The following is a 237378-nucleotide window of genomic DNA, read 5'->3' on the forward strand; positions in this document are numbered from 1 at the left end:
TTGGTGAGTCTATAATCCTAATCAAGATCTATTTCATTATTTCCTATTTTCCTCCAGTTCTCGACCACATGCACATATAATTTTTCATACAGTTGCAATCATAGAATAGATAAAATTTTGTGCTTTTAGGTTTTTTCTTGTTTAATGATAGTCTATAAACATTACACACATTATCTTAGCATCTTCAAAATTATTGTTATTTTTGTGTCTGAAGAATATTCCGTTAAGTCACTGATATACCACAGTTTACTTGTTCAGGGCGAGTTTCCCTGCTTTCTAGGCTGCTTTCCTCATCTCTTTTCACTGGACCTGTCATCAGTTGGACTTTGGAAAATATCTTCCAATTTAGTTACTTGACTTGGCATAACTTGGTGTTATCCAAACCACGTTCCACAGACCTTCTCATGTGCTGGGCAGGGAAAGGAGGTGGGGAGACTGTGAGAAGGGAAGCCTGTCCACACTTGTATTGAATATACACGTCTTGGAGTTTAGTATCACATAAATAAACTAAAGGCTCTGAGAGGTCTTTCAGAAAAGGCACTAATTTCACTGTAATCCAGCTTTCCCAAACTTTGACGAGCAAGAACTCTTCCTGGAGCACATGGTGACTATCTGAGGGAGCATCGGGCCGCCCTCGAACCTGGTGCAGAAGCACTGCTGTAATGACCCCTCCAGTCCAGGGACCCTGTCCTCATCTTTCTTTCCTGCTCCAAACCATCTCTACGCTCCCCATGGATTTCACAGCTAGACTCTCAAGGGAGCAAATGGAAGCCCATGTTGTCTTGGTTTAGCACAGGGCAGGTGCTCAGGGGCTAAGAGGTCTGGTTTCTGCTCCCAAGCTTGTTACTTTCTTTCTATGTGATTTTGGGCGAATCACCACCACCTCCACCCCGCTGCTCACTCCATCTTAAAGAGAGAATCTGAACTAGACGTTTCCTGGAAGGGCAAGGCTGAACCCAATCCCTACAGGCCGCACACGTGCCTGGGGAGGTAGTGGGAAGATAGGGAGTAGCACGTAGCATTCTTTTTATTTTTCAATTGAAGTGTAGTTGATTTACAATGTTAGTTTCAGGTGTACAGTAAAGTGATTCCGTTATACATATACATACATATTTTTTTCAGATTCTTTTTCATTATATATTACTATAAGAAATTGAATATAGTTCCCTGTGCTATACAGTAGGTCCTTGTTCATCTACTTTATACAGAAATGTGTATCTGTTAATCCCAAACTCCTAATTTATCTGAGTGTGGCTTGGAATCTTCAGGAAGGTGATGCCAGAGCTCTCACAGAGAAGCTTCCCCAGGAGCCCAAAGGCTCCAGCAGAACATACACATTCTTCTCAATAGCCAGGGACATTCTCAGTGGCCACAAGTGATCGAGACTTTCTCTCTTCTATTTCCTTTCCTTCTTAATTTCCTCTTTCGCCTGACTGTGAGGGGTCTTAAGCAACTCACTTCACTTCTCTCAACCTCAGTTACTTATCCTTTCTGAGCCTCAGCTTCCTCTTCTTAAAAATATTGCAACCTGTCAATGAGATAACATATTTAAAAGGCCTGGTACATAGTGAGCACTCAATAAATGTTAGTTTTCTCTCCTTCCTTTTTCTTTACCGTGTTAAGGGAATACTGAGTGTCTAAAGAAGACACTGCTAAGGTTGAACAATTGCCAGGAAAGCCAGTTGAGCATGAAATGACTTCAGGAAAGACCTCAGCTCCAGCTAAGAAACATGAGAAAGTGATTGGAGCATCTCGTCCAAGTTCAGCTGCTTGATTACTTCATGTTCATTTACATTTGGGTCACAGTGATGCCAAGGAACTACCGAAAAAAAAAGGAAAATTCAAGAAGAGTTTAAATGAATTTGTGGATGATAAAGTCGAAACAGTAGATGACTGGGGTACATATGAATCTTTGAAAAATCTACATCTTGGGAGGAAATTATGTACTTCTTTTAGACATCCCCGGAGGATGCTATCACAGAAAAATGACTGGCATGGACTGACCATCTGGTGACCTAAGCACACCAGACAAAGCATGGAATCTGAGCATGACACTGTGTGAGCTGGGTCCCTTGGCAACTGGAATTATTGCTACCAACACACTCCTTATAAAACTCCCTTTGGGCTCAGATTTCACAACTGACATTCAAACTATTGTTTCATTTGTATATTCCATTGATGCCTTTCATTTTAGATGGTCCTCACTTAAGTAGTTCCTTCCTCCTTATTCCTAATATACTTTTCAAAAAATTGAAGTATATTTGATTTACAATGTTGTGTTAGTTTCAGATGTACAGCAAAGTGATTCAGTTATACATACATACATATGTCTATTCTTTTCCAGATTCTTTTTCATTTTGGGTTATTACAAGATATTGAATATAGTTTCCTGTGCTATACAGTAGGTCCTTGTTGTTTATCTATTTTATATATGGTAGTGTGTATATGTTAATCCCAAATTCCTAATTTATCTCTCCCCTGCTTTCCCCTTTGGTAACCATAAGTTTGTTTTCTATGTCTGTGAGTCTTATTTCTGTTTTGTAAAGAAGTTCATTTGTATCATTTTTTTAGATTCCACATGTAAGTGATACCATATGATATTTGTCTTTCTCTGTCTGACTTAATTCACTTCGTATGATAATGTCTAGATCCCTAATGTAATTTTAACTATAAAATTGACAGAGGAGGAAAGTAGAAGTGAGAAATATATTCAGTTTTAACTGTATTTCTCTAAATTTGATCTTGCATCAGAATTATCAAGGATGCTTGTTAAAATTCAGATTTCTGAGCCTTATCTCAAACCTATTGATTCAGAATTTCCAGAAGTAGGAATTAGACATTAGACCTGTGTTTTAAACAAGCTACCTAGGTCATTCCTGTGAATATTAAAGCTCAGAACCTCACTGCTCTTGCCTGGGTCACTGCAGCTGTCTCTTAGCTGGTGCCCTGCCCTTGTGTTTTCCTTCGATCATTTCTGAAATACTCCTGAAGGTCTACATTCATCGTGTCATTTACTCTATGAAAACCTAGCATGGTTCCTTTGGATCACCTCACTGTATTTAGACCCATCCCTTGATGGTGAAAGGTCTTCCCTCTGCTTTCCCATTGCCTTCTCACTGGCCTTGTCCACACCTCCTCCTCAGTCCAGTTGTAAACTTGGGCCAATATAAGCTGCCCTCAGATTGCTCGGTGAAGCCCTGGAGGTTCCTTCCATGGGGAACGACAGGGGCTGCCACTGGGGGAGGCAGAGTGGAAGAGTGGCTCGAGGTTTCTCCATCGCAACCAGAGCTCCTCTTGTGCTTCCTCATAAAATTTATTTGGAAATAAGTCTCTGGTGGATAGAATAAAATTTTTAAAAACACTGTTCTAGATTAAATCTCTTACATCCCTTTTCGGTCTGAAAATACTTTCTTTTCTTTGTGTGAATCCCCTCCCCATCTTGCCTACTTCAAGGCTTCCTTATCAACAGTCCATGCATGGTCTGTCCATCAAATTTCAAAACTTTCCTCAAGATGCATCTGGGTATCACCTGACCTTCCAACTTCAGGGTTGTTTGTATCATCCTGAGCTCAGGGGAGCTCACTGCAAGTGGACTTAGTTTCCTCCTTGTTGTTAATTCGTACCCATCCCAGTTATTTCCTTCACTCAACAAATATTTATCAAGCCACCACTAGGTAGCAGGATCTGCACTCAGCCCTGGAAATACAGCAGTGAACAAAACAGACAAGCATCCCTGCCCCTTGTGAAGCTTACATCTTTCTGTGCATGCCCTCCCCAAAAAGACTCCAAGTTCTGCAATAGGAACTTGAGCTTTTCTTAGTTTTATTCCCTTCCAAACGACTTAGTAAAAACAATTAAATTAAATCCACTATAGGAAACATAACACAAAATTCATGACAAAGTTATTTCATGTCTTAATGTCAAAACCTAACGTTTTTATTTTCTGGTTACTTGAAAATTAATTCTGAACAATAATTTGTCTGCTTCCTACTTATATTCCACATTCTGTGTAGAATCAAAAACCTAAAATTTCAGGGGAAAAAACCAGTGGCAATTATTTATAATTCTTTAATTCTGTAATCAACATGATACCGTTCAATTTTTCTTAGACTTCCGTCTTAAATAGCTCTACAACTTTTATGAAAAGAGCTTGCTTAAATTCCCAAACTTACCCAACCAATTTGCTATACACAGGAAACTTTTAAAAAGGAAACATACTACTCTCAGTTGTCTTTGTCCATGCCAGAGTTCAGAAGATTCTTTTCTTACCTCAGTATAGATCTCGTGGGCATGAATTTCACACTCACGTAACTCAGGCAGGACTTCTGATGTCCAGCACTGCCAAACTAATTTATTCAGGCCAATCCTCCTATTGAAAATTACTAAAAGTACTAAATAAAATATGCTTTCATCTTTATTAAAAACATCAGTAGGCACACAGTAAAGCATTACTAGGCCCAGAATAGAAGAGAACACAGTAAAATAGGCCACACACTAGAAGCTGCTTTTGTTCCAAGGGCATTTGCCTGTTTGGGCTGTGAAACTGAGTGGTGGCTTCAGTGGATTCCTAGGGTGAGAGGAATGGAAATCAGACCCCAAAGTCCACTAGAAGTGGAGAGTATAATCAAGAACCCCATATTAAGTGGAACAGACTGGGCTACCCCAGAGGTCAGCCCATCCCCTCCCACTCCCCCTCAGAGAGCCATAGAAAGGGTTGCTTTAGCCCAGAGCAGAGCAGAGCAGGAGGAAAAGAAAAGGAAACCCAAGAGGCTGTAACCATAGGACTATTTGAAGCCTAAAATGTGCAGCCCCAAACTTGTATCATTGCCCAAAATCTAGTTTAGAGTGGTACCAGACTGATAGTCTGCCCAAGCCTCCGAAAGAAGCAAGTGCAAACCTTCCCCAGAGGAAGGCACCTTCATCTTATTGGGCCTTTGAGAATCCTCAACATATACGTTCTCAAGTGGTGCGAGAAGCACAGAATCGAAGGGAACCAAGGACACAAAGAAACGCGGCACAAAGAGCAAGAACCAGCCTGTGGGAAGAACAGACAGCAGAATCAGACCCTCAGAGACTTCGGATGTTGGAGTTACCACCCTTAGATTATTAAAGGAAAATGCTTGTTGTAGTTAAAGAAATTTTTAAAGCTTGAAAATATCTGAAAAGAGCATGAATCTATAAAAATTGTCAAAGTTTTTTAAATGAGTCAAAGAGAATCTCTGAAGATTAAAACTAAAAATGAATGTAAAAGGATATGTTTTTTCTCTATAATTGAACTTAGCTCCTGAGCCCTTATTTCAGCTCGTGGAGGAATTTCAAATGCATTGATTCCACCTCCAGGTTACAGTCAGTCTCTCTCGGGTAGATCTTCAGTAATCGGTAACTCAAAACTGTGTAAGTCCCAGGGCTTTGCACATCCTTAGACAGTGGTTTAGTCTGTGAGGTCTTCCATTTTTTTCTGGATTCTAACCCTGCATTCTCCCCTTCTTAGGCATTCATTGGCCTCCTTCCTCTATAGAAACGCCTGCACTCACTTCTGCACTTTGATCGCTCAGACAATTCTTGTTCATCTCAACCATGAGGCTGCTTTAGGTCCACTGACCTGCACCCAGTCCTAACCTGTGCCACTAGAAAACATGGGAAATTCTCAGCTGCTGGGCTCCCCTCTGGGGCCATATGATTGCCATGCAACAGCCTCAGGTCCTCTCTGCCTGAAACCTCACCTGAGAAGCTCTATTTTCCCAGACAGGAGCTGGGGCAAAAATCCCCTCCACAGTCAGATCCAAACTTTGCTGGACATTTTGTCTTTCATGACCTCACTCCCCTCCCTACTCAGACTCAAGCAAAATGGGAAAGGGAGTCCTCTTTCTCCTCTCTCTCTCTGCCAAGCTTCTCATCCATCCCAGGAATGCTTCTGTCGCCTCTCACATTGCAGGAAAATATTCTGTGCTTATTGAGGAATTCCTCCTGTTTCATGTTTATTCTATCTACTCTAAGCTCTGAGCCCTCCATGCTTTGCCTCGGTATTCAAACTTTTGGAATGAAACCAATAAACAAATAATAACAATAAAATGTTTTCTCTTATCAAGAAACTTACTCTCAAGAGTTGAAAGCTCTAGCTTTGAAGACTGTCCTTGAAAACTCAAAACCAAGAGTATGACTCTGTTCTCACCATTTTATTGTGTTCTCCTTTCTCTAAGATGTGCATTTCTCTCAGGCTGAGGGTACAGGGAAGTTACCAAGAAGAAAAAAATACATTCAGTAATATTTCAAAATATTATTCTGCCGCATCAACTTTTCTTATCCAATCTCTACAAAAAGAAAACACGTTTACCAGTGAACTTGGTATCACAAAATTATCCTGTGGCAAAAATATGTGAGCCATAGAGTTCTGTTACACAAGGATTTGATCAGCCCATAGGTTTCAAGAGCAAGCCGGTGGCAAATTGTATTAATTTACCATGCAGTTCTCACAACCTAGGTCAAAAGAGTGTTACTGAGATAATTGAAGATTTGGAACAAAGATATATTTACTTTGGCTGGTGGCTATGAAAATTGAATCAATTTTCTTGTAATCTCAAGATTGAGAGTGCTATACTCATGCTTATGTCACCCCCAAATGTCAACAGGGAGAGTTTTGGTTTTTTAATGAGAACTTATACCATAAATTGAGAGTTCAAAAGTGACTCTACTCATCACCTAAAACTATTATGACATTTAACATTATTAAAGATACTTTGGGTTTCACTGAAGTAGAATCTTTTTCACACCAATTCTAAGATCTTTCTTTCCTTTGAGGATAAAAACGTATATAAAGAGAAAGTAGGTGAAATCTGCCAACTTTATGTTTGGAAAGAAATACAGAGATGAATTTCCTGCCAGCAGTCTTGGATATAAACCAAGTAGATAAAGTCATCAGAAAGGATTAATTGGGTCCCAGCACCCATAATTGAGCTGCCACTTTGGGGGATGCTGACCATTAATAGCTTAGACTAGAGAGGACGGTGCCTTTTTCAGCTAGAATTGAAATGTTCCCAAAGACCAAATGGAAAACGCAGTAAGAATGAACACTGAACTATCCATGATTTTGTTAGCACATCTCTGATTGTTACTATAGATAGAGCCCACATCAGTCCTATGGAATTAGCATCTATTCTGTACTTTTTGTATGTAAAGCAAACTCAACAACAAAAACTCAACAGTTTTCAGAGATTTGGCTATGCTCCCCCCAAAAAATTACCTAGATCTGAAATTTACAAAAACAAAACTCTAGAATCTTCCCAGTTTTAAGATAGCTTTAGAGAGTGTTTGCAAAAAGTGAATCCATCCATTATTAAGTCATTTGTAGGATGTTAGAGCTGAGGGTACGTGTGTCATGAAGATCAGTGCTGTGGTTTCCACAGCAACTACAGCTCCGTCTCACTTCACTCCCCACTCCGTGCTTTATTCAGTCTGTGCTAGTAAATTCAGGCCCACAGTGAGAACAAGGAGGTGAATACAGGCGCACACGCACACCTGCATGGGGACAGGGTCTTTCCCAGAAGAACTAGGTTTTCCTTTTCGTCATGTCACAATACACTTAACCTTTAAGCTTGGAATCAACAGAGCCTTTTTTTGCAGGGTTTTCAATACCCAGGCATTATAGTAAAATATTTTTGTAATGAGAATTACGACCTACTGCATATTTCCTAAAAAATCAAACAATCGCATGTTCAAATAACCCAAATCCCCTAAGTTCACGACTGAGCAACAGTCACTGATTCAAGAGAAGAGCCTTCTCTTGAGCCCGCTGCTAATTCCAGAAACGAGGCTGATAGAATAGGGGTCTTTCAGCTCAGTTTTCCTTGAAACCAGGTAGCTGGCGTTCACGCAGCAGCACTTCAGTCCCTTCTGACTGAGCTGCTCAATTGCTTTGTGATTCTTGACAGATTGGTTGGTTGGGCTAAATGTATCTGTCACGGCAGATCCCAACGCTTGACTGATTGCTGTGCAGTACAATTAACAGGCCACCAAGTTATTCAGAAGACTTGTCCCCACCATGAAAGACGAGCTCCATCCCAGCTATCCTAGAGCTTCTTTGCCCTGCAGCTCTCCATGGCAAGAATTCTTCCTGAATGAAACCACTGTTGGCACCTTTGGTGTTCAGTTATGAACACATCCAACAAACATTGACAGAGTGCCTACCATGTGCAAGGGGCTGTGCTGGGCGCTATGGGCCCTCTGCTGACCCTGTCTTAAATGCCTTGAATGGGGGTCTATAAAGGACCCACAGCAAAGTGAACAGTGTCAGAGAACAGTTCCCACCCTTAGGTCATTCTCAGCTACCAAACCCTTAAAATGTGACTTCAACATGGCCACTGCCTTGTTTTCTTCTCCCATTGCAGGTTCCAGCTGACATCCCCAGGTCCTGTCCTACTATTGACCCTTCCTCCAGAGTCCCCACTCTTCCCTGTTCTCCACGTCCTTTCCTGTTACCAATTCAGTCACCACTTGATCCCCACTGTCACCTCAACCTTACCTCTCACACACCCCACTGCTTCTCACACCCCACTGCTCCACCCCCCATCTAGTTTCATTTCTTTCTACCTTCATTCCTCTTCTCACTGACAATTTTAAAGTCTTCAAGAGACAGGGAGATCCAAGGCACCATGTGGCTTTTATCTCTAAGTAGTTCAGGGCTTGATGGGGTTCAAGGAATTTGTCTGGGATTCAGAGTTGAGCCTTCTTGGCTACATTCTGGTTAAATAAGCATTGTGGAATTTGTATGAGGAGCTTACCACTGTTTGTCTCCTTTGTGTCTTTGGCAAATGTCTCCATGTCCCATAGAACCTATTACCTTCTTTATCTTCCCCTCAACCAGCCTGAACTTTCAATGAAGAGACATCATCCTTAAATTCACATCAACCAGAATCCTAGGAATGATCCAAGACCGTTCCTGCTCACTAACCCTTCCTTACCCCCTCCATCACCAAGCCCCATGGATTTATCTTCACTGTCATTGTCTTATTTAGGTTCTTATCAATTCTGGCCCAAATTATTGCCCTACCCCACTGACTAATTAGTCAAATCTACCACCACCCATCACCACACACCATACTGGTGCCCCTGCCTCCATCAATCAAATTCGTTTGTAGCTTCCTTTCCCAGTAACCTAACATCCACCCATGCACTCTTCATTCCCACCACCTAGAACAGTGTGTAGCTCCTGTATCTTCTGTTGCTGACTCACATCCCCGTTATTTCACATGTGCTGTCTTCTCTGCCTGGAATGCCTTTCTTCTCATCATAGAGAAGGAAAAATTAATTTTCCCTCTACCCTTCTAACTTCTCAGCTGGGGCCCCTGTAACAAAAGACAGATTAATAAGAGAAAAGCAAACAGAAGTTTATTAACGTGTATGCCTCATGTATACATGAGATACCCAGAGGAAAATGAGTAATTCTCAAAGAGGTGGCTTTAGAATTCAGGCTTAAATGCCATCTTAAACTTAAAAGAAAAAAAATGGTGTGAGGGAGACCAGTTATGGGAGAGATAACCATGAGCAGGAGAGTTTGTTATGCAGATTTACATTTTTTTAAGTCTCCATTTACAGGAGTTTCTGATGGCTTAGAGTCATCTTTCTCTTCCTGGTAGGGAAAGAGAGAGAGAGAGAGAGAGAGAGAGAGAGAGAGATTTACAAATGGAGATTTCCTTTATAAATATAAATCTCCCTTACAAAAGGGTGACTTATGCTCTGTTTTCAAAGCTTTTCCTATGTCTGCTGTTTCTCAAAATAATCAGCTCAAAAATAATCCTTTGCCAAAAAGGCACACCTTGAGGTAGCATACTTTGCCACCCTTCACCATGAATAGTGAAATTAACTCATTGATATTACTGATCCTTTCAAACTCAATTCACTGTGTGGGTGATTGTGGGTGTCATTCCTGTAATTGGAAATGTTTGGTTGGAGAGCCAGTTTTACGAGAAAGAAAATAAGCTCAGCTTGGGACACACTGATTTTGAAGCGTCCTTACAACAAGTACAGTTGTCTGGTATGTATTTGAAGGTGCGTGGACCTAGAGTTCAGGGGAGAAGATGAAGAAGAGTCTGGAAATAGCGATCTGAGAGTCATTAGCATATAGGTTGCAATTAAGGCTGAGAGGATGAATGTGATGCCATTAGACTGTAGGTCTGGTGAGGCAAGAGCCATGCATTATGTATCTCTGTATCACCAGGGTCTAATACTGAGCCTGAAACAGAGTAGACGTTTGATCACTTTATTGAATGAATTAATTAATAAGTGAATAAGTGAATGAACAGTGTGAAATACAACCAAGTTTAGTTGGAAAAACTGCTGAATGTAAAATATTGAAAAATAAAAATTATTATGATATTAATATGCACCAACCAAGTTTTTAGAAAAGCAGTATTGGAATGAATAATCTAAAAAAAAAAAAAGTTGGGTAGAATAATGACGACTCTGAAGACAAGTGAAATGCATTTCATTTGTACAAATTAAGGCACAGTTACAGTCCAAAAATCACCAAAGCAGATTGCAAATGCTATTTTATTATCATCATTTATACAGTGTCTGTGACGGTGCAATTAAAATTTGATAATCATATTTGTCTCTGCATAGTAATTAGCAGGAGATAAAGACATTAAGAGAAAGTTAAAGACCAACCTTGAAACCACATGTTTGGCACCACCCAAACCTACTTTCAGCCGTGGCCTGTCTTGGTGCCTTGCTTTCCAACCTCCACTTGCTGCCCTCACAGATCTTCAATAGGGGGATACAACAAAACTCCTCTTGTGTGTTATCATGGTAATTTTCTAATTATTTTCAAAGGGAACTCTTTGAATCATTTTGTTCTTTTATTGAACATAACATTTAAGTAGAGGAACACATTCTCTGCAACCAAACCCTGTCTATCAGCAAGGGTAACACCGGATATCAGTTCCACTACTGAACAAATATGTCCCCACTACTTTTTAAGCATGTCTCTCTCTTTTTTTTTTCCTATTGATTCTTTCATTTCATTGGAAAACCTAGGAGAGACAACTCAGTGATTTTTCTTTTTTCTTTTTGTATGGCAATCCTAGTCATTACTGCAAGGCCAAAAGATGAATCTCAAGTGAGTTGCTATCAAGTGTACGCACAGTGGTGGAGAACATCCCGGCCAAAGTCAGGCACCAGTGCATGTTGCAGCGCACCTGTTCGGTAGGTGGAGGAGCTTAGGGAAGGTTGTTCAGCCTGTCTGGGCCTCGGTGGTCTCATCTGTAAAGTGAGGGATTGGATTTGGTGACTTCTAAGACCTTTTCTAGCTCTATGGTTTTATTATTTCATTATACCCTGGGAACGTTTTATTGCTTTAGACTATGTAGGCTTTATTAAATTTGACTTTGCTTCATTATTTTATTATATCTGCTCTCTAGTAAATACCATTTTTGGATCTACTGACGATGTCTCCATGCCCAGTGGAAACTAAAAGGCTGGAGACATAGCATGAGCATGGGATATGAAGCACTAACAACAGTGCTTCCGTTCTCCGGGTATTTATCATGGGCCAGGCATTGGCCTAGGTATTCGCTCTATCTCCTCTAATCTTCACAGCAATCCCATATAGTAAATATCAATATCCCCAATTTACAGAAGATGGAACTTACACTGGTACGTGTTGACTGCCTGGCAGCTAGAAAGTGCAATGGCTTGATTTCAACCCCAGGTCTGCCTGCCTCCTGAGCCTGTGCTCTTAATCACTACGTTAGATCGGGATTTCTGGCTGGTTCCCACTCTGAGGGTTGGAGTGAACCCAGTAAAAGCAGGTAGCGCTCAGGGGTTAGGAGAGAGTTAAATGGAGCAAGCCATCAGGGGTGCTTATCCATGAAAATGCAGGCTTGAGAGGCGAGCAAGGGAGGGAAAACTAAAATTGTGTTGAGGACAGCTCCGGTTGTGGTTGTAAGGCTGTGCGATATATCACGTCCAAGGGGAGAGGCAAGAATGAACATGGGAAAATGAACAGTGACATCGGTAGCCTGGAGAGTCTTAGAATTCTACGGCTCCATCACTAAGGACGGGTACAGCAGGGTCATGTGGAAGTTCTCCTTTAAATAGCACCTGGTGGTGGCATAAGGAAATAGAGTGAACGTTTCTATAGGACAATGGAAATGGATTCCAGGAAACAGGTGGCAAGGAGTTTGTGCTGGAGCTTTTCTCAGTGGCTCGTGAGAAGCACACAGAGAGGCTTTCTGACTTGGTCAGAGAAGGGAAGGCGAGGTGGAGATGTGCTAGGCAAAGATCTCCTGTGCCTGATCCTCACGACTAGGTGATACAAGTGTCGCTGGGGCTGGTGTTCTCCAGGCCATCATCTCGTTTCACACGGTGAAGCCCTCAGAGACAACCATGCTCACTCTTTAGAAAGGTTTCCATCATAACAAAGGGTGATTTAGAACATCTAAATCAAGTGGATTGCTTTTGTCAGAAAAATGCAATTGGCTCTTGTAAAGTATTCTTGCTTTTTAAAAAATGACTCTGCATCTAGCCAAACCTCCATGTTAATTACCAGTTTATACTAAATAGAGGGGATAGAGAAACAAGTTAAATGATACCACAAGGAAGTCATCAGCCAAATCCTGAATATAGAATATTTTACAAGATCCAATTTGTCTAACCACAAATGATGCATTTTCTCCAACAAATTAATGGCAAGAAATAAAAGGAAATAAATTATAGAATAAGAGATATTTAATAGATGTTAATTTAAAAATAAACAATTAGTATAAGAATACAACTTCTAGTCATTTAAAATAAGTAATTAAACAGAGTACATGTGTGTATGTGGGTTTCCATTGCTCTGTTGTTTGTAACGGTGGAAATACTACACTTTCACTGAAAAAGATGCAGCATTGAAACAGAAAAGTAAATTAAGAGGGAGGAAAAAAGCAGGTTATAGGCAGTCTGGACAATATGGATGGTATGGTAATCAGAAAACCTAGATTTTAATGTAAGGCTAATTCCCACTGCTGGACCTTGTGCAAATTAATCACTCCATTTCCTCATCTTAAAGTAAAGATAATTATAGTTCTTATCTCATAGAGATACTATGAGAATTAAGTGTAATAATATTGAGCACAAAGCTTGGCAGAGTAAACATTTGCTATATTCTTCTAGAATATACACCAAACTTTCTAGAGTGGTCATGGCTCTCTAGAGAGGAAATTTTATTTTATTTTATTTATTTTTTTAGAGAGGAAATTTTAGATTTTTTTCCCTTTTCTGTATTTGATACACATTCATTGTCATTCAACTCTAAAATTTTTGTCAGTTTTCTTTGTGAAAATCCGTGTGTGTGTATCCTTTCTAAAAAATATTAATAAACTTTATTTTTAGAGCACGTTTAGGTTCACAGCAAAACTGAGTAGAGAGTACAGAGTCCTGTGTATCCCCTGACTGCACACACATGTAACCTCCCCACTGTCAACAGTGTCCTTTTTGCACCATGAGTTACTTAGATCTGGTTTTTAATTTTCATATAAATGAGATTTTTTTTTAAATTTTTATTGAATGTAGTTGATTTACAATGTTAATTTCAGGTGTACACCAAAGTGATTTAGTTATACATATGCATTCATATACATATTTTTTTCAGATTCTTTTCCATTATATGTTATTATAAGAAATTGAATATAGTTCCCTGTGCTCTACAGTAGGTCCTTGTTGTGTATCTATTTTTCAAAAAGATACATGAACCCAATGGTCATAGTAGCACTGTTTACATTAGCCAAGACGTGGGAACAACCTAAATGTCCATCAACAGATGACTGGATAAAGAAGATGTAATAGATATATATGATGGAATATTACTGAGCCATAAAAAAGAATGAAAGAAATGCCATGCAGCAACGTGAATGGACCTAGAGATTACCATATTGAATGAAGTAAATAAGACAGAGAAAGACAAATATTATATGATATTACTTATATGTGGAATCTAAAAAAAAGATACAAATTCTATTTACAAACTAAATGGGAATTTTTAACTGATAATTTGATATTTAATTTCACTGTCATCAGAGAAAATGGTTTGTATAATCTTGATTCCATAAGAATTTATATTTAAACTCATTTTCCTGTATAACCTAACATATGGTAAATATTTGAAAAGATAGTAATTTTTCTATATACAGGGTTCTATTTATTTTTGATGTGATCTATCATTCTTTAACATATATTTTTAAATCCTTGATTACAATTCTGGATTTGTCCATTTGGGGGGTAATTTTTCTTGTGTTTTAAAGATTATGTAGTGGCCCTCTTAATCCTGATTGATCTTTTTTGCCTCCTATTTCCTTACACGAACTATTTACATAAGGTGGCACAGGAGAAGGAGTGATAGGGAGATGGGCAAGACTTCCAGCAGTGTGTCAGAATGGCATAGTTGTTACCAGCATGTTCTTTGGATGAACACTGATCTAGACTGAAGCCCAGGCTTATCATGTCTAAGCTTCAGTTTCCTCATCTGTGAAGTGTGGCTGAAGACAGTAACAGTTCCCACCCCTATCCAAATGCACAGCTTGACGTGCCTTGGGCACATCAAGGTCAGGGCACTGCAGAATCCTGACAAATTCCCTAAACATCCTAATTGGGAAGTAAATCAGTGTTGACTTGGAATAATGCAGGAGCTTGAGAGGGCTTACCTTACCTACTTGTAGTAATGAAAAGGGAATTATAAAAATTAATTTCCTAACTAAACTGAAACCCCCAGGTGATCATTGTAGTGCCGCTGGTCAGTGTTCTTGGATCTTTAGGTCATCATGGCAGTTTTCAGAGGCACTAGAGGAGCTGAAGAAATCCCTGAGTTCTTCATTTTATTACATGTTCCAAGGGGAAAGGAAAGCTTTCCTCAGTTCGTACTTTGTGAGTAAACTCTCACAAAACCAAAGTAATTTGTTAATTCAGTCATAATATTTCTAAAGACACTATGATAGTCTAAATAATAATGAGATCTCACTTAATGCCTGTTCCTTTTGCTTTCTTATATAAATTATTTAAGACTCTCTGTCCATCGTTTCTCCGTGAAAGTACATAAAGTGAAACCTAATCTTCTCCTGACAAACACATCCATAGAAGTGAACTTCAAAGTCTGCAGATTACTAAAAGGAATGTTCTGCCCAGAATGGACACAGTTTATAATAGCTGTGAATGTTTAACTTTCCAAAGTGTCCACAAGATTTAATAGCTTTGTCCAGTGCTTAAAAAAACAAAACAAAACAAAACAAAAAAAAACCTTCTCAGACCCTCATTTATCTAGAGATCAGTTCAGTTTAATAGCAAATATTTGTGCTCTAAGATGTGCCAGGCACTGTTTAAGGCTTTGGAGAAACCAAAATTGGTAAGACATGGTCCAGAGTAAAGGGAATCCTAGTCTGTTTCATAAACAAGCAAAGCAATGAATTAATACAAGTTTATACCGGAAGTTGACAACAGGGAGCCTGAAGACATTTGGCCCACATGGCATTTTTGTTTTTAATCCAGAGATTTCAAACAGAAATATGAGTTTGAGGGCTCTCTGGAAGAGTCAGCAAATAGGAGAGTACAGCATTTTGGACTCACTTTTCTTCATGGCTGCTGTCAACCAGAATTAAGAAGCCCTGCTCTCTTTAGAAGGGACATGTGCCCCTCGGGTGGCCATAGTCTGCACCCAGCCTACCTCGCATACATTGGGTTATCTGCCTGGCTGCTGGAGGAACGGAAGCCTATAACCCTCATCCTTACCAGATAATCCCAAACGAGGTGGTTTGCTGAATACCAATGATCACTTTCACTGCACTTACAAGCTGTGCCTTGATACTTCTTTGTATCTGAAGACAAGATTCTAAATAATATTATTTTAATAAATACAAAACCCAGCATCGTTAATAAGGCTGCAGGAGACCCTTAGCAGTCAGGAACAATCTTGAGGTTTCTTTGGTTAAAATGAAAAGGTCCCAGATATATAAAACTATGTGCAGTGAATTGAACCAGATTACTCTATAATATAAAGAGTAGTTCCTGAATTGATTTTGTTCACAATGGCAACCTACATGTTTATAATGTTTTTGAGATCTTTTCAGCATATAACATGTAAGAGTTGCACATGGGTAAGGAAAAAAATATTTGCTGTTAAGCAGAGAACATCTTTAAAGGGACTGCCCGTGTGGTCATGGCCTGACTTCAGGCACTTACTGGGGAGCTCTTAATGCCTGAAAAAGCCAGTCACTAAGAGCAAGAAGCTAAGCTGAATTCTGGGAGGGGAAAAAAATGCACTGAAAATAAATTGCCCGGATTTCTCCTAGCAGGTGAATTTAGAACCCAGTGTTAGTTTCGGATTGAAATTTTCAGAAAACAAGTACAGCATGTGAAACTGAAAGTGCGACTGCCTTCCTGCACTTAATTTTCCGAGGTTCAACTACATAAACTTTATTACGCATGGCTTATACATTTTAAAACTTTTAAAATATTTTTTCCAGTTCAACAAAGGGATTATTTTCTGAACCAAAGTATAGTGAGACTCTGTGATGACCTTTTGAAACAAGTAGACTTATCAAGTAGACTTGTTAAAGCCAGTCAATGATAAAATTGTTCTCGCATTTCTGTTTACAAAAATGGCAATTCTTTCTTAAACAATCGTCAAGATAATTGACAAAGTACATGCATTTATTCTTAATCTGTTTGCCATTCTCTGAGTGGTGAGGTGTAAAGGAGGAGACTCTTGTTTGGGAACTTGAGCCAAATTCATGACTCTGATCTTAATTCAGCCAATGATTAGAAACCAGTGTAGTGCCTTTCTGCCTGGACTGGAGCGAGGACGGAGGATCACCCATAAACAACAAGGGTCTACTGTATAGCACAGGAAACTATATTCAATATCATGTAATCACCTATAATGAAAAAGAATATGAAAAGGAATATATATGTATAACTGAAACACTATGCTGTACACCAGAAATTAACACAAAGTTGTAAGCCAATTATACTTCAGTTAAAAAGAACAAAAAAGAATCAAATGATTCGAGAACTTAAGCTGCAGGATCAAGTAGAGTTCCAGGGTGTTTATAGATTGAATGACTAAAAACCTTACTCCATTAATGATTTGCATTGAAGGAAATTATTTTTCAAAATTTTCTTCCATAAATGTTCTCTTTACATAATCATTTCCCCCTTATTAATCTAAGAACATACAACAGAGGAAAAGTTGAGTTAAAGCTTGACAGTAAGTGACATTGGCCAATAGCCTGGAGTGGCTTTCGCCCAAGATTTGTAGCTGACCTACCACAGAGATATGGGTAAATTATGTCACAAAAGAACTCCAGGATTGAATTAGAAGTCCCACAGCAGGACCTACCACAATATTTTACAAAAATTGGATCCTCGAGCAATCTCACTACTGGAGCCAACCCCAGCCCATCTCTGCTGTCGGGTGCCCTGAAAGAGTTCTGAGGGTCAGTGTCTCCCAGCATAATGCACTTCATCCAGAACAGCAAGCGTTTGAATGGCATCCACTTACACAGTCAAGTTTTGACTCTTAAGAAAAAGCAACACAGGAATTCAGAGAACTTGAGTTCTTTCTTGTGTGTTGAACTGTGTTTGGACAAAAGCCATTCTACTTGCCCTAAATCCATGCAGACTGTCATTCTGCAAACAGCTCTTGCCTCTGTGTTTTGCATGTTCTGAAGTGTCCATCCCATGTTTCCTCACTTTTTAAGCTCCCACCCATCCCTACAAGTGAAGCCCAACCCTTACCTCCTCTAGGAAGTCCTCCATGACTCCCTCTCCCAAGGCCTTCTTTGTCTGCATCAAATAACATTAAATACAATGTAAAGTAATTATTGTTTTATGTGCCTATCTGTCCACTGTACAATGAGTGCAGGTGCCATGTCTTTCCTATATATTTAGTGTCAAAGGTTGACCTTGGGCTCAGAAAACATGTTGCGTGGATAACTGAATGATGACTATCTCCATACTAAAGTCTCACTGGAATGTCATTTCATTAGAACAGAGACTGTCTTGTTTGTTTCCAGTCAGAAGATTGATTCCTGTGGTTCCCAGACACCTTCTCTTTAAATCAGAAAAGTGGAAAATCAAACTTCCTGCCACCTAGCAGTAACTTAATAAATGTTTCTTGAATGAATGAACATGTTTTAATGAGAAGCTATTTTTATTAAGCAATTCTGCTGGAAATTAAAATGCAAATTTCCTTTCCAGAAAATAATCTCTTTCTTCAACACCAAAAAGACCTCCACTCAAAAATATTTGAATCCTGCTCTTGAGGCCAGAAGTCAATGGCACACGTAGAGACAGGGCTTAGCAGCATTGCAATGTCTTCTACTGTAATGAGATAATATCTTTAAAAATTAATTTTGTGCTTTTCTTTTCCCAACTTTATTTGATTTGATCACATTGTCTCAAAGAGAGTGGAATAACTAGATTGAGAATAAAATAGAAGAATGGTACATGTTCAGCTGTGAAACTTCAAAAGAGGCTTTTGAGAATCAGAGGGACAGCTTGAGAGCCCAGAGATCATGACATAGAAATAGAAAGAGATTGGATGAAAGATCAAGCCACCAGCCCCTACCACTCCCAAGGAGGACCAGCAGGTGTAGAGATGGAACAGGACTAGGGGTCAGGGAATGGAAGAGAAGAGGCCCTGACCTGGGGTACCTGTGAAGTACCATGAGGAAGAGGTTTGGTGGAGGCAAGGACAGTCAACATCAGAAGACTGCCCAGCACTGCCGGAGTTTGGTGCGACGAGGAAGCTGAGATCAATCATCGCCACTCGAAAGAACACTGCATGAGGCAGAGATGGAAGAGCTGTTTTGCTGTTTCTTCTATCAACCGATGTCCTTGTTGCCACCTGTGGTTCCTCCAGCCTATGAACATTCAAGACTAAGGCTTCTGAATTCCATCCATACTGTCCCATATAAATAACCCCCACTTTCCAATCGTTGAGTATACCTGTAAGCCGCCTGCCAGTCCCTTAATAGGGTAGGTGAGAATCCTTGGCTTCCAGTGAAACAGGGGGAACAGAGTGACATGGAAGAGAGGGGCCCAGTGCAGACACTTGTGAAACATTGGACACTGATTAAATAATTACCTTCATCACCGTTTTTTAAATGGATGTTGAAGATTTCTTCAAATTCTGTATTGATCATAATGAGATTAAGTTAGCATAATCTTTGTTTAAGATCTAATAAATCTGTTCTGAACATATCTAAAGTTCAGATTTCTATCCTGAGTTCTGAACATGAGCACACATTCAGAAGAATGTGGACAGAATGATTATATGAGGATAATGTAAGGCACTGGACCCACGCTGCCTGAAGAAGAGAAGACTTGACTGAAGTCTTCCTGGGGGGAGAGGTGCACTGGAGCTCATTAGTATGCTCCCCTGAACAATGGCACTAGCAGTCAGAGTGATGCAAAGATGCTTTAAGAACAGTTGGTTAATCGGTTGGTTAGAATGATTCCACCAGGCTTCCGGTGACTGAATGGAATACTTAGCAGCTGGGGTGACTGCTGACTCTGAGAATCTATAATTGTATAAAGCAAAGATAAAAGGACTTATTCAATCAACCAATAAACATCTATTGATCACTCACTATATGTCAGGCATTGTGTTCTAAATGCTGGAGATATAACGGAGCAGAATGGCCTCTCTCATGCAGCTCCCAGGCTAGGGGAGAGAAGACAGACATTGATCCAATAATCACACAGACAAATATAAATTTCAGCGGTGACAAGTGTTACAAACAAGAAATCCACAGTGCTATGAGGACAAAAGGGTGAGAATGGCTCCCTGAGCTGTGACTGACTAGACACCAAGGATGTGTAGGAGCTGTCCAGGAGGAGGGGAAGGGAAGAGCACTCAGCGCCATTGGAAGGAGCAGCCCCGTCTCTCCATTTCCAGGTGAGGGGCAATATGCCTCCTTGAAAGGCGATGTGGCCAGTTATTAAAAGATAGACTTGAATTCCATATCTTTCACTTGTGAGCTGTGTGTCCTTGGGCAGGTTATTTAGGCTTTCTGCACCTAAAGGTTCATATCTGTAAAATTATCTATCTCAGAGGATTGCTGGCTAAGATAAAAGAAATAATGGATGTAAAATGCTTACCCAAAGCCCAATACATAATGTTCATTAACCTTTGTCTATAATCCATAAATAGACATGATGTGACGCTAACAATTTATTCACTGAAGACAAAACATAAGCCTTTTAAATTGCAAACTAGTAGATTGGGGACACTAAGTACCCCAGCATTAAGGCGGGAGCACCAAACTGTTAATGGTAGGAAGTGTGAAGTGTGGTCCACAAACTTGTTATGAAAGGAGCCCCACAATTTTCTTTGAATCTAAATAAATCTTACTCTTACACAGATCAAGGAATATTTTTTATAGATTAAGGAATTCAGTCTCAGTTATTACTGGATTCCTTCCCCCTCCCTAATCTTCAGTTCATCAAGGTCATTTGTGATTAATTTGTTGTCTGAGATGGTGTCAGCCCTTGAAGGCAGGCACCTCAACTGGCCAAGGTCTCTGTCCATTTCCTCATCTGAGCACTGTCTCCTCTCTGGTGGTGGTGGTAGTGGTGGGTTTTCTTCTTCTCTGTCTCCTCCTCTTCTCCCCAGGCCTCACAGGGGTGAGAGGTGGGCACAAAGGGAGAAATACTCTTACATTTCCCTTCCCCCTTGCCCTCCATCTTCTGCCAGCACCACCAATGACCCCAATTGGAAGCCAGAGGACAAGCGAGCCTGAGGAATGGAATCCTCATGGGCCAGCCTTCTCAGGCACAGAATAGGTTAGAAGAGGGCAGATAGTGGGGGGGAGGCGGGGAAGGATGATCCGTTTACCAGTGTAGTGCAGTCACCTGTGATGAACCTTTATGCCATCAAGAAAGTAGCTATTCTTGAAATGAAAAAAATGTAGGTACTACTCAGCCATAAAAAAGAATAAAACAGTGCCATCTGCAGCAACATGGATGGACTGAGAGATCATCATACTAAGTGAAGTAAGCCAGAAGGAGAAAGAAAAGTACTGTATGATATCATTTATGTGTGGAATCTAAAAAAAGAAACAAATGAACTTATTTACAAGACAGAAGCAGACTCACAGATATAGTAAACAAACTTATGGTTACTAGAGGGGAAAGGTGGTGGGAAGGGATAAATTGGGAGTTCAAGATTTGCAGATACTAACTACTGTATGTAAAACAGATAAACAACAAGTTTCTTCTGTATAGCACAGGGAACTATATTCAATATCTTGTAGTAACCTATAATGAAAATGAAAATATATATATGTACATTATGCTGTACACCACAAATTGTCACAACATTGTAAACTGACTATACTTCAATTTAAAAGAAAAGATAAAGAAAGTGTAGAAATGAAGAAAAGATTAGTGGTTTGTCATGGGAGGGAGGGGCTGGGAGGGAAGGAAGCATCTGTAAAAGGACAACAGGAGGAATTCTTGTGGTGATGGAAACGTTCTGTGTCTCGACTGTACTGACACCAGTGTCCTAGATGTGGTATTGTACTGCAGTTTTATAAAATAATAAATACCATTGGGACAAACCAGGTAAAAGGTACAGAAGGTCGCTCATATTATTCTTACAACAGCACATGAATTATAATCAAAACAAAATGTTTAATTAAAAAGGAAAAAAATAGGTTAGCTTAAGAGCAGATGCTAGATATTTCTGGCCTTATATCATCAAAAGAAGTGTAATTATTTGCTTTTCCAAAAGACTGAGTCTTCCCTTTGGTTTACACAGAAATGTGTAGCTCCTGGGATTTGTACTCAGTAATAATCACTGAACAAATTGGTCTTTGCTAAAAAGTGCCTCATTCTTCAACTTGACCGCATCTTTAGAATGTTTGTTAGATTGCAGAATCCTGAGCACACCATGAATAGCCTTGGTCTGTTAAGACATTGGCACAGATACATGCCTTAGCATGTGGAGGCAGAGAGATCTGAGGAACAGGTGTCTAGCAGACATAACAAAAGGAATAGAGCAGGGGAAGTGAAGCAGTTTATTTAAATATTTATTCTCCATCATAATATAAGAAGGATTTAAAATGGGTTTCAAGGGTGGGGAGAGCATAGCTCAGTGATAGAGCACGTGCTTAGCGTGCATGAGGTCCTGAGTTCAATCCCCAGTACCTCCACTGGAAATTAAATAAATAATTAATTAAACCTCATTACCCCCCCCAAAAAAAGTAAAAATACTTGCTTAGTAAACATTTAAAAAAGACAAAAAATTTAAAAATAAAATGGATTTCAAACATTACACAATAGGATTTTTCTTAACATGTGACAAAATCTGGGTGAAGAGAAAACCAGGGTAGTAACAGTTAGACACAGTCAGGGGTAGAGTTAATGCACAGTGTGCCAGCACGACATCACGTGCACTACGAGAAGTCAACCACGCAGGTGGCCGCGGGCCCTGCCTTTCTAACAGCCAGTGCAGAAAGCAAAACCTGATCTATTACATGCTTATAAGATAAAATTTGACTTGAAGGAAACCTCTTTGATGTGTTGTCATAGAGGTGACATTACAATTTATTCAACATCCTTAGGGTTAATAAAACAAGTAGTTTCATAGTTGGGTAAAAACAGTTCTCTTGGGGACCTAAATAATGCAGTTTAAGTGTACAGCATTCTGGTTTTGATTTGGGGGCAATCTGGAGTATAGTCAAAATGGAAGAATTACATCCTTTAAGAAATCAAAAAATGTTTTTTTCAATCAAGCCTTACGTAAATATTAGTGAGATGGCAAACTAAAATTCCCGCAGGGTCCAGGAGGGTAAAATAACTAAGAAAAGTGCGACATCTGTTAAACACATGCGCACACACTACAGATTCAGTTAAATGGCATTTTCTAAATGGCCTCCAGTTGGGGGGTCCCCTAAGTTGTGGTGGGATCTGTGCAACTAGAGCCCACTGAGGACTTCCAGTCCATTGTTCCCATAACCAGCGTCAGGGCTGGCTGTTACCAGCGCTCTTATGTTTCCTGTGTACTCGTCAGAGTTCTGTTATGGAAAACAGAAACCACTCTGGCTATTTTAAGGACGAGGGACAAAAGGCTTCAAACAGGGAATTAGGCGCTTACAGGGTGTTAAGGCTGGGTCTCCAGGACCAACCCGCGAAAGAGCAAAGAATAACTCGCGCCCAACGAGGCTGCCCCCGCTGCGTCAGTCCGGAAGATGGGAAATCGGAACGTTTCCTCTGAACCATTAGCTCTGGAACAGTCTGGAGACTGGGTAGCTCGTAATGCTGTCACTGCTGGCTCCAGCCATACCTCACCTGTTAGGTCCACACTGGCAACAAAAATAATGACAGCAGCTAAAAGATGCTGCCGATCTCACCTGTTGGTCCCCACAAAGCTGGTGACAGGAATGTCACTGCAGAAAAGCCCAAAGCATCTTTGATTGAGCCTGCCACCAGGGGCAGTGGGGACCTCTGCCTTTGGCATCTCACAGGAGTGCATCTGGTTGGTCTAAGCTAAAGCTAAGTCACTTCCAGATGCCCAGCTTAGAAATGTCATTGTGAGCTGCCCAGCCTCTGGGGGCGTGTGGAATACAGGCAGAGCAACAATCTATCTTATCCGCCACATTCCATTTTTATGCAAAAATCACCTGAACTTTTAAATGCTGGTCATTGAATCAATATTTTAATAAAAATTAAAGGATAGGCCAATAATGTGGGAGGTGATCAGACACATCCCAACAGATTCAACTTCAAGGCAAGTAACTGGAGAGTGGTTTTTGGTCCACTTCAGCACATGGAAATGATCAAGTCCCTCTCCCTCCCCATCAGCTGGTATATGGATAACAGTGTGTATAGTGCTGTGCTGTATTCAAAGCACTTAAAATGTTTATTATTATAAGTGTAGTAAATGCTTGAAGAAACAATATTCCAACAACACAAAAGTTCACACAGTACAAGTTCATCTTTCTCTTCTCACTTCCCACTGCCACTGCCCAGCTGTAGCTTCAGATAACATTGTGAAATAAATCAGACTTCACTGTGTTTGAAGTTGAATCTTCTAGAAGCACCCTTTCTTTCAGGTGGTCTACCAAGGGAAAGCTAGAACCAAATGTTTGAAGCATTTGGACTCATGTGAGAACCTATCCAATATATGTCTGGGGGTTTAACTGGACTAGTGAGCCCATTGACTGAGCAATGGGCCTACTATCCAAAGCAGAGTTCATATTCAGCCTGGCAACAAAGATAGTTTCCCATAACATATTTATAGCCAAGTAAACAAATACAGTTTCTATTTCAGACATGTTTTACTAGCTTTGTGGTAATTCTCAGACTTTGTGGTTAATGGTCATATTTATTGCTAATATTTGAAAATTTTAGAGTGTCTTCCTCTTCTCAGTAGACATAAAAGGAGAGGAGCTATAATTTATTACATTCTAAAACACTGTAGGCAAATATTTAAATTTAAATAAGACCTTTGTTCCCCTAGCTTGTCTTTCACAGTGTTCCTTGTTTGTCGTGCTCCTGTTTTCACTGGAAAGTAAATATTCTCTAACCTTCTTATGAAAAAGAGTAATAATCAACATGTCTTAAAGTACTCAGGTCAACGAGAGATTTCCTTCTGAAGGCATCTCATCAAATCCACAGTGATCTATAATTTTATTTACATTCTTTGCCAAGGTCAAATCAGGGGTTTAGGCTTCTGATGATTATTTCCACAACTGTGTGATGTATACACTTGGACAGTGTGTGTGTGTATATATGTATAGAGAACCGTGCGCACATGCATGTTTGTATGCATATCATTTTTTTCAAGCTCTTTCACATATTATCTCATTCAGTCGCCACAATAACCATATGAGGAAAGTGGGTGACCCATTATTATTCCCAAAGAGGCTCTAGGAGGTTTGGTGGCTTCATAAAGAGAACCCGACTAGTGAACCATCAGACCAGATCTGGGGCCTCTATTTCTGAGTCCAGTTCTCTTTTCCCTAAATGACATGTTTTCATATAAAAAAAAAATCATAAAGTATAACTGAAGGGCCTTAGAGTTCACATCCGTGCTCCTGGAGGGAAGTGGGAACCAGAAAGAGGAGTGGAGTGATCCTTTCAGTAGCACCTCTCCCACGCCCAGCTCCAGCAGTTAGAACCTGCTGCTGCTCGCAGCCAAAGCCTGCGTGTGGCCAGCGCTCCAGGAACCGGGTGCGTATTTTGCAGCCTCTTGTCAGAGTCCTTGACCTTAGTGCACCCAGAATTTAGGTTCTGGTTTGTTTCTTTTCAGTCCCCTTAGAGACTGAGGAGCTATCCCTGAAACTGAATATTGTTTTTCTTATTAAAATACTTTTATACTTTAACTCATTAATTTAGAAAAAAAGGGTTTCATAAAGATAAGAAATTAGAAATGACTACTAACCCCACCACCAGGTGTTTCCACCCCTGAAGTTTTGGTATATCTCCTTTCTCCCTTAGTCATCTCAGGCTGCTCTAGCAAGATGCCATAGGTGGCTTGGACAACAAATATTTATTCCTCATAGTTCTAGAGGCTGGGAGTCCAAGATCAAGGTTCCATACATCCAGTGTCTGGTGAGTGTCCTCTTCCTGGTTTGCATGTAACTCCCTCTTGCTGTATCCTCACATGATGGACAGAGAGGATGCTGGTTTCTTCCTCTTCTTATAAAAGCACTAACTCCATCTTGGGGGCTCCATCCTCTTGACCCCAGTTCATCCCACTCTTAACTAGGACAGGAAACAATACCTCATTTCTGCTCACACTCCCAATGGGAAACTGGCTCCTCTAAACCCAATTACCTGCCAAAGATCCCACCTCCAAACACCATAACATCAGAGTTTAGGGCTTCAACGTGAGAATGGGAGGGGGGAGGCAGGGATAAGTGACACAATCAGTCCATAGCACTTCTTTCTTTATAAATGTAAACATTTTAAAAATACTATGCTGTTTATTCTCTTTGTCACATGTTTTTTCCTCTAGAAATAACAATATATCATAAATATATTTCCATGTTATTAACTAGTCTTCTATAAGAACATTTATAATAGTTATCTCGCTGCATGGTGTCGCAGTTTACTTCAAATCCTGAGCTGGGCTTTTAAGTGATTTCTCTTCATCACCATTGCAGATATGCTCTGCTTATTTCATTTCCTGTCTCTTAGGGAGGGTGGAGCACCTAACCCTCACCCTACAAATAGCCCTTGGAAGAAGTAACCCCATACATCCTATGACACTTCTCTTCCCAGACAAACAATAGTTGACTGGATGAAGTCAGTCAATCTGTTGGCACTGAGCAAGCTATCAGTCTTAAATCAATCAAGAGTTGTAACTAAGAGAACCAGAAAATGCAGGAGAGAGTAGCCATTTCAAATGAAAGATCCTTGGCAACCTAATATTTGCAGCCAAAGAACCTTGACTTAAAAAACTGTGGTAAAGCTCAGGGATAAATTTTTTCCAACCTATTCATGATTATTGCTTAGAATAATGCTTCAAAGTAGGGTGCTAGCTCAACTTTATATATTTTTAAACTGTTTTGACATATATTGCCAGATTGCTTTCTAGAAATATTAAATATTAAATTAGTTTATTCTCTTCCCAACCATCACTAAAGGTTAGTTTTTCTAATTTTATTTCCAGAATGGTACCTCATTATTTCAAATTACACATTAATGAATTCCAAGTGAGCTTTAATGATTTCTGTGGGTATTAGCCATTTGTATTTCTTCTTTTGCAAATTGCTGCTTTGTATCATTTGCCCATTTTTTCCTGAAATAATCATATTTTTCTTATTGATTTGAAATAACTCTTTATATGTCACAGACTTTAACCTTGATCAGGATCTTTCTCATTGTGAGTTAGCGGGAGTTAGAAGGAAGGACAGAAAAAGATGAGCCAAGGATTTGGGTAAAGGTCTGCAGCCAAAAGAGGACAGGTCAGGGGCCACTCCATCTCCTGACCCTCCTTCCTCTTCCCTAGATGGGTCTTAAATGTGAAATACAAGTGTCACTGGACACCCACAGAGACTTTCAAATGAGTAGACAGAGATTTTTAGGGGAATTAATTTCCAGATCTTCACACTTCATATACCTTGTTCCTAAAATTGACCCTGAGAAATCCTTTTCCTACTTCAATCCTCCAATAGCGTTTGTCCCGTTTTACAAACCCTCATTAGGGTGATTTGCACTGGGCACGCTGTGCTTCAACGGGGAGGCGTTGCTATAACTGCCTTCGTTCCCATCTCCATGAACGAGGCTGCTCAATGTTTTTATTGAGACGCATTTTCAAAAATTAAACATTGTTTTTCTTAACAATAACCTGTGAAAAGTTGTAAAATATCCATGTTGTTTTGATCGGTTGTGGCATCTATTAATCAGGATAGTGTCAGCTACCTTACAGTAACCAATAAACTTAAAACTTCAATGGCCTAATGCAACAGAAGTCTGTTGCTACTTTTTGTATGACAGTCTGGTGCAGACAAGGGGGCTCTATGTGGGGACTCTTCTCCAAGGGGTCCTAGATAACTCTGCTTCATCTTGCATCTTTGCCATCTCAGAATTTCCCGCTTCCAGCAGGGAAGGAGAGAAAGAGAGAGAGAAAAAGAGCTCAGTTCAACCCACTCTTAACTAGGGCAGGAAACGATACCTCATTTCTGCTCACACTCCCGATAGGAAACTGAGAAATATAAACTTCCTGTACCTCCAAGAAGAGAAAAGGTTGTGGTGAACATAGCATTATTTCTGCTACAAGTATTCCTAGTAATGATTGTAATGATGACTCTGCTCAGATGAATTTTTTTAACAGTTTGAGCCTTATGGTCACAGATAAGAAAAAATTTTTTTTAATTTCACTTAATTTTTATAGGGAAATATGAAATGGTAAATAATTAAATACTCAAACACAAAAATACATTTAATCAGGATAAAATTCTATATGTGAATAAAAATAAGAATACAAGGGGAAAATGAAAAGATGTAAAATTTGCAATTCTTACCCAGTGACTGATAGAGGGTATCAAGTTGCTATAGTGTCTACATGCCATTGGATTTATTATAATGAGTTGGGTAACCGTATCACTTTAAAAGCCAATATTTACAACAGATCATAAATTATATCCTTTGCTACCGTTCAAGCTTTTGATGAAAATTTTTACACGACAACATAAAACTGAAGGAGGGTGCAGAGTTTTTCGAAATCCCTTTAGGAGATAGTGAACAAAAATGTTGCAGCCCAGTGCCCTGTCCTGTCTTTAGGGAAACCCTCCCCCAATTTGATTTCTTTATTTAAAAACCAATAAGAAAGAAATTAAAATGCACTGTGAGTAGAGCTGCTTCTGCTGTACTGGATTTGCAGATGCCGTGGACTGCAAAACACAGTAGTTTATGATACCAACTTCCCAGGAAGTCCAGGGATAGACCATGCTGCGTACAGAAATGTATTTCTAGGCAGAGTTCACACATCAAGGTAACAACCAGACAGACCCACAGTCGGCCACGCCCTGCTTAGCTTTGTGGTCAGGCTACTTGAGGATTTAAGTCTTCCACCCTGAAGTCAGTGAATTCTCACTGCCTTGCTCATCAGCCGGTGGTACCGAACCACGCTCCAAGTTAAATAAACATCCTGCCACTTTCCAGAAGAATCTAAAGCAGCCTGATTTTTTGACTGTCAAAGACGGCAGTTTTAGATAGGGGTCTAGCTCTCCTTCCTAAAAAGGCCCATTGACCTTTATTGCAAGTGAAATAGCTTATGGGAACAGGAAATGGCTAACCTCACTGTGCCATAAACCAGAGCTCCCTCCAGCCTCCCCTCCCGCAGCGCTGGCGTGAGGCCTGGAACAGCACTCCGCATAAACGTCTCCGTGCCAGTCCCCAGGTGCAAAGCTGTCAAGAGGTACAACTGGGGAGTTTCCAGAATTGCTTGGAGAGGCGATTGTCTGAGAATAATGCCGACTATTTTGCAGATGTTTCTTGACCGGAATTTGAGATCCCTTTATTTTTGTATTGGCTCTTTTGTAACTGGTATAAGTGACAACTGGCGATATACTGGGCACAAAGGAGAGAAGGCTTCCATTGAAAGGCCAGCGAGAGTGCCATCTGATTTGGAGATAAAAAATAAATTCTACTCTCTGAACCAAATGAAATTAAAAGTCCTAAAATGGAAAATTTCGTCAGTTTTTCGAACAATAAATAAACAAATGATTCTCTGACATTTATTGAGAATCATTTGCCAGGTGAAGAGCAACAGGAACTGAGAAGCAGGATGTGATCTGCCTAAAAGAATTCGGAAAGTCCTGTTCTGACCAACACCCAGCCTGTTTTGTCTTCATCACAGAATTTATCACCACCTGGCATTTTCTCCCTCATTTCTTTACTGGTGTCTCTCCCCACGAGGACGTAAGCTCTGTGATCCTTGAGACTTTGTCTGTTTTGTCCACAGCTGTATCCCCAGGGTTCTGAACAGAGCCCTGCTTGTTGTAGACTTTCAACAGACTTTTATCAAAGAATGAATCAGTTCTCACCTTCAGAAGGGGCACGCACTCACAAGGGACAGAAACTGAAACCCCCATATCAATAATGTTCATTTATTCATTCAGTTAAATAGACCTCAAAGCAATGAGGGGCTTGAAGAACTGATGGAGCTTATGGAAAGAATTAGGTTTCCTAGAGGAAGTCATTAGATTGGGCTTCCATTTCCTGGGCTAGTGTGGGGCTGGGGGACAGGGCAAACTGTGGCGCACACATAGGGAACATTGGTTCCACGCCTGTAACTTTGTATGAAATGAAGATTTGCTAGCAAAGCCTTCATGCTAGTCAAAAAATTATTAAGCCTTTGTTCAGGGCATTTCCTGGAACTTAACGTCAAGAGCTGGTCGTCCTCCTCCAAATGGGTGTCCAGATAATTCCTGATCCTGCCCTCATAGCTCAGGTCACATCCATGGCATCACCAAATAAAAAATTCAGTCTTTAAAAGGAGGCCAATCTCTAATCTAAGAATAATTTAAAGCGATCTCCCCCTGGTGTTAGTTCTCAAGGGAACATTTTAAATATGTAATCTACATGATGTCAGTTATGCTTTGGTTGTCTTGCTAGGGCCTTAGGGACAGACTTTCTGCCTGTACGTGGGTGGGTGAGCGCTTTCCAGAAGGGAATGTGTCTTTCCACTGTGGTTCTAGAAGATACCAAAATTGGGAAGAGAATAAGGGCTCTGGAAGTGGGCCTTATACTTATGTTGGAGATGATCTTTCTCCTCTTATAGGAGTGGGTTGTCATATTGTCCAGACTCCAAGACATAAGGATTCTCTTGACATCTGGAGACAGATGGAGACGGAGGCAGGTAACCCGCCTCATAGGGGCCCCTAAGGCCAGTCTGGGATGTGCTGTGCTTTTTCTCTTCCATCCACTTCCAACTTTCAGTAATGTCTCATTGTGCTTTATCCTTGAGTCGGCTGTCCTGTGAGACAGTGGGGAGAAGGTCTCACATCAGCTGGAGTGACAGAGGGGAGAAGGGCTTCCCTTCCCTCTTACCTCCAGGGAGGCCGGCACAGGGTGAGCTGCAGTGGTCACCAGCAGAGGACACCTGGGCTCAGAAGCACCTTGTGAAAGTCACTTGCAGTAGTGATGGCAAAGTAGGGAGGACAACGGAGGCCCTGCCTGCCTTGGGTACACTTCAGATGGCCTCTGAGAACACCTGGAAACCTGGAGAAATAGCTGAGGAACAGTTAAATGGAGAATTATCACACCTGATGGCCAGGGCTGTTAGAGCTACCAAACTTAGTCATTAAAAATAAACTCGTTCTAGATACATGCTTAGTAAAATTGAAATTTTATACATAAATTATTTTTATAGTGGTAAGGAATTAGCTATTCTGATTTTTTCCAAGGCAGCATCTTGATTCATGGGGAAATATAAGAAGATTTCCCATTAAAGAGAAGACAACATTGTCAACATATTTAACATATAATATTATTTAAGTACTACCCACTGGGATAATAGAAAAAATATATAAAAAATTGAAAAGGATGAGCAAAGATGATAACTACTTACAGATGGTATAATCAAAATAGCTAAAAGAAAGCCACATGGAAAATGACTGGAAATGATAAGATAATCCAGTAAGAGAAGTGGTTGTAAAATGCAAAAACCAGTATCTTTTCTATATAAGAACAAGTTAGAAAATGTAATGAAAAAATGCCCATTTAAAAGAGTGTTCAGAATAGTTAAATACCTTACAATAAAAATAACAATAAATGTGCAGGATATATGTGACTTGGAAGAATCTTGACAGAATAAAATGGCATTTTCTGTGTTTAGACTAAGAGTTAAGTATTATAAAGATGTCAACTCTCTTTAAATTAAATTATTAACTGAATGTGATACCAATAAAAAATGCCAATAGAATTTTTTTGGTTATTGTTGAAATCACATGTGCAAATAAAGATATTTATTATGCAATTAGTATAGTTGCAATAGCCTGGAAACAGTTTGAATGTACACCAATAGGAGGTTGGCTAAATTATGGTATATTCCCAGAGGATACCATTGTGATATCCCGCTATTTAAAAAAATAAGGGAGCTCTGCAGGCCTGGGTGTGGAATAATCTCTAAGATATATTGTTAAGTGAAAAGATCAAGTTGCAAAAATAGATACACATACACACAAATAACATATCATATCTATTGTGTGTATACATATATAAGGATATATGCACAAATATGTAGATATATTATGATGTCATTTGTTTAAACACACACACACTCCTACACACGTGTGTACTTCAGAGCATCCAAGAACATTTGCTGCTGGAGATGAAGAATGAGAGATGGCATAAAAAGAAGACTTGCCTTTTTACCATATATCCTTTTTATGCCATTTGATATTTTTACTATGTGTATGTCAGCTTTTCAAGAGAAAAAAGTTTTTAAGCAATAAAAGAAATAAAAATATAGATCAAAAAAGGAATGTTTGTTCAAGTTAACAGTATCAAAATGTATATGAGCATTCCCATCTACCCAGCTGGTCGACCTCCACTCAAATCCTAGAGAAATTCTTGCCCGTGTGCACAAGTAGATGTGTACAGGAAAGAGAGGTGTGGCATGGAGGGGGCAGCTAAAACACTGTCTATCTCTATTGTACCTACTGTTCACTTAGAATGTGAATAAATATTTATCATAACAAAAATTCAGAAACAAACCCATCAGCAAGGAGATATTTAACAAATTCTGGTACAGCTAAGTACCAGAAAATCCATACATAATAGAAAGTTGTTAATGTTATTAAGTGAAAAATCAAAATGCAGAACGACGTATGTAGTAGTAGTAATCTATTGTATAAGCACAGAAAATATATGGAAGGAAACATCAAACCGTAAATAGTAGATGCCTGAGTAAACAGTGTTTTCCCCAGTTCCTCCAAGCCAAGCCCGCTTCTCCCGGTCTCCTTCCAAGCTGCCTCCTGATCCGGGCTGTGCTGAGTCACTGCTGTAGCTGGGTCACTGATGTAGCCCTGGCTCCTGTCTGGCCCTCAGCAGCTCTTCATCGGGGTGCCGACCGCTTCTTACCGCCACTAAGGACAGTATCCTCTGGTTCCTCATCTGCAGCTTCTGGTGTGACGTAGCTCCTGGGAAACTTTGCCGGAGGGAGGAGTGATGGGACTGGTGTGTTTCTGTGGCTCCACTGTAGCCCCTACCAGACATCTCCAGGTCCCTCTAGAGGGAACTCTCCCTTTTCACTTTTTACATTTGTAACAATTGGCTTCTGTGTATTTTGGGAAACAAACAACTTATTAAACTGTAAAATAATGTAAATTGAAGAAATATCTTTGACATTCCTAAGAATAAACTGAGCCTTAAGCTTGAACATGAAAATAACACATGTAAACTGATATATCCTTACTGATGCCTCCCACATCACGTGCAAAAGATTGTGACTGCAGAAGGATCCATAACCACTCTTCTCAACCTGTTGTTTACTTTATTTCATTTCTTTGGTTTTTGTTATGCTCATTTTTTCTTTTCCAAAATAAGTAATACACTATTACCTGCTGTGTATTTAGTTTAAAAGAATATTAAGTAACCTTGATCAATCTGTGTCTTTACTAGCTACATTTCAGTTTACATTATTAACATTTTATTAGGGGAAAAAACTATTACTTTCCCTTAAACATTCTATTAAGTTCATTAAAATCATAATTTATTTACTCATTCATTTGGAATCACGTGGTCTCTCCCTTTTTTCTCCCTTCTCCCATGAGAGAAAATCGCTGAAATAATTTTAGAAAAGAAAATGTGACTACTGGGTCAAGAGCTATAAAAATATTAATGCCTCCTGATGCAAGTTTTCAGCATGCTTTTTATAGCTTAACTTCTTTGATTTTGCAGTACCTTCTAAGGTACAAGTATATTCATTTAGTACAACCCTCAACAGCTAGAAGCAGTACATTTTTTTTAATTTTAGTTAATTTACACCAAAGTTTCCCCTTGTATTCCTAGAATAAACATATCTTCTGAGACATACCTGTGTGTTTACTGATAAACGTTATCAGATTCAGAATCCCTCGCTGGAAGCCTTCCCACAAATGTTGGTGAGACAGCGTTCCCCAACATCACTAACACATAATGCTTTATCCTTACCAGGTCCACAAATCATGAGATATTCGGTGAAAGTGGACCTGGTGAGATATCACTGTGATGCACAGTCAATTCAAGGGTGAATGAAAGGCAGCGCAGGTGTGCGGTGTATGACACAGGCAGGCCCCACCCCCAATTATGGTGACTCGCTCAGCTGGCAGAGAGCTCCCCTGGGGTAATGGCACCGTCAGGAGGACCTCTCGACACTCACTAGTCTAGGCTGATGGCGTCGTTTAGACAAGCTCAGAGCAGAAAGAATGGCAAGGTCAGCGTTTGCGTAGCCAGGATTTTTTTTTCTTACTAATTTAAAAATAAAAATAGTAGATAACGTTTAAGACAATTTTAGATAAATTATATCATAGTCCAGCACTGTTATACAGCAATTTTCAGTTTTGCACATGGCCTTCCATTTCTCATAGGTATTTAGCTAGTTGTAATCATAGATGTTCTCTCTTCTGCTTCTTTCCGTTAACTTTATACCACACGCATGTTTCCATGCCTGTACAGACCTTTCATAATTATTACTTTTAATGGCTGTGTGAAGGCCACCATTTAATTTTATTACTCTGTCTATACTCAGCGCCTATTATAATATGTAATAAGTCCTGATGGGAGCATAGGATGATGCTAGATTGTAAGTGCTGGTGCCGAAATACCTCAGTTCAAATACAAGTGTCTTAACCTCCGTACCTTAGTTTTCTGGTCCGTAAAATGGGATGATGACAATTCCTACCACACAGGTTTGTCGTGATTAAATGAATTAATTTGCATAAAGTGCTTAGAACAAGCCCTGGTATGCGATAAGCGATCAATAAACGTGAGCTATTATTATTGATGTATAAATGACTTTGGAGCCTTCGAGTCATTTCTTGCTTTTGCTATTACAGATAGCAATGCAATGAACATCTCTGCTTATCAGATGTTTTGCTTCTTTTTAATTATTTCCTTAGATTAAATTCCTAGGAATCAGATTGCTGGGTCAAAGAGTTTATCGCAATGATTACCTTTTAAAGAAATTCCTTTAACCTCTGCCCTTGAAGAAAATGTGATTGCATGGAAAACAAATACTAGCTGATACAAAAGAGATGATAAAGCAAAGAGCTCATAGTTTTGTTTGACAACAACAATAATTTAGGAAAAATCCATTTTATTCATAAAACTATGTCCACATCATACAAAACCCCTGGGTTCCATTCAGTTGATTTAATAACAAGTATTTCCCAGTCGGCTCTAGGCCTGTTCCATGCTGGGTGTTAAGCAGAGTATGGAAGAAAACGAAATGGTCTTTGTCTTTAAAGACTTAAAATCTACATAAGAAGGTAAGATGTGAAACTAGTATGAGACAATAGAACCAGGGGCCAAATTATGTGTTTTTAAAAAATGTAAAATCCATGGCACAAATGCTAAGCATTAGGCATAACCATCTAGCAATAAAGAGACAATATGCAGTTGGCAGTAAGAAAAAAGTGCGTGACCATCCAAATGATAACTATATTAAGCTCTATGTTGTTCTCACAATCTGACATTTTGGAGTTGCTTCTAATCCACCTCAAACCAACTGGCCAGACTTGGCATTTGAATTGCATCAGCAGAAAGTGTTCGCTCTTGCTAAAACACACTCTCACCCTGCCGGTTGGAAGATAAAAGCACTGTCAGGCTTCAGCTGTGGGCTTTAGCCAAGGGGGCCCAAAAAGGCTGCTCAGGGGCGGAGATGGCCTTGGTGGAGAACTGTGTGCATATCTGCTCAGGAAGGGCCTCTGCCAGCTGAAATAACACCATCTCCATTTACCTCGTTTTTCAGGGGAGTGTGGCTAATGTGTCTTAAACAACCGAAGTCTCCCACCACCCTCAGTCGTCTCTCTTTAGTCTCAGTGTCGAAGGAAGAGGGTCGAACTGCCTCTCCTCTTAGAGATGAGCAAGATTATTGGTTTCCAGGAAGCCAAACCGGAAATAGAAGCAGAGCCCTTTCATGTCATTGAGGAAGACTTCCCAGTCACGGTAAATCCTTTCTGTAGGGGGCAAAACTCACATAAAGGGTTTTCCAGCCTTTGAAAATGGCCTGCCAAACACCGGTTCTTGTGCCTTAACCAGTGGTTATCCAGCTGCCCACTGTGTACAGATCCTCTTGGACTGACAGGCTCCAGATTCCCCCAGAAGGCTTAAGCCTCTGCTATGTCCAGAGAAGGAGCTGCTTTGCCCAAACAGGTCCCAAAGCAGACAAGTGAAACTGTCTTCCTTATATGGTGAAAAGCGCCCTGTCGCTTTAAGGCCAAGAGACTTGGCTGCAGACGGTCCCTGGGAAGTTTGCGGGCAGCCCCATCCTGTGTCTGATCCTTGCAGCTGTGCAGGTGAGTCCCCAATCCTTCTCTCCCCAGTTTGCCCTCTCCAGTCGATCTCGTGGTGTGGCCGGTTGGAAATGCTATTACAGAGGGCTAGAGAAATTCAGGGTCAGTTGAGATGATGTTGTTTGGAGAAGTTTGAGTTGAAGGGGAAAAATACAAGGTTACTAGGGAAATGTGCAGTAATGCAGCCACTGAGGATGCTTCTAACTTCCAGCAGGGAGGAGGCATCAAGGTTACGGGAAGCCCTGAGGCTTTCCAGGACAGGGCAGGGCAAACAAATTCAGCAGGGGATGAAGGACAGATTTTAGGTATGACAGGGGTAAGTGTGGACTTCTGAGCTACTGGTCAACTGCAAGTTTAAACCAAACATAGGTGGGAGGAAATAGTGCTTCTGCAAATGCTGAAGGCTTTGCAGGAGCTGGAGCTACAGGGCTGACTGCAGGCAGAAACTATACGTGAATGTTTGCAGCGTCTACTGGCGTGGAAGGCTGCAGCCTTAACCCTTTGTTCAGCCTGGCTGATTAGCAAGTAGAGCTTGACTGCACAGAGCAAGGAGTGGGGGTTGGGGTGGGGATGCCTGCGTGGAGTATTGCAGTAGGAGACTAAATAAATGGATGAGACTATGATCGTGGAACCGCATCTCTGGTAACCCATCAGTACCACCTGCAAGCTCGGCAATTCTGTGTCGTCCACAGGCAAAGAGCTGGAAGAAGTCTCGTTTAAACTGATTATTGCTGTCATTTACTAATTCAGTTTCCTGATTTCTTTTCCCCCATGGCCTGGAGCCTCCTAAGATATTAATTGGGAATTCTCTAATAGAACTTTTTAGCAGCTAAATATGCACTAACAGAAGCATGTGTCTAAGTGAAAGGCTGAGATGTATACAGTTGGGGTTGGGATTTTATGGATAGGACCAAAAGAAGTGGGTATGGCGGAGGAGGAGAAACGCCTGATGGTTAATTTGCAGTCTATCCAAAGCCCTTTAACTGAGCCCATTCATCAGCTATGGCCAAAAAATGAAGTCCACCCAGGAATTCTAAAAGATGCCAAATTATACGGCTGGGGTTGTCTACCCTCCTGGTTGAGTCTGGGGCCATTCATCATTCATTTGAGGCCAGTGGTTGCTCTACAGTTGTGTGGGGGAGTGAACACGGAGGCTGGATTAAAATTCCTTACATACCCCATGCCTATAAAAAATATTCATTCATCTGAGTAGTCACTGAAGAATTCTTTTTATTATTAACTAACAAGTGCTATAGCTACTTGTTTTCTAAAGACAGAATGTTCATGAAAAAAGGTTTATTTTATCAACAGAGACTTGTAAGCTCAAGGGTTCCTCTTTTTCACTTTTGATAGCTGGGAAAAGGATGATTGGAGCTTGCTGAATAGGAAGATCTGTTCTTGACTCTGAAAATCTCAAAGAACTCCACTTGGGTCTTACCCATTCAGAAAGGCTGATGTTCTGAGCAAAAAGTTAACTTTTGAGTTCCTAACTTGGAAGAGAGCAGGACGGGGGTATAATTTTACGTCATTTGTTTCAAGCTAAATCCAGAAGGCAGTGTCAAATATACTGCTTTCAAAGCCGAATGCTGCCAAGAAAAACAAAATTCAATCCCCAAAGCTGGAGAATCTCTAAAAGTAACAGACTGTGATCTTTTATAAGCTGAATTAAGGTATTTAAAAGGAAAAAAGATGTGGCTTTCTGAACATTTCACTCAGTGACCCTCGATCACATACTGACTGCACAACTTCTCTTAGGTTGTTTATTTCATCTGTGCCTCAGTTTCCTCACCGTTAAATTGTGCATTGTTGGGAGGCACTGTCCAATGAAGTGGAAAGATCAGTTGGAGCTGGAATTGAACAGTTCTGGGTTAAATTTCCAGTCCCTTCATTTATTCCATAACCTTAGGCAAGTTATACAGCCAGTCTGAACCTCGGTTTCCTTATTTATAAAGAGAGTGAATAATTAACAGTGTCATTAAAATTAGAGGAACCTACTGGTACATAGGTGCAGACTTGCGTGTCCTTGAACTTAGTGAGCAGGACGTCCTGCTCACAAGTGGGAACCTTTCTGTCTCCTGTGACAAAAGGGTGATTCTAAAATGGGTGATGCTGAGAAGGGCAAGAAGATTTTTATTCAGAAGTGTGCCCAGTGCCACACCATGGAAAAGGGAGGCAAGCACAAGACTGAGCCGAATCTCCATGGGCCATTTGGGCAAAAGACAGGTCAGGCCCCTGGATTTTATTACTTGGATGCTAGCAAGATCAAAGGCATCTCTTGGGGAGAGGGAACACTGCTGGGCTAGATGGAGAATCCCAAGAAGTACATCCTTGGGACAAGACATTAAGAAGATGGCAGAAAAGGCAGACTTGATAGCTTATCTCAAAACAGCTACTAATGAGTAGAAGTTGGCTGTTACCATACTTATTACAGAACAGAAGTATCTCACGACTTTACGTGTACCATACTTAATTGAGCTCCTACACCAGAATTCAGACCATGAATGGCAGATATGATACTTCTTTTGGACTGATTTATATAGATTGACTTGTGGTTAAATTAATAAGATCAGCTTTTTTAAATTTTGATATTAATTCCAGTTCAGCAAATGCTATCCATGTTTTCCTCTTCTAAATATATGACTGGACTTGATGAGTAATGCCCAACTATTCACAAAGATGGTGAATGCCATCTCAAAACCTATAGGAAGCTGGGTTTACATTTAAATTTATATGACTGGCTATATAACTATATTTAAAGACTGAGGCTATCCCTTCACTGTCTCATAGCAAGATGCACCTGCATTTCAATTTCCGTTCATTAGCCTGCTAAAGGCCAGGGCTGAAGATAAGCTGGCAATGTTCACATTATCTTCTTGGTCTTAACTATGCCAATTAAATTAAATTTGCTGTATCTAAAATGTTGCCCTTTACTTCATGAAAGGCATTTTAGTATGGTTTATATACATAATATCAAACAAAGAATATTGAATACTTTTCATATTTTATAGATGACCTATAAGCTACAACAGCAAACTTTGCTTGCAAATTCTATGCTGAGTCAAACTGAGTTATAATTCAGGATTGTCTTTTAAGCAGCTATGCAAAAGCACTGTGGCATTAACCTTTATGTATGATTGGTAATGGTGCTTTTGCCAGCTCATTAGAAAGATTAGAGGAATTACACCATCAGGAAAAATTTGTAAATTATGTGATCCTAAGGCTTAAGATAATGAAAACCAAAATCACAGATCAAAAATAGATAGATAGATAGATAGATAGATAGATAGATAGATAGATAGATAAAAAGAAGGGGGCAAAGAAGTAGAGGAACCTAGAATCCAGTGGAGCCTCCGTAAATATTATTTTACATTTCTTTCTTTTTTTCCTATGACTTAGGAAACTATATTGTTTCTTGGGGAGGAAATGAGTTTTGAGAGCGGAAACCAACCCTGGAGCACAACTTTAGAACCCCTGTTACTTCACCCCCTTCTTCCCACACTTCTTCAAAAAAGGATGCCTAACTCCCTAGGAAATCCAGTCCTAATTATTAATTTAACCAGGCTCATTGTTTGGAAGTTCTTCTTAAAGCAAACCCACTTCCACCTATTTTAAGTTCAGAGACATGGAAAGTAGCTGGTTGTTTTCCTTTGCTATAAAAATATTCCATATGCTTGCAGACAATGGTAAGCCATCTTGGAATCTCAGTAAGGGTGGTCTACCCAAAAGGTGGTTTAAACAGCATTTTTAAAGGAACTGTTTTGGTTGTTATTGTAAGCCACCTCTTCCAATCATTTCAGTAATAACCAGTTGCTACCTTTCTGTGAAATCTCCTAATATATTCACACACTTTAAGCACGTGGTTAGTGCTACTCTCAGGCTTTTCATCTTTCACTTCAGGCTGTTTTAAGAGTGGGGCTGCACTTTTAAACGGGAAACATTCCCTCCACCAGCTTAGAAAGGTGGCGATAAATTTCAGCAGCAGGAACATTCCGTTGGCAGTACAAATCACAGCACACACATCAGCTGGGAACTGAGGGCTGTCATTTTTAACTAAAGCAAGGGTAGGTCACTCCTACAGCCGATTTTCCAGTGGTGAATTAACACTGCCTCTGTTAGGAGACTGGTGTTTAGGATCCACACTTGGCCGCTTAAAGTAGCCGCGGGACTCTGGGCTAGTTCCTTTGTGTCTGAGCCTCAGTTCTGTGGTCTGCCTCGTGGAAAGGATAATAATGCCATGTGTGTGGCTGTGGGAAAGACAGGAAAGCTGGCAGTGCAGAGTCTCAATAATTATGTTGGATCCAAATGCTTGATGGTCTCTAACAGGGTCCTTGTACTTTGATAAGACACTAACCGTAAATCTTGTCTACACCCTTTAGACCCATCTGCAAGTATGAGTATGTGTCCAAGCATGTGTGACCTACACTTTTAATAAAAATTAAGTCTCACATTAGGTGGAACCAAAGAGAAGTAGGTGCTGAGGCAATCCTAGATGGTGCTGCAGGGGTTACCTTTAAACAGGTTTAAATTCTGCTGGGTCACACAGGGCTTCAGATTGATCTCACAGGTGGCAAAGAGCAGATATGGTATTCAAACTCAGATTGATCTGGGAAGATTTGATCTTTCCTCCATTCCAGGGCTGGCAGTAACTTGTATGTCACCTCCAATCCATCGGTAGCCGCTGCCGGCAGCACTGGATTGGGGAGTCCCAGTTGGAATAGATGCTCAGCAAGAGGAAGTTCTGGAAATAATGAGCTGTACTTGCCAAGGAAGCAGGAGTAGAGAGTGAGGAACTGAGTGCTGTGTATTTGCCATCCCCACACGATGCCTTGTTTGTGGATCCATCTGTCAACTACTAGAATCAGATGAGAGATAGGTACTGAGATTTGTTCCATGGGGAGCAGTGAAACTTACTTCCTTTTTTATCCACTTCTCTAAAGGGTGAATCTGTTTTTTGAGCCTAGATTTGAGAAGGTATAATAACCAGTAAAGTAAAATGAAATGCAGCTGAAATATAGATAGTAGTAACCGCCATGGACATTTTAACTTAAAGTGGTGGCGACAAGAGAATTGGTTAATTATAATCTCTCTATGTTATCTGTCTCTCAGTGTGACCTGTCTAAATAGATCACCATATACTGAAATAATCCACTGTGACTTAATAAGGAGGTAATGAGCTTTCTGGTTTTATTCCTCCCTCCATCACTAACATTCAGTGTGGGATTTGTTGTTTTTAGTGTCTTAGTGCTTACCTAAAAAACGAGTTTGATAATGGTTTTCTGCTTCTTACTAATATGTATGATGATGTGATTAAATGACATATAACTTTACGGCATCTGTTATTCAATCAACAAATAATTATATAAATTTATCCAGACTGCTCTCATGGAACTTACATTCTAGAGAGGAAAGACAGACAATAAACAAGGAAACAGAGAAGGAAATTGTATACACTGATGTGTGCATAGCATGTGCACACACGCTGAGTGTGTGTTGCTATTTTAGATGGGGTAGTCCAGGGAATATCTTTCTGAAGACGTGCATTTAAGCTAAGACATGAAAGTGGAAAAGGAGCCAGACGTGGGTAGTCTGGGAGCGGAGCAGTCCCTGCAGAGAAAAGAGCCCGTGCAAAGATCCTGAGGTTGAAGGTAGGCAGGGGGTTCAGATTAAGTAGGCTAGTAGGGATTTTCAGCTGGGGGTGATACAACCCTCATTCCCCTGCCTAGACGGTGTTTGATGTGCAGTTGGTGATCCGGATGCAAAATATGGAGTTGAGGTCCGAGCACTGTTGGCTTTTAGTGGGCAGGACCAGGGATGCTAAACATCTTCACTGCTTTGGGTGGACGCATATGAGAAGATGTGCCCTGCTCATACTGTCCTGCAGATATTGTCTCTGTCAAGAAATCCTGAAGAATCTCTAAGGCCAGGGAAAGAAGTCTGAATTTTATCCTAAGCACAGTGAGAAGTTACCGGGGAGTTGTAAGCTTTAAAGATGATCTTTGAAAGATCATTTTGGCTAGGGAGTGGAGTGTGAACTGTAAAGGGACAAGTGTGAATGCAGGGAAATTCAACAGGCAGCTCTTCCAGTGACCCAGAGTAGAGATGGGGGGTGGCCTGGGGATGGGGAGTAATGGTGAAGGTTTTGAGAAGTATTTCTACCGTCAAGAAGGAGACTGCTACATAAATATAAAATGCTATTTCCCATAGCATCCCTATGTTATCTTTTTTTTTCTTTAAAGATTTTACCATTTCGGAATCCGCTGGTTTCCTCTATCGTCATTTAAGAGAATCTTTGTGCCACCAAATTATAGACTTTACTCTGTCAAATGCAAGTCCTTATCCTCTTGCTCTTTAACCTCGCAGATCCGTGTGCGTTTCAAGTTGTTCACAGCTCAGGAAGGTAATCTATTTGATTTGGGCTTGTAAAAAGAGATAAAAATTACATGTGCTCCTTGAATAACAATATGTGATTTCTCTCTCTGAAGGGTCAGTAGGAATTAGCCTACATACATCATTTTACAAAACTAGTGCCTAATCACATGAATAACAGGGACCAAGTCTACATTTTTTTTCGGCTGAAAAAGTCACAGTAAGTGAACATCGAAATCTCTTGGAGAGACTGCAGGCATTTCACTCGGGCACTAAAGCCTTGCAAATGGTTTTCAGGTGCATCAGCTGCTCCCCGACAAAGGCAATTCAGTTTCCAGGATCTTAGAGAATCCCCCTCACTGCACTCTTCTCTCTGCTCCTAGCCATCTCTTCTTACTGTACCCCCGCTGCGAGTGGCCCCCAGACTGCCCTCGGAGTGTCCTTGCAAATACAGAGACCCGTAAAGCAACAACATGGGAATCCATTAGTTCACCTGCAGAAGAACCCACTTCTGAAATATCTGGAGGGAGAAGCATCCTGGTCCCCAGGCTGAACTGAAGAGGGTGGCAGGAGAGAGAGGAGACAGCTGACTTCAGGTTATCCCCACACCGGCAAATGGTTCCCCCGAGTCCTGAAGTCAGCAGGTGGGTCTTCCCACCAGAGTCTTGTGTCCCCAGAGCAGGGCGGATAGTCACCAAAGAAACACTGGGGACTGGATGCGGGCAGGCAGAACAACGCACCGCAGCCTCCAGCAGAGCTGGTGGAGCAGGTACTCACTGACCGCATCCTGCCTTCTGATTTTGAGGTGAAACTGAAGAAGAGAAACAGAAAGTGGACAGGACCATCCCCCACCCCAAGCAAATTAAATTATGTGAACCCACCACCCAGTCTGTGTAAGCTAAGCTCTCAGAAATTAAAAAAAGCAAGGAGTCTTGCTTAACTGTAAAAAAAAAAAAGGAAGAAGAAGGTCTACATACAGGTGTGGTCTTGCAAGAGGCGGGCCACTTCTCTGCCGACTGCAAAAGGCGGAAACCAGGACCATGTATTGGAAGGGAAAGAGCAAATGTTTTGCGTTAACAAATCCTGTCCCAGCTACTACCTAGCCATGTGAATTTGGACAAGGCCACTTTCTTAGGCTTCCGAAATAGAGTTGATCAAGAGTCCTCTCAGACTCCGATGTGTTCTGAGGCTGTAATTTAGAATTCAGCTCAAGATCATGGCTCCCCTAAAGCCTCTTGCAGAACAAACCATCCGCTTCCCCCGACTCCTATGTCTCTCTCACTCTGAGTCAATCCCTTTCTCCATGCCGCCCCCACTAGCTGCTCCTGTCAGCACACCTGGGACACCACAGCTTTTCTTTCTTTCTTTGCACAGCTCGCTCCCTCCACTTGCTCTTCAGCCCCCAGGAAGGGAAGAACCAATGTCAGGTTCTGTCTTGGAATCTCCAGGGGTTAGCACTATACTTACTAGATGTTCAATAAATGTTCATTGTTGAATGAATGGATAGGGAAGATATAAAAACAGAGATGAATGGGCCAAACCAAGCTGAAGCTCAAGGGCCAGCTTTTGCTAAAGGCCATATATTCTGCCCATAAGACCCTGGATTTCTTAGAATTAAAAATAGAGAGAAAAGGGAATTTTAGATATTGTAGCAATAATTTTCAGACATCACAGTATCTAATACCCTATGTCTCCACTGAGATACACCGATTTTACAGGATTTTAGAAATACTAGAGTTTTACCTAGCCTTTATGGAATGTCTTATATTTGTAAAAAGCTGGTATGAAATTGCTGAGTAGAAATTTCCAGATCCCTTACTTTATGACTTCATGCCTCTTGTTCTCAGAAGAAAAAAAAAAAAAAGCAAATCAGAAAGTTTAAAACTGCCTGCATCTTGTCTTCATAAGCTTTGATCCTTTCACTTATTTAAACTTCGTAACCATCCTGGCCTCATAATTAGAATTGCTAAAGAACACAGGGAGGCCATCTGGGAATAACCCCCCTGGCCTGTCTGGCCAAGTCACCAAAAATGGTCAAACCTTGCTGGTGTGGTGCTGGGAAGAGGGGAGGGGGCTGAGACTGCCAGCAGAGGTGGCCGGCAGTGTGACAAACCCAGGCTGGTCCAGTTCCAGGAGTTTGGATTTGAGGGGACTGAGATCTGGTGCAGTACCAGAACTTCTGGGCGGTGTCCAAGTATCTGATAAACTTTAGCCTAAACAGGGAGGATCACGCACAAGTGATTCCAACCTCAGGAAAGGGGTCAAAAGGAAAAGGGAAACGCAGCTGATTGTGCCTCTTCCTTGCACCGGGCCCCCTGCCGAACAGATGCTTCCGCAGGGCTGAGGCTGGAAGACACTGCCCCGCGCGCCACAGTGTGGAATGGCCAACGGTGTCCCCGAGGGATGCTGAATGACGGGTTCTTCCAGAATACCGTGCACGAGACAAGAGTAATGGACACCCAGCTTCAGCGAGGGGACGTGCTGTGTGCGGTTCAGCCATCCATTGTCGGCAACTGGGGTGGCCAGTGTCGTGAACTCAATTATTTTTAGTTTTCTGGTCCACTGTGTAAAGAAGTGAGCCCTTTTGGCCCTTGTTAGTGTTGCCCTGGGAGCAGAGGAAGAGACCACCTAGAGACCATGACACAGCTAGAGCTTTAATGACAACTATCAAGCCTTATTCAAACCAAAAAGAGCAGGGTTTTGGTAAGTTCCATGAGGGGAAGGCCCTGAGTGGGGGGAGAGCTGCTGATCACAGGGCTGCCGGGGGAGTTATGTCGGGAAATGTAACATACATTACACCTCTGTGACTGTTGCTAGGGCGTGCGCTTGGTGACATGAGGGGACTAGCACCAGTTTAAGTGCCCCCCACAGGCCTCTTGGCCAAACAACCTGGATGCTGACGCAGCGGTACCACGGAGTAGCTTTGCCCAACCATGCCTTTAGAGGAAAACCGTTAAGGAGAGGCAGGAGGTTAAGCTAAACTTCAGGATAATGTTGGGGAGTGGAAAGGAGAGACAGAGGGTGAAGTGTGGTTAGGATGGGACATGCCGAGGGCTTCAAAGGTACCAGGATAATCTGACTTAGAACGGAGAGGCGGGGGGTGCTGGGGTTCATTTGATCATTGTTCTTTACACTGTGCATGTATGTTTCCTGCCCTGCTGTGCATGTATGATATATTTTCTCTCTTTATTTTTAATTCAAGTATAGTTGACCCACAATGTTGTGTTAGTTTCTGGTGAGCAGCATTGTGATTCAGTTATATATTTAGACATATTCTTTTTCATTATAGGTTATTACGGGATATTGCGTGTAGTTCCCTGTGCTATCCAGCAGGTCCTTGTTGTTTACTTATATTGTGAATAGTAGTCTGTATCTCCTAATCCCAAACTCCTAATTTATCCCTCCCCTCCGACCTATTTTAAAATAAAAAGAAATTAAACTCCCTCCCCCAAAAATAAAGACCTATGGTCTGACTGAAAGGAACTGACCAAGAACTAAAAAATGTTGCCAAAATAAAGTCCCTAAGACCTTAGGTCTTAAAACATTAACCATTTAAAACATTAACCATAGAACCAACGTACCTCTCTCTCTCCCTCCCTCCCTCCCTTTCCGCCCACCCTTCTCCCCCTCTGGTAAAATGTTTGCTGACTGGAAAAAATTCTGTAGGAGTGAGAAGCATTAAAACTTATCTATGAATTACATTTGAGAGAAAATATTCTTTCCCCTCCCTTCCCATCCTGCTCACCAGGGAGGGACTGATTCAGCACACTTTCTTTTCCAAAGCTGAAAGGTCACAAATAATGCCCGCTCTCTGGAAGCTGGTGTTCTAAACAAGGTAGCCATTGAGCAGAAAGAAGCCTGCTTAACGTCAGAGTGTGCTCAGCGGGGCTGACGTACAGTCCAGTGCCAGGCGAGCGCCTCGGCCTGCCCTCAGCAGCCTTTCCCTGTGTCCGTCCCAGGTTCTGCATTATGCTCTGCGCGCCAGCTCAATATTTCTTATTTTGTTTTGTTCTTTACATGCCTCAAAAAGCTCATTTTTTTTTCCCTGAGCTCTGGCTTAGCCAAGTTCCCTATATTTGGTTCCTTTGATCTTTCCGTTAAAATCAATCTCTTCCTCTAATTATTTTCTGTTCCACTCCTTTGAACCCCTTCCAGTTGCCGCTATTTCTCAAGAAGCCAGGTGTTTAATAAAGAAATTGGATGAGGTTCAGGCAGAATCTAGGTAGATGCAGCTGCCTGCCCCCAGGTCACTTGTTGACTCCTCTTTAAGCGGCAGAGGTGGTTTACTGAAGGCACGTGACATTCCAGAGACATTCCAGGGCCCTGCACGAGGCAGGCGCTCGGTAAGTCATTACCACATGAAGGAGTTAATTGGGATCTTTTAAATGGGCGAGTTTATATTCCAATTTACACTCAATCTGCCTCCCCATCCCACCCTCGGCCCAGGTCTCTTTCTGCTCTCAGGTTTTTCTTTCCAGCCTAATCATTATTTCTTTGACACTTTAGTTTGCACATTTTTAAATTTAATTTCCTTCTGTTTCCTCATCTGTTTAACCTCATTAGTTTAGTTCATGTCATAAGATTTTGATAGTAACTTCACCAGCTTAGTGTTATTTATAAGTTATTCTATTTTACCCCTTTCTCTAAATAAGTGATAATCACATTCATATTGTCTGATTTTTAATTTCTCTTTATGAGAGAGAAGACTTTGCTTCTGTGCTTGTTCATTTTCATTGTTTTTCTAGCCACAGTGCAAGGGTCCACATATCCTCTGATTCTGACACAGACTGGGGTTTAGAATAAAGACCCTTATCTTAAAATGACAGGATGTCTGCGATTTGCTTCAGAATCATGTAATAGGAGGATTACAGGTGAAATAAGATTGCTGTAGGTCGACTGTTGCCAGAGCTGGGTGATGGGTTCGTGGGGTTCACTGTACTGCTCGATTATGTGAATGTTTGAAGGGTTCACACAATAAAAAGTTTTTTTAAATATATAGATGTACAAATAAGAATTGATCCATGGATTCCCTTAGATGTAGAGAGGGAATGCCTCCGTCATTCTCCAGCTATCCCTGTCATCGTCACCTCCTGGAGGGAGGTTCGGCGCTTCCTGAACATCCACTGTGAAGTTCAGCTCGTGCTACTTCTCTTCCTTTCTTTCCAGACTCTCGTTCTCACCTGGGACACCCCATCGTGCTGGTGTGTGGCGCACGCGACGCCTCGCGTGCGCAAGGCTGATTGTCTGCACGTGCATGCTCTTTCAGCAGCCCGCTATCCTATCCCTTGATTATATGTTAAATCGTTTTTTTAAGTGACGCAGATCTCTATCTGCTGACTGTCTAGCACTCTGGCTAAGGCCTTTGGGTTGTTTTGATAAAGAATTTACTTTTTATCAACATCCGTCCACACAGAAAACACGTGTATATTCCAGCCAGTTCTGGCTTAAAACCCTTCATGTCTCTCTGTCGACTTCGAGTTCAAATTCAGTTTCAGTATCCCTCACATCCAGCTCTTGCTTTCCTACCATTTCCAGCGTCTTTCTCTACTGTCCTGCAATACTTACTCTCTATTCCAGTTATCCTAACTTCTCTCATTTGTGGGTAACATCCTGCTTTCTTACATCTCTAAACTTTGACCATACTGTTCGGGCTGTCCTTGTGTCATTCGGCCTCTGGAGGACTTCTGTTTATACCTCAAGACTTAATGCAAGCATCACTCCTCTTGAAAGGCTTCCCTGAGCTGTCCACAATGCCCTCTCCAATATTTTCTTCCACTGCATTCTTTGACTACACCCCCACCCCGACTACTTTGAAACCCAACTGTAATCACTGAGGTTTTTTATTTCCTTTCTAGACTGTGAGTTCTTTGACCTCTTCCAACTTCTTCTCTCTAGAACCCAACCCAGTGCCTGGCACATAGTAGGTATTTCAATGAATGAGTAACTGAATGAATAGAGGAATGGAAACCTGAATGCTGCTGTCTGCTTAAGGTAGCACCTCCCCACCCAAGGGCCTTCTCTAGAGGTCTGGGTCAATGCTTTGGTCCTGGGCAGCCCCTCCAGGCTTTCCCTCCTAACTGCCTTCCCCAACCCACCTGACCTACCTGGCTCTAGCTGTAACTCGATTGACCCTGTCTCTGCTGAGTCCTTCCTATTTGGTGCTCCACCCAGAAGAATGTTGCCTAAAGTGTGATACACAGTAATTTTTAGGTGATACTCAGACAAGTGTCTTTCAACAGTCTTGCATTTCCATTCATATATATTTGGGAGGAGGGGGGATTGGGGGCATAAAATCTGTAATTTCACAGAGAATAATGCTTAGGATGAGACAAATGTCATCGTGCCCTGGTAATCAGCCTTACCTAGACCTCATAAATCAGGCGTGAGGTGTTCGAGCATAATCATAAATGTTCCAAGTCCTCAATAACTGAACCCCAGGCCATGCCAGTTAGAAGCACAGGCAGCCAGGAATCACACCAATAGGAAAGGACTCCCATCCCCTGAATTCTACAGGCACCTCTGTTTTATTCAGCTATATGTTGAAATATTACATCCTGAAGTTGCTGAGTATGTATGTATACACTTAAATATAACAGATAAAATAGTTAAATAACATACCTTATAAAAAATGTTTTGTAACAGGTAAAATAGCTTTTGAGCTGGCCAACCACGTCCTCATGGGAGTTCCGATTTTTAGTGGGTTAATACAGAAACTGACAGATCTGTTTCACTGGTGTGGGTCCTTACCTTTGTCTGAAACTACCAGTTAGGACTTCTAGATATTTTGATCCAAAGGGCCCATTATCATCAATAAGAAGCTTATATTCAGCCATATATTTTATAAGTCAATTTGAGGTATTCTTTTTTTATTTGGCATTTTTACTTTTCATTTTTAAAAGTTTAGCAGCATTGTTTTTAATACAATTTACTATATTTCATCAAACCTAATGTACCATTGACATGTAAAGCACCTCATTATTTCATGTGCTACTAAGAACAACAGAGATGTTGCCAATTATAACAAGCTGCCATTTTCTAAGATACATCCCAATTTCAGAGGCATTAAAAATTATTTTTGGAACTGATGAAACGTAGTATATGTACACTTCACTTCTATTTTAGCAGATAATACTTACATTCCATTTATCAGAGTGATATAAAATTTCCTCTTTGAATGAATTTAATTTAAAAACAAGTTGATTCAAAGAAAAATGCTATGTAAATAGGAGTAGAGGCGGAATATCGTATGGCAAAATCCTGGAGGTGGTAGCCAAGTGATTGTGACTTGCTCCAACAGCCTAGGACCAGATCCTGCCCCTTGGGCCCACCTGTCATCTCAGGCCAACCCCGCCACCCTCCAGCACTATGCCCAGATCCTACCTGAGGGAGAGCCTGGCTCCTCCACTGAGCACGGGGGAGGGATTTGAGCCATACACCTATGCTCAGGCTGCGGAATGTGGCTGTAATTCACTGAAGTTACTTTAAGAGAGTGAAAAGAGACTCCTAGGAAATAGACTTACCATAGGTATTGGAATCACACGGACTTACTTCTCTTTAAATAACAGCATACTCAGGGGTGTCTGGGTTTTGTTTTTGTTTTGGTTTTAACCCAAGAAGTAAGAAAGGAGGGGAAAAGAGGCTTTTAGTCTCTGTTGCTGGGCAATTTATATCCTGATCATGGCTATCTAAACACTAAACACTCAGTTTCACTGATTATCAAACCAAAGAATGGTCCACTTTGATTTTTCATAATAGATTTATTGTTGAAATAAATAGTTGAAAATAACTATGAATAACTTGAAGCAAAATGTATTTCATTGAGAAAGTACGGAAGGAGCTGATTTCCTTCTTCCAGAAGAGGGAAAGTGAAGAGGGAGGAGGGAAAAATGGTTCGGTCTCCCCTGGGGAGGCTCCATGCTTTTGTGCTCCCTCTCCCCGGCGGCTGCAGGGGCTCTGTGTTCATCATGCTTCCAGCTCCCGCTTCTGCACCTGACCCAGCCCTTGGACTGCTAGGCGCTGTGCACACTTCCCCCACAGCCAGGCACAGAACCCGCTGATTTACTCGGAGCTTATTCTTGAAGGTTACTGCGAGTCACTGACCAGATGCAACAGAGCACAAGGTCACAGTTACATGGCTCCACTCCTTGACTGCTTTTGCAAACATGATTTTAAAGATTTTAATGTAGGTGTAATTGAGAAGATAAATTGAACATGTATGCATATCTTAATTAAGGTATCCTTCAGAGTCAGCAAATAACCACATCGTATTAAGCATCAATGAACCTGTTACAGTATAATAAAATGGAAAATTCTTATAATAAAAGATTATTTATAGGCCTTAGTTATTTGTATAATTTTAAAAACATAATCAGTAACAATTAGCAAAATTGATAATATTGGAGAGGCAGCTGTTTCCACTCACAAACAATACTAGCAATAATTCTATATAGTAATGTCAATTGAAAGCTAAACCTCTTCCAGGCTCTTTGTTTACCCATGTGGGTGTTTTTGTTTTTTGGATCATTGCTGCATATTTTATAAGAACTATTTCCTGGTATTCATAAAAGTTACTGACATCATACATTCTGAATTTATTCATGGATTAGAATAAAATTATAAGGATAACCAGTCCTGTATCCTCTCTCCAAGCAGATGCAGTGATCAGAAAGCCAAATGTACTTAGGAAGTAGAATCACTGGGACTTGGTGTATTAAGTCAGATTCCCTAGAAGCAGAGCCTGAGACAGGGATTTGGATGCAGGTGGCTTATTAAGGATAAGCCTATAAGGAAGTGAGGGAAGCAGGGATGGGGCTGGGGAAATGCCAAGTAGGATGTGGCTCAGATGGCCTGATGAAGGCGGAGGGATAAGTTGCGCTGTAGAGGATAGCTGTGAGCCTTCATAGCCAATACTCACAGCAGCGGGGTGCGTAGGGAGGGTTGTGTAGCGGCCAGAACCAGGGATCTGCATGGAGCACTGTCAGCACTAAGGACATCAACTGGTGACTGGAGGCGAGACACAGAGGGAGGGACAAAGGTGGCTCCCAGGTTTGTGGCAGGAACAAGTGAAGAGATTCTTGTATAGAACTGCAACACTCCCCTCATAGTACCAAAAATCTAAGATTACAGAAGAATTATGGCCAGATTCTTCATTTTACAAGTAAATAAAAATTTCCTTTAGCTTTTATTTTCTAGGTCAAAGTACCAATTTCATAGGATCAGTTTTCCATTCGAATATATATTAACTTTTTTTTTAAGTTTTCTTTTTTAGACCTCTTCCATTTATTCTGCTTCCTAATGAGAAATAAACCCAAACTGGTTCTAGGACTCTAATAATTGAAGATTCACCTAGCTTCAATCCCAATATTATGTTAGCTTTTATGGAAAAAGTAGTCATGGGCTTTTCTTATGTATTCATCCTTTACTACAGAAGTCATCAAACTGGGGTCTGTGGGCCAAATCCAGCCTGCAACATGGTTTTGTATGCCCTGAGAACTAAGAGCGTTTTTAAAGGTTTCCTTAGGGGAAAAAAAAAATAGGTAACATGTCTACATGGCTCACAAAGTTGAAAACATTTACTATTTAGCCGTTTACAGGAAAAATTTGCTGTCCCCTACTTCTGTTTATTATGACCTCAAACTTTTTTTCAAAAGTGTGCTGGCTCAATCTATATTTTGAAATAAAATTTGATATTCAAAAACTTTAATAGGTGATTTAATGGAACCATAAAAATTACTGGTTTTATAAAAGGATTCATCACAGAGTTTATATAAATTCTCTCTCACCTGAACAATGATTTTAATGGTATTCTTTAACAAATTCAGAATCATTCATTTTAAGGAAAACAAATATCTGTAATTTGTTCTCTGCTTTGTAAAAATACTACCATCTACTTTGTGACAACTGTAAAGAAACTGAAAAATAAAAATAGATACAAAGGTAAAAAAAAAAATCACCTGCGATCTTGCCATCCCTAGTTAACCACTCTTAACATTTGGCTACATCTTTTTCAAGGTGTATATCCATTTACTTTTTTAAAATGTGGATCACATTGTGTGTATAACAGTATGCCCTCTTTTATTCATTTAATGTTATAATTTTCAAAAGCATCTGATTTGACTGCATTTATTCCACAGAATGAATATGTCACAATTTATTTAAACATCTTCCCATTTCTTGACATTTAGGATGGAGCTAATTTTTCACTATTGTAAATGCCACAGTGAGCCTCTTTATGCATAAATCTAGATCCTCATTTCTGTGTCCTTAGGCTACATTTTTTAAAGAGTAACTATTGTCTCTCCTCCTATTCTGTTCCTTGTCTTCCTTACAAACACACTCTTCTTCTCCTCCATCTGTAAACAACGGAGTTCCTCGGGGCTAGATACCTGGCCTTCTCTTCTCACTCTCTATATTTGTCTCCAGATGATGTCACCTATACCCAAGCTTTCAAATACCATCTCTATGCTGTGACTCCCATAGACTTACATCACCAGCCCCAGATCATTTTTCTAAGCTCCAGACCTACATACCCAAACAATTTCTAGTCATCTCCACTTATGTGTCTCATACCATTTCAAACAGAAAATGCCCAAAAAGGACTCAATATTTTCCATCTTTCTGCTCCCATGCCAAAACTCCCTCCTCTTAATTGCCCATTTCAGTAAAGAGACATCACCTTTCCACTAAATTCCCTATGATAACAACCTGGAAACCATCAGTGACATCTCTCTCTCCCTCCCCACCCCCATCTATTCTGTCACCAGGTCCTGCTGATTCTACCATCTTAATGTATCTTTAATATTTCCGTTTCACTCCATCTCCCCAACTCTCATCCAAGCCATATTCATCTCTTTCCTGGACTACTATATTTGCTACCTAACTGGTCTCTCTATAGCCTGCTCTGTCCTCTCCCCATGCAGTTCCCCACCGTGGAGAAAGTTTCTAAAATGTCAGTCTGCTTTCACAGCCCTTAAAGTGGCTGTTAAGATGAGGATCTTAAATGGCAACCTCTGCCCCCCCCCTTCCACCTTCATTTTGCTGCCACTTTTCCTGGACTCTTTTGCTCCAACCTAGTGGTTTTCTTTCAGTAACTCACTTGTGCTGAGCTGCTTTCAGCCTCAAAACCTTTGTTCCCAATGTTCCCTCTGCCTGTAACACCCTTCCCTCCCTCTTCAGCTGACCAACCCATTTCCTGAACCTCCCGGGACACACATGCTACCTCCAGGCTCTCTCAGCATCATATCTGTCTACCTTTGGGGTACTTACTACAAACTGTAATCTAAATTGTCACATATTTCTTTCCTCCATGATGTCTTTTTCTCCACTACAGTGAAGTTCCATTTGGGGGGCAAGTTGTATTTGACTCTTTCACCTCTCTACCTCCCATCGCCTGGCATGTAACAGGTCTCAGTAAATGTTTGTTCAATTAACAGGCCATGGAGTATAAACTTTGGAATGATATTTAAAACATAATATCACATAGTATTTCAGAAAGTTTGTATCAACCAATTTATAAGCCCACCAAAAGGACATGAGCGTTCCTTCCATCACATCCATTCTGACATTGAGCATTGTAGTTCTAAATAATTTTAAAATACTTTTACAGGCAAAATATTACCTCATTACTGTTGAAATTGCATTTCTTTGATTACTAGTAAAGTTGAACACTTTTAACAAACTGATAGCCTCTCATATATTTTCTGTGTTTTTTAATTAAATTCATGACACAATGCTTTTTATTGAACCATTTTGTTGCGATATTTTGGAAATTTATTTTGATTACTAAAGACCTATAAAACAATGCCACCAAATCTGCTCAACTTCATCTGAAGGTTTGGACAGATCTGGGTGATGCTGCTCCACAGGTTCAGTCACTGCTGAGTCCCTTTCCGTGGGATGATCATATACTTTATTATGGAAACTGGGACACTTTTGAGAATGAAGGAGGGCACCATTAATAATTATGGCAGGACAACAGGTATAAAGCAGGACCAGCTTGTACCAGCCAAGTTGTATGGTCTCCCTAACTCATTTCCATACAGACTTCAACTCCAGGGATATAGAGCTCAGAGCAGAGGCCCAAGTGGTAATTCAGGGGTAAACTGAGGGTAAACCTGCTTTTTGTTCTGAATTTTAATATGGATGGCTTTGTGCATGCTGTTTAGTGACTCAGTGGCTCACCCTGTTCCTTTCTGTTGCCCCTGCTGCCAGCTTCACTCATTTACCTCACTTGCCTGAGGCTTGGAGCCATCTGACAACGTCATACAACTCCATGATGAGACCAGTGGTCCAAAGATCTCCAGGGACCGCCTTGCCCATAAATGCAAACCTGGTCAGAGGCAGAGCCAAGTCTCTTGGAAGAGTTATCTCCCATCCCACCATGCTGCTTCTTCACTTTTTTTTTTTTTTAATGGAGGTGCTGGAGATTGAACCCAGGACCTGGTACATGCTAGGCATGCGCTCTACCACCGAGCTATACCCGCCCCCTCTCCTTCTTCACTTTCAAATGTATTCCTCCTGCTCACATTGCATTGGCAAATGCCAGCAGCTATCTTCTAATTTTATAGTGCTTCCAAAGTTATGCCAAGAAGTGACCAGAACACATCAAAGTCCAAGGCACGCAATTTCTGAGGCACTTGATCCTGTGTTGAGGAATGTGCATGTGGGCTTCAGTGCCCATCACTTGTGATGCTTCCCTGAGCTCATGCAGTGTGTCTGCAAACGTCCCCAGCTTTTCCTAAACATCCTTTTATGTACTTTATGCCCTTCAATAGAGCTCAAAAAATAAATTGAGAGTTGCTTACAGATTGCACTTTCAAGAATTGCTAAGCACTTAAGGAAAGCAGAACCTGATGACAGAAAACTTCTGGAAAAAGACCGGAGAGTTTAGACATGTTGAATTTGTGTCAGGGCCATCCAATCTGAGGTGTGACTTGATTAGGAGAAGAAGAGCAGCTCTCCTCTTCCAATCTTGTCAGCAGAGAACAAATTTCCTACCAGGGGAATTCCCAGTAGCACCCAGTTTACCGTTTTCCACTGAGCAACTACAGGGGGCGTCATTTACATTGCCATCTATGCGAAGGGTGCCAAATGGTCCCTCCCGGCAGGGACCTGTGGTGCAGGTCACAGGCCTCCTGGCACTGTTCAGGGCACGGTCTGTGCGGCCGTATGCTGAGGTCCTGACACCCTCCATGTGGCTTTTCTCCGATAAAGACGCTGCCCCTTTGCTGCCCTTCGAGCACACCAGTGCCCACAGACTTCAGGGTAATCTTCACTTCAAACATGCATTCACCTAGTTTCCCTAAGTGCTGTAGTATTTGTCAAGCCAAGTGTCCTGGTTTCAGGTTTAGAAAATAGGTCATTGGAGCTCTCTGTTAAGGGCTGAGTTTTGCCTAGATTTTGCCATTTCATTTTTATTGAGGAAAACGTAGGAAATAAATGCAGTCTCATGGTTTGCTAGAGATTCAAAACATTTCAGATGCTAATTTTTTAAAGAGGCCTTTTCACTAGAGTACAGCTCTATAAATGAAAGAAAGAAAAAAACTATTTTAGGACATATAAAATCCATCTCCAAGGTACCTACACAGACAGACTAATCAGTTAAGATCAACCCATTGGCTCCACAGAAATATAGAAAAAATACCATGCATTCAACCTGCCTAATGGAGACAGACCTTGGTTTTAAATTAGGGGAGGAACAAACTTTGTATCTCACAAGAAGGAAAGTGATAAAATGATTCACACATTTCCGAAGGGTCTTTAAGCTAGAAGCAGCCTTTGAATTCATTCACTTACCCATTCATTTAATTTGTTCTTAATATTTTCTTAACACCATGATCATGCAGTCCAGCCCCCTTCATGAGGAAACTGAGGTCACAAAGGTGGTTAGAGACAGGGCTGGAAACGAAGCCCAGATGTTCTATGTCCAGGACACTTCGCCCCGCAGTGCTGTTAAATATTCCCTTGTAGTTACACTCAGGTGATGAAACAGGAGAGCATCTGTGGACCGCATGTGACTTGCATGTAATTCACGTAATAAAGATGAAATACAAACCCCTTTGCCAGCCATTTCTTTATTACTCTAAATGCCACAACTTAGAGAAGGTTCAGCGTTAGGGCTAATAACTTCAGAATTGGTTTGGGAGTTTTGCAAATAAATCTTTTCCCCACCAATTCATACTCCTTACGATTTAAATATTTCAATCCTGTCTTTTCTCAAATGTTGCCTTTACAGATTAAAGTCCTATAAATAGCCCTGACCCTTAAGGAACATGATCTCATCCCTCCGCTTTGAGTATTATTCAGTTTCCTATCCATGTCAAAGTGAGTATCTCAATCTTAGGGTGGCTACCTTCTTAAAGGATTTGGTTTTGGGGAGTGGGAGGGGGAATTTAAGGCATGTAGTTAATAACAATGTGAAATTCATTTTCTGAGGTGTCTACACTCTTCCTTTAGACAATGAAATGCCCCAGCGAGCAGACTGTTGCTGACCTGGTTGACAGCTGAGGTGGCTGACTGGAGCACGTGTGAGCAGAGGGGAGCAGCTGCTCTTGCCAGCTGCCTTTTTCTCTGCATAGAAATAGGCACTGCCCAAGGAGCCTCTGCAGGGCAGGGGACGGAGAACTGCTGCTGCAGCGAGACCCTTTCTGACATGTTCGCTTGGTCAGAATCCATCCATATGCATCTAGACCAAGAGGTACTAAGCTCTTGGCTCAGTGACTAAGAGCAAGGATTCTGACGCCTAGCTACCTTGGTTCAAATCCTGGCTCTGCCACCTGGCTTTCCAGCTCTGGACATTAGGCAGCTTTCTTCACTTCCCCGTCCTCAGCTTCTTCACCTATAGATAGAGATAATCGCTTCTTTATAGGGTTTTTGAGGATTAAACGAATTCAACGTTACTATTAATAATTGCAGCAACAAATATCAGTCAAGTTCTTATTCCATTCCAATTACTATGAACAAGATAGAAATGGCCCCTTCCTTCACGGAATTTAGAGTATTTTTTCACACTAGGAACTCTGACCTATTTAAGGGTTGTGATGTCAGTGGTGAAGTGTGAACACATTTTGTTTTAAATGAATTAGAATAGGATTTTACAAAATAAAGAGTTTTATGAAATTTTTTAATATTTTAAAAATATGTGAAGCCTGGGTCTTGCTGTAAAATGGATTCTTGACTCTACTCAAGAAGATAAGCAGTTAAACAGCAACCTCGATACAGCATGTGTGATAAGCGAAGTGAGCATCATGGGAGCATAGGAAAGTCACCTGATCCTCTTCGCTCAAATACAGAGAATCAGGGAGGCCTACCAGGAGGAAGTGACATCGATGCTGAGACTTAAAGGACTGAGTAGAAATTAACCAAAAGAAGTTGGAGGAGGTTGGGCAGGAAGCAGTTCTTTTAAAGGCAGTGAGAAGCCATGGGAGGGGAAACGGGGGTTAATGAAGTCTGGAGAGACTTGCTTAGATTTGCATTGTAGAAAGGCACTCTGGCTGCTTGCAGAGATGGTAGGGAGACTTTAGTAATTTCAGGACACAATGATCTAGACTAGGGTGGGGATAGTGGGAATTGAGAGGGACAGGACCCTGGAGATTGATTGGGGAAGGTGCTGGTCTGGGATGACACCCACCTGACTCACATGTCTGACATCTAATTTACAGAGGTTGCAGAGGACAAATCTAAGTCTGTAAGCCCCAAGCCCTTGACTTGGGGAACTGTTCCTGTAAACAGGAAGACAGGGCCTCTCAATCACTTTGCAAATCATCTCTCCATCCTGCTGGACATATCTGTAGACTGTTGCTGGCCGAGCAGTTGGCAGAGCTTCCTGTTCCAAAGTGGGATGGTTCTTGGCAGGAGATGGAAAGTTGGAAACAGAATGCAAACTGGGCTAGCCAGGCACCTTGCATGAAAAGAAAAGAAAAAAAGGAAACCTGGTACTTTCCCATCTGATCCAGAATATCTGGTCAGAAAATAATTTAAAAGGACAGATAATTCAAAGATGTTTCTATTTGGCTTTGAAATGCCATGCATTTTTGGCAATGGATTTACCTTGCCAAATGTTTTCCTAAGGCCTCATTTTGCATTCCCTGAACACAGACCATCTGGGCAGCAGGGGGCTGAGCCAGAGCCCAGGAGGGAGTCTGGGTGGGTGGCTGAAGAGGTCCTGATGTTTGAAAATTGGACGGACACCACAACTCTCCCATATCACCCCAGCTGATCCACACTTGTCTGTCTACCTGTGTCCTGCCACAGAGCAGGGAGCTTTTTCTGACCTAAGCCTTGCCAAGTCACTTGAAAAGCAGCTATCTAGTCCCCAGCACAGAATGCTGTCTACCCACATCTCTGAACACTCACAGGGCCATCTCCACTCCACAGGGGGGCAGCCATCTGACCCAGGGCTCTGCAGCAACCTCAAAATCAAACCATATTTGGAGCACGAGGCAGGCTGTTTACAGATGTTACCATAAAAGACATTTTAAGTTATAATCAGTCCTGTTTTACAGAAGAGCTGTTAAGAGGCCAGACTAGAAGGCCCCCTTTCCTGTTATTCATTAGATAGCTGCTTCCAGGCAAGTTAAAAGATTAGTTTATCTCCCCTGGCTCGGGTCTACCTAAGAGAGCAAAGAGTTGCAGTTCACTGAAATCACTTAAACAAAGGGTCTCTCCCAGTTAGGACCTAGAAGAAATGTCAGGGTGACAGCCACTCCCTACTAAAGAATTCCAAGCATTCCTCTGTTCCTCCATCTGGAGGGTGCCAAGCCAGGGTAGTGGCCTGGTCCAGGCTAGAATTTAGTGGGAATAATCAGTAACAGGCCCAAATTTGAAAGTTCAGGGAAACTGGTTTTCTCCAAAGTGCGGTACAATTAAGCACTGATTTTCTTTTTCTTTTTAAAAATTTTTTCAGCTTTATTGAGGTATAACTGACATCTAAGTTGTAAGATATTTAAAGTGTGCACCATGGTGATTTTATATTCTATATATAGAGAGAGATATATGTTGTGAAAGGATACCCCCCTCCATCTAGTTAACACATCCATCACCTCACTCACATATTTATCTTTCTTTGCATGTGGGAGACCATTTAAGTTCTCAGTGCTGTTTTTCATAATCATGTCCTACTTCCCGGGGGTTGGGTAACAGCTCCTTCACAGGAAAGTCTTCATCCTTAAAAGGGGCTCTATATGACCCATATCCATTTTCCAGTAGTATCTTCCACTTCATGGAACCTTGTTCCTAAAGAGGATGAGCTGCCAAACTAGGGCAGTCGCTGTGTTTTGAAAAAGCCAGCATTAGTTTCTTCAACTCAGTTTCCTGAAAATTTTAAGGAAGCCAAGCCAGCGCCTGTGACAGGAGCACGTGACCCGACACCCACCTTTTCCCCTCCTTTAATGTCCTCTTGATTGGAGGTGGCCAAAGGGGGCTTTGGAAGCCCGCCCAAACCTTGAGAACAGATTCCGCACCTCCATGCCAGACAGCAGTCCCATCTCATACTTCCTCCTCCATTCCTCATACACACACCTCTCACAGGTCATCCTCAGCGTGCAGCCGGGAGGGGAAAGAAAACGTGAGCTAAAGCAACAGGTTCCACCCACAGCCTGAACTTGTAAGGGCAGACGGCCAGGCCAGGCGACTGGAGCTGGGCGGTGGAGGGAGAGGAAGCGGCCAAGAGGAAGGTGGAAGGGAAATGATGGTGCATGACCACCCAGCACACGTCATCCGGGCTCCCAAATGGGCTTGTGTATGTGCGCGTGGGGGTGGGGGGAGGTCCTTCAAGGGGTCACTCGGGGACTTCCGCGTGGGTTGGGAGAAACCGGGCCTGCGCTTTGGGGCGCCGGGAGGTTTGGGGTGGAGGGTAATGAGCCCCTCAGAGAGGGCTTGAGGCGCGCCCAGGATATATGAGTGTGTCTGAGAGGTTAAATTCACCACCCTCCCCAGGGCGCCGCCCCTGCTAAGTGGCCGGGTCTGCGCCCCTAGAGCCCCGAGTCCCCTTCCCTCGTGCCTTTTCCCAGCCTCTCCAACCCCATCCCCGCCCGGTCTCCCGCCCCAGTCTGCTGCCGAGAAAGCCGGGAGAGCGGACTGCGCCGCGCCCGGCAGCCTCTGGGCATGCTCGGTGGCGGGACCGGCTCCGTGCCGGGAGGGCGCGTCCTCCCTCCCCCAGGGCGGCGGCGGCGCCCGCAGCGACTGCCGCCGGGCCCGGACCCGGCACACCTTTAGGGGCGGCGGGGGCCACCCTGCCCGGCGGGAGCCGAGAACGCCCCCCACCCCGAGCCTTCCGGCGAGCCGAGGAGGGGCCGGCCCGGCAGGCGCGGAGGCGGGAGTGAGACCTCTGAGCTGCCTGCGGTTCCTTAGAAAGTAAAGCTCAGCTCGCGCGAGGAGCCGGGCTCCCCGCCGCCGGCGGGGGCGGGGCGGGGCCGGGTGGGGGTGGTCTCGGCGCCCCGCGCGAGGTGCGAATTTAGTAGCCGCCCACCCTCTTCTCGGTCCCCGCCCCCAAGGAATTATAATTCTCTGGGAAAGTGTCTGGTTCTCGGAGAATCCCTGGGGCGGGGTGCAGGGGCGCGCCCGGCGCAAAATGGTTAAAACAAAGTCCATGCGCGCCCTGAGGTCCCTCTTATGGAAAGTGTGCGCGCCGGTGGCTGGGCACCCCCTTTGCTGATTTGAGGGTTAGTTGCTCTGAGGAAGTCTGGTTGTGGCAGGGGAGGGAGTGGGATGAGAGAAGCCTCAGGCTGGTGCCGTCTTCCAACCCCCGGCCTCCTTGAGGGGCGCACCCCAGGCCGGGCGGGCGCAGGACACTGGGCCGGGGCATTCGCGGCGGGCGGCAGGAGCAAGCTCGGCCCGGCGACTCACTCTCTTTGCCTCCTCCCCCCAGGATTACCGAGAGGATGGGATGGATCTAGGCAGTGACGCCGGCAGCAGCAGCAGCAGCCGCGCCAGTTCGCAGTCCAACTCCACCAAAGTGACCCCTTGCTCCGAGTGCAAATCCTCGTCGTCGCCGGGGGGCAGCCTGGACTTGGTGTCTGCCCTGGAGGACTATGAGGAGCCCTTCCCGGTCTACCAGAAGAAGGTGATTGATGAGTGGGCGCCGGAGGAGGACGGGGAGGAGGAAGAGGAGGAGGACGAGCGCGACGAGCGAGGGTACCGCGATGACCGCTGTCCGGCCCGAGAGCCGGGGGACGTGAGCGCCAGGACCCGAAGCGGCGGCGGCGGGGGCAGGGGCGCCACCACCGCCATGCCGCCCCCTGTGCCCAACGGCAACCTCCACCCGCACGACCCCCAGGACCTCAGGCACAATGGCAACGTGGTGGTGGCCGGCCGACCGAGCGGTTCTCGGGGTCTCCGCCGGGCGGTCCAGAAGCCCCAGCCGGCGGGGGGCCGGCGCGGCGGTCGGGGCCCGGCCGCTGGAGGCCTCTGCCTTCAGCCCACGGACAGCGGGACTTGCGTCCCAGAGGAGCCCCCAGTGCCCCCTATGGACTGGGAGGCGCTGGAGAAGCATCTGGCTGGACTGCAGTTCCGGGAGCAGGAGGTGCGGAACCAGGGCCAGACGAGGACCAACTCCACCTCCGTAAGTTGGCCGGGGTGCGTGCCCACGCGCGCACACACGTACACACCCCGCGCACCGCCCGCACGCGCCCTCCCCGCGCTCCCGCGCGCCTGCGGCCCCATTCATCCTGCCCCGAGGGTGGGGGTCGGGCCGGAGAGCCTGCCTTCTGCTCCCCTGGGGTACGGTTGCTCAGTCTCGGAGCTGTCTGGGTTTGCAGGATGGGCGGAGAGGAGGGAGGGGCAGCCAGAGGGCAGCGGAAAGTCAGGTTAGTGGAACCGGCGACTCATTTTAATGGAATTACTTATGGAGACGAGGTTGTGAGTCACTTGCCTGAAAATAAATGCGGGGAGATTTTGGCACTGAAGCCGGTGCCCTGCGGGTGATAATTCAAGTCGTAATAGTTGTGGCTTTGTCAACCGTGGTGGGTCTCACTTCGTTGCCACTGATGTCGCTCCCATATATAGGCTGTCCCTGCGCAAAAGCAAGCATTCGCCTGCCCACACCTCCGCACCGGCAGCGGCGTTTGTTCCCTCCCGCATTTAAGCGGGTGCTCCTGAATTTTAATGGCTTGACCGCCCTCCTCGGAGACTTTTTTCCTTTCTGAATCCCGACCCATTGTTGACCTGAGGGAACGGGGTGAATTGACCTGCTAGGATGAAGGAGTGGCTCTTTCCTCTGTCGCCTGACTCACTCCCTCTCCTGTGAATCCCTCCTTATTTTGATAAGGAGCCACTTGCAGTTCCTTACCGGAGGCTTCTGCCTCAGTTCAGGAAACCCACAGAGGGAAGGGTGCCAGAGTGGAAAAGAGAGCGGGAAGGAAAGGGGGCTACATCTGTAGTAAGAAGCTCTGGCTGGTTCACACTTGTCTCAACATGTTTTTAGCCCCTGAGAGGACAGCAAATAAATTAGTTCAAAAAAAGCATCAGGATTGTAGCCCCCCTATTTATCACTGTTTTAAGATAAAACAACAGTTGTAGTTTGAAATCATTAATGATATTCCTAAATGGGGCTGAAGGGCACACAGTTTAAATGAGCTGCTTTCTGTGTGTGGCAGCTGTGTGGCAGTGTGGGCGAATGCTAGCTTGCACGTGTAATTTTTCGGCTCCAGGGCCCTAGGGCTACTGGAAATTGGGTGCGTGCACTTCTGACTTCAGGGGTAAGGACAGTAACTGCGTTTCACAGAGAAATTGGCATGGTTTCTATCAGAGAGAGTCCTTGGCTGACAGAGCCCACTGGTTGGTGTCCCTTGAGAAACTACCTATGAAATTAACACACTCGTTTTAATCCCAGCTGTTTACTATGGCCACTAGCAGACTCGGAATCTTTCCATTACAGCCAATACTCTCTCCTGTACCTAGCAATTCAAAACAGCCTTTTCCCTCTTAGTGCTGAGAAAAATACCCGATTAGGCTCCCTGGACTTAAACAGTGACTTGAAAATCAACGAATTTCATTTACTACAGCCTGACATTTATACATTCCAGGAAAATGTAATGATTGGGTATCAAAGTTAGGGTTTAATGATGACAATGAGCCCCATTATTCAAAAGTTATTAAATGAAATGTTCTTGAGGACCCATGTGTTATGTGCGAAATTCGAGGTACGATTCTCAGCTCTGCAGTTACACATCTGTCCAGTTGGGCCTCAAATTATTGTGAGGGAGGTAGGGATACAGACTGACTCCTCTCTAGGAACTTACAATTTAATGGCTTACCTAACCGACCTGCCTCCCCCAACACACACACCCCTCTTCTTTCTTGTTACTGTGAGAACCGAATCTTTCCTTCCTGGGCAATTTTTGAAATCTGCGGTGTCTCCTCACCAGGTGAACCATTTGCACATGTGGGTTCCTCCCCACTCCTTCTCCAGTTCTCCCGAAAGTATCCCCTCTGGGCATTTCCATTGCAAGCCACAAAAATTTGGGTTCCATTGATTTAAAGCAAGTATGTGTGCAGAAAAAAATGGGAGGGGGAGGTGGCCTTTGAGGCTATTTAATATTGAATCTTTCCATATTTTGGTTTGTAGTCAAACAAAATTACTAGCAGATATTGATTTCAAATAGTGTTTTTCAAACTGTAAGTCCCCTGTGAAATCACTTTAACACTTTTTAAAAAATGAAATAAAAGAAAATGTACTACAGTACGTTGCAGGTAGTCACAGTAAGATTGGTTCTTTACGAAGTTTTGTTTCAGTTTTATGTAGATACTGGGTCACAGTTTAAGATTTATTTCTCTCTGTGGACCACTGTCATAAAAGTTTGGAAAGCACTGATTAAATCCTGTTTACTCCTGCCTGGAATAAGTGGGAAAATTTATAACCATGAGGACCTTGGTGGAATTGATGTAGAAGAGGAAGCCTGCCTTAAAGGAGTTGCTCAAATCACATAATATTTTTGCTCCTCCTTAAAGAGCTGTGTGTAAAAAGTTTAAATGAAATTAGTATGTACTACTGGGAGGAGGCATATAAAATGAAAAACAGAGGTACATCTCTTTTACTTATGAGGAAAACCAAGTAAGCGATTCCCATCTAATGACTTGCCCACGCCGTTACCTCTGTGTGCAATCCGGTGGCTACTTCCTCCTCATTGGTCCAGACTGTACCCAACTCACCTGCTCAGAGACGCTGTCCCTGACCACCCTCCCTAATGTAGAGTAGGGTGCTCCACCCCCGAACCAGGCACTCCTCATATATTTTCTTAGTGCTTATCACTGCCTGACATTATCTTGTTCAGTTTGCCTTCATTTTTGGTCTCTCTAGAATCGAACTGGAGTGCAGGGGTCTTTCCTGCGTCTTTTAATTGCTGTAATTTAGTGCCTGAGATGGTGCCTGGGGAGTAGTCAGTTCTCAAATATTGAATGAATGAATGAATGTTTATAAGACTCAAACAGCCCAAACCTAAGGCAACCCCCTTATTGTACAGTTGAGAAAATTGACACCCAGAGAGGTGAAGTGATTTACCAAAGATCCCAGTAAGAAAACTATGAAAGGGGTCTTGTTCTTTCTTCTGATGCCAGGCAAGCTTTTTCCCTTTTAATGCTTAAAATCAGTTGACATAAAAGGAAAGGAAAGAGCTCCCACCTTCCTAAAATAATTTAAAGTGTTTCCTAATGATAGGTCCCCTCTTGTACTGCCTTAGTGTTACCGACAGAAGTAAACTAGGAAACAATCAAAATCCCATGACTTTATGAGTCTCTTCTCACAGACAGGGCTTGGTTTGAATGGAATAACGTTGATTGTGCCCAGCAAAGCAGTGACAGAATTCAGGCCTCCTCATCCCTGTCCAGTGCCCCTCCCTTCCTCTCGGCTGCAGCGATACCCTCAAAACAAGGACTGAGTTCTCAAAAAGGTATTGAAAATCAGCTGCCTCTAATCCAGGAAAGATTTAGAGGCAAATTTTAAAACACACATTTTAGGTGGGATTTAAAACCTAGGGTTGACCTTTACTTTGTGAAAAATTTAAGCAGCTAATCTCTCTGTTGGTGCAGCGGAGTGGGGTGAGCTTGGATGCTCCCGAGAACTGTCTGGTGTCAGAGCAGGAGGTTCCTGGGGAGTCTTGAAGGACTCTGGTGACCTGACTTCCTGCTCTCTCCTCAGAGCCTGCATCGCCTCGGGTGGCCAACCCCCTTCTGATGCCCCAACCCTTCACCTTGATGACAAAGCCTTGAGGGCAGCAAGGTCACTTTATTGCACTGCCTCATTCCCAGTAGCTCCACTGTGCCCGCACCAATGCCTGACTCTCATGGGGAGGGAAAGAGGTTCCACCCAACAACCAGACCTCCTTCCAGAAGCTCCCCCTCCAGCTGGTCGGCCCCTGCTTATCTGGTGTCCCTGTGTTTCTCATGGTCCTTCCCCAGGCCTGCAACATCTCGGGTGTGTGAATGCCCCAGGTAAGCTCAAGGGCCACACACAGCCTCAGAGTCAGATTTAGAACCAAGGTGGCAAGTTAAATGAGCCCTGCCCCTGTATGTTCACAGTCATCCTTCAAATCCTACTCTGCCAGAACTGGTGTGGACAGTCCCTTAGGGAAACCTGGAGCTTCTCTTCCTGTTTCCCTCTTCTGAGCACAGCCCCAACCAGTCAGCTTTCTCTTTCTCCTGCTTCTCCTGGGTTTTAGTTTGTCACAGTATCATTCTTCTGCCTCTCCATCACCAAATGCCCACTGCCTCAACGTACTCCTCTTCCTAAATGGTCTATAGCTTCACCTCTCTTTCTCAGTGTTCTCTCCATGAGGTTTTCTTTCCTTCAGAGTCTGTGATCCTCTGTGTTTAGCCTATTCTGCCTCTGGAAACTAGCCCCCTTTTTTTCCTTTCTACTTCTCCCTCCTTTCGATCCTTAAAAAAGAAAAAAAGCTCCATTGAGGTAGAATTAATATACAGTTAACTGCGCATTTAAAGTGTGCAAGCTGATGAGTTTTGACATTGTGTTCGCCTGTGAAACCATCGCCAAAGTCAAGATAATGAACCTGTCTCTCACCCCCTAAGTATCCTCGGGTCCCTTGTAATTCCTTCCATTCTGCCCTTTGGCCAGCACTGATCTTATTTCTATCACTGTAAGTTCCCTTGCATTTTCTAAAACTAATGTGAATAGAATCATGTATTATGTACTCATTTTTTGTCTGGCATCTTTCACTCAGCATATAATCATCTTGCGATTGATCTGTGTCAGTAGCTCATTTCTTCTTATTGCTGAGCAGAGTTCCATTTTATGGATATATTCTTTTCCTGGTTGATGGACTTTTGGGTTGTTTCTAGTTTTTGTCTCTTAAAAATAAAAATGCTATGAACATTCACATACAAGTCTTTGCATGGACATATTCATTCATTTCTCTTGGGAAAAACACCTAAGAGTGGAATGGCTGGATCAAATGGGAGGTGTGTGTTTAACTGTTTAAGAAGTTGGCTGTTTTCCAAAGAAGCTGCACCGTTTGATGTTAGCTTCCTCCCCCACCAATTGCTCTATTCCATCTGTGTCCTTGGGGACTTGCAGGACATCTCTCTTTCGGTGTCTGGGATGACTGCTCCTGTCTCTCTTAAAAGAAAACAATGAGAAAGTACTGGGATTACATCCTATATCCAACTGAAGTCATTACACCCATTGTTCAAAAAAAGGAAAGAACTCATTTTTAAATTAGAGTTCTGGTTGTAGACCTGACACATTGTAATTGCAGTTTTATTATTTTTTACTGCCTGTGACAGGTGCGTTTTCCTTCTCTAATGAGAAGATAAGAATAATTTTAATTGACATGTTAATTGAAAGCAAACTCTCCTGATGAAGTTACTTCCTAAGTACTTGAAAATGATTTGTCTTTTTATTTGTTTGTACTATTTAACTAGTAACAAACTTTAAATTACCTACATTTCTTCCTAGAATGGTACTAATTACAGGTTATTTTGAATGTATTATTCTGTAAGAATTACAGCCCAGTTGTTCTTTCTCCATCAATGACACTACTAAAGTGGCTCGAATGCTGAGTAGTTTGTTTCCTTAGTTACTTGGGCTATGTTTAAATTGCATGAATTCCCATTTTTATAGACTGAATTAAGAAGGCTTTATTATTCCTGCAAACTCTAGTGAAGTTTGTAAGTTTAATAAGTTATGGGATTCATCAGCCGGAGACACAGCAGTGAAAACATTCTGTGTGGTTTGCACTTACCACTTATCCCAGTTAGAGCGCAATATGATAGTGTTAAAAATAATTTTTTTTAACCATAACCAGAAATCACCTGGGCTAAATGTATTCTGTGCCTCTACCTTTACCTTGAAATGTTTACTGCCATCATTGTCGGCTTTTTTAATTTATGTTGATTTCTGTTCAAGAGCTGCAAAGCCTGCTCTGTCCATTAGCATGTACTCAAGATTTTAAAGAAATATGGTTGTGTTTTCCAAAACATTAGGTTGCCACTAAACCACAGGTTCTGCGGCTGTGTGTGTGTGTGTGATTCAGCTACCATCAGATGGCTCATCCTACTGTGGAAGAGCCTTTTGAAAATGTAGTTGGATTAAAGGAAATCTCTGCCTACCAATTGTCTTACACATAAAGGTCCAATAGAACATCGTAAGGAAAATTGTCAAGGTGCAGATCTGAAAAATAGATGCACATATTCTCATCACACATTCGCCGAGCTGTTTGAACATCTCGCCACCGACATCACATCACCTTCCTCCATGCCTTTCAGGCTCAGCCTGCACTTTCAACTCCAGATCCTTTGCTTGGCATCCTTGGGACTTCATGCCCAGGAAGGCGCAGCACAAGCCGTTTGCTCTGCAGCAGGTCCGATGCTACTGTCCACCAAACTGCCCAGCACTCTCTTCCCCAAGGCCTGCTCTGATTCAGGGCTCCAGCTCTTTGGGAAGCTGGACCTGATCTGAGATCTCAGCTCTGAGCAACCTCCCTTCCAAACTTCTTACTCCTCTTGTGTTCCACTTCCTCATCCTTAGGTTTTAAAAGGCTCCTCCCTAACAAGACTTAGAAAACATCTGTCAGTTTCTGGTTCCAGGCTCTCTCAGTGACATTGTCCAGTATCCTTGATTATCTTTTTGTGGCTACGTCTCTTACCTACCCAGCTATTTTAAATCTGTCCTCCCCCTCAAACACATACATTCTACAAGCTCAGGCATTTCCTGAGGAATAGACATTTGATGAATGCTTGTTATCTGGTCAGTTTAATGTATTTTGTACCACCTTTCTGTTTAGTTTTAAAATTTGCTCAAAGCTGCTGCACTATGAACTTTATTAGTGCTAATAATAGTAATTCCAAGTCTTTTCTTAAAAGCTTCTCTAAATTCTGTGATATCATATTTGCATTTTAAAATAGGAATTTGTTTTAACTACTGGACCTTTGCCCCTGAAAACATGAATGGTTATGTTTTCTCACTTTTGGAATTCAGTTCTAGGGTTTTTCTTTTGTTTTGTTTTGTTTTGTTTTGTTTTGTTTTGTTTTTGTGGTTTTGTTTGTTTGTTTGTTTTTAACAAAAAGGGACTTTGCAAATGCTTTATGTTCCTTGAGCTATTAGGACAGATAACCTTATACTGTCAGTGACTAGGAGATTATTTTGCACAGCTTTTGTAGAGCTGGCAAGTGTCAATTATGAAATTGAGCATTTTTAATAAAAAAAAGTAATAGGATTTTCAAGACAGAAAGGATCTGAGAGGTCATCTCATCAAACTCTCACCATTTTCAAAGGAGGAAACAGGTTTGTGGAGATTAAACATCTTCACCCAACTTTCTCAGCCCAGGCCTGACCCAGCCTCAAGTCACCTGACCCACAATTCCCACTTTTAATGAACTCTGTCCCCCTGCAGCTAATGCTACCTTCTTCCAAAAGAGTCTTTGCAAAGTTTAATTGGAGGACAGATCCAGCCTCATCATTTAAGAGCTTCAAGACAGGAAGTAGATTCTAATTTTTATCCCTTCCTAGAAAAGTTTCATTTTACTGTGAAAAAGAGAAAAAATTCTCTTTTTCTTTTCTTAAGCCCATGGCATTATGCAATTATAAAATTGCTTTGTTCCATTCAGACCTCTGCTTATCAATGTGTGTATCCCCACCAACAGAACAGGGCTCTCTCTGGGTTAACAAATTTTTTTCCCCTGTCATTTCTCCTTTCCCAGCTGTAAGCACTTTTTTTTCCCGGCCATGCACCCTCCTTTCCAGCACTGGGTGACACCCATCCTCTCCTCTCGCGGGGTCAGGGCTGACTGCGCTGGAGGGCTGTGCACGGAGCCACCCCAGCTCTAGGAGACAGAGGAGGGAGCAGCGAGGGCCCAGGCTCCCCACTCTGCACGTCACTTCCATTCATAAATGTGTCCACTGACTCTTAGGCTGTGACGTGATGCCTGGGTTCAGAAAGACAGAGGAGAGATCTCTGTGTGGCTCACCCTACAGGTGGAAACAGATTTTGTTCTATCTAGAGTTTTCAGGGAATCATTTATGATAAGCCCCTAAAATGGGAAAATAACAAAACCAAGAAAAGACTAGAAAGAAAGGTATTTGTGGAGTCCAGGAGCAGCCCATAAAATCATCTCCACCAGGACATCTGGCTTCATTAGAATATGGATGAGAACTAGGAATGGAAAAATAGACGTCAGGGAAGGGAGATGTGTTTGGGATGTTATGTTCCTTCAAAGACGTTTCTGAGCTTCCCATTTCAGTCTGCAAACCTGAGTCAACCCTCATTCTTGTCAGGTCCGGGAGGGCTGTAAGAATCACTCTCCTTCTCTTACTAAGTCTCATCAAATCCAGACGAGCCCTCGTTGTTCCAGATGTTCTTGGCTTGTTTGTTTGCTTTGTTTTGGTTGGGTTGGGTTACCGTTCCACTTTTTTGGATAATTCTGCAATTTTCCTTACATACGTGTTAAATAACTGTGTCAGGCACGTTCTGTCATCAATCTCTGTAACTTGCCTCGCTCTGTTTTTACTCATGCATATATTTAACCTAATTTTATTCCCTCCACTTGACCTATTTTTCAATATTTGTGTCATTTTAGATGATTCCCATTTTTTCCATACTTTTGTAGTATTTTTTTTTCTATAAAGGGCATGTGATTCAGAAGGTGATGGTTTAGACTAGGAGGAGCCCAGGTGAGAGGAATGAACTTGACCAGTGCTTGTTCAGCCCCAGGTTGATGGTGGTTGTTGTTGTTGTTGTTGTTTTTAAGTACTTGTAAAATATGTTCTAGTTACGTCTAACTGATGTGATGTTATACTTAAAGCAAAGCTTACTGGTAGTGAAAATGTTACCAATTTTCTTCGGTCTAGTTTTGTCTATCAGATTTCCTAATAATTGCCACATGTATTTGTACATTTTACTGAGACCCCTGCATCTCCATCCAAATATTTTGTATTTCTTTGTAATTGAATGACCTTTTTGATATGTCCATCATTAGCAATATCATGTTCATCTTTCTCTCTTTTTTCTTCCATTTCCCAGTCTTTCCCTAATATTTATGGTTTATGAAAGTGATTGTGAATCTTCCTGAGGATATTAGCATAGTAACCCCCCCCCAAAAGCTTCGATGTTTATGGATTGCAAGGAGCCATGTATTTGTCAGCAGCTGATTTCTGCAAATTCATCTATTCATGAGTTTTATTACCCATGTCTTAAAAGAGATGATTGAGCGTTCAAAACTCTTCTTTGTAGAAATAGATGTGTTAGTTATTCACAGAGTTTTTTGTTTTTTGGTTTTTTTTTAATGGTACAAAAAACTTCTATCAAGGAAGTGTGCGAGCTGGGCTTTTCCAGGTGATGCTCCGTTTGCCCAGGTGGATGGGGCTGGTTTTCAAGATGCTTGAGGAAGAGGAGAGAACACCACCTCTACAGCCTCACGGCCAGGCCTCTAGGAGACAGTTTTCTATCAGTGACTCCTGGACGAAAGCCAGGCAGGCCAATATGTCATTGTCCCCGTGGCAGCACACACTCATTGCTTCGTCCTCTGAGATCCCCCTACCTTGATCTGCAGGCTGCCTCTGTTTCCCCTTTGACTCTTGCCTGTGCAGAGAACCAATTCAAAGCCCATAAGAAAGTAGCTCATCTATCACTGGACACCTCTGGTGGTCAGAGCCCCTGGCCAGGCTCCCTCATGGACCACTTGGTGATGGAGAGCTGAGGCCAGGCAGCCACTCTCCCCAGCCAGCTTGCTGTGGCCTCATGTGGGGTGTGGATCACAAATAGGTTGTAGACTTGCCCCAAACCAAAGAGCAGGTAAGTCCTGGCACTAAATCACTGTAACTTGATTCTCTTTCCTTCTTGGTTTGCCATATATGGAAAGAACTCTGCTGTCTAAAAAAGTTTAAAGGGAATGAGGTAATTTCCTCATAATTCCTGAGATCTCCAGCAGCGTTGTAAATTTAGATTTGAGGTTAGAGCATTAAAAAAATAAATAAAAACAGAAGAGCTGTTGTGTTACGAAAGGCTGGGGCATTTTTAATCTCGAATCCAGCAGCATAATATCTTGTACCCCCTTCCTCCACCCAAAGAAACAGTCGTGTTGAATTTCTCTCTAAAATCAAAAGAGTCTGGACCTCTGGGAACCTAGCACAGTATCTTCTTAGAAAACAACGTAAAGCCCAATCTTCACTCCTATAAAAATAACATGTTTTCAAATAGTTTCAAAACCAACTTAGCCTCCTGTTTTTCTCCTCATGGCACCGGTAGCTAAAAATTATGTTACTTAGGAAAATTACAATTTTTTTCTTTGTGCAATCCTACATAATTTTGGTCCATTTTGACCTGGTCTGACATTTTATTATGGGCAGCATCTTAAGTACTCTGTCCTTTTTATTTCCACTCTAAAATTGGTTCCGTAAGGAGTAAGAGAAGACCACTGGGATTTTATTTTTGAATGCTTAACATTATGTAACCAGTGATCTCCTGTTAGAGTTGTTTTCCAAACTACAGTGGCCCCACGGCCTGACCCAAATAGCCCTCAAAGTAAGATCTCCTTCTAGAAGAACAGCATTAGGCAGCAGTAATTTTTAATTTTTCTGAATACCAGCTCTACTATGGTATGGCCATTTCATTACTGGATGTATTTTTCTTGTGTTTCATATGGAAACTCTCAACAAAGCAAATGTACAATGGTTGTACTTACACTGACACGTGAGTTAGACCACTTCAGAAATTCCTGTGCCCTGGAAGCCAAATTAAAACTCTCTTTCACTAGTAAATAATCACACTGAGAATGTGAATATGGAAGGGATGCCGTCCCAAGGATGACAAGCTCAGACGCTTCCAGAGACCATGTAGGTGATTAATGAAAGCAGTGGGTTAAGTGGGAGTAGGCCGTGGTGAACTGGAGGGCGGGTCCCAGGGACAAATGGCAGCTGTTCCTCCGTACTCCTGACTCGTTGACTTTCCAGAACAGAGTCTCAGGCTTCTGGTACGTCAGGAGAAGCCCAAGACCCAGGCTTTTATGAGACGCATCTTGAATATTAAATGCATTGCAAATAGCTTTAGATAAACACGTAACTTCGTGGGCCTAAGAAACAGATCTACGGTTCAAAACATGGCCTTGGGCTGCCAGTTTTCCATCCCACACTTAACCCAGTCCCTTCATTTTACAGGTGAGAAGCCTGAGACCCAAAGATGTTAGATGACTTACCTGAAGTGGGGATGGCTGGGGGTGCAGTAGGCTGAGGTGGGGGTGGCTGCTGAGAGGTTTGGTAAGAGTCTAGAAGTGAGAGATCTCAGGGAGGAAGACTCATAAGCAGTGTTGGTCTTGTTTACTGACACCAGAGTGACATTTACCTCCCTTCAATGCTTAAAGTAATTGTTAACAAAAATATGTATGTGTATATATATATAATATTGTATATAAAAAATAACATTTAGAGGGACAAAAATAAGAGATACCTTACTTGCACACCTTCCTCTTTTTCACTTTATTTTTCTAGACATTCCATTTCTTAGAATTTACTTTTCTCTTTCATCTTCAAAGCAGGTCAAAAGTTGATTTGTTATTTGGATTCGGGAAAATGTATAAGGATTTATTTTTCATTATTTATAAAGTATGAAAAGGGAGGGGCTCTTTAAGTACAGGTTGCCTTAAACGTAAACATAGACATGCATTCACACACACACACACACACACACTGCAGGATTTGTGGCCTCAGTTCTTTTATCTGTTGCACACTTATCCAAGACAGTTTAATTCCAAGGGCTGGTAGTAGGAGTGAGTTCTAATAAAATTTCTTGTTATATAAGACCCAATGAAACTTTAACACTGCTGAATCATATTACAGTTTTATTTAATTGTAACTGTTACTTTATAATGTTTAGGAGAACCTGTTGAAAGTACAGAGCTTGGATAGTCGATTTTTTCCTCCTCTTTAGAACTATTGGCTCTAAGTTTTAAGTCAACAGATTTCAAACAAAGGAGACAAGTTTGGGGTGTTAATTTACTTTCCTTTGGAAACGTAGGAAATGTTCGCTTAGCTTTTTTTAAAAAAAAAAAAAACACCTTTTATTGTGGAATAACTTCAGATTTACGGAGACGTTACAAAGATAGTACAGAAAGTTTCTGAATACCCTTTACCAGTTTCCCCGATGTTAACATCTTATATAGCTGCGGTACATTTGTCAAAACTAAGAAACGAACATTGGCACAATATTGTTACCTAAACTGCAGGCTTTAATTGGATTTATAGTAGCTTTTAAAATTAAGAAGATTGTATTAAAACTACCCAACAAAGGTAATAAATACCATATCCTTGTTGGCTGTGGCTTGAGGGGACAGGAGAGAGTTTGTCCTCCATATTGTCCCTCATCTCCCCACAAAGTCATCCCAAGTGAACTTGAAACCCAAATAAAAAATCTGCTAGTGTGTTTGCCTTATAAATGCATTTGGAGGACGAGTACCCCAGCTCCTCCAGCGAGGCCGCCTTCCCCCAGTCTCTCCATGTAGGAACCTGCAGCTGCCTGCGGGAAAGGGTTATGTGGTCAAGGGGCAGGGGAGGCAGGTGAACACACACACACAGACACACACACACAGGCACACACAGACACACACACACACACACACACACACACACACACACACACACACACACACGCAGGCCTGAGGAGTGTGTGGCCCCTCCAAGCAGGAAGGCGGAGTGAGGGGGCTGTGTTGTGTCTGCTTTCATAGGGGCTGGGGCCAGCCACAAGTTGTCACTGTCCTTTGGAATGTTACTTGGCTTGCCAACATCCAGCTCTTTTGTTTGCTTGTTTTTTAGTGAGGGAGCAGCTTTTTGGCTCGGGAGTTTCCCTCTTTAAAGAGCCTGGTGGAATTGCGAAGGCTCTGAGAGCGGGCGCGCGGTGTGGAAGTTCCAGCAGGAGGGAGTGAGTTACGGTTGACTGGTGAGAGGTGGAAATGACCTGGGGGACACAGGCCACTCAAGCTGTGAAATGGGGGCGGTCAGGAGGAGCAGTTGGAGAGATCTCACAGACTAGAAATGGTGAGGAAAGGGGTGTGAGACTCTTGTAAAAATGGAAAAGGAAGGGATGTTGGCATGTTAGAATGTTCAAAATTCGCTGACTGATTGAATAATCTGAATTTTCAAAACTAAACTGGTTGTGGGCTCCAGGCACAGTGTTGTCAGCAATGGGAGGAATTCTCATAAGGAGGGCTTCCCGGCTCTCAGTCACTGCCTTTGGGTGGCCTGGCTTGGCTGACAGGATCAGTGATTTCCTCTTAAGCCTTGTTCAGATTTCCCAGAATTCTTTTACTAATGACACGTTCAATGTGTTGTGGATTTTGATACTACTAACTGAACGTTTCTTTCAACAAAACCCATATAATCAGATTGAAAACCATGTATTTTCTAGACCAAAATGTTTTGACTAGCTGCTCCAATGTATGTACTCCCTTTAATCTCATTAGCTGTTGTGTGGGGACGGGACAGCGGGGCAGCGCCCATCTCTATATTCTGCATGTCTTCCTCCTGTAGATATTCATGGGTTCACGGCACCAGTTACCCTTCCTTATAGCACCCAGATTCCTTTTAGGGGCTTACCTCTTCCCTGCTGTGTGTGATTTTGGGGGGAGGGCGTCACTAGTGGCTGATTCATGCTCTGGGAGCCTCAGCCCCAGATTCCCCCTCCCTTGGCCCTGCTGCAGGTGGAAGGGCTCCCCCGGGACTCTGAGCCTAGCACACTTGCTCAAGGCCCTCAGCAGCAGTGGGAGCCTCCTCGCGGGGTGACTTCTCCCGAGCCCTGCCCACGAAGGGACCACGGCCCTGGCCTCTGCTTCCCAACCTCCCCTGCCTCCCTTGGTTCCTCAGCGTCCGCCTCCAGTTGATTCTGTGGGCTTCAGTCAGTCAGCATTAGTTTTATTGCTTTCAAATTGGGAACCCTGACTGATAACAGCAGCAGTCTCTTGACTTCTGCCTCAGATTCAAACATGACAGTTGTGGGCCCAATAGCACTAGGAAGACGTCTTTAAGGTGTCTTTGAGTCTTTCACAGAATCATTGGATATCAAAGGTGGAATGGACCTTAGAGTTCTTCTGGCCCAGGGCAGGGTGACTCATGCTGGGCACAGTCCCCTTCATTTTACAGGTGAGGAAATAACCACACAGGATGAAAGAGACTTTCAGGGTGTCATAAACAGAACACGCCACATTGGCATCCTGCACCAACACCTCATGACTCATCTGCCCCGGGCATCTTGTCCTCACATCCTCCTTCTGCTTCCCTGTTCCTGTGACCCTTGGTACCAATTTATAGGGTGACTGGCCAGAATTTGAAGGCAGCATCTGTGGCCTTGGAGAGGGTCAAAGCTCACTGGACCACAGTGGGATTCAGTCTATGGCTGGTGGTGGTGTAACCCATATTCAAATACTGAGCTGAAAGACACCCTCTGATGCCAGTCCAGACGTGTCCTCTTGATGCAGCTCAGATGTTGCATAAGGAGGTGGTTATCAGCAGGCTCTGAAATCAGACAGGCCTGGCCCACAATAGTAGTAGTAACCCCCTTATGATTAGGGGCATAAAAATAACTAGTATTATGGTATAAACCTCATGTTTTTAATGTGAATTAAAGACTGTCTTCTAAACATCCCTTATTTTATAGAAATTGTGCTTTTATGGCATCTAAGCATAGAGAGTCTTGGAGCTTTGAAAGGATACATTTTCTGAATTCATTTTGGAGCAAGAGCTATATTTTAAAATTGCTTGTGTGAAGCTTTTCAGCAAAGTGAAAAGTCCACAAAGTGAAGTCTGCCAAGACTTTCCTTAATGTATGTCATTATTCTTTCTTCATAGCTTTATTCAGTCGGTGAATATATATTGCACGTCTGCTGCGTGTTAGGGATGGCAGACGAAGATGCACGCAAGTAACGTGCAGCTGCCGTGCCGTGGGGCTTCTGGCCTTCCTGGAGCTTGCAGTCCAGTGGGGGAGACTCACGTGAATCACATCAGCACACGAGTGTGGCAGGTGCTGCGGAAGGGGGCCCCGATGCTGTCAGAGCCCGAGAGATAGGCACTAGACCTGTTTCAATGAGAAAAACAATAGCTGTTTCTTACTGAGAGTGTTCTGAGCAGGCACTGAGCTGGCCGCTGTTCGTTTCTTTGCCAGATACTCACCATGGGGCGGCGTGAACGCTGTTCCTCCTGTTTTCTAGGTGAGGCAGCTGCAGCGTGTGGTGGGATACCAGAGACCGTGCAGGTCTTGCTGACTCCAAGGGCCATGTGCTCTCTGCTTCGGCGGGAAACCACCACACCACCTACTTGGAGTGTAGCCCCTCTGACTTTTCATCGCACAATAACTGCTTATGTTTGCTGATGGCTGTGGCCACGGCTGAGCATCTGTAATCTCTTCATATGTAATATCCACTTAGTCCCGCGTGCTTCTATTTGAGAATTTTTCATCAACAGAAACGTTCCTTTAATTAATTAATTGATAATTAGAAAGTCATACGAACATAAATGCTTGGCTTTTTGTTTCTTTTCTCAGTTTTGAAGGTTCCTGCTACCACCGCTGTGCTTGCTTTTAATCCTCAAATCCATCCAGTTTGTTCAGGCTCAGTCAAGAACTCACCCTGCATATTGGCTTAAAGGGGATGTAATGATCCTCTGGTAGAGCAGAGGCTCACAGAGGGAAAACGGTGCATTCCTCCTCTCTTGACACCCAATCCTGAGCCAGCTGCTCCTCATAAAGTGTGTTCTGTGCAGAACAGGACGATGAGTCCCTGAGAGTCCAGGCAACCCTGAATGGATGGGGTGGGCCTCGGGAGCCCCCACCATCTGGTGGGCAGTGCACTCAGAGAGCCCCCCACCCCCGAAATCCTGGGACCACATTCAGCAGTGGCTTCATCTGTGCCAGTAGGTCTAATAAAAGAGACTGTCACCTGAAGGACTAGGAGGAGGGACAGGTTGGGCAGGATGAAACAGGGGCTCAAGCTGCAGCTGAACCCACTCCCTTCTGGGATTTTTATTTTTATTTTGCCCTTTCATGTACTTACTCACTTACCAGCCATTTATTTACTCAGTAGCTGCACTATGCTAGACAGTAAGGAGGCAAGAGAGCTGGGATCTTGCCCAAATGGCATATTTATTTTGGTGAGGGAGGTGGACATTAAACAGCTTCCTTGTTAGTTATTTAATATCCGGGGTAAGTGCTATGAAGGAGAGGTCCAGGAGGCAGCTAGTGGAGGACAGCAGAACGGAGACCCGGAGAGGAGGGAGCCCGGTGCAAGGTGGGATGATCAGAGCTGCCCCAGCAGGAGGACTGTGGGGCAGGAGGGAGCTTGAAAGGTTTGTGGAAATCAGCCAGAAGGAACCTGAACAAAATCACTCTCTTTCTTAGCAAAAACATCCCAGGCATTTGGGTCTGTACTTCATTTTTGGAACTTTCCACCACCACTCTTCAAAGCCGTCTTTTTCACAATAAAGTCACATTGGAATTTTCTTATAGTAAATTTTTAAAAATTTTATTCTGCAGGGTGTTTCATAGTAGACACAATGCTTGAACTGCCATTCAGAGAATTGGGGTACAGTGGGGAATGGAGCCTTTTGGGTAAAGAAGAGGGAAGAAGCTATTTGAATTCAATAGTGAATTAATGTTAAACTTCTTATGCTCCAGGAACTTCTTGAGTATTTTGATTTAAAGGAGTTGGCATATTTGTGGGTTTTTCTGCCCAGGTCTCCTGGATGCTGTGGGCTGGGAATATGTTAAGAACAGAAGTCCCAGCCTTTTCCCTAATAAGCTGTTTGTACTTTAGACACACTAACCCAGGATGAGGCAGAGGTGCTGAAATGCCAGACGCTGACAGGACTGGGGGCAGGCATTCTGATGCCAGCCATGTGAGCCCTCGTCCTGGGACTTCCGTTCAGAGACCCCCACAGTGCTTTGCAGGCAGGTCCAGGGAGGTTAGAGAAGCTCCTCCCCTCCCCTCCCCTGCCCATCGGACCTGAGATGATTGGATCTGGAGCCTTGGTTAGGAGCTGACGGGTAATTACTGTGTCAGAGCAGGACCAATGAATTGTCTGAGCTGAGGTAAAGCTTAATCCTCTCTTCTACCCACCCACAATGAAAAGCTGTTGAATGTCAAATGGGGTTTGCCACTTTGAAGTGAAAATGTTTCCTGCCACATATCATCAAGTTGAACAAGTCCACACCTGTTCGTCTGGTCGTTGGCTAGGAGAAGGAATGAAAGAGAAGAACTGTGTGCCTTTGAGCTAAGGCATTTTAAATACTTATTCACCTTCACTGCAGTTTCCCTTTCATCTTGACACTGTAAGTAATGCATGAGCCTTCCCTACGGAACACCGCCGATCTCATTTAAATGGTAAAAACGTCTCCAGCTCAGGCCCGGTGGCTCCACAAGAAACAGAAAATGTTTTTGTCAGATTGGAGCCTAAGGATTCCCTGTAACGTGGGTACCTCCCATTAGTTTCCATCACTGTGTTCCTGTAGCCCATGGCTTCTGGACTTTCAGTTATCTTATAGACTAAATGGAAAAGTAAATGGCTTCATAGCATTGTGCTGGGTCTGAGAAAATTGTCCCTAAATCTCTATCAAAAGCAAAACTGCAAGTGCTTTAATGTTAAGTAAAAGTCGAACAAACAACCTGCATTTGCTCCTTAGTATGTCTACTTTGCTTTATAACCTAGAGCCTGAACTAGGGCTAGAGGTTATGAACTAGACGAGTATTGCATTTTTTTATTCTCCAAACACCCTTATCCATTAAAATATTAAAAAAGGTTTTAGGGTGAGCTCAGAAGTCCATAATACTTTTTTTTTAAAATCACAATTATGTATTATTTGGGTTATACACCTTCCAGGGGCTGTACACTTAAAATGCCATATCAGAACAGTTGTGCAACTTCTCAATTTGATAGCTTTTCTGAAAAGCGTAACCAGGCTTCCATAAATGTAATGAAAGCTTTTTTTTTTTCACATTAAAGGCATGTTATTGGGAGATGGGATGTTTCCTTCTCCCTACATAACTGCACAGTGATTAAATATTGACTAAGAGCCAGGAGTTGACAGCCCTCGGCCTCACGCTGGTAAATGCTGATGTGTGAGGCTGAATGTAAATACAGAGCCATCCCCGCGGGGCCACGGTTTTCTGATGGGGAGCCGGGAGCAGCGAGTCGTGAGTTATGCACGAGGTGTCAAATCCGAGTGCACCATAGAAGGATGTAATTTGAGACAAGTAATCCCCAAAAAAGCAACCCAACTCTGTCAAAAGAAGAATAGATTTTCCTAATCAATCTGAATAATAAAGGGGATGCTAGTCAGAAGTTTTAACAAAACATCCAAGGTATCCACTGAACATTGCTGCTTCAGAAACAAAAGAACTGTCTGTCACTGGAACAACTTATTCTTTCACAGACAATGATTACTTGGTTTATACGAAACAGACTGGTTGAAATCATCAGATGTATTTCTGTGATACTCACTTGATTAGGAAATTTCAGTACGTCTTCTATAGTTTTCTGGTATGTGTATTTTCTTTATTTATTGTTGTTTTAATCAGTCTGATCATTTAAAACACAATTAGCTGTTTCTCTCCCTCTGTGGGCGGGGGAGGGGGTATGAGATGTTTTGCTTAGTTTCTGAAAGAAAATAGTTTTCATTCTATTTTTTCCTGTTAGTAAGGTTTATTATAGAACTAATTCTTTTTATTAGAAGACTTTTAAACTCTGCTGCAAATACCTGGAATTTGTTTCAAAAGAATGCCCACCTGGGCTGAAGGAAGGCTGTGAGCCTCTGCCTAACTTCCAACCCTGTCTGTGGGTGTGGTTGTGGGTTTGGGTTGCCTTTTAAACACTAGAATTTGCTGGGGCACCTTCCTCTAATTTTCCAGTCCCTGCTCATCCCCCATACGTTCACACACACTAGGCTCAGGCCTGTGTGTTCAGACCTTGGAAGCTGAATGACCATCAGTGGAGGGCCCTGCCCCAGAGTCTGCCCCTTGCTGAGTTTCAGGCTGAATGGATTCATAGCGAAATGATGAATCCCTTTCTTCAAATTCTGTGTTTTTACGGTGACTGGGGAGCAAATCCAACAGACTAATTCTTACTGTTTTTCTCCTCCAAAAAAACACCTTCATGGTCGAACTGGGCTTTCCAAGATTCAACCCAAGGACTGAGTGCTGTGTTGAAGAGGCAGCTGTCAGACCTAAGTCCTCCTTTCTGCCAGCCGTTGCCTCCCCTAGGGCACTGGGACCAGCTCCCCCCAGCTCAGCCTGAACCTGTCAGCCAGCACGGAGACTCTGGTGTGGTTTCAGTGGAATTTGACTTGGGCTTCAGTAGGTGGAATGGAGAAGGTTAGCCGAGGAATGTTTACCTTTTCCGATTTCATAGAATTACCATCCCTGAGGTTTCAGAATAGTCTAATGAAGATGACTTTTGACCCATGCACAGAACAGCCCCCTCAGCCTGGAGACCAATTCCTGCCTTTGTTCTCAGTTAGCCGCCCTGCTGAGTGTCTGCCGCGGAAGTGGAGGGGAGAGCCCGTGACCCAGAGCGCTGTTCCCGTGTCACTCAGGAAAGCACATTTTTAAAGATTTTTTTAGATTAACGTGTTAAGGCAGACACTAAAATAGGCACTATTTGAGACTAAGTTTTCAATTTCACTCTTTCGAGAAAAACAATGTACTGATAAGAATCTAATCCATACAGGGCATAACAGAAATGGCACGGTGCAGTGGCCGTGCTCACGGCGCTAACGCAGCGGGGCCTGTGGGTACAGCAGAATCTTAAGAGTGGCCTGCCGAGTGCTGAGCACTCTTTCACCGGTAAGAAATTAAACTCAGAAACACGAATCACAATTCCTTGATGTGACTTCCTGCTGGTTCCTCTCTAGACTCTAGAAGATTCCCGAGGAGAGCTTTATTGCTCACAGGAACTTAGTGGAAGTGTCCTCTAACAGTGTTGACTGTTTTCCAAGAGCCCCCTCTCAGGGCCAAATTATCCACTTCCCTTTCTCAGGGAGTTTACCGCGGATCATGCATTTATCAAACACACAGAGAGAGCCTAGGCTAGACGCTGAGCCTGCGTATTGGGGGAAACAGCTAGCACCCTAGTCCTTACGTAAACACATGCATGAAACTGGTGAGCCCCCTGTATTAGTCAGGGTTCTCTGGAGAAACAAAACCCACAGGATGTGTTTCTGTCTGTCTGTCTCTCTAGCTGTCTATCTACAGAGAGAGATTTATTTTAAGGAATTGGCTCTTGTCCAGGCTGGTAAGTCTGAAATCTACAGGGCAGGCCACCAGGAGTTGATGCTTCAACTTTGAGTCCAAAGACCGTCTGGAGGCAGAGTTCCTCCCTCATCAGGGGAGCTCAGTTCCTACTCTTAAGGCCTTTAGTTGATTGGATGAGACTGACCCACATTGTGGAGGGTAATCTGCTTTACACAAAGTCTGTGGATTTAAATCTTAGTCACATCTAAAAACAAATACCTTCAGAGCAACATCTAGACTGGCATTTGACCAAACAACTGGGCACCATGGCCAAGCCAAGTTGACACATATAACTACCCATCAGTCCCCTACCGCCACCCCCAAATAACTAGGGCATTCAGTGTAATGGCTCTCACACTTAGACAGGCATCAGAATCCCCTGCAGCGCTCGTTAAAACAGAATGCTGGCTCCGTCCCCCTGGTTCAGGAGGTCTGCGACTGAGCCCAAGAATTTGCAGCTCTGTCAGCCCAGGGTGCTGCTGCTCCTCCTGCAGGGACCACGCTCTGAGGACCACTGGTCTGTGTAGTCCAAGGGCTGCCCTGTAGCCTCATGGCTCAGAACCTGATTTTGTAGTCGTAAGAAAGGTGGTCTTATTTCTCACAGATGGACCCAAACAAACTAAGATTACATGTGAAACACCAATGCAAATTGACTGATTTATAATAAGAATTAAAGTCACCACATTGAGCAGAGCAATCATGTCAGCTTGAGAGGGGTCATCTCCCTCAGGGCCGCTGTATGGAACGCTGAGCAATGATCAGGGGGAGCCAGAGAATCAGAGCCAGGGAACGGGGATGAGTGACTGTCTACGCAACCACCCTACCACAGGTCGGTCATGTTCTCAGGGCCCCTGGCCAAGGCCCTCTCTCCCCGGACTTTGTACGTGGATAAGATACAGCCATTGTTTGGAGAATGGATGCTTTAAGTAGACTGCTTGTTTCTACTGGTCTGAAAGAATGCTTCTCTCTACATTGCAAACTCTACTCAGCAGTGGGGCTCAAAGTCCACAGAGATTGGAAATACTTTTAGTGAATCATTAAAAATTTAGTTTTTTCTAGTACCTTTTCATTAGCTGTAACATACCCTGTTTTTATGAAAGAGGAACTTGGGCAGCATTAGGGTTTGTTAATGTGTGTCCTTTACATGTTAGGTTTCCTTTCTTGGCTGTAGTTTGAATGAATTTACAGTCTCCCCTTCAAAGGCTATTTCCATCTGTCTTTGCACATTAAGGAGATTTGACGGAAAAAACACTTAAACGTTTCATATTTTCAAAACGTTCCATGTCCATTTAGAAGCCATTTTTCTCTCAATTTTGGCTTTCTGCTGCCATTGTGCTATTTTTAGATTTTACATTAAGAACGGGATTCTTTTCTTAATAAAGACCTTTGAACCAGATTGTGTTGTAAAAAAGTTATGTTTATAGTGTTTGTTTTAGTGTTCTTTTTTTAGAATCCTGCAATTGCCTTCCTCAGCATGAAAAGTTTGGCCTTTTGAATAAAGATAGACCCTTAAAAATGGTTCTGAGAAATCAGAATGTGGGCTAAGTCTGTATAACCCCTCCCACCTGGCCTGCCTTGAACTTGTTGTGAAAGACAGTTGAATGAACAGCCTTGGCACATGGGGCCAGCACAGGGGTGTGGGTGGCCGTGGACCTGCTTCTGGGGTGTTGTACACAGACCTCGATGCAGATGAGAAGTAGATCCACACGAGTCTCAGCGACACGGCGGAGGCAGGTGCATCCTCACGCTTAACCTTCCAACCTCATTGTCATCAGTCCAGGGTCCAGTCAGCAAACAGAAACCATTCTAGGAATTTCAGGGAGCTGATTCAATACAGGGAGTTGGCTATGCAAGTGAAGAAAGGCTGAACGAGCAAAAAGCGGACACCGTGGTAACCCAGAGACTAGTAACTGGAACAAGCAGCAACCACCCCTGGAACTGAGGCAACAAATGGGAAGAGATGGGATTACCAGCTTCCTGGGAGGCGCCTCCTGTGGTTGGGGCATAGCCGAGCATGGGGAGCGTCCCGGGGTGAGGGCGGCATCTGGCAGCCACTGTCAGATCACAGAGGTGTCATCCCAGGGTAGGTTGGTGCTCTCCACAGCTGCTGGGGGAATGGACCTCACGGAGCACTGCCCTCCCGCCTCTCACCAGCCAGTCTCCCACCAGTGCCTCCCATGGACAGGATCAGGGAACCAGTGGTGAAGGTGCCTGAGAAATGTGGTTTGCTGAGGCTCAGCCTTAGTGTTACAGAGCAAAGTCCGTCCGTGGCTTTCTTTGTTTCCCTTCCTTCCGATGTTGGTCTTTACTCTCAGTTTTATTCACTTATTTCTATAAAAAAAAACTTAGTATCTCAAGTGAGGGTAATGTTAGTGATAAAGGGACCTCTTATTTATAAGGGACAAGGGAGAAGATCTGTTCTTCCATTCAGGTGATCCTACCGATGCCCCCCAGTCATTTTTAGGAAATATTTTTATATCAATGAGGGAAACAATCTCAGCTCATTTTTAATATCACATTTAAGTTTCTCAGAGAATGGACTGCTGTGTAATATTCTCATTTCACTTTGGAGATTTTAAGTCTTGTTCTTATTTGGATGTAAAAGTACGTCCGCAGAATAACTGTTCTGTGTGTGTCTATCTTGTGTCTAGAAAAAAATGACTCATTTTTCTCCGAAAGATTAGAATTCCATGGACGTCACTTTTTGCTGCAGTTCCTTTGTCTGCTCATTTCTAGAGATGATGGAGTTGGCCAGGGATAGTGTCCTCTTTGTATCAGATTCAGCTGGGTTCAAGGAGCCTTTATAAGGGCTTGTGAAATGCCAGGCTGTGCCCTGAAGGCAAGGAGGCAGAGGAGGCGGGCAGTGGGGAGAGCGTGGCTTTGGGCTTAGGACAGACTCGGCTTAGAGTTCCAGCTGGACCACCCAGGTTTCTCACCCTGTCACGCTCGATTTCCTCATCTATGATAAGAGGCTGAACACTCCTGTCACAGGATTGTTAAGGATTATATGTGATAAAGCGCTCGACATTGTGTCTGGGACATAGTAACTGCCCCGTAAATGGTACCATGTTGTTGTTTTTGTCATTATTATTATTGATAACCATTCATCGTTTTGGTAGGCTTTTTATATATTATTCAATTTAATAGTAAACTTTGCTTAGATGTCTGTGTTTCGTTTGCACAATTAATCAGCCTTTTAGTTGTTAATGGCCTAGAAGGGAAGTTTTCTTTCAAAATGAGTAGTTTGCTGGGGGTTTACACAGCTCCTGTTCCTAACTCCAGAAGGGTCTGAGGTGGCTGGCTTCTCATTTATCAGGTTTTAATAAGAGAATTAAAAATAAGTAACTCGTTTGCTTGAACCATTTTTTTAAGCCTTTGGTTTTCATACTTACGGGTTGACAGTTGGTTCATCAGAACGGAGATGTGTTGTTGACTTAGGTAGGGAGATGTGTTCTGTTCCCGTGACTAGAGCACTGAATTGAAATTTTGGAAAGGACTTGGATTCTATTTTTAACCATGTTGGAGATTTGCCCATAACTATAGACAAGCTATTTTATTCTTTCTGCTTGTTTTAATTTTGTGTTTGCCATTTTCTTGATTCACAGTGGTCTTATAAGAATTAATGAGAATGTTTATAAATGGCTTATAGCATATATTTACCTTGGATGAAAAGGGCCGTATGCAAACTATCTCCTACCCTATTTTTGTTGGTACGGGCAGGGTTCTTAGGGGCAGGTCCCTGTGCATCATAATCCCTGAGAGCCTTCAATATATTCAGATCCAACCCCACCCTAAGATTCTGATTCAGCTGGGACCCCAACATTAGCATGTGTGTAATGTGTGTGTGGTCTGTCTATCTATCTATCTGTCTATCTATCCATCCATCCATCTATCTATCTATCAAAGGAGGTTCTGACATGCAACCAGGGTTGAAAAACACTGGAATAAAGGATTAAGCCAAAGTGTGTGCTTGGTTCTCTCTCTTCCATTGTGTGAGTTGGCCATGTCATTGCTTATTGGATATGGGCCGATGTTTTAGTTTCCTACTGCTGCTATGACAAATTACCATAAACCTGGTGGCTTAAAACAACATATTGTCTTACAGCTCTGGAGGCCAGAAGTCTGAAATGGTCTTATAGGGCTAAAATCAATTACCATAAACCTGGTGGCTTAAAACAACACAGTGTCTTACAGTTCTGTAGGCCAGAAGTCTGAAATGGTCTTATGGGGCTAAAAATCAATTTGTTGGCAGAGCCGATACCTTCTGGAGGCTCTAGGGGAGAATCTGTTTCCTTACCTTTTCCAGATTCTAGAGGCTGCCCGCCCTCCTTGGGTCGTGCCCCCATGTCGTTCCTGCCTCTGCTTGTCATTACATCTCATTCTCCAGCTTTACCTGCTTTGGACCATGTAATTACATTGGGACCACCTGGATAATCTAGGCTAACCTCTCCATCCCAAGATCTTAACTTAGTCACATCTGTGGGGTCCCTTTGGCATATAAGGAAATGTAGATTAGGACATGGACATATTTGGGAGAGGCTATTATTGTGCCTACCACAGCAAGAAAAAAAAAATCAAATCGTCTCATTTTCCTCACACAGAAACCTCTGAGTCAGCCACAGCTTTCCTTCTCTCTGGTTTTGATAGGCAAGAGAAGAATGTTTTGCAAAGGCTAGAAGTGATGATACCATGTTCAAAAACTTGATTTTATTGATTTTTTTTTAGAAAGCTACCATTTTTTAAATTTTCAGGTGCCTTAGGAACCTGAGATTGCGTAACATTTGAATTTCAGCAGCTCTGAAATGGTACATTGCTAACATTTCCCTCAGGGAGGGTACTTCCCTGCTACTAAAACAGTGATTCTCAACAAGGTATGACTTACTGTTGAATTTATTCCTCCAGTGAGCATTTAGTGAGTCCCAAGTGTGTGTTTGGCCCCTTGACACAAGAAGACTGGATTCCTGACCTCAGGGTCAGGGTCAAAGAACTCACCCTAGTGGTCCATGTATTTGTATTTCAGTATAATTGATTTCCTTGTAATCCAGGTTTTTTTTCACTACATGCATGTGAAAAACATCATTCTGAGAAGGGGTCCACAGGCTTCACCAGAGTGCCAAAGGGGTCCTCTTGACATAAAAGTGATTTACAACTCCCATGAGAGGCCAACAAAGAGGATTCTAATAGAATGATAGGTCTCACCAAAAAGATGATCATGGAACGCAGGAAGCTACCCAGGGGGAGGGGAAACTCCTGGCGGGGTTTTCAACTCTAGCTGCTTATTGCAATGATGGGCAGAAGGTGGGTGGTGCCCCTTGCAAACCAGTGGCTGGCACCCACCAACAGAGACTCCGACTTGATGGTTCCAGGGACGGCTTTAACATCTGACACAGAAGAAGTGACGCAGAGTGGGAAGAGCTGAGGGACTTTGGCAGAGGTCAAGGCCCAGTTAAGGAGCTGTAAGTAGTTCTGTAGTGCTGGGACATGGACACGGCCCGTAAGCCCATCAGCTCATCCCGCCCCATGCCCTAATTCTTCTGTCAAACACTCTCTGCTGAAAACTTCGTGACCTTTGAGTGAGACAGAACCAAACTTAGACACTTGGCAGCCTAACAACCTCTGTTCCTTCCTTAGCCAGTTCATTTCCTTGTAGGGAAGACAGGTTTCCAGTGGTTGAGAATGTGGGCATGAGCCAGATGGATTGGAGGCTACTCCCAGCTCTTCCACTTAAATAGCAGTGTGATCTTTGGAAATTTACTCAATCTCCTGCCTCAGTTTCCTCACTAATAATAACTTCCTGGGATAGTTACCAACAACTGAATGGGGTAGGTACTCTTACTGGCTTTGTTTACAGATGAAACTTGAGTTATTAAGTAACTCATCCGAGATATCAGAGCTGCTGTTATGGCCTAAATGTCTGTGTCCGTCCGCCCACCACCTCCAATTCACATATTCAAGCCCCAACTCCCAATGTGATGCTTGCAATTAGGAAGTGGGGCTTGGGGTAGCTAATTAGGTTTAGATAACGATACAGCCCCAATAATGGGATTAATGCCTTATAAGAAGAGAAATAGAAACCAGAGCTCCTTTCTCTGCCATATGAGGATATGGCATAAAGTAAAGAAGAGGACCCTTCGAAGAACCAAGTATTCTGGCACCTTGCTCTTGGCCTTCCCAGCCCTCAGAATTACGAAAAATTAAAGTCTGTTGCGTAAGTCACCCATTCTGTGGTAGTTACAACAGCCCAAGTGGACTAAGATAGCTGGCAAAGGGGCAGAGCTGGGATTGAAACATATATTTGACTCCCAAACCGAGATGTCTCTCACGCATACCATCTCCGTATAGGGTAGTCAATGTGATAAAGGTATGCACTTGCCGCAGTGGTGGCCCAAAGAAAGGATTATACTTCGTTTGAGTAGGTCAAAAGAAAAGCATCTTCAGCTGGATCTTGAAAAATGATTAATCCTCCTGGATTTGCCAGGAGGCTGTGGAAGAAGGCCTTCCAGGTAGAGGGACCAGCACACGGAAACTATGGGCACGTGGAAGAGAAGCAGCACTGGGGACCATTTGGCTGTGCAGCAGTGTTTCTCCAGGGTTATGCTGCATCAGATATATATTACAAGCACTGGATATGCAGAATCTGGGCCTCTCCTGGGCACAATGAATCACAGTCACTGAGGTTGGAGCCTGGAAATCTGCATTTTAAATGAAGCAAACCATATGCATCTATGAGGACTAAAGTTTGGTTAACCACAGGCAAAGATGTGGGAGGAAAATACCTCATAGAGGGTCTTCCTTGTCCTCTGAGGGGTTTGCACTCAGGTAGAGCCACCACAGGTCAGATTTGGATTTTCAGAAAGATCCCTCTGAACACAGTGTAGAGGAGGAAGGAGAGGGGCGTGCAGGGGGATGGCGTCCGTGCGGTGGGAGTGCATTCAAGCAGCGGGTAATGATTCTAAGCAAAAACATTCCTGGACTAAGACAGAGGGTAGCAGCAGAAGTCAGGGGGCAGAAAGAGAAGCCATGTAAAGCATGGTGAGTCACCAGACCGTAGTGAGAGGTGGTCTGTATGTGTGGGGACGAGTTGGGGAGGAAGTGGGGGCGGTCAGAGAGCATTCTGGGTCGTTGGGTTGGCACAAAGTGACTGGTTGAAATCCAGCGAGTCAACTACTTCTTGCGAAGGAGACTTGCCAGAGTTGAGTGGTCATGCACTCATCCTCCCCAGATTCCCCGGAGGAAAGCAGAGATGTAAACAGAGCAATGACACCTGGAGGTCACAGTGGGGAGAAAGCCATCTGCATAACTGCGGTCCTCCCTCTGTGTGACACGTGTAGGTACCGATAACCAGAGTAAAGGAGATTCGGGATAGAAGTTGCAATACAAAGAGTTGAGAGTCATTGTACTAAAGCAAAGTGCTGATCCAGAGAGTATTTCCACAAAGAAGCCTTACACGGATCATGGAAAGTGACGTAACAAGCACTCGGACAGAGTACCAAGGCCATGAAATCATGAAAGGGAGCTAAACACCAAAACCATGCACTGGGTGTCAGGGAGGGAGATGACTGGAACTGTCTGGACAAGCACCACAGTATTTTTCTTCCAGATGATGTCATTTAGTTAGAACAAGGACTTACACGACCAACGACTCAATTTCCATTTTTCATGATTAACTGGCTTCTCCTGTTGTGTCTGGTGTTTGGATTTCTGCTGCTCAGGAGATCCACATCTACTTGTTCAACCTTAAACGCTTCAAAATTATTAACCTGAAGGGCTATTTTCTTAATTCCTCTAAATCTTGATTGGAAGCAAATGTACCACCCATTTCTGCAGCATGGAATTGATAAGGTCGTAAGGTCGCTGCATGCTTTTGACCCTATATATTTATTTTGCCCCTATTGGTGACAATATCCGGCATGTCATTGTAAAACTTGATTTTATTAGATGTCCTTAAATTTCTCTTAAGATAAAATGTAGAACTCTTACTACTACTTATTCCTTAAGACTTTCCTTTATATTCTTCTGATGGATTTTTCTCTTCCACTGTTACCTTAAAAGAAATTAAGCATTATTTCAATTTTGTGAAGCTTCTTATTGTAGGCAACATGTTTGTAAGATACAAATTAGTATTAAGATGTTGTTAGACTAATTCTGTGCTACAGTTTTCTGAAAAATGTAAAACTAACTATTAGAAAGTGTAATTTATATATTACACAAACTAGAAAGTTGGTATGGCATCAAGCAAGTTTTGGAGGTAGCTGGGCTGGCTCTAATCCTTTCTATCCCTTCTAGCTGTGTGACCTTGAACAAATTACTTGACATCTCTGTGAGTTGACTTCTACATCTATGAAATGGGGGTATTAATAGTACCTGACTTCAGGGTTGTTAGAGGGTTAATTTGTGATGTGTGTACCTGACCCATAATTAGTGTGTTATTTTTCTTTATCATCGTCATCATTTACTCCATTTTCATAACAGTTGAACAGGACTTATTTTTCCAGGGGCCTAGTGCAGTCTTTTATACCTGATTGGCTCTTAACAAATGAACAAATCTGAACTTTTGAATTAGAATGATCGTGAGCTAAAACAGAAAGTGATTTAAAGATCCTTTCCTTTGAGGGGTAGGATATATCTCAAGTGCTAGAGCATGTGCTTAGCATGCACAAGGTCCTAGGTTCAATACCCAGTTCCCCTCTAAAATTAAATAGGTAAGTAAATAAACCAAATTACCTCCCCTCACCTAAAAGTAAATAACAAAAATAAAATAAATTTAAAAAAATCCATTCCTTGACTTTGTGAGCCTTTTGTGTTTAATGATAGTCACAGAGCTTCTGGAATTTTCCGTTTAGTTTCCACTCATGGCCTCATACACGCAATGAGAAAGGTTGGGTAATAGAGGGAGACGCTGGGCAGGGCAATCATTTGACCTACATTCCTTCACTCTTTAATAAAAAGGCTTTATTCGCAGTCTTGAGTAACAGCAAACATTCCATCTCCTCCGGCATGCCTTCTTGCTGAGGTAACAGATGCGAGCCAAGCCCGTGGAGGGCACTCAGGCACACGTGTGCTGCCCAGGCTGCTCTCCTGGAAAAAGCAGACCAGGTGCCACCCCACGGCGCAGCACCGGGGAAGCAGGCTCGGGTCCGCTGACTCTGAACCCTCACCCTGGGCCAGTGACTTAGCCTCTCTGAGGCTCAGCTTTCTCACCCTCGAGATCATGAAAATGGAGGGTTACAGACAGCATGGCGCGAAACCTGGCACAGAAGAAAACATATTTATCCAGTGGAAGTCTCACTACCTCCTCTGTGCCAGCCTCTCCTTAAGCCAGGTGCCAGGGACACAGGTGACCAAAGTCACAAGACCAACTGCCTGACAGTGTTAACTGGCCAGCAGACAGACCGTCCTACAGAGGGGCACAGTAAGCACAGTAAGCCCAGTGAGGGAATAAAGGGCGGCGGTGAGAGCGCATGAAGACGGAGGCTGGGACCTGATGGGTGAGTTAGGGGGTTGCCCCCCAGCCTGATGGAGAGGGGAGGAGGGTGTGCGGGAGAGCGCTGGGCACAGAGAAGGTCAGTAAGGCTGGCCAGGGCAGGACGGATCGGCTGGGGCCTCATTAAAAAGTTTAGACTTTAGGCAGATCTATAGAGGAAGGAAGTATATTGATCATTGCCTAAATTTGAGGGTGGGAGGAATGGGAGTGACCACTAATGGGTTTCCTTTGAGGTTGATGAAAACATTCTACACCTAGGTTGCAGTGATAGTTGTACATCTCTGTGAATGTGCTAAAAACCATTCATTGTTCACTGTATGTGAGAAATTTGTATGGTATGTGAATTCTATCTTAATAACGTTGTTTCTAAAAATGAAAAAAATTGGACTTTATCCGAAAAATAATGAGAAACCTATAGCAGGATTTTAAGCAAAGAAGTGATACCATAGATTTGGATTCTAGAAAGACAACTCAAGGTAGAGATTGGAGCTACCCTGAGGCCTGGAGTCTAACTCAGCTGAGAGGTGTTGGAGGTCTTCTAGATGAGAGACAGCGGAGGCCTGGTCTGGCAAAGAGGAGGCTTCCAGGGAGAACAAAGTGGAGCTTTCATTCATTCACTTATCCCACACGTATTAATTCAGCATCTATTATGTGCCACGTACTGTTCTAACCGCCTAGGCTACTGTAGTGAACAAAGGCTCACGGAGTTCCACTCAGCATATAACACAAATGAATACAAATGAAACACATGTAACACTCTGATTTTATGACCAAGTTGATGCCCCCTTCCCCGATCCCACTTTGAGAAGGGGAGGTCAAGCAGACTTGAGCAGGTGTGTCTCAGGCCAACCTCCTGGTGCCCAGGGTCAGGGCACATCTCAGACCACGAGAATGGCACACCTGTCCCAACAGCCAGTCTCTTGTTCTCCTCCAGGAGCCCCTCTTGCAGCTGTCCCTCAGTCCCTAACAGATACAGAAAAGGGGCCAGTTCAAAGCTTCTCAAAGCCAGGGTCGCAAACTCAAAAGCCTTCAGGGGTGGAGTATCATTACTGGCTTTATGTTACACAGATGGTGTCCGGTGCTAGAAGGTGAACTTTGCAATGAGTCTGCTGGGTCTGAGGAACACAGCCCTCCGTAGTCATTGCTGCCACGAGGCTACATGGCAGCGGTTCTTACGTGTGGCCTTCAATGACTGGTGGGCCTTGGGGAGCCCAGTGACAGAAGGAGAATGGAACATGCCAGAACTTTCTTTTGTTGCCCCAGGCCCATGACCTGCAGCTGCATGGTCTTCCTTTGCACACAAGGCAGAGGTGTGTATGTGCAAACCCAGATACCTTCAATCATATGTGCAAATTCCTATGTCTTCAGTACGGGCCGGGCCAGTCTCTAACTAAGGGAGGCCCCCCACTGGTGCAGAGAGAGTAGACTTAACCTAAGGGGACAGAGATAGGGTTGTGCATTGTGCACGGCCACCTGGGTGCTGAAATGCACATCATGGGATTTTTATGTGAAAATTCCCCTTTATTTTTAAGTCCATTTTTAAATCCATTTTTTAAAGCATTTTAAGTTTGTAATCACTTGTGGGCTGGGTTCTCCCTTTATCTTTTCCACAGCTGCCCTGCAAAACCCTCTATTTCTGGCATCTACTTTTCTTCGCTTTTCATTCCCCCACTGAGTCCTTTAGTCCCTCAGGATGTCCGATAGTAGTAACTCAAAATTGGTCAAAATGTTGTTGCATTTATACAAAGCTATATACAAAGGTAAGTTTGTGTACACAAGGATTTTATATAGGAAAGACTTGTCAGCTGGGGACAGTGGCTGGTACAACAAGTAAGTTACAGTTGTAAATGTTTTTCTAAGGGGTGAAATTTCTGAATTCTAGTCAACTTACAAACACATATTGTAGAACACAAACATTTATAAAGAAAGAAAGTACATGCAGATGTATTAAGTATATATTAACACGTAGTACATATGAGTACATAATATACTTTTTTTATGAATTGTCAGATACTTTTTCCTGAATCAAATGATGAGGACTACTTAAAGTTAAAAAGAAAGAAAATCAAAATATTCTGCATGGATATTTTGTTTTCACTTTTATGGTAAGCAGTTAGGTAAACAGGTGCCTCTACTCTGGCATTATATAGCTTTAGATTACTTTTTAAATGAAATACAAGTTTTTAGGAAGGAGCGTATGTTTTGTACCTCATTTTTGACTGAAATCTTTTTCTTTCTAAAAATCAAGGTATTTTTCCTAAAAGAACTAATCAATTTGATCAATACTACTATAGTTGTATGTATCTTACAATTTTATAAATTTCTTTTAATACACAGTATCCTTATAATCACTTTCTCATTTTTTATTTACATCCTTAAAAACATCTCTAGGAGGTAGAAAAAACAGATTTCACTGAAATAATGAAAATAAAAGATTTGATGCAGTGCCTGACACTTGATAATCACAAAACATGCCAACAATTGTTATTGTTACAATTAATAGTATCACCGTTGTTCTTATAAATCTGACTGGCATTTTTTTTTTAATTGAAGTACAGTTGGTTACAGTGTGTCAATTTCTGGTATACAGCACAAGGTCCCAGTCATGCATTTTCATGTTCTTTTTCATTAAAGATTATTACAAGATATTCAATATAGTTCCCTGTGCTATATAGAAAAAACTTTTTTTAAAATCTATTTTTATATATAGTGGTTAACATTTGCAAATCTCAAACTCCCAAATTTATCCCTTCCCAGCCCCCTTTCCCTGGTAACCATAAGATTATTTACTATGTCTTCGAATCTATTTCTGTTTTGTAGAGGAGTTCATAGTATCTTTTCTTTTTTTTAGATTCCACATATGAGTGATATCATATGGTATTTTTCTTTCTCTTTCTGGCTTATTTCACTTAGAATGACAATCTCTAGGTCATTCTATGTTGCTGCAAATGGCATTATTTTATTCTTTTTTATGGCTGAGTAGTATTCCACTGTTTAAATATGCCACAACTTCTTTATCCAGTCATCTGTCGATGGACATTTAGGTTGCTTCCATGTCTTGGCTATTGTATATAGCACTGCTATGAACATTGGGGTTCATGTATCTTTTCGAATCAGAGTTCCCTCCAGATATATACCCAGAAGTGGGATTGCTGGATCATAGGGTAAGTCTATTTTTAGACTTTTGAGGAATGTACATACTGTTTTCCGTAATGGCTGCACCAAGCTACATTCGCATCAGCAGTGTTGGAGCATTCCCTTTTCTCCACACCCTCTCTAGCATTTATCATTCATGGACTTTTTCTTTTCTCTTTTTTTTAATTGAAGTACAATCAGTTACAATATGTCAATTTCTGGTATAGAGCACAGTGTCCCAGTCATGTATATACATACGTATGTTCTTTTTCATATCCTCATTCATGGACTTTTGAATGATGACCATTCTGATTGGTATAAGATGATACCTTATTGTAGTTTAGATTTGCATTTCTCTGATAATTAGTGATCTTGAACATTTTTTCGTGTGCCTATTGGCTATTTGTATGTCTTCATTGGAAAGTTGCTTGTTTAGGTCTTCTGCCCATTTTTGGATTGGGTTGTTTGGTTTTTTTGTTGTTATTGTTGTTATTAAGTTTTATGAGCTGTTTATATATTCTGGAAATTAAGCCTTTGTCAGTTATATCATTTGCAAATATTTTCTCACATTCTGTAGGTTGTCATTTTGTTTTGCTTATGGTTTCCTTTGCTGTGCAAAAGCTTATAAGTTTAATTAGGTTCCATTTGTTTATTTTTGCTCTTATTTTTATTGCCTGGGTAGACTGCCCTAAGAGAACATTGCTAAGATTTATGTCAAAATGTTTTCTTCTAGGAGGTTTATCAGGTCTTGTCTTATATTTAACCTTTAAGCCATTTTGAGTTTATTTTTGTGTATGGTGTGAGGGAGTGTTCTAACTTCAGTGATTTACATGCAGGTGTCCAGTTTTCCCCACACCATTTGCTGAAGAGACTGTCTTTTCTCTGTTGTATGTTCTTGCCTCCTTTGCTGATTGACAGTTGAAGAAACTGAGTCTTAAGTAACAAGTCCCAAGAGGGTTATAGACACAGTTCTACTGACCTAAACTCCATAGACTTTCATTTATAACAAATAAAAAACTAAAGAACAAACAAAAAGAAGCCTTTGTTATTACAGTACCATTTATATGCTTGGCACATTGCACATATTAGCTCATTTGATTTTTTTTTTTTTTTTTTTTGCAAATACTGTACGAGATTTCAATTTATAGTTAAAGAAACTGGAGCTAATAAGGGGTTAAATCACTTACCAATGTCACAAGTTAAGTGGCAAATCCAGAAAGTGCTCCTATGTCTGAAGCCAAGACCCCTGACCATCTTCTGGAGCCCACTGTCTCCTACTACATTGTGTCTAATTGATGCTTAGAGAAGTAACAAGTATTTTATTTTTAACTGATAGTAAGCATTTGAGAGCTTTTTGTCACCAAGAAAATAGTCTTCATTTCATAAAATTGTCAGCTAAAGTAGGAGAAAGCAGTCATCTTGAATAGATAGGGTTTTCTGTAAAATAAACAAGAAGGTTTTGTTCTTGGTTTAAAATAAAAATCTCTATTTCTTTCCATGTCTGGGAGGTGACCTTTCTGATGTTACACCGTGGATAGAATTCATTCTGTGGGATGTGAGTGGGATTTGGGGAGTATGGTGGAAATGACTGATGAATCTATACCCATTTGTAAGCAGCCTGTCTAGTTAAAAACAATACCATTTTGATATCACAGATGAATGGAGAAAATATAAACAATGGTTATAGGAAAATATCTGTTCAGGTTAAGTTTAGCAATGAGTGACCAAAAAACACCCAAAATGCCAGTACCTCAAATCAGGTAGATTTTTATTTCCCGTGCATATAAAAGAAGTGTGGGTGTCAGAATCTAAGGAGGTTCAAGGTGACTGAAGGTTATTTTCTGTTTTGCTGCTCCGTCATCCAGTTCATGGCTTTCTGCCTCCTGGTCCAGCTGGCTGCTTAAGCACTTACTATCATGTTGTAATCTGGCCAGTGGAAAAGAGGAAGGGCACATGTCCCTTCCTTTAAGGACACTTTCCAGAAGTCACATATGACACCTTTGCTTAGATCCATTTAGCCAGAATGTAGTCACATGGTTGTGAAGTCACACACATGGTTGTGAAATCACACACTTGGTTGCAAGGGAGGCTGGAAGATGTAGTCTTATCCTGGGCGTGGGGGAGTCGGGGGTATGCTATCAATAAGGAAGAGAGAGAACAGGTATTGGGGAGACTAGTAAAGTGTGCCACAGAAAGGATGGCAAGGCGATATAGAGAAAAACTGACTCCGATCCAGCCTCTAGGCTAGAATACATTATGTTCCTTTTGCCTTAGGACAGGAATTCTGGGGCAGATGTGCAGGTGTGGGTCTTAAACTTTTACTCTTTGAGTGAATGATAGAAATCTATTTAGGAGCCCATGTCTTTAAAAAAAAATCAAAGATGACAATAATCTTTTTTTAGTAGTTGTTCCTTTGCACACTGCTTCACCACAAATAAGACCTGCCTGAGGAATTACATCATTGATGAATCACTATCTCCAAACCTGCAGTAACTATCTGAAGCCCTTGACTTGACTTCCATTTCAAAGTCTGTGCTTCCTGATGCAGATACAGACTGTGCCTAAGGGACACGTATTTCCAGGTCCTTGACAACTGCTCTCATCAGTACACGTACACTCAGGGAATCTTATCTTGGATGGGAAGTAAATACAGTCGTTCCTCTATATGCACTGGGAATTGGTACCGCGGCAGATGCAGACCCCGTGGATGCAGAGAGCCAATGTGAATACACTGGGCAGAATGTTTAGGGAGCTGGCTGCTTTTCTGCTTTTTTGTCAGAGAGCCATCTTCTCTCAAGGAATATTGAAACAGTAATCCTAGCAACTATTCTTTTAGTGCCAAACCCATTACATGTTACTACATTTAAACTTCAGAGCAACTCTGAAAGGTAGGCTTTATTCATTCTCAGTTTACAGACATAGCGGCTCAAATGTCTTTGTGATGTGTCATGTCACATAACTAGGAAGGGGCATTACTGAGATTTGAACTTGGGTTTGATGGACGCCAAAATCTATATGCTTTATCACCGTAGCCTCTCACCTTTAAAAAAAAATGCAAGGAAGAACAAGGACCCCTTTGATGTTTCTTTTTGAATAACATTCTAAGGAAAGCAGGGAGGTAGGGTCAAATTTTCCTGATCCCTGGAGTTGTGTTAGGGCTCCCTCAGCCCTTTCAGTGGAACTGTAGGATATGCCCCTGTTTCAGAACTGTGAGATGCAGACTGCTTAGCCCTGAGCAGGTGAGGAAGTCAGTAGCAAAGACCTGGAGCTCTGTTCTGTCCCCAGTTTTTTGCTTTTCAGACGCCTGCTTTCACCACTGTGTTCTTTTTTTCTTCATCTTATAGCTGTCTGTCCACACCTGGTGGTTGTCAGATGACTGTCTATACTGCAGGGCTTTGGGTTCCTTCATCCTCATCCAAGGAGAGAGAGACTTACAGAAGCTCTCCCAGAAGATCTTGGAAACTACTTTCCCTGTCATCCTCAGCAAATTTCTTCTCAATCTCTGTTGGCCTGCATAGGGTCACATGTTTATTCCTGAACCAGAACTGTGGAGTGGGGGTGGGGTAATGCAAATTAACTTAGGCGGAGCCACAAATCCAGCTCCCAGATCCACTTCCCCCAGCACCTGGACTTTGGAAGGGCAGCTGAGGGTAGCCAAATAAAAGTTAACGTTGTTACTTAAAGACTAGGAGGGGGGTTCAGGAAAGCATCCACAGCGTCTCTCCCTGTTGTGAGAATCAGCCCCTACCCACCCCTACCTAGCAGCACCCCAGGAACTGGGGCTCTTGGCTTGATTCACCACTTTTGGAAGGCTGCTGACCCCTAGTGTTTGGAGTAGTACATTGGAGGGAGAATCCAGAGATTTGGGTTAATCTTTGAAATGAGAATCACAGTAGCTGTGCCACCCTTTCGCACACACTGAAGAGTGTGAGCAAAATGAAACTTCTAGAAGTGCCTTAATGAATATGTGAGTTTAGTTAGAAACCTTCCAAAGACCCTTCGAGACCCTGTACACAGGCCTTCCCTGACCTGGCCGAGCAGCACCCTCAGACCACTCTCTGTAACCCTTGTCACGCCTGTAAATAGTAATCCAAGGCAGGTCTCCCTCGAGAGATGACAGCTGTGCTCTCTGAGGGCGGATCTGGTTCCAGAGCACCCAGCAGCGATGCTTGGTGAACACTTGTGTGAGGAAACGAAGAACTCAGATGTCGCTCGGCCCTCCTGTCCCCTTCCCTAGCCACTACTTTCACTTTTCAAAATCCGATAGATCAGCCTAATTGTACTCACAATAACAAGGATAGATAGATAGATAGATAGATAGATAGATAGATAGATAGATAAATAAATAAATAAATAAATAAATAAATAAATAAATAAATAAAGCAACCAATTGTGTTTGGAATATGTACATGTAAGTGTGAAAATATTCCAACAACCCAAAACACATACTTTGTGATGTGGAACGGCCACTGCCTGGTAGCATGGCAGAGAAGGCACTGATGTACAGGGTAACTTCTGTGTGCCTCGGCAAGGACCCCTGCTGTGAGCGCTCCGCCGAGCTGTAGGGGAAGCTGTGTTCAATGGGGCGCCCTTCTTTGGTCTGTGCATTTGGGGTAACAGGACTTTTCTTGTGTGCCATGCTTTGGGGTAAGGGCGGAGAGGAAAGGCAACAGGGTGGTAGTTACAATATAGGATGGCTCTCAAGAAAACAGAGTAAGGTTTTGGTTTTGTTTTCCTTCTAATTGACTTCTAACTCAAGGGTAAATATGGCAGCTCTCTGGATGAGAGAAATTTTGCACAAACCTGTGAGTAGAAATGAATTGTCACTGTCGGTGGAGGGCACCTAAGGACAGCCAGGATTTCTCAATCTGAGGTCGGTCAGGGAGAGCGTTCTGGGACGTGGTGGCAGCCACAGCTGGAGAAGCCCAGCAGCTGTTGGGTTTTGGCAGCCAGCTGCTGCACACCAAAGGGAGCTGTGCTGGTTCAGTTTAGGGCTCCCTCCTGATACGTGGCCTGCAAGATCTCCTCCGGGAGCGGAGTCACACACCATCTTTCTCTTCCTCTTTTCACAGGGAGAAGCAAAATGGGAAAATGGGTCATGGGAATGGGAAAAAAATTAAGTCACTGATACAGAGTGACTGGAAAAACCAAACTATATCATTGTGTCCTGAAGTATTCTATCAGTTTTGCTAGCCTGCTCTTATCTTTTAATTAAGTAAAAGAAATGCTGGGGACTGGATAGAGTGCCTGCTTAGCATGCATGAGGTCCTGGGTTCAATCCCCAGTGCCTCCATGTAAAAAAAAAAAATAGGGAAATGCTGTTTTTGTCAAGACTATCATCATTAATACAATTTGGTATTTTGGAGAGAATGCAAATACATACTAAATATTCTAGTGTTAAGCTGACAAATTTTACAATTCTGCTTTGGATTCATTCTTCTCTTTTGAGATGTGTAGTGTTCTTACAGAAATACAAATTTTGTTCAGTCAGTGCTTAAGTGACTTTTAAAAAGCCACTAAAGCTGCAAACTGATCCCATTCAGCCAGTTTGAACAGCCTCCTATTTTAAGCTGTATTTGTGCTTCAGGGAGAAGGTGACGGATGAGGGTCCGTGTTGCTGTTGTCAAACTGATGTGTGAATAAAGGGCAGGGAACAGATGACCTGGGGTTCGTGCCAGCAGACCCACCTGCACACCTGCTTTCACGAGCACCTTTTTTTTTTTTAATGTGCTAAGTACATAAATGTAGTTGGTGTGTTTTTCTAAGTGCTCTCTCTGATTCTGTAGAAGCCACATTCCTAATCCTATTAGGAAGGGTACAACGCTTTAGGTATAAAAATAGAAGTATTTTTAGAAATTTGTTCTCCACAGGTGAACTTTTATCTTTAGTGTGTTTTCTTTGGTTTTGCTTTTTGGGTTTTTTTTTCTGTGTCTGTGTGTGTGTGTTTTGTTTAGGTTTTTTTGCTCTCTGCTCCCATTATAATTGTGTGTGTGTGTGTTGAATAGATGATATCTCATTAGGAATTCTCTTGAGATAAATTTTCAGCCTGAGAAATATGGGGAAACCATGGCTGAAGAACTCTGAGACAGCTGTTTAACTTTGGCAAGAAAAAGACTGAGACTTACTCTTCTGTGCTGAGCGCACGTGAGGCCCTGTTGTGCACCGTACGGCAGCGTGACCTGCGGAGGGGGGAGGCTTATACACCTGCCGCCTTAGCAAGTCCTCCCGGTGGCCCTGTGAAGCAGGAATTATCATTGTGCTTGTACAGGTGAAGAAATTGAGGCTTAGATGAGTTCCGGGATTTGCCTAGGGCAGAGAGACTAAAGGATGTGGCCAAGTTTTGAATCCAAACATTTCCAGTCTCGAGGATCCTATTCCTTCTACTAGTCCAAGTGGCTCAGCTCTCATGTTTTTGTCTTAGAAATAAAAGTAGGAATAACAATGAATATTTGTCAGCTGTAGGGTTTCCCAGCAGAGTAACAGGCAGCTTCTCTGGAACCCTTGTGTTTTCACTGAGGACTTGATTGCTTTTGTTTGATTTGATTTGGATAAGAAACCAGTAAAAAGTGGACTTGGGATCACCTGGATCACCCCTTTACAGCTGAGTACCACTCTATTATGTAAGCAGTGCTGGCTCTATTTGTCTTCCCATGGACCCCAACAAGTAATTTCTCCACCCGAGAGATGGTTAGCTTCTTTCCCCAGTATCCACGCTTCCTTCCTTCCTTACTGACAGGACCCTGGTTTGACAATACTCCTACGTTTCCCAGCCTTCCTTGAAATTAAGAATGTTCCCGTGACACTGTTCTAGCCAATAATATGTGAGAGTTACTGGGTGCGGCTTCCCAGAAAGGTCCTTAAAGGTGGCTGACACGGCAGGCCTTTTACAGTCTGTTCTTTTCCCTCTTCTAGCTTGGATGGAGGTCAGGTTATGACCAGCAGGGCAAGAACACATGTTAGGGACAGCTGAAGGTGGGGAACGTCTGGGTCTCTAATGACTACAGACAACACCATAACAGCTCTGCACTTGGCTGTCTACAGACACCTCCTTAAATGGGAACAATAGCGCCCAAATTTTTAAAGTAGCTTTATTGAGATACAACTTACATCCCATAAAATTTACCTGTTTTGAGTGTACAATTCAATGATTTTTTAGTAAATTTTCAAAGTTGTGCAAACATCACCACAGTCCAAATTTAGAAAATTTCCGTCTCCCTCAAAAGATTCTGCCTGCCCATTGACAGTCAATTCCCAGTCCCTCTCCCAGCCCCAGGCAACTACCCATCTGCTTCCTGTCCCTGTATGTTTTCCTTTTCTGGACATTTCATATAAATAATATCATATAAAATGTAATCTTTTGCATCTAACTTCTTTTGTTTAACTTTTTGTTTTGCTTTTGTTTTTGAGGTTCACACATTACTTACAATAAAAGGGATCATTTATTTAAAAAAAAATCCGTGCTGTAGCATGTATCAGTAGTTCATCTCTTCTTATTGCTGAATAATATATTGCTGAATAGTATTCCGTTGTATGGCTGTCCCGTTTTGTTTATGCACTCACCAGTTGATGGACATGTGATTTTTTCCCACTCCTTTGATGTAATGAATAATGCTGCTGTGAACACATATATGTCTTTGTGTGACATATGTTTTCATTTCTGTTGGGCAGATACTTAGGAATGGAATTGCACAATCGTATGGTAAATTTATGTTTAATGTTATTTTGTTTTTTTTTTTTTAAGAAACAGCCAGACATTTTCAAAGTGTTTATACCGTCTTACATTCCCATTGGCAGTTGGGGATTCCAGTTTTCCCACATCCTCACCAGTAATTATTTCATCTTTTTGACCCTACCCATCCCAGTGGACATGAAGTGGCATCTCGCTGTTGTTGTTTGCACTCTAATCCTAGGCTTACTCAACACAATCCTTTTACTTTACACAACAAAGTACAAACACACCGGCATTATCTTAAATGCTACAAGGTTACAAATTCAAAGCAGAAAATGTATAGTACTGACTTAACAATAAAAGCCAAAAAAGCAATGTACACATTGCCAAGGTAACCTGCAACACCACCGTGATCATTGCTGCTTTAATTTGCATTTCCCTGATGACTCATGATGCTGCACATCTTTTCATGTGCCCCTTAGTCCATTTCTAAATTGGTTTGTCTTATTGGCTTATAAGAGATCTTTATATATTCTGGATATAAATCCTTTATCAGAAATAATATTTGTACATATTTTCTCCCAGGCACTTGCTCATCTTTTTATTTTATTATTGGTAAGTTTTTAAGCACAAAAGGTTTAATTTTGATGAAGTTTTTTTTTCTGTTTTTTTCTTTTATGGATCATGCTTTTGGTGTTGTGTTTAAGAACTCTGTCTACCAAAACCACAAAAGATCTTTATATTTTCTCCCAGAAGTTTTATAGTTTTAGCCCCTGTCTTAGTCTATGATCAATTTTGAGTTTATGTTTATATATGATGTGAAATAAATATAAAAATTAATCTTTTTGCAGGCAGATGTTCAGTTATTCCAGCTCCATTTGTTGAAAAGACTATCTTTTTCCCTACTGAATTACCTTGGCACATTGTCAAAAACAGATGGATTATAAATGCAGGGTTTATTTCTGGATTCTCAGTTCTGTTCCATTTCTCACCATGTCCATCCTTATGGCAATACCACACTATCTTGATTAACGTACCTTTATAGTATTAAGTTTGGAAATTGGGAAGTGTAAGTTCTCCAACGTTGTTGTTTTTTCAGGTTACTTTGGCTTTTCTGGGTCCTTTGCTTTTTCATATAAATTTTTAGATCAGCTTGTCAATTTCTGCCAAGAGCCCATTGGAATTTTGATATCAATTGTATTGAATCTATAGATCAATTTGACATCTTCTGACCCGTAAATATAGAATGTCTCTTCCATTTACTTAGGTCTTTAATTTCTCTTACAATATTTTGTGTTTTTCACTGAGTAAGTCTTATACTTCTTCTGTTCATTAATTTTTAAAGTCGCTGTTTCATGGACTTTCTCCTGCTAAATTGAAATCCTGGTGCATGTTCTAATGGGCAGATAATATAGAAAATTAAAGGAATAGGAGTGGACTTAACATACATAAATGATGTTTTTATATGAAGGCCAAATGATGTGGTGCATTGTATAAATGACAGGTTTCACAGTGGATAAAATGAGGCGAGTGTTGAGAAACTGGAATTACTGCATGGCATACAAAGTATAGGCATCTCCAACCCAAATGAACCTTCATCTTACAGTTCGTAGCATACATATAAAAGCCAATAAAGCAACATCGTCTGTCACAATAATTCAGTATTTGTTCTTTGAAATTGATTGTATATCATTTTGTTTATATTTGTGTATGAATTTGTATTTTATGTGTTATCAGCATAAAGAATTGATACCATCTAGTTTTACATTATTGGCCTAATTTTTTTTTCCCCTTTAACAGGTGTCTCCTACTCAACATTGGAAAACACTTGTTCTAGTTTATTAGTTTACAAAGCATTTTTAGTTCACCATCTTAGTGTTCTGAGAGCAACCCTGGAGCTTGGGTAAGATAAGGATTTTTATTATTCCCACATTATAAATGATGAGACTAAGATTCACAGAAATTAAGTGATACATGTAACTTTACACATCTGTAAGTGGCAATTCTGGGATTTAAAGCTAAGATTTCAGGCTCCAAATCTTTTACTCTTTTTGCTACATATGTCATGGATTATTGATCACTTTCTTAAACCCTGCTAAGGATACAAAGAAATATAGAATCTGGGGAGAAATTTGCAATCTAGGCAGGGAGATAAAACCCATGAAACATGCTAAAAAGCAAGTTAGTGTAACAGAGCCCACAGCCCAGACACTAAGCTCTGTTGGCATCTACAGAATGCAGGCAAGTCCGTGGACCTGCGTTACTGATTAGGAAGCGTGATGTGATCGACCTGGAGGATACTTACTGTCAGGCAGCCCAGATCCGTGTCACTGCCCACCCCCCTTCGGAAGTGAAGCGCCCACTGCCCCCAGCTGCTGGGAGTGTTGGCAGCTGACAGTTCTCATCTGAGACCCTCTTTGAGGATGGCCCAAGGTCATACCACCTTCTTAGCGGCAGCCAACATCCAGTGTCTGGTTGCCGCTGGGACCCAATTCTCCTAGCATGGGTCAACTCTCAAGGGCCAGCCCAGCTCCGAGCTCCCTCACAGAATCAGCGAAGCCTTTGCTGTAGCCGCATCAGAATTCAGCCTCTCCTGCCCACGTTGCTGCCTTTGTTCCCTCACAGGTGCACATCCCCAGAGCTTTCCTCAGTAAAGTTCCTGCTGGTGATCTTCACCTCAGAGTCGCTTCCTGGGGAATTGACCTGCATCAAATGACCTCTGAGGTTTCCAGGCAGCAGAAACAATGTGAACAAGGATATGGCATAATGTAGCAGAATGAAAGGGAGCTGATGGCGGAGGACTTTGAAGGACAGGCTGAAGTATCAGCCTTGATAGAGAACACTCCAGAAAGCTTGGCTGGCCCACCTGCTGTAGCTATTGCCCCGTGAGAACACTGGAGCCCACCCTGACATCCCCTTTGTAAAGAGAATTTGTAACCCAGATATATCTGCCCTGACCTTTAACATTTACTGCCCCATCCGTCCGTGATCCTGTGACTCAGGCCCTGAAGCTGGAGAGGGAGGATCTGAATTTAGGATCTCCCTTGCCAACTTTATTCCTGTATGACTTTAGAGCTTTTGTTCCTCATTTGTAAAATGGATATACTGTACAGCACAGGGAACTATATTCAGTATCTTGTGGTAACCTATAATGAAAAGAATCTGAAAAGGAATGTACATATGTATATATGTATGACTGAAACATTATGCTGTACACCAGAAATTGACACAATAAATTGAAAATTGACTGTACTTCATAAAAAAAAAAAAGGAGAGAAGAAATGGATATGCTGTGAGGATTGAAATATTCCTAATTTCATGGGCATTTCATTGGTGTCATGTAACAGGAGGCTTCCCCGGCCACAATAACTGGATGATACTAAGCTAAGCTCAATTAAATGGATTTCTTTACTGTAGGATTTCTCAGTCTTTAATATGCTGCTGTGCCTTGTGATCTCAAGGAGGGAGGTGTAATCCAAATCATCGTACCTTAACTCATCAGGAAGAACTTTCCCCTCCCAACACCTTCCAGGGAGCATCTAATAGGCTGTGTCCTGCTGAAGTCATATTGAGAAACCCTGACCCACAACATAGCAAACAGTTATAAAATGTTAAGCTGGATTCTGTTGATCACCATGGTCTGCCCTGCCTTGACATGAAACTAAGGAATCTTTCAGAAATTTGTTAAGATGTCCCGGTGACTCTGGTACTCAAGATCATTGTGGTCTTGCTTATTTAAATTTGGTAAGGTATAATTCCCTTCAAAGATACCTCCAAATTATGACGTGCATCTTTTAAAGAATGATACTCTCTCAAGCCTTTAGATTTGGGGGGATTGTGGGTTTCCAGTGCATGCACTGTCCACTGGGCTGGCAGTGGCCACCACGTTGTGCTGAAACACACGATGGCTGCCTTGTGGGGACAGAGCAATGTGTTGAGAAGGATGCTGAAGCTGTGTCTAGGCTGTGTGAGCAGGGGTGCTCTGCTGGATTAGTGATGTCCATTAACCCAGCATTTGCTACCTTTATTTTAGACCATAGTAAAATTTAATTTATACATTACTTTTTCAAGACAGTGAGAGAATAAATAAATTGTATATAAACTATCTCAAGTGCAGCATGTTCAAAACTAACTCATCATCATCTTCTCCTCTAACTTCAGTCTATGCCGTACCTTTCATCTCAGATCGTGGCAGTGGCCTCCACCAACATACACATGATTCCCCCAGGTCTTCATTTCCTGTAACCAATCAGCCACCGAATCTTGCCAGTTTTACCTTCTATATGTGTCTCAAAGCTTTCCCCTCCTCATTGCAGCTACCGCCCCAACCCTGCAAATGCTCTTAACTCTCACCCCAGCCTCTACAGCTTCTCCCTGCTGGCGTCCCTGCTTCAGCCCTGTACCCTTCAAATCCTTCCCCCAATCTACCCGTCTACCTGTTCTACTTCTTCTCACATCTTTTAATGACTTCTTCAGGGTAAAGCCTAATGTCCTAAATTTGGCACTGAGGCCTCCCATGTCTGGGTCTCACTTATCTGTGGTCTCATTTCATGCTGCTCTCTTACATTCTAGTTAAAACCAGCCTGCTGACCTGCCTGATCCACACTGTTTCTAGCTTCCGTGCCTTTGCTTTTGCTACACCCCTGCCTGAAATGTTTTCTCTTCCCTGTTCACTATGTCCTTTTTTTTTTTTGCCCAGTTAATTCCTACTCATCGTTGAAACTTAGCTCAGCCACCCCCAGCTCCAAAAAGCCTTTCATGACCACACTTCCTCTAGACTTGGTTAGGTGCCCTCATCTGTGATGTATTATGTATACATAGTGTGTAATGCACAGTAATTGTCTATGTGTGTGTGTGCACCCGGAGGGCAGGGCTGTGTCTTATTTCCTGTTTCTTGCACCTGTTAACATGGCTGCTTTGTCTTAAGCATTCAATAGGTATTTGTGGACCAAGTGAAGGAATTAAATCTACGATGAAGTAAACTAAGCTGTCGGCTGCCATGGACATCAAGAATATAACCCATCCTCGGGGTAAAAAAAAAAATACCTTTTTGCAGGTTATGAAAATTTGCTCTGCAGGGCTGGTGAGATCTGAGAGGGAAAAGCAAGCAGCGGGTTTCACCAGTGGGAACAGCAGAGTCTAATACTTTAAGTGTCACGTAAAGCAGTGTGGACACTGAATTGCATCTGGTTTCCAGGGAAACAAAGTCACTGTGAGAAGTGCTTAGCCGGGTTTAAAGTAATTTTCCGACTTTTGTGTGGCTGTTTCAGTGTTGGCCCATATCTGTATCTCTGTGGCTGACTTTTTGAAAATGCCTACAATTCGGCCCATTTTCTTCATGGATTACTATTAAAAAGAAAACCTTCGTACTACTGATTAGATCAGATTTAAGTTAACCCATGTGACCCTATGGTGAATTACCAAGTGGATTAAAACTTCCTTTCAACTAAAGCTTTTTTAATGACAACAGAGGAGGAATTGAGCGTAACCTGTCACCTCCTGGTGAAACTCCTCATTGTACTTTTGTTACTGTATTTTCACTATGGGCAGGACGGCTGCCAGTCACAGCCTCCAGGCTTAGGTTCTGAATGGCCTCAGGAGTGCAGACTTCCAGATTCTCACTAGTGCCCTCACTGTTTTGATTTTCCTTTTTATACTCGCACACCCACAATATGCCACAGTCCAGGAAGCCGAATTTAAAATAAACTCACAACCCCCTCACACTCACCTGATGGTGAGACCTTCAGCAACTGTGGTCAGCTGAAGCCTAAACACACACCTGAAACTCAGACACCCACTCAGTGGTCAGCAGCAAAAGAGGGCTTACAGGGTCGGTGTGTGTCACACTCAAGGGGGACAGGAACGCGTCAAGGGGTAGGCTGCAGGGGGGTGGAAGCTTCGCTCGCGCTCCTACGGTGCTGAGTGAAAACCGGCACTTCACACCAAGGCCGTACCTCCAGCGCCCTTATCTCACGGCCCCCAGGCAGAGCCTTGCATCGCATGCTACAGTCCTAGGGATAAAAAGCTGGTGAAAAGCTGTGAACAATAGCGGAGCGTACTTTAAAGTGGGGCCACTAACACTCTGAGATTCAAAACTAAAGTGGGAGAGCGTGTGCCCACGGTGCAGCCCGTCGGTCACTAATTACACCTCCTGAACTTGGTGTCGCCAGCGCCCGTCCCCGCCCATCACCTCCCGTGCATGCCCTCTTCCCCAGGCAGGGGCGGCCTGGGGCCGTGGGCAGGGCGCCATCTGCCAGTCTGCTGGGTCTTTGTGTGTCTGCAGGGCAGCCCGGGGTGGGGGATCACCGCCTCCGCCATCAGCCTCCTCAGAGCCAGGAGCTGTGCCCAGCGCTTGGCATTATAATGTCGTGTGGCCCTCACAACCACACAGCAAGGAGGCGCCAAGGCTCGGAGAAGCCAGGAGACCTGCCCAGGGACACAGGGTGAGCACCAGGTGTGGCTGGCCCAGAGGCCCCGCTCTGGTCTGTGCGAACCTCTAGACCCTTTTCCTTCCTGGCAGCTGAAGCCTTTTTTCACATTAGCAAAATTATAGGTTATAGGTTCTTAATTTAAAAATGAAAGAAGTTTAACTGTGTGGTCCTTGCCTGTCCTTATCTGTCCTTGTTATCTATTGCTTTGTAGCAGCTTACTGCAAATGTAACAGCTTAAAGGAAAAGACGTTCGTTATCTCACAGTCCTCTGGTGGTCCGAAGCCCGGGAGCTGCCTGGCTGGGTGGCTCGGCCTCGGGATCTCTTGTGAGGCTCAGTCGGAACATCCACAGGGGCAGTAGTCACCCAGGGGCTTGACCGGGGCTGGGGAGTCCTCTGCCAAGTGGCGCACTCGCGTGGCTGGAGGCCGGAGACCTCGGTTCCTCGCCACGTGACCCTCTCCATCCGCTGCCTGAGCGTCTTCAGCTGACTTCCCCCAGGGCAAGTGAGTGCAGAGGCAAGAGAGAAAGCCAGTGTGTCTTTTTTGGCCTACTCTGAAGTGGTTGGTGTTTGTTTCTACTTTTTGTTTGTTTGTTCGTTTTCTATTGTAGAAGAAAGTCACTAATTCCTAGGGATTACAACAGGACTCACATCGGAGAGGGCACGAGGCAGAGTAAAACCTGGGGAGGAATCAGAGACTGCAGCCTGGAGGGCGAACTCAGGGTGACTCAGGGGTCTGATGGCAAGAGGGTCCGAGCAGGGTCTGGGAAGAGCAGCCGGGGTCTGGCAGCAGGAGAGGAGCAGCAAGACTCCTCCCATCACAGGCCCTTTGGCAAGAGGGAGGAGGGAAGGAGAACAGCCACCACTTGAGAGAGCTGCAGGGGAGGCAGTGCCTCCGGGCACTGTTACAGCAAGACAGTGAAGGGGGCTCCCTGGAAGGGCTGGGAGAGGGGCTTACAGAGCCTTATAGGAAGGACCCTGGGTGGGTGAGGGATGACCCAGGAGTTGAGGGAGCATCACTAGGAGTGAAAGACCTTGCCGTCGGGCTGATGGTCTCCCTCCAAGGCAGACGGTGAGGGGGACGCTGCTAGTGTTGAGCCAGGGGCGTGGGGAGAGTGCTTGCCCAGAGCACACAGACCCCTGGGGCCTGTGGGCTGACAGCAGGGGGGAGGAGTGGTCCTCAGTGGAGGATGTGGGTCAGGAGAGAAGTCTCCTGCAGGGTCACAGAATACCCCCAGGTGTCCTGTAGTGTCTGCATCTCTTAACCTGCTCTTTCTAAATTTGAGGCAACTAAGCTTAAACCCATCACTGACCCCAGTTAGCTTCTGCGTCTGTAGTGTGGAGTTAATCCTACGCTGCAGCAAGACAGAATAGGGCCAATGTCAGTGCCAGCTCGGGGCCCAGCAGCCGGCATGTGGTGCGTGCTTGTAAAGGTCACTTTCTTCCTCTCCCCTTCAGCAGCCTCTTCAATTTCATTTCCTCTCCTACTGAGGGAGGTTGTGTCTTTCCATTGATATTTGCGTGCCAAAATTGAAAATGCTTTTTTCTGTGCATCTGAGAACCTGCTCCATTCTCAGACGAAACGACTGTATGTCTTGTCTCCTCTTCTCCCCCGCCTGCCACCCCAGACAGATGTCATGGGCGTGTGGCCTCTGACCTTAGCACAGGGCCCTGAGCTTCAAAGGGTGCAGCTCTTAGCTTCGTGCTCTGCTGTTGCCACCCTGAAATTCTTAATTTTTGAACAAAGAGTCCCCATTTTCAGTTTTCTCGGGACCCAGTGGAATATGTAACTGGCCCTGTGCTTATTCCAACCTCTACAGGAACAAAGCCCAGGTGAAAATGACCATGCAGGAGTCAGGTCATTGGATTTCTCATCCCGTCCCTGTGTCATCATTCCAGTAATGAAGGGTAATTTGAAAATAATGAAAACACCTTAACCATGTCATTTGTAAATAAGAAAACATTGAGTGCATCTGAAACCTTATAAATTCCCAATGTTTAATCATGTATTTTTTTCAACATTAAGAACTAGCATCAAAAAAATTTTAAAAGAACCAGCATCACTTTCAGAAAGATTCTTCATTTATTGTCACTACCCTGTGTTAATACATTGAAAAGCTGAAAGTTATTCTTCACTCCAAGTGAAGCGTGACTGAATTATTATCATGCCAAACAGAGTCCTTCCCTGGGAACATCTCTTACCTGCTTGTAGGAACTCTCTTGTTTTTTACAGGCGATCCACACTTCCTGTAGTGTGTGCATCCTACATCCTAGAGCAGTAGCCGTGGGGTAAGGAAAGAGACCACAGGGGCGGGCAGGGTGGGTTTGCGTGCCATCATTCCTTAGATGGCATACCTGCCTCGTTCTCTCACTGCCTAGGAAACGCAGAGTCACACGGATCCAGGCATCCACCCCGGATTACAGTGACTGCTGAAGGGAGAGCCTGCTCAGGTTTTCTCAGCTCAGCAGTACCAGACCTGTCCTCTCTGCAGCCTTTGACCCAGACTCACCAATAATTTATCACCAAGGCAAGGCAAGCAAGTACCCGGAGTCCTGAAACTTCAGTTGTTCCTTTACTGTCAATGACAGTGCTGTAACATGGAATAGTAAGGATTTTCTACAGAGAGAGCTTTTGGATTAGAGAGACTCAGATCACATCCGGCATTTGGAAAACCACAGTCTTAATTGTAGGTTATTGCTTGTTTTTAAGCTGTCATTTTTGTTTGTTTTCCTCTAAGAAAGCAAATGTGCTAAGTTTTCTTTCTTGGGCGTTTTTTTTTTTTTCTCTCCAGCCTAGACCTCCATGGTAGGCAGGCAAATTTTAAAATATCAGTGTTTCACAAACCCAGTTCACCTTCCTACTGGTTATTTTGCATTCAGTTCTTTTGATTACAAAACTAGTTGGGACACTTTATCACTCCTTAATTATAAGAATTCTGACTTTGTACACTTATCAATAGCCCCCCCTTTTTTTGTTTGGATGCATAAGTCTAATCTTGAATTCAACTGGGGGCGCTAGTCTAGTGGATGCACTTTGATATGTGTTAAGCTTGCATGGAGAGCTGCAAATGATTATTTTTGCCCTCAGGTCCAGCTGGCACAGTCAGTGCTGTCCCTGAGGCAGATCTGCCAGGTGAAGGGCCCTTCTGAGCCTGCCAAAGCCACAGTTCACAGTGAGGAGGGAAGTGCAGCCAGATGGCCTCACCCGGCTTAGCTCACAAGCTGGCCGTCAGCCCCTGAGCTGGCCAGGTGAGGCTTCCCCCACGGTCTTGGGATGAGGAAGTGGCTGCCTGACTGGCTTTGCCGTGGTTGATGAGTTGAACTAATAGCAGCTGGTTGCAGGCCCTGTCCTGCCCTGGGTCCCAAGACCTGCCATGAGAGAACGTCAAGGATTCCCTTCATTCATTCACTCACATATTTGCTGAACACCTACTATGTGCCTGACCCTGGGCTAGATGCTGGAGGGACAATGGTAGACAAGATAGAGAAAGCTTAGCGCCTAGTGGAGTGAATCAACCTTCTACATCCCACAAAGGAACAGGTAGTTAGAAAGTGTGGTAAGTGCTGAGAAGGAAATCACAGTGTGCTAAGGGACTGTGAGACAGGACCTGATTTAGCCTCGGGGCTAAGGAAAGGCCGGGTGGAAGGGGCATCCAGGTTGAGAAACAGCTCCTCAGAAGGCCCTCTGCCAAGAGCAATCTTGGCTTTTCTAGAAAACAAAGGCATCCCGTGTGCCCAGAGCTAAGTGAACAAGAATGTGAGAGGCACAGAGGAAGCCTAGAAGGTAGAGCAGGGCCTGAAGCAAGCAACATTCAGCCTCAATGTTGTGGGAAACCACTGAGTTTTAAGCCAAGATGTGACATAACCTGATTTATGGTTTTAGAAGTGTTTTTCATTCACAAAGGGAAAAGGCTGCAAGCGCTTAATTTTGTCTTGACAGTTTGGGAACTAAATCAAGAAAGCATGCAGCTATCAAAACTGTCAGATCAGGGGTCACTGGGTGAGTGACCGAGGCTGCATTTCTTTTAAAGTGACATTCTATAAATGTATGCCCTCTCAAACTGGGTCAAAGGTCTGATCGCCTCAGGTGTAGTGACAGCTCTGCTGAAGAAATCACTTCTTTGGAGAACGAATTTGATTCTAAAAACCTCAAACCAAAACACAAGTAGCTTAAACCATCAGTGTAAGTTTCCACCGCCGTCTGCAAAGCAGATGTGAGTTTTGCAGTGGGCTACCCTCAAGTTACGCTGGGAGTCAGAGGCAACGAGCGGGGAGAGGAAGCATTGGTGTTTGGGCAAAATGGATCGAGTTTATTTTCTCTTTTTCCCCTTTTGTCAATAATGAAAGCAAGTCAAGTCTACTGTCCCTTAGCGTCACCTCAGATAAGCGGAGAGGGGTGTCGGAGCAAGGTAGACAGATATTCCACGAGGCATTGGACCACGGAAGAACTGCTAATTTCAGTCTTGGTTTTCTTAGTAAATAATGCAAAACCCCAAGCACTTCCAGTAAGTGGACGTCTTGCTGGCCCACCTTATGTGTCTGAAAGAGGCTCTGTGCTATTCACAAAGGAAAACTAGTTTAAATTTGGGAGTTTCAGATAAGTTGGAATTAATGTGCAGATTAACTTTATTGCTAATGAATAACCCATGACTGATTTCAAGTTCACTGCTTGCCCACTGTTCAGAGCAGCACAATTTCCGAACCACTACATTTATATTCTGAAAGAATTTCTTTCTAAAACATGAGAAACTGTCTTAATTCAATAGCTTTAAGATAAAGCAAGTTAATGAAATCATTCAATGATGTTCTGGCATTTTTATTGCAATTCAAAACACTTCTTAGACCAGTGTTTTTTATCTCCTACCTTTTAGCAACTAAAATCATTGAGACACCTCTTTTGGGATGTGAGAATGAGAAAGATTGTAAAACCATTCTGGATTGCTGCTTAACTGGCCCTGGACAAGCTGGTTAGAGAATTTACCTGAGAAAGCTCTTCAGTACTAAATTCTGTTATAACTAGTAGCATTTCAACACTACTCTTATACTGAGGGGAAAGAAAAAGATTTAAAGACCACAGAAGAATTTTAATAGTCCCTTAAAGATTATGTTGAGTTTAATCGTAAATTATTGTGCCTCTGTCCTGTGTTCAGTGATGAAGCAAGAAAATAGCAGGGAGTTTTCAGAAGAGATATATACTCATAACTTATTTTGTTTCCCTTCTTTTCATCATTATTTTTGCCTTATTCAAGGAAATAAATTTTTTGAAAGTAGTATCTCTAACTTTCATAATAAACTAAAATTTCATAATAAACTAATGATCTAGTGTGTTTAGTGTTTGAAATACTTTTTCCCACAATCAATGTAAAAAGAAAAGTTTAAGGTCATTGCTTTTCATTACATTTATATTAAGAAGACCTTAGATGAAATCAAATAGCTTTTTGTGGACTCAACCAGTGCTGGTATATAATGTGATATTAATTTTGTTTTGTTTTGTTTGTTGTTGTTGCTGATTTGGAAGCCTCATCATATGAAATAAACTTGATTTTAAAAGACAACAAACCATCTGACAGCCTGAAAGGGGGGTGGGGCACAAGGAGATGACAGTTTGGGAATCAACCCATTTTATAGATTAGGAAATAGAGGCTTTTATATATGAAGTTGCCCAAGAGAATACACCTAGTCAGAGGCAGAGTTGAACCCAGAACTCAGGTCTCTGACTCCTGGTCCAAGACTCCATGCATTCTAGAACCTTCAAGGATGGCCTAAATTGTAACTTTGAATATATTAGCATTAGTGTGATCTTTCTACTTTTCTATTAATGTGACTGAAGACTTGTGTATTTAAATTTATAATTGGCATTAAAATATTGAAATATCGGTAAGACAGTGGAGCATACTTTTCGCGTTATTTTTGTTTCCTAATCCTGTTTATAGTTTGAACAGATTGCAAAACACAGTTGTCCACTAGAGGTCACCTTTCTTCAAGATGAGGGTCAGTTCCCTTCTCTATTATCTGAATCTGTTTTAAATCAACCACCACCTGGGAGAAATGAACAGCCTTTCTTGTGGTCGGGGAGGGATTCCATGTATTTATTGCTTTAGCTAAATGCACTTGTAGGGAAGGCTGTCGGCGAGGGTGAAGGGGAGGTGTGCTCCTGTCTTCCCTTCCCTTCATACACACACACACTCACATGCGTACACCACACACACACACACACACACACTTTGTGCTAGACAGACTAACTTATTTTTCTTTGGAAAGTCTTGTGTTAGCCCTGGCAGGTTTACACAACCTTTTACATTTTCTGCCACTGTTCTCTCTGACTCCAAAGTCAGAGACTAAATGGAGACTAAAAGAAATCGTCCTTAAACATTGGCACAATTTGGGATGAAACCATGTAGACTTCACCCAAATTTATCTATGAGTCAGTTACTATTTTTCTGCAGCGTGTGAATTTCAGTCAGAGTTGGCCAGAAAGTACTATGGGGAGAGGACTAGGACTGTGTCCAATAAACAAGCACTTTGGCAGATTCTGTTGAAATACACACCATCTCATTATTCTCGAGGGAGAGGCAGGCAGCGGCTCTCGCACTGCCTGATGCATCAGGTTTCTGACTGCGTCTGTAGAAACCCAGGGCTGCAGGACGTATTTTTAGAGGCTCATTTGCACCTATTATATGAACTGCTAAACACCTCAACCCCCAAAAAATCAAATTGGAAATTAAAGAGTTCTAAGATGTGAAAAGAATTCAGAGCAGATACAAATGAGATCGTGAGGCTCTGGGCTTTTGGAGAAGGGTTGTCCTGTAAAGCCAAGGTGAGAAGAATATAACAACATTTCAGCCCAAATTGTAGGCATCCATTCCCTCATATCTATGCAAAGGATTTCTCTTCATCCCCTTTTCTGACATCAGCACATTAATTTATCCTGCCAGGTTAAGTAGTCTTTTACAGTCCTCAAAATTGAACTTATAAATGTGTCATTGACCATGACGGTGGTGGCTCTGCACTGGTCTTGCTGAAAATTCGTGCCTGTGCATGTCCGGACGGGAAAAATGACCTGGGCCGTGCAAGAGGCCCCACTGGGTTTAGTGGCAGGTCAGGGTCAGGCACATGTGTTTGGCACATTCTGTCAACAAGCCTGCTGGGTGGACTGTGCAATCACAAGCAAATGCCCAATGCAGCAACTGAGGAGGAGGTCTGGTTCCAGACTGGTGACCTATTGTCAGTCTGGGGACTCTTGTCTTTTCTTGTCTTGTTTATAATAAGAAATATGAGCAGTTGCTGTATGTTGTTAGTAAATCAATTTTGAAAAAAATTTCTTACTACTTTGCTTTCAAGCTTCTGGATTTGTTTAATGAAGAATTTCCAGAGATTGCAGCATAAGCTATTATAAAGGACTCTTACCACATTGAACCACTTATCTGTGTGAAACAGGATTCTCTTGGTGTGGCACAAACAAAATAAAGAAATAAATGTAAAAATACAGTTAGAAGAAGACTGTAACTGACTTCTATAAATTCTGTTTTCAACTGTTTGTGTATGACAAACCAGCCTCATGTTCCCAGTGAGGGATTTAGTAAGTAAATAGTATCAGTTTGAACTAAAAATCGTTTTATTTTGATTTAAAACACTTTTGATTGTCTTGTATATTAGTTTTCATTTGAAAAACATCTAATACTTGAAGAAAAGAAAAAATGACAATCATTGATTCCCACTAACAATTTGCTCGGGAAACTATCTTTGAGTAACGGAACTGATAAACACAGGTGTGACCAATGTCAAAATTGTCAAAACTGAGTGAATTAGTTGACGTACTTAATTTGTAAGACTCTCGGGTAAGTTTCTCATAATTATAAGGATAAAAAATCACAGCCTATTTTTCTCCTCTTTCTTCATTTCTGGGGCTCAGAGTGTGAGGGGACAAGTTGTGGGAATATGCCGATACCAAGCATCCTTTTCGGTGGGAATGACCTTGAGGCAATAGTGGCCTCCGAATCCACCACAGGCACTCCTCCAAGAAGTCTCAGACCAAATTAAGATGCGCAAATCACAGTTCATCAAGGAAGTTTAAAACGCATATCAAGATGCACAGGAAAGAGATGGGATGAGCTGACATGCTTAGTGTGATACTGTGGTTTGGTCTTCGTTCCTGTTTCTGGCACAGAGCTCCTAAATTCTAAAACCCTTGGAATTCCTAAGTGGTGAGAGTGATAAAGGCATCTCTTGTTATGTTATTAAAGTGACATTTGAACCTCATCACCTCTGGATGGGGACTGGTTACCTGGAGAGCCAACCGGGGGATTAGAAAGTTGGAACTTTCAGTCCCATCTCCCTGACTTAAGAGACGGGGCTAGAGGTTGAATCAGTCACCAATGGCCTGTGATTTAATCAATCGTGCCTGTGAAATGAAGCCTTCAGAAAAATCCAAAAAGGACAGGGTTTGAAGAGCTTCCAGGTTGGTGAGCACGAGGAGGTCTGGGGAGGGTGAGGTGCAGGGGAAGAGCGCACGGAAGCTCTGCGCCCTTTCCCCACACCCTGCCCTGTGCATCTCTCCCGATGTTCCGGAGTCACATACTTTTCTAATAAACCAATAATCTAGTAAGTAAAATGTGTCTCTGAGTTCTGTGAGCCACTCTAGCAAATTAATTGAAACCATAGAGGAGTTGGTTGGAACCTCCCATCTATCGCCTGCTGGTCAGAAGCACAGGTAACAACCTGGACTTCTGATCGGCATCAGAAGTGGGGAGCGATCTTGTGGGACTGAGCCCTTAATCTGTGAGATCTGACACTTATCTCCAGGTAGATGATGTCAGAACTGAGTTGAATTGTAGGACACCCAGCTGGTATCCAAGAATTGCTGGTTATGGAGAAAAATGCCACCGCACCCCACCCCCGCCACGAATTGGAATTGGTCACAGAATCATACTTTTAGGACGTGGTACAGGGATGTAAAGACAGCACCACCTGAGTCTTAGGTTGTGCAGTATTTACACGCCCAGCCTTTCTGCCACAGCCATCTTCCTGGTTGATGGTATGGTTGCAAACCAGAGTTGAGGCTTTAGAAAGGAGGCCCAACTGGACAGAAGGTGTCTGCCAATGACACACAACTTGCTTTACCAGAGACGCGGGGGCAAGGCCCTCAGGCTTCCTCTGTAGCCTGCCCCCTCACCTGATGAGCAGCTATGAAATTGTATTTTTTGGCCAGAGGACACATGGGGCCAGAATGGGTGTCACCAAAGAACAGTCAATGTACAATCTAATGACTGTTGAGTGCCTCAGGATTATTTAGATGTGTCATGAATATTAGATGCTTCTTTAGTCTTTCCATCTCTTTCTTTGCTCAGCGCACACATGCTTGACCTAGGTCCCACACATCCGGGTTACTAACTTACTTTTCCATACTGGAATCCCACCTCAAGAATTCTGCCTCAGCATCTAAATCTAACACATCTTGCGCATTTCACCTGCGTCTGACAAGCTCCTGTACGTAACACGTCTTGTAAGTTTCATCTGTCCCATTTGTTTTTCTTGTTCTTCTATAGGATGAATTGAACGTTCTCAAGTAATGCAGCAACATCCCCTACAAAATCTCTTGGAATAGCTTCCCCCACACCAGTCTGCCTCTCTGATGCCATTTTAGCCCGCCTCCCCACCCTTGCCATCTTCACCACCCCTGCTCCTTCAAGGACCCAATCAGCCATCTGTGCTCCTGCACCTTTCCCCATCTCCACTGCGACCTCCTCTTTGCTCAGCATCTCTTTGCAGTCTCACCCTCCGTATCTTCAGTTCCAAGGCTGAATGGAGCCCTCTCTCATGATCCTGATCTAACTATTCTAGGACCTGGCTCTTTTAGTTATTTTCCACCTACCGTCGTCAGTTCCTTCCTCGCTGGCTCTTTCCCTGACGCCCACATAGATGTTTGGATCTCCTCTGTCTTAAAGATCAGCCACAGCAACCACCTCTGATTCTATTATACACTCACACTACCACCCTAATGCTCTAATTTATCACAACCTTCGTTTCAAACTGCTCTCTACTCAGTCCCCCAGCTTCCTAACCACTTATAACCTGGCTTCCACCCCTAACACATTAGTCCTGAAATTATTTTGAGGGAAACTGATGACCTCAGAATCGTCAACACTAATGACTTCTGGCTGTGTTTCCCCTTCTACCTGTTGGTCTTTCCTGCTTCCCTGCAGTGTTCAAAGCCATCGAGGTCTGTCAGCCTCCGCTCTCTCCCCTTGACCCTTCACTGTGTTGGTTTTTGTTCTCCTCTCACCTTGTGCCCACACCCCCTTTGCTTCCTCTTGCCCTCCAAATGCTGGCTTTCACATGAGGGGACTGGATTAGTTTTCTATTGCTGCTATAAAAGATTACCCCAACCCAGTGACTTAAATCAATACAAATATATTATCTCACAGCTCTGGAGGTCGGAAGTCCCTAATGAATCTCAGTGGACTAAAATCAAGGTGTCGGCAGGGCTGTAATCCTTCTGGGGGCTCTTGGAAATCTACTTCCTTGCCTCTTCCATCTTCTGGGGCCTCCCACACGCTTGGGCTTGTGATCCCTCCTCTGTTGTCAAAGCCAGCAACCTCGGGCTGAGTCTTTCTCACACTGTCATCTCTGGTTCTTCCTCTGCTGCCTCCTCTTCTTACCTGTGCTAACTTTGGGCCCACCTGGTTAAGCCAGAATAATGTCCTCCTCTCAGGGTCCGCTGATTAGCAAGCTCCATCCCCCTCCCTTCCAGGGGGCTGATGCGCCCACCACATCATTGGGGGCGTAGGGGGTGGGTGTTATTGCACCCACCACGGTGATGTCTTTGCTTTCTCATTCATTCTTCCTCTACACTCTGTCCCTTCCTCCAGTCCACTTCTGCAGCTTCAACTGTCCTCTCCCTGCAAAAGACCCCCACATTCTATCTGTCAGCCTGACTTCTCATTTTGAGCTCCAGTTGCCTCCCGCACCTTCAACTTAAAACTTTATGATGAAGAACAAAAGCCCTCCTTACTGCAAGCCAACCCCTCAGAACTAGCTTCTCCTTCTAACGTCCCTGTTTCTTTTCACAGCACCAAGCTTACTCCAACAGTGGTCTCGAAACCCCATGAATCCTTGTCCTGTCCGCTCCCTCAGGTTGCTCGCTTCGATGCCTGCCGTCAGTTCATTTCTCACAGTCTCATGGGCTGCATCCTTCTGTCTTTAACTTCCCATCCCCACTGTCACCACCATCCTTCAGTCCTCTCTTTATTCCTTGGACTGTTGTTATTGCCTTTCAATAAAATAGGGCAAAAAAATCCATTTATGTTTCTTGTCTGTGCCCCTAGGAGCTGTTTTACATGTTTTTCTCATTTTATCCTGTCATCAACCCCATAAACCCAGAATTAACATCCTTAGTTTAAAGATGAGGAAACTGAGGCGAGAGCAATGAGATAACTTTCTGCAGGTCAAAATCATTTATTCATTCATGCAAAAATATTGAGAGCCTGTTATATGCCAGGTATTATTTCAAATGTTGAGGATAATAGCCCTGAATAAACCAACCAAGATCCAAGTTCTAAGGAAATTTACATTAATCTAGAAATAGAAAAGACAGACCTTCCAAATGAACAAGATTATCGCAGTCTCCTGGCTAAGAGTTCTCGTGCTCTCCTGAATTCCTAGTGAGCAAACAACAAAATCTCTTTGGTGGTACTTCACTCGTTCATCATTGTATACAGTCATTTTATGCCTTATTTCCCTTACCAAACTCCATGGGAGCAGAGACACTTCTACACATGGCAACTAACTGGAACTTGTTTCAACTACAAGGTTGTAAGAGTCAAGGGAGACGTCGGGGAAAGTACTTTGTAAACTGTAAAGCCATTTCCTAAGGTTTGCTGTCATTGGTGGTACTGACTGTGATGCTCTCTGGGCCAGTCATTCAAGGACCCAGTTCCCCTTGATGTGCACAGGATTAATTTCCCTCACAAGTCCCTTCCATCCACTGTCCAGTAAAGAAGCACAATGTAAAGCTTATAAAATGTCTGTCTACTTTCCACAAATTCCTAAGGAAAAGCTTAAAAGTTACTGCTTAAGACCCTGACTTCCTTGCTCATCCCCCCCCCCATTAACTTCATTTTTAACCCCAACATTTCATTACAAACTTTTTCAAACTGAAAGCTTTTTAGGTGAATATGCATTTAGGCACCATCCAGATTCTACAGCTACTGTTCTACTAAACTTGCTTTCTCACAGCTTTTCATCACACCATCCCCCCATCCATTCATCAGTTCACCTCATTTGTTTGATGCGTTTCAAAGTAAGTTGCAGACATCACTAAGCCTCTGCCTAGATACTTCAACCGCATATCATTAACTAGAGTCCATAATTTGTTAACCAGATCTTTTTTATTCTTTTGAGGTAAATTTTATATACAATGGAATGCACAAATCCTAAAAGTGTTATTCAGTGAGTTTTGACCAGTGTATACTCTGTGTAATCCAAACTCTTACCACGTCATATAGTTTGTGCCAGAAAGCTCTCTATGCCCTTCCCAGGTCAGTCCCTGATCCCAGTAAGTCACTTGGGAAATCATATGCTCAGATGACCTGCAGATGTGACTTTTTACCACTATATTTACTGTCCAATAAAAAAGCCACCCTCATTCTGTTGCTATTTTAAATTTTTATTTATTTTAATCTTTTTTCAGCTTTATTGAGTGATAATTGACAAAATTCGTATATATTTAAAATGTACAATGTGATGGTTTCATATAAATATACATTGTGAAGTGGTGACCACAGTCAAGCTAATTAGCATTCATTATTTCACATAGTTACCTTTTTTCTTTTCACCCTCCCACCCCCTCCCCCTGTCAACCACCTGTTTGTTCTCTGTGTCTATGAGTCTGTTTCTGTTTTGTTATGTTTGTCCATTTGTTTTGTTTTTTAGATTCCACATACAAGTGAAATCATACAGTATTTGTCTTTGTCTGACCTATTTCACTTAACATAATACCCTCTAGGTCTGTCCATGTTGTCACAAATGAAAAGATTGCCTTCTTTTTTATGACTGAGAAATATATATATATATATTTCATATATATATATATGCCACATCTTCTTTATCCATCAGTCTACAGATGAACACTTGTGTTGCTTTCATATCTTGGTTACTGTAAATAATGCTGCAATGAACATAGGGTGCATAAATCTTTTTGAATTATTGTTTTTGTTTTCTTGGGAATAATGCCCAGAAGTTGAATGGCTGATTTTTTTTTTTTTTTTTTTTGAGGAACCTCCAGACTGTTTTCCATCATGGTTGCACCAGTTTACATCACCACCAACAGTGCCCAAGGATTTCCTTTCCTCCACATCCTCTCCAACACTTGTTGTCCATTGTCTTTTTGGTGATAGCCATTTGGATAAAGTGTGAACTGATAGCTCATTGTGGTTTTGATTTATATTTCCTGGATGCTAAGTGATGCTGAGCATCTTTTCATGTGTCTGTTGGCCATCTTCATTCTGTTGCCATCAAATGAAGAAATACTTTTCTAGATTTAGAGATGTAATAGTTTGCATGGTGGCAGAAACAGGAACTTAATGAGGAAATACTCCAATTCCTTTTCTTTTTAAACATATCTTGGATTTAGATTTAGGTAGAACCACTCTGTAACCCCACTCTTACCTTATGATAGATTTTGATTTCAAGGCCAGCCTACATTGGCTAGTTAAAAAGAGGTTTATTTCTCCAAGTCTGGTGGCCCTCATGTAGGATTTTTTAATATGAGTATACAAGGTGAGAGGCTAGAAAATCTGGAGGGTTTTTTTCTTCTTCTTACTTTGATGCCTTTTTGCTGCTGTTGGAGGATTTGTGTTCTTGGGCACATCACGACTTTCTTAGACCTCAGTTTCCATGTCTGGAAAACAACAGTGTATCTCTTGAGGTCCCATCTCATTCTGAAACCCACTACTTTTTATGGGAAGGGAAGTTGTGAAGACCTGAGAAGCAAAAAGAATCTCTCTGCTACACAGACATACTTAAACAGTTCATCAATATTTTTTAGTCCAAAAATAACAAATGTTTCTGTAGCCTGGTAAGTTATTCCAGTTTAAATGTTCTTGGAACAGCTGGTTTCTGTTTAAAGTTTTCTGTTTAAATTATAACACAAAGTCCTTTCAGATGAATGACTATAAAGGGAAGCTGGCTTGATACATTTCTTTTTGTTTTGTTTTGTTTATATCGCTTGAGAAGGTTTTTTGACAGGATTTGGGATACAATTGTCAGATGTCTGTTACCCCCAGAGCCACCTCTGAGTCATTTCCACTATTTATGGACTAGCAACTGTGAAGAGTGGGATCATGTTTAGGCTTCTTCTTCTTCTTCTTCTTTTTTTAATAACACATGATAAATGTCTTTAGGAGCTTATGTAATATATCCCAGAGCCTTCAGTTTTCAGAAGAGAACAGAGTCCAGGAAGTGACTTTTTAGGCCTTGTCCAGCTTGAAAGCATGTTCCTGAGTCTTAAGGTCATAGATTGTCAAAGTTGTAACTTGAGCAAAATTTTAACAGCCTTTAAAGTAAAGCTGTTTTGTCTTGAAAAGTTGGGATTGTGCCTTCTAGATAAGGTCCAAGATCTCCATTTCATCTTATTTGCTACCTCACAAAAGCAACTTTTACTTTGGCTGACTTTTTTCTCCCTTGCACATACTTAGGATTCCAGAGCCTTCATCTGGGCGGCTGTATAGCAGGGCGCTCCCCACAGACGTCTCTCTGCCTGTCTCTGTGCTGTATGGATTGCTCAACCTCCCAGGAGGGATGGAGTTTGGGCTCGAGGTGTGTTGCATGTTGTTTCCCCTCCCTGAAACGTTTCTATCCTCTTTTCTTCATCTCTTTAAGAAGACTCATAATCTAGCGGTAGGGTAATAGCTCAGTGGTGGAGTGCATGCTTAGCATGCACCAGGTCCTGGGTTTAATTCCACTAAAAAAAAAAAAAGAAAAAGAAGAAGACTCATAATCTAGCTCAGGCTTCTGCTTCGTTCACAAAGCTTTCGTTGTGCCACCTGCCAACAAACAGGCCTAAAAAGTCTTGTACATGTTAAGTGGCCCAGCGCCCTCTATGCTCAAGGAGAAGGCCTGTGAGCTTTGCCGGGTGCATGTCCAGAGTGCTTTTCCTTTGAATCTGATGGGCTGGTGCTGAAATGTGAGTCTGTGGCATCGTCAGCTGGGCCATCCCTGCCACCTTTCCACTCTCCTGACCAGGAAGCTGCAGCCTGGCTTGTGAGTGTGTCTCAGGAGTTGAACTCAGGTAGCGTACTTTTCTCCTGTCAGAACCTCAAATCGCAAAGATTAAGAATTTTTCAAAAAATCCATTTGTCTCTTTCCCCAAGCAACAGAGTTGTTGTTATAAAATTAAAAATAGATCACCAAATAGTCCTACACAAACTCTCAGCATTCCTTAAGATAGAGCTCAAAAGAAAACCTGTCAAACATGTTGGCTTCATTCCTCAGGCAAAAAGTACTTGTTTTTCTCTATCAGTAGCATAATGAAGACTTTGCAGTTATTAGTAAGAGTTTTTAAGAAGCTAAATAGATGTAGATATATTAAAATAGCTTAAAAATAATGTCTCTATTGAATTTTTTCAAATTTGATGGTTTAAATTTAGTCAAGATTTTATTGAGTACCATTTATGTGCTCAGGGCTATTTTATTAAGAAACAACAAGGTGGGGGGAGGGGTATAGCTCAGTGGTAGAGTGCCTGCTTAGCGTGCCCAAGGTCATGGGTTCAATTCCCAGTACCTCCATTAAAATAAATAAATAGAATAAATAAAAACCTAATTACCTCCTCCCCCTCAAAAAAATGACTGATTAAAAAAGAAAAAGAAAAGAAAGAAACAACAAAATGAGTTGCCTATGGCAATTGAAGAACATAGATAAGGAAATTTTATTGTGTGTGTGTTTTTTTTAAGTTTCCTGTCATTAAATTAGCTTCAAAAATTTACAGGCCTGGGGGAGGGTATAGCTCAGTGGTAGAGGATGTGTTTAGCATGCATGAGGTCCTGGGTTTAATCCCCAGTACCTCTATTAAAAAATAAATAAATAAATAAATAAAAATTAGTAAACCTAATTACCTCCCCTCAAAAATTTAAAAATTAATAACTAATAAATAAAAATTAATAAATAAAAAAATTTTTCAATTTACAGGTCTAATTTTTCCCCTTTATATATCCTAAAATCCTAGAATAGCCCTGAAGTATTTCAGAAGTTGGCTCCCCTTTTTCCCAGAGACAGGTATGATCCAACCTGTGTTTCCTTTGATTACTATCTGCAAGTCCAGAATCCTTTCATTACTGTCTTTTAGGTGAAAAAGGCTATCTCTAAGAGCACATGTGCTATATTGGATGTGGCTATATATTCAAGTCACAGCATTGGGTAATGTATATATATATGGCCTTATTTTCAAAAAAAAACTTGCAGTTTAGTTTCATTTTCGTGAAATGAATGAATTATATACTAACTTTGATACTTTAATAAACTTTATCACCCCCCAAAATTATAGGAGTAATCATTTCATCTTATTTCTGTTTGACTTAAAAAGCAGATAAGAGCCAAAAATAAGTAGGAAAGCAAAAGAATTAACAAAATTATATTGTTTAAAAGAATGAAGACCCCTCCCTTTAGCTATGAAGTTGACAAACACTTCAAACACTCAGCACAGAGAACATCCCTTCAGTGTCCGTATTCAGAAAGGATTGTTTTCTCTTTCTCATGTTAAAAGTTCTGACATGATCCGCAGGGCCTCTCTTTCTGTAAGCACCATGCAAGCAGCATCTGTGGGCAGGAAGGATGATGCCGGAGGTTAGAAATACTCAGCTGCAACATTGATTTGTTTCTGTCTGTTTCTCTCTCTCCCTCGCTGGCCTTTTTCCCTTTAATGAGGACTAGAATGTTTCCACATCAGTTAACTGCCTTCATAAAGCACCAGAAGGTCACACCAGCCCCAGACTGATCCTTTTCTTTGTGCCTATAATATAATTGGCTGATTGTGCCAGTGATGAGCGCGCCCCCTCCCCCAGCCCAGTCCTAGCTCCATGTTTGTAAGCCTCACTGCTGGTTTCCGAGGAGAGCAGCTCGGCTCGCTGCGCGCTTCCCGGCACAGGCAGTGCCACTGCGCAGGTTGATCAGCGAAACAGCATCCATTTTAATCTGCGGGGAGCCCCTGCCTTCCCAGGGCGTTCTCTCCGCCAGTGGATGTTCTGCGCTTTCCCTCCGCAGCCTCGCTGAGCAGTCCTGCTTTGGGGTCTGCGCCCTAGGATGCACTGAGATGGTACATCAGGAGAACTGTTCGTATCAGGTAAGATTTAAAGACTGATTTGAGAGGCCGGCATCCTGTGGGAGAGGAGGCCTTCCTCTTCCAAAGCAGCAGGTTGCCTCTTTCCGGATTTTCAAGGGATTTTGCCATCTTCCACTCCTGGCCTACATCGCATACAGTACCTGAATTGTAATTAGATTTTCTGGGGAGTAATGGGGCAGAAAACACTGCTTCTTTGGCCTTTAAAGCATATGTGAAATCCACTGAGGTGATCTGCGCTTTGCACATTCTGTATGTCTGAGCAAAGAAGAGGAACTGCTTTGAACTGTAATTGAATTTAAGGGACTTTGGAGAAGGAAAATCTGGTCAGAATTTCACATAGATAATATTGAAAAATATGATTTTTGCTCACTGCAAAGGGCATGAGTGCCTTCACATCCAGTTTTTAAGATTGTCTTTAAGGAAATTATGTAAATAGGAAGTAATAATTGATGACCTGAGAGATTTTCAAAAATCAGCTGGCATGCACTTGACGTTTTAAAGTTGCACTTGTATGTCTTTCCAAACTTATTTTTACTAGTATGTTGTTTCAAATGGCCAGTAAATAAGAATTAAGGTACCAATACGCATAAAAAAAACTCGAAACAGAAAAATTTTAGGAAGATATATTCATCTGTGTGCTCATTTGCTATCTATCTGGAGTTTTGAGTTAAACACTTAGATGATTTCAAAAGGCCAATTCTGGAGTATTAATAAGTCCTTCCTGTGACTGAGACTGTAGAGGCAACATTGAAAGTATCCTCGTTGTAAACAGACAACGAGAATGTTCTCAAACAAACTGCTCTTTGCAGCAGTAAGCAGGGCTAGTCCAAGCCCTGCATAGTTAATGTCAGGGTATTACTCAACTGACCGAGTTTAGAAGCTCTAAGGGACCGTTTCTCTAATTTAACAATGCCTCTTCCTTGTGTGAGGTAGGTTACCTGAGACCAGCAGGTGTTTCTTCTAAGATCGGATTTCACAGTGGTAAATGTATGCAGGTACATCTCACAAGACTCAAGGCAATCGTTTCTCAGCAAAGTGTGCTGAGAAAATATATTTGTATACTTTTTTCTCTGCTTAATCATTGGAATGTTGTCATTGTAGGCTTGTCTTATAGTATTTTCACTTTATGGCATATTTAGGTCCTTAGATCCTAGGTATCAGATATATGCTTCATGGAAATTTTTTCCATGAGAAAGGGGGCATGATGCTGAGGAAACAGCCAAAACTTGACTTACACAGAATACAGAGTTGGGGAGTGGAGAGCTGAGCCTACTTATGGCATGGCTCCAGGTGATTAAATTACTATAATAATTAAAATCCTTTTTCTGCTCACCTTTCAGAGAAGCTATGTGATGTAATTTTTGAAAGGCAAGATACTGTAAGATTATTCCCTATATCTTTTCATTAGTTTGAACATGGAATCACTGGTGTTACAAGTCAAAAATTGGTCCAATAGCAGCAATTTCATCTGAAGAGGAGGGATTTTGTTAGCCCCCTGCTTCCAGAGGAAGACAGATTAATTTTATTTTACATGAACTGCAACATATAACACTGTCAATGTGTGTTCAATAGTTTTAAGATATTTATTGCTTATTTTCACAATAAAATTAAATGCATTAGGCAGATAATAATGGGCAATAGATTCTGCATCTTCATGGGGTTTTATAGACCTATCTTCCTGGGTCTGTCCTTTTAAAATGCTCTCCCTTTATTCATAACTCAGCCAAAGCAAGAACATTAAAGGACTGAAGCCAAGTCTCAATCCTACTTAGAACCTTAGTTTTAGAACCCACCTGGCACCATGTGCCTTTGGACTCAAAGTTCTTGGCTTGATTTTATCATGGTCACTGGTGATATCGACAGTGTGTTTGTTGTCTTTCAGAAACTTCCCCTTTTCTTATATATATATATATATATATTTACTCTTAAGGACGATAATGCAATGGTAAAGCAAATTCCTGGGTTAGTGTTTTAGTGAGTAGAAGGAATTTATTTGTAGGAGTGATTCCTTTCCCGCATAAATGTAAACCAAGGTCTCTTAGTGGCGAGTCCATGAATGGGGCTTCAGAGGCTATCCCCCTCAAACGTATTTGCCCGTTTTGGAGCACCTGCCTGGATGCATGTTACTATTACCGTTGTCGTCATCATCATCATCATCATCATCATTAGAGCAATAACGTCCTCTAACTGGTGCTGCTCCTGCCCTTGCCCCCATTCTGTAGTCTGTTTTCAACACAGTATCCAGAATAGTCTTTTAAGACCTAAGTCAGAGCCTGTCATCATCTCAAAATTCTCCTCCTCGGAGAAAAAAGCCCACGTCCTCCTGAGGCTCTCAGGACCTTACGTTTCCTCGCCCCTGACTCCTCACAAACTCCTCTCCCACGTGTCCCCTTCACCTTCCCACCCCCACCCTCATTCCCCCCTCTTCCCGTGCCGGCCTGGCCCTGCACATGCTGCCCCTCCTGCCCAGCGTGTGTGTCCCTCAGGGCCCCCCGTGTAGGGTTGCAGATTTAGCAGACAGTCTGCAGTGTTTGGGACATGCTTATACTACAAAAATTGTTCTCTGTTTATCTGGAATTCACATTCCCCTGGGCATCCTGTATTTGTCCTGTCCGCAACCCCCATGGCTTACTCACTGGCTTTTCAGATCTTTGCTCAAATGTCACCTTCTTGTGTAGGCCTTCTCTGGACTTACTATGTCAACTTCCAACTCCCCAGTTCCATCCCAATATTTCTATGACACTCCCTAATTTATTTTTGTAGTTGGCACTCATCACCACCAATCAGACAACATAATGTATTCGTTTATTTTCCATCTCCCTCATTCCATGGACGCTCGCCAAGGGCAGGGGTTTTTATGTTTGTGTCCCTCTGCTCTCCCAGTGCTAGGAACAAGCTCTCAAACAATATGAATGGCTATGCCTACTGTATATAAAACAGACTAAGAAGAAAAGCACTGTGAATGTACTAGAGCATTGTGCTTTCTTACATTTTGATGGCCATTGGGGTGACTTTCAATCCCCCTCCCTCCCAGCCCCCCACCATTAGCCTGCACTGGTTTCATTGTCTGTGGGTCAGATTATCCCCTATTGTCACTTTTCTCATCTGTGAAATGGGATTTTTTCCTGGTTAACATACTGGTGTGAGAGTTGGCAGGTCCTTTCTGCATCTTTCCGCCTGAACAAGTCAGTCACCATGAATTAGGAGCCACCTTCTCCTGATACACATAACGGGCTCAGTGAAGACTGTCAAGCAGCCCAGGGAAGCCATGCATCACTTCACCTCCCAATTATTTATTGCTAATATACGGACATATACTTGATTCCCATAGACTGCCTTTCCAAATAGGTGACTGTTTTGAAAAAGGGTTTCGCTGCTTCCAAGGGCTAGGTGGATGGATGCAGGATGAGGTGGATGGATGCACTGTGTTTGTCTTTTAACATATGTTTTATTTATTTATTGTTATTAATTTTGGGGGAGAGTTAATTAGGTTTATTTATCCATTTATTAATTATTATTATTTTAATGGAGGTACGAGGGATTGAACCCAGGACCTTGCTCATGCTAAGCGCTGCACTCTACCACTGAGCTATACCCTCCCCACTAATTTACAGTGTTGTGTCAATTTCTGGTCTACCGTGCTTTGAACAGCCTAATCCAAGCAGGGATGATCAGAGAGAAATTCTCTGGCAGAATTTCTCATGGTGGTTTTGCTTTTAAAGGTTCTCACATCGTCAGCCTCTTCATGTGCTTCTCTCCCTTCCAGGATTTACATTAGCACAGAGGCTACTGAGGCGTATGTTGTCATTTTCAGTCGTAGCCGTGTTAAAAGATAGAGCTATCGACCTCCATTTTCCAGCCTTGGGAGGAAGCCAATCTCTTCAGGAAAGAGCCTTGCCCACAGCTTCAGGCCTGGCAGCCTTCAAGAGGCCAGATCCTTCTAAACGGTCTCTGATAGAAAGCTTTGAAATATTGTTAACTTGAAAGCACAAGCTTAGGTCAGAGGTCCATTTTGTAAAAACTCCCAAATATTTTCTCCTCTTTCCCTACAGTTGGTTTTGGGGATTAGTGCGTCTATCAAAACAATGACATGCTTTCATCCCTGTCTTGCCATGGCTTAAATTCCCTCATGACCACCTCCGACATAGAGCCCACCCCTCACATTCTTAGCTACTGTGGGAATGGAGGCTTAGAAGGGAAAAGGTAAAATGATACGAAGATGGCTCTCATCTTTTTCCTCCCTCGGGATCATAAAGAGACTCTTCTCCAAACACACACCTGGGCCTGAGGAAGCGCAATAGAAATCTTTAATGCTCCCCCATTTTCTTTAGGATAAATTTCAGACCCCTTTGCATGACATTCAAGGCCTAACCATGATCTGAACCCTGGGCAGAAACACACCTCCCTCCAAACCCTGCACTCCTGCACCTACGTTGCCATCAGTCCACTTTCTTTGCGGTGATGCCTCAGCCTGGGTGGTCTGCCACCCATACACCTGCTTCTACCTGTTGCAAGCTGATGCACCTTAAGGCTCAAATGCCACCTCATTCTGGAAACTTTCTCCTTCTCAGTGCACTTTGTTTTTACTTTTGTAAGATCCCATTTACAGCTAGTGACGTCTAAGTCCGTATCCCCCATTAGACAACAGGCTTCCTGAGGGCAAAGGCACAGTTTTCATTTCCAGCCCTACACACAGAGTATGTGTTCAATAAATAGGTGTTGGACTGAATTGCATTTTTTGCAGCTGGTGCTGTCATGAGTCCCCAGGATCAGGGTTTTGCATCCTAACAGCAGAGAGAAGCTCCAACGCATGCACTGCAGCAGGGGGTTGGTGAAGCTGACTCGCGACTCCTGGTACCTGGCTTATGAGCCTGTTGGCCATTTGCCAGCATCCCACATGCCAAGATGGGGGACAAGGAGCAAGGAACAAAAGGAAAGAGACAGACATCCCACCCTTCCCAGAGACAGTGCATTAAGAACGGGCCTCCACACCTACCCCTCCTTCACCAAGAGAAGATTCCCGAGATGACCCTCCTGATCATCCCCAAGCACTTTTTCAAGGTATCTGTGGTCAGTGGAGGCGGGTTCGCATCCTCAAGCCGCCTTTCTTAATAGATTGAATTTTGCAAAGTTTTCACAATCTTTTTACCATAGAGGGGGATCATCTTACTGCCTCCTGAAATACCAAATATTTCTTGGGCAAAATGTTTCAGCCTAGTTGAAGTGTCACATCCAGCACATAAAACAAAAGATGTCCTATGTTGCTCTCAAGTGCTAAAGCTCAAGAGTATATCAATTTAAGTAGCACATCAAGATGCTTTAGAAGTTCTTGCTGGAGAAAGTAGTAAACCGGTCTTCATGCTCAGATTGCGGTGGGTTACTTAATGGTTAACAAAGGAAAGGAAATACAGTCTGTCCCTCTTGACACCAAGCCACGTGAGGGCTCATTTCCCAACCCCCTCTTCCTGTGAATGAGAAAACAAGGTATCAAATTTGACTTCATTTAAGATTCCACTCAATTTAAGCCTGGTTTCATCCACAGCAGGGAAAAAAATATATTGACCTAATGGAAAGGGAAATTTCATAGCATTTTAGTGCATTATTTGATACAGCCTTTGAAATCTAAGCTCAATGAAAAGTAAATAAATAAACTATAAGTTCAATGATGCTATTTTTCTGTCTTGTTCTATAGATTTTTATTTGATTGAGAACTTTGCTCCCCATAGTTAATAGTATTGACGAATAATTTTTGTCTTCATTCTTTTGCCTGGTTCGGGTGTAGCTGTGTTTTGCCCTGTTGAGACACTGTGTTTTTCTGAGGCAGTAGTAATGTATCTATCACCTTTAAAATTAAGAAAATAATTCTGGATATAAACTTATCTCCACTTGTTTTTAGTCAGTATATCTGAAAATCTAACATATGTTTTATCACAAAAGGAACACAGTGATCTGTCTAAATGTGGGAAAAAATCATTTCAACAAGGCTTCAGTTAAGGGCCTGATCGGAAATAGAAATTTAGTACAAGTGCATTGCTCCTATTTAAAGTAGCACTGGGGCCTCAAACATCATGATTTAGACATCAAGCGATTTTTAAGAAATGAATATGCAATGCATATTTTAAGCCAAAAGCTTAGTATTTTTCTAGGAAAGTGGGTGGAGATGGGGGATGGGAAGAAAATGGGAACATTGCTATGGTGCATATCAGTGCATCCATGATTTTTGGAAAATAGAGACCCCGCTTTCACAGACACACAGGCACAATCTTAGGTAACTAAGATTTCACGTGCAGAAGCTCAACACTAATAGCGCCATATCCTACTGTTTATTTATATTCTCTATACCAAGGGAAAATTTGAAATCTTGGTGTACTTAGTATTCCCCTGTGCGCTATCTAGAAGCATCAGAAATTACCAAGCTTCCTGAAATAGAAAGTACTTTGACGAAATTGCTTGAATTCAGAAGAAAATAACCATCAAAAGACCTAGTGACAATCAGTGTATGTAGGAGGGCCGCTAATGGGAAGAGAATTCTAAGAACAAAGGGAAACATGATGAGAGCATTACTGTTGGTCCCCCCCACCCCCGGAAGCTGTGCTGCCGTCGTCCAGGTGACCACAGCCGAGTGTCTTACGCTCAGGCTTTCAGCTGGATAAGAAGATTGATGTCTCTGGCCCTCAGTTTTTCTGATATGGGTAAACCACTGGCATTCAATCTACTCCCAACACATTCAACCTCCTCCACTCCACACTCCCAATGTCATTATTTTAACTTTTTAAACCTACACTGAAAAGTCCAGTGCAAAATCACATGCAGATTTTCATGGTTTATCTAGCTATCAGACTACCTTATTTGAAAAGCAAAGCAAATTTAGAGAAACATTGCACGGAAGGGGAAAAGTCATTTTTTGGAAAGATATAAACCAGGTGTCAGTTTGTATAGCACGTGGAATTTGGATGTTAGGGCATAAGGAAGGGCGGTGGGAGGCTAAAGGGTTAATCAGGATGAAGTAGAGTTTCCATTGATGAATAGGAAAATCTTTTGACAATGCGTAAGTGATTTCTCAGTAATGGGGTCGGTGTTCTCAGAGTCAATAATTTCCACCAGTGGCCGATAATGATCATTTAAAAGCATTAGCTCACGTGACCAGTGCGCCTTGACAGGCAACTGAAGCTCTCCGTTCTAGTCCTTGAATTTCAGGGCAGGGGGGCGAGAAGAGGCCCTTTCAACCTCTGATATTGTAAGTGGCTATGTGTACATTTTCTAAGGGGAATCATTAGTATCTGGGTCCATGTTTTGCCAGCACAGTTCGTTTTAGAGAGGACAGCAGGAGAGGAAGGAACCAGAGGAAATTCTCTGTAGGGAGAAAGAGTGGCTGTTATCCCCCTGTTTGCATAGCTACTGCAAAACCGCCAAACACGGTCAGCTCAAGCCTTCCGAGGTGGTGTTTTGTTTTGTTTTTTCCCATTCCTGTGTTCATTTGGCCCTCATGGAAGTGAAATTGATTAGTGTTGATCCCAAGCACCTAAAGCCAGGATCTTGCCATCATGCCTAGAAATATGATCTAAAATAGAAGGATAATGACTTATAATGAATTTTTTTCAAGATCTAGAGCTGTGCTCCTAAAATTTTAAGTGCACTCAAAAATCTTAGAGTTCTTTTAAAAGTGCATTTTCTGATTCAGCCGGTCTGGGGTGGGACCTGAGAGTTTGCATTTCCAGTAAGCTCCCGGGTGATGTGGATACTCTGGTCGGAGGACACACTTTGAGAGGGAAAGCTCTAGAAGACATCAAAGGTCAGTCCACGTGGTAGGGAAATATCAGATATTTTAAGCCAGAACAAACCATCCAGATAGTGGTGGTACAGCGCCTTCTGGATAGGGTCTGTGCTGTGAGCCTGTGTGCCAAGCACTTCTTTAGGGAGGGTGCAAAGTGAATCCACCACCACTGGGGTCCAAGGTTCAGGAGATGTTCTACTGCTTGCCCCTGTATAGTACTTATTAGGGAGTCACTTATGCCAAGAAAAGCTGTAGAAGGTAGAGTGGGGGAGTGGTCTTTATTTCTTTCTTAGTACTAGTCCTTGTTGCTATTGTATGGCTGAGAAATTTCTATCTCGGATTTTGAGATGCCCTTCTGCAAAGGGTACTAGCTTATTAATGTATGTGCTTATATGTATAGATGTATGTATGTGGCCAATATATTATTAGTGTATTTCAAGTAACTGGATTATGTGTATGCAGATGCATAATTAATAGTGAGAGTTCAGTAATTTTAACTGTCTATTTCAGACAACCCTGCTAAAGTCAAAAGATGTCAGCAATTAGGATTATAGTTTTACGTATTTTACTAGGTCTTATAATATCTAAATTTGTATAATTGCATCCATGTTAGCTGTTGATTGTAGGTAGAATACTAACCCCGGTAAGAGGGTGAAATTCCTCAAATTCGTGGTAGGCCCCCTCCTTCAACCCGAGCAGACTCATTTTTACCTTTTGAATGTATGTGGTTTCCAGAGAAGATTTGGGTTGAAAAGCACTCTTATGAGCTATTCATGTTTCCTTCTGGGGGCAGCACTCCGAGGAAAGATTATAAGCAACACATACCTTTCTCCTCTGTTCACATATTTATTCAACAGCTCTTCATCGTCCACTTAACGTGTAGAAGGCAGTGTCTAGATGCTGTAGAGAAAACGAGCTGAATAAACACAAATTTCTGTCCCCTTTGAGAAAGGCTAGCAACCCTAACGGTGTTGGAAAGAAACCATTGTGGCTCTGAAAACAACAAGGTAAACTCGAAAGGAGAATTCACTATGCAGTGTGCTAGGTCATGACCATCAGTGAAGGAGCTTTTGTTTCCTATCTTGAGATCTGACCATCAGGGGATAGCGGTGGTACACACTGCTGTTCCAGGTGTGTGATTTAGGAAGTCAAATCCATATGTGGTATTGCTGTATGAGACCTGCCGGAATTCACTCTGTATTAAATCCTGATTTTTAAAAACTATGCTTGATGATTTAGCTGGGTACAATTGTTTCTTACTGGGGCAGCCAGTAGGAGGCGGTCTAGCATGCCTGTTGAGAACGTGGGCCACAGACGCAGAGGGCCCATGATCAAATTCTGGCCTGGCCATCAGCAAGCGACTGCGTCAGTGGCGAGTAGATATCCTCACTGGGCTCTCACTCCACTATAAAATGCAACTGATAATAATATCTACCTCAGAGCGGTTCTGTGAGGGGCAAAGGCATATGTAAGAGGCATGTGTAAAGTGCCTTCAAAGCAGAGCATCCTTTATTTTAACCACAAAACCTTAGCTTTGGAGAATTCTTCAGTGTAGGGAACACCCACCCTGGGGGAGCACTTGGTGGCCAGCACGGCCTTACAGGCCACGGTGTACTGGGCTTCATACGTGCAGATGGTGGGACCCTCGTCCAGAGTGAGGGTCCTGGGGTCTGGCTGAGAGTAAGACAAGGGAGATCTCTGCTAGGGAGAAGCTTTGCATGAAGGCAAGTGTGGCTCAGGAGATGCAACTTGTCATCATATTGTCTGACAGAAGTGCAGGTCATTCCCTCAGGGTGTCTGAGGCAGGGAGACGGCGGTGGGGTGAAGGGAGGCCTTGGATCTGGGTCAGGGGCTGCAGAAGAAGGCATTTGCTTTATTGATGTACAGCTGCCGTGAACTACATTGAGACCCAGTTATGCCACAAGTCTTCTACAAATTGATTTTTTTTCTTAATTTGTGGAGAGAAGTAGCAGACAGCTGAATGTGACCATGTCAGCAGAGGTTCAGATGCCAATTTATGATACAGTAGGAGTTGAGGATTAACAGATACACATTACTATATATAATATAGACAAACAAGGACCTACTGTACAGCACGGAGAACTATATTCGATTTCTTGTAATAATATGTAATGGAAAAGAATCTGAAAGGTATATACATATCTGTATGTACATGTATAACTGAATCGCTTTGCTGTACGCCTGAAACTAACACTGTAAATCAACTACACATCAATAAAAACAACTAAAAAGAAAAAAACTCTTAACAGTGTTGAGGTTGGTGAAGAAATCACATTGGGAAGCCTGTCGACTGGTACATTCGCTGCTTTCTATCTGAGCGTGTCAGAGCATAAGATTGTGCTGCTAAATGGGGCCTTGGCCTTTCAGTTCTTCTTTGGCCCATTTCTCCTGCAAACAGTGACTTTCAAAAAAAAAAAGTACTGGATATAGAGTTCACAGCCACAGTAGTTCCCTAACGAGGAGTGTGCGTTTGCGTGTGGACTTCTGTTTGTCTGCTTCTTGCATCAAAACATCCTCCAGCTGTGGGCCTTTTCCTCCTCTGTATGTAAAGCCAGTAAACAAAACCCAAAGCCATGGGAAAAGCGTAGACAGAGCAGCAGAAAGGAACGTCCTCTTTTGTGAAAAAGCCCGCCACTGGCGGAATTTTAAAGAAAAGTTGATGGATCTTTTTCTCTCGCCTATATTAATAGAACAAAGTGCCGATCCTGGGGCAGTGGGTCCTTCTCTGTGTTGGAAATAAATTTCATTCTTGTTCTAGGGTTTTTCCCTGAAGATGAGACTCTTACATCTGATTTTAAGAAATGATTGGTTATGGGAAAAGGCAGGCGGGTGGGGTGGGCAAAGCAAGCATCTGTCTTACAGGTTAGCTTTTAAATTATACTGTTTAGTTTTGTCATGGGATACACCCGGCTTTTAACTCACCAGTGAAGTCTGTGAGGCTGGGCTTTTGCATCTATTTTTATCCCGTACACTCTACCCTGGTTCAGAATAAGGTTGCTGGATTCCTCGCAGAACTCCTGTCCACACTCAGCCCTGGACGGGGGAGTTGGGAAGTTGAATCAGCTTTTTCTTGATTGGGGGTCGGAAAGGTACTGGGGAGAGGAACTTGGGGAGAGGAATCTAGACAAGATCAAAGGTGACAGCAGACGTGGGAAGGCTGGACTCTCCACCAGCCGAGTGTCAGAGCAGAGGGAGCCTCAGAGGACAGCAGCCGCCCCTGTGCCAGAGCACAGGACAGACGGGGAGGCCAGGCGGGGCGGTGTCTCTGGGACAGAGGGGGCCAAGGTCACCGCACGGCCAGACACAGACTCTTAGCTGGCTCTCCATGGCAGCATGAGCGGCCACCAGGGTTCTGGACAACTTCAGCCTATCAGGATTCATGGGAGGTTATTTCTTAAGTGAAATTCTAAAGAGTTAAAGGATGAATTTGGACAGTGATGGAATGGATGACATCATCAGTCAAGAATCCCCATTGGATATGGAGGGGAATTATAAAAAGGTAAGGGGAGAGAGCTCTTTTGTTTGTAAACAATCGGACCATTTTTCTAACGGGGAGAAAGATCACCCTTGAGGAGTGGCCAAATTCCACACTCAGTGGCCCTTGCCGTAATATATTCAGGAAAGCTGAATGCACAGAATCAAATGCATTGAGCTGGGACAGTTCTTTCTACTTTCCCCAGCTTGTATTCATTAATATATTATAGCAGTAACTGGAAGACACATGCTATTATTCTGAAGTTGAAAAAAAAAATCTGTGATGCAGTAGTTTGTAAGCAGGCTTTTTATGTAAAGGAATAGTTTTAAAATTATTGACATGTTGACAGCTTACCTGCAAGAAACAATTACTAGCATGTGTAATCTATCTAAGTTTGACCTTATGAAAAATACAAAGTTTTACTAAGAGAAGTGTGAAATTTTAAAAAAATTGTTACCATGTCTGCTAATTCTTTGCTTGCCTTTTTATTTGGGAAAGTCAGTAAATATATTTTTGGTATGTTTTATATGGTCATTGTCTGGTAATAACAGGCCCAAGAAAAAATAACTTTAGTTACATGGGTGAGGTCGTGAGATTAAACTACGAGTATATGCTTGTCTGTCCACAGAAGGCTAAACACTACGTCCACCCACCTTATTATTTTCCATAAGTCAAGTGTGGGTCACAACACAGCACAGTATGAAGAATTAGGGCCCTTCCATCATGGACTGGAAAGAAAGACCTCTTTTCTCTCAGAGGCCAATATCCTAAAACAGTAAAACCTGCTCCTAAAATTTTAATTTGATCAAATATGTCACTAACTTTTTTCCCCCTAGATTGAGATGGAAACTTCTATTTTGATAGCGCTTTAAGAATAATAATGTAAAATATGGCAGTTTAGATCTTATAGCCATAATTATGTGTGAGTATGGGGGCTGTTTTAAGTATATACTTTCTTAGAGCAATTTGCAATAGTTTTTGTTCTTTCTCCAGAAGCTGACATTTAAATATGGTTTGAGTGACCTGCCACGTTGCTCTGCATGCTTTTTGTCCCTTGTGATCCCTGAGAAGGAAGTGAGGGCCCAAGGGGATTAGTGCTCAGAGTCCTGAAATCCTAACACCTCTCCGATGTCCCCTCCTGCTGGAAGTGTGTGTACAAAAGATACTTGGGACCCTCAGTAATCAGAGTCCGTCACTTACCCCGCCCAGTAGAACAAGTGCACGGTTCTCATCCCGCCTCTTTCTTCAGTGCCCAAGGCTGGTCACGGTTTTCCTTGTCACAGCGTTTCTCAGAGAGGAAAGTGTAGGTCAGTTGGCACTTAGGAAAAGTGAAAGCCATGCCATTGCTAATGCAATGACAATAAAGTAATGCCCACTATAGTTTTATCCTACTTAGAAACAGGGAGCCCAGATGCCTGGAATGACTGAGTGATGATACGCTGGCAACCTGATACGGCGCTGACTAAAGGGACAAACATGTTAAGGCTCAAGTAGCTTTAAAACATCAACAACAACAGCACAGAGCTGCGCTGTGCAGCCCTCTATCCCACTAAGGTGGGGGAGGCCACGTGTGGCTTCGGGAGAAGTGCTGTCTGCCAGGTTAGTACAGAAGACCACTGGATGAGACTTCTAGATGTGTAGGATGCCCGGACACCAGTCTGCATTGTTCTGGACCCTCAACATGGAAGCTGTTCTCTTGTCATTTCAGCTTTCTAACTGCCTTTCTCAGGCAATGTGCTTTCAAATATATGCATATCATGCATAACAGGCTCCATTTTGCTAAAAAAAAAAAAAAGCACTGTTGACCATTTCAGTAAGAACTTCTAGTAAAACAAGGCCTCATATATTTTCTTCAAAATACAAAGAATAGGAAAACAATGACCTAATATAAAAATTACTTTTCCTAATTAGCATCTTCCTTTTCTAAGTTGGTTTTTTCCTCTAATGTTTTTGCTGTTTGCTTGACTAAGTAGAAAATTAAATTAGATGCCATAAAGCAGTGGTCTGCACGCTTTTTTGATCTCATATCCATCAATAAAATGTTTTTGAGCCCATGCCTCTAACATACATATATTTTATTCATAAATTACACATATATACCACTATAAAAATATGTATGTATAAAACATATACAGTCATCTCTTGGTGTCCACAGGGGATCCAGGACCCCCACAGATACCAAAATCCCATGATGTTCAAGTCTCTTATATAAAATGATGTGGTGTTTGCACATAATCCACACACATCCTCCAGTATATTTTAAATAATCTTTAGATTACTTATAATACCTGCTACAGTGTAAATGCTATGTAAATAATTGTGAAAAACAATGTAAATGCTATGTAGATAGTTGCTGGATGGATGGTAAATTCATGTTTTACTTCCTGGAATTTTTTTCCAAACACTTTCAGTCTGTGGTTGGTTGAATCTGCAGATGTGGAACCCACAGATATTGTGGGCTGACTGCATACAAATAGATATTTTTTAGAATAAGATGTTTAAAATATAAATAAAAATAAAAGTTTTAATAATTTCTTCTTTCCCATTCTGTCACTTTGAGGTCAATTATCCAAAACAGTTGGAAAATTGATATATCCCTGCCTGGGTACAATGGAATTTCCTATACCAGTTGCACTCATAAATGTCACATGCATTAGGGATTATTTTACAAGATCGTTTTAAAGTCAGACAAACAGCCTTCAGGGGAAAGGTCACTTTACAATAACTAGAATTAGATTCCACCCAGGCAAAGGAAGGAAAAGAGTACGTATCTGTTCTGTTTCCTTGGGGAAGGTCCTGATGGTAAGAAAGATGTTTCATTGAGGATCTCTGGTTATTCAGTAATAGTAGTAAAACTGAACTCAACAGAAAACACATCTTAGTATCTAAGACAGAAAGTCTGCACCTTGGCAGAGTCTGAGGTGTGACTGTTCGGCCTGTTACAGCCTTGCCTTGCTCTGAGCAACCTCTGACCCTCTGGTCACACAGCCCATTGTCTTCAGGACACGGAGGCACAGAGCCTGCCGGTCACCATCCTTCAGCCATCATCGCCAAGACCCCTCCTGTGTCCCTGGCATTGTGTTCAGGGGCCAGGATCCCAGAAGAGAGGCTGGGCTTTCCCTCAGTGAGCTTACAGCCCACGTGGGGAGGCACAAAAACAAGCAAGCTGCCTTGGAATTGATCCTGCCTAGAAGAGCGATGAGACAGTCAGCATGGACCTAGAAAACACGCAGCCTGGGCCATCTCAGGGCTGGGGAAAGATCCCAATTATACCAGTGGAGAGAGAGGAAGGAAATCGAGAAAACTCCACATGAAATACAGCAGAAGGCTGGCTCCCACTCCGTCCCAGAGCAAGGCAAACACAGGGAAACCAGCCTTGCCCTCTCTCCCCAGCAGAAGGAGCCTTGGGCAGGGCATGTGTGGTCGGAGGTTGGGAAAGCCGGCTCGTCTTGGCTTTGTCTCTCTGAGGTGCTGTCTCTAGTGCAGTGCATCCAATTATGGTGAAAGATTAGGGAGGAGCCTGTGAAAAAATTAAAAGGCTGGAAGGAACAATATTTAAAGTGAAGCCCCAGCTGCGCCTCATGTTTTTTTAAAAAGGTGAATGGAAATGACTGCTTGGGATAAACTGCCATAAACAGGAACCCAGAATGCCATCTGCCGTTCCAGACAAGCGCTCTGCCCTCCCCACACAATTACGGAGGAAAAGCAGCCGCCGACCTCCATTAACCCTCGCGTCCTCCTGTCTGTAAGGGCTGAACACGCCTGAAGAACTCTGTTAAGTTATTGAGCCCTGGCGCCCAGCCCCACCTCAGCCCCCTGGGGACACTCTCTTCCACTTTCTGGGCCAGAGTCTTCCTTTTCTTTCCGGGGAGGAGTTGGCTGGGTTGGTTTTAGGTTTTGTAAATATGAAGCCTCTTGGCTCCTGGTTTGAGCTCCCTTGCATCACAGCCAGATCGGTACATCTTGGTGAGCCAGCATGGTCAGGGAGTGGTTTCTTCCGAATAACTAGATTTTCCGGCTATGTGGTATGTGAAGTATATCTCAATTTAAAAAATAAGCCCCCCACACACATTTTGGGAGGAGGGTGCGGTTTATTTTTTTATTTGAGATATAATTCACGTACCATGAGATTCACCATTTCAGTGTACCCTTTGATGGGTTTTAGTATATTGATATGGTTGTAAAAACCATGACTATCTAATTCCAGAACATTTTCATCAGCCCCACCACAAGAAAAACCTTGCAGCCATTAGCAATTGCTCCCCATTCCCACCTCCCTCCACAACCATTAATCTGCTGTCTGTCTTTATGGATTTGCCTGTTCTGGACATTTCTGCCTCTCTTTTATCCCTTTCTCCACTCTTCTCAGCAGCTGACCCCACCCTCCCTTTAATATTAGCAACAGCTACTATTTAATGAGTTTCTCTCTGTGCCAAGCACTTTCTGTATAGTATTTTATTTAATCCTTAAACTAACCTAAAAAATAGGTACCTTTATCTCTTTTTTCAGAAAAAGAAACTGGGGCTTGAAGCGTTTCTGTAACTCGCACTAAGTGTCCGAGTCAAGATGCTAACTTCAGTCTTCTTGACCCTGAATGCCCTGCTCTCTGTTCTGGTCACACACCTGTCTATGTCCGGCTCTCCTAGATCCTCAGTCCACCCTGACGTGGGAGATGGAGGATACCAGCTTCCTGGCAGTTGATTGCTGTTTGGCTGTTTCATAACCATGTAGAGGGTGTTTTGGATGGTTGTGTTCTGACAGTGATACGGAATGACGAGATGGCTTTACAGATTTGTAAAGTGGCACCTGTTAAAAATAGTCCCCAGATAACACTGTTCTGTGTTAAAGTCTCTGGAGGCAGTCAGCTGAGAACCTGAAAGAGCTCAGGGTGCGCCCAGCAGTTCACATTTTGGATATGCTGCTCAGAGGGGAGAAAACTCGAGTTTTCACATGGATCCCTTTGGGATTTAATGTTGAAGCACTCCCACCATGTTTTTGTGGTCGTCTTTGTGGATTGCACCTTGGGCTCCTTTACCTCCACCACGTTTCCCATTCAGCCAGGAAGTGGCTAATGGACTTCAGTCCCAGCTGTTTGTTAAATACCTTTGCTCCGGTCCTTAGCAGTTAGAAACTCAAGTCTTAGGGAGTCTGCGTGACGGCACTTCCATCTGCCTGTGTTTATTTATGTCCTCTCTCTGTAGCTCGAGGACAAGGAATGCAGTCAACAGGCAAAACCATCCTCGGGGTTAACTAATTGTAAACAGGCATCTCCATCCTCTGGCCTGGCATGCCAATATTCTTGATGTTGGTGGATTCTTAAGTAAAACAGCTGTCAGAGGACCCTCCTTGGATGCCGGTCCTGGCCTTTAGGTATCCAAGGCCAGCTCCCCCAGGAGGACTGATGCTGAGCACGCCGAACCCAGGCCTCAACATTGCCCGACAGCCCAGCCTGACCCCTAGTCCAGAGGACTTGTTTAGGCAGATGGGTACAAGGATGCAGTGATAAGAGATTTCAACCGCATTTCTGGAAACCCTTCTGGACTGTTGAGTGTAAGTATCTGAAGTGGAAAATACCAGAAAGACAAACTAAAAACAGACAATCTAAAAACAGACAATATCCATTCGGTGATACCATGGAAAGATACTAGGTTATTTAGCTTATTATTTCCACTGATAATTGAAAAGCTCCTCCCAGGGGATGAAATAAGATGCAAGAACTTGAAATAACCTGCACAGAGCAAGGATTTCTTCCCCTGACATTCAAAAGCATGCAATCTATATTCTTACAGGATTCCGTTTTCATATTTTGCTCTTGTGACAAACCCCTGGTTGTCTCATTGAGAAAATAATTAGGAAGTACCACCAGTATATTTTGGGTTTTCTTTTTTATTTTTTTGTTGTTGTTGTTTTAAAGAAAATTAATAAAATTGACCTAATTAGCAAATAAGTTCTGTCCTTCCAGTTCCTCGTGTTTAAAAGCCTCAGACTCCTCCACACTGGAATGCTGCCTATAAATGTTGGAGTAAAGATGTCTTTCTTAAGCCGAGGAAAGAAATAAGAGTGTCTACCATTCTCCTAAAGGAAGAGATCTTTTCCACAGGGAGCTCCAGCATCCCAGTCACATTCCCTGGTGGATGCAGCTAATGGCCATGTTGCCAGATATCACCGGACAATAGATTTCACCGAAGCCAGGGGATCAGTAATTGCTTCAAAACAGGCATCCTGGCAAGGCCTTGGCAGAGGCCAGGCGGCTACAAATGAGAAGCACCTGGATGCAGAGTCTGGCCATTCCGTATGCAACAGATCTGTGTTCAATTAAAGAACCACCTCTGTGTTTCATCCAGTTCCCTTGATCTGTTCAGATGTTTAAAGCCATGGTTCTCAAAGTGCTTGAACCAGCATTGTCTGGGGACTGGTTAGAAATGCGCTTTCTCGGCCCCGCCCCAGAACTTCTGAATCAGAAACATACTCTATGGTTCTGCAAGCCGTCCGGGGGATTCTCATGCATAATCAAGTGTGAGCACTACCGGTTGAAAGAAATTTGTGACGAGAGACAGGGCCATGCTGTGCGTGCAGCCACCTATGCAGTTCTCCACTTGGCACGGCGGGGCCACAGCGACCTCCCTACACCCGAAGCTCCTTCCTGGGCCTGGGGGACCAGAGTATTACTCCTGAGCTCCTGGGATGGTGCAGCCCCCATCCCGTAGGAAGTTCTTCCTCAGTGGCACATTGCTTTCCTTTTTCCCATTGGTGGAAAATGCTTACATCACTGCTCTAACGCATTTCCTAAGGCCTGTGTGTGACACCCAGGTAGAAGATGGGGAAAGAACGTTCAAGCTCCAGAGGCTTCTTCAAGAGAGGGAGAGAGGACCAGGTGTGAGACAGCTCACCCCTCACAACTCCTGCGGCTTGTTGGGAATGCAGGGTCTCAGGCCCGGCCCCTGAATCAGAATCTGCATTTTAACAAAATTCCCTGGGTGAGCACGGACTGAGGTAACAACTTCAGCATGGCAGAAGGGAGGCTGCTGGCAGGGGTGTCTTCCAGGATTGGGAGTGAATTGAGGCCTGAGACAGCATCGTAGATCAAACACATCCAATAACAGCAGGCGATTGCAGTTCCCTTGGAGAACAGGTGAAAGGAAGAAATAGTGGCGCTGGGGAGGAGGGGACAAGATGGAAGGCAGGAGTCTGGGGGAGACATTTCCCTTTCCCACAACTGAACCCTGTCCAGGCCCAGGTCGCTGCTGCACCCAAGCTGACACCTGCCTTTATCCCCACAGCACCACTGTGCCACTCACATTTGCTGGGCCCCCTGAGTCCCTCAGCCAAGCTTCCTTCAATATCTTCCTCCTTTGGGGAGTTGAAGGAACCCCTTCGTCTTGGTCAGACAGGCCCTTTCCTGTCCGTGCAGGGATGAGCATCTGTGCAGGAGTTAGAAGGAAGCAGCTGTTTGCAGTGTCCTGAGCACCAGCTGGCTTTAGATTTAGGCTCCCGATGAGATTTCCCAAAGTGTGCTGAGAACCCTAACGCCCCGCAGCTGCCCCCATGAATAGTTTGTCAATTAGATTTTAGCAATGCAGAAGATACCCAATCTTCTGCTTATAAATGTATAAGACTAGCGTGTGAAAGATGAGGTGGCCCTGCTGCAGAGACCAGAGACACCAGGATGCTGCGAGCAAGATGAACTGGGCCAGAGGGACGAAGGCAGGACGGGAGGAGGGGCTCAGGAGTGGTAACCGGTGTCTAAGGGACAGGGACACACCACATCCCAAAGGTAGTAGGGAAAAGACCTGGGGACATACCAGATTCAGAGACGAATGCTATCTACCAAAGCAGAACGTTGGCTTTTTTGTTTCTTTTACCACACACCCTTCTTGGTTCTTGTCAAGTTTGGGCAATTGCGGCAGAACAGTGGCGCGGTGGGAAAGGCTGGTGGGCAGCGTTCGGGGTCGGGAAGTGCTCCGCGGTCTGTGTTCAGAGATCATGGCTCTCAGAGCGCCCTCGAAAGGCACTGTGAGCCTTACCTGCCCAGGCACAAGGCGTGGCAGCAGGGAATTCAACCACAGGCCAGGACAAACACTGCCTGTGGCTGGGCAATGGGCTTGTGAGCGCACGTGACTTCTGATAATGGTCTCGCTAGCCTTTCTGTCTCAGTGATGGGCTGCTCTTCCCCAGGTGCCCTCGTGCTTGTTGCTAGCAATATCCATACTGGATGTTTTATTTTTGCTTTATGACAGTATTTCCCAAGGCTGTTTTCGGAATGGAAGTGGCTATGTTCGCCGTAAACACAGTCGAACAGTGTAGTTTTGAGTCAGCCCTTTTCCTTCCCTGGTTCTCACCCTGGGGCAGCTTTGGGCTTTGGGGGATTGGAGGCCATAATTGCCCTGCAAGTGTAATTCCTTAGAGGACAGAAGAACTTTGAAACCACACACACACACACACACACACACTTTATACGTGTGGGCAACTGGAAGGAAATCAGGTTCCAGTTGTTGAATTTTAAGATGTAAACTGTTTTACTAGTCAGTTGAATCACAGTTACTTGAAGTGTTAGGAATCACATTTGTTTCAAAAGGAAGATTGAGCACTGGGGTCAAGTAGCGTGGCTCTGAAGAGAAGGTGTTTGTGTAAATATTTGTGGTTATAATTAGGCCTGTGGTGTGTATGTTGTGCAGTTAAGTGTTTCTCCTTTTCTGAGAAAGCATCACATCCATCTCAGGAAAGAAATAGATCCGTCACTAAGTCCCATATCTTATCTCCAATGTGATGTCTGCTATTACCAGCCCGGACACCTTACTCAGCGATGTGGAGGAGTCGTGTGGAAGAGGGGCAGGAAGATCTAGCACCAAAAAGATGGACTTGACTCCTATCTCCTCTGTCTAACAGTGGGGTGACCTTCCTTCACCCTCCTTCGCCTTCATCTCCAGAGCAGGAATGTGGGGGGATTAATCGTGACAATTACCATCTATCGCAGATTTACATCACCGTGGCCCGGGTACTGCTACTAAGCCATTGACATAAGTGTCCTCATTTGGTCCCACCCACATCAAGTGAGATGCTTTACCTCTGGACTGGGAAGGGCTTTCTAAGCACAGAGCCAGCAGACACTTCAGAGGAAGCACTGACTTAACTATATAATAACACTTAGATTTAAAATTCAAAAGAACTAATCAGATGCTTAATATAAAATTTTCAAAACTATCACACCTTTACAGAATAATAAGCAAAGCTTAGAGAAAAGCAAGTACATTAACTGAAAAAAATGAAATATTTAATCTCACTGGTACGCAAAGAAATTAAAATAAAAAGAATAGCACTTTGGGCTGATCATATTAAAACCAATAGCACTCTTTTTTTAACATGGAAATACTCACTGTGAGCCAGGATATAGTGGGAGCTGCACCCTTTTATGTTGCTGGTGGGCATGTAAATTGGAACAGATTTTCTCTCCAGCAATGTGACAGAATGCGTCAAGAGCCTCAACAAATGTTCACACTCAGCTGATCTGTTAATTCCACTTCCAGGAACTTATCCTGAGGAGATAATCAGACATGTGGGCAGGAATTTATGTAAAAATACTAACTTCTATGTAATTTTTATTTGGATACAACCCAAATAGCTAACAATAGAACATAATTCTGTAGGAGAGAATGATGTGCATCCATTGAAAATTGTATTTGTGAAGAATTTTGTATGAATGAGGGAAATTCTCAAAATATAATAAATGGTATGATCTTAATTTTATTAAAGAAAAAAGGGGAAAATACACACATAAGATAAAAAAAAACTAGAAGGAAATATACCAAAATGTTAGCGATGATCTGTGTCTAAGTGGTGGGATTATGGTGACTTGTATATTCTTTAAGCTTTTCTTATTTGTTCCGTGGGATCCAGACAAGAAGAGAAGGGGAAAGATTGTGTATTATAAAACAGTTCTCTTTAAACTGTTCATGAAGTGTTCCAGTATAAAAAAAATTGTAATTGGTGCAAATAGAAATATTTTTAAGGCTTTCTCCACTGTCTGTGGCTTTAGCGTACCAAGTAAACCAGGACAGACAGATGCAGAATCAAGGGTGCGTTCACACCTCCACACCTGAGATAGGCGTCGTCTTTAAATAAAACCTCTTCTAGACCCCAGGCTAATGTTGGACAACATTAGTCATTAACACTCATGTTGTTATCCACTGATTTTATATTTGGAGATTTCATGCCACTCAACAGTGTTCTGACTGTAGGGGACATTGAGTGAGAATCTCTTTTTGTCTGTCACATGGATTGAGAAACAGGTTCACTGATGACATTAAATCTGCCCCACAGATTTGGGGATTTTGAAATGAATTTGTTTAAAATAAAGATGTCAAGTGTGGTAGGTCTGTTTTGGCAGGACCATCCCCAGTACCAGCCCTGCATATTTGAAGGGCGGGTTGCTTTAATTAAGGTTCCCAGCAGTATGGTTGCAAGTGATTAGTGAAATTAAAAGCAGTTCTCACTTCCCTTTACAACCTCATGGTTACTTTCTCAGGGCTCATTGCTGCACTAGCCCAGCAACGACAAGAAATCAACATCACGTCTATATCTGTATAAAAACAGCATTTCACCTTGTGGCTGTAACACACACACACACACACACACACACACCCCACGCTCCTAGTATGACACAGTTCCATTGGCGTATGCCAGAATGGGGGCATATCTATATAGATGGGTAGCTATAATTGCTAAGTATGAAAGTTGAAAGAATGCTTGTGGTATCTAAGAGTCTTTATTTTTATTTTTTTCAAGAATTTTTAAATGTTAGAGAAAACGAGAATAGAGATGAGCTTTCCTTGAACTAGAAGTTCTCAAACCTGTTGAAACTGAGTATCTGGCACTAGTGCCCAGGGTGTGTATCTACACTTGGTCTTAGCCAAAAGGCTGAGAAGCGGTGGGAATGTGCATTTTAAAGTCTCTGCCGGAAATTCTGATGCTGACTATTGACGCTGACGTTTGGGAACCATTGTCTTAGCGGTGCTATCCTGTCATATATTTTATTCCGCCCTATCCAGTATGATACCCACCAGCCAGCTGTGGCTCTGGAGCTTTTGAATCACAGCTAGTATGACTGAGGGACTGAACTTATCATTTTAATTAGTTAATTTTTAATTTGAATGTGCATAGCTACTTGTAGCTAGTAACTACCCTGTTAGAGCAGCCTTAACCTACAGTCCACCGCCCTTCACCTGGGATGAGATGAAGCCATCTGTCAGCCCGCCCTTCCACTAGGTTGTGCATTTCATTACTCTGACACAGTGATGCTCGGATGAAGGCTCAGAGCTTTTACTGTAACTTCTAGGTGCTGGTAGCAGCAAATGTGGCTCCAGAACCTCCTACTGGGGGAGTCCAGGGCCATCGTGTGCTCCTTAGCCACACTCATTCACGTGAGCTGGGTTTTGTGATATAATTTGCTCTGCATAGTCTTCAGCCCCCTGCTCAGAACATCAAATGGTGCTTCTCACAGACTTCCTCATCCCACAAAACTGAAAACCAAACTCTCATTCTCACCCCAGGATTTCTAACTCATTGTATTTGTTTTTTATCGTTTTATTTTTAACTAAGGAAATCATGTTTAATCTTCTCTCCTGTTGTTTAAAGGGTTTAAAAGTTCAGCATGGTGAGTTTTTATGGGACTTTTATGGGAAGCCAAGTGTTGTAAACATATCCACACTATCCCAGTAGTATAGTTTACCAAATCCTTTTCCTATGCACACCGACCTGACTTCCCTTCAAAATATGAAACAGATGGGTCCAATTAGAATCCTCCAGCTATTCCAGGCACTATGTTAGGGTTTCTCAGAATCCAAACCCGGTGAGATCAGGATAACTCTTGAACAGAAACATCACGACTGTAAGCTGGGTGGAGGTAGGGGCCGTGTCTATCCATCCTGGGCTGTGTTCCGGCATCACAGCGCAGCTCCTGCCTCTCCCAAAGGCTTGGTACATGTTGGTTGAGTGAATTGATGTTCTTGCCACAGAGAAAGTGGACTGAAGGGACAATGTAAGAGAGAGAAGACAAGATCCAGAGAAAGGCCACATTTGGGATAAAGGTGATTTGATTTAGGACAAAGTGCTTGCCCTCCACGACTACTCTGTCACATCTAGCACGTAAGAAGAAGATTATAACACATAATAATCTACAGGTGACCCTTTGACAGCCCCCCAGGGTTAGGGGTGCCGATCCTCCACGCATTCGAAAATCTGCCTATAACTTATAGTTGGACCTCGTATATGTGGTTCCCCATCCGCAGATTCAACCAATCAGGGATCGTGTAGCACTGTAATATTTATTATTGAAAAAAATCTGCTCTAAATGGACCTGAGCGGTTCAAGCCTGTGTTGTTCAAGGGTCAGCTGTGGTTCTCACCTGGTGAAGGTCAGTTAGTACCATGATGGTAATTTCTGAGACTAGTGAAGGGCTCTGGAGAATTGAAATTGCTCACAGAGGTGGAATCAGGAAAGACTGGTTTAATTTCAGCTCATAATAATTCAGATGCTTTTGTGCTGTGACCTGTTTATTTTTTTGTTGTCTAATATTACAGTTCTAAGAAACTTAGCAGTTAAAATGCCTATGATTGTGCTGTATCTGCCTGCTTATCGGCATGTTTTATTTTCCTGAAATTTTAGGCACAGAAGAATGAGAGAGAATCTATCCGACAGAAGTTGGCACTTGGCAGCTTCTTTGATGATGGCCCAGGAATTTATACCAGCTGTAGCAAAAGTGGGAAGCCAAGCCTTTCTTCCCGGTGAGTGTTCTTTTGAGCTGATTTTCTGATATGTACCTAATGGATTTTGTCATCTGACTGTAAGTTTAATAAGAAATATCCTTTAAATCCTTGAGTATTTTCCCCCCATAATACTGCCGCCTTGATTTGGATACTAGACAGATCCCTCCCCAACTGTTTGTTGGGTTTTGTTTTTGGTTTTCAGTTTGGGGGATTTGGGGCCCATTTGCCCAGCTATTTGAGGTCAGATTTCTGTATTTCACTTTTTCCCTAGACACAGTTCTGATTTTGCGCTGTGCTGAGGGAAACAAGCTACACTCTTAAGCAAGCCCTGATGCTAGAGGAGTGTGGCAGACCACCAGATTTCCCATTAAGCAGTCCCAGGGCATCCAGCCTCACCCCTCTGATTCATCTGATTGCAGTGAAGACTGGTAGCTGAGAAATACAATCCCCACTTTGATCACTGAATGTTTATTACAGAGCTTAATCTGTCCTCCAGGTGGTTTTTCTTGATCTTAATTGATTCCAGGATATCATTGGTCATTTTGTGTAGCTTCTAATTCCAATTAAAATATATTAAAATTATAATTTTACCTAGAAAATAGGGCTGTAGACCATAGCTTCGCAAATTTTAATGTGCACATGAACCACCCAGGGATTTTGTTAAAATGCTGATTCTGATTCAATAGGTCTGGGTGGGGCTTAAGATTCTGTATTTCTAACAAGCTCCCAGCTGATGTCCATGCCACCAGTCCATAGGTCACACTTTGATTAGGGAGGGTATAGACAGTCTGCAAAATTAGCTATTATAAATACAGGTATTCCAAATGAACAAGCACATAGAACACTGCTTTAATGAAGATCTGTCATCATTCTCTTGATCCCTCCCCAAATGTCTGTGTCTTGCCTTGGGCTCTCTAAGAACAAATATCCCCTGTGTAAATACTTGGTATATTTGCCACATTAAGCGAAGCATGGGAGACAAATGATAAGCATTTATTCATGCATTAATTTGGCCAATAAATTTCCACTCTTACCTTCGTTTGAGGCCAGGAATTAGACACTTTAGTATTTTATCTGGCTACCAGTAAGCCTCATACTTCTCTCTGATCCTTATAGACTTATCTAAATCAGCAAAAATCGGAAAGCACACACACGCTCACATACGCGCGTGTTTAGGAGGCACTGTGGGTGGGTTGGTGCCTTGGGCACGAGCTGTGGTTTGGCCATGCAGTATTGAGGCATGTCTTCCTCAGCTGGGTGTGGGTGCCAGCCCGTCTCAGGATTCCCTCACTCTTTGTCATGTGGACACCTTCCAGAGCTGGAAGGTCAGCCTTTCCCTGTGCCGTAGAAGAACCTCCTTCCCCTCCCAGGCGGATGTGACAGGAAGAGCTCCTGGAGACCTGAGTCAGTCCTAATCAGCTTCTAATTTTGAGACTTGAATAATTCACTTAGTTTTACCATTCCTCAGTTTCCTCATTTTTGTAAAATGAGAAGATTGGACTGTACAGTCTTAAAGATCTCTGCCACTGCTCTCTCCTGTTCCCCAAAGCACCACAAAGTCCTCTTCTAGAAACTCCATTTCTCTGCTCATCAGTGTCACATCCATCTGGTCCAAATGGGAGGTCTGTGTTTCATGTCTGTGTGTGTGTGTGTGTGTGTGTGTGTGTGTGTGTGTGTGTGTGTGTATTATATGGCTTATATGTGTGTGTATATTATATGTGTGTGTAAATTATATGGCTTTGAAAGTAAAGTAGAATTAATCTTAACTACAGAGTATATAATAGCAGCACAAAATAAAAGTAACAGTCTCTGGTCCCATCCCTTGCCATCCTCATCTCTCTCTCCAGAAATAACAGCCTTTAACTCCTTAGCTGTTTCTGCTGGCATTTATATCTCTGAGTAAAATGCTTACCTTCTTAGCTTTTACTTGTAAACCATCTATTGACTACCAAGTGAAGAAAACTTGGATTTAACTCTCTTTTGCAGCTCTCCCACAGATGTATCTAAATACCTCCCCCCCTCCTCCCTGTATAATTATTTCATAATTTGGGGTCATATAACTCTTCAGTCTTACATTACTAAGATCATAGATTATTCACGCTGAACCATGCAGTAAACTATGATTACCTGAAAAATTGTGGTGTTTGTTCTGAAATTTAAATGGCCCCATTTTCCCCTTTTTCAGTCCATGATTTTGACTGCTATTTTATATCCACTGTGTGAATGTGTCACAGTTTATTTAACCACTCATCTGATGATAAGCATTGGGTTGCTTCAAAGGTTTTGATCTTATAAACAATACTGCTTATCCACGTTCTTGTATATGTCTTCTGCTGTCCATGCGCAAGTGTATCTTACTCCACTGAGGAGTGGAATTACTAGGAAAATACATGAATCTTCATATTTAGAAGATAATGCCAAACTGTTCTACAAAATAGTTGTGCAAGTTACACCCCTACCAGCAAAGTTTCAGACATCCTGTGGATCTGTAGACTTTCTAACACTTAATGTTATTGCCAGTTTCTTTTACATTTTACTAATTGAATAGATATCAAATGGTATTTCATTGTGTTTATTAACCATCTCTGTTTCTCCTTCTGTGAAATGTCTATTTGGGTCTTATGTCCAGATTTCTATTGGATTCTTTATGGTTTTTTAATTGACTTATTGAAATTCTTTAGTATGATACTAATCCTCAGTATGTTGTATTCATGCCAAACGTCTTCTCCCAGGTTGTAACTTGTCTTTTCACTCCTCAATGTGTCTTTTATGACCAGAAGTTCTTCATTTTAATATACTAATTTTTATCTAACTTTTATAGTCAATCCTTTCTGTGTCTTATATAAAAAATCTCCTACCCTAAGGTTCCAAAGACATTAACCTAGATTTCCTACTTTGAGTTAAAAGTGTTTGTTTGTTTGTTTGTTTTTTAAGTCTGTAATCACCAGGAGTTGGTTTCTGGATGCGGTATGGAGAAGTCTCATTTCATCTTTTTCCATATACTTGATTGTTTTTTCCATCATGTTTATTAAACAGTTCTCTTTTACTCAGTGACCTGACAGACCACTTCTGTATATACTGTACATTGATGTACATCAAGTTCAGCAAAATACTCTTGGGATTTTGACTATAGAATTGCATTGCATCTGTAGATAATTTAGGGGAGAATGACATTTTCACAATATTAAATCTTCTATCCATGAACATGCCCTGTCTCTCCTTTATCTTACTGAATATTTCTTAATAACATTTTACAATTTTCCATTTTTTAACATTTTTTATTGATTTATAATCATTTTACAATGTGTCAAATTCCAGTGTAGAGCACAATTTTTCAGTTATACATAAACATATATATATTCATTGTCACATTTTTTTCTCTGTGAGCTACCATAAGATCCTGTGTATATTTCCCTGTGCTATACAGTATAATCCTGTTTATCTATTCTACAATTTTGAAATCCCATCTATCCCTTCCCGCCCTCCGCCCCCTTGGCAACCACAAGTTTGTATTCTATGTCTATGAGTCTATTGTACAATTTTCCATTTAGAGATAGTGTATGTCTTTTGTTTTGTTTATTTCTAGATATTTGCTCTTCTGGTATTATCTTAAATTCTCTTTGATAATCCTTTCTTACTGTCTCACTGCAACTTACTGTGTGTACTGGGCTTGTATCCAGCCACTTTGTTGTTATTATACCTATTATTTCTCTACTCTTCTATTATCTCTAAGAAAGTTGTCTGTACCTTCTTTGGGATTTTAAAACAATATCATCTACCAAAAAAATGGCAGCTTTTTTTTTTTATTCCTTTCTAATCCTCATACTTCTGATTTCTTTCTTTATTTTATTGCACCAATAAGTACCCTGGAATACTGAGGATTAAAAATGGTAGTAGTAACAAGGATCTACTGTATAGCACAGGGAACTATATTCAATATCTTGTAATAACCTATAATGGAAAAGAATCTGAAGAAGAATATATACCTATATGTATATGTATAACTAAATCACTATGCTGTGCACCTGAAACTAACACAACATTGTAAAGCAACTATATTTAAATTAATTAATTAATTAATTAATTAATTAAATGGCAGTATCTGGAATCCCTAGCTCATTTCTCATAGTAAATGAAATGCTTGTAATGTTTCTCCATTTATGATGTTAATTTTGTTTTCTTTACTGTTACTGTTTATAAGATTAACATTGTTCCCTTATATTCATAATTTACAGAGAATTTTTATCATGAATAGGTATTTAAAATTATCACATGCTTTTGCTGCATCTATTGAAATGATTATATGATTTACCCTATTAATCTATTAATGAGTTACATTTATAGATTTTCAAAATATTAAACAACCCTTGCATACCTATTATAAACCAGAACTGGTTAGGGGTATTAATCTTTTTCAGACAGTATTGGATTTTATTTACAATGTTTTATTTGCAATTTACAAAATACTTCTCATCCATCTGCATTGTGTCTTCCAGTTGTTTTTCAAACTCTTCTCTGTGCCGTTGTCTCCTTTAACATATTCTTTGTCCATGTAGGTTTATACCTTCTTTCTTTCTTTAATATTATTTTAGTAGGATTTCAAAAGAGAGAGTAGACCAATACCTGTATCTGATAGGCCATGTGTAAGTAGGAGTCTCATGGAGGTTTTCATTATTTTTAATAGCAGAAATACCTTTGCGAATAAAATCCTGGCAGAAATCATGTATGTAAAACAAAGCAGACCTCTGACTCTGAAGGAGAAGTCTGGGGTGACCCTGCCTGGAGAATGCCTCCCCCCAACCTTTCCCTTTAGTGCCGCTCTACTCCACCTCCAGTGCCCCTCACCATCCCTCCCCCATTGGCCCTCAGAGCCCACCTGAAACTCTTCTGGTGGGGAAGAATTTGAGAATCACTGAGTCATCCCCCCTCTTTGGAGGCACTGCTTTCTGAGCGCATATGTACTTCACAGTAGCTCATAACAAGCTACACTTGTTGACTCGCCATAAGGGAGATTATTTATATCCTGTTCTTTCAGATGTTTTCATCTCCACACTCTGGGATGAGATCATCCTCTCGGAGAACACGATTACTTTCTGGATCCCCTTTAGGATGAGGTTAATAATGAGACAATGTTTCTAACAAATATCACTCTATCCCTGTAAATTTGAAGTCTGCAAAGACTGTCATTCTCCCTCCCCAGTCATCGTGCAGGAGAAAAGCCTTAGGAAATGTTCAGTTGCAATTGTGTAGCCTGTGTTCTTCATCCCTATTAGAATTAATGTTTTCTTAATGTATCTGAAATTCTTCACTGAGCTCGAAATACCTTACCTCTTTCTCGCTCAAGTACTTGAGGGATATTAGAAATCTGAGGTCACTGATGTGGCACTCCAAAATATGCCGAAGCACGTGTTGAATCAGTTAGATAATCAAAATAAGGTAAATATTAGATGAATTTACTATTTACAAGAGCTCAGTACTCAATTTTAAACAAGGCTGAGGACTTAAAATGAATTGGCCAAGCAATGGATTCTGAAGTGCTAAGCTGACTTTTAAGGCAGGGCCTCCCCAGTTAAGTGGGCTCCTCGGCAGAATAACGGAGTTCTATTTGTGCATTTTAAAGGATGTGCATTTACCTGTAAAACTTAACTTCATGCACATTATGTGAGAAATTGTAAAGTAGCGTGAGGGTCTTCTGGGAAGATGGGTTTAAGCTGCTCTTGGAGTGTTAAGTCCTTCTCAGTTGGCCTTTGGGTTTCAGCCCCACTGAATTTTTCTCCTTGGTGCTGTCTCCTAAAGCACTTTTTAAAAGAGTGACAAGCTGTTAAATGTAAGCTGGGCTTACAATAATCCCATAAAGGCACTTCATGCCCAACACTGCAGCAAAAGAATTTTTGATGTTGCTTCATAACTCAACTAATTAAATTTGACTTATACTGAAATGTGGCAAATTTAGGAAGCACTGTATTTTTCTTCTGAATTTGGTAATCCGCACATAATCAGCCTTTTCAAAATGAGCTTGTATGACCTTTGTCAGTGTTTTCTATTTGAAAATGTTTCAGCTAAAAGCTTAAAAGGAAATGAGAAAAATGAATGACCTATTTTTGAAATAAGGTTTCTAAGAAATATTCGATTTACTCACGTTCTTGGGGAAAATAAATATGCCTTTTCTCTTACTACTAGTATAATACTTTTCCATGAAATAGTTTTCCATTGACCCAATTAATCTGGCATCAGCATTCTATAGGATGCTGAGTTTAGAAAGCTTAGTGTTACTAAAGGAATGGAAACTGGCTTGGCTGCTAGAATACAGGACAGAGCTGTCATTAGTAATAGACATCCAGGAAATCTTTTATTTTTCAAACATTACAACCTGATTTGACATTGTGGAGAAAACTTTTCCTGCCTTCTCCATTCTTCTTTTCTCGGAGTAACCACAAAATAAACCTGACCCTCACTTCTCTTATTCCCTTGCCCAAGATAGATTTTATTTACACGCATATAAAAAGAAATACAATCGAATACAGTCTATTCATAAAATATGCAACGGGATGGTGTAACCTAGAAAAGGCTATACCCTTCTCTCCATATGTTGTGAAGATTGTGGAAAACATATTCCCCAGAGAGCTTCTGAGCCGCTGGTTTGAATAATGATCACTGTTTGCTTATCTCAGTCATTCCAACATCCCCAAGTCAAAACTCATTTCTTTCTTGTTCTTATAGGTTCATTGGTGAACGGCTGAGACAAGACCAATAATAGTTACCCCCACCTTCTTTTGTGTTTGGGCTGGGTCCCGGGGGCAGGGTTGGGGGAAGGTACCAGAGCCCAGAGAGTGGTATCACCAGGACTGGTAACAGTGATCTAGAGAGCCTTTAAGGAAATTGAATTCATAGGAGTTTTGAATGTGAGGAGCTGAGAATCTGAATATATAATCTGCCACAGAATCACAGGTCAAACCAGCATCATTTTGCCAGGAAAGTGAATCATCTTTTTGTCTCTAACAGTAATAACTTTTGCATAATTTCCTGGAAGAAGTAAGCGGAGTGGTGGTCATATATACCCAGCATGGGTGAGAAGAGGCTGTCCTGTTTCATCGCAATGAAATTAGCTTTCTTGGAGTAATAGGTGCATATTCCGGCAACCTATTTATAACATGCAACATGCCTTTTAAACTTCATATTAATCTCATACATGTGTACTATTACTTGCTTAGAAAACCTTTCATATGAGTAATTCCAAGGTATGTGTCATTGGAAATGGTAGTTTACAAATTCTTCTTTTTTACTATTTGATAAGTTAATTTACAGAAAAGCTGTCATTTTTTTATGCCCTCCTCCAAGAAGTACCTCCAATATTCTAAAATATTACACAATTTTAAAATTGAAGCAAAACTTGAGGAGTAATAAGATTAAAATGGCAAAACAAATTTAATTATGGAAGCAATTCTTCTCTTTTACAAACCTGAAAGCAAAGCAAATTGGTATTTGTTAAATTTTCTTTGTCTAATAAATAGCCTCACTTTACAATAATGCCAATGACCCCAGTTTAATTAGGTGCAATTAATTTTGTGCAAGCGAAATTTGACATCTTGCTCGAGGCATAACCAGCTGTACTCTGTCTTATGAATTTTTTTATTATCACCAATGAGAATTCAATTGTCAGAGCTATTGCGAAAGGGTGGGAGACAGGAAGAAAAAGGCCACAGGGCTGCATTTTATATTTAAAAATGACTCCAATGGACAGCCAAATGTTTAATTAAAAGAACTTCTAGGAATGATTGTTTTCATCCGTGCATCTTATTTGACAAGTTGTCATGACTTTATTACCACAATTTGCACTCCCTTTGGACAGTGGTCCTACATATGTGTCTGGACACACACAGCTCATATGAAGACCAGCTCCTTTGAGAGGTGAAAAAAGCTCTCACTGCTACTAGAGAACAGCCTCACTGACTGTAGGTGAGCTGTGTCATCTGGAGTTTATCCCAACCCTTTTGTTCAATGTTGTAAAATTTTCTGTGCCCCTCAGATTATTCTCATTCAGATTATCACATGCATTAACTACTATATACAAAATAGACAAACAACAAGGTCCTACTGTATAGCACAGGGAACTATATTCAGTGGCTTGTAATAACCTATAATGAAAAAACATGGAAAAGAATATATATGTGTAACTGAATCACTATGCTGTATACAGAAATTAACACAACATTGCAAATCAACCATACTTCAATTGAAAAAAATAAGTAAATAACATGGGGAAAAAAACCCATGGAAAGTTACTTTGGAAAACCACTGCCAATTAAATGGTGACACATGCCTCCTTAACACTCAAAATTTTTATTTTAGTTATTGAAATTAACTAAGTTATTGAAATAAATTTAGTTATTTATTTAGTAATTTTAGGCTTATTTGGATATACATTTTTATCCCAATGTGTCTTTTGGGCATAAAAAAGAAAGAAGAGAAAGTGAAATATGTTGGTTAAAGTCGTCCTAAACCCTCTTCATGTTCACAGTCCAGCTCTCCATTTAACCACTTCCCCTCAGAGTTGTCCATCTTTGCTTTCCCCGCAGTGTCACCCTTGGTGCCATGAGGAGGTGCTGTGCAGCACCTTCCAAGCCACTGTCCCCTATTCTGCAAGTTTTGATGCTGGCGCCTTTTTGTTCATATCAGAGGTCATGAATGGTCCACTGCCAGAGCCCACCTCCTCCTCAGTGGTCCTTATCTCGTTCGTTGGCTCATGGGGTTACAGGTCAGCAGAGCAGTCATGCCACCAGCAGCCTGGGTGGCTGAGGTTGGGAGGCACATCCTGACTTTAAAGATGGCCACATATGAATATAACCACGAGTCACAGAATCATTGCAATTCAGTAAATCTCTGCATTCTTTTTAATGACTGCGTAGAATTTAAATGACCACAAACTAAATTGTGAAACAGATTATCTTTGAACGAAACTGACTCTGGGAGCCCCAGCATTTTTTAAAACATGAACATAAAAAGTGGTGAAAGCAGTGAGTCAGTGTTCACGAGAGGGAAGGAATTTGCAATTAAGATTTTTCACCAGATCCAACCACACCCACACCCCTCAGAAACATCCACAGGCCCTGACTCTTCCACCACCACGTCTTTACCCCAGCCACGTGAACCTTGTCTCAGGTTGGGAAGGGGACAAGCGAGTTTCAGCTCCAGCAGTGGAAACTCATCAGCGGGTCTGGCAGATACAGGTGTAAACTCTGTCTGGTCTGGGTAGAATAAGTAGGCAGGCTGGCTTGGAAAATACAAACAGTTAAATGTATTATCAGTTACATTTGAGTCTATAATCTGTGCAGATCTGAAAAGGGGAATGAGATAGAGACTGGGCTGGGAAGATGTCAACAGTTGAATCAAAGAGTCCATCCCCAGAAATGTTCCCTTATAAGAGAATGTGTTTCTTACTGCCTTCTCAGAGGATCTCCCACTGCCAGTACCCTGCCAGAAACAAAAGCCCAGCCTGACTCATATGTGAGTCACGATCCCTGCATAGACACTGTCTGAGTCAGACCCGCAGCAATCCTCTTCCAGCTGTCACACATTTAATCCTACTCACCTTTCTGCAACACACAAGCGCTAATCAACTTGCCCATTTTTCTGTCCTTTTCCTTTTTTAATTCCTGCTAAATGCCTACACGTGGCAACTCAGAGGCACTCAGAAAAATTTGAAGTCATCTGAATTTCTTCCACCAAAAAACATCTAGGTATATTTCCAGCCACTTTTTCTGTGCATATATCTTCATATTTTTGTTTAGAGTTGAACCCATGCTATACCTATTGTTTTTAGCTTGTTTGTTTTTGTTTATCACTTAGCAGCACATGAGGAACATTGCCCATACTCGTAACTGTTCTATCATGTGTATTTTTACTAGCTGCGTAATGGTCCCTCATATATTTTGCCATAATGTACTTAATCTCTTGTTGTTAGACGTTAGACATTGGAGTTGTTCCCAGTTTTTTGTTTTGTTTTTGTTTTGCTTTTTTTTCTTCCATTTCTTTTCTTCCTTTCAGAAATTTATTCTAACATTCTTAAAGTGCCCTGGCTTCTCAAGACACTCTCCTAGAATAAAATGCCAGCTTTGTGACCTTGTAAAATTTAACCTCCGAGCCTTAGATTTCTCCCATGTAAAATGGGGGTCATAATAGTTTATGTGTACCCAAGGATTAGAGGTAATATATGTGAAGTGCCCCCAACATAGCAGATGCTCAAAAGTGGGGAGTCTTTTTATTTCAGAATGTGGATTGCTTAGAAATCATTTGGCTTTAATTAAGATGAAAGCAGGCCACAACTGGCATCTGGGAGAGATGGCTGTTTATCATTATTCCAATATCAGAAGAGGCCTTATTTCTGGTCTTCAATTCATGCAGAAAATATTTCCAGTGAAAATGCATTTTTTAACATTAAGATCCTATAATTCCAAATTTAATTATGTAAGTGGTCATTAGTAAAGAAACTGGACACTGATGTGAAATTAGAACCAACAGCTGTCTGAGGAATGCAAGTATTTATAGCTCCCTGGAGAATCGGGTGAGGCTGCAGGGGCTGCTGCTCCACCAGAGAAAAGCTGGTGAAGGCTGGGCCACTTTTCTCCCCTTTTCTTAAGCAGTGAAAAGGCTCTGTGGCCACGTGGAGTTGGCTGCCTACCAGCTCTCACATGAACGAGTACAGACAGAAGGTCCAGGACTAAACAAGCCTTAGAAAAGGGAGCAGAAGGAAAGGGTGTGCAGGAGGAGGAGAAGAAAACCCAGACAGGGCCGCTCACACTCAGCCGCCTTTGGAGCTGCCTTCCTCGGCTTTTGGTGGGGAAGCCAAAAGCCTGAGTCCTGTAGACGTGGGGCGGGGACAGGACATAGACGCGATACCCGCCTCTCCACCAGCCAGTCCCCTCTCTAACACATAGTTTGGAACGACCATTAACCTCTCTCGGCACGTAACTGCTGGAGGTCGGCTTTGCATCCCTCTTCTGCGTTTGTGCCCCCCCCCCCCCGCCGCCATGCGCCAGACCTCCTTCTGCAGTTAGTTCCCCACTCATTCACTCTTCCTAATTAACATCTTACTTACGAGTCAATGTCCAGGTGAGTGAAAGTGTTCCTTTTCCCATACATAAGATAGACAGTGTCTAGCATTTTTTGAGTTCTCTTCCAGTGCTCTATATGGTCCACGTTTCTCTTTGTACGTTGTGGTTGAATGATCCAAGCATTTGGTATCTGTTAGAGGACCTAGTTTCTGTTTCTGGATCAACTACTACTGTGCATCCACTTAATACAGGGGGCATGAACTATAAAGTGCCCCCAGGGGCCAGCAAGAAACGTAAAGGAATGAAGTAACCCAGAGAAAAAGCAATAGGTAGGACTGTAGTGAACTAGAGGGTGTTGTGCCCTGGCCAGAGGGGAGGCAGCGACTCAGCACTGGCTGATCGGTGCCGTGGGGCTGGTTTGCAGAGATGTTGTTGCCTGATCATCAAATGGATGGATGAATGAACAGTTAAGCATCCCCCTTCTCTCTAATATAGTTATAAAACTCATTTATCGTACTTTTGGGTGTGTGATGATGTATGTTAGACCAGCAATCTTTGTACCTGTTATATGAATATCACTTTTTTTTAAGTCAAATTAACTCAGCCATAAAAAAGAACGAAATTTAGCCATCTGTAGCCACGTGGATGGACTTGGAGGGCATTATGCTAAGTGAAGTAAGCCAGAAAGAGAAAGACAAATACTGTATGATATCACTTATATGTGGAAGCTAGAAGACACAGCAAACTAGTGAATAGAACAGAAAAGAAGCAGACTCACAGATACAGAACCCAAGCTAGTGCTTACCACCTTTGACACCTAGGAGAGATGGCTGTGAGGAGAGGGAAGGGGGCGGGGCAGTACGGGAGTAGAGGAGTAAGCAGTACAAACTATTAGGTATAAAACAAGCCACAGGATATCACAGGGGACACAGCCAGTATTTCATAGCAACTATAAATGGAGTATAACCTTTAAAAATTGTGAATCACTATATTGTACACCTGTAACTTACATCATATTGTACTATACTTCAATACAAATTTGTTTAACTTTACAAATTATCATCCCATGCATTACACACTCTTTAACAACAGAAAGTTAACACAACCCACTAATGTAAAATAAGAAATAGCAGTGTATTTTCACAATAAATATTGGGAAGCAGAAACTTTGCCTTTCCTTTTGTATTTTTAATGGTAATTCTGTAACTCTCACAGTAGATGTTAATATGAAATAGTCAGTAGGGGAGAGAAGAGTAAGGAGCAAGGTTTGGGAGATGGAAAAGGTATTTTACAGTTTATTAAGGAGTAGCAGCACCTCATTTTAACTCACCTCAGCACAAGAGATACCATTACATGTGCTGTATATTAGAACTTAACCAAGCCCCAACTGTTCCCAGTCTTTCTTCATGGCCATTCCTTTGAAAAATGAAATGTGTTTATAGCTACCGTTGGGTAATTACAACCCACATTTTATATTTCATCCTCTTTGAAATTCTCATGAAACAGAAAAAGATAATGGTATAAAATATGGGTGATGATATTCATTATGTAGAAAACCTTTGAATAATGCATCAAAGACCCATTAAAATAAATAGAAATAATAGATTTTAACAGCCCAGCCACAAACTAGTTAGGGATCCTGAGTAATGAATGGCATGGCTGGGCCAGGGGCTCTCACAGCCACACTGGTTGTGGACAGATGATGAGGAAGGCACGTTTGAAATCCATAGGCATTTGGAAGTTCCCTCTCGCTCCGTGTCTGAAGGAAGCCATACGGTTGCCTTAAAATTAAGCAACTACAGGAGGAATATGCTGTTAAAATTATATTGCCATCACAGGCAAGATCTAATAAATCCAAACCTGAGATTAAGTGGAGTATAGGGTAAAGGCCACTGGACTAAAAAACCAGAGGGCCAGCCTGTAGTCTCTTGCTTTGTGACCTTGTGCCAGTTATCTGTTGCCACAGTAATGATGTGTAATGAGCATTCAGCCACATCAGTGAGACACGATCATAAGCATTGATTTCTGCCACTGATCAGAGCCGGACTCGCCTGAGGCTTACTCGTGCATCTGCGATCAGCCAGAGGTTGGCAAGGTGCTCCTGGCTGAGCTCTCTCAGGTGCCTGGGGCTTCCGTTGGGGCAACGGTCAGTTGAGCTCTGTGCTATGAAGTCCGTCATCTGCCAGCAGGCTGAGCTGGACTTTTCTGTGGGCAGCGGCAGGCTTCCCTGCGGGGAAACTCGGAACTGGACTCGGTCACTTCCTCTGCATTCTGTTGGCCAAGGCAAGTCAGGAGGCCAGCCCAGGGGTAGGGAAATAGGCTCCACCTCTCGATGGAAGAAGCCGCGGTCATATTACAGAGGGACCAGATGCAGGGGAAGAACTGGGGCCATTTTTACAATCAGGCTGTCACAGATCTGGGGCAGGTTATCTGATTTCGCTGAGCAGCCACTGCCTTGCCCATAATCCACTGGTGGTCGTACAGCCCAAGGAGAGGATGTTGTGAATGCACTTTTAAACTCAAAATCAATGCAACCGTTCAAGTGAAGTTAAATAAAGGCGGTGCAGGGGATAAAACCGAAGAACCTTAACCATGCCTGTGTGGATACTTGTGGTCTGAGCTGGTGCTGGGAGACTCCTGTTTCTAAAATCAAAAAACCCCAAACAGTTCTGGGGTTCGGAGCTGGCCATCAGACCAGGGCCCTCCCAGTCACTGAAACCCAAGGCTGAGGACAAAGGCCAGATTCACAGTGCTGCTGCCCCACGAGAAGTCCCAGCAGACTTAAAGACCATCACATCACTGGTCTCAGGGAGGAAACTGGTCTTGTCCCTGTATTTTGAAAAAAGTGTTATCTTGATACCAAATCATATTACCATGCAGATAGGTTTTTGATATATCCTCTTAGTAGTTAAAATCTTCCCATCTCCCAGTCTCAATTCCGTGCATATTTTAATAATATCTCCAGGAATGGTAGTTGGAACTCAGCACAAGTATTTTCAAAGTAAGTTTTCCTCATTGTAAATGCCAAGCGGACGTCGGTTCTGAACAGCCTCTTGACTAAATGCCTTCCCGCTCCTGGCCAGCAGGCACTGTCACTCAGAAAGCCACTTCCACTCACACTGAGACATCCAGGACACAGTCTTTTATCTTTTCATGTTTCTGAGCATTCGCCATCCAGAACACCCCTCTCCAGACCCACGGGCTCCTTGGCAGTAACTCTGGGCAGCAGTGTGATTTTTCATGGCCTGAGGAGCAGAGGTTTCTGGGGTAACCAGGGTGCAGACCTTCCAGAAATAAAATCCACAGGCAAGGCAGACGTTAGGCAGCCTTTTTGATATAGCACTCTGCCAAATGCCACTCAAAACATCCAGTAACCTGGAATTGGTTACCTTAAATCATATCAGTAATTAACAAGAAGAGGATTGTGTTTTGTGTTTTGTTTTCACCTCAGACGGTGCCTGAGAGATTCCAGGTCAATTAGCCACCACCCCCCACCCACCCACCCCGCTCCCCAGCAGCTTGGATTCTGCCAGACTGTGTAGCCTGGTTGCAAGTGAGGCTGGAGGCACTGCAGTGAGAGGGAAGGAGGCCGGGACTCCAGGTGGCTGGAGTGACAACCTCAGAACAGCCAGGCCTCCCCAGGGTGGGAGGGGGCCTGGAACAGGGGTTATCATTCCTGGACCCTGTGGCTCAGAGGCTTTCAGCCGCTCCAGGTGGCCCCACTCACCCCAAAGCCAGGCCTCTGCTTGGGAGCTGTGGTTGGGTTTCCCCAAAGCCACCTTCATCTTAAAACCCGCTTAAAGGCTAAAGGCAAACAAATCCTTCTTGAAACCTGAGTCCGTTTTAAGATGTCTTTACTAAAATCCCCGCTGAACTATTAACTGTTATGTCATATAATTTCCTTTTCCTGAGAGTAACATTCTTGGTGATTACCGCCATGAGGAATTAGAAGTCTCACCCTGTAAGAAGCTCTGCTCAGTTTCCCACGGTGATAATGTGTTACTAAGGCGACTTTCTGAGTTTCTACCTGAGGCTTTTTTTCATTTCACTCCGACTACTAAATCCTTCCCTTTTTTTTTTTTCCTTTTCCTTTCTTGAGTTAGAAATGCTGTGTGGGATGGTTGATTTAGGTCTGAGTTGATCCTTAGCACAAAGGTCAGTTTGAGGGCAGAACAACAGAATTTATGATCAGACTTTCTTAGAATGAAAATATATAGCTTTAGATGTTTTAAACCTTATTTTGCAGTGGCATCGTGGGTTATTTTATGTCTTTATGATCTGTGTATATAGTGGCCAGACACTTCTTTGCAAGACTTTAGCTGTTCAATAAATAGGAAATGCTACACAATCCTAGATTAAAATTAGGTTTAATTTAACATGTCTTTTTTTATTTTAAAATACGACTTTAAAATCTGGCTGGCTTTAATTTGCACTTTTATTTCCCACTATCTTCCATCTATGGGTCTTGAGTTTTATTGTTAAAAATGGGTTAATTGGGGTTCTTTTTTTTTATCAACTATGGATAATAAATTTTAAAACTTAATTTATATGGGATCAAAGGGTAACCCAAACATACTAGATTTCTCCCAGGGGGAAAAATATTCCAATGGCAGAAAGTTAAAAGGAGACAAATTCCAGCTCAGTAGAAGTCCAAGCTGCCTAACAGTTAAAGTCAGCTCGAGGCTGCTCTCAGCAAGTCAGCTGGGCATCAGGGATTGCTGTGACCAGGCCAGGTATTCAAGTAGGTGACCTCAGAGAGCCCTTTACAAAGTCATATGACCTCTAAACTTCTGAGTTCCTCTGGGCTTTCAGGAAGTAGAGAGGCAGGAATAATAAACTTGTACGGACCACCTGCCCTGTGCCCAGCTCTGAGCTCTTTTCATTCTCCCTACAAAACACTGCGTTATTCACCCAATTTTACAGATGAGGAAACTGAGGGTCATAAAGCAATGTGCCTAGGGAAAGAAGTGAGGATTCAAAACTTAAGTCCCACTGACTCCAGGCACCCTGAGCTGATCACAGCAGAACCTGTTGGCTTCTGCGCCCAGCCCTGGACCTGGGTCCCCTCGGCTGCTCAGGAGGGCAGGGAGGAAATGGAACTGGACCTGCTGAGGGAAAGGCTGCATTTCCTTCCTGGGGAGGTAAGCTGGGACTAGCAGTAATTATAGAAGTTAACAATAGATGGCAGTACAAACACGTAACAATGATGGTGCCTGTGTTAAATCAGTACATTTGCTTTTCCTGGGTTCTGTATTGTTTTTCATCAAAGAAGTGCTTTAAATGAGTCATGTGATATCTTCTACAGAGCATCCCAACCCAGTGGAATTAAAAAAAAAAAAAAAAGAAAGCCAACGCAAATGTCAACTATCAGAGGAGTTGCTTTTTGCCTTTCTCGCTGTGACAGTGATAACACCAGGGCAGATTCAGCGTCCGCTGCCATAAACCTGGATGGCACAAGCCTCCTTATGATCCCTTGCTGCTTAGAAGCCTCCTTGGGCTTTTCTCTCTCTAAGGTCATGCATGACTGCGGCTACTAGGGATGCTAAGAAAAGGACTTCTTGAAAAACCCTTTGTTGTCAAACAGTAATAAAATGGGTTCGACTTCAAACGAAGGTGAGGACACAGAGTTGGATCCACAGCCTGGCTACGTGTATAGAAGATACACAGCCAGGTGGCCCTTTGTGACCACATTTCCAACAACATCCCTCTGGGAGCTTCCCAGATTCTCCACAAGCATAATGAGCTCCCAAGACGTCTCTGCCTCTGAGGCTCTGTGCGCGAGGCAGCCGTGGAACCTTGCTATGTTCCAACACTGTGCCTTCCTGCCTGGGTGGGGGGTTTTCTTAAGTTTCTCTTGAGTGAACCTCCAGTGTGTTTTTTTCTTAATGACGTAAATGAGCCCTTTCAGTTGGCTTTCAGCAACTGCCTTAAATAAAATTTTCCTTCAGACAACCCTATTCTGTGGGGGTAGTGGGGAGGAGCCTTTCGCCGGAGAGCTATGGCCAAGGCATGCCAGCTCTAATGAGCATCTTTGGGTTGTCCCCATGGGACAGGACACTGGATGACACCAGGCAGCCTTATTTGGCTGAGGACCCATTCATCTTCCTCGACAGAAATGTAAACTCAGTGTCTCAACACATTTTTATTATGCACCAGCTGTGGATTTGGTGTTATGCTGGATGCTATCATGTGACCTTAAACTGTTTTTCACCCAACATGAATTTGTGTGTGAAAAAAACTAATACAATATGAGTAAAGGTTATAATTTTATCATTTATCAACTTATCAAATTATCTTTCTTATCCTCTAGTAGAAGTGACCGTTTCTGAGTTGGGGGTAATATTGGTCACTCCCTTCTCCATGTGAAGGGCTCATTAAATGACTCTCTGTTAGCAAAGCCAGACAGCTCTTTTGGATGCTGCCAGATAACAGACAGCCGAGTGGAATGAGTGTCCTGTCTGCTTCTGCCCAGCCTGCAGAGTGGGATGAACCTGCAGATATGCTTCGTCAACGACAGCGGCAGCGATAAGGACAGCGATGCTGACGACAGCAAGACCGAAACCAGCCTGGACACCCCGTTGTCTCCCATGGTGAGTCCCAGAGCCGTCACGCCAGCTCAGGGTGCACCTTCCTGGTCATTCAGCGTCGTCTCTTCTGTGGTTAGTCAGGAACAAACACTGGAGAGGTTAAAAAAGAAACGTCTCGTGACGTTTCTTGACGTGACACACTCCTAAAACCTGGCAGTGACTGAAAAATCAAAATGGTGATCCCAGAAAGGTAATAAGCTCTGATAAAGTTAGCAGCTACTTTCATGTTAAACTATAAAAGAAATCACATAGGCCCTAAAAATTGTAAAGGAAAATATGCTGTACGTTAATCGTTCCCCATTGGGCTTAGAAATAATCAGCACAGGGTGGTTGGGGATATGATAGAGTGTATGCTTAAAATATGTGAGGTCTTGGGTTCAACCCCCAGTACCTCCATTAAAAAAGAGAAAGAAACATGAGCACAGACTAGCAGCAGGACACATTTTAAAAGGTAGGGGATGGGGTCGGGACAGGGGTGGGAAGGCTAGCACACAGAGATGTTGCTCAAAGAAACCAGCAAGGTAGTATATATTGAGCAATGCCTCCTTGTTCCTTGCACACATATTACAGAAGAGAGTTCAGTGACCCCAGGTGCCGATGGCTGAAATTCTTTCCTTTCTGTGAGGTCTGTCTACCTTTCTTATCAGAGACCAACTCGCAGGAAACCATGTGGGTCACTGTGTGCAATGCCACGTCAGAACTTCACTGGACATCTCAGATCCTGCCCGCTCCAGGAAGCAACCCATCACCTTTGCTCTGGGTTAAATATTTTACTGTGTCTGTTCACTTCAGGAAAGTTTTGGAGTAAGAATCAAAGAAATGTCTCAAGGTTTTCATAAGCAGAGTCTCCCTATGATTAGTTATGCTATTCTTTATGCTAAAATCAGAGTCAATTTTTGACACTGAGGGAAGAAACTCTCTTTTCAAATGTTACTTGAAACTGTTACAGATCAAATTGAGACCTGAGTCGCGCTGATGGAGGGGGCCCTTGGCCGCTCTGAGAGAGGGTTCAGGGAACGCCGTAGCCCATCCCCAAAGATGGCACCTGGCACGGAAAGCTCAGGGCTGTTCTTTTTCCCTTCGCAGAGCAAACAGAGTTCTTCCTATTCCGATAGAGACACTACTGAAGAAGAATCCGAGTCCCTGGATGACATGGATTTCCTCACAAGGCAAAAGAAATTGCAAGCTGAAGCCAAAATGGCCCTTGCCATGGCCAAACCAATGGCCAAAATGCAAGTAGAAGTGGAAAAACAGAACAGGAAAAAGTCTCCGGTCGCTGATCTCGTAAGCAGCGAATGCCTTAACGCAAGCCAGGGTTTGGTGACTCCAAGTGGTTGGCTCTGTCTTAGTCCTTTCCCGGAGTTATGCAAACTTGGGTTTCTGCAAGGCAGTGTGTAAAACGTACTGTCATTGAGAAATATCTGTTTATTTTTCCTTCCGTCTGTATGGCTGGAGGATACATATGCAACAGATTTCACAAAAGTAAACTTTGCTCTTGATTCCTGCCTGCTGTGTGTCTTAGGAGCAATGTTACCCATCATGGGAGTGTTTTAATTCCTTCAGAGCAACCTCAGTTTCAGAGCTCGTTGCTGTGGCAAACTCACTATTGCTTTAGCTCTTGTTCCCACTTTTCAATGAAGACAATATGGCAGAGTGGGTAAGAGCCCTGGGCTTTGGAGCCTAAGTCTGGCTCTGCCATTGACCTGCTGTGGGGCTCTGGGCACATCTCAGTTTTCTCACCTATAAAATGGGAATAACGCCTGTGTCAGAGCACAATTGTGAGAATTCAGTGGGAAAAGTGTTCAGAGCACTTAGCACAGTGCCTGCAGCCTGGTATTAACTAGTAACTTGCTGATATTACTGATTTTGTCCGTGTGATTGATATTACTTACGCTCCCTGGGAATTCATTTGTTGATACCATAACAGACTCTCAGTTGTCACGGCCTGTGTTAAAGAGCAGTCCAGAAGCTTTTGATTTGAGTCGTGTCCCATTTTGATGCCGAGAGCATCTTAGACAATGTGTAGGGAGGGCCTCACATTGGAAAAGTCAGACTGGGAAAGCTTTTAAGCCAGAAACCCGAACTGAAGTGGGTGAATGAAGGTGGGACTTTTAGGAGAAAGCTGGGTCGTATGTTCAGTGCGCTTGCTGCTCTGTTCACGCCTCCATTTCTTCCCTTTGTATCTTCAGCTGCCACACATGCCTCATATAAGTGAATGTTTGATGAAAAGAAGTTTAAAGCCCACTGACCTGAGAGACATGACTATCGGGCAGCTACAAGTCATAGTCAATGATCTCCATTCCCAGATAGAAAGTAAGTGTAAGAGGTGCTGGAAAATGGGATATCAAGTGTAAAATATGTCGGGATGGATAGTACTGCTTCCTTGATTCAGTTTCTTGGGGTCCTCACTGGGGTCCATTCATTGGGGTCTTCCTGCATCCTTGCAAGAAAAGGAAGAGAATCACGAGGCTCTCCTTTTGATTATGTTTCTGTTTTTACTGTAAAGTGTTGAGAAACTTGAAGAATTTTTCAAGGTTCCACAGCTTAGGGGTCCTTTTTATTAATATGAAATCCCTAGCTCCTAGCAGAGTGCCTGGCATATATTTAGCTCGAATTACCTGTTTATAGAAGTGATTTAGTACTTACAAGTCACTTATTGGAGAGTTAGACTCTTGACTTCACTTGTATATATGTTCATTCTGAGTCATCAAATCAAATTTGACTTATGTCATGGGACTCCAGGTGGTGAAAGCATGTGTGACCAATATGTGTAAACTATAGAGTGAGAAAGACTGGGCCTTTCCCCCCAGAATAAGAAGGACTTCTACTGGAAGTTGGGGGCGGTGAGTGAATAGTACTCACTCAAAGTGCTGGGTTGTGCAGAGAAGGGCAGGTGCTGGGCCAGTGAAGGAGAGAGCATGCTCAGTCAGGCAGAGTGATTAGTCCAGCCGAACTCATGAGCCCTCTAGCCTCCAGAAACACGAGTCCATACAGCCCATGGCTTATAGATTGAAACCACCTAAGAGACATGCCAACCAAATGCAAACCAACTACAAAAAAGCATTTAGGAGCCAAGTGGGGAAATTTGACCACTGACTGAATGTTTTATTAAAGATTTACTTACTCACCTATGACCGAGGTATTACGGTTATGGTAAGTTTTTTAAAAGAGCCCTGTCTTTAGAGATACATACGGAACCATTTACAGATAAAGTTATATGATGCCTGGAATTTGCTTTAAAAATCCTGTAAGAGAAGGAGCGACAAATGAGTCAAGACTGGCCATGAGTTGGTAATTGTGGAAGCTGCTTGATGCATGGGGCAGGGGGTTCATTGAACAATTCTCTTTACTTTTGTATCATTTTAAAAATTTCCATAATGAAACATTTAAAACTTCATATGGGAAAAACATTCTCATACACTATGCAGGCGCTGTACTGGGTGCCAGACTAAAAAGCTACCCTAAGAACCCACTCGAAAAAAAATAAAATTGGATGCATTCAGTGGCAACTTAATACATTCAGTATAGTTTTAAAGTCAAGAGAAAGGATTTAACATTTTAATTAAGAAACTGTAGATTCACAGGGTTTTTTAAAATTCTACTACATTTTAATTTGAGTTGAGAATAAATTACTAGGAGTGTTATGCTTTCAAGGACTTAAAAGGCTTTCTGATATTTTACCACTGAAATATCTTCCTTAGACTTTTAGATAATAACATTGCCATCTAGTCCTTTTCAGGGGTAGGTGAAATTTTAGACCTCTTTGATTTTTTTTTTCTCCTTTTTTAAAATTGAAAACTGGTCTGAACTACAGGCAAATAAATGCATTATTTGAGGTCAGGATCTCTGAAAGCATTTCCAAGGAGGACCTCGCTGAATGCTTCCTTCCTTTCTTTTGTTTCTGGGCCCAGAGCTCTTGCTAAATGAATGTTACCCTCCATGTGTCCATGTGTCCAAACCTAGAAGCTTTCATTCTCAGCCCTTCTGAGGGGAAAAAGCAAGAGAACCCTTGGTTTGTTCATATTTTTCAAGGATAGGGCCCAGATTAACCTAGTACACTGATTTCAGAAAGACTAGAAATGTTTCCATCTATTTTATTGCCAGTGTCAGTCCTAGGGAGTAACTTCCTTGGTACCCACTGTCCGAGATCTCAGGGGTTATTTCTTCAGGTCTTACACATCTGGCTCTCCAATATCTTCAGATATTACCGTTTCTTAGAACAGGCTGCGCCTTCCCTCAGCTCCAGGAAGCCTTTGAGAATCCCTGAGGTGCCTTCCGCCCCTGCTGGGCGCCTGGTGAGGCGCTGTCTCAGCGGGGCAGGGGTGCCCTGCAGCCCTCGGTGTGGGAGGAGCATCCGGAAGATGAACGATGGAACACTTAACATGCCCTAGCCTTCTTGGTTCACATTTCTTCAAAACAAAATCCCGCTTCTTCTAACAAGCTATTTTCCTAACAGCTAACAATTTCTTTTCCCACTTTATAATGTGAATGTAATTGGAGATACTTCATCCTCCTTTTCTTCCAGTACTTCTGTAATTATGCCAACTAGTCATGTTCTCAAACTGGTGACTTCTCCTGGGCTTGTGAGAAGCTAATGTAGGAACTCTGAATTTTAGCAAAAATGCCTTCCTGCTATGTTTAGCTGTTTGTATATATGGGTGTATCTATGGTACGTATAGAATGGTCCATAAGTAGCTATACATCCTGACTTAGATGCAGTTGTGTCTATTTCTACATGCTCTCTTTTCTTTGCCCCAGGCTTGAATGAAGAATTGGTCCAGCTGCTTCTCATCCGAGATGAGCTGCACACGGAGCAGGACGCCATGCTGGTAGACATCGAAGACTTGACCAGGTCAGTGGTGCCTCACCCTTTCCAAAGAAGGAAAGAAGCCTGGGATGGTCTGAAGTTTAAGAATTAAGGCAAGAGTGAGCTCTAGAGAACTTCTTCCCTTCTTCCATAAGTAATTCGCCTAATCTCTGCTGGTGTCAGCTGGTTAGATGGAAGGGAAGCAGCCAAAGCTGCTCCTATCCAAATGCATTGCTTGTGATGGATGGTCAGTGCCTTAGAACGTCATACACCCCCACCTAAATCAGGTCAGCAATTCTGGCCTGGGAAGACTTTATCCTGACGGACTATCCCCTGGGGAGTCGGCCCTAAGCCATCCCATGCTGGCATGATTCCAGCACGTGGTGGGTGCCACCAAGTGGCCCTTGCTGTTATGTGACCTGACTCTTGATCACATCTGCCATGCCCAGAAGGCAGGGACACTGGCATCTTTCCCCAGCACCAGTGCCACCAGATTGCTCTCACTATGGGGAAATGCCAAGATGTGCGTTTCTAGCTGGGACTGGCTCCAAGTGCCTCTCTCTAAAGAGGTAAAGAATGCTTTCTTCCCTAGAGGATAAGGAAATTTGGCTAATGCTGGTCAAGATCTTGCATTTCTTTGTAGTTTTCCTTGTGGAAAAGCCAAGTATATAAAGTATATGAAATACTGTGAGCATCCCTGTTCTCAGATTTACTACGTTACCTGTTCTGAGAAAGTTTATGGGAAGTCTTTAAACCTTAGGCAACAATTCCTGTTAATCCCAGAAATGGTATTCAGAGAGTTGAAGGCTCCCAATGAAAGAAAGAACACTGCTTGTCACAATAACATAAGGAATTAACCACATGATCCAGACCATCCAAGAGAAGCTTGAAAACATATGTCGTGAAAAATGCTCTCAGCACCCATGGCAGGGACCTCTTCACAGTGCGTAACACTGGGTAAAATGGTTTTCTAAATGCAATGTTACAGAAATAGTTATAGTAGCAAAATAGATACTGCAGAACTATGTTTAGACTGGTTTTAAAGATCTATGGGCAGCACTCTGTTTCATATGCTTTGGATATTATATTGCCTTGCCCCTAAAAAAAAAAGCCAAAAACCTTGAAGGTCTTCTCCTAACTTCTTAGTATATTTGCCTGCATGTGAGATATCACAGTAACACTCAGATAATACTGTTGCCCTTACAGGTGTATTCAGGCACTGCACCAACAACTACAAGACGCATCCCTTTTTATTGGGTTAGAAATTTGCATATAGGGGTTAAGATTATGGGAAATTCGTGGTGAAATATACAACCAGCACCTGCTTCTTCTGAAAAATATGTCAACTCTATTGTAAACACTGTGACTTGCCTATGATAGCAGAGACTGTTTCTCTGCCTCTCTAGGCAGCGTTGGCCATCCTCCTTGCAAAGACAACATTCAGAGGGTCCTCCCTTCTCTCAAAGTGTCTTGTTATTATTTAGATTCACAGTGTATTTTGTTTATACCTTCAGATGATGTGATTATGGGAGACAGGGCAGGCAGAACCGTGGGGTTCAGAGAAAAGAAGTCACTAATTTAAAGGTGTTGGAGGAACCCTTTAAATTGGAGCAGCTGGGGAGTTTCTACGTCCATTCCTGGCTGCAGAAGTATAATTTTGCCCATGGAGCATTCTAAGGATACTTAAACGTCCCTAAAGGGGCCCTGAGTTTTCCCCCGACTGGCGGGAAGCCTGTTCACCTGTTCCCTTTACCTGTCTAGCTCCTGCCACTCCAGGTGGCAGTTCAGCTCTGCAGTTCTCAGTTTTGGCTGCACATTTAAACCACCTGGGGTGTTTCATAAAATGCTAATGCCTGGGTCTCACTCCTAGAGATTCTGATTCAATCGTTCTGTGGAGTAGCCTGTATATTAGGAGTTCTTTAAGCTCCTCAGATGATTCCAGTGCACGGCCTAATTTGAGGACCACTGGGGTAGGTCCCTTCTCTGTGCTCCTGACAACATAGCATCCCTCCAAGTGGAGCCTCATCATATTGTGTTATTTTTGCCTGCTGTCTCTCCCTGCCTGACTGTAAACCCCCTGAAAGCAGAGATGCTGCCATTTCCAGTCATTGTTGTGTCCCCAGAGCCTAAGACAGAGCCTGCCAGGTGCATGGTAGGTCCTTAATATCGATTGTTGATAAAAAGAAGTCTGTGGGGTTTGAGTGAAATAAATCCTAATAAAGACTATCATATAAATAGTTGATGAGAACCTTTTAGTTTTATGGGGTGAAACTCTTCCCCTCCTTTGTTTAAAATTTTAATGAAATTCACCCTTGTATGTATGTCTCAAGATAACACACCAGTATTTTCTGAAGCTATTTCCTGTCTGTTCTTTCCGTCTCGCTCAGAAAATCCCGTGCTGTTTGTGCATGCGCGCACACACACAGAGATTTTAAAGCCAAGGCTGCTGTAAGAGCTATAATTTAATTAGCTACAGTGGAATCTTAGCTGCTGGGCATCAAAATATTTCTTGAGCTGAATTTAAGTGAGGCCCATGAGCTACTTTATGAAAAAGATCAACTCTTTGCACACAAAAAAGAGCTGGTCTGCTGAAAGGCATAGTTTTTTAGGCATAGAGTGCTGTTGATATCTTTTTCCTGAGACCTTTTATTGTTAAATGAACATCACCAGTTATTTGTGGGCTGCTGTGTGTGGCAAGGACACTGCTGCCGCTTCCTTATTTCTGAAAGTTTGTGGTTTGTCTTCCCTGTACCATAGATGCATAATACCAATGAGTTAAACTTGACGTCACTGACGTAGCCTAGGCAGCACGCAAAAACTGCCCCTGAATCTTTGATGACAACTGGAAACCACACTCTTAGATGCTCTTCTCTTGCCCAATTTATAATTTCCCTAAGATCCTCCTTCAAAACGTTTGTCTTTTTGCAGCCTTCAGACCCTACCACTCTCTGGGGAGACGTTTAATTAGTGCTCATTCAAGTGATGTAAGCAGCTTGGTCTTGCCTCCCACCCCGTCTGCACTGGCCAGCTGCTATGTTGGCCCAAAGTTGGGCTCACAGGCCATTATTGAGCCTGAAGGGTGAGAAGACTTCACCGCCCTGCCCCTGCCCTCCCTGCCAATCATGCCGTTAGGACTGATGGAGGGGAGGAGAGGGAGGGGGATGCCAACATGGAAAATCTTTACATCCACAAAGGGCTATCATTTGTTAGGAAGACATTAGCCTCTGTGAGACTGAAATCGGATTATTAACAGGAGCCTGGTTAATACTTAGATTTGTGTCTGTGCGCCTGTGTTTCAAGTAGTCACTAGTTGCTTTCTGTCACAACACCTTTTTTTGATTGTTGCTTAGCACCCATTTTCTACCTCCCATTTCCTGGTTTTGCGGTTTGTTCCTTTCTTGTCTCTTTCCATTGGAATATAGACTCCCCGAGAACAAAGGCATCCTTGTCTGCTCACCACCAAGTCCCTGGCACCCCGAGCAGCGCCTGGCGCGGAGCAGGCACATACTAGACATTTGCTGAATAAACTGTCCCAGCTGCTTTTCTTCTTTCATTTTTAAATGCAGCACGTTTCTTCCCAAAGGTAGTGACAGATCCATGTCTCAGGTTAATCCAGTGGCTCACTAGGAATCGTACATAGAATATAAACATTGAAAGCAGGCGAATCAATTTGACTTGAGTAACTCTTTCTTGATTCTCTTGATTTCACTATGAGTAACTCTGAACGAACCTTGGTTTGGAGGATGTTTTAGCTGCTGGTTTGGCTCTTTCTTCTTAGCACTAAATAATCATATTATTAATCTCACAGACACGCCGAGAGTCAGCAGAAGCACATGGCAGAGAAAATGCCGGCAAAGTGAAAAGAAGCCATCCAACCAGAGGACAAGCTAGAATTTATTTTGCTTCTGTGGTTGTAAAAATGCTGTTGCTAAAGGTGGCGCAGAAACAAACAAATGTCAGTGTTAGTCATTGATCATGTCTGAAGCTTAACGTCCGGTGATTGGCCTTTGCTTCTTAATTTATTTTCATTTTTGTACTGTGCCACTAACTATCAGGCATTTTAATAAAATATTGTTACGAAAAGAAAACTGTACAGTACTGACACCATCACAAATCATGGTTACTCAAAGAGGGTAGTTTTAACTTTATTTTTATTTGTTTAGAGGTTTTGAGTTGGAGCAGGATTTTACCATTGACTGCTTTCATTCTTCACTGTAGTTTTAAAGAACTGTAAAATGACGGTGCTACCCAAGTCAAAAAATACCTGCCTGCCTCGTAGTGAAGTTGTAGCTCTCCATAATATGTATATTTTAATCAGTTTTCAACATTTTGTGAATGTTGACTACCTGAAGCTCATTTTTAGATGTGCTATTAACATTCTGTTGGATCCAGAGGGTTCCCTGAGAGTTTTATGTATAAATATGTAAAATAAAAATTAAAACTTTGTTTCATAGGATACGTCTTTTTGCTCACTAGCAAGCCCCACGCTGGCTCTCTGGCTTCCCTCCTGTCTCCTCCTCGACCGGAAGCCCCGCTGGGAAGGTTTTACCAGGGAACAAACAAAGGGCCCCAGGGACTAGCAGTGCAGCGAATCGCCAGGAAGATTGTGGATTGTGGACGGGGTGTGTGTGTGTGTGTGTATGAGGGAGTGATCCAGGGAGACGTCAGAGCCAGCACTTCTGCTTCTGCTCAGAGTCCGCTGTCCCTGCTGTTTACTAGCTGCTGGGCTTCCCAGAGCCGGTAACTGCATCAAAGCTGCACTTCTCAGCGGGGGACGGTACAGCTCCGTGCTAGAGCGTGGCTTATCATGTACAAGGTCCTGGGTTCAATCTCCAGTACCTCCATTAAAAATGTTTTTTTAAGTTTAAAAAAATCTGCATTTACCAAACTTGCCACGGGAACAAATGACACCCTCAGTGACACTTTTCCCAAGGCCAGTGTTGCCATGTCTCACATTTCAGACACTTCTGTTGGTCACATGAAGAAAAATGCCAAGTCTAAAGCAGATGACAGGCAGTTTCTCACTAGGTAGAGAGGTTCAGAAAAAATGATATAATTAGCGAATGTCCATGGGGGCATTGGAGAACCATAAACCAAAGCGGAGATGAGCAGCCAACGCTCCAGAACCACCCACAGACCACCTGGTTTCACTCGAAGGTCCATGATGTGACCGGAAGATAGGAGTTGAGTCAGCTAGCCCCATTTTCTGTTCTTATAAATACCCAGAGGGCTATTTTAAGTAATTTAGGGTTGCCAATTTTCCCAGCCTTCTTACTTAGCAAAATAGGCCCTCTTCAATTGAAGCATGAAGCGTTTCTTCATGAGTCTCAATCAAGTTCTCGTCAACTGGGAGAGAAAACCAATGCAGCCCACAAGTATGTTTTGGTTTTTGAGAGTCGGCTGTTGAGCGGGACAGGTCACTCACCACTAAGCTAACGGGTGGCGCTCAAACTCCTCTCTACCCCAAGGTCTCTAACTGAGCCCCAAATTCCTACACCAGCTGTCGGTGACCCCTGGGCAACCCCAGCCCTGAAGATCCAGGCACAGTGGCTGGGCCTTCGCTGCTGCAGCTGGGTGAGGATGTCCGTCACTAAGCCGGCGGCTCTCGTCTTCAGCTGCACAGTGGAATCACTTGAGGAAATTTAGAAACCACAGGGGCCTCGGTCCCACCCACACACTGATACAATTGGTCTGAGGTGTGGCCTGGGCATCAGGGGTTTTAAAGGTCTCTTGGTTATACTAATGTTAAGAACCAATGCCTTGGACTTTTTTCTTTCTTCTCTTTTCTTTGACCATTTTTTTTTTTAGTTTCTATTTTTTTCTAATTAAAATGTATTTCTATTAATTTGTAACTTTTGGGGACAGTTGACCTAGGGAGAGTGTGACAAAAATGCCTGAGCCCAAGGAAGAGGGGTCGTGTGACCGAAACGTCCTACAGTGACATCTGCAACCTGAAATCCTGACGCTAGAACTCAGGCCACCAGGAAAGACGATCTCAATTTTTTTTTAATCCTTGCCAGAATTGGCAATTCCAATAAAAATTTAGAAATGAGTTTTCTCTTTGTCTTAAGCAATGCAATCTCTCTGGATAGAAATGTGTTCTGAAGAAATTCATGGCCTCTAACCCTTCAGTTGTTTGAGCCCATGATCAGATACCTAAAGCGCCGCTAACTCAAGAAGGAAGTGAGGTCACACCCACAAGCGCCCTTCAACACCCTCACGGTCAAAGCCAGCTGAAGGCAGAGCAATTCTTCCCACCATCCGAGACCCTCAAAGGAGACTACACCAGGGTACCAGTGTCCCCTTCACATTTCTGCCCTGGTACAGTTGTCACCCAATGGCTCACCTCCAAGGATATTCTCGGGTCTTTCCAGTCCCTTTGCTTAGGATTATTCCCAACAGGATTCTTTTTTTCTTTTTTTAAGTGGCTATTTCTATTTATTTATTTACTTACTTACTTACTTACTTACTTATTTATTTGGGGAAGAGAGAACATTAAGCTTACTCATGTATGTGTTTATTTAATGGAGGTGCTGGGGATTGAACCCAGACCTCATGCATGCTAAGCACACACTCTACCGCTGAGCTGTACCCTTTCTCCCAACAGGATTCTTATCCGCACCACATCATCCTTACATACGTCAACTAGGACCCTTACTAGTTTACCACTTAGGTACTAGACTTCCTGACATAAAAAAAATAGGGTCACCTCTCCTCCTGATTTTAAGAGAGTGAGGTGTGAGCAACAATACGCAGGCTCTGGGTCAGAAGGGACTGGGCACAACGCTGACCACCATCTTCCTAGTGGTTAGACCTTAAGCAAGTCACTAAAGCTCTATGTTATCATATGTTATCGCTTGGGATTATTCTAAAGACTGAACAAAGTAGTGTCCATGAAAGGACTGGCACCCAGTAGATACCCAATAATTGCTGAAAGGAGAGAGGTAAATGATCAGGGTTTGGGTGAAGGAAGCATTCTGTATTATACCAGTTTTTGAGATTTAACATGTCCTTGGGGGGGTTTTCTTGTTTATCAGTCACTGATTTACAAAACAGATGCTTAAGGAAAAAGTCACCTCAATCTTCAAGCCCCTCTCCCTCCTCCAGAATATCGATGTTAAAACTTGAAACACATTCTTACACATCTTTTTCCATGCCTGTACGAGCAGATACACACATTGTGTCTCAGTTTGTTTATACAAAGGTGGCTCACAGAAAACAACTGCTCTGCCTTATCTGTGGACATCCTTCCAGGTCAGTACATACAGATCTGAGCCAGTCTTTTTAACAGCTGTATAGTAATGCCCAGTACGCTGGAACATGCTTTATTAGCCATTCCCTTTAATGATGGACATAAGGATCTTTCCAGATCTCTGCCACTAAAAGCAATGATGCAATGAACATGCTTGTACTCACATTTGCTTGTGCTTTTATTCTGTGAGTACGTCATTTTTTTTCTTAAACTATTACTTAGTATTATATTTAGATACTTCAAAATACAGAGAGCTAATTAAGGTAGTAAGACAGGTGAGACCATTGCAGAGATGTTCGAGTCCTTACAACAAAACTGAACCAACGCCCCTTGTCTGACAAACAGCAACTCATTTCCATCTTGAAAGAGCATAGGTGTCATTTCCTTGATGCAACTGTTTCTCTCTCTTAACACACACACACCCACACACACACTCCCACACCCACACATAAACTCAGCCTCCACAGATTGTCATCTACATCCTGAATACAGATTTTCTCTATTTCCTGTTTGAGGGTAGAGGCAAACCTCAGCCACCTTTTTAACAATAGCCCTCAGCCCAGAACCAGGCAGAGTCTTCTCTTGAAGAGAAACTGATCATTGGGACCCACCCTCTTAATACTTCCACTAACCAGCATCTCTCTGCTCCTCCTGATGCCTGATGCCTCTCTTCTCAGCTGTTGGAGGAGCCCCTCGGCTTGACTTTGACTCAGGTTTACTCTCACTGTTTTCACGCTTGAAACCCCATGACTGGTTGACTCTTCCTTAAGTCCCTCACTTCTCCAGATGTTTGATCTACGATCCCAGAGACTTTCCTTCCGCAGGCTGTCATCTCTGCTGTCCCTGATGAACAGCCCTATGGCAGGTATAGCTACCATATGCTGAAACTCATGCCGCCCCACCATGTTCACAGCTAGGAGTTGTCCCTGGGAAGTGGTTACATACACGGGGACCACTTTTCCCTTTGTATTCGGATGTGACCCGTGACTGATGTTCACCAATGGAATGTGAATAAGTGTGATGTGTCTTAATTCCAGCTAAGGCTCTGAAGAAGGGGTTTGCCTTCTCCTTGCTTCATCTTTCTCTGCTGCAATCACAAGGACCCAGAGGAAGGCAGAGCCACAGTATGGAAGGAGTTTGAGTCCCTGAGTCTCCTGCATGAGGAGAGCTGCCTGCTGTCCAGTCGAATATGCCTCTGATGGCTGCAGAAGTCAGAAATAAACTCTGATTATGTTCGACCCATTATACATTGAATCTCTTTGTTACCACAGCTAGCGTTATTGCAACTAATACAAGTCCTAACAAGGACAGCCATAGTCCTTTAAGGAAGAGCTAGAACACAGACTCGGGTCTCTGAAGACAAATGCTGTGTTCTTAAGCATCATGCCACACTGCTTCTAAAAGCCCTGCCTCTTTCCTCAAGAAAATCTTCTCTAGGTTGGTGACTCACACGTTTTCAGTTCATGGATCTCTTCAGTTTGATTTAACTCTTGTCCCCTGGTCTATCTTTTCCTTTAGCCATTGGGGCAGAAACTGGAGAGGGTCAAAATAAGATTCATCATGAACAAACAATTAATTCATACTAGAAACAAGACTATGGATTTACACATATTGTCAAGTGACCACAGGAGATGACTTTGGTGTCCATCTGGAAAAGCCTTGGGTGTCTGCAGTCCTCAAGGCCATGCTCTGACTCTTAACCCCAGCTGAATTCAGCTGCTTAGAAACGCAATTACCTTTTGCACTGACGTTCATTTATTTTTTCTAAATAGGATATGACACATTCATTATGAGATAGGTTGATGGGTAATGAGTTTTTCAGGATATTTTAATTGAGGCTTATAGTCAGTTGTTGGTATAAATTAATACTATATTAAATAATTTGTGAATTAATGATCTGGCTCTGCAGAAGGAAAAGAAATTCTCACTCCTAATTTCTGAGCAAACACTTGAAAGGGATTTCATTTAGTAGTTCTGGTAGGAGAAGATTCACCAGGGCTAATTAATTGGTTGTAAGAAATTCTTTCCAGTAGCATACGTCTCTGCATACAGCCAGCCCTCTGTTCTAGAACAATGCTCTGCCAATGGTTATAACATGGTCCTTGGGTTTTGTTGTTGTTGTTTTAGTTTAAGTATAGTCAGTTTGCAATGTTGCGTCAATCTCTGGTGTACAGCATAGTGTTTCAGTCATACGTATACACACATATATTCATTTTCATATTCTTTTTCATTATAGGTTACTATAAGATACTGAATATAGTTGAATCCACTTCCTTGCTCACTGTACAAGAGCACAGGGTAGAAAAGCAATACTTATGTGGAAAGCAATTTTATTTTGACCCTCTAGACTAGGCACTCAGACTTTCTTAGTGATTATTTACTACCAGAATCTCTTTTCTTTTATATTCAATCAATACCTTATTTGCTTTTTGGCTTTGCAGAAAACAGTGGCATGTATCCTGACTCTGGTAAAGCAGAGACAAGGCTGGAAGTGAGTTCTTTAATTTTCTGCCTCATAAAGTTACTTCCTTCCAGATGTCTGTTAGTTCTCAGTAGAAATTACAGTCTGTAATGACGTGTTGTCTCACCTTGGGTGGGGGGCTGTTTAGGCCACAGAGCATCCCCGCACACTAGAAACGGCCTTGCAAGAGAGCCAGGAGCCCGCACCGTCAACGTGAGGGCTCAAGGTGAAAACGGTGCTGACCCTCACAGACAACAGGGACAGAGGGCTTGACTGCTTATCACAAGGCATCCGTTTCCTCTTTCCAGTGATGTGAAGGACTCTTGCCCCTGCAGCTTAAGAAGGCTGATTTTAAGACGTGTCATTGTCTCAGATGCAAATCAGATTGAGAATAGAGCACCAGGCAACTCTGTCAGGCTAAGTAATTTTTTAAGGGAAGTAATAAATGCCTCAGGAAGAATAATTCAGTGTAGGGATATTTCGTGTGAGAGGAATAAATAAATCTGTCTCCCTGCAGTTCTGGCTAAACTAAGAGTGGGAGGAAAACAGAACATGGGCCTTTTACCCGGAGTTCCCGAGCAGACTCACCACACACGAGTCGGGGTGCTGGGTCCTGAGGGAGACAGCAGCCTTCACTTCCTGGACCCGGGGCCAAGAGCAGGAGCGGAGAACGTGAGGACCAGGGACCACGGAGGCCCTGCTCAGTGGGAGGCCCAGGGAGCCAGCAGCGCGGCCGCTGCAGACCGGGGCAGCTCCGCGGCCGGCCTGCCCATGACGGCCACCTCCTGCACGGCAGGCAGCATCGTGGAGCCTGGAACCCGTCTGCCCGGCAGGCTCCCACAGGGGGTGCCTCTGCAAGAGTCAGAGTTAGAGACCCTGTCGGCGTGACTCTCAGGGACATGCGGTTTCCCGTGAGAACATGCTTCGGTCACCAGTGGGGCCCGGTGAGGCTCAGGGCCAGGCCCAGGATGGCTGAGGCCCAGAAGTGGTTTATCAAAGGCAGCCTCGAAGGGGCTGAATAACTGAGGTTTTCTGAATTTCATAGGCAATATGTAAACAACCAAAAACCTCATTTGAGTTTCCTCTACTTCCCAAACTGAACTTAGGGCTACCTCCCCAAACATTTAGGCAAGAATCACTCAGGAAGCAAGAATTAATGGGGTTTGGAAGGATAGGGCAAATCCAACAATAAAAAAAAAAAAAAAAAAGCTTAGAATTATGCACCTTTTGGCCACACTTGAAATGTGTTGTCCATTTGCCCCTTACCAGAAAGAGTCCTAAATAAATCATGGTTTTGGAATCCAAACTGCATTTCAAGTCTTATTTTCTCTCTCTTGTTTCTATTATAATCAGCCCAGTCCCCTGATTTGCATAATTGGTGTGCCAGTATAGTACAACAATGCCCTCCCCAGTCCACTAAACTGAAGAGTCCAAATGCCCACTTCCTCTTTTTAAAAGTACATACATGTGTATCACTTCCTGAATTACACCCATTGTCAAGAATTTTGGACTCTAAAGTCATCCAGGAGTTGTTTGCTCCCTGGGCAGCTAACTGCTCCTTTAAAACAGCACAGTTGCCTTGACTTCATGTCTTAAGAGCCTCTGCTCTTATGAGCTGGAGCCAAACATACTGACTCTTTCTCAGAATTGTGAATTTCAGAGAAAGCAGGAAGTTTCACATAAAAACGACTTTCATTTCAGGTGCTTGCATGGATTTTCCTCTGCTGCCACTAATTGAGCAAGCAGTGTGGCTTTCGCATCACACCAGAAAGTGAAAGCCAAATCGAAGGGCGGATTCAGATTTCTGAGACAAGTACTGATGGTCATTCTGAACTCAGTTACTCAGGCTTCTTGGCTCAAGATGAAAGCATTTGCATTGGGAATTCCTTTGTCTTCAGTTTCCCGGCCAGTCATGCAAACCATCCAAACCATGGACCAGTCTCACCAGACTGGAAGTGAGGGTGCCAGTTCTTCAGGAAAATGGTAGCTTGACCTTCCAGGTCCTGAAGCCAAAAGCAGGAGAAGGGTGACTGCGAGGACTTGTCTGAAGAAGACTGGAGGAGAGCAGAAGTGATATTTGATAAAACCAGTATCAGAGGCAGCTGGGAATGGGTAAAGAAGTCATTGAGGTCTACTAACATGTAGGTTGAGCGGAGTAGAGGGCCAGGGAGTCGGATCTCGTGTGCAAATGCATTCAGAAGCTGGATTGGTAATAGAAGTAACTGAAACAAGCTAGATGTAAAACAAAAAGGAATGAGGGGTGCACATACCCTGACCAAAGGGATTCACAGCTAAGTAAGTGATAGCTACTCACATAACTGTTGGGCTGACCTGGCTTCAGCAAGACTTTTCTTAGGATTTCAAAATAGCCTGGATTTGTTATAGAGTACCTCACTTTTAGTAACTAATGTTTTAGCTTTATGACTTTAGCCTCCATTGAAAGTCATTCTAAGAATGAGCCCTGCAAAACATACTATTACGTTTATCAATAAAACGGCGTTACTACAACATTACACCATGATAGCTTTATGAGGACCTGGGGAGATGCTCCTCTCAGGAGTCAGTACCAGTAATAGTCACGTTTCTTTGATGATCATTGTAAATTTTTTGACTGATAATGTTGCCCTCTTTGCTTTGGTTTCCAGGAAGCAAAGGACAAAATTTGCAGCCCACCTATAACAAATTAAATAAGAATCTGGGGTAATGTAACTCTCAGGTGACAATATTACCCCTATAAGTTGCCTCAAATTATTTTAAGGAACCAAGAAATGTATCATAAACAAATAAGTATCTCTCTATGTTTATTTATTTATGTTTTATCTATATATTTATTTAGCCCTCTCTGGCTACCAACATCTGGAATTTTCTCCCAGTGACAGCATCTCCCGGTAGCTGCTAAGACAGAAATCTATTTTGTTTTAGAAGACTGAGTCAATGAAGACAAGTCCTGATGTCAGCTATACCCAGCCCCTCCCTGCAATCTCTTTGTCTGTCCTCTCTATCATGCTGTAATCAAATTCTGCTCTTGTGGTCAGTGGTAGCTACACTCTGTATATTCTCAGTGCACATTCCTCTTCTTCTGGGATGGGATCCCAAAGGATCTCTTTCCCAACTCCATGTGGTTCTGCTGGGGCTGTCAGACTTGCTGCCTGCCCTCTCTCACAGGAGTGACCCAGGCAGCCACTCCCAATGGAATACCCCTTCCTCTACCCTCCACTGATGATTGGTTCACTAATGTGCATGTGACCCCAGCAGCGCCAATCAGAAGCTTCCCTGGAACTGATATACAAATATACTGGACTTGTTCAATGGAAAGTAAGAGCCTGGCAGCCACCTTGTCTACTATGTGGAGAGAGAGTTTGCATCAGAAGCTAAGGAGAGCAGCAGAGCTGAGAGATGGTGGGGGAGAAGGAGGAAACCTTGATGACATCCCACGAGTCATCCTATGAGTTCTTGGCTTTAGTCTGAAGCCAGATCCTACCCTGGGCATTTTGTTATAGCAGCCAATGATATCCTATTTTGCTTATACTAGTTTAATCAGATTTCTGTCAGGACTGAAAGAGCCCTGACTATACTCCTGTCCCTATCACTTCAATCTACCCTCCACAGGGCTAAGTGATCTTGTAATGTCCCTAATGAACATCTGATCTTGACACGTCCTTGCTCAATGTCCTAAAACCTGTCACCCACAGCATAAAACAGAAACTCTCTGCATGATGTTCAACCTTTGTTATGATCTGTCTCTTGCCTTCCCATCCAGTCTAACTCTAGCCATTCTCTCCCTCTCAGATTTTGAGCAGGTGACACTTGAGCTTCTTGTTGATCCCAAGTTCTCCCTGGTCTCCAAGCCTTTGTACATGACATTCTTTATTCCTAATTTACCCTCCCCCTGCTTGGAGCTCAAATGCCATCTCCTCTGGAAAGTCTTCTTTTGCTTCCTCAGATTGAATCTGCTGCTTATTCTCTGCTCCCAGTGTCTTCATTTGAGTAATTGTATAGTATAGCCATTGTTTTTGCCTTTCTGCAATCAGAGGAGAAGCCCCCTGAGAGCAGAAAGGGCATTTATCTTCTTCATGCCCAGCCCAGCAAATGGCACATAATAGGAGGTAAATAAATATATGTTGAATGCGTGAATGAATGAATAAATGGATGTTCAATATCATCACATAGAGAAATCCTACTCCAGAGTTTTTTCATATGCAATGCCTTTCTACCCAATTTCCCCACAAATTCTTAGACTTGTACAACTTAAAACTCCAAGTCTTTTCAAGACTGCAGGTGACTTGCCATTCCTCATTTGAGATTCAACATTCTCATAAGGCTTCTGAGACAAAAGCCAGTTCTGAAGCACGTTAGGTCAGCTGGATGTCACAACCTCACATGCTTTATGAACTGGGAGGAGAGGTGTAAGGTCTAACTTTCCATTAATTGTTTATAAAAGTATAAGCATCTTTAAGACGAAAGGAAGGAGAAGAGGAAAGGCATCATATCTTGAATATAAAATACGTTAGATGATCTAACAAGCTGAAGGGGCCAATGTGGTGTGTGGACTGACCACCCCAAGTTACCTGAATAGGCATTAACAGTGACAATACTCAGAACCTGAGTCAATGTTTACAGGACTAAGTAGCATGTGCTCCGGCAGCCATTCGGGAGGGGAGTTTAGTGTTGTTGGCTTTCCTGATGTGTAGCCTGTGATTTCTCTTACTGACCATCAGAGTAGAACCCTGGACTGAGCCTTGAAATAGAGTTAGGTTCCTTCTTGCTAACCCCGTGATGCAGTGACGCAGAAACTAACCCTATGATGTTAGATCTCTTTCGTGAAGTTCCAACCACTGAATCAAAACTGGGGGAAATGGGAGGCCACAGTAAAGTAGACATCGTAATACGAGTACCATTCATTTATACTTTCTGGGGAACTAACAGTATCCTGTTAACCTGAAAAAGTTATTGAAACTTCCCAGAGGTGTCCTACTTGCCCCAGGAAATAATCTAGACCTTTCCACATTAGTTCATTATCTTATATGATCTCAGAATGTTCCTGAGAATAAGGGAAAGCAAGCAGGTGTGCTTTTTATTTTGCAGAAAGAGAAATGGACACCGAGGGATTAAGAAGGGCATTTCCCAGGGCTTGAGCCTAACCGCGCAGCCAGGATGAGAAAGCCTCACTTGTAGTGCTAGCCCGGCCAGCTCCAGACCCTGCCGCTCACACAGCCCCCAGAAACACATTTAAGACTCTGCACTCCGCATACATTTCTAAGTTGACTTCAAAATTTGTCCATCATATATTTAAAGAATTACAAAGAATATCATTTTCAGAACTTTCTAAATATAAACATTTAAAAATATATCTGATGTATCCAAGGAACGTGCCTTTTTTTAAACATTTTTTATTGAGTTATAGTCATTTTACAATGTTGTGTCAAATTCCTGTGTAGAGCACAATTTTTCATTTGTACATGAACATACATACACTTATTGTCACATTTTTTTCACTGTGAGCTACCATAAGATCTTGTATATATTTCCCTGTGCTATACAGTATAATCTTGCTTATCTATTCTGCATATGCCTGTCAGTATCTACAAATTTTGAAATCCCAGTCTGTCCCTTCCCACTCCCTGCCCCCTTGGCAACCACAAGTTTGTTTTCTATGTATATGAGTCTGTTTCTGTTTTGTATTTATGTTCTTTTTTTTTTTAGATTCCACATATGAGCAATCTCACACGGTATTTTTCTTTCTCTTTCTGGCTTACTTCACTTAGAATGACATTCTCCAGGGACATCCATGTTGCTGCAAATGGCGTTATGTTGTCGGTTTTTATGTTTGAATAATATTCCATTGTATAAATATACCACATCTTCTTTATCCACTCATCTGTTGATGGACATTTAAGCTGTTTCCATGTCTCAGCTATTGTAAATAGTGTTGCTCTGAACATTGGGGTGCAGGTGTCTTTTTGAAGTAGGGTTCCTTCTGAATATATGCCCAGGAGTGGGATTCCTGGGTCACATGGTAAGTCTATTCCTAGTCTTTTGAGGAATCTTCATACTGTTTTCCACAGTGGCTGCACCAAACTGCATTCCCACCAGCAGTGTAGGAGGGTTCCCTTTTCTCCACAGCCTCCCCAGCATTTGTCATTTGTGGACTTTTGAATGATGGCCATTCTGATTGGTGTGAGGTGATACTTCATCGTAGTTTTGATTTGCATTTCTCTGATAATTAGTGATATTGAACATTTTTTCATGTGCCTATTGATCATTTGTATTTCTTCCTTGGAGAATCTTGGAAGTCCTAGCCACAGCAATCAGGCAAGAGAAAGAAATAAAAGGGATCCAAATTGGAAAAGAAGAGGTAAAAGTGTCACTATATGCCAATGACATGATACTATATATAGAAAACCCTAAAAGGTCCACACAAAAACTACTAGAAATAGTCGAATTCAGCAAGATAGTAGGTTACAAGATTAATGTTCAAAAATCAGTTGCATTTCTTTACACTAATGATGAATCAACAGAAAAAGAAAGTAAAGAAACAATCTCCTTTAAAATAGCACCCAAAGTAATAAAATACCTAGGAATAAATCTAACCAAGGAGGTGAAAGACTTATACATGGAAAACCATAAACCATTGATGAAGGAAATTAAAGAAGACTTAAAAAAATGAGAAGATATCCCATGCTCCTGGATTGGAAGAATCAATATTGTTAAAATGGTCACACTGCCCAAGACAATCTACAGATTTAATGCAATCCCTATCAAATTACCCAGGACATATTTCACAGAACTAGAACAAATCATAATAAAATTTATATGGAACCACAAAAGACCTAGAATTGCCAAAGCATTACTAAAGAAAAAGAAAGAGGCTGGAGGAATAACTCTCCTAGACTTCAGACAATACTACAGAGCTACAGTCATCAAGACAGCATGGTATTAGTACAAAAACAGACATATGGACCAATGGAACAGAATAGAGAGCCCAGAAATGAACCCACAAACTTTTGGTCAACTAACCTTCGACAAAGGAGGCAAGAATATACAATGGAATAAAGACAGTCTCTTCAGCAAATGGTGTTGGGAAAACTGGACAGCAGCACGTAAATCAATGAAGCTAGAACACTCCCTTACACCATACACAAAAATCAACTCAAGATGGATCAAAGACTTAAACATAAGACAAGATACAATAAACCTCCTAGAAGAAAATATAGGCAAAACATTATCTGACATACATCTCAAAAATTCTCTCCTAGGACAGTCTACTCAAGCAATAGAAATATAAGCAAGAATAAACAGATGGGACCTAATTAAACTTACAAGCTTCTGCACAGCAAAGGAAACCATAAACAAAACAAAATGACAACCTACAGAATGGGAGAAAATTTTTGCAAACGATGAAACCAATAAAGGCTTGATCTCCAGAATATATAAGCAGCTCATATGACATAATAAGAAAAAAACAAACAACCCAATCTAAAAATGGGCAGAAGACTTAAACAAGGAATGTGCCTTTTAAATGTATCCTATGGGATTTCAATACCAAAGAAATCTGACTATCACTTCCATTAAGAAAAATAAATAAATGAGGAAGCTTGTCTTCATTCTTAAATTTATATTCCTTTCTAGTTCTCCCCCAAAATTTAGTACTAATATAATTTAATTTAATTTTCTAAATGTTTTATTGATCACCCTATCAAAGTTTTTTACACATAAATACACATGAAAATATCAATTTAAAGCTTAAAATTTCCTGTGACCATAACATTCTAAGTAACAAAAATATACTGTGTTATTGTTACAATTACTATTATTAATCAATTGATTAAAATAACATAAGTATATTATAAACTTTGATGAACAATTACAGAACTAAAAAGGGAAATTTTATTGAAAACTCACCTTTTATTGAGAGGAGAGTTTTTCCCCAATTCATTCATGTATCTGTCAATGAATATTACTTTTTGATAGAATGAGACAGAGTTCTCCATCATTTCTATTCCCATCATTTGCATTTATAGATGTAAACCTTGAGAAAACCTGTTCCTAAGTAAGTAGGTGGGAATAGAAGGAGTCTTGTACAGTGATGTCAATCAATTCTCTGAATTCCCTTTCAATTATATGCCAATAACACATTGTGATCTGTCATCAAAAATTATTTTTAGTGATCTATCAGATGACAAATCCATTAGCTCTTGAATTTTGTTGGCAGCAAAGTGTTGGAAACCACTAAGCTTGCAAAAATTTACTAGCCAGGCACTAGAGTCATTTACTCCCTCAGACCTGCCCCTATACCTCCCAGGGTTTCTTCATAGGTGCTTTTTCCACCTGGGGGAATGTGTCCCAGTAAGACTGGAGTTTAAAAAAAAAAAAGCCATTTATTTGCTAAGTAAGAGAAGAAGGATTGTAAAATGGAAGACGGAAAAGAAACCAGCACGACAACTTTCTCTGTGCATTCTCAGGCAGATCAACTGTGAGAAATGGTTCTAAGGAAGTTAAGGATCTAGAAATTGATTCCCCTAAAGCTATCCATGCTCATCCATTTCTTGGAAAATCTTGGTAACTCTTTTGGGATAAGCATACTGCAGTTTGAAGACCATCGTACTAACTCATTCTTCTACCACCTTTAAATATAGCCTTCAAACTTGAGCCGCATCGTTACACCTTGTAAGTCAATCACCGATATGTTGGGCATTCTTCCCATTATTCAACATACAACAGTCAATAAAAGAAACAAAACTCCTGCCTTCCATGCTAGTGGAAGAAATAGACAATAAATTATCAGAATTTGACTCCATTTTACACCGAGCAAACTAAGGATGTAACAGAGTCAGAAATAGAAAGCTGGGCCATTGCTGGTTCTGAAACACAGCTGTCTGGTCTCCCCCACAGCCTGCGAGAGCAGGGTACTGTGCCTTGTCCTTCCCCAGCACCAAGCACAGTGCCAAACACATCGAAGGCTCTCCATGTGTATCTGTCTAATTAACTGAGTGAAGTTGCAAGTCAAAGAAATTGTAGTTTATCCTTCCAAGTGTCTGATACAATCGCCCTTTAAATGAGGGCTACTGTAGAGCCATTCTTAAAATCAAAGCATTTTTAGATCCAGAAGGAAACTCATTGACCACCTGATCCTGTTTTTCCTTCTCTTTTCTTTAAAGAAACTTCATTTTCCATCAACCATATTTACATTTTCTGTTTAAGAGTACGTGGAGGATCAGCGTGAGACCACCCAGTGGCTGTTCCTCCCCATCCAGTGGCCTGAGCAGTGGGGGCTGCAGTCAGGTCTCAGGTGGGCAGGTCGCAGCCGGCTTCAGTAGGAACGGCTGGAGGGCACGGAGGCCACCTGCGCCTCCAGACCCGCCGGCAACTTCGAGTTGAGTAGCAATAAATCCGGGACCTAGAGCAGCCCATTCCCCCCTTAATTTCTCCTGGGTCACAGTCCTTTTCAGCAGCCGCCTGCTCTTCCTTCTCAGTCCCGTCAGGATCTCCGTGGAAGCAGAGATCAGGCCTGACCTCCCGGGGGCGCTCCCGGGGATGCGGCCGTGCGTGCGCAGAACCCCCAGGCCAGCATCATGAGTCCCGACCCGCTGGGTGAGCTCCCTTCTGGCTGCAGGGATGGCGGTGTCCACACAGCGCAGAGTCTGTGTTACAGGTCAACATCAGACGCCTCTGTGAGAGGCTAGGGGGCAGCCCTGGGATCCGTAACCACCCGCAGACACGGCTGAAGGCGGCCTGGAGCCGGTCAGTGAAGTTTCCAGAGGTGGAGCGGTACCAACGGGAGCGGCTCTGGTGGCAGCAGCAAACTTCAACACAGCTCACTGGCCAGCGTTCCTGGAGGACAGGACACTGGCATCAGCCGGGTTCTCAGTGTCAACAATGGCACCAGCTGCCAGCAGAAGCTTTTCCTACATTCTCTTCAGGTTTATGAGTTAATGCCATCACTTTTCCTTTGGAAGTGACAGCTGGTGCCACCTAAGCAGGTTCTACTGCAAGGATTTGAGGACATTCTCCTCCCTGGTTTGCAGGACATCGCAGGCGCCAGACATTGTGAAAATTCCCCTTTCAGTTATAAGACGGAGCCCAGAACAACTCCGCTGTATGGGCCCCTCTCTGGTTAGTGTGGAAAGGCTTTTTTGCATTTTCTTGAAGAAGAAAAATGAAGCCTAAGAAAGTGAAGCAACTTGTAAAGGTCACTAATCTAGTCAGTGACAGATCCTGTATTTGTGGCTAGTGGAAAACCTCTAGATACCTTTAGTCCAGGCAAATTCTGCATCCAAAATTCCTTTAACGCAGCCCAGTTTCATAGCTGCCACTGAGAAATGTCCCTGCCCCCTACCCATGCAACCTCCCAACAAAGCTGCAGTGCCTATGTAACAAGTGAAATAAGAAAATTTTTCTCCCTCTATTTCATGAATTCCCTTGGAATTCACACACACAAAAAAACATACATCATAACAGAAATAATAGGTCAGTTGGGTCTTTTAGAGTGGCTACTTCTACAATCCAAAATGTGGTTTCTTTTCTTTAGCTTGGAGAGTATGAATGGAATTTTTAATGAATGGGAGTCTTCCACAGTTTCACTGTGAATTTAATATCTGTAATGGAGCCCCAAGGCCAAATTTCCCATAAAGGGTTAGCAGGATTATTGGTCAGGACGATTCCTTAGACAGAGAAATAACAGTTCAAGTGGAAATGCAGTTGCTTCTGTTCTGAGGTCTCTGGGGTAAGTCCTCGGGGTGGCTGCTGCTTCTACCAGAGGGAAGTCCCTGGTGGCTGAATAAAGAGATTCCAAGTAAAAGAAAGGGTTGTTTTATTACCCTGGCACAAATGGAAACCAAACGAGTAAATAAAGGAAGAGCTTCTGAGAGGAGAATTTGTTGATTTGGTTTCTGAGTGTGTCCCCTGTGGTTTCATTTTGCATTTCTGTGGCATTTGGTTGAGGTAATGTGCCATGAGAATTTCTGCTCATGGCTTTCCAATAAGAAACCCTGGAAACCACATTCAGGGGCAGGGACCAGTGGAACCCAAAGAAGAGATCATCTCACAGCTATCCTTTGACCTCCATTGATGACTACCAGGTAATTAGCTCCATCTCTGAGCTCTCTTCTGCCTTGCCAGCTGGATTTCTCACTCCATTCTGGAAGTCTCTATTTGAAGGTTCCAAAGACATCTCAAATCTATCCTCATTATCTTTGCCCCTGAAACTGCTCTTTCTCCTGTTGTCTCTTGTTCAGCAAACAGCTGTACCACTTCTCCAGGCACCCAAGTCTCAAACTTGGACTTCTTGACTCTTTCTCCTAAACTGCATCAAATTCAGTCATCACCAGGTCCTGTCATGGCTGCCTTCTAAGTAAATCTCCCATCTTTCTTCTCCTTAGTGGGCCCAGGGCTAATGCCTTAGTGGAGAGAGTCACCAGTTCTCACCAGGGCTGATGTAAAAACCTCCTCCCCAGAGTCCCAGCCTCCACGCAGCTCCCTCCAGTCCAACATCCAGATCATGCCTCATGCTCTTTCAGAAAAGCAAGTCCAGTTACCTACCTCTCCACTGGCAACAGAGGCTTCTATGAAATATGATGAAACAGGGAGGAAACCTGTAAGTCTGGACACATGAGCAGGAATTCTAGCCCTGCTAGTCATCTTGGGCAAGTGACTTGGCCTGTCTGAGCCTCCAGCTCCTTATCCATAAAATAAGGTATTTTGAACTAGGATAATGGATTTAAAACTTTTTAGTTCAAGGCCTACAGTAAAAATACATTTTAAACCATCACACATATACACACATATGTATGCATAAGTGCACATCACACACAAAAATGCACACAAGAAGCACATACATGCACATGTAGACCACACACACAAACTCACACACTACACACAAATAACATATGCACACACAATCATATTATAAAACACAAAGTTTCCCAATATGAAATGTAGCCTTCTGAATAAAATAATGCCATTTGCAGCAACATGGGTGGACCCAGAGTTGATCATACTAAGTGAAATAAGTTAAACAGAGAAGGAAAAATATATGTCACTTATATGTGGAATCTAAAAAAAAAGGATACAAATGAACTTATTTACAAATCAGAAATAGACTCACAGACATAAAAAACAAACTAATGGTTACCAAAGGGGAAGGGAGGGGGAGGGATAAATTGGGAGTTTGGGATTTACAGATATAAAGTAAATAACCAACAAGGACCTACTGTATAGCACAGGGAACCATATTCAACATCTTGTAATAACCTATAATGGAAAAGAACCTGAAAAAGAATGGATTCATATATGTGTGTGTAACTGAGTCACTTTGCTGTACACCTGAAGCATTGTAAATCAACTATACTTCAATAAAAAAGGGGAAATAGTAGCCTTTCTATGTACAATATACTCTGATACTTTGTTTTTAATTTATTTATTTAATTTAATTTATTTATTTTTATTTAATTTTTAAATTTTTAATGAATGATGGAGATTGACCAAGTCAGAAAAAAGAAGAGCTTCCAGAATATAAGAAGAAAGGTTAAGAAGAATTCTTTCTAAATAATAAAACCGAGCCCTCCTGGGCACAAAAGCCTTCTTGTCTCCCCCATTTCTTGGTTGTAGGAAAATGGCTTTCAGCCTCCACGACCTTCCCTGAGTTCCAAAGGGCAGATTAAGTTACTAATGAGGGGAGTGAAGGACTGAAGGAGGAAACAACACAGCAGCATGAGATCTGGTCCTGGCTCTTCCTGGGGGTGGGGCTGCGGGTCGGGGTAGGGGTGTTGCACAACAACCTGTTACAGATCTCTGAGTTCTTCTGCAGGAACTAAGGCCCCCACCCAGATGGAGGATGGTAACGTCAGGCTGAGCACAAGTTCATGGATGGACCCAGGCTGGTTGGAACTAGAAGGCTGATGATTGAGGTTCTTGGAACATCACCCTGTTACCTCACCACCAACCAATCAGAAGGAAGTCCCACACCCTGCAACCCTCCCTCCAAATTTTGCCTATAAAAACTTCTTCCCTGAAACCTACGGGGGAGTTCAGGTCTTTTGAGCATGAGCCATTGGTTCTCTTACTTGGCCCTGCAATAAACCTTTCTCCACTCCAAACTCTGACGTTTTGCTTTGTTTGGCCTCACTGTGCATTGGCACATGAACTTGGGTTCAACAACACTAATCCCATAAAAATTTTCACTTTGTCATAAGGCAACCCCATATCCTAGTCAACAACTCACTACTTTGCTACTTGCAAATGTGGAAATCACAGACATCCGTTAAAAATTAACCACAGATCTCTGTTTAAAATTGTGTAATTGGCTTCATGATGGTATCCACAATTCCTCACCTCTTTAGGCAGCCACTCCCTTTTAAAACAACACACAAAAATTGTGGGAAACAACTTTTTTTAACTTAGTAATGTATCTTGCAATCACTCTATTCAGGTATCTATACAGATACACTTCTTTCCTTCTTTTGTACTGAAGTATAGTCAGTTTACTAAGTCGTGTTAATTTCCGGTATACAGCATAGTGATTCAGTTATACATACATATATTCATTTTCATATTCTTTTCATTATAGGTTACTATAAGGTATTGAATATAGCTCCCTATGCTATACAGTAGAAAACTGTTGCTTATTTATTTTATATATAGCAGTTAATATCTGCAAATCTTGAACTCCCAGTTTATCCCTTCCCAACCTCTTTTCCCCCAGTAACCATAAGTTTGTTTTCCATGACTGTGAGTCTGTTTCTGTTGTACCTCCTTATTAATGGCTACATAGTATTCCATTTTAGAAATAGAGCCTAATTTAACTAATTCCTTATGGATGGCCATTTTGACTATATAACAAACATCCTAGAAGTGAAATTCCAAAGACAAAGAATATATGCAGTTGTCATTTGACAGATAATGCCAAGTTATCTTCCCTGGAGTCTCTACCAATTTACACCCCTACTAACCACGGATGCGTGCCGGTTATCCCAGATCCTTACCAACTTTTGCTTGAGAATCAGCCATATCAATTCAAATCTCAGTTTCAGCGTGGGGTATGTGACCTTGAACAAGTTGCTGAACCACTCTGAGCTTCAGTTTCCCTGTCTTCTGGCAAAACCTACGAGGTTGGTATGAGGATTAAATGCAACAATGGATGCGGTAGACCTTTATAATTTATCATGTGTGTTTGGCAGGGTCTTTTTTTTTTTTACCATCCCCATCCCAGTAATATTAATATATTATTTAGCTTTGACCTGCTATTGTATGTCAACTTACAGTTGTAACAGTGTAAGTTCTTTGAGGGCAGTCTCTGTGGCAAACTCCATGCTCAATAAATGTTGACACATGATGTCCCAGAGCTCACATTTTTTAAATATGTGGTTTTCAAGTGAGTCTTGTTTATTGATGGTCTTAGCTATTTAAAGCCTTCTAAGCAGGACATACAGGACTGAAGAACTCATTGTAGATGGCCCATATCTATTACCAAAATAGTTAATTATCATTCTGACAGAAGTTCGTTTTGGAGTGCCTTAATGTACCAAAGGGAAGTTTTCAAAACAACATTTCTTAAAGCTGTTAATTAGAATTTGAGTGTTTTCAACAGATTTATTGATGTATCATTTATATACCCTACAATTAACCTGTTTTAAGTATAAAATCAGTGATTTTTGGGTAAATTTTCAGAGTTGTGCAAACATTACCAAAGTCTAGTTTTAGAGCACTTCCATCAACCCAGTAAGATTCTTGCATGCCCACCCACATCTCTACAAGTTCACCTCATCAGTTAGCCAGCGGCGAGTGGATGGTTTGCATCATCTCTGGTCCCACCCTGCACGTGCTCAAAAGGCAGCAGGGGGTATTTGGGGAACTGTTCAAGATGCTCTGTGGCTGTCTCATTTCTAGGACCTCCTTATTAAATTTCTGGCTTGTCGGCCATAGTGTTGCTTTCCCCAACCTGGACTGCAGCCTCAGGGAAACAAAGAAAGTACTGGCCTTCCTTATTCACATCATTCCTTCAACTTACAACACAACTGGGAGTGGGCTTTCCGTCTTCTGCTAAAACTCAGTTGCACTCCCTCCATCAGTGAAGCGGCAGGTTTTCTCAGTGTGTCCTGTCCTGCTAGAACCTTTTCACTGACTGAGCTGGGACGGGGCTGGGAGCAGTCCCAGTCAAGAGTGCCATAGTCTCCCGCTATTCTTACTGAGATAGAGCAGTTTTTCATGAAAACAAAAACAAAAACAAAAACAAAAACAAATGCTTCTGTTTGTTGTTTGCCTTTGGTCAATTTCCAGAGCTCTGAAATGGATGCTGTTGACAATGCTGTCTCGTTTTATCGTCGTTTTTCTAGGGAGATGGTTTGCAGACTTTCTCACTCTGCCCTATTGGAAGTCTGGGATTTGGGTTTTAAGACAAGCAGTTTTCTTCTATTTGGTTCCTCCATGTTCCAGCAGCTTTGATCCTTGGCCTCAGTGGACATTCTCCATTAAGTGATGATGGCTTTGGAAGGAGACCCAGGACCCAACATCACCGTGCCAGACCTGTAATCAGGAGGTGGCTCGACCCCACTCAGCAAACACAGTTTGTCTTGGTTCTTCAGAGATAACTTGATGGAAAAAGAGCCTAATAGGACAAGAAAGCAGCAGTGAAAAGATGTATTACACATTCAGAGAGTAATGAAACCTCCTCTTGTGGCTTCAAAGCTGAGAAGTGAACTGTTCCCCTGCCTGGAAAATCAAGAGAAGACCTTCAGACAAAAGACACCCTCATACAGGACTGTGCACAGTCAGAATTCTGGGAGAGGGCTGAAGGGCTGAAAGAAGTATTGTTTTGAGATTGACATATTTTGTTCTCTGCAGTGTAGCAAAGTCAGGGCTCCTCTTATATCCAGAGAGAGCAATCCCTTTACTAACATATCAAGAAGGCAATACAGCGTAATAGTTGATGTGCAGGGTCTGGAGTCTAACTCCCTCAGCTTGAACCCCTTTCTGCCTGCCCATTTTATCTGCTGTGTGACCTTGGGGAATTTTCATAAGCTGCCTTGGCCTCGACTGCCACATCTGCAAAATAAGGAAGAAGATGATATTAACAATACCAGCCTCAGAAGATTGGTACATGCGGAAAGTCTTAGAATCTCTCCTGACCCATCGCAAGAGCTCAACAGATGTAAGTTCTTATTAATATTTTTAAACATCGTTGTATCTAGGGTGACCCAGTGTATCCTGTGTGAGAGGCTATTGGCCACGAAGTCTCCTCACCAGCCCTGAAATAGAGCAGGGGAGTGAGAGCAGGAGCTTAAGAATAGCACAGGGAACTGAATCACTTCGCTTTATACTGGAAACTAATATTGTAAATCAACTACACTTCAATAAAATAACAAAAAAAGAATAACACAGGGAACTATATTCAATATCTTGTAGTAACATATAATGAAAAAGAGTATGAAAGAGAACATATGTATGTATATATGACTAAAAAATTATGCTGTACACCAGAAATTGACACAGCTTTGTATACTGACTATACTTCAATTTAACAAAAAGAAAAAAAAAATAGTACTACTACTTTCAGATGCAGAACTGTGCCCAGCAAAATGGCACAGAATCCACTCAGTATGACCCATTGGCCACCACATTCCTCAGACCTGTGTCTGGGAGCCCCTTGGGACCATCTCACCCCAATCCCCTGAGCCTTCATGCCCCCACTGTGCCTGGGCCATACCCCTACTGACCCAGCACAACTTTCCCCACACTGGGCATCCAGGAGTCAAAGGTCCCCTCACCTGGATTCTCCCAGCTCTTCCCTTCAGCTCCCACGGCCAGGTACCTAGGAGCCTGCCCTGCGCAGTTCAGCCTGCTAGCTCAGCCTGGCTCCGGGCAATGCTGACATACCCTAAGGTGACACGGGAGCCCATAACCTGCCAAGACAGCTGGTGTCTGCCTTTCTGATCATCTGAAATTACCAGCCACCAGCTTGATGAAGACAAACTCAGTGGGAAAAAAAATGTGTGTGTGTGTATATATATATATATATATATATACACTCCTATATATGCCATGTTCTCAGTATAGGTCAAAATTACAATTATTCCAAAATCAGACTTCAGCTCTTGGTTAGGGCTGCCTGAAACATCACAGAATGTTTTCAACGATTCTTAATCTCTTAGAAATATAGGCCAATCCTATTTGGAGAGCTCAGTATTAAACTCGCTAAGATTTCTTATCACATTTAACTCCCCCTTTTCATGCCATATAACATAAACTCAGATCTACACCATATGGATTTAAATGAAAAAAACTCAAGGTGAAGACAAGCAAACCAAACCAACACAAAACAAAGCAAAGCAAAGCACTAAGAAGGCTGTGTGTGTAGTGGCTTCAAGTGCAGCCAGTGCACATAGCTGCCTGGGTTCAAGGACCTACTCCCCCCTAAGAGGCTGAGCGAGCCTGCACCAGCTCATTAGCCCCCTGTGCCTCCCTCTTTTTCTGGAAAAGAGGGATAGTCACACCCCTCCCTCTTGGCTTGTTTTAAGAACTAAAGGATATAATGTGTGTAGCACACTTAGGACCATGCCTGACACATTGTTGATGTTCTTAAAGGTTAGTTGTTCTTCTATTTATTGTTATATAATTTACTAGCCAGATAAATCAGCATCTCCTAACCGCTGGTCCAGGGAACTCAAAGAGGCCACAAAAACCTGCCACTAAATGGACTTAATTTTTAAGACAGAAAACTCTCATGACTCTTAATCAATCAGGTAATTTACACATAAGTCAATGTATTCAATGTAATTTATGTTTTAAGGATAAAACAAAGGAACAGTGATTATTCAAATGTTTTATTCTTTGTGTTGAAAATTTTAATAAGAGTATAGTCTTTCAAAGATTTAACAGTCTGTGGAGGAGAATTTTCATATTTTAGCCATCCACGCTGAGCCAGTGTTGAGATGTAGGGCTAGAAGAATAAGCACTTGGAGAGAGCCTGCTGCAGTCTTTAATTCCCCTGTGACTTTATAGACGTAGTGGATTAGTGACTGTCCCAGGACACGCTCAGCATCAACAGCAGCATTAAAATGATAGAAAATAGTTATCTAAAACAACGTGCTGAATATATTTGTAATACATACAGCAAAGGAATCATATCTACAATTCCTTAAAACATCGTATCAGTTAGGAACAGACTAACAGTGCAATTTATAAATGAAAAAGAGAATGAATAGGCCACTTACGAGAGAAATAGAAATGACCATATAATACCAAAAGACGCTTAACCCCACTAAGGAAAAACAATATGTAAACTAGATATATTTACTCCTAACACAAAGGGGAAAATAAATATATATATATTTAATTGAAGTATAGTTGGTTTACAATGTTGTATTAATTTCTGATGTACAGCATAGTGATTCAGTTACACATATGTATATTCCTTTTCATATTCTTTTTCATTATAGGCTATTACGATGTATTGAATATAATCCCCTGTGCTGTACAATAGGACCTTGTTGTCTATCTATTTTATACATAGTAGTGTGTATCTGCAAATCTTGAACTCCCAATTTGTCCCTCCACCCACCCATTCCCCTCCCCCAGTAACCATGTTTGTTTTCTCTATCTGTGAGTCTGTTTCTGTTTTGTAAATAAGTTCTTTGTATCTTTTTTTAGATTCCACGTGTAAGTGATGTCATATGATATTTGTCTTTCTCTGTCTGACTTACTTCATTTACTATGATCATCTCTAGGTCCATCCATGTTGCTGCAAATGGCATTATTTTACTTTTTATGGCTGAGTAGTATTCCAGTGTGTGTGTGTGTGTGTGTGTGTGTGTGTGTGTGTGTGTGTGTGTGTGTGTGTGTGTGTGTGTGTGTGCATACATATACATATACCACATCTTCTTTATTCATTATCTGTCGATGGACATTTAGGTTGCTTCCATGTCTTGGCTATTGTAAGTAGCGTTGTTATGAGCATTGGGATGCATGTATCTTTTTGAATTAGAGTCTCCTCTGGATATATGCCCAGGAGTGGGATTGCTGGATCATGTGGTAAGTCTATTTTTGTTTTTTTGAGGGATCTCCATCCTGTTTTCCATAATGGCTGCACCAAACTGCATTCCCACCAGCAGTGTTGGAGGGTTCCCTTTTCTCCACACCCTCTCCAGCATTTATTATTTGTGGACTTTTGAATGATGGCCATTCTGAACAGTGTGAGGTGATACCTCATTGTAGTTTTGATTTGCATAGAAAAATAAATAATTGATAATACCTAGAATTAGCAGCAATTTGGTGGCAGTGTGAACTGGTACAGCCATGGCAAGAATGCTACAAGACTTTTCTTCCTCTCAGGTTCAAAGTCAGCTGGAAGAAGTTCCATCAAAGTCTCATGGGCTCTAACTGAGTCTAATGCTCTTTCCTAAACCAATCTCTGTGGCCACAGAATGCAATAATATGGTTGGCTTAGTCTGAGCCAACATTGGAACCTCTCTGAAAGGAGACAAAAATTTGGGAGTCTTAGCATGGAGACAACTTAGAAAGCCACTGAAATGAGTAAGATCACCCAGGAAGAATATTTAGAGATGAGGCCCAGCACCGAGCTACAGGATGACCACAGATGTTGTATGTATCTTTCCATTGTCGGTCAGTGCTTTTACATTCATATTTATGTACATATGTTTCATTTTGTCTGTTGGTAGACAAGGAATTAACTCATATATATTGTTCTACAACGTGTTTATTTGTTTCACTTACTGATATGTTCCGGAGAAATTTCTATGTCCTGTGTTCCCAAGTTCAGAGCATCCCTGGTCCATTTTTCTGAAGAACTAACCTTTGACTGGAGCCAGGCAGGAAGTGGAGGTGGTCTGCTCCCCAAACACGTCAGGTTTATTCCCTGATCCGCCTCCCCATGCCTTCCCGGGTAACAGCACCACCATCTCCTGAGACTCTTCTTATGTTTCATTTTTTTGTTACCCCTTTCAAAATTTATTTTCATGATTTAGTCTCTTTTGTGACTTTTGTGCTGTCATTTCAATGAGGTTTGAGGAGGATAAGTGTGTAAATCATATGGTCAGTCTGCTATAGAGAAAGAAAATCTGCGTAATGTAATTTTAAAGGATGAAAGCAAGTTACAGAAATATCTATATATACTTACATCTACATATACATATATAACGCATACATTTACATATAATACCATTTTTTTAATTAATAAATGTATGCACTTATGTTAAGTTGAACAACTTTCTATAGTATACGTTTCTATATTTTTAAAGGTTTTTTTGAATGGACATAGATTATTTTTACAAGGAAAGATACTTTTTAAAAACAGTAAACTGATTCTTAATTTTTTAAGACAATATGGTCACTGAAGAAATTATTGAACACTTTGGAAGCAAAGCAAATTAAAAAAAAAAATCCTTCCATAATCTCCTTTCACTTTGGTTATAACTATTTGGCAGATAAATGTTTGGGCTTATATCCTCTTTATCTTTTCTCCCTGTAAGCGTGTACATGCTTTTTCTCTCTGGTGCATTCATTTTTAACACCCTGTTTTCTCTCAACAATATGTCATAAGCATCTTCTCAAATCAATAAAAGAAGCATCAAATAACTTAAAAGAATAGATTTAATATCCTCTGTCCACAGATCAATAAAATTAGAGATTGATATGAGACGATAAGGAAAAATACATTTGGAATTTTAAAAACATCATTCTAATAATGTATAAGTACAAGAAGAAATTATGAGAAAATTTTAAAATATTGGTAACTAAACGATAATCAAAGCTCTAAAAATCAAGATGCAATGAATGTTGTATTAATGTGGAAAATGTGTAGTTTTAAATGCTTTTATTAGCAAATAAGAAATCTTTAGTAACTAAGATTGAAAAAATATGATTTTTCAAATCTGGCTGTGATATTGGCTTTACTGTAAGAAATAGATATTTCGTCTTCTTTCTGGTTTCTGGCACAGAGCTCCTAAAACCCTCGGAATTTCCTGTGTAAGAGCTATAAAGGTGTCTTTTGTTATGCTGATGAGGTGGCTTTTGGAAAGCTCCTAGGTCACCTGAGTTTGGGGCTGGTCACCAGAGAAACCAACCCAGGGGTGAAAGGGAATTTTAGTCCTGCCCCTCAAACTCCAGGAAGAAGAGGGGGCTGGAAGTTGAATAAATCATCAATGGCCGATGATTTAAGCAATTATAACTACTTAATGAAATCTCTGAAAAGACTCAAAGGACAGGGTTCAGAGAGCTGTGAGGTTGGTGAACAGGCGGAGACTGAAGGAAAGCGGTGCACCTGGAGGGGGCAAGGGAGCTCCAAGCCCTTCCCCACACCTCGCCCTGTGCACCTCCTCCATCTGGTTTTCCCCAGTCACATCCTTTTTTATAATAAACCCACCGGTTTATCTAGTAAGTGAAATATTTCTCTGAGTACTCTGAGCTGCTAGCAAACTAATCAGACCCAAGGAGGGGGTTGTTGGGAAGTGGGATCGATAGTCAGAAACACAGTGAAGGAGGGGGCGCTTAACCTGTGAGACGGACTCCCTGACCCTAACCCTAACCTGTGGAATCTGATGCCATCTCCAGGTAGATGGTGTTACCAAACAAAAGTTCATGTGTCCAATGCACAGTGAGGCCAAACAGCAAGGTTTGGAGCAGAGAAAGGATTATTGCAGGGCTGAGCAAGAAGAATGAGTAGCTTGTGCTCAAAACCCCCAAACTCCCCCATGGTTTTCAGGGAGACATTTTTATAGGCAAAATCTGGGGTGAGGGTGCAGCGTGTGTGATTTCCTTCTGATTGGTTGGTGGTGAGGTAATGGGGTGGTGTTCCAGAAATCTTGTGCTTAGCCTAAAATTGCCTCCACTTGGGAGGGGGCCTTAGTTCCTCAGAAGAACTCAAAGATATTGTCATATATATTCCTTGAGGAGGAACCAGGACCCTGCCCCAAGGCTACAAGATTGTTTCTTGACTGCTTCTCCTTTTTTTGCATTTCTGCCCTTTAGAACTCAGGGAAGGTCAAAGAGGCTGAATGAACCCTATTTCCTACAAACAAGAAATGGGAGATACGGAAAGGATTTGTATCAGGGAGGACCCCACAGTGTCCTGCTCCTTCAATAGTGTTGGAATTGTGTTGATTCGTTGGACACCCAGTTGGTGTTGGGCAATTGCTTATTGGTATGGGAACCCTCCCCCAACACACTGGCTTTGGGTGCAGAATTTTTTCTGGGTTTTAGTTACACTGATATTTATTACAAATATATTAATTGGAGAGGGCATTCATTGGTCTTTGGTTTTTGGTTTTCTCAGTGTTTGGGATATCTCATATATTAAAATTTTTAAGAAAAATAAATGAGTTAACTAAGAAAGCATTTGATTCAAACTGAAAAAAAAAAACAGGAAAAAAGAAATAAATACAAAGGCAGAAATTAATGATGATCAATAAAACTAAAGTACTTTGAAGAGACAATACATAAATCCTTGACTACAGTGACCAAGAAAAACGAGAGAAGCCAGGAATTAGGCACAGCATTAGAAATGAGGGGGAAGACGCAACTGCAGATACAGGAGAAAACGTTAAAACTGAAGGAGAAAACATTATACATTCGAAAAATATAATTATAGAGATAATTTTAAATAGAAACAGAAGATTAAATAAACCAACAACAGTTTAAGAACTTGAATAAGTTGCAGGGGAGAAAAGTTCCCCCATCTCCTCTCACAAATGGCACAGTGCAGTCCCATAGGCAGGTTTCAACAACATTCAACAGATGATCCCTACTCAAGGCAACTCTCACAGCAAACACAATTTTAAAAAGAAAGAAAGACCAACTTATTTTTGTGAGACAAAACTGTCTTCCCCTGGGTTTCCCTGAAAACAGAGCCTGAGATACAGGCTTGCATGTAGGTAGTTTATTTGGAATGTGATCCTGGGAAGCAGAAGGTGGAGACAACGAAGGAGAAAAGCTAATGTCCTTACATTATCATCCTTGCATTGGCTTCAGGGGAGAGATGGATGGAGGCTTGATGGCTAAAGGATGTGCAGTTTTCTTATGGGGTGATGAAGAATGTTCTAGAATTGATTGTGATGGTGATTACCTAACTGCAAATATACTTAAAAGCCACTGAATTTTACAATTGAAATGAGTAAATTGTATGTGAATTGTGTCTCCATAAAGCTGTTACAAACACAAAAGGAAAATAATTATTCAGATTATTTAAAAATTAGAAAATAAGACCGAAATTTTAAAAAAAGAAGAAAGAGGAAAAGAAGAATGCAGAGAAGAAGTGCACAGGCAGAGGGAGACAGAAGCAAAAGGAAGAAGCTCTTTGGGTCAGTAGGTAAACACAAAAGTGTTCACTGCTTACGATGTAATTGTCTATATAGAAAAGTTGACTCTTCAGACAAACCTTTTAAATGTTGCTGAATCCAAGGTTAACACACCAAAATCAATAGCAGTCTTTAGTAGACTTATTAATGGCCCCCAAAACTATCTGGTCCTAGTCCCTGGAATCTAATGAATGTTGACTTATTTGGAAAAAGGATCTTTGCAGATGTGATTAAGTTAAGGATCTGGCAATGAGGAGATGATCCTGAATTATCCAGGTAGACTTTAAGTGCAATTGTGTGTGTCATAAGTGGGAGATCTCTCACACACAGACACACAGACACACACAGACATACACACACAGACACACACACACACGGGAGAAGGGGATGTGAAGGCAGAGAGAAATTTGAAGATTGACCTTGAAGATTGAAGTGATATGGCCACAAATCACGGAATACCAGCAGCCACCAGAAGCCGGAAGAGGCGAGCAACGGACTCCCCTAGAACCTCAGGAGGCAGAGCACCCCCGCTGACAGCTTTGTGGTGCCGAACGGAGCCTGCCGAGGCCTTGTGACCTCCAAACCTCCAGCGCTTGGCATCCGCCTACTCCTCTTTGGAACATAAAGTACACCCTTTCCTGACGTGTGTTGCCATAGCAGAATTAACAGCCCTGGGAATTGGCTAACCTCACGGCAGCCCAGGCTGATCTTTCTCAGCCCACGTCTCCTCCTTATCGGAGTTGTAAATTCCACTACCCTGCTTGTCTCAGCCCATGTCTTCATCTTATCGGAGTCGTAAACCCCACCACCTCGCCATACTCCAAAGCCCCTGACCTCACCCGTAGCCGATCGGAAACCCGTCCCCTCTCCCGCTGTGTGCACAGCCCCTTCCTCAGTAAAGGGCCCTGCACGTCCCCCCTCGGGGCTCACACAGGCACCTCCGTCTGTGTGGCCGCTGTTGCCCGTAGCAGCCTCTCTAGTAAACTTTCCTGCGTCTCTTAAACTTTCTTTGTCTTTGGGAAATTCTTCTGCCTCCTGTGACACCGGCCTGCCGTGTCCCCCAGCAAGCTTGATCTCGGCCCGGTGGTCCTGATTTTGCGCTTCCGGCCCTGAGAGCTGTGAGAAAACAGATTGCCATGGCTTTCAGCTGCCGAGCTTTTAGAAATTTGTTACAGCAGCCATGGGAAACTAACCCACAGTCCTCCAGCACCATCAGAAGAAACCAAAAGGTATAATGAACAACATTTCCTACTCACAAGGCAATAAACACTTAAAGATACCTGGGAACAAACCTCCCACCGTACAGCAGTGATCACGGACTTCCCGGTGTGGGCGCTCGGGTCTTGCTTCCCTATCAGAGTAAACTTTCTTTGAGATTGGACAACGTGTCTTTATGAATAATGTGTCAGTTGCCTTCTATGAACAGGCTCGTCCAGCAGGTACTAGAGATCTAGAAATAAATAGACATAGACCCCCGTCCTCAAAGCAGACAGAGAGGTAATAATAGAGGAATTCAGCAGGTATCTCTGGTACGTGAACGGGGTTCTGTGGGAGTTTGGCAGGGAGGAGGTGGGCATGGGAGCAACTTTTCTCAAAATCTACCCTGAAAAATTAAGAAAATTTCACCAAAGAGTTGGCACCAAAACAGGCTCTTCAAACTTTAGGCCAAGAAGAGGTGGGGGAAGGACAGTGCAGGTGGAGGGAATACTGAGCATACAGATAACAAAGTATCAAGAAAGAACCTGACATGTTTGGGGGATGGTAAAATGTTCACTCTGAGCGGGGAGGGTACAGCTCAGCGGTACAGTGCGTGCTTGGCATGCACGAGGTCCTGGGTTCAATTCCCAGTACCTCCATTAAATAAATAATGAATAAATAAACCTAATTACCTCCTGCCACAAACAAAAAAAATAAAGTAATAAAAGTTCACTGATTATTTGCACCACGGGCACTATTCTGCATGTGTTATATGCTTCATAAGAAAAAAGCTAGAGAAGTCAGAAGAAGCCAGATCAAAAAGCAAAAGGTGACTAAAGCCAAACAAAAGGGTCCCTTGGTGAAAGGAGAGATAGAAATCTTCAGCTGTGGAGCAGATTTGATTTTTTTTTTTCCAGTTAACTCTGGTGGAGGGCGGGAGCAGCCTGGTATCAGGGCGGCTAGTTAGGAGGCAAGGAAGACGTCCAGGTAAGGGGAGATGAGAGCTTAAGGAAAGCAGTGGGGGTGGAGGAGAGGGTCAGCTTTGGAGAGGTTTTAAGCACTGAGGACATGGAGTCCAACTGGACATGGGGTGAAGGGGCAGGAGCAGTCCTGCCGCAGCTCATGAGGACAGGAAGTTCTTACGCACTGCTGTGTCCCTGGCATTTACACCAATTCCTGGCACACTGTGCTCAAAAAACAACTATCTAACGAATAAATGAAGTATGACTCCCAGTTTCCAGGTTGGAAAACAGATTCAAAAGCAAAAATATGGGAGGAAGAATCTGAAAAAGAATGGATTTATATATGTGTGTGTAACTGAATCACTTTGCTGTACACTTGAAACATTGTAAATCAACTATACATCAATAAAAAAGAGGGCAGTGGTTTATTTGAATCCTGTTGGTTTATGTGCCTGTAAGTGGAGATGTGGGTCTGGAGTTCAAGGAAGAGTTTGAAACCACTGGAAAAACGATGAAATTTTCCAAGAGAAAAGCATCAGAGCAAGAAAGGATAACGTCAAAGATGGACTTTTGCCCATTATTTAGTCTGCTTAGGGCGCGGCAACAAAATACCATAGACTGGCGTAAACAACAGAAATTTATTTTCTCACAGTTCTGAAGGCTAGAAGTCCAAAGTCAGGGTGCCGGCATGGCGGGGTTCTGGTGAGTCTTCCTGAGTCGCCGTCGGCTGCCTTCTCCGTGTCCTCTCATGGCAGAGAGAGAGAGAGATGGAGAGAGAGAGAGAGAGAGAGAGGGAGACAGAGAGGGAGACAGAGAGAGGGAGAGCTCTAGTGTCTCTTCTTATAAGCCCACCAACCCCATCATGGGGGCTTAGCCTCACGACCCCACCTAAACCTAATTATCTCCCAAAGGCTCCATCTCCAAATAGCATCACACTGGAAGTTAAGGCTTCAAACTATGAAGGGGCAGGGAGGGGGTGGGAGGGGCAGTCCAGTCCACAGCAGGGATTGTTAATGCCCTTTGAGAGAGCTACTTCAGAAGAGTGGGAGGAGCAGAAGCAGACGGCAATGGTAGAAAGTGGGTGAGAATAACCTACATTTTTATCTCTTTGTGCCCGGAGTATAGTCGAGCCTTAATAACTATTCCTCAAGTGAAATTTGGGAGGATTCTCTGAATCTGAATCTGTCTCTTTCCTAACCTAAAATAGTTACAGCTTATCTTGAGTTTCGCCTGCATCTTTCCTCCAAATCCCTCTGGACTGACTTTGCTTCAGTTCTCACAGTCATTCAGGTGAAAGCATGTGATGACCATGACCCAGTGTAGCGGAAGCTGGTTTCACACTGTGAAGACGAAGGCTGGGACGTGCTGTGCTGAAGGTCTGCAAGATCATGACCTCAGCAGGATCCAGAATGCTTTTGGAAGGATATTCCAAGGGTTACAAACTCAAAAAAATAAATAATAACAACTGAGCAGGTAAAAGAAATGAGTAAAGCCAGCTGCATGTAAGGCCATGAGAGTAGTAGTGACTGTTAAACTAGGGAGTGTCCCCAGGTCTACGTGAGGCAAACTCTACTCGGTTCCAGCCAAATATTACCATAATGGAGTGTGGCCCAGAATTGCTGGATATTTGTATTTTTCAAGAGAAGCCATAATCTCAGATTATTACATTAAAATGCCCAAGTTTTAATCTTGGCAATTAATTCAAATTAGTTGTGGGGGTTCAGCAGAGCATGCCTGCAGGGCATGAGACATTCAAATCACATGAGGCTCACAAGTCCCCTGTGGTGGCCCTGCCTTAGATCTTGTCAGAAGTAAATTAAATATAAATGAAGAAAAGTTCTATTACTGCATTTTAAGTTAGAAAGTTAAAAACCTCGTTAACCCATAGGGCAGGATTTGGGTTGAGAATAAAAATAAAGCCTCCTTGTGGGGAGGGTGTAGCTCAGTGGTAGAGCACATGCTTAGCAAGCACGAAATCCTGTATTCAATCCCCAATACCTCCATTAAAATAAATAGATAAATAAAACTATTTACCCCACATCCCCTCCCCCCCCAAAAAAAACAACGAAATAAAATAAAGTATCATTAGATTCCTGTAGAGTGGCAGAGGGCACTCCAATGTCAGGCACATCCCTAAGTACTCAAGAAGGACAAGCAGGCTGTTGACAGCACAACCCCGTGTCCGCATCAGAGCAGACCCTGGTGAGGAATGGACCACAGGGCGGTGATGTCACTCAGATCCAGGCTCTCACCAGAAACAGGTTGGGGTGGCGGTGGGCGGACAGTCAGGAAAAACAGGATGGGATTTTGTTCCTTTGACTTCTTGAGGCTTCAGTTTCCTCATTTATACAACAAATGGGCTAAGCCTGAAGTGCGCTTCTCCCATCCCTTCTGCTCAGCCTTTTGCCCTGGGCGGTGGGCTGCCTTCACTGCTGCTCCCCTGCTCTGACATGGCGTTGTTTTCTGACTGGCAGGAGCAAGCAACAGCTCCTAGACTCGCTGAAAAGCTGTCACCACAGGCCTCAGCAGTCAGCGCACTGAATGTGCATCTTCTGGGGAAAAAGAAGCAGCATCAGAAATTCATCTTCATAACCAATAAGTGAAGACTGGCAAAGGAGAAAGACAAGACCAAAGGGAAGAATCTGCGGGGGGGGGGGGGGTTGTTTGTTTTTCCACTTAGCATCCCTTCCCTTCTTAGAATGAGAGACAACTGAGGGAACAAAAAGTCTTGCTCCAGGAGAGTAAATGGCATGCATTTATTCACTCAGTCACTCATTCAACAAATATTTATCGAGTTTTCCAGGCCCCATCTCCTGTGTGAGGCTGAGGGCACCGCGGTGAAGGATGGGCGCGCTCCTGCCCTCAAGAAGCCCACGTTCTCCCAGGACAGGACAGACCTCACATAAGTAAGCATAATAAACCAAATTTAGATGAAAAAGGTTATGTATATATATTTTAAATTTATTATTGTTGTTATTACTTAACGAGCTGTGGGAGAAAGGCACCATGTGCTGTGGTGAAGAATAACTGCAGGAAGTGTGCGGGGCGCCCCCCGACAAGTGAGATTTCAGCTGGAAGGTGGGGGAGGAGCAGGTGGCAGGAACCGCTCGGGGGGGGGGGTGTCTAGAAACAGGACACAGCAAGTCCAAAGAGTTGAGTCAGAAAGAGCTTGGCAAGTCCTAGAAGCCATCAGAAGACCAGCTGGCCAGGACCTGCTAACAAGAGGGTGAGTAAACTGAGTCTGAGGTTACTGGAGACGAGCCTGGATTCCGATGGCCACCGTGAGGAGTTCGGATTCTGTTCCAAGGGCAGCGGAGAGCTGTGTGTAAGGGGTTATAAGGAGGAGTTGACAGTATCTGATTTTTTCACATTCGTCTGGCTGCTGCATGGGGATGAGATTGCAGGAAGGCAGGAGAAACCTGATGACAAGCAGACACGATGGCTATGGAGAGTGATGAATGGACTTGGGTTACGTCTTAGAAGCAAAAGGAGAGAACATGCTAATGGGTGAATGTTGGCAGTGCAGGAAAGGGAGGAATCAAGGATGACCCCAGATATTTGACCTGAGACACACATTTGTCTCATTTACCATTTACCATGGTGGGGAAAGCTGGAGGAAAAGTGAGTTCAAAGAAGGAAAAACGGTTATATTAGTAAGTGACTAGGCTTGGGAAACACCCTCCTGGAAGGTCCCCATGAACACAGTGTCCCACGTCACAGTGCTGGTCATGCCACTGCCCTGCCTGAAACACATCGACCACTTCTCAGTGCCACTGAGACACAAGGCAAAGTAGCATGGGGGCTAAGGTACTCCATGGTTTGGGTCCAACTTTAGTCCCCAGCTTCATCTCCTTCCTCTGCCTACGCACATTCTACCATCCTTTCATCATTATTATTGTTACTTCTGTCATTCCACATAATTTGCTGCTGCTTAAACATGCCTTTCTCTTCTCATACCTTATGGCCTTTGAGCATATTGTTTTCCTTCTGTAGAACAGACTTCCTTCTTCATTCACTTGCTGAGCTCAACTCAGCTCACAAGTGATACCTCTTCCGAGAAGCCTTCCTTGATTGCTCCAAGCTGACTTGGGCATTTTCTAACTGGGCAACACAGTATTAATTTAGAACACAAAACAGGAAGCCCGAGGCCCTGGGTTCAAATCCTGACTATATCACCCAGCAGCTGGAAGTTCCTCAAGGTCAAGGACTACACCTGGATCCACCCTGTACCCCTAAAGCGCCTGGGGCAATGCTTGGCACAGAGTGCAGAGCTGCCTGGTGATCTCGTGAGGAGGTGTAATAGACTATTCAAGGCTTTGAATCCTCAAACTAAGTCCCCAGATCTTCCTTCTAAGTTGAGAGAATACTCTCCAGGAAGATCTATCAGACGTAGCTAAAGACCCAAAATGAACTATTGCACTCGTCTTCCTCCAGTATTTTCTCCTCTCCTCTTTTTTCTCATCCCACAGCTCTCCAAGCTGTAGAGCCAGCCCTTCCTTCCCTTCCCAAGCCCCTAATGCCCCACTCCTTTTAGGGAGTTTAGGTGCTCACTTGGGGTCTGAAGGATCTCCAGATACACCTCAAGGATTCTTTACATTTCCCAGAACCTATCAACCCAAAATTAATTACTGAAAGCCTGCTCTGTGCCCACTACCAAGCTAATCATCTTGGTGGATCACAGTTTTGTGCTATGGGGTGTGAAATAGATACAAATGCTGGAATCTTTTAAGAAAATAATATAAAAGGACAAATGCAAGTTGAGGAACAGAGTCTGAAAGGACAGGGTAAAGTGAAGGACTTTGAAGCTTTAACTTTATTAGCTTCACATAAATCTGCTTCTAGATCAAGTGTTCTTAACCTATTTTGTGCCATTCAATAGTCTGGTAAAGCTATAGATCTCGTCTAGATTTTAAATGCATAAAATACAGAACATTACAAAAGAAACTATTTATATTGAACTACAACTAGGAAATATATTCTAAAAACAAATTTGTGATATAGTGATCTATTTTTCTCTATTAAGGCATTAAATACCAAGATCTCGGACAGGTCAAAGAACTCAGGCTTTCCCCTTTTTTTGTTTAATTGAAGTATAGTTGATTTACAGTGCTGTGTTAATTTCTGGTGTACAGCATAGTGATTCAGTTATATATACATTCTTTTTCATATTATTTCTCACTATAGGCCATTACATGGTATTGAATATAGTTCCCTGTGCTATATATACAGTAGGTCCTTGTTGTTTATCTACTTTGTATATAGTAATATACAGACTCCTAATTTATCCCCCCCCCCAACTTTTCTCCTTTGGTAACCATACATTTGTTTTCTATGTGAGTCTGTTTCTGTTTTGTAAGTTCATTTGTGCCATTTTTTTAGATTCTGCATATAAGTGGTATCATATGATACTTGTCTTTCTCTGTCTGACTTTCTTCACTTAGTTTGATAATCTCTAGGTCCATTCATATTGCTGCAAATGGCAGTATTTCATTCTTTTTTATGGCTGAGTAGTATTACTTTGTGTGTGTGTGTGTGTGTGTGTGTGTGTGTGTGTGTTTGTGTGTGTGTGTGTGTGTGTGTTTATATCACATCTTCTTTATCCAGTCATTTGTGGATGGACGTTTAGGTTGCTTCTATGTCTTGGCTGTTACAAATAGAGTTGATGTCAACACTGGGGTGCATGTATCTTTTCAGTTTAGAGTTTCCTCCAGATATATGCCTAGGAGTGGGATTGCTGGATCATATAGTAAGTTTATTTTTACTTTCTTAAGGAATCTCCATAGTGTCTTCCACAGTGGCTGCATGCTTTCCCTTCTTTAGAAGAATTTCCCTATTATGAGTTCAGCATCCACCTTGTCTCAGTAACTAGCACCCTCTTGGGCACGTCACCCATAGGCGAGCTGAACACCCTGCAATGTTCACAGCTGGGCCAGCTCGTGGGTCCTTCTGCTCTCTCTCCAGTTCCCAGGAGTAGTGGCGCCCACTTGACAGTTTGAGCCATAATCACATGCACCCCACGTTTATATTCTCCAGATTTCTTTCTTACTCAACTATCCGAAAGATCTCATGTTAGTCTGGACATTTGCACTGCGTGCTAGGAGGCAGAGGGAGAAAGAAAAATGGCAAGATTCACGGTCTGCAAATCTGGGTTCAACTAGTCAAGTGATCTTAGCAACCATGGCAAATCAAATCTCCAAAACGGACAGAAGAAAGGTTCCTGCCCTGCAGGGGTGTTCTGTGCATGGGAAGCTATGTTAAAAGCACTTTGGTAACTAAAATTTTCCATGAAAAAGTTACATAATTTGACCTCCTGAGAAAGGAAGGGAGAATATTGACTTTAGTGATGCTTCTAGTCATCTATTCTCTCAATATTGTGAGAAGTGCTTTAAAATTCATTGCCTGGTTTATTAAAATTGATTGTCTGACATAGTATGTGCTCTGCCCCAAATCACTCAATGGAGCAAAGCAGGACTGGGTTCAAACTCAGGTCCCTGGGTTCTGACTCCATGAGCTTTTCCCTCCTGCTGGGCAGCTGGGTTCTAGGTCAGCTGGGAGCCGGTCTCCCTGCGCAGGGGGCCGGGCCACACATTTCTGGTTGGGTCATCCAAATTCTGGTTGTCCCCATTTCCTTCATGGCTTCGGTGCTCCCCAAGACCACAAATTCATCTGTTAAGACAGAAGAGGCCGCTCCCTTTTCCCGAAGGCTGTGGCAGCTGGGCTGTGGGCCAGCTGTTAGCAGCAGAGGGAAACCGGCACTTACTTCTTCGTAACAAGTCTTCACGCCTCTTTAAAGGATCCTCCCCAAGCAATTCATGCATACATGCAAACTGTCCTGAGTACCTACTCTGTGTCAGGCACTCTCCCAGGCCCTTTGAGGGGACAAAGCTAACCCTGACCTTGAGAGCTCCCAGATGGGCAGTGGTGGACTCAGGATTTGGATCCAGGCATGTTATGAATTTTATATCAGAAGGGTTCTCAGAGTTCACCAGGTCCAGTCTTCCCTTTTCACAGATGAAAATGCTGCCTCTGTATATACTAGGTGCCAAGCAGTATTCTAAGGACTTTAAACATGTGAAAAGGGTACAAGAGAAAAAAAAATGAAGCAAAGAACTTTTAAGTAACTTGCTGAAGAGCACATAGCCAGGCATAAATGGCCAAGCTGGGATTTGAACCAGGATAATGCAGCTTCAGTATCCACACTCGCAGCCTGCCTCACCAAAGGAGGAGCAGGGTGCCGGCCCACTGGGAGCTGCAGCCACAGGCCCCTCTGCCAGGTTGCCGGGCCTTCCCCCACACCTGTTAGGATGCTCCCCCCATCATCTGGCGGGCCAGACCTGGCCCAGTCTTGAGCCAGAGAGCAGAGATGCTATCAGTGACAGCCCCTGAGAACAAACAAGAGAGGTGGTTTGTTCTTTGCTATTTTTTCCCAGCCCTTAGTCAGCCTAGAGTGGTTGGTTTCCCAGCATCTCTCAAGTACACAGAAATACCCACAAGACACAGTGGAGACCAAGCAAATAACACCACCCCCCACCCTTCCATTTGAGCCCCCTCCACTCTCTTCTTTCAAATCCCGCAGCCTCCTTTGCCCTTGACCTGACTTAGAAAGAATAAATCATCAGTCTGCCATTAAGGCTGACATTTGAGTGGAGGGACGTCAGCAGATGGGTTGAGACAGATCTGTTGATTGGATCCAGGCAGCTCATGAGATGGGGAGTCAAAAGCCCACTCCAGGTGGCTCCCAGGCAAAGCGCTCCAGCTGGCCATGGGCAGGGCAGGCCTGTGGAATCCAGACAGCGGCCTTCAGGCTGCCAGCCCTGAGTCTTGGCTGCAGAGTCACTCTCTTCTCCCCAGTAGTACATTTTTGCAGCTCCTTCCTGCTGTTGGAAAAGACCAGACTCTGGGTTTCCTCTGTTCTGATGTTTCCAGGTCCTGGTTATGTCGGTATCAGCCTCTCTCATACATGTGCAATACAAGGAACCTGGCCTGGAAAGCCCCCTGACTCTGCTGCTGCTTTTAGGGTCTCCCAGTTGCTTTCAGGCCATCATTTCTCCCATATTTATTGAGCATCTACTATGTGCCAGGCATTGTGCTAAATGCCAGAGATCAAGTAGTGAAGAAGGCAAATATGGTCCCTGCCACTAAGGAAATTATAGTCCAGTGGGGACACAGGCAATCATGACAAAGACTAACAGGAACAGGGCTAGGGAACTTAGCCTTACCTGGGTGGCCAGGGAAGGCTTCCTGGAAGAAGAGCTATCTAATCTGAGATGTGAAGAATCAGTGAGGCTTAACTAAGAAGTAAGAGGAAGGAGAACTGAGAAAGTATTTGAGGTAGAGAGGAGCATATGCAGAGGCCTTCACGAGAAGAAACCTCTGGCTTTCAAGAAACGTTGTGAAGAGGTGAGAGGCAGGATTGTCATGGAATCTGGTGAAAGGCTGGAGAGATTACAAAGAGCTGCAGACCAAGCTGGAGGTTGGATTTATGAAGACAATAGAGGCCTTTATTGGGTTTTATGTAAGCAAGAGTGTGTCTGGCTAACCCTTTGTCATTCCTGAGGCCATGATTCAAGTTCATTAAGTGACCTTGGCCGTTCAGCTTCTATGTCACTTCCACAGAAAAGCTTTCTTTGAGCTCCTTAGCTTGCACGAGGAGGAGGGACAGAGCTCTGGCTTGAGTGAAGGTTGGACATTTTGACTGACCTAGGCTGTGACCGTGAAGCTATGGGACCTGGCTGGGCTGAACCCTGATGGAGGACTCAGCCGGCCTCAGTCAGCCCAAGCTCTTGGAAAACTAAAGCTTCCAACTTATCATCAAGAGAGAAGCCCTTCGCTCAAACCAGTTCCACAAGTTCAGGGACTGCCTGTCTCCCCTGCGACAGTGAACACCAGAGGGAACCAAAGCCGGACCTTTGAGGAAGAGGTTTGAGGAGACTGTGGGCGTTTCTCATAAAAGAGTAAACAGGGACTTTCATTTTCTCCTGGGCTTAGGGGCAGGTACAAAGAGCAACAACAAAATATTGAGCCTTTTCACCAGAAATGGCATTACTCTCACAACAAACCACACTGCTGGAGTCTCATTACTCAACACGAGTGGCTTAAAAACCCCGCAGGGCTTAGCAGTAACGGTGAGAGAAGTGAAAGCAGGGAAGACCTGTGAGCTCATGCGGTGGGGGTGCCTGTGGAAGGGCAGGACCCGGCACTCATTCTGGAAGCCAAAATAAAGAAGAGGCGCCAACAAGGAGTTGGTTGGAAGAAAGCTGGTCACCTCAGAAAGAAGGAAACTAAAAAGCCCACAAATGTGAGTTGTGGTTCTGTGAGTGGAGCCAGGGTGAGTGGAATTTCCTCTCACTGTTCAGGAAGGAGATTTCATGAGGCAGGTCTCCAAGACAGAAAGCAATGATTCATCACCACAGTGCTCTGTTTCTGCCTGTGATCCATCCTCAGAGGGCCCTCATGTAGAGATGAGGCCCCAGTGCTCAAAAGTTCCCATTAGTCTCTACCCTCCAAAGGCCCCTGTGAAAAGACTGACGAAAACTTGACAAATGTAAATATTAATTGTGTGTTGGATGATGAGCTCTTCTCAAGCAAGAAATAGCAGTCATTTTATAAATGTGTATAAAATAAACATTGCCCCTTGGAAGCATGTCTTGCCACCTGTAACACCACAACTCAAGTGCTCAGCTTTGAGGTCCACCCAGGCTCTGGGTTCTTAGAGGAGAGTATTTCTTGATGCAGATCTGACTGGCATGGACTAGCATGGACCGGCTTTGACTAAATCTGGCTTCTAAAAATAAGTTCAGAAACCAAGTGCGTGACACAGCAATTAGCACCAAGATGGCAGAAAAGTCAACTCCCAAGAGAACTGGAGGCCCAAGATAGTGGGAGGGTGGACCTCCAGTGAACCTTGAGCTTCATAATACACACATTGTACCCACATGGTGAATGACACACCCACAAGCTCCATGACAGTTCCAAAGCTAACCATGAAAAATCAAAGAGAGGGTCGTAGCCCAATTCCTGGGAATCCCTGCCCCTTCCCCAAAGTAGTTGGAATAATTCTTAGCATATAAAAACTAGCAATACCTCACCTCTCAGTCTCAAGCTCTCTCTCTCTCTTTCCATCTGAACCAGCCCACACTCTGTCTACGGAGTGTGTATCTACTTCTACTTTAACCCCCTCACCCACCCACGCCGGGTAGCCTCATGGCCTTTCTCTTGCCTTGGCCTGCACTCTGTCTATGGAGTGTACATCTCTCTAAATGTATCTGCTTTTACTCGTTCTTGAATTCTTTCCTGCACGAAGACAAGGACCCTCTCTTGGTAGGATGCAACCCAAGGGCTTGTCTGAGACCTGGAACATGGCCATCCTCTCTCGCCCCATTTTCCTGTATCAAAGAGACTCTTTAGTGATCAATGAAAATGATAAATGGGCTGCAAAAATGATCATTACATGGGAAGGCAACATAAATTGAGATCATTTTTTGGTCTGAAGAGGTAGGTTGAAGATGAAAAGCTTGGGGGAGCTGGTGGGGCTTTGGGGAGCAGAGCACTTGATAACAGTAATCAGATATATTAAACGTTATGTGCAAGATGTGAGTAGGGTCTTTTCAAATCCACAAGGGAAAAATAAGAAAATGTATTTAAATAACCACTCAGTCTTCTAACCCATTTTTCATACCCTACAGCCCCCTGCTTCAAAAGCTATTTAAAGAACCTGGAAGTTTGTGTTTCAAGACCAGGTACACTCTTAACTCTTTCTACGGCTGTCTCTCTGTAGCTATCACTTTCCAAAATGGCTGCCAAATAACCTTTGACCACTGTTTAGCAGCATATGAGATCATTAGAAAAATATATTTCCATGTGAGTGACACATTGTCTCAGCTATCACTTCTGCCCTTGAAAGTCCCCTTGCTACCCATGGCCAAGGTCATTGGTGCCTTATAAAATGGTGATAAACAGGCTGCAAAAATTTCAAGAACTCTCTGGGCTTCTGTCACATTATATTTGGATTTAAGCCCTCTTACTCTAGTCTGGTTTCCTAAGATGCCATTCTGTTGCCCCAAACCTGGAGTCTCCACAGAGCCTCTGGATGGATGACTCAGTTGTCCTGAAACTTTCATTTTGTTTTTTGGTTCAGCCCAATTTCACTTGCTGTCTCATCTTCGGTTTCGTAGTTTACAGTCTATGGGCAAATCCCACGCAATGTTATCGGTCAAATCCAACCCAAACGTCATCAGTCAGCTCCAACACCACAGTTCAGCTCCCGGAGGAAGGCTCCTAATTTTCTAGAGGGAGGAGCCTTCAAGTACTCTTGGCTGGAATGCTAACATAAGCACAGGAAGACCCTGTCAACATCTCACAAATGGCGTTCTTTGAAACAAGTCATGTTACTGAATTGCACTAACACCAGGATTCCATGATCAGAAAATGGGGGGAATGCTGGGTTTAAGTTTATCACTCTATCTCAGTGCCTAGAACAGTACTTGACACGTAATAAATCTACAATAAGGATTGTTAATTGAATATGTGAATCAAATACATATCTGCAGGACTTCTCAGAACCTTTAAAGTACTGGTGTGCATTATAAACCTCTCAGAGGGTGACAGTTTGCTCAGAACTTGCCCAAGGGATCCCTTTCTTATTTTTCACCAAATACCAATTAACAACTTAAAGTGGGGAGGATATAGCTCAGTGGTAGGGTGCATGCTTATCACACAGAGGTCCTGGGTTCAATCCCCAGGAACTTTGTTAGTTAATAAATAAATAAACTTAAAAAAAAATCCCATGGAACACCACTATAAACTCAGTCTAGGAAATGGTAACCTAATTCCTTTTTGCCCTCCAGTGTGATTTAGCCACTGTTTTAGCCAATCATATCTTTGAAGCCAAAGCTACTTAAAAATAAATAACTGTTTTTTATAACACATATTTTCCTCCAAACCATGAAGGGGAGTTTCCTAGCTGTGCAATCAGTTTTTTAAATAGTCTCCCAAAAGAGCACCACAGGAAAGAATTATTGGCCCTTTAGAGGAGCCATATGTATCAAAGATCCTGAGTGACTGGTTGAATCCCAAGAAATGAAGGCTATTTGGAGATTTGCTACTGTTATTTTCTGACCAAAAATACCTGATTCAAATGAATGTAGGTACCCACAGTTTTAATATCAATATGGTTTTCATGCAGTAGTTTTAAATTAAAGATCTTTTTTCCTAGAAGTTTGAGTGCCACAGAGAACATAGACATGCCTCAGTTTCTCATGCTTTACAAGACATCTGCCTCTGCCTGTGGATGCTGAGAAAATTCCTGAGCCACTCATACACTCAACAACAGAAAAACCAAACACTCTGATTAAAAAACAGGCAGAGAATCTGAATAGTCATTTTTCCAGAGAAGACATACAGATGGACAACAGGCACATGAAAAGATGCTCAACATCACTGGTTATTAGGGAAATGCAAACCAATACCACAGCAAGACATCACTTCACACCTGTTAGAATGGCAATTATTAAAAAGACAAGAAAAAGCAAGTGTTGGAGATGATGTGGAGAAAAGAGAACCCTTATTTACTATTGATAGGACTGTAAATTGGTACAGCCACTACAGAAAACAGTATGGACACCCCTTTAAAAATTAAAATATGGCCCAAATATTCCAATTCTGGGTATTTATCCAAAGGAAAAAAAAAACTTTAATTTAAAAAGATATATATACTCGTAATGTTCATTGCAGCATTATTTACAACAGCCAAGATATAGCAACAAACTGTGTCCATCAATGCGTGAATGAATAAAGAAGATGTGGTATACATATGCAATGGAATAATACTCAGCCATAAAAAAGAGTGAGGTACTGCCATTTGCAACAACATGGATGGACCTTGAAGGTATTATGATAAGTGAAATAAGTCAGACAGAGAAAGACAAATACTGTGTGATTCCATTCATATGTGGAATCTTTAAAACAAAATAAAACAAAACAAATGAATAAACAAGACAAAAACAAACTCATAGATACAGAGATCAGATTAGTGGTTACCAGAGGGACAAGGGTTGAGGGGTAAGTGAAATGAGTGAAGGGGGTAAACTATTTGGTGATGGATAGTAAATAGACTTGCAGTCCAGTGTGGTGATAGTGTGGTGATCACTTTTTAGTGTATAGAGATGTCAAAGTATAATGCTGTACACCTGAAAAGCTATATATGTATTTTAAATGCCTGAACCAATAGATGTAAAGAATCTACAGCTTTCATGCATCTGTGTTTTATATGTATTCACAATTAATTATAACAATATTTTACCTACCAAGAAATGACTTATCAGGAGCAGTCAAAAAATATGAAGTAGGAATGATCTCAGAGTGGCCAAAAGAAATATCTATCTCATGGTTTTGCCCTGAAGTTTATGCACCTTCTTTTTTGTAGTGATTATCATATCTTTACTCAGAGCCATTGTTTTTTTTTTTTTGGTAATCACCTGGACAACTTCTCAATTTTTTTATTTAAATTTTTATACAGTTTTTAAAGGGTACCTTCCATTTACAGTTATTGCAAAATATTGGCTACATTCCCTGTGTTGTACAAGACATCCTTGAGCCAATCTTACACCCAGTAGTTTGTACCTCCTGCTCCTCCATCCCTATATTGCACCCTCCTCCACTGGTAACCACTAGTTTATTCTCTGAATCTGTGAGTCTGCTTCTTTTTTGTTATATTCAATAGTTTGTTGCATATATTTTTTAATTCTACATATAAGTGATATCCTACAGTACTTATCTTTCTCTGACTTATTTCATTAAGCATAATTTCCTCCAAGTCTATCCACGTTGCTGCAAATGGCAAAATTTCATTCTTTTTTATGAGAGCCACCATATTTTATCTCACATACAATTCTAACAGGTTTAAGAACTAGCTTAAAATGTCTGGGAGGGATAAATTAGGGGTTGGGAAATAAAGGCACACATTACCATATATAAAATAGATAAACAACAAGGACCTACAATATAGCACAGGGAACTATACTCAATATCTTGAAATAACACATAATGAAAAAGAATCTGAAAAGAAAAAATATATACGTATGTATGTGTATAACTGAATCACTTTGCTGTGCACCTGAAAACTAACATTGTGAATCAATTACATTTCAATAAAATAATAATAACAACAACAACAACAACAACAATAATAATAAAGAACTGGTTTAAAAGTTTAAAAACAAGTTTAAAATTCTAAGAATTTTTTCCCAAAAAAATAAACCTGGGCTCTTCAGCATGATGGACAAATGACCTTACTGCAATGATCTGTTTAACCTGTTGTCCTGGCAGGCCTTTCGTTTGGATAGCTGTGGGCTCTATCTCTTTACACCTGTAAATCCGGCCCATGTCTCAACTCTGGAAGCAATCCTCACCGGGCAGGACAGGAAGGATAAGGAGCTCTGGTCCACTTTCTCAGCAGCTCAGCCTTACACTGGTTTCAGAGTCCTGCTCGGACAGAAGTAGTTCAAGTTGCCCATAAGTGGGCTCTGCATATTCTGGAGATATATCCCTGTCTTGTTCTAACCTTGGCCCTTTGAAGTCAGTTTTAAACCAATCTACTTTAGGACACTCTAAATTGAAGGCTGGTTTTTTTTTTTTTTTTCCTTTAAGAATGATGACTCCATTTTTCAAAAACAAAAATTAGGACTTAAAATCTGATGACAAATAATTTTCTGGCTTGAGTATCACATTTAGTGGCACATTTAATAAATTATCTTTATTGAAGCAAAATCCGAATAAAGAAATAAATTCAGGTATTTATTTATATTTATATATATCATCTACATAATTATTAAACATTAGAAATTGGAATTTTCCTTTGAAATCTGGGTTATATGGCCCTTGTTTTCAGATAACTGTAAGTAGACATATTTGCTTCTTTTTTTAATTAAAAAAAATTTCGGGGGGTAATTAGGTTTATTTATTTGTTTGTTTGCTTATTTAATGAAGATATTGAGGATTGAACCAGGACCTTGAGCATGCTAGGCACACACTCTACTACTGAGCTATACCCTCCCCCACCCCATATTTGCTTCTTGAATTAACTTTATTTCTCTCTGCTATGGGGATATTTTTCCATATAAAAACAGGCTCAAGCATTTTAGTTTCTCTGGCAGTAGGAAAAAATGAAGACTGTTTTCTTTATATATATATATAAAGGAACCCCTTTCTATGTGTGTAGGCATAGATGTCTCCCTCTGAGGAGAGGAACACAGGCTTCCTGGCCAAGTCAAACAGGCTGGTTCAGTGCAGAGGACTTTTATAGTCTGGAGATCTGGGCCACTTTGTCTTCTCCGTAAAAGTAAAGCACAGAACACACGGGCTACTGCCGGGTTCAAACGAGGTGATAGGCATGCCGGTGCCCTGAGAGGGGCTGTAAAATCCGAGGCATGCCGCTACCACAGGGGTGGGGATTCCCGCTAAGCGCATGGTAACTGTGGTCAGGAGGCTGAGGGGAAGAGTCTTAGGAAGCCCCTGAAGACCTTGCCCATCTAGTCAAAGCCGCAGAGAGGTCCCCACCCCGACCCCGGCAGGAGGTGAGAGAGACTCAACCTGTCTTTTTCTGCTTCTTGTGGTCCTGGAAACTGACTCTCTCCTGACCACCCTCTGTGGAGAGAAAGTAAAATAAAATAGATGGCAATTTAAAAAAGCAATGTATAATCTTTCTTCTGAGCCTGGCCGCCTTAATGCTGATCCTTTCCTGGGACAACTACTTCATACCTGAACATCTGGCTGGTCTTTCAGCTCTGAAGCAGTCCACCTTGGGAAGGAAAGGGAAGGGTAAAGTTTTATACCGCTGCATATATTGCTCCTAAAAAAAGTATTGATACATAAGGTATATATTGTATATGATATAGATATAGACGTATAAAATCTGAATTTGGGATTGGTGCCAAGCCAGTCCTTTCACTGGAATCATGGACACTTGTCCTTCTACAGTGCCTTTGATTTCTCTCTGTTGATGGGCCAACTGAAGCATCTTCTGCAGCAATAGAGCATCTTAGGCCAAGACTAGCTTTCTTGGTGTTTCCCTGTGGACAAAACTTACCGCGAGTGATGAACTCTCTCTAGATGGTATGTCTGTACCTCATGTCTGTTCCCTGTATGTCCCCGGGGACATGTTCTTCAATCCCACCTTCACTCATTCGGCAAGTATGTATTGATCTTCAATGAGTCAGATTTGCCTAAAAATGCCTTTTTAAAAGTAAGTTTTTAAAGCAATAACCCTTTGCTGGCTCCTCTCCTACAGAACCAACCTACATATCACTTCCTTGGGACCACCTGACTTGTGAAGAATTGCTCATTGCATTTCTTACACTCTGTTTCACCTACTCACTGCTTGCCTCTCTCAGAACTATGAGTACCTTCAGGGCAGGACCCAGTCTTGATCATTTTTTGTTCCAAGCTCCAAATGCTGGCACATAGTATATGGTCAATAAATGTTTGTTCATTTGAATCCTATGTGACAGATCTGGGGTCAGACATGGGGATAAAAAGATGATTAAGACAATGACCTTACCTCAAGGAGCTCACAGCCATCCCCTCCGAGTTAACATGACATAAGCCTGGAAAGTATTCATCCCCTTTCTTCTTCTCCTTGTTCTTTCTAGCCCTGAGTGAAGCATTAAGCAAAATAAGCATCCGCTTAATTGCCCAAGGGAAAGGGGCATCTTGGAGTTTTCCCCTGGCTCCTGCCCTTAACTCTTACCCTGCCATTCTCGACCCAAATGGAATTTTTTGTTATTGTCATTATCTGCTTATATTCGGCTTTAATTAACATCACTGGAAATAATTTTCTTTGACACAGTAAGTGACTAAATTTTAAGTCTGATTTGAAGGTGTCGTCAGATATCTCATTTGTTTCCATCTCGTGATGTGAGGGTTTCACTTCCAGCCAGCGTAAACACAAGGGCTGAGTCTGACTAGTGCTTAACTCATTAGCTAATCTGTGTAAGAGATCCTTTACTTGAAAGGATGGAACGAGCCAAGGAGGTACCATTGTTGGTCTGTGTTTAGGGCAGCAATTGGCCTTCATCTAGCCCTGGTCCTGCCATTACTTGTTAGCAACTCTGGTGAAAGGCTTGTTGAGGGAACACGAAACACCTGGATAAAAAGAGGCAGCTCGGTCATCAGGTACGACCTGGCCTCAGTCTAACTGCTCAGTCTTTTTTCTCACATGTGCCCACCCTGTGCTCCATTTCACTTCCACTGGAACACTCAGTTTCTCCCTGAAGCACTCCCCTCCACGGTATGGACATCCCCCCTGTCCTGTTCGCTCTTCTGGAGTTTACCCCTAGGAGGATTCAGCTTCAGTTCAGCCTCCTCCACAGAACCTGTTTGGAAAATGTCTAGAATTCATAACACATGGTGACTAGTAATAGGTTTGGAGCACCATTACCCAATGGCCCATGAGTTCTTGTGGGTATTTTTGAATGTTAACATATAAACGGATTTTAACTCTCAGTTAGATGGCAAGTACCTAGAGGTCTGAGTCTGTGGGGGGTTTTTTTGTTTGTTTGTTTGTTTGTTTTTTGTTTTTTTGGTACAGGGTAATGTGAACCGTAGGTGCACAATAAATGTTTTGGATTAAATGCTCTCCAGATTTCAGTTGTTCACAGGACCTCATCTCACCCCATCTTCCCCCTTCCTAAATCACAGATCATTATTGTCACTCTTTAATCCAATTTCAGGCAGACTTGAGTCTTCTCTGTGTCTCTCCCTGAAGGGGTGAGGCTCAAGCATGGAGGACGTCCCCGTGAAAATTTGAACAGTTATGGGAAGTTTGAACCTGGCACCCTCACTTACGTGTCCCCCTGAAGAGCCGTGGAGAGTCTCACTTCCTTGTTGTAGTAAAGTTCTCTCCTGTGTTTTAACAAGGAAGGAGGTAACCTGGGGAGGAACTGAGCAGGATCTAAACAAGGATGTCCCAATAGGTCAAGAACTTACCCTCAGAACTGCCTCTTGGAGCCAGGGGCAGGGACTGCTGACCTGAGCAAGGTGGCGGGGCACCGAGTGTGGAGTCGAGTGGGATGGCAACACCAGCGAACCTCACCTGCCACCAGGCATCTGCCAGGAGCCGGGCCTCTGCGAAGAACATTACAGTCACGTATCCTTTAATCCTCACACCGCGCCCGTGAAAGCAGGACATTGACTGCCCCCACTGAACAGGTGAACAAGCTGCAGCGCAGACTGTCTAACGGCACGCCTGACTTCCAGCACCAGCCCAGCCACTGCACCGCACTGAATGGGTTTTTCTAGCAACTCCTCAGGGTCAAGACCAAGAAACAGAAGTGTGTCAACGAGGAGCCGAATGTTCTTAATGAGCATGAACTGATTCTCAAGTTGATGTTTCTAAAATGGCTCCAAATACAACTCGAAGTGATTTCCAAGTGTTTAGGCTTGTTGGGTCAAGAAAGCTCTGAGGATTATAGAATAAAGTCCTTATATGATGCAGCAAGGCCAACTGCCCACTCTGGTCCATCTTGAAAGCTCCACCAAGCACAGGCAGAAGAATAAACTCACCCCACTGTGCAGGGCAGAATGGTGCCCCAGGGGAGCCTTCCTGACCTGCCAGTGGTCTCACTTTGACCTCTAATTGCCTTCATTGTAGACCTGATGGGCAGGGCCAGAGATAGGACGACATCAAGACAGTTGATTTCAAGTCAGGCAGTTGCTGGGAGGGGATGATTGACAATTCAAGGCTTTTGGTTCAGTTTTCTAGAGCTGAGCTTTTAAAACTCATTAGTTATCTGTTAAATTTTTTTAGTGGGTAGTTACCAGCAGGGTGGGGCGAGGGGGAGAGAAAAGAAAGAAAGAAAGAAAGAGAGAGGGAGAGAGAAAGGAAGGGGAAAAGAATAAGAGAGAAAAGAGAGGGCATTCCACACAGTATTTGTTTTGTGAAACAATTTTCAGTTGGAAATCATGTTTTAATATACAGATTTACTGGAACATGATGTAAAATTCATATTCTAAAAACACTTGAGAAACGCGGGCTGTGATCCTTGGAATAAGAAATTTCTTCAAAATAGGGACTATTGAATTTCCACAATGATTAGGCTAAATGGAAATCCTTCTGAGAATGGAAGGAAAGGGGCAAGACACAGCCATCAGTTAGGACAAAGATGGCAGAAAAGTCATCCCCCAAGAGACCTGGAGGCCCAAGATGGCGGGCGAGTGGACCTCCAGTGCACCTTGGGCTTCACAGTACATAGTGTAATGTACTAGCTCCGTGAATGGCACACCCATAGGCACCAGGACAGCTCTGAAGCTAACCATGAAAGGTCAGAGAGTGGTAGCCCATTTCCTAGGAATCCCTGCCCCTTCTCCAAAGTAGTTGGAATAATCCTCTCACTTGTTAGCATATTAAAAACTAGCAACACTGCACCTCTCAGTCTCAAGCTCTCTCTCTCCATCTGAGGCAGCCTGCACTCTGTCGATGGAATGTGTATCTACTTCTATTTTAACCCTCTCGCCTCCACAAACCTCTTACCTCTCTGGTCTTCTGAGATGGCCCACTCTCCATCTATAGAGTGTGCATCTCTCTAAATAAATCTACTTTTACTCAATTATGGCCCACTCTTGAATTCTTTCCTGCATGAAGCCAAGGACCCTCACTTGTCAGGGCACATCCCAGGACTCAGCCGAGACCTGGGACATGGCCATTCTCTCATGCCTCCCATTTTTTCCTGAATCCCTTCCAAAGCTTTCCTTCCTACCAACCTAGCTTAGCTCACTGGAGAAGTCTGAGAACCTTTCAGGTTTGTTTCCTGTGTCCCCAAGATTCCTTCTTCCTCGGAGACAGAGAAGACACAGGTGTGACCATTTCCTGAACCCTTTTCCTAACCACCTAAGAAGGCTTCAGCCTGTCTTGAGTTTCCCATCATGTCTTGGGTTGCGCACTGAGCTACAGACGCAGACACTACGGAGCCCAGGTGGAGTGAGTGACCCCCTTTTGCTCCCCCCGCAGCCTGAGCACATGGAGTGGCCACAGTCCCTTCACTCGTCTCTCCCCAAAGTGGGAACACCTTGTGCTTGGAACTACTTACTGTCACTGAGTCCCCACAGCTCAGTGCCCTGTTTGCAGATCTAAACGTTTGGTGAATTGAAAACAAGTGAATCTGCCGTCAGTGAAGATCAGCTGGGTGAAGTACATTTAGCTTTGTTAAGGCTCTTCATTTACCAAAAGGTTAATGAAACTTGCTGGGGTAGTCAATGTCTGGCTTTGAACCCAATTAAAATTCATCTTCCTCTGATTAACGGGGTTAAAGGAAGGTGCCCAAATGACAGGAAACGATCTAGGAGATGCGTGTTCCCATCTCACAAATGGTGGCCTCAGCAAGTGTTGTCAGGAGGCGGGTTCTCTGCCAGAGAAGGGCAAATACATAATGCCTGGGAGAGGAAGGAGGATTCTGCGTCTGGGTTAGAGATCGGAGAACCGAGGAGGGAAGGGCAAAGGTGGGCTCGGCCTCTCAGAGAGCGCTCTCGTGGGGTCAGGAACTCACTCTAAGGCTGGAGAAGGTGCTGGGGTGCCACACTGGAAACCAGTGAAGGCTAGTAAGGAGAGACACTTCTGGGTGCCACCCACACATGATGCCTCTCATTGGCCCCCCAACTTTGCCCCAGGGAAGTTGAGTGCCAATCCTTGAGAGAAAGAGCTATTTAAAATCAGACCTTCGAGCACTCTTTCTGTGCTAATTCAAAAGGGGAAGTGACCTGGCCCCACCTCAGTCCACACAGGGTGAAGTCCCAACAGTATGGAGGAGACCATGGCTGCATACAGACCCCCAGCATGAAGTGTGGAGCCCACTCCCACAGCAGCAATACTCCGGAAGGCCTCACGCACAGAGAGCGGCGGCATCACTCAGAGAGCTGGGAAAAGAGAATCCTGGGTGTTTTGTTGGGTAGATATTCCAAGCTGAAGTTAGCTTCCATTCCATTACCGTTATTAGACAATTCTTCTTTTGACTTCTCTCAGCTGATGAGGCTTGGCAGAAAAATAGGGCTCCCCAGTATTGTGGAAAATCCTTCAGCATCAATCAGCCTTTTTCCAGAGAATTCAGATATCTGCCAGACCAACCCTGGGGAGGTCATTCATGTCCAGGAAATGTGCCTGTGAGTCAGGCTCTGCGAGCCTAATTTCAGTATTAAAGAAGGTTCCTCATAGGAGAGGAACTATAGATCTGGACTCTGTCTCTCTCAGCCTATTCTAAATTTAGGATACGGGGTTCCATGGTGCAAAGCACACTTCTCTATGAAGCCACAGAAATCCCTTCTGAAATTACAGCCGGGCAATACTCTTTTGTTTCTATTCCGTTATCACATCAGTTCACTTGACCATGTACACCAAAACATCTAGGAAAATTTCAAGCTTTGTACAACTGTTGAAGAGACTTATACAGAGCAATGCTGTCATTGACTCATGGTTTCCAATAAGAGGGGGGAAAAGAACAGACTCCTTATTTCTTAAGAAAAATCTATCCATTGAAAGGTCATCTACTTGTTTTGTTAAAGATCTTGGATGCTCACAAGATCTACAAGCTCTTGGGGAGATGAAGACAGTGTGTCTTCATGTGAAAAGAGAGAGAAAACATTAGGGGGGTCTCATGTTTTTAAGATTTTAATTTCTATGTTGCATGTTAGAATGGGAAAGTACCAAAAATGGCTGTAGCAATAATAGTGTTGTTTATTCGGTATTCACCATGTGCCTTGCTTGCCATGTGCTCTATGTGCAGCATCATACTTAATCCTCAAAACGACCCTATGAGCAGAGCTGACGTTCAGCCGATGTGCAACAGCAGGTTTTCAAGTTACTGGTTGGTAAAATACTCACTGCCCTGAAACCACTTAGTGACAGCCCCCACCCTCCCCGTGCACACGGCGTTCTACCCACCCTTTCTTCTCCCCTGGGCACTTCCAGGACCATTCTGTAGACTGAAGTGTTGATGCCGGTGACTGCTGTGATTGGTCAGTGTCCAGGCTCTATAGGTGATTAAATATTTCCAGCGTCTCCTCTGCCTTATAAGACAGATATGGTTATCCTCATTTGCAGATGAAGAACAGGAAGCTTTAGACAGCATGGCAGGGTCTTTTCCAAAATTAGCTACAATGATATTTCCAAGCACGTGTACTCTTCAAGAATCTTGTCACTTCCCCACCAAGAGTCGGCATCTCTCTCTTCGCTCCCCTAAAACCTGGGCGGGCCTGTGCCGTTGTCTCCATGAATAGAACGTGGGAGAAGCAATGCTGTGTGACTTCTAAGGCGAGGTCAGCAAAGGCAACCCAATTTCCACTTGGCCCTCTTGGGACACTCACTGTTGGAAGCCCAGGCCCCAGGAAGAGGCTGGTGTAGGCGCTCTGGTTGGCAGTCGCAGTTGAGGTCCCACTGGCAGCAGCACCAATGGCTAGATGCGTGTGTGACTGAGCCTTCAGACGATTTCACCCCCAGCTCTAGAGTTGCCCCCTCAGCCTGTGAGTTTCCCGCTAAGGCCCCAGACCTCAGGAAACAGACAAATCTACCCTGCTGTGCCCCGTCACATTTCTGATCTAAAATTTATAAGTATGCAAAATCGGAGGAGTTTGTCCCATGGCACCACATGACCATAACAGAGAGGTTAAACAATCTGCCCGAAGTCATACAGCCAGTAAGTGGTGAAGGCAGGATTTCAACCTCAAATCACCTGATTTTGAGAGCTAGTGTTCTTTTGCTTTGTTTTGTTTTGGTAGGAGGAGGTAATCAGGTTTATTTATTTACTTATTTATTACTATTTTATGAAATTTTTGTTGAAGTGTAGTTGATTAACAATGTTAGTTTCAGTGTACAGCAAAGTGATTCAGTCATACGTATGTGTACAAATGTATTTTTTCTTTTCAGATTCTTTTCCATTATAGGTTATTACAAGAAATTGTATATAGTTCCCTATGCTACACAGTAGGTCCTTGTTGTTTATCTACTTTATATTTAGCAATGTGTATCTGTTAATCCTCAATCCCTAATTTATCCATCCCTGCCCTTTCCCCTTTCAAAACCATAGTTTGTTTTCTATGTCTGTGAGTCTGTTTTTAGTTTGTAAATAAAATTTGTATCAATTTTTTTTAGATTCCACATATAAGTGATATCATATGACATTTGTCTTTTTCTGCCTGGCTTGCTTACTTTCTTATTTCTTACTTTATTATTATTATTATTATTATTATATTACTTTGAATGGAGGTACTGGGGATTGAACCCAGGACCTTATGCATGCTAAGCATGCACTCTACACTGAGTTCTACCCTCTCCCAAAAAAGCTAATGTTCTTAACCACCAGTTGACACTGCTCCTGTGGCCACACCACCAAGAGGCAACATGGTAGGGTGAAGATGCCAGCTGGACAAACTTTCAGCTGATGGATGGAGCTGAAGGATGGTCCAGGGCTGCCATCTCCCTTCGTGGTGGTAACCCAGGCTCTGCTGTGTGTGGTTCTCATTTCCAACATCATCTCCCGGTCCCAGATTCCTGCTCCAATTCTAGCCATCACATCTGCATTCCAGTCACCGGGAAGAAAGAAAGAAGAGAGGAGCAGGCATCTCTCCTTTCAAGAAAACTTCCTAGAAGATGCAGACTCGAATTTCTTTTTAACCTAACACCACGCGTCCAGAACTTGGGCATACGGTGCACCTAGTTGCAAGTGATGTTGGGTGACCTTGTGTTCAGCTAAAAACTGGAGGCATATTGCTATAGATGCTGGAGTATCAAAGGAAAGATCTGATTTTGGGACAACTGGCAATCTCTGCAGACAGGGGAGTGCATAGGAAATTAGTGATTTCCAATCTGCAGCCACATTAACCCCTGTCTTCCTTTACTTTCCCCAATAGTTTGGTTAAAAAAAATTATTTCTCATCTATTATTAAATATTTTCTAGAGGACTTAAACTGATTTTGCTGTAAGAATTTTGAATACCTTGAGACAACAGGAATCCCCTGGCTGTATTTGTCCTGAAGATAATCTAGGCTCAATCTATTATGGCCCATCTTGCTCCAAAAGAGTGGAAATGCTGGGTAGTCCAAGAACCTAAAATATAGTGTCAATTTCATGCATCACATCAGAGAAAGCCACACACCATTGGCTGGTGGTACTGGCCTGGTTAAGAAATAAAGGTTACAATGAACTTTGCAGCAAAAAAAAAAAAAAAAAAAAAAAAAAAAAAAAAAAAAAACCAAAAAAAAAACAAAACAGAATAACAAAAAAAGAAAAAAACAGCAAAAAAAAAAAAACAACCCAGTGAACTTTGCAGAGGCCTATTTCCAGTTTTCAAGGTGAGTTTCCTTCCCTTTTAAGTGTTTATTTAGAGAATATTTCACATGATGCCTGCTCAGATGGCTACTCCACTGAAAGTGATCTCACTGGTTACTGCCTAAAATCTGAACGGCTACTCTTTTACATTTCCAACATGGAAAAACTTTTAGGTAGGTGAAGGTGGAAATCATGGAGTCCCTTGGAACAAACACACTATTTGATCTTCTCATTACACGCCTCTAGGGTCTACATTTTTCAGTGCTTAATGACTCCATCACAAAGAATTATTTAAAGAAGGGACCTGACATGCAACCACCAATGGAAGTGAGTTTAAAGGAAAGAAAATCATAGTATCCCCAACTTACAAATCTGTCTTTATAGCATTTTGAGGAAACTTCGCCACCATGTAACTAAACAAAGCAGAAAATCAAGTATGACTTAGCAGTAGGGAGAAAGGGCGGTCAGTAAAACGTCCTGCTGGCACAAAAAATGCAACATTTGTTTTCTGAATCAGAGTCTCTCTGATCTTAATTAGAGAGGTCTTCAACTTGTTTCTATAAGAAATGGGACTACAGTAAAATGTTTCCCCCAGGCCTCAGAGGAACTTAGGAGAGGGTATATAACAAGAATGCCTAACCCGCTGAATCCCTCCCTGAAATCTAGAAGCCTGATCCTGCAATAAAACCGTGTAGGAGCTCTTGGCTTGCACTTTCTGATGAGAAAGAGGCAAGGGCTTCATTCTGCCCACAGGGAAGAGGATACGTTTTGCTATGGATGCTTCCCTCAAACACACGTAAAGCAGTCCAAACATGCAAACAGTGTTAAGTCTGTGTAGCGTGTTGTGATACAAAAATAGATTTCACACACATCACCCTTACCCCTCTATAGGCTTTTTGCAGGGAAAACCTATTGTCCATTTAATTCTGATAATGGGAAACAAAGGTTCAGAACACTTGTGATTTTCTAGGAGTGGAAAAACCAGCATTCAAGCCAGGTCTTTGATGCCAAATAGATTATTCTTTGCACTGCACTGCATTTCTCTCTCTCACACTCCTTTCCCAGGAGTCCAGATGTGTAAATAAGTACAATGTAAGTACAACAGTTTTAAAATATGTCCACAAATTCTTCAAAATTCTGCCTTAAAAAAGTAAAGCCTACTAACTCCTCGTCCTTCCAGCGTGAACTAGACTTAGTGACGATCGTGTGACAAACAGGCCATGGCAGTGCAGTGGCCAGGTCATAAAAGACATGGTGGCCTCCTCCCGGCTCTCTCTTGGATCGCTCACTCTGGGGGAAGCCAGCTGCCATGCTGTAAGGGCACTCAAGCGGCCCTATGGAGAGAGCTGAGGCCCCCTTCCCACAGCCAGCAAAGAACTGGGGCTCCTGCCAACAGCCCTGTGAGTGAGTTATCTTGGAAAAAGATCCAATCCCAGACAAGTGTTCAGATGACTGCAGCCTCGTCTAACAACTTGACTACAATCTCATGAGAAATTCTGAGCCAGAACCAACCAGTGAAGCTGCTCTGAAATTCCTGACACACAGAAATTGTGAGATGACAAATATTTATCTTTTCAAACCGCTAAGTTTTGGGGATAATTTGCTACACAGAAATAGATAACTAACTTCATTCTGTTCCTTGACTCCCAAAAGTGTATTCTTTTCATTCTACCACACGTTTTTCTATCTTTCTCCACTTTTCCAGGAGTCCAGACTGCAAGTGCAGACAACCCAGGAAATCCCTCATTCAGTTCCTTGGCTTCCAAAGCCCTACCTTCTGGGCACATTCACCCAGATTCTTGTTATCCTTTAAGCCATTCTACTCATCTGAGTCAGGACATTCATGTTTAATAATGTTGGTAGTTAATAGTTATAATAATAATCATCCCTTGCAGATACTACATTTGTATCTTAATAGGGAATTTCAACATCTTAACTTAAAGGGCAGTCCTAATATAAGGTAGAGCGGGAGGGGGATTTCTGGCCCTTGAAGATCCCTGAAACTGCCTTTAGAGTGTTCCCTGGTCTTTCTCTCTAAGTGGGTACCTTACAGACTATGCTCACTATGTGATTACCCAAGATATCCAGAGACCAAAACCCTGAATTTGAAAACGGTCCAACAAAGGAAGTAATTGAAAGATGAAAAGTAGAAGGTTGAATCTGAAAAGGCGACACACCGTATCATTCCAACTGTATGATATTCTGGAAAAGGCAATACTATGGAAACAATAAAAAAAAATCAGTAGTTGCCAAAAGTCGAGGGCAGTGAAGGCACTCTGTACAATACTGTGCTGACAGACACTTGTCACTGCGTATTTGTCCTAACTCATAGACTGTACAACACCAAGAGTGAACCCAAATGTGGACTTTAGGTCCTCATAACGTGTCAGCATATGTTCCGTGATTGTAACAAATATCCCGCTCAGTGCGTGATGTTGATAGTGGAGGAAACAAGAGCATGTGTGGGGACAGGGGTATATGGGAAATCTCTGTGCTTTCTACTCAGTTTTGCTGTGAACCTAAAAATGCTTTTTTAAAAGTCTATGAAGACTTAAAAAATAAAGTCTAAAAAAACAAGGAGGTTAATCTAGATCCATAGGTAGGCAGCAACGGAGGAGGTCAGTTTATTTTTTTTCTTTTAGCCTCTCATCCCTAGTTGGCATTAAAAATAGAAAGGCCCTGGCGCTTCACATATATTTGAATCCCTAATGCACTTCACTCGGAGGACGTCGCAGTTTTAAGGAGGGCCTCCATCCCACACCAGGATACTTGATGCCCATGCAGTGAGGCGCCATTATGGCCAGTCATCAACCGCAGAGTCTGTTTCTGGGCTGTGTGTCTTCTGCCCAGTCTTGGACTGGGCACTAGGAGTACAGTAGACGCCTTCCCAGATCTACAGTCCACTGAAGGAAACAACGTAACAAACAAAAAGGAGAATAAGCAAGAGCAACCGATAGCACCCAGGATGATGTCGGGCGCTGAAATGCAAGGCAGTGAGGTGAGGTGCGGCCTGGCGAGTGAGACGCGTGCGAGAAGTGGCTGAAGTGGGGGATGAGCGGTGTAAGGCACGGGAGATTAGATAAAGCGTGCAGAATTGGGTGGGAGGAGTGGCTGTTGGGTGGGGATTCAATGAAGGTATCCTAGGGAAGGTGGATTCTGGGAAGACATTTAGGAGGCGTCCTGAACATGGATTCAAAGAAGTGACTCGGCTGCCGATGCATTTGATTTCGCTCTTTAAATTCTCCGAAGATGGAGAGCGCTCCCCGCGATGATAACGGATCGTGGCCATGCTTCCTCCGCCTCCGCAGGGAGACCCGCCTGCTTCCGCCAGAGGACTGGTGCTCCCGCCCAGCCGCGTGCGGTACTCCCCGAGCCGGGCTGCCTGTGGAGCCACCCGTCCCACTCCAGGCAGGGGTTCCAGAGGCCAGCCGGGTGCTGGGGTGCGGCAGGGCAGGCTTGTGGCTGCGAGGCCGGCACGCTCAGACAGACAGAAGTCAGACACATCCGCCAGGCATACCATGGAAACGAAGGGTCAGCTTGAGGGGCGCCAGGAGGAGGGAGGCAAATCGGGAGGCAGAACCAGCGAGGCAGAGCCTCTGTGAGATGGTAGACCCAGAAGCCGAAACCTTGCTGTAAAACCTCGCTCTCAGCTGGGAAGAGGACAGCTAAGGTGCAGCCCTTAAACTGTGCCTGTCTTAGCCGGTTCCTATCTGTGAAATGGGGGTGACGATAGTTCTTGCCTCATAGGGTTACTATTAGCATGAGATGAATTCATACACGTATGATCACTGCCTGGAGCAAAGGGAATCAAAACCTGGACAGAAGCAGCAACAGCTCCTAGGAAGCAAATAGCCACAGGAACCCACACACCGCTTCCTGACAAATAGGCGTCTCGACAGCATGCTAGAAACTCTCTTTGAAACGCGTTCTTCTGAGCTGATGGCCCTCAGCTTTAGGGGATGCTACATCCCTGCCAGGCCCCCAGGATCCTGCCTCCCTCTCTGTGTGGAAAGCCCTGGAGGTGGGGGGGGGGGGTGCGCAGGACTGGCCCCCCCGCTGTTCTCTCGTGTGCGCCGTGGGGACCGTCCCGGGGCCACAAGCCGTCCCCAGCACACGGTCCGCCAAGAAATGACGATTTCTTTCAGAGTGGGATGTGACCTGAGAAAATCCAGTCGACATTACCTTGGGCACAGCCAACACTGAAGCCTGCACTAATTCCCTTGGTTTACTGAAGGAGCTGGTTCCCAAGGTTACCTTTAGAATTCACACTCCAAATGCTGTAGCAAGGAAAGAATTTTGCCGATTAGTGAGGAGATGAAATGGCTTCGCTCAGTTGTCACAGACACAGAAGCAGGGGCCTTGGCTTGTCAGTAGGCCGGAGAAAGTGTTTAAAAATGTCCACAGTGTCTCCTGAGAACTTTCACTGTCTCTCCACTGAAGCAGCTCTTCTTGTCACCATCTGTGTTTTGTGTCACCAGGGATGAAAGATTCAGAAGTCTGGGGATCCTCTTCCCTTTCTTGAGGGAGACCCCCTCCCCACAACTATTTTTGTGCCAGCGTCTATGTTCTACTCCTCCGCTCAGCAGGCTTCTAGACTTGGAAGCATCTTGCAATGTTGGTCGTTCATTCAGAAATATCTCCTAAGGATCTATCCTGGGCCAGGCACAGGACTAGGTGCAGGGGTAAAAGGATGGATAAGACAGATTGTCTAGTCCCTGTCCACCTGGTGGGGCGACAACCACGAAACAAGCAATGTGGTCAATTCTATACTGTAAGAGTGTTATACTATTATAGGACTCTGTGGCATGTACGTGAGGGTCCATACCAGTTATAACCCACCCCTGATGAATGTCCTAGAGTCCATCCCTGTCAGGGAGAGTTACGTTTTAATAAAAGCACTCAAAAGCAGAAGGCTCTCAAGACAAAAAGAAATTGATTTATGGGGCAAAAACTCCTGGCCAGTAAGAGAGAACTGGGGGCAGGAATTTTCTGCACTTTTCAATCATCTGAATCTACCTTCCTTAGAAGGTAGTCCCAGGACCCAGGGTTATAACTCAGATGCCCCACTCTCATGTCAAGTGTTTTAGCAAAAGAATCACCTAAGAGTACCAGTCTTCCTATGGAGAGGGGAAGGATTGTCTGCTGTCAAAAAAAAGTTAAAATTTTTACCATATCTTTACACTAAGGACACGATTTCCTCTGAGATTCGAACTCCTTTTCAGGGAGAGGGGATGTCAGGGTCTGTGCTAATGCATCCCCCTTTATCAGGCAAAGGATGCCAGTGGGTCCCTGGCCATGGAGAGGGCTTGTTGTGGGTCTGC

At 42.7% G+C, this 237378-nt stretch overlaps 1 protein-coding gene, 2 long non-coding RNA genes and 1 pseudogene across 10 annotated transcripts; 3 read left to right on the forward strand and 1 right to left on the reverse strand.

The window, feature by feature from the left end:
• Positions 1-35961: 35961 nt before the first annotated feature.
• Positions 35962-177028, forward strand: SCHIP1 (schwannomin interacting protein 1). Of its 7 annotated transcripts, none has more exons than XM_031449995.2 (8): positions 35962-35981; positions 61210-61902; positions 150030-150148; positions 167654-167771; positions 168855-169052; positions 169958-170081; positions 172527-172620; positions 176384-177028. In XM_031449995.2, the coding sequence occupies exons 2-8, from the start codon at positions 61228-61230 to the stop codon at positions 176433-176435; spliced, it is 1380 nt and encodes a 459-aa protein (XP_031305855.1). In that variant the 5' UTR covers positions 35962-35981; positions 61210-61227; the 3' UTR covers positions 176436-177028. The 7 variants fall into 7 exon arrangements, with proteins under 7 accessions (XP_031305855.1, XP_031305832.1, XP_031305837.1 ...); XM_031449972.2 differs by lacking the exon at positions 35962-35981 and adding an exon at positions 60013-60081; XM_031449977.2 differs by lacking the exon at positions 35962-35981 and adding an exon at positions 60604-60695.
• LOC116152680 (cytochrome c-like) lies at positions 38063-38381 on the forward strand (annotated as a pseudogene).
• LOC135322658 (uncharacterized) lies at positions 90189-106773 on the forward strand. The gene is made up of 3 exons (XR_010383363.1): positions 90189-91537; positions 104138-104240; positions 104963-106773. It is a non-coding gene; the product is annotated as an uncharacterized LOC135322658 (long non-coding RNA).
• On the reverse strand, positions 123663-138631 carry LOC105094276 (uncharacterized). 2 transcript variants are annotated; one of them, XR_010383359.1, is made up of 3 exons: positions 138570-138631; positions 134699-134773; positions 123663-123725 (listed from the first exon to the last, which is right to left on the reverse strand). It is a non-coding gene; the product is annotated as an uncharacterized LOC105094276 (long non-coding RNA). The 2 variants fall into 2 exon arrangements; XR_837639.3 differs by lacking the exon at positions 123663-123725 and adding an exon at positions 125405-125576.
• Positions 177029-237378: the final 60350 nt, after the last annotated feature.

This window comes from Camelus dromedarius, chromosome 2 (assembly GCF_036321535.1).
Source record: "Camelus dromedarius isolate mCamDro1 chromosome 2, mCamDro1.pat, whole genome shotgun sequence".
In the NCBI taxonomy this organism is placed as follows: Eukaryota; Metazoa; Chordata; class Mammalia; order Artiodactyla; family Camelidae; genus Camelus; species Camelus dromedarius.

Bases quoted from the DNA above. Each gene is read 5' to 3' on its own strand.
- SCHIP1 (XM_031449972.2), top strand. From the start codon at position 60,028: ATGATGGTGCATGACCACCCAGCACACGTCATCCGGGCTCCCAAATGG. The intron at 150,149-167,653 runs GTGAGTGTTCTT...GCTTCTGCCCAG, and splicing joins AAGCCAAGCCTTTCTTCCCG to CCTGCAGAGTGGGATGAACC. The intron at 172,621-176,383 runs GTCAGTGGTGCC...TTAATCTCACAG, and splicing joins GACATCGAAGACTTGACCAG to ACACGCCGAGAGTCAGCAGA.